General features: G+C 43.5%; 3 protein-coding genes across 5 annotated transcripts in view; all 3 read right to left on the reverse strand.

Moving 5' to 3' along the window:
* Window positions 1–243: 243 nt before the first annotated feature.
* Window positions 244–56,784, reverse strand: Fam189a2 (family with sequence similarity 189 member A2). The gene is made up of 11 exons (XM_048332835.1): window positions 56,201–56,784; window positions 42,191–42,247; window positions 25,364–25,474; window positions 18,290–18,418; window positions 16,021–16,128; window positions 15,770–15,903; window positions 9,203–9,332; window positions 8,536–8,614; window positions 6,611–6,772; window positions 3,551–3,843; window positions 244–1,113 (listed from the first exon to the last, which is right to left on the reverse strand). Exons 1-11 carry the CDS (start codon window positions 56,618–56,620, stop codon window positions 910–912), a joined length of 1,827 nt encoding a protein of 608 aa, XP_048188792.1. The 5' UTR covers window positions 56,621–56,784; the 3' UTR covers window positions 244–909.
* A 21,773-nt stretch (window positions 56,785–78,557) lies between these two features.
* Window positions 78,558–205,207, reverse strand: Tjp2 (tight junction protein 2). Of its 3 annotated transcripts, XM_048332863.1 has the most exons (24): window positions 205,028–205,207; window positions 169,407–169,527; window positions 118,949–119,002; window positions 117,629–117,753; window positions 115,579–115,681; window positions 113,432–114,032; window positions 109,900–110,003; window positions 108,977–109,130; window positions 105,473–105,581; window positions 105,238–105,371; window positions 103,668–103,734; window positions 102,698–102,848; window positions 100,243–100,351; window positions 98,757–98,967; window positions 97,231–97,418; window positions 95,507–95,602; window positions 94,483–94,562; window positions 93,351–93,561; window positions 87,686–87,786; window positions 86,313–86,525; window positions 85,094–85,204; window positions 83,811–84,140; window positions 81,635–81,720; window positions 78,558–79,604 (listed from the first exon to the last, which is right to left on the reverse strand). In XM_048332863.1, the coding sequence occupies exons 3-24, from the start codon at window positions 118,991–118,993 to the stop codon at window positions 79,439–79,441; spliced, it is 3,495 nt and encodes a 1,164-aa protein (XP_048188820.1). In that variant the 5' UTR covers window positions 118,994–119,002; window positions 169,407–169,527; window positions 205,028–205,207; the 3' UTR covers window positions 78,558–79,438. The 3 variants fall into 3 exon arrangements, with proteins under 3 accessions (XP_048188820.1, XP_048188804.1, XP_048188812.1); XM_048332847.1 differs by lacking the exons at window positions 169,407–169,527; window positions 205,028–205,207 and adding an exon at window positions 156,597–157,455; XM_048332855.1 differs by lacking the exons at window positions 85,094–85,204; window positions 169,407–169,527; window positions 205,028–205,207 and adding an exon at window positions 156,597–157,456.
* Window positions 205,208–233,019: 27,812 nt separating this feature from the next.
* The window catches only part of Fxn (frataxin), an 11,651-nt gene continuing 1,342 nt past the window's right edge, over window positions 233,020–243,328 (reverse strand). The window contains exons 2-5 of the mRNA XM_048332878.1: window positions 240,296–240,393; window positions 237,715–237,835; window positions 234,779–234,876; window positions 233,020–233,214 (exon numbers count right to left, since the gene is read on the reverse strand). Of these exons, the coding sequence (XP_048188835.1) occupies window positions 233,064–233,214; window positions 234,779–234,876; window positions 237,715–237,835; window positions 240,296–240,393 (468 nt within the window). The 3' untranslated portion in view covers window positions 233,020–233,063. The remainder of the gene's footprint in view (window positions 233,215–234,778; window positions 234,877–237,714; window positions 237,836–240,295; window positions 240,394–243,328) is intronic.

Here is a 243,328-nt window from a genome sequence, read left to right on the forward strand (position 1 = left end):
CACCACCCCCTTCCTTCTTGGCACGAATCCCAAGACTATAATTGCTCTGTTGATCCATGCATGGCGCATGGCCCTCTTAGAATGCAGGTCCACGGAGCCTCTGAGCCCAGAGCTGGTTGCATGCAGGAAGTGGCTTTGGTGATGAACTGGTTTGGCCACTTGTCCCGAAAACCAGACCACAACCTTTATTAAACTCCAAACTCTCCCGGTAAGGTTCATTTGGCCATGGGAGCCCACGTACAAATACTGCACGCCTAGCCCAGAGGTCCAAAATAAACATTTTATTCTCCCTGCTCCACCTTATAGAGTGTTCTAGGTTGCAAGCACAAATAAATGCAATCAACAAGACTTCTCTCCATAAATATCTTTCATTACAAGTTGCCATCTGCCTGGTCTTATTTTCCTAAAGACAGTGGATTGGAGGGGAACCTGAGCGAAGGTCTGGGGTCTGCACAGTCGCATGACAGGTAATCGGCCTCTGTCTCCTGCCAGTTCCTCTCTGCACAAAGGCAGCAAGCAGCTATAAATAGCAGCCAGCAGTTCTGCCCGTCCAGTGAGGGAAAGAACTTGGCCACGTGGAGATCCACGAGGGGTGCGGCAGGCAGAGTATCATCAGCCTTATTACTGCGCACCCCAGGGCAAGTGCCTCTCAGGAAGGTTCCACGACCCAGCAAAGCAAGGGGAACCGCTGCCTTCACCACCAACTCGGTGTACCCCAAACCCAAAGGGGCCTGAAGAACCAGTCCTTCACCCTTGAGTGAGGGAGTCCAAGAGTAGGAATGGCTGCTTTCCTGCGGTGTCCCCTTTCTTGAGGCATTCCCACAGGGGGCCCCCAACTCCCAGCCAATACACAGCAGGAGGAGGAAGAGGATTCCTCAATTTGAACTGGCCTTGCATCTCTCCCTTGGATCACAGCACAGTCTCTCTGATGACACCGATGAGGCTGTGCGGCCTCTCAGCCTCCGCTCGCCGGGGCCTCCTTTCGGCCCTCGGCCTCCCCAGTGGGGCAAAGGTACTCAGGTCCCCACAGCTCTGCAGGTGCAGCAGGCCGGGCTGTCTCTGCAGAGGCAGCGCTTGGGCCCAGGACACGCTGGGCCGCGAAGGAGCCATTATCTATGAGAGAACAAGGAGAGAAGAGGTTAGGCTATTCCAGATGTGACCTTTGACCTTTTCCCTGTATCCATCCATGTATTTAAATGTTTCAGAAAAAAGAAAAGGATGTTTGCCCAATGGAAAACTTACTTGGATTGTGTAGATTTTATTTCGTTTAATTAAGCATACTGCCTCTTCTAAAAATCCCAATGAAAGACTCCAAATCTTTTATCACTTCAACTACAGACCTGCCGTACTAAATGGGTGAAGTGCAATTTCTTATTTATATTTAATATTGTTCTTACAGGATTTATCCAATGTCTCTGTCTTCTCACTAAGCCTGGGGTTTCCATTACTGGACAAGATGGAGGCAGAAATTGTCAGAAGAATGAATTCACACCCACCACCAATTCTGACAGTCTGGAAGGAAGCTTGAATATCCTCAGTAGTGTGTGTGTGTGTGTGTGTGTGTGTGTGTGTGCACATGTGTGCGCCTGCCCATCCAGGGGCTTGAACTCAGGGCCTGGGCACTGTTCCCGAGCTTCTTTTGCTCAAGGCTAGTACTCTACCATGTAAGCCACAGATCCCTTTCAGCTTCTGTGGTTCATTAGAGATAAGAGGCTTAAGAACTTTTCTGCCCAGGCTAGCTTTGAACTGTGATCCTCAGATCTCAGCCTCCTGAAGAGCTAGTATGAGCCACCAGCACCCAGCTCATTTGTATTTAGAGAAAGAGAGAGAACCCAAGTGGTATATATGCACTTGAGAATTTGAGAACCATTAGTCTGACCAGGCAGTGAGTTTATAAAATGTCAACAAGGATCATTGGTACTCCCAATGGATTGAATAACCTTTCGATAAACAACATATAAAGTAGGGCAATCTCTTTGTGAAAACTTTTTTTTGTTCGAAACTGGGATTCAAATTCTGTACCTGAAGTATTTGCTCATTAGCTGGTTTTTTACCTACTGAACTATACCTCCAACCCCCATTTGTAAAAACTTTTTAGAATGGCTCTACTGTTTGGCAGGGCCTGGTGACTCATGCCTATAATTACAGTTATTTAGGAGGTTGATATCAAGAGCATCACAATTCAAGGCCAGCCTAGGCAAAAAGTTCACAAGATCCCATTTCATAAAAAAAAAGAAAAAGAAAAAGAAAAAACAGACAAGGTGGCACAGACTTGCCATCTCAGCTATGCCAGAAGCATAAATAGGAGAATCATAGACCAGCCCAATCCATGCAAAAAAAAAAAAAAAAAAGTGAGACCCTACTTAGAAATCAACAACAGCAAAAGGCTGGGAGCATGACTCACGTAGAGTGACTGCCTAGCAAGCATGAGACCCAGAATCCACACTCCAGTACCACGACCACGAAGACAAATAAACAGCTGAGTGCCAGTGGCTCACACCTATAATCCTAGCTACTCAGGAGGCTAAGATCTGAGGATCATGGTTCAAAGCCAGCAGGGGCAGAAAAGTCCCCGGGAGATTTTTATCTCCAAATAACCATTCATAAACCAGAAATGGTGCTGTGGCTGAAGTGGTAGAGCACTACCCTTGAGGAAAAGAAGCTCAGAACAGCACCTAGGCCCTAAGTTCAAGCCCCACAACAGACAATAAAATAAAATAGTAAATAGAAAATATTTCTGCTGCTCGATCTGTTTTGAAACATGTCATAAATTATAAAAGGACATAGATAATATCATCATTTATTCTGTAAAACTGGTAAAAGTATGGGAAATCCCTCCTCCACGGGGAATGATGGGAAGTCTGTCTAATCAACATAAGGTTAGATAATGTCACAGTTATGTCTCTCTAACTTGTATTGGAGTCTTATTGCTACCAAGCCTCATAGAATATTATTCTGATGACTTTAACATGTTTCATTTGTACCTTCTGAGCTTATAAAGTCAGGAAGAGTTTAATCTCCCTAAAAGATGGCATATCAAATTTTACTAACATTCTGATAATTATATTTGTCTTTAGGGCATGACCTTGTCTCCTGATGAAGAAATTTTCAATACTAAGTGTGTTGCAAGGTAAGCTGGCACAAGTGGGGTTATTTGCTGTCAGGAGAAAATTTAAATGGCTATAAAACCTCATTCTGGTTATACTAAAGAAAGTAAAAGCATGCAAAAGGTGGCTGGAGTCAGAAATAAAAGGTCCTTTTCCATTGTCTTTGTTTCCTTTTGTCTGGGGAGAGGTATGCCATTATGACAACCCATGTGTGACTTAGTACTGGAAGGCCCAGCACATCACTGCCTGTCACAACCATCTGGGCAATTAACTTTTAACCTGAGACAGAGGAGGGGGGAGGAGTTGTGAGGATCTAGCAAATACTGATAATGTTAACACTAGGTACCTATAACCATGAACTTGGGACAGGAAGTGGGAGAAGCCATTGAAGCTGGGATGGAAACACATGTCAGAGTCAGGCCAGATAGCAATAACACAATTACCTGTTCCAGAAAACTGGCACTTGTGATGGCTTCCTCCATGTGCTCCTCATCGGATTTCAACACAGATTTAATATTTTCTACAAGTTCATGGATGTCTGGGGTCATGCTGCAAGAAGACTGCTCCAGGAACCTGGCCACCAGCAGCTTGGTGTCTATGTAAGACCTATAATCTATTAAAGAACGGGGCCTGCATCTCGACGCTCTTGTTCTGGTGCTTGTCCTTAGCGTCACCATGGCCAGATCCAATCTCCTTTCAGTCTGGGTGGCAGCTTCACAGCTGAGCACGGGGGTGGCTGTGGACAGAGACATATAACATAACCCATTGGCCGAGCCCTTCTGGACAGAGGTCACAAACTGGGTGAAAAATGACCATGGGCACACATGCTTTCCATCTTGCAGAATGAAAAGGAAAAAAAAAATCTCAACTATAGCACAAGCCTACTTCTTGCAGTACATTGCCCATAGATGACATCCTAGACATTAAATTACATTGCACAAAGCGCAGCCCCCAGAGTGCAGACAGATGGTGAAGAACAGAACTCAGAATGCAAAGCCTGGTGGAACATGTTTCGTGGAGTATGGCAGATAGATGGGAATGGATGGGCCAAACAAGGAAAAAGAAAAACATGGCCAACAAATGAAAAATTGTTTCAATGGAAAACAACGGAGGGTCCACTGAAAGAGAGGAAGGACTGTAGAGACACATGATTTGGGGATGAATATATTGCTGTACCTTTGTCCTAAACATCCTCAAGGACATTGTACTGACTTCTATTAACGATGCTCACATCGTGGCCATGAGGTAGGGCTATGGCTGACTATTACAAAAAAAAAAAAAGATGCAAAACAAAAATCACATCATTCCAGGAGGCAACAGAGGGCCTGGGAAATCCATGGCAGGCTCTGGTTTCCATAGTGACCTCCAGCAGCAAAGCCCAGCTGGCTGCCATTGCCCCATGAAGCAGTATGGTTTCCGTGTGTCCATCCCCAGCAGCATGCTTCGATGTATGAATGCTGGGGGCTTTGGTCTGTGAAGGTCTGATAAGTGGGCATTGAGGAAGACAGGAAGCAGAGGGTGGTGGCCCGTAAAGGAAAGGGGGTTCATTTTCTATTGGCGAAAGATAGGCATGAGGAACTCTAAGCCAAAGTTAAGAGCTTGTCCCAGGCTGCCACATGAATGTTACAGACAGCTAAAGTCTTCCAGAAACTTGTGCCAAACAACACTCCATGAGTAAGGGTAGAATGGGGGATTAGGGTTAGGGTTCACTGCCGGCAACTTGTGCCTTCCACCCTGAAGCCATTCAGTGGGTAAATGTTCTTGCCCCTGTGGGGCTGCAGAAGGAACGGGGTTTCTAGAAATATCTCCTTCAGCTGTGCAAAAAGCTAAGTTCTCTTCAGAGGTAGCAGGTGGCCCCCTCTAGTCCTTGGCTGGTACAGGAGACGCACAGTGGAGGTGGAGGCCGGGGGCCCAGCCTGCGGAGGTGCAGCAGTGCAAGGCTCAGTCCCAGGCCGGGGACTTGCTCAGCACTCAGAGGCCACTGCAGAGACCAGAGGAGCGTTCTCTGTGGCTCCCACGTGGTTATGCTGGCGGATACCACACACCATCGGAGGGGCAGAACAGGGTGGAAGGGCTCACACAGGACTTGAGAGAGGCCAGGGTATCCCAAAGTTTAATTTGCCCACAAGTCCAGAAGAGTAGAAGCCACAACTGCTAGATTAGGTCCCAGAGAAGGCCCAGTTGCCAGCATTAAGGGAACTTTTAACTTTGCTTCCTTTATTTTTCACAGTGTTCTATAATGAAGAGATATGGGGAGATATTCAGGTACTCATATACTCAGAGGGGAAAACAAAAGACTCCGGGTTATTAAAAAAAATGTTAACTGATTCAAAAAACATGTTTGGGCAAAACCTAGACAAAATGAAGAGGAAAGGAGAGAAAGCGTGTATGTGTGTGTGTGTGAATGTTTATGAATGCTTTGTTGTGAGTATGCGTGAAAGAACATGCATACATGTGGGTGTAAGTGGGTTTGTGCAAGGGTGTGAGTGTGCACATGAGTGTGTATGTGCATGAGTGCAAGACTGAGTATGCCTGCATTACCTTGTGTAAGTGTGTATGTGTGTGAGCATGAATGTATATGGCGTGTATTTGAGGGGTGGGTGTGCACGTGTGTATGTATATGAATGTTCATGTAGGTGTGTGTGCGTGTGTGTGTGTGCTTGATACTACATATTCTTCTTAAAACCAGAGCAGATTTTTCAATAATTCCATCTATTTACACACAGTGAAAGGAATGATAACAAGTAGTAAGTTAGAAATCCAGCTGTCACAAACACATCCCTTTTGCCTCTCCCCACAGGCTGCAAGCAACCAGAAATCACATGTAGGGTCTGTTCACTTCCTTCCTGCAGTACCTCACACACTATCATGTGCATGCAACCAAATACTCTTGATGGCAGTAAGGTAAAAAGAAGAAAAACAACCTGCCAGACATGATGGATCAAGCTTATAATCCTTGCTAACTGTTAGGCAAAGATTAGGAGCTCGTGGATCAAGGCCAGCGCAGGCATAAAAGTCCAAGAGACATCATCTTATCCAATGACTGAGCAGGGCGGAACATACCTATTATTCCAGCTACTGGGAAGCACAATGCTAGGCACCATGGAACATGCTTGTTATCCCTAGCTAGACAAGAAGACACAAGTAGAAGGATCACAGCCTGGGCTGTCTGAGGCAGAAAGCAAGACTGTCTGAAAAATAACCATGAAAGCCTGGTGCTTGGGGCTCACACCTGTAATCCCAGCTACTAAGAAAGCTGAACTATAAGAATTGAGGTTCAAAGCCAGCCTGGGCAGGAACATGAGACTCTTACCTCCAATTAATCAACATAAAGTTGAAGTGGAGCCATGGATCAAGTGATAGAGCGCCAGCCTTGAGTAAAACAAAGCTAAAAGGCAGAACCTAGGCCCTGAGTTTAAGCTCCAGTACTGGCACACACCTGCTTTCCCCGTTAGACAAACAAGCAGAGTGGTCTGCAGAGAGTGGGGGAAGGGCATCATCACCTCTCTCCTCAGAGTGGTGGAGCAGGGGGTCACTCTTTGATCTTGTCCTGAGAGGCAGGAGGGCTCTGCAGCTCCTCGTGGGATGATGCTGATGCGCCAAGCTTGAAGTAGGACTCGATACAGATGTGCTTTCTTCACCGGCTGTTGGAGGAACAGCCACACCTGATTTTTTTAAACAGGAGAAAGTTTTTTTAACCCGCTGCAACCTTCCAAAGGTGGGGCAGGAAACATCTGTATGTGCAAAGCTGCCTAGGCAAAAGTAATCCAGTTAATACCATTTATTTAGGCTGCTGGCCCAGAGAATTTTTATTTCCCAGCACTGTGGGAAAACAGGCCTCTTCAAACTACCCCCACTTCACCTAAAACAAAACCAACAAAACTCACAAAACCCCAAAGCCCCAAGGGCATAATAAAACGGCTGTGCCAGAACATCAGGTTTTTCCTGAAGGTGCTTAGAATCTGCTCAGAAGCATCCTGAGACAGCACTGGGAAGGCCCCAGGCATTTCAGGATTTCTGAGTCTTTCTTCAGGGGGCGCTCTATGAGCCGAGGGGCCACACCTGCCAAACCAAGAGTGTGCATGCAGGCTGGGAAAGTCCCAGGTGGTCCCATTAAAGAGCCAGAGGCCACTAAATGAATCATCTCAACCAAGGTGGAAACAGATTTCCAGCTGTTCCCAGTTCAAGAAAGTAAAACCCACCAGGCACAGGTGGCTCACGCCTGTAATCCTAACAACTCAGGAGGCTGAGATCCGAGGATTATGGTTCTAAACCAGCCTGGGCTAGAAAATCCATGAGACTTATCTCCCATTAGCCAGCAAAAAGCAAAATTGTGACTTAAGTGGTAGAGCACTAGCCTTGAGGACAAAAGCTCAGGGACAGCACCCAGGCCCTAAGTTCAAGCCCCAGGACTAGTACAAGAAAAGGGAAGAAAAAAATAGAAAGAATAGAAAGGAAAAGACAAGAAAGAAAGAAAGAAAGAAAGAAAGAAAGAAAGAAAGAAAGAGAGAGAGAGAGAGAGAGAAAGAAAGAAAGAAAGAAAGAAAGAAAGACCAAAAGAAAGAAAGACCAAAAGAAAGAAAGACCAAAAGAAAGGAAAGAGAAAGAAAGATCCATCACTTGGGAGCCTGAACTATGGCTTAGAAAACTCTTCGTTAAAACAGAAGAATTACAAACATAGTGAGGATAATTAAATATAGCTTCTGAATTCTACTTAAAGATATGTGATGGGGCTGCAAGTATAGCTCAGTGGTATGCAAAAAAAAGTTTTTAAAGATGGATGGTGAGCAGAAACCATTCTAAATGATACTGCTGAAAAATTACCTCCATCGAAAATAGCTAAAAGTTGATCCATTATTTATTACCATTAGCAATTGTGTCCCAGTGCACAATCCTTTGGGCCATTTAAAATGTTCCCAAAGAGAGAAAGCTGTAACAATGATATCCTTAAATTATAAGGATAAACGTAAATCGACTCTAGTATTTACCATAGCACTGAAAAGTGAGAATTCCCTGGACATTCAGGCAACAAGACTGGAGCCCTAGGTTATAAATGACAGCATGATCCCACAGCAAACTACCCTTTATTAAATGAAAACCAACTCTCCTTCAAAGGACCCCAGTTTCTTTTGATCAGACAGAGAAAAATTATAGATTGGAAAACACCAGAATGACAAATGAAGACTTCATTTCACAGGGTCCTGAAAATAGTCTTGATTATTCACAGAAGATTCTACTTCCTGTTACTGACATCGTAATACCTCTCACTTTTCAGTGCTAGTAATATTTTTGCACCTGGCAAGAAGGATATAGTTGAATTATTTGCTCCAAGAACATCTGACTTCCAACAGAACACCAGATGGGCCATTAGTTCTGCCATGTTTCCCTATTGAGTCATGGCTTTGACCAATGGAAACACTTTCATTACCTTGAGTCAATTGTGTGCCAGCTGGTTCCAGTGGACATGCAGCAGCTTCTGCTCCTTCTGTAATCTGGAATGAAGCCCCCTGCATCACAGGGGATGGGGATAAAGAGGGCTGTTTTGTGATGTTCCACTCACTGCTCTTGGGACCCCAGTGAACTTGAAATGATGTATGAAGCACAACCTCCCTGCTGGTCTCGGAGACAAACCATAGTTCCTGCCTGTGGTCAATGTATTAAAAGAGAGGCTTTGGGGCCGGTGCTTATGGCTCACACACCTATAACCTAGCTACTTAGGAGTTTGAGATCTCTGGAAGTGGCGCTGTGGCTAAAGTGGTAGAGTACTAGCCTTGAGCTGAAGAGCTCAGGGACAGCACCCAGGCCCAGAGTTCAAGCCCCATAACCAACCAAAACAAACAAAAAATAAAAAGAGAGGAGTTTGAGATCTCAAAGTAGCCTGGGCAGGAAAATTGATGAGACTCTAATCTCCGAGTTACCACCAGAAAACTGGAAGTGGAGGTGTGGCTCAAAATGGTAGAGTGCTAACCTTAGGCAAAAAAAAGCTCAGGGACAGTATCCAGGCTCTGGATTCAAGCCCCATGACCAATAGAGTAAAAGAGAGAGAGAGAGAGAGAGAGAGAGAGAGAGAGAGAGAGAGAGAATCTTGGACATACCTGTTCCTGGTCCATCTGGCTCACCACCGCTTCATAGGGAGGTGGGGGGTCCAGGGGGCAGAACACTTCCACACCTTTGATTCTAGCTCCATAGATGTGTGGCAGTGGAATGACATCAGGACCAGCCATCCTGGATAGAGCATCCTGGCATGAGGAAGCATGTCTACTGGCCCTCAGCCTACCCTGGACACATTAGCCTTTGCTTCCCAGCCCCTTTCCCCCCCTCCACACACACAGTGGCTCAGTCCAGGAGAGAGAGAATATCAGCTGCCCTCTGCCTCCTTAAGCAAGTGACAATGTATAAAATACAATGCCAGAATTTTATTTTATTTTCATTATAGTGGTACCAGGTTGAATCCAAGACTTCAAACTTGCTGGGAAGAGCTCTATTATTTGAGTCACATTGATAGCTCTTTTTTTCTCTAGTTATTTTTGAAATAGGATCTCCCTTTTTACCCAGGTCTAGACCCTGATCTTTCTATTAATGTTTTCCGCTGTAGCTGGAATGACAGGTATAAGCTACCACACTCAGCTTTTGAAATGCTTCTTGCAAACTGGTTTTATTTCTTGTTTTTGCCAGAGCTGTCCTAGAACCACAGTCCTCCTGATCACAGCCTCTCATATAGTTGGGGTGACAAGTATATATCACCACACTCAGATATTGATTGCAATGGGGTCTTAAGAACATTTTGCCTGGCTGGCCTCCAATTAAAATTCTTCAAATCCTTGCCTTACTAGGTACAAGGATTATATATATGAACCACAAATGCCTGGCTGTCATCAATAATAATAGTAGTAGTAATAGTAATAATAATAGCATGGTGCCAGTGGCTCAGGCCTATAATCCTAGCTACTTAGAAGGCTGAGATCTGAGGACTACGGTTGAAACCATGAGACTCTTATCTCCAATAAAAATCACAAAAGCCAGGAATGGAGCTGTAGTTCAAGTAGTAGAGTGCCAGACTTAAGTGGAAAAGCTAAGGCATAGAATTCAAGGCCCTGTACTGGCACACATGCGCACACACGCATGCACGCACGCACACACACACACACACACACTAGAGGAAACAATAATCCATAGGGAGAGAAAACAGGTGAATGGTGGCTGGAAGCTGGAGAAAGGGAAACATTTCTAAGGCATTTCCTCAGAAGTGACAAAAATGGAACTAGATGGAAGTAGAGCCCCACAGTACTGTGACTGTCCTTTGCCATGAACTATATGCTGCAATTCCAAACACTAATAAAAATAACTAAGGACTCCGGGAAACTCGATCACCTATTAACTTTAGCAGGGCAAAGAGGAGGCCCAGGAAGGGAGGGAGGAAGGGTGAGCAAACATAGTCATCATATTCAATGTATACTATGTAAAAAAAAAAAAAAAAGATGCACTATGAAAAATGTGGGTAGGGATGGGAGGGGGAAGCAGGGGACAGCAAAGGAAGGGGAGACATTGTCAAGAAGATTGTGTTCATAACCTGACTTACAAAATTGTAACCCCTTTATACAATTACTTAAGAATAACAATTTTTTAATGAGTGATTTTAGAAAAACCACTGCTTGAGAAAATTAAGAAGTCAGTGTTTCTTCAAGAGTAAAACATAGGCCAAGAATACTTTCAAAGAACAGCTAAAAATGGTAGAGCATGACCATTATCGTGGGAAAGTGTCTCCAAACTCAAGTGTTAGGAACTTAATCAGTGGTACAACACAGCCGGGGTGGAGCCTCAGGCAGAACCTTCACAAATGCAGGAGTGCTGCCACAGGAAGGGCTGTAAGTAGGTTCTTTCTCTTCCATTCTTCTGCCGCCTAGGGGGACAACTTGCCTCTTCTTGCTGTGGCTCAAGTGGCAGAGTGCTAGCCTTGAGCAAAAAGAACAGGGACAGTGCTCAGGCCCTGAGACCAAGGCCCAGGACTGGCAAAAAAAAAACAAAAAAAAAAAAACTTGCTTCTTCTCCAGAGAACAAACAAGTTGTCATCTTGGAGCCAGAGAATGAGACCAAACCTAGCAGTGTCTCTAGCCAGTAGCCGTCCTAGCCTCTGGAACTCTGGGAAGTAAATATCCATTCCTTATAAGCAACTCAGTCTAAAGTACTCTATTACAGCATCATTAAGTAACTAAAACAATAGTCTAAGCATATCTATCTATCTATACACTCACATACATATATACATGTATGTGAATACATATACACATGTGCACATATTTATGTACATGTTGTGCATGTGTACATATACTTATGTGTATATGTGTAGTTCATACATATTTGAGTATATATATACACACATACTTATGTATGTATCTATAAGTGTGTATATATGTAATTACATGTGTATATCTATATATGCATTATATATATAAATAATAGAGATCAAGCCCCATGACAGACAAAAAAGAGATTATTAAATAAATAAATGTATATATGTTTGTGCACATACACACACACACACACACACACACACACACACACATATTCCAATACTGAGATCTGAACTCTATTAGCTTTTTTCTTTTTTCTTTTTTTGGGGGAGAGGTTAATCATAGGGCTTGAACTCAGGGCCTAGGTGCTATCCCTGAGCTCTTTTGCTCAAGACTAGTGCTCTATCACTTTGAGTCACCATGTCACTTCTGGCTTTTGAGTGTTTAGTTGGAGAAAAGAGTCTCACAGGGACTTTCCTGTCCAGACTGTCTCTGAACTATGATCCTCAGATCTCAACCTCCTAAGTAGCCAGGATTGCAGGTGTGAGCTACCTGCACCCAGCTATGTTAATTTTTTTTTGCCCAATGCTAAGGCCACTTGAGCCAGAGCTCTATTTCTGGCTTTTTGGTAGTTAGTAAAGATAAGAGTCTTGCAGACTTCCTGCCCAAACTGGCTGGGAACCGTGATCCCCTGATCTCAACCTTCCAAGTAGCTAGGATTATAGGCATGAACTAGTGGCACCTGGAGATTTTAGAAGTACTTTTCTGTTGCTGTAGCTTATCTCATAACAGTTGTCCCAGGGGCCATGTGACAACACAGCTGGAGGAGGAAATGGAAGTCTCAGATATGATAAGAAATCAATCCAAGGAGCCTTGAAGAGACTCCAGAACCTGGGTTCTTTCAAGTTCATCACAAAGTCTCCAGCAAACTTGGTTCATATTTATGAGCTGAAAGATGAAGTGGAAACACAAACAGAAATGCAAAATGTGTTCTGCTTTAACGCTATAAATAGGCTTTGAAAACTCATCTGAGGGTCATGCTACAACTAATGTGCCTTTGACCAAAGAATGACCTTCCGCTGTCCACAGGAAAGCTGTTCCCTATCACTAGGCACATGGCGGCAGAATTGCTGCCTTTTTGATTCCTGGCTTGGGCCAATATATGTGAATGAGGAACAGCCTGGGGTTGGGGCGTGCCCCTCCCCCTGTACTTACAAATCAGTTCACAAAGTAGATAACCCATCTTTGGACAGAAGCCCCGACTGCAATCAAACTTCTATTTGTGACAGTAACTTGAGAATGCCTTTCTCAAAAAGCTATGGGAGCACAAAGTGGTTATATTTATAGAAGTTAAATAAACAGACCTCTTTTGAGAGGGTGCAATACCTTACAGGAAACAGTCAATGTCTACAGTGTGAAAACTCCTGTACAAAAATATTCAGGCATATTCTTGCCTGTCAGCTAACAGAAAGAGAATTCCCAAGGAGGACTAAACAGTCAGGTCCATTAAGTTGATTGATTCATGACTTCAGCAAATGCAATCAAGTTCAAAAATATCATGAACAGATTATGAATCTAAACATGAAGAAATTCAGCCACTTTAAAGTGAAAAAATGGACTGGACTCAGAGACTAGTAGAACTGCAGGGTGGAGGTATTTGCCCATTAGTGATTTAACCTAAAATTTGGGCACATATAAATTTTAGAATGGACAATGTCTTTTCAAAATCTTTTACCTGGGCACCCTGGCTCATGCCTATAATGCTAGCTACTCAGGAGGCTGAGGTCTGAAGATCACAGTTCAAAACCAGCCTGGGTAGAAAAGTCCCCAAGAGAGTCTTATCTCCAATAAACTACTCAAAAAATCCAGAAGTGGCACTGTGGCTCAAGTGGTAGAGTTCTATCCTTGAGCATAGAGAAGCTCAGAGACAGCACCCAGGCCCTGAGTTCAAGCCCCAGGCCTGGCAAACACACACAAAAACACAACAAACTTCTTTGTTTAATAAAATAAAAATACTCTTTCAAAAGGGTATTCTGCTTCAGCTTCCTCTTCCCATCTCCTCTGGAATATTCAGAATGGCAAAGCCATTGGAAAGCTTGTTGACCTTCTCACAACCCAGTTTTGATGAGCAACTACCTCAGGACTCAAAGGGACACATCTGAAGATGTACACAGGTCCTCAAAGGGTAGAAATCCCCACACTGACAGTCTATGTCCTTCTGGAGCAGAGAAGGAAGCAGAGAATACAGCACGCCTGGCTGGACAGCAGACTCCTACATCCACATGAGTCACTCTCCTTAATTTATGCCCCTGCAGGAAATTGAATCTGTCTGCTGCTGCCTCTCAGTTCAACCCAGGGCTCACCCACAACCTTGGAGAGTCAGAATTCTTAGTGAAGAGGGCAACTCTCTTCCAGCCATGAAATAAAGTCATTTTAATGTTCTCCAATGTACCCTCCACAGTCAATGGAAAGATGGCATTTCAGCTTTAGGGCATGTGCACCAGGGTACACAAAGAATATGTATCTTGTTGCACTAACTCCTTAGCATCTGTAATTCTTGGCTCATTTCCCAACAGGCTAGGGAATCATTCTAGCCTCTAATGTTTGCAATGTCAGTAGGCTGTGCCTGACCAAAGAGGGGCTGATCTGTCCTAAAGCCTGCCTGGGATGCCCCACTCGGCCTTTGTGATCCCATCTGCCTCTGCCTGAGCAGGCTGCGAGGGCAGGGCAGGGCAGGGAGAGGGTCCAGTTACAAACTCAAAGCACATTCACAGTACCTGGGATTGACCTCATTCAGTCACACACAGCTGAACATTAGAACATATTTTCCCACAACCCCACACCTGGCACCGAATTTGTTTGATAACGCCACACATACTAGAGCTATTCCAAAATACAAATGCCTGGCCTCAGAATGTCAAGCTAAAGCCTCTCATTTTTTATGGAATCATAGATATGGGGAAGGAGAGGGTGTTTAAATACACGCTTGTTTATCTTTTGCCTTTGAAAAAAATCTTTTTTCTGATCTTTCAGTTTGTCTTTTTTTCTTTTTCTTTTCTTTTTTTTTCAGAGCTAAGGATTAAATTCAGGGTCTTGCCTCAACCGATTATCTTTTTTAATTTTTTTTAAAATTGTTATTATATAAGTGATGTACAGAAAGGTTACTGTCTCATTAAATCAAGCAATGAGTACATTTCTTTTTGGACAATGTCACCCCTTCCTTTGTTCTCTCCTGGATTTTCTCTCTTGTCCCCACTCATAAGTTGTACAATTCATTTTCAACATAGTTTCTACTGAGTACCATTGCTGCATCCATCTTATGTCCCTCCATTTTTGTGCCCCTTCTTAGTCCCACCTCCAAGACGGAAAAATGAGCAAAGACAAAGAAGAAAAGAAAAAGAAAACAAAAGCCCTCTTGTTTCCATTTCCTTCACTTCAATAAATATTATTTTACATGATCAGCGATACAAAGGCATTGTGCCTCTGTGCTCCTCTCTTAAGAGTATCCTCCTTTGGGCTCACTGTGTATGAATATGTATCTTCTAATGTCAGCTTCAGACTACTTTTCCAGGGAGCCATCCTGACTGTTCTGCCTTAGGTTCGGTGGACCTCTAATTCCTCTTTAGAGATCTATTATATCCGCCTCACACTCATTTTTAATAACCTCTACTGAGTCCCTCAGTTGGAGAGGAGAAAGTATTTCCACTTTGTTTTGAATTTCAGTAACCCAGCAGCAGAGAACAAGCAGCCTAGGAGAGATCCTGTGTTAAATTAGTCAAGCCATTCTGAAAGAGACTCAATTCTAGAAGTCACTAACAAAGAGACGAAGCATGTGGCCTTTCCTTCTACAAAGAATAATGCCTAAGATTTGAGAAACAGTCTCATTTTGAGGAAGAATTTGAAAAATCAATGTGGTGACTAGTTCTTCTAAACCAGGGAGCTGTAATTAATAATTAATATTTCTTAATGGCTGGAAGAACTTCATGATGGCTGGAACCTGCTGGTGGTGTTAGAATGAAACATCAATTTGACCTAAACGGGACTGTTTCCAAGGCAACGACAACTCTCAATCATGTCAAATTACAGCCAGCCCTTATCTCCCTGGGTGTCTGCTTTCCCGGCAAGAGCTAATTGAAATTGAAAAGGAATATCTTTAGGTCAGGATTTGACTCCTTTTAGGATTCCTCTGGCTTATCAGACAAGAAAGAGAGAAACTGAGACTGAGAAACAAGGAGATAAAGAAATAGAGCAAATTGAAAGCCCTAAGCCAGGTTGGAGATGAGGGGATCCAATCTGTTTATATTCCAAAGACAAGTGAAAACTCAGGCTGTGAAGACCCAACCAAATTCAGTGTCTGAGATGGAAAGCTACCTGCGGTTCATCCGGGGCGTACAGGAGTAAAATGTAGCAAAGTAAGAAGGGGGAGGGACAGGCGGTATGAAGTCATCAGGGTCAGGGATCCGGCCATGATCTTCCACTTCTTCTGCAGAAATCTGGGATTCATCCTGCTTAGACATCACTGCAAGTTAGTCAATGGCCTTCTCCACAAAGCGTGGAGACAAAGGCAATGGATGACCCACCAGAGCCAAGACAGCACAGGCCACCACCTCCCGCAGACTTACGATGCAGGATCTCCTGGTGGCAAATATCTGGAGATAGCGAAGGGCTGCAGCCACCAGGCACACAGTGGTCGTGAGTGCATTCAAGGCACACAGGGCAAAGAGGACTTTCTGAAACACACAAGCCGCCATGACGGATGCTGATGATTACTTTCATGCAATATTAAATGGGTTTGAAATCATGACAACACTCTTTCAACGAGATGAGCCTTGCAAGAAGACCATGCAAGCGGATCTAGATTGCGTTTGGTGTATGGAAATCACTGGAATCCACATGGGCTGTTATGCCCTTTGTGCAGCAACATGAATTTCCTGATTTTAAAAAAAACATTTTTTAATTACCTTTAAGTAGTTGTACAAAGGAGGTGCCATTGAACAAAGTAGTCTATGAATACAATCCATCTTGGTCAGTGTCACCCCCTTCAACATTCTCAATTCTGGGCCATTTTTTAATAAGGGACTTGGGCATGACAGGTTTGGGGTATCCTTAAGCTAATTCCCCAGGGAAAATGAGAGAAATTATGGCATTTCACACACACACACACACACACACACACACACACACACACACACACACCACCCCATCAGACTACTATCTCCAAATATTCTTTGCAGGAGAACAGGGACAGTCTCCTCTGAAGTTTGGATCCCTAGGGGCAAGAGTTCCCAGCCTCCAGGCAGCCTAATTTATGATTCTATTTCTGGAGCAACTGTCCGCGTCTCCCCAGGGACAAGGAGGACGCAGCAGGGGACCAGAGCAGCTGGATATAAACAGGACATCTCTCCTCAAACACAAATCTCAAAATAGCAGCCAAGGCAATCCCAAAAGCTGCCATAGTTCCAATGCAAGCTCCTTAGCAGGGTTTTCCCCAAACTACATCCTGGCCCAGCAAGTTTGCAGAAGCCAAAGAAAGCAGGCCATTTCTATGCAGGACCTCACTCAGAGCTGGCAGATTTCAACAGTTCTGTCTCTTTGGATTCCTCCTCCCCCACAGTAAATAAATAAACCCCAAAACCAAGATCTAAAGAAAGCTACTAAATACAGGGCCTAAGGGCATGGCTCAAGTGATAAATGCCTAGCAAAGCGCCAGGTCCTGAGTTCAAATATCCGCTATCACCAAAAATTAAAAAAGAAAACCGTTAGCAGTGTACTATACAAAAGCTACTATGTCACAGTCTGCTAACAGATTTAAAGGGACTTAATGTCCCTTTCATCCAGATACAATTGTTATCTAATTTCCAAATAAATAGGGCTCATGTTTGCATTTCCCTTCAACTGAAATCATTGTTTGTCATTTTGTCTCATTTATTATACTTGTTGTCTATTAAACAAAACACAAAATGCTGGAACTACTTCTGTATTTTCTGCCCCCTCTCTCTCATTAGTCTGAGTGTCACAGAACTGCAGCATTCAACACAGCCATACATACGACTGGCTCACACTACAAATGATCATCAGAACAATGGCAAGTGAGCATGCCTTTGAAAGGCTTTGTCAAAAGCCATAGCAAGCCAGCCAGTGTCTCATGCCAGTAACTGTAGCTACTCAGGAAGCTGAGAGCTGCGGATCACGGTTCAAAGTCAGCCCAGGCAGGAAAGTCTATGAGACTCTTTTTTTTTTTTTTTCTTTCCAGTCCTGGGCCTTGGACTCGGGGCCTGAGCACTGTCCCTGGCTTCTTTTTGCTCAAGGCTAGCACTCTGCCACTTGAGCCACAGGGCCACTTCTGGCCATTTTCTGTATAGGTGGTGCTGGGGAATCGAACCCAGGGCTTCATGTATACGAGGCAAGCACTCTTGCCACTAGGCCATATTCCCAGCTCTATGAGACTCTTGTTTCCAATAAACTATGAAAAAGCTGGAAGTGAAGCTGTGGCTTAAGTGGTAGAGTGCTAGTGAGCAAAAAAGCTTAGGGACAGTACCCAGGTCCTAAGTTCAAGCCCCAGGATTGGTACACACACACACAAAAGCTATAAGAAGTATGTGTGCGCGCTCATATATATATACACACATGTATGTGTATATATTTAGACTTCTTTCCATTTTTTACTAGCTTATAATACTTGAACACAAAGGACATAATTTAAAATACACCCAATAATATGTGGTTCTTTCTCATTCTGTCTCTGGGTCACTAATGAGGAATCATTCACATCTACTTTCAGAAGCTTAATTATTCAAATGCAGTAACAGACTAGGAATATTTCCAATAGCTGCCTTTTTGGGGAGGTCATTGGTGTACTTCCTGCTAAGAGTTGGAAGCCATTTGACATACCTTAAGTAGAAGGTGAACAGCACTACAAGGTTGAACGGGAAAGAGTTTCAAGGAGTTTTCTTTATCTGTGCATTTGGCTGGTTGAAATTCTTCACAACAGAAGCAAATCTTGCCTTCACCTAAGTCCACCTTAAGAGGAAAGAAGCAGAGAGATGATTTATTTTTGTTTTGTTCTTGTTGTTGTTGTTGTTTTTTCCAGTCCTGGGGCTTGAACTCAGGGCCTGAGCACTGTCCCTGGCTTCTTTTTGCTCAAGGCTAGCATTCTGCCACTTGAGCCACAGCACCACTTCCAGCTTTTTCTATATATGTGGTGCTGAGGAATCGAACCCAGGGCTTCATGTGTATGAGGCAAGCACTCTACCACTAGGCCATATTCCCAGCCCGGATGATTTAATGTTTAAGGAGAAAAAAAAAACAGTCCTTGAGGCATCACACAGCCACAATCCTACAGAATAAGATACAGCAAGGTTCCACATCATGCGATGCCTATATCAGGCAGGACTGGTTAAGGTCATCAGAGAGCATTGCTTGCCATATGCCCTTGGAACCCAGATTTAGGGAACATTCACTATTGAAACAGCATGTCATGATCACATGCCAGAGAGATGGACAGCATGTGATAAGGGGCAAGCTGGCACTTATAGTAGATAAAACAGACCATGTCTATGAGGCAAGCACTCTATACCACTAGGCCATATTCCCAGCTGCCGCCGCTGCCTCCTCATCCTCCTCATCCTCCTCCTCCTCGTTGTCATCATCGTCCTCCTCCTCTTCTTTTTTTGCCAGATTAGACTCAGTGCCTGAGCACTGTCCCTGGATCAAGGCTAGCACTCTACCACTTGAACCACTGCACCACTTATGGCTCTTTCTGTATGGCCAATGAGTTTGGCCTAGTGGTAGAGTGCTTGCCTCATGTACATGGTCTGTTTTATGTACTTTAAAGTGCCAGCCTGCACGAAGCCCTGGATTCAATTCCTCAGTACCATATACACAGAAAAAGCTGGAAGTGGCGCTGTGGCTCAAGTGGCAGAGTGTTAGCCTTGAGCAAAAACAAGCTCAGGGACAGTGCCCAGACCCTGAGTTCAAGCCCCAGGACTGGCAAAAAAAAAAACAAACAAAAATAACAAAACAGACCATGTCTAATTAAATTTGAATTCGGATAAACAATAGAAAACTGTTACAGACACATTAGCCCCAAACATTGCATAAGACATGTTTATAGTAAAAGATAAATAAGTCATTAGAAGTTTATATGAAATTCACATTTAATTGGATATCTTATCATTTTACTTGTTAAACTCGGCATCCTTAGCCTAAATTTTCCTCTTGCAAATGACATTCATCACTTTAGCTCATGAATTTTTTTTTTTTTTTGGTCAGCTGTGGGGCTTGAATTTGGTCAGCTGTGGGTGCTACTTCATGACTTCAATGCCAAAGAAAATCACATGGCTCCAGCATCTGGGACATTACCATCTCAAGAGAAAACTATGCCTAATGCCCCTTCTCCATCCATCTTGCCTCTAGCAACTCCCTCTCAGGAGCAACCTCTACTCTCACCTTTGCCCGCTTAGATTAGTTTTGCCTCTTCTAGAGCTCTATAGCTTTCTTCATCTTGAAGTCACATCAAAAGGGCTACACATATAAATCCAGCCTCTGGTACAACAAATGACAACTGGAGTTGCCTTGATGGGCTCCTTAATCTTTATCAGTTCACCCCCACATTTCTTGATCCTGGTTTGTCCCACACATTAGATCCACAACCCTACAATAAGGCTGTGTGTAACAGAATCTTTCCACCATGGTCTCATGCTGTTAATCTTGACACCAGCCTATCCTGGGACTATTCCAATAGGCTCTATCTAGGCAGATCTAGGCAGAGCGCACCCTTCCCTGGGCTCAGCATCACTGGCTGCTCTTTGGTCCTCTTCCACAGTCCAAATATAACAACAGTGCTTACATTGGGCTGAATTCAGCAGGACCCTAAGAAAGCCTTCCTGCTTCTCTGTGTTGCTTCTAACAACACTATCTGACAAGGAGGAGACCCCTGACATACCAGTTGCTGCCTCCCCATGCAGGGAGGGAGGGCTGTTCCTGAGGCTTGAACTCAAGACCTGGGCACTCTCCCTGAGCTCTTTTTTGCTCAAGGCTAGCACTCTACCACTTTGAGCCACTGTTCCACTTCTGGTTTTCTGCTAGTTAATTGAAGATTCTCACAGATTGTCTTGCTTTGGCTGGCTTTGAACCACAGTCCTCAGATCTCAGCCTCCTGAGTAGCTAGGATTACAAGCATGAGCTACTAGCACTGGACTAAGCTCACTTTTTAACAAGGCCCCACAATGTTTGTTTTTGTGGTCCTTGGGGTACACCTCTAGACTTCACCTGAGGCCTCTACTTCCCTCAGGTAATAGTAGATTTCATCTTCCCACACAAGCCTATTTTTGCTGCCAGGTGCTTAGTGAAAAGAGGTCACCAGCCCAGCACCAAACATTCAAGAACCCAGAAGCTCCTGCTGTTTGGAATCTTTTGGGTGAGCCAGTAACGAAGGCAAAATGGCAAAATGTCCCAGGTGAGTGAATGCTAATCCCTTTAGACAAGATTATTTGACAGTTTAATCATTATACAAATGATCTGGAATGCCAAGTACTGTGTCCACTTAATACAAGGAAGCCCTGAGGCTCTTTGCAGAAGGACTATAGGCTGTGTTTGTGTTCCTGTTCCTCCTGCTCCTGCTCAAAACTCCTTCACCTCCACTTGTAATCCCCTCTCCGCCCAACATTCCCAAGCGGTAGTATCTTGCTGTTCTTTAGTTTCTTTAATCGATTCTGAACTCCAATCCCAAATGATAACCCTCCACCTCTCCATGTCCATGCTGTCATCTGATGCTCACACATCCTCATCTTCCTCCCACCATCCCCCACCACTGTGGGTTTCAATCCCAGCTGCACTTTAGAATTTTCCAGAGAGCTTTGGAAAAACACACTAAAGTTGCTGAAGTAGAGTGGGGGTTCGCTACAATGAAACAGGGTTCCCCCCAAGGGAAGGGATTCCTGGTTCCCCCAAGAGTCCACCACACAGTCTCCAGCTACAAGGTGACAAAAAGACAGTTTTATTGGGGAAGTAAAAAGTGAACAAAAAGTGAACCGACCGGCCTTGGTCGCAGCCCGGACTCGGGAGCCGAAACTGCCAACCACGTGTGGAGCCCAGACTCGGGAGCTGGGCTTGTACACACCTGGGCGGCCCAGACTCGGGAGCTGGGACCGCCCCCGTGTGGCCTTCCAGCCTGGTTATAAGGCAAACATCACAGACAAACTTGTCACACGCAAGTGACCAATGAAGATACAACACTTACAGAGCATGCTAGGCCGCACGCAGGTGGCCAATAGAGTTACAGTCTGTCTCATAATATTCATTTGAACTAACCTATCATTCTAGTTAGAATTGACGCATGGATTTGGCGGGGCTCACATGATGCAGGCGGATATGCCTATTCATAGCTGGTTTCCTTGAAGCTCCCAAGCCTCAGGTGGTTAATCTACATAACTTATCATAATAAAGAGGAGGACACTGGTTCCCTTGAAGCTCCCAGGCCTCAGGTAGTCAATCTACATAGTAAAGGGAGCTTCCCTGAATAGGGTGGGGGAGGGCTTAGTGGAGATGGAGTTGGCTTCTGCTCTAATCTGAGCTGGAGTCAACCTGAAGTCCCTCCACAGCTATTGATGGCACTGGGCAGATCTGGCCTCCCCACTACATTGCCAGTGCCATCTTTAGCAATCAGGGGAACTTCAAGCTAAACATAGTGACTATGAGCTGTCACTCTAGCTCATGAGACTGACAAAAATATATATAGAGAGAGAAACTCCTGCTGGTAAAGGTAGCTGGTGGAAATATGAGCTGAAACCCTTTAATAAAGGAACTAACACTAGCTATTTTAAATGGCAGGGAGTATAAGCTGCTGCAGGGCAAAGGCAGAATGGGAGTGATCACACAGCCCTGAAAAGCCACCCAGCTGGTAGCTCACACCTGTAATCCTAGCTACTCAGGGGAATGAGACCTGAGGACTGTAGTTTGAAGGAAATTCCAGGAGACTCTTTTTTTTTTTTTTTTTTTTTTTTTTTTTTTTGCCAGTCCTGGGCCTCGGACTCAGGGCCTGAGCACTGTCCCTGGCTTCTTTTTGCTCAAGGCTAGCACTCTGCCACTTGAGCCACGGCGCTACCTCTGGCCGTTTTCTGTATATGTGGTGCTGGGGAATCGAATCCAGGGCTTCACGTATATGACCAAGCACTCTTGCCACTAGGCCATATTCCCAGCCCTCCATGAGACTCTTATCTCCAATAAATAACTAAAAATGCCAGGAGTGGACCTGTGGCTCAAGTGGTAAAGCTCTAGCCTTGAGCAAAAGAAGCTCAGGGACAACACTTGGGCCCTGAGTTCAAGCCCCAATACAGAAAGAGAAAAACAAAATCAAAAAAATCACTATGTGATTTCACATTCTTTTTCAATGTGAAGAATTGCAAGAAAGAATAAAAGGTTATAGTGACTCCCTAGCGTTTTTCTGCTTGGAAAGATCATGGGTAGTTTTGCAAGGGCTTGACCACATCTTTGCTAGAAAACAAGACAGTCTTGTTGGGGCTCTTTCTGCTGGTTTCTATGCAGTGAGATTACCATGGAACTAAGTTCCAAATAGATGAGAATTAAAACAACTTCTGGACCCATTCCTTTTGCTTTGTAGTAAGGGGTAATATTTGTTACTGAGAAGTTCTTTTGAAAAAGTTCAGCTCTGACTAATGATTCCACTTCTGGGTATTAGAACCCAAAGAACTGACAGCAGGAGCTAGAAGAGACATTTGTCCACTCTGCTTGAAGCAGCTCTGTACACAATAGACAGAAGGTGGGAACAGCCCCAAGGCACATCCTCAGACAAATGGATAAACAAAATGTGTCATACTGACATACAATGGAGTATATTCAGCTTTTTAAAAGGAGATTTTGACAGGTCAACACCATGCACACACCTGGAGGACATTCTACTGAAGTGAAGTAAGTCATTCATAGAAGGTTAACACTGTCTGATTCCACTAATGGAGGGACATAAAAGTATTTGAATGCCTATCAGTGGAAAGTGGAACGGTAGTTACAGGCGCCTGTGGGGCACAGGGAGATAAGGAACTGTTGCTAACTGTTGCTCCTGTTTTGTGAGATCAAGGGTTTTAAAGACTGCTTTCACAGCCATCTGAATGAACCTAACTGTACTGAACTGAACACATAAAAGGGCCAGGATGGTCAATTTATGTTTACAACAATTTAATTCTGGTTTTGATGGTACTAGGCTTCTTTTTTTTCCTTCTTTTTTTTTTTTTTTTGGCCAGTCCTGGGCCTTGGACTCAGGGCCTGAGCACTGTCCCTGGCTTCTTCCCGCTCAAGGCTAGCACTCCGCCACCTGAGCCACAGCGCCGCTTCTGGCCGTTTTCTGTATATGTGGTGCTGGGGAATTGAACCCAGGGCTTCATGTATACGAGGTAAGCATTCTTTGCCACTAGGCCAGATCCCCAGCCCCTTTTTTCTTCTTCTTAATTTCAGAGAAGTTACAGGTCTACAGCATTATATACACAATTCTAACAACCAAAAGTCTTGATTACAGTGTTGTGTCCCAGACTCCAACAGCATGCTACAAAATCCAGACGCTGACACACAACTGGCTTCCTTTGGCTTATTTATTTGTTTATTTACTTATTTATTTGCCAGTCCTGGGGCTTGAACTCAGGTCCTGGGTGCTGTCTCTGAGTTCTTTCACTCAAGGCTAGGGCTCTACCACTTTGATCCATGGCTCCACTTCCAGATTTCTGGTGGTTAATTGAAGATAAGAATCTCATAGACTTTTCCTGTCTGGGCTGGCTTTGAACCACAATCCTCAGATCTTAGCCTCTTGAGTGTAGTGGGGAGGCCAGATCTGCCCAGTGCCATCAATAGCTGTGGAGGGACTTCAGGTTGACTCCAGCTCAGATTAGAGCAGAAGCCAACTCCATCTCCACTAAGCCCTCCCCCACCCTATTCAGGGAAGCTCCCCTTTACTATGTAGATTGACTACCTGAGGCCTGGGAGCTTCAAGGGAACCTGTGTCCTCCTCTTTATTATGATAAGTTATGTAGATTAACCACCTGAGGCTTGGGAGCTTCAAGGAAACCAGCTATGAATAGGCATATCCGCCTGCATCATGTGTGCCCCGCCAAATCCATGCGTCAATTCTAACTAGAATGATAGGTTAGTTCAAATGAATATTATGAGACAGACTGTAACTCTATTGGCCACCTGCGTGCGGCCTAGCATGCTCTGTAAGTGTTGTATCTTCATTGGTCACTTGCGTGTGACAAGTTTGTCTGTGATGTTTGCCTTATAACCAGGCTGGAAGGCCACACGGGGGCGGTCCCAGCTCCCGAGTCTGGGCCGCCCAGGTGTGTACAAGCCCAGCTCCCGAGTCTGGGCTCCACACGTGGTTGGCAGTTTCGGCTCCCGAGTCCGGGCTGCGACCAAGGCCTGTCGGTTCACTTTTTGTTCACTTTTTACTTCCCCAATAAAACTGTCTTTTTGTCACCTTGTGGCTGGAGACTGTGTGGTGGACTCTTGGGAGAACCAGGAATCCCCTCCCTTGGGGGGAACCCTGTTTCATTGTAGCGAACCCCCACTCTACTTCATTGAGTATCAAGGATTATAGGCATGAACCTCCAGTGTCTGGCTTTTCCTTAGAAAAAAGAGATTGGCCTGAATTCTGCTAACATCCTTTTTTTTTGGGGGGGGGAGGGGGTCTTCAGGTAGACAGACTGGCCATGGACACGTGACCCATCTACTCATTCAGTAACTGGCCAACTGACCCCTGTGGCTCTGGGTTCTGTTTGTGCCACAATACCCGACAATCAAGTGAAAGCCTCAGAAAGCAGCTCTCAGCTTTGCTTTTCTACTTCCTTTTAACCCAGTTCTAGACACTGCAGCACAGCTGAGGGTGCCACAAGCTGCATGTCAGGAGTAAGGCAGCCAAGCCAGGCTCTAACCCCAGGCTTAGTGATGTTTAGAGCTGCTTACCAGATCACATCTGGGCACGCTGGATACAAACTGCGCCCCTTGACATCCCAGGATGAATCCCGCAAGATTTAGCAGGACACAGACCACAGACAGCAGCACAAAGAGGTTTACCTGAAACAGCAAGAGGAAGGGCAGTTAGAAAAGGCAACACAAGTGGCCCCAGGAGAACAGCCTTGAACTATGGAGATTTCCTTTTAATACAACAAAATGCCTTGAAAAAAAGAAATGTTGTGATGGTCCTTTGTACCTACCAATACAACACTTAGTCTAAAACTTTTGAAGTTTTAGAATAACTAAAAATTAACACCATTCCATATAACACATATCTATTCTCTCCTACCATTGGACCCCTGAATCTTTTTACTAAAATCTTAAATCAGCTTATCCAAAGACATGATTCATAACATCAGTTGGCTTGCCACAGATTAGGAGAAAATATTTTCATGCATATATGGAACCAAGAAACTATATTCAAAATATACAAATAATTCCTCACCTCGACAATAATATTAGTAATCAACTAAAGACACACCCAATAACCACATGAAACACTATTCATCATCAGGAATACAAAATAAAGCCATCATAAACTATTCTTTCAAATCAACTAGAATGGTTAAAATTTAAAAGCTGACAGTACCAAATGTTGATGAGAATGAAGTATACTTAGAGTATTAGACATTTTCATGTGGGTAGAAAATGGTATCATTGACCCTGGTGTGCTGGTGGCTCATGCCTGTAATCCTTAATACTCAGGAGGCTGAGATCAGAAGATCACAGTTCAGCCAGCTAAGGCAGGAAGCTTCGTGAAACTCTAAATCTCCAATTAACTACCAGAAAACTGAAAGTGGCACAGTAGCTCAAAGTGGTAGAGCACTAGCCCTGAGCAAAAAAACTCAGGCACAGTGCCCAGGCCCTGAGTTCAAGCCCCACAACTGACAAAAAAGAAAATGGTACAATCAATTTTAAGAAACTGTTGGTTTCTTAAAGACTAAATATAAACCTATCTACAGGAATATTCCAGGTGCTTTATGGAGCTACTTAACCCTCAGTTCCCTACTCCTTCAATGTGAGCTACCCACAGTGACTTCCTTCCAAAAGACCACACAGAAGGGACAAAGTAGCTTTCCAGGGGAGAATCCTGACAAACACTCCATCAACCAGATGACAGAGGTCAACATGAGCACTCAGTCATGTCAATGGCACGTGCCTGTGCTAACATGGCATAGGAATTGCACTTTACCTCTGTGGTCTCCCTCCCCAGAACCCACAATAACAGTCTAATGTTCTATGGGGAAAGTATGATGCAATGCCTGGTGCAATGCATCATCCCAAATACCCAATGAACACTCCTCAAGTCTGTTAAGTCATCAAAAAAAAGAAGAATAAAAAAAAAAAAAAAAAAAAAGAAGAATGAGAAACCACCACCACAGTGAAGAGAAGCATAAGCAGACATGTCAGCTCAATGTAATGTGGCATCCTGGATGGATCCATGGGCAGAAAAGAGACAGGTAAGACGTAGGCAAATGTGAAGCATGTGGTCTTTAGCTAACAATAAGGTGTCAAGACTGGCTCCTGAATTGTGATGCACTACCATACAATTGTCAGATCTGAATGACACAAGAAACTCAGAGTAGATGAAGCACATGGGATTTCTATGTTGTAGTTTTACCATTCTGGTAAATAAATATATACATATATATTTACATGCTATTCTAAAATGAAAACATGTACCTTTTTAAATGGAATAAAGTGACTGGATAATGTAGTATATTTAAACAATGAATTATGTCTGGCAATAAAAAGAGCAAACTACGAATGCAAAATAACAGTACAAAATTCAAAAACAAAAACTGAGCAAAATAAGGCAGACGCTGTGTACTTTCCCTTACCTCAAGTTCATGAATAGACATGATCATCTACAGAGACAGAAATCAAAATAGTGATTGCTTGTTTGGGGATGTGGAGGGAGGATGTGGACTCAGAAGAGAAAGCAGGGAATTTTCAAACGTGATAAAATATTCTACATCCTGTCTTGCATGGTGGTTCCATGGGTGATTCCTGTTTTCAAAACTGTGCTAACAGAAAGCTAGGTATGATGCAGCACCCCTGGAGCCCCAGCATTCAGAAGGCTGAGGCAGGAAGATCACAAGTTGGAGGCCTACCTGGGCTATAAAGAGAGACAAAAATCTCAACCACAATCTGGGACTTCTCTAAATTCTAATCCTACTTACTGGCCATAATTTTCACAAAAAGAGAAAAGGAACCTTGAGTCTAACTGCCAAAGCAGGAATAGAAGATCAAACAGAAAATGGAGGCTAATTCTAAAATGCCCTGAGCAACTAACAAAATGAAAGAGGAACCAGTCAAATCACTAGATCTGTGCAAACCTCACAGGTGATGTGGGCCAGGACACACAGACTTCAAAATTACCAGCATTTTCCCTCAGAATATACTTGCGTGTGACCTTATGGCTATTGTTAAAACTCTGGCCAAATTTCCAGGTAAACATATGACCTTATGGTTATTATTAAAACGCTGAGAAGGGTGGAAAAATGAGCGGGGGAATGAGTAGAATGTAGGCAAGAATGTGTTGTCTATGCCACAGAACTGAGAAAAACAAGGAAAGGGGTAGGTGGAAAGGGGGTGAAGATGTTGAAGGGATGACACAGATCAAGACATGTTGTATACATAAATTGCTTTGTTAAATGGCAAAAAAAATCCATACATAACCTAAAAACTAAGAAAAATGAGGGAAGGAATAGGATGGGAGCGTGAATGAGAATATTAAAAGGGGTGACATTGATCAAGAGGCACTGTACTAAGAAATTGCTTTGTTGAATGGCAACTACTTTGTACAACTACCTAAAGAAAATTAAAATATATTTTTAAAATAGAAAATAAAACTCTGGTCAAACCTCAGTCAAATTGAGGGATCTATCAAGCACACAGCCTCTGTAATCACCCAGTTCAGAGCCTGGATTGAGCCCCTGTATAGCAAGTATTGGAGTTGCAAGAGGCATACATAGGATTGTAGGACTTGTTTTACCCATATGTCAAATGGGTCTATTTTTCTAACATATCTCAAAAGATTACTGTGATAATACCATGCCATATTCTCAACTTCAAAGGTCTACACATACACATTTTATTATTAAGAATAACAGGCATTTCTATTTATGGTATGAAGCTTGTTATTGTTACAAAAGGTGTTTCACAAAATGAAATTTCAGTAAGTCTGATACCCGTATTTCAGTCTTTTGCTTATGATACACTTGAATTTAAGTCATCTGGAAAGGACAATCAAATCCTAAGAATAATTGATTGTAAGACTTCCTCAAAGACATTATGTCATTGGTCTCCTTCTGCCAAATGAAAGAAGCCAGTCACAAAGAATCACCTTTATTTGAATGACCAGAATAGGTAAGTCTAGAACTAAGGTTATTGCAGGAAGATGGAGAGTGACAAAGATACCTTTTGGGGGGAGGGGTGATCTACAATTGATGCTAGTGGCATTTGAATACATCTATGAATTCACTCATACTCTCTGAACTGTACACAAGTGCATAAATTTTATGTTATTCCAATTACATTGCTGGGTGCATGTAGCTCACACCCATAATTCTAGCTACTCAGGAGGCTGAGATTTGAGGATTACAGTTCAAAGCCATCCCGAGCAGGAAAGTCTGTGAGACTCTGATCTCTAATAAAATATTCAGAAATAGCCAAACTGGTGCTGTGGCTCATGTGGTAGAGTGTTAGCCTTGAGCACAAAGAGGCTCAGGGACAGCATCCAGGCCCTGAGTTCAAGCCCCAGGACTGGCAAAAAAAAAAACACAAAAATCTCATAGCAAAGCTGTATTTAAAAAACAGTACGAATAAGAAGCAGCCATTAAATGTTTTCTCTTGTCCACAAAGAAAGAAAAGGATCATTCAGAATCCATAGGAAAGCCCTAATATATTGTAAACACTAAAGGACAAGAATGCACTTGACTTGCTGATTAACACAGTCCTCCTTTGAGTGACCTGAGATTCCTTCTCATACTCATTCTTGCTGCCTGGTGTCCCAGCAAATAGTTGAGGCTCCACCCTGAACAAGAGGAGCTCATGTTCTTTTGTTCTTTGTTCTTCTCCCTACTGTTTTGTTCAAGGCTGCTTTGTAGGCTCAGATGTTTCTGCTCTTGACATTAATGTTCATTTTAAGCTATAGAATAGGACAACTCCAATCATAATTAAAAGTCAGTAATGAAAATGTCCAGATCTGCATCTTTGTGAAAACTTGGAACTTAATTGAATTTCAGCTTCCCTCCCTACCATCAGCATCTTACAGTGGGAAGAGCGAAGTAGCAGCTGCAATCTTCTACATCCCTTGGTTTGCTGTCTACTTCTCCTGCAGATCAACATCTGGGTGAGAAAGAGTAAGGGGAAGACTGGGCTGTGGCTGTTAATGTTGATCATGGCAAGTGTGTACAAGGGACTCTCTCCTAATGGGAAGAAGCTCCTCTGAGACACCTCCTGTTGAAGTGGCAGCTTCCTGATTGGTCATCCAGCAGTGGAGATCACCAACCAGTTCCCTGATTGGTCATCTAGCCTCCTGCTGCTATGGATTCCCCACTTACTCCCATGCCAGCTCTCTCATGTGGGGCCCATCTGGTCAGCTAGAAGTGTGCATCTAGGATTTGTTCTGTCACTGTAGTTTCCAACTGAGGCCACAGGATGCTCCAACTACCACCTTCATTCCCCAGGCCTGGGTCTCACACCAGCACAGCCAATACTAAGGAGCCCATACCAGTGCTTAACGTTAAGCCCTGAACTCAGATGCCACAGCAATCTAGAACTTTCTACAAACATTTGTCTCTTTAATCAGTTAAGGGTTGCAAAACAGGTTCCACCAAGCAGCCTTGCAAGCCCTGCTTAGATAGCATGTGTACACACACACACACACACACACACACACACACACTGGAATGTGGGAGCAATGGGCCTCTCTTATACAGAAATCCCTCACATGAGTGTGCAATAAAGAACACAATTCTAACATCAAGATACAGTAGCTCTCACATTGCAATCGCGCATATTGCAACTGCCTCTGCTGGTTTTTATTATTCCAGAAAGAATTTCTAGACATAATATAGAGAGCATAATACAGAGAGCAGTAATATAGAGAGCAAAATACAAACTTTAAAACTGTGATGTCAAGATGCTAGCAAAACTTGGAAGGTGGAAGGAAGAAGGAGAATAAAAGGATAAATGTCTTCATCTTACGAAACAGTCAAGGAGCACTATCTCACATCGAGGAACTAAGAAATGGAAACTTGTAATATTATTTAAAATCACCAAGTGATCGGTAGGAGAAATAAAAATGTTTTTTTTTTTAGAAAATGAGAGAGGAAGGTAGAATAGCAGAAGGGTGACAAGTCTCCCACTTGCAGCAAATACAAGAATATTAAAACCAGCAAGAGTTGAAATGGTGAACTCTGGCAGTTAAATCAAATTGGAGTAGTGAAAGAAAGGCACAGAAGCCTAATTGTTTTATTTTTCTTTAGTAAGATGCCTAATAAGCTCCTCCTTTGTCAAATTTTTAAAAATTCCCCATTTAAAGGTACTGTATTTCATAAATTATAAAATGTCACAGCAGTTTGATTAAAATATAGCTTGACAAAGGAACTGTAGTACATGAGCAGGAACACAGATTGAAAGATAGATAGATAGATAGATAGATAGATAGATAGATAGATAGATAGATAGGGAAGGAAGGCAGCAAGCAGGGAGGGAGGGAGGGAGTAATCGTGGGACACAGGCTCAGTGTACCCCAGATCACATAATCAGTTAGGGTATCTAGTACAGACCAGGTCTAAGCTAGATTTCCAAACCCCTACTTTTTCCCTTCCTTTGGTGAGCAGAATATCTGCTAATACAGTCCACTAAGAAATCATCTTTTCCTGCCAAGTGCTGGTAGCTCACATCTATAATCCTAACTACTCAGGAGACTGAAATCTGAGGATCACAGTTCAAAGCCATCCCAGGCAGGGAAGTCTGTGAGCCTCTTATCTCCAATGAACCACCAGAAAACTAGAAGTGGTGCTATGGTTCAAAGTGGTAGAGCACACTACCCATGAGCAAAAGAGCTTAATGTCAGTGCCTGGGCCCTGAGTTCAAGCCAAATGATCAACGACAGCAAAAAAGAAATCATCCTTTTCTCTTCACTAAAGGCTCTCCTCTGTGGCATGCTCATTGCCATGTTAAGCTAGTAAGAAAGATCTCAGTCCACCATCCTCCAGGCTCTAATGCCTGACTCCCAACCTTTCCACCCGACGCTTCCACCCATGCCAGGCCCTGACTACCTATCTATCCAGGTTAAGCACTTGCTGAGATTCTTGTCCTTCCACTGAGTTGTCATAAACATCCATACATTTAAAAATGAAGCTCATTTTGAATCTTAAAAGTTACCCTAAGAAATTCTTTAGTTCTTGAGGGGGTGAGAAGGGAGAAGGGGAACATAGCCCTACTATAGTCTGGTCACAGTTATGGTTGGAACAAGAGAAAGCAGCTCAGCTACTTAAGCAGAAAAGGAATTTCTTGCCAGGCTATCAGGTGGCTCACAGAATCCACAAGACCCAGGCTCAGGGAGGTGCAAGGGGAGCCAAGAAAGCTGAGTGCTGGAATCTCTCCCAAGGTCACAGGAAGACCAGGTCCCTGGTCACCAGCCCCAGCACCTGAGTCTCCTTACCTAATGAATTCTAAGCAGCCCCAGGCGACTCTGCATGGCCAGCCAACCTACAGAAACCCCGGCAGAGGGTAGAGGTCATGGGTTCAACCCTATGGCTGGACTCAGTAGTGTATAATCGAGGCAAGGCCCTGCCTCACACAGGACTCACACAAACACAGTTAGACCCCAAAATGAGTACCGACACTGTAGATGCTGAGGAATCCCACACTGTAGATGCTGAGGAATCCCAAATCAAAGCACGCAGAGCTGAAGGTTCCTTCAATCAGCACTTCATCCTCCCTAAACAAATCAGCAAGTCTCCCTCCTTCCCATACACTCAACAGAGTAGCTCCCTACAATTTCTTGACTGACCTTCCAGAGATTTCCATGTAACTGCAAACCCAAGCTGACTCCCAAAGGTCTGGTTTTTAGGAGAGCTTGTGTGTGTGTGCTGTGTGTATGCAGATGACTATTTGGTAACTTTTCACAGGTCAATGCATTTATTTCCAGATAGTTTCCTTTTTCATCCTCCAGTCATTTAGCTGTTCAGTTTTATCTCCATAGTCCATGGGCCTGAAATCCTGGAAAAGGGACAAGGCCAAGGACTTGTTTTAGTACCACCTATCACTGGAAATGCAGGCCAATGTTCTTCAGCACTAACAGTATGATCTGAGTACAGCCTGGCTGGTCCAAGCTACACTGGGGTACAGTCAGGAATATACATCTCACCACGGCCAGCTAGCATTTAGGAAAGAGGCCAAATGGGAGGCCTGCTTCCTTTCTCCTTATACCCAAGGCATTTTGCTCTGTTAGCATCGCACATATGAACATATTACAACATACTATTCGCTTCTTTAACATCAAAGATGAAAAAACCAGGCAGTACTAGGGATCGAAACCAGAGACCCACATCTTTGGCAGACACTCTATTACTGTGCGTATATCCCTAAATTAATCAATTCTGGAATAAAACATACTTTCCTGGTATCGTTTTAAACAATACTAACAACAAGTAAAAATAACTTAGCTGCAAATATGGGCTTCTCAAAAATAAGGCTATGACCAGGCTCTAGTGGCTCAAGCCTATAGTCCTAGCTACTCAGGAGATTGAGACCTGAGGGTTGAGGTTTGAAGGCAGCGCAGGCAGGAAAGCCCATGAGACTCTTATCTCCAATAAATTACCAAAAATGCCTGAAATGGAGCTGTGGCTCAAGTCGAAAAGGACTAGCCTTGAACTTAGAGCAGTGTCCAAGCCCAGAGTTCAAGCCTCAGAGAGGCAAAAAAAAAAAAAAAAAAAAAAAGCAAGACTACAAACCAACTAAATATCAGTACTAACTACTCTTATATTAAACCCCTTGCTCCAGATCCTTCTCTTCCTGAGCTCTCAGTCCAAAGCTATTCTGGCATACTTGGGTTCTGTTCAATCCCAACCATTTCACTACCTTGGAAGACAGACCTTCCAGGCATTCAGCCAAGAGCCCTAAAGCCCTACAAATATCCTCAGTTTGCCCTTTCTATAAACCTCTGGCAAAACATTCTTTCTTACTGACGCAGGGGTACAAAAGTTAGCTATGCTTGATCAACAGATTATCAACCACGATATTCCAGGCTAGTGGGTGTGAACCCATTGTTCATAAAACTCTATTCTATATGCCTGATACAAATCTCTGCTCTCTGTCCTTTCATAGCTCCAGAATGGAGATAATGAAAAAATTGGGGGTGGGGATAGGGCCTAGTGGCTAACATACAGCAGAAATTGATCTGGGATTCATTTTTATTCTACCAATTAACTTAACTAAAAGATTACTTAAAAATTTAGGCAGGGCTGGGAATATGGTCTAGTGGCAAGAGTGCTTGCCTCCCATACATGAAGCCCTAGGTTCGATTCCTCAGCACCACATATATAGAAAAAGCCGGAAGTGGTGCTGTGGCTCAAGTGGCAGAGTGCTAGCCTTGAGCAAAAGAAGCCAGGGACAGTGCTCAGGCTCTGAGTCCAAGCCCCAGGACTGGCAAAAAAAAAAAAAAAAGGCTTAGGCAAGGGCCTACTGGTAGAGAGTGCTTGACTCGTATATATGAAGCCCTGGGTTCAATTCCCCAGCACCACATATATAGAAAAAGCCAGAAATAGAGCTGTGGTTCAAGTGGCAGAGTGCTAGCCTTGAGTAAAAAGAAGCCAGGGACAGTGCTCAGGCCCTGAGTCCAAGCCCCAGGACAGACAAAAAAAAAAGGCAGTACAGACAGACAAATCCATAAGCCCCTTATCTCCAATTAACCAGCAAAAAGCAAGAGGTAAGGAGATGTGGCTCAAGTAGTAGAGTACCAACCGTGAACAGAAAAGGCCAAAGAAACCACACACACACACACACACACACACACAAAAAAAAAAAAAAAAAAGCTTGGCTTGGTTAATTTCTTCCAAGCTCTCTGGAGAAAAGGATAAAACTACCAAAACATACTATGCTAGTGAAGGAGGGCCATGCAGAAGTGCTCATAGGAAAAGAATTGCAGTGGAACCAAACCCCATATTCTAATAGTCGTTCATCTGGTAGAGGAGTGGACAAGCCAATTCATTCCTGAGCTAACTAATATTCCCTTAAAAACAGGCATGTTGAAGAACTTGGGGAATTCTTAAGCATTACAGATATATAAAAATATACTATAACAATCCCAAAGGGAACAGCCATCCTTTTCCTCCCTCTCTCATTTACTCACTGCCTTCCTTGCTTCTTCCCTCCATTCCTCCCTTCCTTCTTTTCTTTCTTTACTCCCAAGCATTAGGAACTTAATCCAGGATCATCTAGACAACAGCACTACCACTGAGTTACATCTGCAGCCTTTTAAAACTTATTTAGAGACAAAGTCTTGCTAAGTAATCGAGTTTGCCCTCCAATTTGAAAACTTTCTATCTCAGCCTCCTGAGTAGCTGGGATTACAGTGTATATCACCATGCCCGGTCAGCCAACTATTTTTATGCCTTCAACAATAGTGAGTCAGAGGCATTGGCTCATGTCTATAATCCCAGCTCCTCAGGAGGCAGGTGTGAGAGGATTTCAGTTTAGGGCCAGCCCAAGCAAAAAGCTAGTGAGATTTGTATCTCCACCACTAAGCCAGGTGTGGTAGCATGCACCTGAGAAGCATAGATGTGAAGATTACAGTCCAAGGCCAACCTAGGAAAGCCACAAGACCCCATCTGAAAAAAAAAAAAAAAAAAACTAGAGCAAAATAAGATGACAGGAGTGGCTCAAGTGACAGAGTACCTGCCTCAAAAGCCCAAGGTCCTGAGTTCAATCCCAATACCCCCAAGGGGAAAACATCACCACAAACAGTGAAATAGTCATAGTATTCAAGTTTATTCAACAGGAATGCCCATCTGAAAGTAAAATAACATCAAGGGTTCTAGAAAGGTTCTGGAAATCTATAGAATATGTGAGCTAGAAAGACTCTTAAAAATTATTCTGATCTAAGCCAGTCATTGGGGAATCCAGAGATTTCCCCCCAATGGTATTATGTTAGCATTAATATACAGGTTTCAGCATCTATGAAATCAGGCTCATTCCAAATCACTGGTGGCCATAAGACAAACTTGACAGAACAGTACTGCACAAGGCCAAAGAGTCTCAGAGCTCATCCTGGAAACACACCACCAATTCCTCAAGTGACTTGTCCCATTCTTCCTGCCACAGAGAAAGCAAGTACTGCCATCTATCTTGCAGCATAACTGACCTATCTGTCAGTGTTCCTCTGGTAGGGCGAAGTCTCCAACTTTTTGTTTGTTTGTTTTCGTTGCCAGTCCTGGGGTGTGGACTTGGCCTGAGCACTGTCCTTGGCTTCTTTTTTTTTTTTTTTTTTGCCAGTCCTGGGCCTTGGACTCAGGGCCTGAGCACTGTCCCTGGCTTCTTCCCGCTCAAGGCTAGCACTCTGCCACTTGAGCCACAGCGCCGCTTCTGGCCGTTTTCTGTATATGTGGTGCTGGGGAATCGAACCTAGGGCCTTGTGTATCCGAGGCAGGCACTCTTGCCACTAGGCTATATCCCCAGCCCCCCTTGGCTTCTTTTTGCTCAAGGCTAGCACTCTACCTCTTGAGCCACAGCGCCACTTCCGGCTTTTTTCTATATATGTGGTGCTGAGGAATCGAACCCAGGGCTTCATATATACAAGGCGAGCACATTACCACTAGGCCATATTCGCAGCCCAAATCTCCAACTTTTTTAGACAAATGTCAGCATGTTTCATGACTCTTCTTCTAAGACACAGTAAGCTATAACAAGAACAACAAAACCACCAAGCACCAGTAGCTCATGCCTGTAATTTTAGGCTGAGATCTGGATCGGGTTCAAAACCAGTCCAGGTAGGAAAGTTCACAAGACCCTTATCTCCAATATACTACCAAAAGTAAACAAACAACAACAACAAAAGGCTAGAAGTGAAGCTGCGGCTCAAGTAAGTGATAGCATGCTAGCTTTCAGCAAAAGAAGCTCAGGGACAGTGCCCAGGTCCTGAGTCCAAACTCCAGGACTGGCATAAAAAAAAACAAAAACCAAACATTGTTGTAATCCTAGCTACTTAAGAAGCTGATATTGGAGGATTGTGGTTCAAAGTCATCCCTGGAAGGAAAGTCCAGGAGACTCTTATCTCCAATTAATAACCATCCAAAAGCTGGAAGTGGCACCATGGCTCCAAGTGGTAGAGCCAACAGTGCCCAGGCCCTGAGATCAAGCCTCATGACTACCACCATCAACAACAAAAACTTTACTTGGACTCCATGATAGGGCAAAAATATTTACCTTAAATCATTTTCAAGTCTTTGTGGGTACTGAAGTTTTATCCTAAATATTATAATCTTATAGTTAGATTAAACTGAAGGGTGATTTTTAAAGCAGCCAGCACATCTGTGCTCTTCCATCCTCAGTCTGGGTGCAAAGCAAAGGGGCCCACAGGTGAGAACAAACCACATAAGACACAAAGCTCCACCAGAGGAGCCTCTGGTCTTCATGCAAAGGAACACAGCTGTCCTCCTTTCAGTCTGAAGGTTCATTTTCATCCTATCTGTTCCAAACTAACAAGAAAAAAAAAACTTGAAGTACCACAATATAAGCAAGCAAAGAAAACCATCTTCCCATCTATCAGTGTCTCAGGAGACTGTGATTTGAGACTCACAGTTCCAAGCCAGCTTGGGCAGGAAAGTCTGTGAGATTTTTATCTACAATTAACCAGGAAAAAGCCAGAATCTGAGCCATGGCTCAAATGGCAGAGCAGCCTTGAACAAAAAAGCTAAGTGACAGAACTCAGCACCCTCAAGTTCAAGCCCCAGTACCAAGGTACACACACACATACACACACAAGAAAATCATTTTATTGAGACCAGTGGGGGCGGGGGGGATGTGGCTTAGTGATAGAGTGCTTACCTGCATACGCAAAGTCCTGGATTCGATTCCTCAGCACCACATAAACAGAAAAAGCCAGAAGTGGTGATGTGGCTCAAGGGGTAGAGTGCTAGCCATGAACAAAAGGAGCTCAGGGACAGTGCTCAGGCCAAGCCCCAGGACTGGCGACCATTACATTTTTCAACTAAGTCACCAGGGCAAGACAATATTTGGGGGCCATTTCTAGCACTGAGTTTGTGATTTCTGAACACTCACAAAACCCTTTATTAGAAGAACAAAGTAATGATATCTAGAAAAAAATCAGAACTTGATTTTTCAAAACAGAAATGTTAGCTCTTTACGGAAAAGATAAGATCTGGAATCCCACACACAGGAATAAACTCTGTGAACGGAGCTTCCCACTCTGAATTTCCATGAAGACTTGAAGCCAAAGGAACTAGGTCAGCCTGACGTTCCTTTGTTCAAACCAGTACACAGTCCTGATTAGTCCTACAGCGAGGCTCGAGGCTCACAAGAGAGGGGCCAGAGAGACAGGTTCTCACAGGGACGACTCATGTGTTCTAGAAGATTCACATCCAGCAACACAGGCCAGAACAGCAGGGCCTCTCAAAAGCCAGACATGCCCTAGCATTTACACACAGGGAGACCAAAGAGGGACAGTCTTCAGAGAGGAACACAAAGGCACAATGCCTATGTGTCTCTGATTATATACAAAATAATATTTATAGAAATGAACTCCAGGAAATGGAAATGAGGATTTTTATTTGTTGCTGTCTTCATATCCTTTTCTTTTTGTCTTGTTTATTCATTTATCTGTCTTGGGGAGTAGAACGGGGACACAGAAATGGAGGGACCAATGAAGCAATGGTATTCACTAGACACTATGTTGAAATTGAACTATACAGCTTGCGGCTACAGATGAGAGGGAAAAACTGTGAGAGAATGAAGGAAGGTGTGCCATTGTCCAAAAAGAAATGTACTTATTACCTGACTTATGTAACTGTAACTCCTCTGTACATCACCGATATAATAACATTTTCTTAAGCCAGACACAGTCCAGTCCTGTCCCCTCCTCCACACCACCAAAATCTTCCCTGAAGAGGTTACAAACAAGAGGCTAAGAACAAATGCAAAGATTTGGAGAGAAACTCCCTAAGCCTAATTTTCTGCTGCCCAATAAGCCCCAAGTGTACAGCAAATGTGTGCTGAGCATAGGGGACCCCAGAGCTACAGGGTGGGAAGACAGAGCCCCTCCCTGTCCTGCACTGACCAGCACCTCAGGGACACACAGAGCAAAGGAAGAGAACACAGGCTCATCAGAGGCTGTGAAGCCAAGAGATTTGGAGCTGAAATAATGGAATAATGAGCTCATTGGTTCCTGGGACCAGAAACCTCCATCATTAGGATAATTGGTGAAGGTCTTCGTTGGGAAGTGAAGGGTGAAGAAGAGCCAGAACGAACCAGCAGGCAATCAGCTAGTGACAGAATGTCCCTAGACCTACAGCACAATGAGGGAGGGAAAGGAGAGAGAGGGGCAGAACGCTTACCTGGCAAGCCCAGGTCCGCAAAACATAGATCCAACCCACAGAGCCCTGCTGGCTTCTCCATGCCAGGGGCCTCCTCACACATAGGTGACTGACACGCTTTCCAAACTCAGGGTAGCTGAGAGAAAAGTGGACAGGGGATGGGACGGAGAGGGGACGGAGGGAGGGAGGGAGGAGGGAGGGAGGGAGGGAGGGAGAGGGAGGGAGGGAGGGAGGGGAGGGAGGGAGAGGGGGTGGAGGAGGAAGAGGAGAAGGAGGAGGAGGAGGAGGAGAGGAGGAGGAGGAGGAGGAGGAGGGGAGGAGGAGGAGGAGGAGGAGGAGGAGGAGGAGGAAGAGGAAGAGGAGGAGAAAGAGTTGTCTTGGCTATGCATCAGTGGCTCACTCAGAAAGCTGAGATCTGGTTCAAAACCAGCCCTGGCCAAAAAAGTTTGAGAACTTTCAATTATACAACAAAATCAGATTAAAGAAATGGCTCAAGTGATCAATTAAGTAGAAGCTTAGCAAGCCTGAGGACCAGAGTTCAAACTGTGATACAGGAGAGAGACACAGAGAGAAACTAGACTTTCTTGAAATCTATCTGGAACACATGCTTATGTTATCTTCATCATTTGGAATTGTCAGAGTACAAATATCATTGGGGCTGGGGATATAGCCTAGTGGCAAGAGTGCCTGCCTCGGATACACGAGGCCCTAGGTTCGATTCCCCAGCACCACATATACAGAAAACAGCCAGAAGCGGCGCTGTGGCTCAAGTGGCAGAGTGCTAGCCTTGAGCGGGAAGAAGCCAGGGACAGTGCTCAGGCCCTGAGTTCAAGGCCCAGGACTGGCCAAAAAATATATATATATATCATGACAGATTTTATTTTCACTTAATTTAAACATATGCATTTTAATGTTGACCAAACAGAAAAAGATACTGTAAAGGTGATTCCAGTATCTAGATTGCTTAATCTTTGAATGCCATCTAAACTTTGTCTGCAGTCTCATTCTAAATAGTTGGAGTTAGAGGGCTTAAGCCCAGGCAGTGAATGAATACATTAAATACTGAGTTTGAGGCCTGGTCTCAGACAAGAAAAGAAAGGGGAGGGGAGGAGAGGAGAGGAGAGGAAGGCAAGGGGGAGAGGGGTTGCTGGGAATGTGACTTAGTGATAGAGTGCTTGCCTAGCATGCATGAAGCCCTGGATTCCATTCCTCGGCACCACATAAACAGAAAAGCCGGTAGTGGCACTGTGGCTCAAGTAGTAGAGTGGCTAGCCTTGAGCAAAAGAAGCTCAGAGACAATGCCCAGGCCCTGGGTATGAGAGAAAGAGAGAGAAATGAAAGAGAGAAAGGGAAAGAAAAGAGAAAGAGAGACAGAGAGAGAGAAAGAAAGACAGAGAGGAGAGTGGGGAACTGGTGGCTCACACCTATAATCTTAGAGACTCAGGAGGATGAGATCTGAGAATTACAGCTCAAAGCCAGCCCATGCAGGAAAGTCAGTGATATTCTTATCTCCAGTTACCCATCAGAAAACAAAAGAGTGGAGGCATACACACCTCAGCCATTACAACACAGGCCATAAAGCCCACCTACAACAAAGGACACAAGGCCCATCCACAGCATAGGCCCAAAGCCTACGCACACGAACAGCCTACAAAACCCACTGACAGTCTTATTTTCTTTAACCTGCTGCATAATATAGTAGAATGTTACACTGATTACTTATATCTTCCAAATATATTCAGAAAGCTTCACTAGATTCAATAAATGATAGAGTTGTAAACTGCTACCCACATCGCCTTGCATATATGAAAAAATGCTAGGGTTTGAGGAGGACTATCAAGGCAATTCCTTGATTCAAACCTCCAAAAACTGTCCAAGGTTCTGCTTCTCCGGGAACCTAAGAATTTAAGAGATTTTGTATTCATTACCACTGTCTAGTGAACTGTGGTCTGTTTGAAGTGAACTATAATATATATACATATATATACACACACATACATATGAATAGATATGAATATGTGTGTATATTTAATATATAAATGATATTATTTATAGTATATACATGTGAATTATAATTTAATTCCACCTCCAGGCAGATGAGAAAAAAATAAGAGGCATTATATAGAGACAAAAACTGTAAGTAAGCTAGACACCAGTGGCTCACACCTGGAATCCTAGCTATTCAAGAGACTGAGATCTGGGGAGTGAGGTTCAAAGCCAGCCTAGGCAGACAAACCAAGAGGGTCTTATTGCCAATTAACCAGCAAAAAGCTAGAAGTGGAGGTGGTAGCTCAAGTGGTAAAGCACCAGCCTGAGCCAAATAGCCAAGCAAGAACAGGAGACCCTGAGGTTTGAGGCCCAGTACCAGCACATAAAAGAAAAAACAAAACTGTACATAGCTTTCAACTCAAATAGAATTTCCAAGACCCTGTTTTATCTTAAAACTTGGGTAGATTCTACTATTTATTACAGTCTGTTTATTACAGTAAACTCTGAATCAAACCCACAAATAATAACAAAGCATAAATATTAGGAATGTTCTACATGTTATTGAATTATACACTTAGAAGTGATCCCTTCTGTAATATGACTTTTACCCCAATAAGAATAAAAGAAGGGAGCTGGGAATGTGGCTTAGTGGTAAGAGTGCTTGCCTAGCATGCATAAAGCCCTGGGTTCGATTCCTCAGCACCACATAAACAGAAAAAGCTCGAAGTGACACTATGGCCCATGTGGTAAGTGCTAGCCTTGAGTAAAAATGAAGCCAGGGACAGTGCTCAAGCCCTGAGTACAAGCCCCAGGACTGGCCAAAAAAAAAGAATAAAAGGAGGAGAAAGTAATAAGTAAATGTCTATACTGCTGGTAGGTGCTAAAGAAGAAATCATTGGTTGCTAAGTAACAAAATTCTGAGATTATCTAACCAAAATATAGTATATTTGAGATTAATATATAGGATTTGCTCAAAAGAGTAAAGGAGCCAGGCACTGTGCGGTGGCTTGCGTATGTAATCCTAGCTACTCAGGAGGATGAGATCTGAGGATCGCAGTTCAAAGCCTGCTCTGTACTGGGTCCAGAGTTCATGGCATTGTTCTTTTCATTTTGGTGCCTTTTAAAATTGTTCATGGTGACAAGATATGCAATGTCTGATTTCAACAGACTTCCTCCATGACACATTCTATAGAGCATAAGTTCTAAAATGGGTACATACCAGAAGAATCATGGGTCTTTTCCAAGTGGTTAACCCGATGATCCCAGACAGAATTACCTGTAAGAGAAAAGAAGAATATTATCCAGGTGCCAGTGGCTCACAAGTATAACCTAGCTACTCAGGAGGCTGAGGATCACCATTCAAAGCCAGCCTGGGCAGCAAAGTCCCTGTAAAACTCTTATCTCCAATTAACCACTCAAAAGCCGGAAGTGGTGCTGTGGTTCAAAGTGGTAGAGTGCTAGCCTTGAGCACAAAGAGACTCTGAGACAGTGTCTAGGCCCTGAGTTGAAGTCCCATAACCGACAAAAAAAAAAATAATAAAGAAAAGAAAAGAAAAGGAAGAATCATTTATCTGTCGTTGGGGGACAAAAAGGGGTTCAGAAACAGAGGGACAGAGAGTGAACAAAGGGCCACAGTGGTATTTACTGGACACTACGTTGAAAATGAATTGTACAACTTGTGGTTGGGATGAAGAGAAAAACTGAGAGAGAGGAAAAGAAGGAGTGACACTGTCCAAAAGGAAATGTCCTCATTCCAAGTGCTGGGTGGCTCATGCCTGTAATCCTAGCTACTCAGGAGGCTGAGATCTGAGGATCATGGTTCAAAGGAAGCCCTCATAGGAAAGTTCATGAGAGTCTTAGCTCCAAATAACCGCCAGAAAACCGGAAGGGGCACTGTGGTTCAAAGTGGTGGTGTAATAGCCTTGAACGAAAGAATTCAGGGACAACACCCAGGCCCTGAGTTCAAGCCCCACAACTGACAAAATTTAAAAAAGGTATTCATCACCTGATTTATGAAATGGTAACCCCTCTGTACATAACCTTTATCATTTAAAAAGAAAGAAAAGAAGGAAGGAAAGGAGAAAGAGAGAGAAAAATTAAAGGAATTCCTCAGGCCCAAGCACATCCATCCAACATGTGGGGCACATGTGGAGTATATCCAACATGTACGTTGGTGCACTAAAGAGTGTCTGCTGAGTGCAGGTGGGCTAGGGTCTCTTTGATGGTACTTTTCTTACCAAGATCCTTCCCACGTGCCAGCTCACCATCTCTGCTTAACTACAAACCACATAGGCCCACGCCCACAAACCCAGGGCTCATCATTTCACAGCACCACATCAGTGAGGGCACAGGTCTGCCTTTCAGTAGCAAAGACTAAAAACACATGTGGACAGACAGGCAGGTGACTTCTCATTCTTTCTTTCTTTCTTTTTTTTTTTTTTTTTTTTTTTTTTGCCAGTCCTGGGGCTTAAACTCAGGGCCTGAGCACTGTCCCTGGCTTCTTTTTGCTCAAGGCTAGCACTCCACCACTTGAGCCACAGCGCCACTTCTGGCTATTTCTATATATGTGGTGCTGAGGAATCGAACCCAGGACTTCATGTATACAAGGCAAGCACTCTACCACTAGGCCATATTCCCAACACTAGGTGACTTCTCTCTATGGATCTGGGCCTAATTGTCTTATCTGTCCCTCAGGCACTGTACCACTGCAGTCCCTCTACCTCTAACAGGATGCGGCCTCAACACTCAGAGCCGATGTGTCCCACTCCATGTATGGGGGCCATGTCTACTTTTCATGCAGAGCTGGGATCCCTGATCCCAGGGCTTGACCCTCCTTCATTCCAAAAGTTAGTGCTCTGAACTTGGCCCATCATTCCCCATCTTGGCCCTCACTTTGGGAAATGTGTAAGTGAAGGAAACCCTCTCTGAGGTCTCTTTGAGTGCAAACATTGACCTCATTGTGTGGAGAGATTGCTCAGAATGCTAAGATCCAGCATGTAGGTAGACATACAGTATGAGGCATGTGTATGTGTGTGTGTGTGTGTGTGCACATGGGTGCATGAGTATGTGTGCATGTATATACATACATGCATATCCTTCCACATGTACAGTGCTACTCACCCATCCACCCACCCTGTTGCCCACTGGACTTGGCTGACGAAATGTACGTGGCTTTTGTGAGCACAGAGCTGGAAATGTCACTGCTCTTGAGGGAAACACAAACTGCCTGCGATAACTGTGATTTGAATAATTCATTGGTGTTTGTTACCAGCCTCTCTGAATATAGACCCCTGAGGTTCAGCTTTATGGAGCACTACTTTGGCCATTCAAACAATATTGTTGCCACGAAGTGTCCAGCTCCAAACAGAAAATACCATAAAATAAATACTCTAAGCTGTACTTCACACATCCTCCCCCACGGCTTCCCACCTTTTCCAGGTTCACAGTTTCATACATCTGCACATTCTACTTATGTATGTATTTGCTGTGTAAACCCGTGTGCATGTGTATACTAGAGTTTGAACTCAGGACTGCATGCTCTTGTCTGGCTTTTTTACTCAAGGTTGACACTCTACCACTTGAGCCACACTGCCACCTCTAGCTTTTTGCTGGTTAACTGGAAATAAGAATTCCTCAGACTTTCCTGTCCAGGCTGGCTTCGAACCTCAATCCTCAGATCTCAGTCTCTTGAGTAGCTAGGATTATAGGTGTGTTTCACCAGCACCCAGCATTTGCTCTTTAAATTCTCATCCTCAAATACTCCCACTGGGATGTGTATGTACTCCTATGCACAGGAATGTGATTTCTACAAAAGAAAAAAAAATAGATCATAAAATATATACTGTTCCTGCCTCCTCTTTGGGGGGGGGGGGGAGGGCAAAAAAATACTTCAGGAAAATCTCTGAGTCCCTGGGTTAGCTGTGATTCATTTCAGCTAAATGGTGGCAGAACACCCCATTGTGTGGCTCTCCACAATGCATTCAGCCATTTCCATATTCATGAAACTTACTCATTTCTAGTTTTCCCTTCACAACAATAATGTGTAAATGTCTAGGGACAGTTATCTTTCAAAACAAGTGCTTTGGGCTGGGGACATGGCTTAACATGGTAGAGCACCTCCCTAACATACACAAGGCCCTGAACGCAAACCCAGTACCACACGCACACACACACACACACACACACACACACACACACACACACAAAGAGCTTTCATTTCTACTGGACAGGTGGATAAAGTATCAAGAATGGAGTTAAGGTAAAAGGTGCTTATATTTTCATTCTAATAGATTATGACAGGTATTAGTGTTATTTCAAACAAAGGGCCTTTGAGACAAACAAAAAACTATACTCTTTGTTTCTTCCTTGAGAAATGACATTTTGTCTACATATACTAACAACAAACCCCAGAAAATGTGTTTTTTTTAGTATGTATAAAATAAGGAATAGAGGTGTAGCTCACCGGTAGTTCACATCTGTAATCTAGCTACTCAGGAGGCTGAGATCTAAGGATGGAGGTTTGTAGTAAGCCCAGGCTGGAAAGACTCTTATCTCCAGTAAACTCAGAAAAGGCCGGAAGTGGCTTAAGTAGTAGAGCAGTAGCGTAGAGCACAAAGAGGCTCAAGGACAGCACCTAGACCCTAAGTTCAAGCCCCAGCAAAGAAAAAGAAAAAGCAGGGCTGGGGATATGGCCTAGTGGCAAGAGTGCCTGCCTCATATACATGAGGCCCTGGGTTTGATTCCCCAGCACCACATATACAGAAAATGGCCAGAAGGGGCGCTGTGGTTCAAGTGGCAGAGTGCTAGCCTTGAGCAAAAAAAAGCCAGGGACAGTGCTCAGGCCCTGAGTCCAAGCCCCAGGACTGGCAAAAAAAAAAAAAGAAAAAGAAAAAGCCAAGCAAGAGCAGGAGGCCCAAAGTTCAAGTCCCAGTACCAGCACAAATTTATATCTATATTTTATATAGAAACATTATGTTAAGTATAATATTTATATCATATTATGCATTATATATGTTGTATAATATATAACATAATTATATTATGCCTAAAATGCATATCGCAGGTAAAAATGTTAATAACCTCAAAATGTTGTAACAATGATGCTTGTGATGTTGGTGGAAAGAAATATAAAGTGCACAGAGCACTATTAAATGAGAAAGTCAAGACATATGCCAAATTCAGGGACTGGATGACAAATTCCATCATCACTGTAAGAATCGCCTGTTCCCTCCCTGTAGGAAACTGGGAGTGAGGAGGCAGTAGAAAATTGCATCCCAGTACCACATGGGAACTGCAGCTGCCCACTGCCGTTCACCCCATTCCACCTTTTCCCAAGCCCCATCCACCAGGGACTACAACCATGCATTCCCTGAGTTCCATTAGGATATTGCTCCCTGACCCATGACACATGTGGGCTGTGCCTATATTACACATGTGCTCACTTGCCTTCCCCTCGTGCAGGGCAGTTGCTCTTTCCCTATTCCAATAATTCCCTGTGCCTGGGGAGGAGAAAAGCATAAACACAGGCAGGAGCGATGGAGTCTCTGCAATGAAAGCAATATCAGAAGTGATACACCGGAGGTAAGTAGTCTCTTTTCTTAATAAAAGCATACTTAAGGTTTATACGCTGGGCATTCTACCACTTGAACTATCTACCTTCAGCCATGCTTTTAGCTGGTTATTTTAGGGATGGAGGCTTGAGGACTTCTCTGCCTTGGCTGGCCTAGAATCATTATCCTCCTGATCTCTCAGCCTGTGAAGCTAGGATCACAGTCAGAGCCACTAGTACTCAGCTGAGATGAGATTTTAAAGAATTCAAGACCTAGGGAATGGATGCCCCGGCTGGTCTCAAACAGGAATGGAACTCATGAATTCATTCCGTCACAAATTCGAGGAAAGAAAGAAAGGGGCAGAGTATCCTGTGAGGGCTGGAGCTTTATCAGAAAGGAGTCAAGATGAGCCCTCAGCCAGGGCCTGCCCTGGTTCCCTTTACACCATCTGACTAGATGTGCAACTGTCTCTCTCCAGAGTGTTTGGGCAAGTACATCTTGCTCGAGACACTCAAGTCAAGGAAGGAAAGGAGGGAGGGAGGGAGGGAGGGAGGGAGGGAGGGAGGGAGGGAGGGTGGGAGGGAGGGAGGAATAGGAGATTGAGGTGATTGTGGAACCCTGGACATGCTTCTCTCCCCCCCCCCCCCCCCCCCCATACATCAGCAATCCTCTTTCAGCCCCAGGCACAGCCTGCCTGGAATGGATGGGCAAGAACGGGTGTTCCAGATTCTAACTTCCTTTACATGATTATCATGTGATTGCATGCAAATTTTCTTTCACTCACTCAAAACCCATTCCTTGCAGATTGCAGTAAAGCAGAGACTTTTCTTTTTTCTGATAATGCAAAGAGGCCTCTGAGCTACTCCACCCTCACCACTGAATATTGTTCATGGTGCCTTCATTTGCCAGCTTAAAAGCCAAATCATTAAGATCAAAAGCTTATAAATCCACTGCCCTATTTTCCTGGCTAATCCGCTAACATGCCTTCAGGCAAAAATGTTCTGGATCCTTTGTCAAAAGCTGCAATATCTAAACAGAGAGATTCCCACCCCCCACCCAGACTTGCTGTTAATATCTCATGTTTACCCTGTAAATAAGCACACAAACACACACATACCTTCAACAATCTATCTTGCCCTATTGTTTTTAGAGGCAAGTGAAAAATTTGAGGGGGAGAGGAGGAAGAGAGAAGAGAGGAAGAGGGGTAGAAGAGGGGGGAGGAAGAGGGGAAGGGGAAGAGGAAAGAGGAGGGGAAGGATAAGGAGGGAAGAGAAATTCTTCCCTTCCTAGCACAAGTCATTTAAAAAACTGAAAGAGCAGGCAACTGGCTATTTCTAATATATACAGGATAGTTTGGGCTGTTTTGTTGTTTTTTTAACATGCCCTGCAAAAATACAAAACATCCTATTGGCTTTACTTTGAAAATTGCCTTGGTGTTTAAAAACATGGCGGGTTCTCCATGTGTCTAGCCTGGTGTTACAGCTAGCTTTAGGCACTTTCTTATACATTTTCTGTTTATGTTGTAGAGCTGACTTCATCTTGACTAGGGAAACATGGTAGGAAATGTTGGAGGGAATAAAGCTGACTCCATCTTGATTATTAGGGCAACCTGACCCCAAAATTCTGCTTCTGTAAATGGCTTGCTTAACTTGTTGCTTGCTCTACCCCCTGCATCAACCTCCTACATCTGTGCTACACTTTTACCTTTATAAACCTAGTTTGAGGACTGTTCGGGTCATGGTGGCAGCTCCCAAGTCTGTACTGTGTCCCTGGCCATCAGCCCACTTTTCGCTAGCGTGGTTTCAGCTCCGGAGTCTGTGCTGTGTCCTTGGCCGGTCAGTTCGCTTTATGCTTCTCCAATAAATTCATCTTTTTGCTTGAGACTGTCTCTGAATGGTGGACTCTTGGAGGGATAGGGAATCCCCTCCCTCTAACCCCCATAACATTTACACTTTCCAAAACCAATTCTGAGGCAGGAACCATCCCACGCATTTTACAGATGAGCAACTTAGGCTGGGGTTCAAACACTTAAGCAAGGTGCAGAACTGATAAACATGATCCTGCTGTCAAGTAAAATAAAGGAGTGAAGAAAATGTTCTCTAAAACCTATATTTAAGGGGGCTGGGAATGTGGGTTAGTAGTAGAGTGCTTGCCTAGCATGCAGGAAGCCAGGGATTCGATTCCTTAGTACCACATAAACAGAAAAGGCCAGAAGTGGTACTGTGGCTTAAGTGATAAAGCGCTAACCTTGAGCAAAAGAAGCTCAGAGACAGTGCCCAGGCCCTTACCTTAGTTCAAGCCCCGGGACTGGCAAAAAAAAAAAAAAAAAAAAAAAAAAAAAAAGCTGTATTTAAAATTTGCCTTAAATTAGGATAAGCAAAAAGAACTCCAAGAGAAGGACACAGGAGGATTCTATTGTTGTTGTTACATTTAATGCTGTAGGTGGATTTCCTTTGGCTTACCCGATGTAGTTAATGTATATGATTTAGGAAGGCAAAGAAAAATGAGGGAGGGTGCAACAAATATGACAAGAAGTGTACTCACTACCTTATTGTGTAACTGTACCCCCTCTGCACATCACCTTGTCAATAAAATTTAATAAAAAAATAAAATATGCCTTAAATCCTAAAGTAGCATTTGATGTGTATATATTTATATTTACTATTATTTAATTCTTAGGGAGTTCACAGTGTTTATGTTAGCTTTTCCTTGGACTGTTCATTTGTTCTTTATGTTTCATTATCACAATCTTTATTAAAAGACTGATTTTAAAGTTCACCAAGGTCAAGTTTTCTTTTAAGAAAGCGGAATTTTGCCCCCAAATCATGAACTCAAGAAAGAGATTCATCATAATTTAGATCATTGCCTTAAAGCAGAGGGAAATAAATGTGTGTGGTGATAAAGGCTATTCCAGTTCTCTGAGAAGAACAAAATCCAATAACCACCTTTCTGTCACTTGCCTGAAGTAGCTGCAAGGGATTATGGGTGTCATCACAGTCATTAAACAAACCAGTGTTCTCTCTAGTCTTTAATTAAGTCTAGCCCAGTGTGGTAGGCTGGGCCTCCCACAATCCCAGTGGGATCTAATTAATATTCATTAAACACAATCCCCATCTGAGAACCAGGACAAGGCTTGGTCATGGACACTGAGATCCTCCCTCAACTCCCTACTGCAGGTTGTTTTGTAATTGCCATTGTTGCAGGCTTTGTTTGCTTTTAAGTTTGGGTCCTAACTGTGTGCCTCAGACTAGTCTGGAACTCTCAGTCCTCTGGTCTCATCTGGGATTATAAGTATATGCCACCACACCCAGTTTACAGATTGTTTTAAAGATAGCTCATCTCTTAGTATCCTGAACTTTGGGAATTATTATATTCTGAGTCATTTACCAAAGGTAATGGGAAAAAAATGATAGAGTACTCAAATACTCCCTTCAAGCTGTTGAATATATGGGAGAAGATTCTTTATAGGAGTTAATTCTTAAATGTATTTTTTAACAGATAAAATATCTCTTTGATATTCAGGAAAATGGAGGCAGCCTCAAAAACTGCAGGCTTCCAGAGTGAAAAACCTTATAAGCGCACTTAAGGAGAAATATCCTTTAATTATGTTGGTTAACAAAATAGCATCTTCAAATGAATATTTGTCCCTGCAACCTAATTACATATCAAATAAATAACCAATTTTTTTCAAAAGCCAAGATTTGTCAGTTTACTACCACAGAGTACCCAATAGTCATCAGAAGTTTGAAATATGAGGAATGCAATAGTCCATACATAGTCTTGAGTACATTAGATTGAATTGACACTTCGACTCAAGTGCCCGTAATAGAGATTCTAAGTGGGGCTGGAGGAGCAGCTCAGTGGTAGAGCAGGCACACAACCCTGAATTCAAGCCCCACTGCTGAGAAAGGGAGGGAAGAAGGGAGGGGAGACAGGAGGGAAAAGATAAATGAAGACAAAAGGGGAGGGAGAAAAGGAAGTGGTAGAAGGGAGGGAGAAGAAAGAACAAAGAAATTTTGAGGGTCCTATAAACATGGTATGCCCATACAATGGAATATCACTCCACAATTGATAGGAATAAACTATTGATGAATGGCACAAAACTAGGTGAACCTGGACAATATAGGAAGTAAAAGAGAGTGAGTCACGGAAGATTCCGTATTATGTGATCTCATTTATATGAACCCTGCAGAACAGACAAGTCCATAGAAAAAGCACAGGGGTCAATTAGGGAGGGCCTGGATAGTCAGTGGGGCAAAGGGAAGAAAAGAGAAAAGGGAGGAACTGCTGATAACTTTTGTAGGTGATGAAAAGTTTCCAACCAAAAAAGAAAAAAGAGAACGTTTTCTGAAAGTGAGAGTGATGATGACTGCATGACTGAATTTACTGAATATCTATGGAATGGTACTCAGATAACTTCCATGACATGTAAGTCTAAATGAAAAATATTAGCAATACTGATCTTTATTATTATTATTATTTCTGCAGTCCTCAGCTATAATTTTGAGCTCTTTTTCTAAAACTTAAAAAGAAAAAACCCCACTTAATTTAAGGACCTGAATTACTTGAAGTATACCATATTTCTTTTTAGAAATATATTCTTGAGAGATTTGCTTTGTTTCATTCCAGTGCTGGGCTTGAACTCAGCCTCAAACTCTCATTTGGCTTTTTCTGCTCAAGTCTGGCCCTCTACCACTTGAGCTATACCTCACTTCCGGCTTTGGGCTGGAGATACAAGAGTCTCACAGATTTGTCAGGGCTGGCTTCAAACTGCAATTCTCAGATCTCAGCCTTCTGAACAGCTAGTATTACAGGCATGTGCCATCAGTGCCTGGCTCTGCGCTGAAATAGTTAATGCCTAATGTTATATCCAGTGTCTGCCATGAAGTATGGCAGGAGCCACGGTGGCTGGCCCTGGATTCATGGACACATTTGTTGAGATATCAGTGTTTTTCAGAATGAAGTACAGGGCTGGAAATAAGGCCTAGTAGCAAGACTGCTTGCCTCGTATACATGAAGCCCTGGACTGGATTCCACAGCACCACATATATAGAAAACGGCCAGAAGTGGTGCTGTGGCTCAAGTGGCAGAGTGCTAGCCTTGAGCAAAAAGAAGCCAGGGATAGTACTCAGGCCCTGGGACCAAGCCTTGGGACTGGCAAAAAAACAAAACCCAAAACAGAATGAAGTACAAAATACCAGGGGCATTTAAGACTTCTTGCTCACTTCTCAGAATCTCACAATGCTGTCTACATGATCTTCTTTCTTATTTATTTATTTATTTATTTAGTCATGAGGTTTGAACTCAGGGCCTAGGCACTGTCCCTGAGCTCTTTTGCTCAAGGCTAGCAGACTCTATCACTTTAAGCAACAGCTCCACTTCTGGGTTTTGAGTAGTAAATTGGAGATTAGTTTCACAGGGACTTTTCTTCCTGGAGTTGACTTCAAACCCACAATCCTCCTATCTCAGCCTCCTGAGTAGTTAGAACTACAGGGGTGAGCAACCAGTACCCGGTTTACATGATCTTTTTAAAAATATACATTGAAACTTAAAGGCCTAACTCCTCTAAACATTTAAAATATTATTTATCAAAGTTAATTCTTGGAAAGGGAACATGGAGGAAGAGGGGTGCAGAAATGAAGGAAGAAAGGATAAACCGAAGTAGTCGTCATAGTATACAGTATGTGGAAAATAAACTACATAACTTGTGAGCAGGGATGGGAGGGGGAAAACTGGGAAATACTGCCTACAAAGAATTGTACTTATGATCTGACTTATGATATAGTGATGTCTCTGCACAGCACCTTAATAATAGCAGTAAAGTTATATATTTTTAAAAGCTCAAAATTATAATTGCATACAAAATGCCTAAGATAAACGCCTCCTCTTAATCATTTAAATCTCTTTAAAATGTATACACACACACACACACACACACACACACACACACTGAAATATTTATACATGGAATGATGAGATGCCTGAGCTTTGATTCAAAACAAAATGGGGGAGGGGGCTGGGGATATAGCCTAGTGGCAAGAGTGCTTGTCTCGTATACATGAAGCCCTGGGTTTGACTCCCCAGCACCACATATACCAAAAACAGCCAGAAGTGGCACTGTGGCTCAAGTGGTAGAGTGCTAGCCTTGAGCAAAAAGAAGCCAGGGACAGTGCTCAGGCCCTGAGTCCAAGGCCCAGGACTGGCAAAAAAAAAAAGGGAACTTCATCTGACAAATGGACTGGACCTAATTCCCACCCATGCTTCTGGAATGTACCAGAACACTCAGGGGTGAAAGCAGAAGAGCCCAGGATGGAGTACAGAACAGGTGAAACTCCTGTTGAAACAAAGTGAGGACTGTCTATGAGTTTGTTGTAGTGTTTGTATAAGTCTAGAACTCCTATAATACAGGGATTAAAAAATAAACTTCTCTCATCTGCATAAATTCAAAATTCAAAACATGACATACTTTTTTATCCGAAGATATCAAGAAAATCATAGTATTCGGATAGTACCTTCTTTAAATCTCATTTTGTTGTTCTGTAATTACATCCATTGGTCCTGTTGTAATTTTGCAAACTCTGAGATTGATGTCAGGAATGTGTCACAAAACAAAGGAAAAGACATTATAGGGTTTCTTCCTGACCCTGGCATCAGAGACAATCCAGAGGCCAGAAGCTGGTGGCTCAGGCCTGTAATCTTAGCTACTCACCAGGGTGAGATCTGAGGATTGCAGTTCGAAGCCAGCCCAGGCAGGAAAGTCTGTATGTCTTATCTCCAATTAGCCACCAGAAAACTGGAAGTGGCACTATGGCTCAAAGTGGTAGAGCACTAGCCATGAGTGAAAGAGCCTGATCAGGGCCAATGCCCAGGCCTTGAGTTCCAGCCCTATGACAGACAGGAGAGAGAGGGAGAGAGAAAGAGAGAGAGAGAGAGAGAGAGAGAGAGAGAGAGAGAGAGAGAGAGAGAGAGAGAGAGAGAGGCCCCAATCCAATCCTAAACCCCTGCTTCCTTCTCTGTGCCTCCCTTCTCTGTTTGGTCCAATCCAAGGATAAGGACATGTCCATAGACAAGCCCAGAGAACTGGCCTTCATCTCCTTCTGATAACCTGTTTTATACTTCATCAAATCCAACTGCAGCTCAGCTGGCATCTAAGAGCATTTATTTACCTCTGAAATAATTCTCAAAAAGAAACTTTCAGATTTGAAAATTATATGAGAAAAAGAAAATCAGCCGAGTAGTAACAGCTCATGCCTATTATCCTAGCTACTCAGGAAGCTGAGCTATGAAGACAGGTTCAAAGCCAGCCCAGGCAGAATAGTCTGTGAGACTCTTATCTCCAATTAAACACCAAAAATCCAGAAGTGTACCTGTGTCTCAAGTGATGGAGTGCCAGCCTGGAACAAAAGAAAAGCTAAGGGGCAGTGCCCAGGCAGGCATTGAGTTCAAGCCCTCATACTGACGTGCATGCACCCATGTGCACGCACACATGTACACACACACACACACACACACGAGAGAATAATTTTTAATATCCCTAAACTAGCTATCTTTGAGAACACATAGATTGTGATTTTACAAAGAGTATTACTAATAAATAATAATAATTTAAAAATTACATTTGAATTTTAAAATTACATAAGAAATTTAAAATTTACATAAGGCCCATGGTATGTCAAGGAACAAAACACAGCTAACCATTTGGCTGAATGTCATCAGGCAAGTGGTGCAGAGAGACAAAGGGATATAATTCCTACCCTGCTTGGAATACCTAGCCTTTGGCAGTTTCCAGAAAACAATGGCAGGGTCCTGGGGCAGGGCCATAGACATGGGATTTTTGTCCCAATGATGCACAAATTGTGAGTTTCACTCCCCATACATAACACCGGACAGATAGCTATTAATATGATCATCCAACCTCAGAGTATTTCAAAAGAAGAGTAGATTAGCACCAGAGGAAGTACAAAAATTTCAGGTCAGACTCAAGGAACCTGCTGTTCTTAAGGTTTTCTTTTCTTTTTTTTTTTTGCCAGTCCTAGGGCTTGGACTCAGGGCCTGAGTACTCTGCCTGGCTTCTTTTTGCTCAAGGCTAGCACTCTACCACTTGAGCCACAGCGCCACTTCTGGCTTTGTCTTTGTATGTGGTGCTAAGGAATAGAAACCAGGGCTTCATGCATACTAGGCAAGCACTCTACCACTAAGCCGCATTCCCAGCCCCAAAACAAATTTTCTACCTTTTCTTTTTTTGCCAGTCCTGGGGCTTGGGACTGAGGGCCTGAGCACTGTCCCTAGCTGCTGCTGCTGCTGCTGCTGCTGCTGCTTCTTCTTCTTTTTTTTTTTTTCTGGCTTTTTCTATTTATGTGATGCTGAGGAATGGAACCCAGGGCTTCATGTATGTGAGGCAAGCACTTTACCACTAGGCCATATTCCCAGCCTGTTCTTAAGGTTTTCATTGAAGCAATTACTCTAGGTTTAACGAGTGTTCCCTACACTCTTAAATATTGGTCTTGAAGTTGAGCATGTGTGAACCTTTAAGGGCAGTTTCTACAGGTACAGATGTTTCCTCACTGCAGATAGTTGTAAAAACTATAGAAATTGCCATACTATCAGGTTGCATTAGTTCACAGATCTATCATTTACTTTACTGATCCTCTACAAGCATTCCAAAGACCTGTGAACACATTTTCTCAGTGCCTGCAAACCCTCCCGAAACTGAATGTGTCTTGCAACTGGTAAAAGTCTCAGGAAGGAGGCAGGGGTGAGAAGCCCACATTCAGTGGAGACAAACACTTGCTGGCTGGCAGGCTTTGCTGGCTGGCTGGTGGCTAGGCTTCTCTGGGGATCAATATTCCTCACTAGACAAGCTCAGAACTGGGTCCTGAACAGGGCAGACTTCTCCAGCCATCTGCCCCACATTCCTGGTGCTCATCCATAATGACAGGTTCTATTTCTTGAGAATCAGATTGTGCAGAGCAGCCTGCAAGTGCACCGTGGCCTCCCCTCCCGACTGAGGCCTTTACTAAATGACCAGGTACAAGCAGGCAGTGAGTTACATGCACCCTCTCATTACCACTTTCTCAAATAAGAGTGGAGCCATCCAACACCAGGCACTTTCCACAATTCTGGGTTTCTTAACAAGGAATAAAACCAAGTGATGTGCCCCTGTCCGTCACTTGTCACTCTGTCCATCCCACAAATCCAGCCATCATATTCGAGGATACATTAGTGAACAAAAGATTTAAAAAAAAAAACAAAAAACACTCTGCCCGTCGCAGCTGACTGTCCATGCGGTAAATACACGGGAGTCAAAAAAAAAAAAGTTTTTAATCATTGTCCTCTTGCTTTCATGCCATCCTGCCTCTTCCTTCCAGTCTCTCAGAGAGTTGGATCTCTTTGTTTTATGCTAATAACATGACGCGGACAATACAATCCTTTAGCTTGAGAAGAATGGGCCGTGCCCAGGTGCCCGCCCCCATGCACCCTTGAATTTGACTATCTCTACCCCACACTGAATATCCCCCCATCTTCAAATGGTGTGCGAGTCTGCGCTCCCCTGAATGTAGCCCAGGGATACGGGGGGAGAGGTGGCAATCGAAGGACAGCGGAGGGGACTGACCTGAGCCCCTTGATTGCCGGAGCGGACCTAACCAAGGCCAGCGGGGTCCCGCGCACGCGGTACTCACCGAAGAGCCAGCCCAGAACGGGCACGAGTTCTTCACCTGCGGGGAGCTGCTCAGAGACAGCGCCCCGAAGCTGAGCGCCACCATGCAGCAGCCCAGGATCAGCTGCAGCAGCCCGAGCGACAGCAGCGGGCGGGCGGGCAGCAGCGCGGAGCCGGGGCCGGCGACGGCGGCGGCGGAGGCGGCGGCCCGGCGGGAGGACAGCGCGGGCGGCGCGGCCAGAACCCCGGCGGTGACCGCGGTGGCGGCGCAGCGAGGCCGCGCCGGGGGCTGCAGCGCGCTCCGGGACCAGCGCGGCCGCAACGGGGGCAGCGGCGGCTCCTGGGCGGTGGCGGCCGCTGTGCCTGGGCCCCCGGACTGAGGACCCCCCGAAAGCCCCGCGACCGGGCAGCAAGAGCCCGGGAGCACCACGGGCAGAGACATGGACGGGCGGGGACCGGAGCGACCGGCGATGGCGGGGAGGAGACCGGGAGCCGGGCGGATCCGAGGGCGCCGCGCACTGGGCACCGCGGGCGGGATCCGCGCCCAGGGGGGAGGGAAGGAAATGCGCACGGCCCAACCACCACTCGCGGTCGCCACCGCCGCGGCTCCCGCCGGCCGCACCCACCTGCCGTCCCCGGGTCCGCCTCCACCCCACCCGGCCCGAGCCCACCCTCGCCCTCACCCCCGCGCGCCCCACAAGTGCGCCACGACCTCCCCTCGGGGTCCCCGCCCAGCCCGGGACGGGTCCCTAGAGCCCCCAGGAGCTGGCCAAAGACTGGTCCCCACCCGCCCAGATGTGACCAAAAGCGTCCAGCCAAGGGAAGGACCCGGGCCACCTTTAAATGCTCCCCACCCCACCCCACCATACGAACGGAGCGGGGCTGCGGGGCGACCCGAGGCAGAGAAGTTTTAAACCAAGGACTCAGGGAAGGATGAGGCCGATCTTCACCTAGCTGTCTGGAGTGGGGTGGGGGGTGCTTTTCTGGAAGCCAACTAGGGGCCCAGGGGGGCTGTGGAGAGTGACTTTATTTCCCCAAAGGAAGAACTTGGGCCGCCCAGCCCCACGTGGCCTGGGTTACACTGCCCTGGCTAGGACTCCAGGAGCTAATTAGCATCACCAGATGGAACAATGGAACAATAGACAACCAAACTTCCCAGAAAAGTAGCCTAATAATAAAATCGGAATCTGCTTTGGTAATTTGTGAAACAACATGAGAGCTTTTTCAAAGAAATGATCCACCTTTGCAAAATGATCCTACCCCCACCCCCCCAGTAATAACCTTGCCCCTAACATATCCGAAGTGGCATACATAAAATGATTGTGAGGGATTTTTTCCCCTGATAGAACCAGATTAAAATGGATTTCCTCCCCCGCCCCCAGATAAGAACGTATCAGTTTGCATCCCGTCTCAATATCACAACAAAGCTTCTTTTTATTGGCAAGACCTTCCTGAGGGTCTGGGAAGATAATTTCCCCAAGAGAAATGCTTACCATTTTTCCTGCTCTGCTTGTGAAGGTTGTATTTATTTTTGGTCATTACTTACTTCAAGCCACAATGTGATCCTCTGCTAATGTGTTTGTGTTTACATACACACTTTTTAAATTATTAAAGTGCTCATGATTAATGGTCCATGGGACTTCCTATCAGCCTACTCTTGGGAATAAACTGAGCCTACTGGGAAATGGAGAGGTCTTTGTCAATTAATGTTTAAAGTCTGTTGTTTTCACACAGTTAATGGGAGGAAGGAAGGAAGGAAGGAAGGAAGGAAGGAAGGAAGGAAGGAAGGAAGGAAGGAAGGAAGGAAGGAAGGAAGGAAGGAAGGAGAGAGAAAGGAAAGAAAGGAGGGAGGATGGGAGGGAGGGAGGAGGAGAGGGAGGGAGGAAAGAAAGAAAAAAGAAGGAAGAAAGAGCGAGCACCTGTCGTGTATGCACTTAAATTTCAGGTAATGACAAAATAAAAGTTTCTTTGTGCTAAGGTTATATCTCTTATTGTATAGACAGGCTTTAAAGTATTTAAAGAATGTATTATTACACCATGCAATAGAGTCAAGTCAGCCAGAGTCTTAAGACATTCTCCCAGCTAAGCAAATCTATCCTATTGGCCTGTCCTTGACACCTGAAACTGGCCATTAAAAATACATTCCTGTGTCTAAGAATGTTGGTGTTAGAAGTCAGGATATCCTCCTTCTCTTGCAGATAGTTACACTGGAAAGCAGGGGGGGCGGGGTGAGGCAAGAGTGCTGGTGACAATCCATTTCTTAATGTGTGTGTGCTACTTAGAGAGCTAAGAGTCATTCGGAAAAGTTGGAGTTCACTTAATATTTGTGTGTTTCTTCACACATATTTTGTACTTAATACAATGCTGAAATATTTCTAAATGCTCAAAATTTTTGTCTTTTCTCTGCAGAGAAGATGCAGGGTGGTTTTTACCTAGTAGCTTTATTCATTTCATAAGGCCACTGAAAGAACTTTCTCTAAAGCTACTACTAACTAAGCGTTATTGTACTATCATTTCTTCCCATTCCACCTTTTCTTTTCCCTCCCTTTTTGCTATTGGCTACATTCATAGCTGTTTGGTGGGTTTTTTTTTTCTGTTATCATGAACATAAATATAGCCCTCAAGGGTATGCCATTAACACCCTGGTAACTGGAGCTTGGCCTCTGCACCCCCAAACACTTGCTTACAGTAAATCTTTAGTCCATATTTGAACAAGCTGCATGTAACCAAACTCTGACAGGGTTCTTTGCAGCCACTGAACTCAGGTTGGCTTAAAAACAAAAAAATGTGAAAGTCAGCCCAGGTACCCATAGTTCAGGCCTGCAACCCTAGCTACTCGGGAAGCTGAGATCTGGAGGATTGTGGTTTGAAGCCAGCACGGGAAGAAAAGACCTTGAGACTCCATCTCCAAAATAACCAGTAGAAAGTAGGACTGGAGGCATGGCACAAGTGGTAGAGTTCCTGCCATGAGCAAGCAAACTGATCAAGCAAGAGGCCATGATCAAGCAGGAGGCATGGAACCAGCAGAAACATAATTAAAGTCTATGGATTAATCACAACGAAATCCCTTGTACTGTTAGTGGATGTTAATAAAAATTGTAACAATAAAAGATGAGGGGTTTAGAAAACAGTCTGGCAGTTCCTTAAAAAGTTAAAATTATCTGTGGACCTAGTAATTCTACCTTTAGAAATGAAAATACATATCCACACAAACATTCTACACACATAGTGGTTTCACCTATGATCGCTAAAAGATGGAAGAAACTCAGGAGTCAAATGAATGAATGAATGAATAGAAAAATATGGCATGTTCACCCAATGGAATATTTTCTTCAGTAATAAAGACATGAAGTATTTATTTTTGTTGTTGTTGTTGGGTTGTTTTTTTTTGTTGTTTTTTGTTTTTTTTTGCCAGTCCTGGGCCTTGGCCTCAGGGCCTGAGCACTGTCCCTGGCTTCTTTTTGCCCAAGGCTAGCACCCTGCCACTTGAGTCACAGCGCCACTTCTGGCCATTTTCTGTATACGTGGTGCTGGGGAATTGAACCCAGGGCTTCAAGTATAGGAGGCAAGCGCTCTTGCCACTAGGCCATATCCCCAGCCCACATGAAGTATTTATACATGCCACAACGTGTGAACCTTGAAAATGTGCTAAGTGAAAGAAGCCGGGCATGGACGATCACATCTTATATAAGATCAGTTATATGAACTATCTAAACAAATCCATAGAGATAGAAAGTAGCTTAATGGCTAGTGAGTATGGGAAGGAAATGGGAGATTGTAGACAGAGGTAAGAGCTAAAAAAGTGTGTGTGTGTGTGTGTGTGTGTGTGTGTGTGTTGTGTTGGTACTGTGGCTTGACCTCAGGGCCTAGGCACTGTCATTTAGCCTTTCTCCCTCAAAGTTAGTGCTCTACTGCTCAAAGCACAGCCCCACTTCCAGTTTCTTGGTGGTTAATTGGAGATGAGTCATGGATTTTCTGCCTGGGCTGGCTTTGAACCTCCATCCTCAGATCTCAGCTTTTTGAGTAGCTAGGATTATAAGCTTGAGCCACTGGCACCAAACTAGGTTTGCTTTTTAAGGAGATAAAAATGTTCTACAACTGATTGTGGTAACTCTTCTACAATTCTGTGAATACACAAAAAACAAAAACCTCAATATGGAAACTATGTCCTAATAAAGCTGTAGACAAATTTAAAAAAAATCAAAATAAGGAAGAACCTGTGGAAAACAGATCCAGATGCTTTGTTAATTATTGGCCAAAGTCCAAGTTTATAATAGTGGTATTGTATTGTTTGGTGAGCACAGCTGCCAGATCTCCTCAAGATCAAAGTTAAATTCCAAGAAGGTTGTGTCCCTCCCACCCACTCCTCCCAGCCTGCCCTCCACATTCCACTCCCCACACTCAACACTCCCCACCCGGAAGGCTTGTTCTAGACATTTACACTCCTGCTCATTCTCCACTCCTCCCTGGACCCACCTTGCCAACTAATTAAGGAGGTTATTCCTGTCCTGTGAGGAGATGCTGAAGAAACCCCTCAAAACATGTTTTCTGGCTGCCTCCAGCTCTTCCATGGCCAAAAATCAGTAAATAAAAAGTGGGTGGGGGAGGAGTCTCGAAGTCTCCATCTCAAACTAAGCTCTGCAGACCACAGGGAGACACTGGAGTAGGCATGGAAAAGCCAGGCGCCCAAGCCACCCCACACCTATGCAATTATTAGCCACTCGGACCGCAGGGCTAACAAACCTACATTTCAGCAACATGAGAGAAATGGTAGGTAATGTTTCAAGGATTTGATTCAGCTATTTTTACGAGGGGGCTAGATCCATAGTTTTGTTGGTAAGTGAAGGTGAAGAATTTGTTGGTTGAAAAGCAAACTTATTGGCCAAGCACGATGGCACAAGCTTGTAATCTCAACTACTTTATATAGGGAGATAGAGTTTGGAAAAATCATGGTCCAAAGATGGCCAGGACAAAAGGAAGAGATCCTGTCTAAATCAAACGAAAGCAAAAAAGCCTGAGGGCATGGCTCAAATGGTAGAGTGCTTGCTTAGCAAGTACAAGGCCCTAAATTCAAACCCCAACACCACACACACACACACACACACACATGCACACACATATACAAATATGTTGGTTGCAAAAGTGTTGGTCCCTTGTCAAACACTGCCAGTTATTTGAGACAGGTAACTTAGAGATCCACTGGATAACAGTGGCTAGGGTGCTCCTCCCTCAATCTGTGACCTCCAGCCAGTCTGGAGCTTCTCTGGTCTTGAAGACCTTATATGTAGAATGCAGGTAAGTCAGGCCTCACCTATTCCTATCATTTGAGTCCCCTACAGGCTGTGAGTTTCAAGTTCAATCATTCTCACTGTGGTCACTGAACAAGGACTATGTAAGTAAATGCCCTTACGTATGCAACAGTTATTTGTACAGGCCAAATCCCAGTCTCGCTTTTCTAAGCATCTTCAAGGCATAGGTTCCACAGGCTCAGGTTTTTCCTGGGCTTTGTGATGTGTGAGGTGGGGTGGGCAGATGGGGAAGGCTGCCAGGAGAACATCCCACAGGTCAGAGAAAGGGCTCTGTAACCTTTCTTTGTTAGGGAGTGAGAAAGAGAAAAAATGAATTGAGCAAAAGCTAAGAAATTCCGAGCATAGCTTGGCCCATAAGACAGTTTTTCTAAAATAATAGGGCAGCCTCATTGTTAAGAATTCTTTAGGCTGGGCTGGGGATATGGCCTAGTGGCGAGAGAGCTTGCCTCATATACATGAGGCCCTGGGTTCGATTCCCCAGCACCACATATACAGAAAATGGCCAAAAGTGGCGCTGTGGCTCAAGTGGCAGAGTGCTAGCCTTGAGCAAAAAGAAGCCAGGGACAGTGCTCAGGCCCTGAGTCCAAGGCCCAGGACTGGCCAAAAAAAAAAAAAAAAAAAAAAAAAGAATTCTTCAGGCTTCCAAGACAGACTTAATTTGTTACAAAGAAAAGCTGCAGCCATACCTTGCCCACTGCTGAAGTGTAATGCTGAGAATGTTTTTCAATGTAAGTCTCACATGAAACAATTTAAGCAAACTGTTCTGAAATTATTTATGGCTCATAAATTTCTAAGGGAGGCAAATTATACCTATATAATATAATAAAGTCTATACTAAAAATATGAGTGTGAGAATATGTGTGTGTGTGTGTATGAGACAGAGGGGGGAGAGATAGGAGAGATGAAAGAGAAGAGAGAGAGAGAGAGAGAGAGAGAGAGAGAGAGATCCTTCTCTCCAGCAATTCTTCCAGTGTTAGATTCTGTGAAGGTAGGATACTCTACCAATCAGGCTGGAGGAGAGACCACAGGAACTTGAACTGGGCCTGGCACAGCCCTGTGGACTGAGTTCTAGGTGGCCTGATAGGATGGTTTTGTTTTGTTTTTCAAGACCGACCATACCTAGGTGATGTTTCTGCTGTATACACATGCATACTTCACCATGCTATGCACTTAAGGTTTGTGTGCATCTCTGCATGCAAATCCTAACAACTGCCAGGTGCCTGTGGCTCACACTTGTAATTTTAGCTACTTACGAGGCTAAGATCTGAGAATCACAGTTTGAAACTAGAGCCCAAGCAGGAGAGTCCATGAAACTCTTATCTCCAATTAATCACCAAAAAGCTGGAAGCAGTGCTGTGACTCAAGTGGTTAGAGAACTAGCTTTGAGAAAAAAAAAATGCTCAAGGATGGTGCCAAGACCCTGAGATCAAACCCCAGGACAACAGACAGACAGGCAGACAGACCAACAACAAGAAAAGGAAGAAGGGAGGGAGGGAAGGAGGAAAGGAAGAAGGAAGGAAAGAAGGAAGAAGGTGGTATGGTTTGATGAAAGAGCTCTACATGACAAATCTAGACATCTTGCTCAAATGGCCTTCATGAAATGCTCTTCTTCTAAGTGTGTCTGCTGACTTCACAGGCAAACCTTTCCTGATGCCCTCATCTGATAGGATATGCCCCTTCCTTCACTCTCAACCTCATGTCCTAGATTTGTTTCTAGTGCTTACCATATGACATTATATTGTTTGCAATATGTCAAATAGAAGCTCCCTGAAGGCAGGGGTTTTGTGTTACATTATTCTATAACATCATCTCTTGGAACTAGCATCTGGGAAATGGCAATTAATAAACTTTCACTGTAAATAAATGAACAAATGAGTAGATGGGTGGCCATTGCTTTTTCCCTTATTTAGAGATCTTCGACAACTCATAGATCTCTGGAGTTCAGCCTTTCTCTTCATGATCACAGAAGGGGGAGAAGGGTTTAGGCTTCAGGTCTTCCCTGCCCCTCTTTGCTTGCTTCACCGCCCAACACCCTCCCCCTTCCCCTACTCCCCGCCCCCCCCCCCCCCCCCCCCCGTCAGTTATGGGGCTTAAATTCAGGGCCTGGACACTGTCTTTGAGTCTCTTTGTGCTCAAGGCTAGCACTCTGCCACTTGAGCCACAGCACCACTTCCAGTTTTCTTGTGGCTAATTGGAGATAAGAGTCTCATGGACTTTCCTGGCTAAGCTGGCTTTGAACCGCGATCCTCAGATCTCAGCCTCCTGAGTAGCTAGAATTACAGGTGTCAGCCACCAGTCCCCATCTTGCCCTCTCTTCTTGTCTAAAACAGTTCTTTGGTCTCCTTTGACTAGCAACACCCTAATTATTAATCATTCCAATGAAAAAGTACAAAATGTGTGTGCATGTACACATGCATATGCACATGTATACTTGTGCACGCACATGTGTGTTAAATGAAGCTGAAACAGAATCCAGAATCTGAGGCCCTGGTGTCAGGCTCCCTGTGGCTAGCATATCAGGTGTCCCATTCACAGAGGCTGCTTAATTGTCATTGATGGTGTTGTCCTCTTTGTTTAGGCCACCAGGAAGCTCCAAGTCAGCCCAAGTTGCAGTACCAGCAAAAGTGCTATGGCGTGTGTTGTGTTGACTCAAGACCTCCCTAGTCACATTTAATTTCCTGTTCTTTCTTCCCTCTAATGACTTAGTCTTTTTCTGAATCCTATTGAACTCATTCATCCTTGTCACTTTGAATATTCTTTTGAGGGGGGTAAGGGATACAGTATAAACAAACTGAATAAACAAATCAGATGGCTAATTGCAGAAACAGCTTGCTTTGAAATCCTTTTACTCCAAACTTCAAAAAAAAAAAAAAAAGTGTAATCTTGCCCTGCCAGTCTTTCAGTGGCCGTGTTTACAAACTCACATCTGCTATGCTGAGTGAAGAATGTGTTCTTAAATGAGCAGTGATATTTTTAACTTCTGATGGATTTACTCCTGCCCGAGGATTTCTTCCAAATGGTGTGTCATAAAAGGACTTCTCCTGAGTCCAGTAAGACTCAAGACAAGAGCCCTGTGGGAGAATACTCAAGACAGAAGAGCCTTCCAGGGTGGTCCTGGGAAACACCAATCCCTGGGTCACAGGGAGAAGGCCAAGGTTTGAATGTGTATGCAAGGCTCCCAGGGACTTCCCCCTTGGAGGCTGGTTTCCAATGAAAGAAAGGACAGCGGGAAGGAGAAGAAAGCCAGAAGAACTTTGGAGGAGAAGGTGGGGAAAGGCTCTTTCTTTCTTTCTTTTTGTTGATCATGGGGCTTGAACTCAGGGCCTTGGTGCTATATCCCTGAGCGCTTTCGCTCAAGTCTAGCACTTTACCATGTTGACCCACATAACCACTTCCAGTTTTCTGGTGGTTAACTGAAGAGTCTCACGGACTTTCCTGCCCGGGCCAGCTTTGAACTGTGATCCTCAGATCTCAGCTTCCTGAGTAGATAGGATTACAGGTATAAGCCACCAGTGCCTGGCTAGAAAAGGCATTCTTGTCTTCTCCTGGCTTCTCCAGCCTATGACCAGCTCTGCAGCCTCCATTCTGCCTCAGAAGCCCGTGGGGCCTGGGGGAAGATGGGGAATGACCAAGGGACGGCGTTAACAGAAATATTGAACACCTGTGAGGAGATTTATGCTCATTTCCATACTTACTGGAGGCCAAGCCATTCTGTCCCTTTAATATACGCATCCAAGGTTTTTCCTTCCCTTATTTTCCTGTTTAACAACTAGATATATCTTCATTTTTCTAAATTGTGATAAAAACATATAACATAAGTAAGCATATTTAACCATTTCCCAGCTATTTTGGCAAGTGATTTTTACCACTTGGCTCTGTTTACAAGACAAATCACCCAGTGCCTAAAGAGATAGGTAGAAGAGGAGGCATGCTTCAACCAGTAGAACACCTGTGTGAGATCCTGAATTCAATCCCCAGTACTGCAACAAACAAACAGCCAGGGGAGACTGTGTTCACTTCTAAGAGTATACAAATTTCTTCTAAATGAAACCTATGCACAAGTTCAGTTCATGACTATACATTTTCCGTGCTTTAGATAAGGAGAAATAGTGGATAAACCGCAAGCTTTATTTTATACTTTAACATCAGATTGCTCTTTCTGTAAATAACTGACAAAGCTGGGAAGTTGAAAGTCACCAAGGATTGGGCCAGACAGGAAAAACGAGGATCTCAGATAAACCACAAACCGCATTTGTGCCTGAAAATTCAGACCGGTCATTCTGAGCATTTATAGCAAGGATTCAGTCATACAGATACTTTTAGTGATGACCACAAGACCTTTCCAGAATGGAGCAAGCACCTTCTCCTCTCCCCAGCTCCTCCTTGCCTGTCTACAGGATGGAGAGTTGGACCTCCACTTTGCTCCCTCTACGGAGTGCAGCTGAGTGAAGGCACAGGAAGGTTCCTTGGGAAGTTTGGGTTTTTTGTTGTTTTTTTTTCAGTTTCTACATGTTCAGAAATTTCTAGAATGAAGTGTTTCTCTTTTCTTTTGTGGTACTAGAATTTTCACTTGGGACCTCATGCTGGCTAGCTAAGCACTTTACCCCTTGAGCCATGCTCTCAGCCCTTTTGACTCATTTTTCATATAGGATATTATAGCACTTTCTAAAATTTAGAACTATAATCTTCCTACCTATGCCTTTTGTATAGCTGAGGTTACAAAGCAGGAACCATCATGCTTGAGTTTTTCTTGGATAGTCTCAGTAACTTTTCTGTAAGAGGCCTGAGGTGGCTTCCAACTACAATCTTCCTATGTCGGCCTCCCAAGTTGCATTTCTCTGAGAAGTTTCCTCTTTAAAGTTCCCACTATCAGTGTCTAGTTTTATTCCATGATCATTTTTGAAAGTAGAATTTTGCCATTCGCCAGTGGCTCGCACCTGTAATCCTAGCTGCTCAAGAGGCTGAGATCTGAGGATCGAGGTAAAGCCAGCCCGGGCAAGAAACTCCATGAGACTCTTATCTCCAATTAACCACCAGAAAACCGTGAGTGGCACCATGGCTCAAAGTGGTTAGAACACTAGCCTTGAGTTGAAGAGTTCAGGGACAGCACCCAAGCCCAGAGTTCAAGCCCCACATTGACAAAAAAAGAAAGTAGAATTTTGAAATTGTTGGCATTTCAGCAATTTTACTCTACTTTGATTCTGTTATTGAGGCATTATAAACTTTTAGAGGAGGCATACTGCCTTGCGTTTCATATTTCTTGTGTTTCTAGATTGTGATTTGGTTATCTATTAGGATGGATGTCTCTTCTAATTTTATTCAGTTGAGTCCTTGGTGAGCAGACTTAAACACTCAGTCTCCAGTACCATTCTCAGAGAGAAAAACACATGATCATAACAGCATCATCCATGTCAGGCTGGTACTATAGGTGGCCTGTGGGCCAGGCCACTCAAGATTCAGATGAACCCAACCAAAGCCCAACCAGAAAGACTGTATAGTATTCAATGGTATCTATGACACTTTTGGAAAAATCCAAATTATAGAAGAAACCTGAGCAGACTCATTCATGGCTCAGAAAGAGAACAGGGATGATTGCAGACAGCCATGAATGGCATTGGCATAAGACAGAGGAGCGCTACCATGAGACTGTGGGAAAATTGCTTCGCTGTGTAGATTTACTAGAATTTATTGAGCAGTGGTATGGAAATTATACCCCCAGAAGGCTGTTTTTTGTTTTGTTTTTTGCCAGTCCTGGGGCTTGAACTCGGGGCCTGAGCACTGTCCCTGGCTTCTTTTTGCCAAAGGTTCACACTCTACCACTTGAGCCATAGCGCCACTTCTGGCTTTTTCTATATATGTGGTGCTGAGGAATCAAGCCCAGGGCTTCATGTATACGAGGCAAGCACTATACCACCAGGTCATATTCCCAGTCCTCAGAAAGCTGTTTTAAAGAAAAAATAACACTGGGGGAAGGGACAAGGTAACAAACAGTACAAGAAATGTATCCAATGCCTAACGTATGAAACTGTAACCTCTCTGTACATCAGTTTGATAATAAAAATTTGAAAAAAAGAAAAAGAAAAAATAACACATTTTCCAATCTCTAGAGGTCACAATATTGTATTTTGCTGGCATTGTCTCCATATCTGTGCTTATCATTTTGCCACATTTTCTATTCTTATAGTAACTTTACTTTCAGCTAGACATAGCTTCTCATTATTCCTTCAGTAAAAATTTGGAATGTTAGACTTAGGTTTTTTTATGCCTAAATAACCTAATAACTTATGTATTGTTCCCCTGCCTTTTTTTTCCATATCAGGGCTTAGTGCTCTTGAATGGCTTTCTGCTCATAACTGGTACTATAATGCTTCAGCCATGCTTCTAGCCCAGCTTTTTGCTGGTTAATTGGTGATAGAGTGTCGTGGACTTTTTGGCTTGGCTGACTTTGAACCATAATCCTTTATGTCTCAGTCCCCTAAGATTATAGGCATGAGCCACCACCACCCCAGTTTCTCTTTTTGATTAGAGGTGAATATAAAGCTATAAAACTAAAGCTACTTCACTGAGGTTGGGCTTGTGTCTGACTACCTACTCCCAGAACAAAGTCCAGCAGCCCTGTGATGTCAGTCCCTCTATCCCTGTGCATTTCTGTCCCAACTTGTTGCCCTCAGCTTTTCATTTCTCTTAGATATGGTTTCCATGCTCTCCTTTCTTGGGACTTTCCAGTTTAAATATAAATGGGCTGCCACAAACCACCAGACATTTGAGGAGTGCATCTAACAAGCAAGGCAGAGATTATGGAAACAAGAAAGTCAAAGGAAACAGAGATGATAACGGAATGAGAAAAAGATGGAAATCAAACCATATTCTTGGTATTGTCTATGAGATGACAGATGACAGTACATCCTTTACTCTTGATAAGATTCTTAACAGGAATAGAGACAAAGAACAAGAATAAGATGTTGGAAACTACAAATGTCATAGCAATAGTAAAGATTTAACAGGAAACTTAGAAGATATAATTCAAAAATCACAAAAAAACCCTACAAGACAAAACAGATAGTTCATAACAACTATGAGAAAAACCAGAAAAGAAAGGAGACACAGTCCCTTAGAAATAGAATTTATAAGAGGAAACACTTGAGAAAACAGAAGGAAGGAATTTAGTGAATAAAAAAAGTTCAAATCTTAGAACAAAGAGAAACAAATCTTCAGATTGAATGACCCAGGGCAGCACAAGTACAATGGATGAAAAAAATCATCACTATCACATATCTTTAGACACTATTAAACATCAGGAATACAGAAAGTGTCTAAAAGCATCTCAAAATCCCAAGTAACTAAAACATTCTCACACATAGAAAGTCAGGAATCAGAATAGCATAGATCTTCTAGCATCCTGTATCTTCAGCTTTAATTCTATATTCAGCCACAGTAAAAATAAAATGTAAAGACAGAGCAAAATTATTTTGAGAAATGTAACCCATTCTTTTCTCAGGAAGCTTCTGGAAGATGATATTCTCATATCAAAAATGAGGGCTGGGAATATGGCCTAGTGACAAGAGTGCTTGCCTCATATACATGAAGCCCTGGGTTTGATTCCTCAGCACCACATATACAGAAAAGGTTAGAAGTGGTGCTGTTGCTCAAGAGGTAGAGTGCTAGCCTTGAGCAAAAAGAAGCCAGGGACAGTGCTTGGGCCCTGAGTTCAAGCCCCAGGACTGCAAAACAAACAAACAAACAATAACAACAACAAATGAGCAAGTAGGGTACCAATGGTTCATGCCTGTAATCCTAGCTACTCTGAGGTTCGCAGGTTGAAGCCAGACCAGGCAGGAAGTCTGTGAGAATCTTATCTCCAATTGACCACCAGAAAACCAGAAGTAGCTCTGTGGCTCAAAGTGGTAGAGCACTAGCCTTTAGGGAGAAGGAAGGAAGAGAGGGAGGGAGGGAAGGAGGGAATGAGAGAGGAAAGGAGGGAGGGAGGAGGGAGGAAGGGAGGAAAGAAAGAAAGGAAGGAAGGAAGGAAGGAAGGAAGGAAGGAAGGAAGGAAGGAAGGAAGGAAGGACCGACCAGTATATTGAGAATGAATGAGAATGAATGACATGAGAGAATTAACATGACAGAGTAGGAAATAAAAAGATAATCTAGGTGAGGACAATTGTATAGCAGGTCTAGAGAGTAACTGGTCCAGATGCAGCAAAGGACTATGGGAGTAAGGTCTCTAGAGGGGAGGTGGAGATTTATAGTAATTATTATCTAAAAACAACAAGCCACTTTAATCATTAAGTGTAAAAGACAGCAAATATGAATATTATTTGAGTCAACAATAAGAGCATCGTAAAGGCAGATTTAACTCAAAATCACAATAAAGTTTTGGCAGAGATCATTAGTTGCCTTCCTGATACATATTCTCCCCATCTTTTGCAGTATTCTAGCCCCAATTTTATTTATATTGAATATTCCGAGTTAAAAATACCACACGAAACAGCCTCCCTGGAATCCAGCTGACCAAGTTCTGCCAAGGGAGATAAGCGGGGATATCGTGTAGAACTTTGAAGGATGTTGTGCATACAGGCTGTTTGGTTGAGAAATGAGCTGTGTCACTCATACCTTCTGTTCCAGATGGTATATATGTTCACAAATAACCACTGGCTCTCCCCAGAGAAAAATTATCATTCCTTATCCTATCCATGCCGACTTGCCCATATGACTCAGTGGGTATAATAAAATATAGGACTAGAAATGACACAGGTCACCACCAAGATCTGTCAAAGGCTAGCCATGTGGTTCTTTTGCTTGCTTTGTTTATCAGACATGACAGTGTCCAAGAGAGAAACCACTCTGCTGTGTTGGGTAACAGAAGGAAGGGCAGAGAAGCAGAGAAGCTGAAGAGAAGGGTGTGTCCTGCCAGGGAGAAATCACACCTGATATCACCCACAGGTGTATGGGCTGTTCATCACCGCTGCACAACTTAATATGTCCTAGCTAATTTAGTTCCTTTCTCTACCTCAAAGAAATGGAGCTAGGAAAGGCAAAGAAAGCTTATTCCAGAAATGCCTTGAGGTCTCACCATTCCCGCCTAGCTCAACTTCTTCATGCCAGAGAGAAGAAAATCTATTTTATTCCTGTTATTTTGAGTCTGAGGTTTGCTTTGGAGTCATGCCTTCACTGACTGCTGAGAAGACAGTAAGTGTGAGTACATACAGGCATGAGATTTTAAAAGGCAGGTCCTCCATAATGTTAAGTCACCAGTCCATGTCCAAGAATAAGTATACTATGGATATACTATTTAGAAATGGATGGCTGGTATAAAATTCAGAAGAAGAAGAAAAAAAGGGCACTGGTGACTCACACTTGTAATCCTAGCTATTCAAGAGGCTGAGATCTGAGGATGGCGGTTCAAAGCCAGCCCAGGCAATAAAATCTGTGAAACTCTAAGATAATAGTCTGAACCACCAGAAAAACAGAAGTAGAGCTGTGGTTCAAAGTGGTAGAGTGCTAGCTTTGAGCAGAAGAGCTCAAGGACAGTGAGTGCACGGGCCCCAAGTTCAAGCCCCATAACAACCACCACAAAACCCCCCACAAAAGCCAACAACAGATAAGTGAATTTGAAAGAGTTTGGCTTAGAGAATGGAGACAGGTAGAGCAGGGACTGTTTCATTTTGTTAGTTTTTTTTTGTTGTTGTTGTTGTTTTTTTGGCCAGTCCTGGGCCTTGGACTCAGGGCCTGAGCACTGTCCCTGGCTTCATTTTGCTCAAGGCTAGCACTCTGCCACTTGAGCCACAGTGCCACTTCTGGCCATTTTCTATATATGTGGTGCTGGGGAACGAACCTAGGGCTTCATGTATATGAGGCAAGCACTCTTGCCACTAGGCCATATGCCCAGTCCCTCATTTTGTTAGTTTTAATGAAACATTTGGTTTCTTAAATATAGGTATGGATTCCTTTGATAATAAAGTTCTTACAAGGAAAGGCAAACCAACCACAAAGCATTTATGTTAGGGGTACACATGTAAGAACCTCAACTTCAATATATAGGTGAGAAAACCTGAGCCCCACAGTGGATTCAGGGCCAGCTTCTTTGTCTCCATGGTGTGCATATGACTATTTCATGACCTGAGGACAGATGGAACGGCTCTTTTCCATTCAAGAGACTCACTTCCTATTCTCAGAACCTCGATGTTGCCAGGTGCTAGTGGTCTGTAATCTGAGCTACTCGAGAGGCTGAGATCTTAGGACTGAAGTTTGAGCTAGCCATTGACGAAAAGTCTGTGAAATTCTATCTCCAATTAACCACCCAAAAAGCTGGAAGTAGAGGTATGGCTCAAGTGATAGAATGCCAAACTTTGGCCAAAAAAAAAAAAAAAAGCCAAATGAGAGCATGAGACCCAGAGTTCAAGCTCCAGGACCACACACACAAAAGAAGAACTTTGATGTCTCAAGGCTAGAAAACTGACTCCGTTTGACCACATTTCTCTGTAGCATGCTACACACTGCAGTGTAATATTCCCAGCACTGGTACAAATGTGGAAATAAAATATCTTGGACAGAGGATATTCTTCACTTGCAGAAGTTCATCTTTTCTCCTCATTCTCTTGTGCTCCAGACACTCAAAAAGGAAACCAACTACTTATATGCTGTTATGAATATAATACTCACTTACTCAACACCTGCCATATGCCCCACAGTAAGGTTTAAAGTGAAGGAAAAGGAGCAATTTCTTTTGTCACAGAGGTTGGAATGTAGAGGAAGAAAAGGCAAGGAAGGGAGCAGTAAACAGCATTTTATTGTGTGCTGGTACTGAGACACAAACAAGGGGCCTGGGTGCTGTCCCTTAACCTTTTCACTCAAAGCTGGTGAACTACCATTTGAGCCACAGCTCCATTTCCTGATTTTGGGTGGCTAATTGGAGTCTCACAAACGTTCCTGCTTGGGCTTGCTTTGAAATGGGATCCTCAAATCTCAGCCTCCTGAGTAGCTAGGCCTGAACCTAGCCTGTCAGTAAGCAGTATTTTTTTTTTTTTTTGTCAGTCATGGGGCTTGAACTCAGGGCCAGTGCACTGTCCCTGACATTTTTGTTCTAGGCTAGCTCTCTACTGTTTTGAGCCACAGCTCTACTTCCGGTTTTCTGGTGGTTAACTGAAGATGAGTCTCATGGATTTTCTTGCCTGGGTTGGCTTCCAACTGTGATTCTCAGATCTCAGCCTCTTGAGTTAGCTAGGTTACAGGTGGTATGAGCCACCAGCACCCAGCTAGTAAGCAGCCTTTTTTTTTTTTCTTTTTTGCCAGTCCTGGAGCCTGAACTCAGGGCCTGAGCACTGTCCCTTTTTTCTCAAGGCAGCACTCTACCATTTGAGCCACAGCGCCACTTCTGGCTTTTTCGATTTGTGTGGTGCTGAGTAATCAAACCCAGGACTTCAAACATGCTAGGCAAGCACTCCACGGCTAAGCCACATTCCCAGCCCAGTAAGCAGCCTTTCTGACAACATAAATCATTACCACTTAGGGAACAGCATAAGCTACTATGCATTCTTAGAAGGCTTCCTAGAATAGGTGACTGTTATGGATTGAAGATGAACTATTTCCCACAGACTTATATGTGCTCCTGATGGTGGTACTATTTGGGGAGGTGGTAGAAACCTTAGGAGGTGGGCTTAGCTGGAGAGAAGTCACTGAGGGTGTGGCATTGAAGGTTATATATACCTGGTCCCCCATTCTCTTCTTCTTGTGTCTCTACTTCCTAGCTGACCTGAGGTGACTAGCTCAGCTCCACCACATCTTCCCCACCACAATGCTCTGCCTCATGGCAGATCTAGAAACAGAGACATTTAGCTCAAGTAAATCCTCCTCCTATTTAGTTGCTTCCCTCAGATCTCTGTCACAGCAAGGAAAAGCTAACAAACACCACTGGCATTAAAGGGAATACTTAAGTAAGAGAGACCAGCATTCCAGAACTAGTTGAACTCTTGAATAAAACTATCTTAAAAGAGGGAGTGGGTGTCCATGAGCTTCTGTGAGTCCCTTTAGGTGGAGAAATAGGAGCTGAGAAGAAACAGAGAGATGTCTAGGACAGTGAACAAGGCGCTCACTACTGGCTAAAGAGCATACAGCTTGAACTCTGGCTCTGGGTGCTGTCCCTGAGCTTTTATGTTCCACTTGAGCCATAGCCCCACTTCAAGCTTGTTTTAATAGTTTAGTGAAGATAAGAATCTTAGGGAGGGGCTGGGGATATGGCCTAGTGGCAAGAGTGCTTGCCTGGTATACATGAAGCCCTGGGTTCGATTCCCCAGCACCACATATACAGGAAGTGGCGCTGTGGCTCAAGTGGCAGAGTGCTAGCCTTGATCAAAAAGAAGCCAGGGACAGTGCTCAGACCCTGAGTCCAAGCCCCAGGACTGGCCCCCAAAAAAAGAATCTTAGGGATTTTCCTGCCCAGGGTGGCTTCAAACCAGGATCCTCAGATCTCAGCCTCCTGAGTAGCTAGGATTACAGATGTGAGCCAATGGCTACTGGCTTAAAAAAAAAAGTACCAGGGGACTGAGCTCCACTCCATGGAAAACTCAAGCCTGAAGCTTCCCATCCTTTTTCCTGTTCCCCTTCCAGCCTCAGATCTCTGCTCCTATTCAGGGTTTATGCAAGAAGCAGGGAGGTGTTTGCTCCAAGGACTGAGGCAAGAGGCCTGCCCAGCGCAATACCTGGAAGAAGCTGGAGGAACTTTCCATACTATGTCAAGAACCCTGTCTTCCTCATCTGTGCAACTCTGTACCTCCAATCCTCCCTCAACCCTAGAAGCAATGGAAAGGAGGATTATTTGTGGGAGGAACAGAGGAAAACATCTAGAAAGCCTGGGTTTGAGAGGAGAAGCAGCCTCTGGCTTCCCTCATTACTCTGGTCTGGTCTGCTTTTTAGCTTCCATCTGAACTTTTTTGTTGTTGTTGATCATGGGACTTGAACTCAGGGCCTGGGCACTGTCCCTCAGCTTTTCTGATCAAGGCTAGTGCTCTACCACCTTGAGCCACAGCTCAAGAAAACTTCCGGTTTTCTGCTGGTTAATTGAAGATAAGAGTCTCACAGATTTTCATGCCTGGGCTGGTTTTGAACCTCAGTCCTCAGATCTCAGCCTCCTGAGTAGCTACAATTACAGGTGTGAGCCACCAGTGCCTGGCTATCTGAACTTTTGGTTAAGAGGAATTTCAGAAGTTGCAGGACAGGAAGGAAATCCAAGTTTAAGGCACTACTATTCAGCCTTCTCATTAGGTCTAGTCTCCACTGTCCTGGTTGATTCTGGCTCTTTCTTCCTGTTCTTAGCATTTCTCCATCAGACTGCTGGATTTTCAGAGAGTAAGACCCAATCTTATTTCGGTTCAGCATCTTCTGCCCTAGCACCCTCATTTGAGGTCTGGAAATCCACACAGCAACCTTCAGGCTTGACCTGAGGAAAATAGTACACACACACACACACACACACACACACACACATCCTCAAGGGCCCTCTTCACAGAGTACCTCAGAACGTAGTCATTCTTTGTGCTACCTCTGGAATGTCAATATGTTGACAGCCCAAGCCCTCACTGGGGACATTTGGAATGTGACCCTACAAGTCAAGCAAGGGACAAAGATCTTCAGTCTCTGATCTTTGCCAACCCCCAGCCCTGTCTGTGATCCCCTTGTCTGTCCCCACACATTGCTGGAGCTGGAGCTGCCAATGTGCTTTGTAAGGCAGTTTTCAGCCTTCTCAGAGTTTGGTTTTTCATATGTCAAAAGATTGCCATGATTAACTTCGGGACTCTGAAGTGGGTATGGTGGCTTTTGCCTGTAGTCCCAACTACAGGAAAGACTAAGTAAGACAGGAGGGTTGCTTGAGGTCAACCCAAGCAACATAGTGAGACCTCATCTCAAAAAATAAGACCAATACTATGGAATGGTAACTCCTTTGTACATTACCCCTATAATAACAACAACAAAAAAGACAAACTTAAGGATTCTGTCATGGAGCAGGGTATTTCAATGCTACTGGGTGTTTTGTTGTTGCTTAGCCTTGTAAGCTTTTTTTTTCTTTTGAGAATGGCATTGTGGAGACCCACTTCTTATACATCTATTTAATCATGTGAGCCCCCAAAAGTTTATTCGTTCCTGTCTCTCCCTTTTGCCAGGATAATTCTTGAATGACAGTCCTATCTATGTCTTCTTCCCCAATAGCTGGGAATACAGGCATGCACCATCATGACTAGTTAAAAGGGCTACTTAAAATGAAAGGACTAAGCTGAGTGCTTGTGGCTTAAGCCTGCAATCATAGCTACTCAGGAGGCTGAGATCTGAGATTTAAAGGCATACCATGCAGACAGATCTCAGAAACTCTAAAACTAGTGAAAAGCCAGAAGTATAGGTATGACCCATGTGGTAGAGCCCTATCCTTGAGTGAAAGGCCAAGCACTGAGGCCAAACCTCGGTATGAGCATAAATAAATAGGATAAAAAGAATTAAATGCCCAATCTGGACTTGAGTGTAAAATCTACTGATTTTTAAGTTAACTTCTTTTTTTGTTCTGTTTTAGGGCTTGACCTTGGGGCCTGGGTACTGTCCCTGGGCTTTTGTGCACTTGAGCCACAGCTCTATTTCTGGCATCCTAGTGGTCACCTGGAGATTAAGAGTCTCATGGAGGGGTTGGGAATGTGGTTTAGCAGTACAGTGCTTGCCTAGCATGCATGAAGCCCTGGGTTTGATTCCTCAGCACCACACACACACACACACACACACACACACACACACACACACACACACACACAGAGAAAAAGCCAGAAGTGGCACTGTGGCTCAAGTGGGAGAGTGCTAGCCCTGAGCAAAAGGAAGCCAGGGACAGTGTTCAGACCCTGAGTTTAATCCTCAGAACTGGCAAAAAAAAAAGTCTCATGGACTTTCCTGCTTGGGCTAGCTTTGAACTGTTTGTGATCCTCAAATTTGAGCCTCCTGAGTAGCTAGGGTTATAGGTGTCAGCCACCAGAACCTGGCTTAAATTACAGTTTTATTAGCCCATATAGGCCACAAAGATACATGCTCATGACTAGATGAAATTCCATGGCTTTAAAAAACTAGTTTTATTGATTTGTAAACTCAGCCCTTAAAAGCAATTTAGTGCTTTCATTGTGTGTGTGTGTGCGCACGTGTGTGTATGTGTGCTCTTGTGCATGTGTGTGTGTATTGGTTGTGAAGTTTAAACCCAGAACCTGGCTCTGTCCTTGAGCTCTTTTGCTCAAGGCTAGTGTTCTATCGCTTTGAGCCACAGCTCCATTTCCAGTTTTCTGGTGGTTAACTGGAGACAAGAATCTCACAGACTTCCTGTCTGGGCTGGCTTTGAACTGCAATTCTCAGATATCAGCCTCCTGAGTAGCTAGGATTACGGGTGTGAGCTACCTGCACTGGCTCCTTTTTTTAAAAAGGAGAAACCCATACAAAATGATCAACAAATTATTTGATGAAATTCTCTCTATATAAAGGAAGATCGCTGGATTCGGAAGCAGGAAATTACATCCAAATCATCCATGTGATTTCTCAGCAGCCAGCCTCTGATGTGGGTGCTGAGCTAAGCTATGTGTGGCTTATAAAATGAACATAATCTCACCTGCTATTTTCACTGTGCACAGTTGTTGATAAAACAAATCTAAACTATTTAATTGAGGAAATCTCTTTGTAAATTCTGAATAATCATGCAAGTAAGGGAACTTACATTGTAAATTTTTTTGGTGTGTGTGTCTAAATCATGGTCATTCCATGGTGCTTTTATTTGCACACAGACATTCAATTCCTTTTAAATAATTTAACATGCCTTCCTACTAGAGCCCAATTTTAAAGAATTAATCTTTTAATGATCTACAAAATAGTGGATTAAACATAGTAACTCTGCTAATGACTGTTTAGTGGAAACACAACTGATCAAAGCTCCTAGAGTAAATTAAACATGTTAATCTGTTAAATGTGTAGATTTTAGTCTGATAGAGATTGTAAATTACTTCTATTCTGGTGAGAAAGGTAGCTAACAATAAGGTTCTCTTTGCTCTTCTGTATAACATTAACTACATTTTTTTTGCGTGTATATTAATGCTAGGGCTTGAATTCAATGTCTCATGCACATGCTTGGCTTTTTCATTTAAGTCTCATGAACTTTCCTGCCCAGGGCTAGTTTGAACTGTGAGCCTCCTGAGTAACTAGGATTATATGCATGAGCAACCAACCCCTAAGAAAGGAACATTATTAATAGAGCATTACACAGGAAAAAAAAAATACAGTACTGCAAATACAGTACACCCTCAAGTATCACCCACAGATAGCCATGAGTATTTAATGGGGGGCCCGGAAGGTTATTGAAATGATAAGGGATGTGGTTATATGGTTATGAGTAATGAGGATTTTCTTCTTCTTTTTCCTCCCTGCTGGTACTGGGGCTTGAACTCTGGGCTGGGGTACCTTCCTTGAGCTTTTTGTGCTCAAGGCTCGTACTGTACCACTTAAGCCATATGCCACTTCTGGATTTTTTTTTTTTTTTGGCCAGTCCTAGGTCGTGAACTCAGGGCCTGAGCACTGTCCCTGGCTTTCTTTCTTTCTTTCTTTTTTGCTCAAGGCTAGCACTCTGCCACTTGAGCCACAGCGCCACTTCTGGCCATTTTCTGTATATGTGGTGCTGAGGAATCGAACCCAGGGCCTCACGTATACAGGCAAGCACTCTTGCCACTAGGCCATATTCCCAGCCCACTTCTGGATTTCTGTGGTTAATTGGAGATAAAGAATCTCATGGACTTTTCTTCCCAGGCTGGCTTCAAACTTCAGTCTCCAGACTTGAGCCTCCTGAGTTGCTAGTATTATAGGCATGAGCCTCCAGTACCAGCTGAGCATTTTCTTTTTAATATAGGCCTCCATTCCCAGTACACACACACACACACACACACACACACACACACACACACACACACGGAAGTTGGAGGTGTAGCTCAGTTGTAGAGCCTATGATTAGCAAGCTCAAGCCCTTGGTTCTTGCCCCCAGCTCCCCAAAATGAAAGAAGTATAGAAATTCACCACAAAGCAAATTTATTTAATGCAATGTACTCCTTTTATTAAATTATAAAACTGCTGTCGATACATACACTTGTGGAAATAAAATACATTTTTCTCAAGTATCTGCTTTTGGATAGCACATGGTTTTAAACAAACAACAACAAAAAGCTCCCTATCTTCTGGGTCTGCTAGTGGTCTGCTTTTTATTAGCACTTGCAGCCAGACTTACCAAGTATAACTCTTCTAGGTACAATCAAAATTTACGGAAAATATTACAAAGACAAATGCCTTGAAAAGAGGATGCAGTGCAGGAGGGAAAACGCAGCTATCAAAACTGGTATCAAAATTTAGTCAAAATAAAGTTTTAGTACACTATGGCTTTGCATAAAGCTTCAAAGGAAGAGAATTTAAAGACACTTCTCATCAAAGGCACTTAGGAGAGATTTTGTAAAATACTTCTTTAAATTTAATTTGACTCCAACAGGTTTTTTTTAATTCCTTTTTTCACATCTGCCTCACAGTGAAACAGTCCTAGAAGGCAGCCATGAATGAGGAAGAAGTTATTGCTCCTTAATATACATATTTCAAAATGCACAAAGAGGATTAATACAGATTTTGGTCCACAGAAACAAATGACAGTATCAGACTGTGGTGGTGTTCTTCATTCTGAGCTTCCTTCCCCCCCCCACCCCCTGCCCAAAAAAAAAAAAAGCCATGGTCATAAACTGCTCCATCCCAGTATCATCAACAGAACCTGCAGTGTGTTCTGTCTGCACTGACTGTAATCTGGTCCCCGTCACGTCTCCACAGTGCCCTTGAACTGGAGAAGTCCCCCCCCAGGAGGCCTCACAGAGTGTCCATCAGATGCCACAGGTGTGCTCAGAACGTCCATGCTACCCCATCTACAGTTCGGTGTCTCGGTACCTGGAGGGCGAGTTGTAGTAACCCCGTTTTGTTTGCTCGGCGAGCTGCTGGCGGTACTGCTCCTCCTCTGGATCACTGCCGAAACTTCCCCTGGTGTCATGGTAAAGCCTGGAGGGCCCTTTCTGTGGCTCGGGGGGTCTGGAACTAGCAAGGTGAGAGTGTTACACAAGTCCCAGGGCACAGTCAGTCCTCCAGCATCCCCGTGGAGAGGCTGGAAGAACAGTAGGTAATCACCTAAGAAGGGTCATGTTCTTTCTGTTCTTTTTTTATTTTATTTTATTTATTTATTTTGTGCTGGTCCTGGGGCTTGAACTCAGGGCCTCAGCATTACTCCCTATCTTTATTAGCTCAAGGTTAGCGTTCTAACATTGTAGCCACAGCTCTCTACTCCTGGCTTTCTATTTTCTTGGCCAGGCTAGCTTAGAACCATAATCCTTAGATCTCAGCTGTGGAGTAGCATAATCCTTGGATCTCAGCTGCGGAGTAGCTAGGATTTCAGGTTTGAGCCACTGATGGCCAGCTTTAAGAGAACATCTTCTTTTTTTATATTTATTTATTTATTTATTTTGCCAGTTCTGGGCCTTGGACTCAGGGCCTGAGCACTGTCCCTGGCTTCTTTTTTGCTCAAGGCTAGCACTCTGCCACTTGAGCCACAGCGCCACTTCTGGCTGTTTTCTGTACATGTGGTGCTGAGGAATTGAACCCAGGGCTTCATGTATAGGAGGTAAGCACTCTTGCCACGAGGCCATATTCCTAGCCCTAAGAGAACACTTTCTGATGCCTAAGCATACTGTGCCATCAACCAGGTTTATGTGGTGGTGGGGATGGGAGGGCAAATAGGCCAAGGACAAAGTCCTTCACTTGGAAAGTGGGTAAGGAAGTAAGTCACATGCTCCCTGACCTAGGAGTTCCCTATTGGCTAGAGAGGGCCACAATTTTCTGCTACCCTCACCCACTGGGGCTCTCTTCCAGTTTTGGTGAAGATGCAAAGTTCCCTTTGTTGCCATGTCAACCTGGTCAATGGCTGTCATTCCCTTGGTAAGAAATATGCCTCTAGTTTTCTTGTTTTTGCCTTTTCTTTTTTGGTACTGGGGACTGGGCCCAGGACGTTGCACTTGCTAGGCAAGTGCTTTGCCATTGAACTGCATACCAGCCCATGCCTCTAGTTTTCTACTGAAAAACTAGTTGTGGTCAGAATGGCTTCAAGAATATGTGATTTAAAAGCTAGGTACTGGGCTGGGAATGTGGCTTAGTGGTAAAGTGCTTGCCTAGCATGCATAAAGTCCTGGGTTCAAGTCCTCAGCACCACATAAACAGAAAAGGCCAGAAGGGGCTCTGTAGCTCAAGAGGTAGAGTGCTAGCCTTGAGCAAAAAGAAGCCAGGGACAATGCTCAGGTCCTGAGATCCAAGCCCCAGCACTGGCAAAAAAAAAAAAAAAAAAAAAAAAAGAAAGAAAGAAAGAAAAGAAAAGAAAAAAGAAAGAAAAAGCTAGGTGCCGGTGTACATTTGCAACCCTAGCTACTCAGGAGGCCGCGATCTGATGATGGGGGTTTGAAGCCAGTCTGGGTATAGTCCAACTATTATCTCCAAGAAGCTTGAAGTGGAGCTGTGGTTCAAGTGGTAGAGTGCTAGCCTTAAGAAAAATTGCTCAAGGACAATGTAGGCCCTGAGTTCAAGCCCTAGGGCCAATACACACACACACACACACACACACACACACACACACACACACACACACACACACTATGTGTGATTTATTTCTTTCCTATTCCCAGAGGCAGGAAACCTCCCAACTTAAGTGCTGATCAGTTGCTGCTAACAGTGCCTTCGAACCCAGCTCAGCACAGTGGCCTGACTTTACTGGGTGATTTAAAAAAAAAAGAGGATCTTGGCTGAGAGCCAGAAATCAGTGAGAGAAACAGGCCTAAGTTCTAGGACTTCTGCTCCTCTGCTGTCCTAACACAACCTAATGCAATTGACCTTCAACAGCTGCAGGGCACCCAGCACAAGGGAAGTTATCCTGGATTTTTGATTTGACTATCTGTACAATGAAATGTGATGGAATGGGTAAAGAGAGCAGCACCTGTCACTCTGAAACGTGAGAACAGAAGATTCTTTCTTGCAGTCCAAATGGCAGAAAAGGTCCTTCAGGGACTTTCCTTGAACACCCTTACCTCACGTAGTGGGGCAGGCCGGCTTCTGGCTTGGGCCCTTTGATTGGAACCGCATAGATATCCGGATGCTTCTGAGCAATTTCCAGCTGTGGTAATTAAGAAGAGAGAATGAGGCACTGCCTGGTTCCTCTCATCGTCCCCAGCCACCCTGCTTCTCTCCCCTACTTCATCTTGATAAGACGAAAAGACAAAACAAAACAAACAGATGCAGCTCTAATTTCCTAGGAGTAGCTATGAAATAGAGATAATGTTTAAAATCCTATAATGTTCTATTCATGCATGAACTGTGAAGACACCCCGCTAAGGGACAAATCACTTATAGAAGGTTCCAAAATCAGCAAATTCAGATGCACACACAAAATGGGCAGGAGGAGAACATGAGGATACTATCTATTAGGTGCAAACTTCTCTTAGGAAGGATGAAAGAAGTTTCTGGCAATGGATAGTGATGGCGGTAACATGACAGTGGGAAGGTACTCGATGCCACCAAGGTGTGTATTTAAAGGTGGCTGAAGTAGAATAGTTTATGTTGTGGATATTTTATCACAAATGAGAAAAAACAAAGAAGTGGAAATGTAGTTCAAGTGGTAGAGCTCCAGCCTTGAGTGAAAAAGTCAAGAGAGAGACAGGCGTCAGTAGCTCTTGCCTATAATCCTAAGAAGCTGAGATCTGAGGAATGTGGTTCAAAGTCAATCTGGGCAGGAAAGTCTGTGAGACTCTTATCTACAATTAATCACCAAAAAGCCCAAAGTGGAGCTGTGGCTCAAGTGGTAGAGCACTAGCCTTGAGCACAAAAGCTCAGGGAATAGTACTTAGGCCCAGAGTTCAAGCCCCAGTCCAGCACCTGCCCCAACTCTCCCCAAAAAAAGCCAAGAAAGAAGCCTAAGCCCTTTTTGAGACAAAAACAAATAGTAATAAATACTTGTAGAGGGGAGGGGAGGAAAGGGAGGGGAGAATAAGGGAATGGGGAAGGGAGGGGAAGGGAGAGGAGGGGAGAGGAGAGGAGAATATGTTCAAACACTGTTGTAACAAAACAAATTGAATAAAACTCTCCTATCCACTGGGACAGAATATACTACACAGACCTAACCTAAATTTACTTAAATAATTATTCTTTCCCAAGTCCCCATCCACCATCCACAGATGAGATCTCCTGATGCTGCCCAGTCTAGTCTTGAACTACTTGGCTTAAGTGATCCTCTTGCCTCAGCCTCTCAAATAGTTGGAATTACAGAGGTAAGTCACCATTGTTTAAATTCTTCTCTGACATTGAGAGGTTACATGTACACACAGGACAAAAACTGAAACAGTTCTAACAGTATAGTCAATGGGCCTTTCCATTTTAGCACCCAAAGTCAGCTAGGAATGGACAAATGCTCCATTACCAACTAAGTACCAGCAGCATTCTAACACTGCTTTGGAGAGGCACTGATTCTTGTCCCATCTGCCCAATCCAGAACTAGATATAATGATCTCAAGTATAGGGAGGGTCCGCAAGGATGACTGGGTGGGTGGTATATAGCACAGTGATAGAGCCTCACCATGCACACTCCAGATCCTGGATTAATGCCCCAGGACTGTACATAAAGTATGGGGAGGCAGACTCTTATTCATCTTGTCAGCTAGGACTTGTTGAGTGGAAGGAAAATGGATGATTTTCCATCAGCTGGCAATTTGAAATTGGCACACACACCACTGTGTACCTGACTATTTCTGTCACATCTGTAGCAGTGTAAGAGGACTGCATACTACTGCACTGAAATCAATAAAATTACCTTTTTTTTTTTTCTTTTCCAGTCCTGGGGCTTGAACTCAGGGCCAGAGCACTGTCCCTGGCTTCTTTTTGCTCAAGACTAGTACTCTAGCACTTGAGCCACAGCGCCACTTCTGGCTTTTTCTGTTTATGTGGTGCTGAGGAATCGAACCTAGGGCTTCATGCATGAGAGGCAAGCACTCTACCACTAAGCCATATCCGCAGCCCCTCAAATTACCTTTTTTTTTTTTTTTTTGGTCTTTTTTTTTTCTTTTTCTTATGGATACTGGGGATTGAACCCAGAATGTTGCACTTACCAGGCAAGTGCTTTGCTGCCACTGAGCTACATCCCAGGCCAAAGAAACTATATCAATCTTTTCCTGTGGACAAGCTGTGACTGTGTAGTATTTTATAAACAATTACCCTTGCATTCTGGGCTTCCTGGAGCTCCTGCATTCTCTGCAATCTGGCCTTGTGATCCATCTTCTCAAATATTTTGACTTTTCCCAGAACTGATTTGGGAGTGTTTTCTTGTTCGTCGTTACTCTCCTCCACCTCCTCACCCTCAGGGGGAGGGACAGGAGTGGAGGGCTTCAAGATAGGTCGACCAAAGGCAGGTTTTGCTGCAACTGGGGGAGGACAACTTTTGGTAGATGTGGTGAGAATTTCATTCCCGGCCATGGCTGCAAAGTTTGGCTTGTATTCCTGGGATCTGGATAAGTCATAAGATTCTTCTCTGTTATGACTTTTAGCCTGCAAAGAACAATGGCACATTTTTCCTTTGGGTTTTGAGTCTTAGAAAAAAAAATCTACATTAGTGATTTAACACACTCCATTTCCTGATCAGTTTCCAAAGATGGTCAACAAATACCATTCTGGCAAGGAATCAAATATGGGCAGGGCAAATGGCCCTATAGCTGGGCATCCTGAGCCCTACCTTAAGGTGTTGGGAAGTATTTGAATGGGGACTGGGTGGTAGCTATTGCTAGAGGTAGAAAAGACTTTGAATAATTTTGTATTGGAGCAGATTTCAAGCCCTGCTTCTAAGTTTTTCCCCGATACATAGCACAGCTCATTAATTACTCCTGACAGCTTATACAACTGGCTGCTTTTCTTCTCTCTAAATATATGCATCCCCCTGTGTCTTCACTTTGATTCGACTCTGAATAACCATTTATTAATTCAATAAATGAAGCTGTCCTCAAACAGAGAAGCATTCTCTGTAGTGATTGTTTTGCTGATGCATCTGAATTAGATTGTGGGCAGAAAACTTTCATTCGACAGGAAAAGAGAAACTGATTCTGAGAAGGGTGATTCTAGCATGCATCATTTGTCAATTTTTTCTCTTTCTAAAATAAATAAACAAATGAACCTTCCTCTCTCTATCTCTTTCACTAGTCTTCTACCATTTGAGCCACAGCTCCACTTCGATGAGAGTCTAATGGACTTTTCTGTCTCAGCCTCCTCAGTAGCTGGGATTACAGGCGTGAGCCACTGGCACCTGCTTGTATGCTCTCTTCATATTGTCTTTCCTTCCTAACTTTTCTCTTCCTCATTCAAGAACCTATCCATCAGCCCCAACGGATAGATAGGCTCTAATATAGGACACAGGGAGTCAAACCATTACCAACACCATTTCGTTTGCATGCTTCCTCCTGGCTACCCATGGGGCCTCTGGAGCTTCCTTTTCCTTCCCAGCCACGTACCTTGGGCGGCTCTGGCTTGAATGCCGGAGGTGGGCTATTGTCCCTAAGTTGATCTCTGCTAGCAGCCCTCCACATCTGAGCTCGTGGCTCTGGGCTGGGTTTCCTTATGCTCTACAAAACATAAAGATTCATTCACAACAAGAACATCCAGGCAGAGAAGTCCACTCCCGGCTTTGCTGGAGTTCTGCGAACTTGGAAGAAGTTCTGACATTGACCTGCTGAGTACCAGCTGACCTTTAACTAGCAAATGCTCAAGATGTGCTTTATACAACTGGCTGCATCCAAGGCAGAGGGCTCTACCTTTAAAGTATACACACACAAAAAAAATCCTGCTGTAATAACCATTGCTATTTCTAAGCAATAGTTCATCTATGTCTATAGAGATTCACAAGTAAATGTACTCTTCATAACTTGTCTAATATATGCTAATGTTGTATTGTTGGGGTGATGGGTTCCCTCCTTCAACTTATGTTTTGGGGCATTCGTTTGTACTTCATAGCAAAAAATATTCCTCACTGGAGTGAGTAATAATATCAACAATTACTTAAACGTGTTTGGATCACTGATTGTACAAAGATCATACACCAATGTTTGCTGAGGTACAATAAACTGTTCTGCTCCTAAATTAATGCCTATTGATGCAATTTCTAGGATGTGTAAGCTGTCGATCACTGGCTGGTGGATGCATAGTACAGGTGATCAGAGGTATCATCAATCATAAAGTCAATTTGAAAAATTGAAATACAAGAGAGAAGGAAACTGATGGGGAAACACTCAGGAGCCATGGCAAGATTAGAAGGTTAAAGACAGATGGAGAAGAAAGGCAAGGGCTCCTAAGAGTACAGATAGAGAGGCCTAATCAAAGGTTACAAGCAAATATAGCAACATCATATTTAAAAGGAACATTCTGCTGGTGATTTGCACAGCTGGCCAGTAAAGCCATTTCTGTTATCTGTTACACCTGAGGGCAGGGGCTCGCTGACTGCTGACCACTCCGCCTCTTCCAGTGTCACCTGCTGGTCCTCTGTTCCATGAACCAAGTATCTACAACCTTGCAGGCACTGACTTAGAGTGAGACACTCCCTAACAGCCACCTGCTCCAACTTGTGTGTCCCTTCCACAGCACCCTGAGTTAGCAGTGGCGCAGAGGAAGGAAGCGATACACTAATCTCCTTTTCTTGCCTCTGGCTTTGCAGCCCGTGGGCATGCCTTGCCTCACCTCCTCATGCTGCACCGGCTCAGAGGAACGGGTGATGGAAGACACCAGCGGCTCCTCGGCCGGCTCGTCCAGCTCATTGTCAGTGTAGGCGCCTCCCTCGCCGTCGGTGTCTTCAAAGTCACTGATGAGGCGGCTGTCGCAACTCAGATAGTCCGCGCCCATGGCGGTTAAGTAGGACATGCGATCTTCAGGATCATCATCCATCCCTTCCATCTAGAGGAATTTGTTTTGGAGGGTCAGTGGGGCCTGACAGAGCTCTTGGGAGTCGGGGGAGGAAGCTCAAGAAAACTCCCCACGGACACAGCCAAGTTGTCTAAAACCTTGACATGTGCTACAAAGTGAAGGCACCTTTATTTTTCTGCTGATGTGGTGACTATGTTCACTTTAATGCAGGGAGTCAAATCAGGGAACTTGCCAGCCTATCCTGTGACCATCCACCCCTGAGTCAGGCTTCCTCTGATCATTGAGCTTGTCCTCCACTAGCTGGCTCTTCTTTAGCCTTTTCTCTTGGTACCTGTCTTCCTGTTAATAAATGCCGCATTATGCTACATACATCTCTACTTCTCCTTAAGCCTCTCTGTGGGCAGAGGTTATATCCTCAAACTTGAGCCTCTGGAGACAGGATAGCCTCAAACCTTGCAGGCTCCAAGCACCTGGTAGATGCTAGATGCCCTCATCAAACATCCAGTGTCCAAAAGAGCTAGAAGCAAGTCACGTTGGTGACAAAGCTGTCACTCTGGAGACCCACACACGACCTCAATTCAGCTCATGTATGCAATACTAGTACTGAAGGCTCCTGGAATAAAGAGAGCTACAGGTTGTATAACTCTTCCTTCCTTCCTTCCTCTCTCTCTTTTCATATTCCATGAGATGAGATGTTGGTCATGCAAACTTGTAGAACTACGCAGTATTCTCTGCCAACCTTAGTCATTCTAAACAAAATAATCCCAAATCTAGTAACTTTGGTCTTTGTATTGATTTTTTAACGTGTTTTTTTTTCCCCCACGATCCTCCTCCTTGCCTCTCATCTCCACTCTAAGTCTCCCATGGTCTTAGTAAGCTGTGGCACACAGCATGAGATCTTGTAAGCTCTGATTAGTGTACTTGGAATACAGTAACTAGCTACTACATTAAAAGTAAAAGGGAAGTGAATGTAGGATTGCATTCATCACATTCTGCTTTTCTTTTATAAAGTCCCCTTCATTAAAAAAAACACAAAAACTTGGTTGTAGAATTTACAACATTTCAGATCTGATAAACACACATGCTGGCATCACTTCCAGTGAACATGGTGTTACTACATTCACTGCCCTCTTGAGGAAAGATTCAGGACACAAACGCTCACCTCACAGCAGCGAATCTAGGCCACATACCTTTCCTTCAGAGACCCAAACTGCTTCTCCCTGCTGATGCTCAATGGTGTCCTTCAAGCTGCCAAACCAGCTGTCATTGGCTGAATTTAAGTTGATGGTGGCTATAGAAATGTCAACAAGGCTTGCATTAGAGGATAGGTATACAATGGCAGAGCATTTGAGTGCAAAAAGGCCTGCACTGATTCTCAGAGCAATGTTTATTCAGGAAGCTACGGACATAAAACTCACTCTTTTTTCTATCACATCTGAATTCAAACTGGAAATGCAAGAAATCTGAACATACATGAATACTGAATTCTTCTAAATGAAGGTAAGTAAAATTATTAACCATCTAGCTAGTTTATGTAGTTTATGTTACAGAAAATGTTGTATGGTTTGTATATTGAATTTATTTTCAGAACATCTGTTTTCAAAATTTTTGCGGTGCTAGGGATTGAACTCAGAGCCTCGCAAGTGCTAGCCAAGAACTCTACCACTAGGCCATAACACACACACACACACACACACACACACACACACACACACACACACACACAGATAGTGGAGCAAAAACAAAAAGATAATATTTTAAAGACCATTACGTAGATATGTATACATTTAAAAAATAATGTATTATTGTCTACATCTAATAAAATACTAAAAAGAACACTTTAGTGTGATTATTTTTTACAGCCTTAAGCACTTTGGAATATGCAAGCCAATTAACCAAATTCAACCAAGGAAATGTGTCTCTTCCTATTCAGACCAAAATATATCTTATATGCTAATGGTTACGATGGGTTAACCAGGTACTGTTGCAAGTATGTTACAGGATTAGCTCATCCCAAGGCCTCACACTAAGTAAAGGAGCTGAATATCAAATCAGAAATTTGTCTTCTGAGCCTGTGGCCTTGGCTACTCTAATATTCCATTCATCTAGAAACACAAATTTAGAGCCTAGATATAAAAATACTAACAGGTACACCACCTTAAAAAGTATCTTTTTCATTGTTGTTGCTAGTGGTCAAGGGAGCTCAAACTTGGGGCCTAGGCACTGTCCCTGAGGTCTTTTTGCTCAAGGCTAGCACTCTACTAATTGAGCTACCACTTCTGATTTTCTCATGGTTAAGTGGAAATAAGAGTCTCTTGGGCTTTTTGCCCCAACTGGCTTTGAACTGTGATCCTCAGATCTCAGCCTCTTGAGTAGCTAGGATCACAGACATAAGCCACCAATGACAGGCTCAATATATCTTTATGAACCTAATAAAGATAAACCAGGTAAGCAAATGTATCAAAAACTAATAAATTAAATTGGGCCTAAAGGTATCAGATTGGAGATAAATTAGGATTGGAAGGGGTGGTTACTGGAAACCGGCTGAGCCATGCTCCCACTATTGATTCAGTGTTGTTGTTGTTGTTTTCTTTAAGTTACAGTCATGCTTTTAGAGGGCAGAGGCAGTAACACTTCTAAAATAACTGTTAAGCAACCTTTGTGAACAACTGTGCTTTCAGTTTTCCTTGAATTGACATTCAACTTTCCTTCATTTGAGAAGTTCTAACACTGACCTTGGAGATTCCTGAAGGAGTTTGTAATTCCCTTGCTCACTAATTATTTACAGCATAAGAATAAACTGGTACACTACACAACCCAAGGAAAATTAAACTTGATAGCATAGATTTTTGGTGTCTTTACCCTGGTACTTCACAAGGATTATTGTCTCATGGCTAAAATATGATGCTGTGAACTTAAATATAGAAGTGAGATTAAGCACTCCAGAGGAAAGATAAATAAATGACCTGCACTGGATGTAGAAAGAATGTGAAGCAGCCTTCTAAAGCTTTCTGTTGGGAGCCGTCTAGTATGGTCTGTATTTATCATAAAGAAAATCTAACGTTAAAAGGGTCCACTTCAGAAATACAGAAGCCAGGTACCAGTGGCTCACACCTGTAGCTACTCAGAAGGTTGAGATCTGAGGGTCACGGTTCAAAGCCAGCCTGGGCAGGAAAGTCCCTGAAACTCTTATCTCCAATTAACCACCATAAAACTGGAAGTGGTGCTTTGGCTTAAGGTGGTAGAGCGCTAGCCTTGAGCAAAAGAGCTCATGGATAGTGCCCAGAACAAGTTCAAGACCCACAACTGGCAAAAAAAAAAAAAAAAAAAAAAAAAAGGAAAGGAAAGAAAAGGAAAAAGGAGAAAGAAAGAAAAAGAAAAAAGAGAAATAGAAAACTGCTAGGTGCCAGTGGTTTGCCCATTACAGGTATGAACTGCTGGTGCCCAGCTAAGAAGTATGTAATTTAAAGGGATAAATTGTGTGCTAGGGTAAAGTGCATCTCAATAAAGCTAACATCTGTATAGTTCTCTCAACACCCAGACCTTGGCTAAATAGAGAAGCAGCAGCAGTAGCAAGAGGTCCTGCCAGGAACCCTGCGTTTTCCCACTGATTCCAAGACTCAGCACGTGTGGAAAACCAAGGATTACCTACTGCAATTTGGATCTTTCTCAGTAGTAACAGGGTACACTAGTTGCCAGAGGCCAGTGACTCACACCTGTAATCCTAGCTATTCAAGAGGCTGAGATTTGGAGGGTTACAGTTTGAAGCCAGCTGGGCAGAAAAGTCCATTAGACTCCACCTCTAATAAACCAGAAAATAGTGTGGCTGCCGGCATAGCTCATTAGCCTAGCAAATGTAAGGCCTTGGGTTCAAACCTGGGTATCAGATTTAAATATATTTATTTATTTATATCACTTGTTCCTCTGAGCTTTTTCAAACACTAAACAATGACAAAGTGTTTTTGTGGGTTTTTTTTTTTGTTGTTGTTGTTTTTCTTAGGTGCTAGTGAAAGATACTATAGAGTAATGGTCACTAATAGTATTCACTCAGGTACCAATTTCACTTTAATGATGCCTAGCAAGAAGATGAAAACAGGTTAATTCTCTCATGATACTTTCCAATGCCACAATTTAACATGAAGGATGGCCTCACTGTTGTGGTCTCCAAACTAGGAGCTACCCATTCGACGTTCCTAAGAACACAGGCAATTCAAACATTGCTTTTTTAAAAACAGTAATTTCTGTGGCATGTTCATGTAAGCCTATTGTATAGCAAAAAAAAACAAAACACCTTTTTTTTTTTTTAACTTGGAAAGGGTTGGAGGCAAGCTTAGCATGTTGGCTCATGTTGACCAGTTAACTTGTATTAGGCGATTCTCAAAATAAAGTATCTCTTGTTCAATCAAGATCATAAGGGGAGATATTTTAACAGTGTCATAATTAGAATTTCATCTGTAGGGAACAGATGATTATTATTATGCAAAAAAGGAAAAACAGGATTTTGAGCCTAATGATACTGCATGCAACATTAACTTGACTTCAAATTATGTGCTCATCAAAGCAAATCTAGTAGTCTCGCTAAAGAATAAGAATGTTGTAAATATAAAGTCATGAAAAATAAAGTATTGGGGCTGGGAATATGGCCTCGTGGCAAGAGTGCTTGCCTCGTATATGTGAAGCCCTGGGTTCGATTCCCAAGCACCACATATATAGAAAACGGCCAGAAGTGGCACTGTGGCTCAAGTGGCAGAGTGCTAGCCTGGAGCAAAAAGAAGCCAGGGACAGTGCTCAGGCCCTGAGTCCAAGGCCTGGGACTGGCCAAAAAAAAAAAAAAAAAAAAAAAGAAAGAAAGAAAAATAAAGTATTAATGCTGTCAAAAGTTTCTCATGCTCAAGTTTGAAAAGCAGGGTTTCTGTCAGGCACAGACTACCAATCTTACTGGGGGCAGCTGGATTGTTTAGTATGAATTACAGGGCGTGGGGAGGTCATCTGGATCTTTGCCAAGTTATACACCTATAATCCTAGCTACCCAGGAGGCTGAGATCTGAGGATTGCAATTTAAAGCCAGCCCAGGCAGGCAAGTTTATGAGACTCTTGTGCACAATTGACTAGCAAAAAGAAGTTGAAAGTGGAGTTGTGGCTCAGGTGGTAGAGCTCTAACCTTGAGCAAAAAAGCTAAGGGAAAGTACTCAGGCCCTGAGTTCAAGCCCCAATATGTATGTGCACATACATATGCATATGTATGTGCATGTACGCGTGTACACACACACACACACACACAGAGAACACATTATAAAAGGCTATTTATTGGGTAGCAAACTTGAAGCTCTTAGATTTGTCATCCAGCACCCTGAAGATATACTAAATAAAATGAAGTGTTCACAGTGCATATCCATCCCAAACTCTGGCTTTATTTTTTCTTCAACTTTTCAACCTCCTTATGGGTGCAAAAACAAAAATAGCTCCTGATGGACCTGTGTGCTATTTGCATTATTACTTAGTTACAAGATGTTGCCATTGTCTAAGTTGTGGATACTGCCCATCTGCTCCCTATCTCATCTCCCAATGTCCACAATATGCCCCAAATAACAAAGGTTGATGACCAACACTAAACTCAAGAGCTGCCATTACCCTAAGGATATTTATTATATCCATACTCTATCCTCATGTTGCCCCTCAAAACAAAGCACTGATTCTCTGCCTCCAATTTGTGTAACCCTTTTCAAGTCTCAATTGTACAATATTCACAGCAATGGTCATTTATTTATACAGATAGTACATATACTTAATTACTGAGATAGGTCATATTTTATACTACTTTACAACTATAGGCAATGTATATGATGAGTATTTATCTTGGGGACTTTAATATAATATCCTTCCTATTGTGGAAGAAATTTTAAGTACACATAAGAGTAGAGGACAGTCTTATGAATTCTCATGTGTGCAACAACCACTGCCAACAACTATTCCTGGCCAGTTTTATCTATACTCCATCTTCTGCCCTCACTGACAATTACTTCAGCAAATTCTAAACATTTCATTAAGGGACCCATAAATATTTAGTATGTATCTTGAAAAGGGATTCTTTCTTTCTTTTATTTGGATGCTGGTACCAATGCTTGAACTCAGGGCTCCAGGCTTGCTCAGCTTGTTTGTTCATAGCTTAGGGGTTCTCTACCACTGATCTATGCTGGATACAGAGTCACCACTGGTGAACTGGATACAGAGTCTCATGGACTGTGATCCTCCAGGTCTCAGCCTCCTGAATAGCAAGGATTATAGGCATGAGCCTCCAGTGCCAGGCAAAGGATTTGTTTTTTAAAACACAATCACGATGTTCTCATCAGAATAAAATATAGAATAAAACCTTGAGTCATTAATATCCAGAGTGCTGAAGTTTCTACTGGGGAGAGGGAGGACATTTTTAAATAAGTGAAGAAAAGTCAAAGAATAAGAAAATTAATTCAAATGTAGAATGTGAAATATTGCTATGACTCCTCCAAAAATAGTCCTGTAAACCAGGCATTTGCACTTTGAATGTTGTCATTTTGACTGTGTGCAGGTGATGATAAAAAAAAAAAAAAGAGCCATTGTGTGGTGATAGTTGACCATTCTGCGGAGGTTAAATTTCTGTGGACTGAAAGGCTAGAGATTGAACTTAGCTCATCAGCCCACCCCACCTCTCCCTACATTGGATTGTTCTTTCTCGTTCTCTTTCTTACCACCATTGCATGCATTAACTTAAAAAAATGATAGGAATTTGTTATCATTATTGTTAAAACATCCCCTAAATAGAAACTTGAATACTCTGCATATTGGATGATTCACGGATTTATTTTCAATTTCACTGACCTGTAAAAAGATGTGCACAAGTTTTTTTGAGTTTGTTGGCCTGATCAAATAACTTCCGGGAACTTTTGTTGGATGTTGGATTCAACCTCTGTCTCATGGCCTTGACACCATGTCTGGAATCTGGGTTGAAAAAAATCACAATTGGGAACCACTGGGTGTAATTCAGCAGGTCCACAGCTTTGGGAGTCACGTCCAGGAGTGCGTGCTTGTCCTGTTAGGGATGGGTGAAGTACCACAATATCAGTTTGCTTCCCTAGGTAAAGGCTGTACCACATAAAACATGTGAACTTAAACCAGAAAATATTCTCTTCCATATTGCACTTACTTTGATATTATCAGTCAAAAGAACCCTAAGGAAAGGAAATGCAATATCTCCTATGCATACCTATGGCTTTATCCTCCAGTTTCCCTCATTCAAAGCTAACAGCAAGTAAAAGAAAAAGGGTGAGTGAAGTGCTGTATGTGTGTGAGAGAGAGAGAGAAAGAGAAAGAATTCAGAGCCTTGCGTTCTCACTTGGCTTTTTCAAAGCTCAAGGCCAGTGCTCAACCACTCGAGCTACAACTCCACTTCTGGCTTTCTGCTGGTTGACTGGAAATAAGTGTTTCACTGACTTTTCTGCCTGGGCTGGCTTTGAACCATAATTCTTAGATTTCATCATGTAACATGTCACATGTAGCATATTTTTATAACTGTTCAATTTTGTTAACAGTTACTGCTGCTTATCTCTGGCTATTCCTATTATCTTATATGCATGTGTATATATACACATATATGGTAAAGTTTAATTTATAAATATACAAATGTATATATACATATACATAAATATATTTAGGGTTTGGTACTATCCATGTTGCTCTGGTCATCCATCAAAGGTGCTAGAATATGCCCCACCCCAGAGGAGGGACAACTTCAATTAATAGGTTATTTGGTACAACGTTGAGAATTCTGGAAAAAAAAAAACCAACTGTATTGACACTAGACAGTCACTGATATAGATACAGTGAGGTAGCTCACATTTACATAAACTATTAACATTTATGATTATCAGAATTCCTATTCTACTCTAAAAGAGAGTAGCAAAGCCTGATCCCTTTCATTCAAACAACATAAATTTTGGATGAATTTCCTCACCTGCTCAATAATTTGCCTCACAGTATTTAATCGAACAACTCCATTAGGTTTCTCAGATCCTGCATCTTTCGGTTCCGTCTCTGCAAAAGCAAAAATATAGCTAAATAATGGGGGGTGGGGAGTGTTGAAAATCAGTGACAACCAAAGGTTCTACCTTAACATCAATATCAGTATAATAATAGGACATCTGGGATTAGGGGACTTTTTAATGGGAGGCAGTGGGAAGGATCCACAGCACTTGTTTTATGTATAAAACCCAGGGTCTTGTGCATGCTAGGCAAGAGCTTTCTATCATGGAGCTACACCCCAGGCCTGTTTACCTAAATTCTAACTATGAAGAAATGGTTAGGCCAGGCCGACAGGGGAGACTCTATGAGCCAATTGGTTTGTCGTCTATAAAATATCACTGTCCCAAGTTATTTAGAAAAAAATGGACTAGGACTACATAACAAAAAACATTTAAAAAAACAACTAAATACCAAATGTACTCAAAATTTAAAATAAAAGAGTTAAAGAGGACATAATTGGGGCAATTGAAAAAAAACTGAAAAATTTCATATAAAATACTAACCACATTAAATACTAACTTATTTAGTATTTATTTATAATTATATTTATACTGAATATGAATTTATATTACATACAGGTTGAATTTCCTTGATCAGAAATGCTTGAATAGTATGTGTAGCAGTACATGCCTGTCATCTCAGCATTACTCTTTCAATGTTTCTAGGTATTAGTTTTTCTTTCTTTTTTTTTTTTTTTTTTTTTTTTTGCCAGCCCTGGGGCTTGGACTCAGGGCCTGAGCACTGTCCCTGGCTTCTTTTTGCTCAAGGCTAGCACTCTGCCACTTGAGCCACAGCGCCACTTCTGGCCATTTTCTGTATATGTGGTGCTGAGGAATTGAACCCAGGGCCTCATGTATACGAAGCAAGCACTCTTGCCACTAGGCCATATCCCCAGCCTAGGTATTAGTTTTTCAAAGCTAACACCTTCAGAGAATACATCACTGGCAGACACTCACTAGCAGTTTGAAAGAAGTCTGGTAATTCATTTGCCAACTTCTCCATGGCTATATCAGCAATGGGGCCAAAAAGTACCACCGGTCTCTTGAAACCAGCTGCAATGAGAAAGAAAACAAAGGTCATTAAAAGACACATGCTAGTTTTACTTCTTCTTTCCCTATTTGGATCCCCTTTATGTTTTCCCCTTGCCTTGTTGTTCTTGCTAGGAATTCCAATACTATGTTAACAGGAGTAGAGAGTAGGCATCATTGTCTCATTCCTGACTTTAGGGGAAATGGCTTTGTTTTTCACCATCAATTATAAAATGCTGGCTGTAGGTTTGTCATATACAGCCTTTATTATACTGAGGAATATTCCATATATTCCTAGCTTCCTCATAAAGGCGTGTTGGATCTTATCTACATCTATTGAGATGATCATGTGGTTCTTGTCCTTGCTTCTGTTGATGGAGAGCTCAAATAGTATAATTTTTTTTAAAGACTAAGTCGAAGCCCAACAAAATCAAAACCAGGATGGCAGTGGTTCAGGCCTGTAATCCTAGCTACTCAGGAGGCTGAGATCTGAGCAACAAGCCGGGGCAGGAAAGTCCATGAGATTCTTATCTTGAATTAACCACCAGGTAACCAGAAGTGGCTCTATGACTCAAAGTGGTAGAGTACTACTAGCCTTGAGCTGAAGAGCTCAGGGACAGTGCCCAGGCCCAGAGTTAAGCAACACCAGGAAATGGGTACATCCAAGGGGTCAAGAGGAGAAGGATAAAAGAATAAAGGGGCTAAGGAAGGGAGAATGTAGTCAAGAATGGATTGTATATACCACCGAACTAAGAAAAGTAGGGAGGAGGGTAGGTCAAAGAAGGGCGAGAATGTTGAAGTGATGACACTGATCAAGATGCATTGTATTCACAAACTGCTTTGTTGTATGGCACCTCCTATGTACAACTACTTAAAAGATAATTTTTAAAACAAATTTTAAAAAAGACATGGGGCTGGAATATGGCCTAGTGGTACAGTGCTTGCCTGGTATACATGAAGCCCTGGGTTCGATTCCTCAGCACCACATATATAGAAAAGGCAGAAGGGGCGCTGTGGTTCAAGTGATAGAGTGCTAGCCTTGAGCAAAAAGAAGCCAGGGACAGTGCTCAGGCCCTGAGTTCAAGCCCTAGGACTGGCAAAAGAAAAAAAATAGAGACATATGCTAGCCTAAGTATTCAGAAAGAAAGCATAAATATTACGTAGGCTTTTGAAAATCACCCAAATAAATAAATGATTAAAGTCTCATTTTTTTTTCCATCCTACTTCTTTTCTGAGAAATATGCTTTCAATACCCAGCTAGGCACTGGTGACCGCTTGAAATTCTAGCTTTCAGGAGATTGAGATCTGAGGGTCATGGTTCAAATTCAGCCTCGGCAAACAAATGTAAGAGACTCTTATCTCCAATTTACCAGCAAAAAGCCAAAAGTAGAGGTATGGTTCAAGTGGCAGAATGCCAGCCTTGAGCAGAAAAGCCGAGAGAGCTTGAGGCCATGGGTTCAAGCCCAAGAATTGGCATGTATAAACAAATAAAAAGTAAGTGACATATCCTCACCATTTGTAAAAGGTACACTTTGCTGTGGGTAACCTACAAAAACTTTGGAATGTGCTATTAAACCAAATTTTTTAGGTTGCAGAAATGTGTTTCCACTGAAGAAGGGGGACCTTTGCCTTGCCCCACATGGCTTCCTCACCTTCTCTCAGCAACACCCTCTCATAGGCTGGGAATTTGGTGCTCAAAGACACAATAGCGGTTAAGTCTTCCCGACTCTTCCTCAGGTTCTTCTTCACCCCAGATCTCTGGCCACGCATTCTCCAGAAGTCTGCCCTGTCCCCAGCATTGTCTCTCTGAGCATTCTGGACACTTGCCATTTGTTCGGCTCTGAGAAGAAAGACACCATGGGAAATGAGTTCCAAAGCCTGGAAATGCAGCACATCTGCATGACAGTAGCCAGAGCTGGCCAGTTTTACTTAAGAATTTGGATTAGGGAAGATGGAGCTACAAAATCAATCTGTGTCAGAGGGGGAAAATTGGGATCTTCCTGTTCTCAATCTTTATTACAGAAGGATGGGGCCTTTATGAAATGGACCAGAAATGGTTCAGCACTTAACACACTACATTTGGCTCATCTGATACATAGTGTGAGAAAAGCTGTCTTTTCCAGCCACGTCATCAGCTTAAAAGTTCTTGCCTAGTGGCTAGGCTCTTGTTGACTTTTCTAAGACAATATCAGCAAAGTAAAGAAAGGAAGCCAGGCACAATTAGCTCACACCAGTAATCCTTAGTACGCAGGAGACTGCGATCTGAGAATGTGCCTCAAAGCCAGGCCAAGCAGGTAAGTCCCAGAGCCTTTATCTCCAATTAAACCACCAGAAAACAGGAAGTGGTGCTAAGTGGCTCCAAGTAGAGCTCTAACCTGGAGCAAAAGAGCCAGGCCCTGAGTTCAAGCCCCACAACCAACAAAAATTTTTTTTAAAAAAAGGAAAAGAGAAACTGGTTTAGGATAAAGGAAGGGTTTGGGGAATATAAGGTTTTGTCTTAACAGGTGGTTCCAAGATGGAATTAAGACACACCTCAGAAGACGCATATCAGGTTGTTCAAGAAATAGCAGAGGGGCTGGGGATATAGCCTAGTGGCAAGAGTGCTTGACTCATATACATGAAGCCCTGAGTTCGATTCCCCAGCACCACATATATAGAAAATGGCCAGAAGTGGCAATGTGGCTCAAGTGGCAGAGTGCTAGCCTTGAGCAAAGTGAAGCCAGGGACAGTGCTCAGGCCCTGAGTCCAAGGCCCAGGACTGGCAAAAAAAAAAAGAAATAGCAGAGGGTGTTGGTATGTTTTGAGATTGTTTGTGTACTGTTAACAATAGATATGTAATAAACACACCAGGACTCCTACTAAAATATAGGTAATATTTCCTAGCTTCTAGGTAGCCACCAGCCAGCAAGCATTCCCTAGAGGGCATAAGTGTCTATGCAGAATGAGGACTAAAAGAATGCTTGTGTGCATTGCCCATGCTGGCAGCAAATTGTGACACATACAGCCCAGTGCAACCACCTCTCTGGGATGCTAAATACAACAAACCAGCTGTAGCTATTCAGTTCCAGGTCCACTCCATAGAAGAGAAATGTTTATGAAGTCACGTGTGATTTCCTTTGGGTCATTCTGTTGCTTTTTGTTGGGAGATGAGTTTTAGGGTGTATGGAAATGTGCATACCTGCTTTTGTTGGGGATTAAGCCTTTCTCCAATTCATTTCCGATCCTCACGGCCAGCCAGTGGCCCAGCTTGCCATCATACAGGGTGTCCACCACACGGAAGATCTCCCCTCGAGTGAAGGCCAAGCTCTGAGGACCCTCCTTCTCACACTCAAAGTGGCTTCTTATAAAAAACGAGTCCCCTCTGCCACAAGCCAGGATGTCTCTATACACTGAAAGACAAAAGCACGGTCTGCTGCATTTGGCTGAGCTGAAGATCTTTGCCAGGTTGCTGGCTTCTCCCATCTTGGATCACCCCTCCTGCCTCTCTCCATGTAGCGATCTCAGTGCAGAGCTTTCATGGGAATCGTGACTCCAACAGAAAGAAGGTCCAGAACTAACTTCATGAGACGCTGTGAGTTAATTTTATGGGTTAACTTGACTGGGTCCAACTATCTGGTGAAACATTATTCTAGGTGTTTCAGGGAGAGTGTTTTTTGGATGAGATTAATATCAAATGGATACAGTAAGTAACAGACTGTCCTCTCTAACAAGGGTGGGCCTCATCCAAGCAACTATAGGCCTGAATAGAACAAAAGCCTGGCTATAAATGAGTCCTTGGTGTCTCACTTGAGCTACTCTCGAGTGTATAGCTACATTGCTATAGGACTGGGCTGCTGTGGATCACTCTCAGGCCAGAGACAACAACCCTTCCCACTTGGCAGCCTTTTAAGTGGGATGTCGACTTTCTTTTTTCCTGCCTTTGTACTACACTCAGCTCTCCTAGCTCTCAGGCTTTCAGATTCTCCAAGAACTAAACATTAGCTCTGCTAAGCCTTCATCCTGAGAACTTACCCTTGGGATTTGCCAACTTCCATAATCATACCAGTCAATTCTTTATAAGTGTATGTCTCCTATTGGTTCCCTAGCTCTCATTGGCTCTGCTTCTGTACAGAACTCTAACAGAGTTGCCAATTAACCCTCTGAGAGAACAGGAAATATACTTTCAACCCCACTTCCCAGATAGAACAAGGCCAGGACAGATGGCCTGTCAGACTGGTAAAGTTTACAGTTAGAGCCATCAGCTACCATGGGCTCTGAACACTTGTCACATGAAAACTTAATAAAAATGTCAGGCAGAACTTGAAGACTTTAGAAAAGCAGTTGTGTTCCAAATTCATAAAGTGAATTCATGTAATTACTTCAATAAATAAACATTTTTATACTACATTTAAGGCATCTAAATTTTCTCCATCCATATGGAGAATAAAAAACATAGAACATACTATATATAACAATTATGTAGTGTATTAAATATAATAATTATATAATCATATATTATGTATAAAATCATATAATGTATTATATATACTTATTATTATCATTCATAATAATTTTACACAAACACACACATACTTTGACCTGAATTTGCCTGTTCTCTAAGTTCAAGAAATCTCTTTTATTCCTTCTACTTCCCCCAAGGAAACTAAATAACCAAACTTGCTTACCATCAGCCCGGCTCTGAGCCAGGATGGTCACCATTTCACCTTTGGGGATTTCTAACAGGTAGAGAACAGCATCCTCCCGAACCAGCCCTCTGAAGTCCTGTGTGTTTACCTGAAAGGAAGGGAAAACAGGGAATGAAGAGAGAGAGAGAGAGAAGATAGTATGGTAAAGTGCTATCTGAGTTTTTTGGTTTTTTGCCAGTCCTGGGGCACTGTCCCTGGCTTCTTTTTGCTCAAGGCTAGTATTCTATCTCTTGAGCCACAGCACCACTTCCAGCTTTTTCTGTTTATGTGGTACTGGAATCGAACCCAGGGCTTTGTGCATGCTAGGCAAGAACTCTACCACAAAGCCACATTCCCAGCTCCTGCTATCTGAGTTTTTGTTTTGTTTTGTTTTCACCAGGGCCTTTCCTAGAGAAAAAACAGGATGTAGCCAAAGCCTAGCACCTCTACTGAAACCCTTTCCAGCACCTGCTAAAGACCTGGGCTATGTATCTGACCACCACTCCACCTTCCTGCCTCCCGGCTCTGACAATCACCCCATAGGGATAAACCTTTGAACCAAGGTTTTGTGACTGGATCACATAAGAATTCTGGTCTGTGTTTGTCTCCCTCTCATTGAATCCCCCATAGAGATGGTCAAGGAGGTAATATGCGAGTGTGAAACCAATGATGGTAACACAGTAAAGGTGGTGGAGCTCATGGTAAACAGACCTAGCACTATACTTTTGTAAATTGATTCAATAAAATCTGCAAATAGATTCTGAATAATTTTACTATTCTCCTATAAGCCAAACAAGGGTGTTTAATGTTAAGTATGAACATATACACCTGTAATTCAGGAGGCTGAAGCTGGAGGACTAAGAGTTTGAGACCAGATAAAACCTTGTCTTGGGGCTGGGAATATGGCCTAGTGGCAAGAGTGCTTGCCTTGTATACATGAAGCCCTGGGTTCAATTCCTCAGCACCACATATATAGAAAAGACCAGAAGTGGCGCTGTGGCTCAAGTGGCAGAGTGCTAGCCTTGAGCAAAAAGAAGCCAGGGACAGTGCTCAGGCCCTGAGTCTAAGGCCCAGGACTGGCAAAAAAAAAAAAAAAAACACAAAACAAAACAAGACAAAAAAACCTTGTCTTACAGCCGGGCACTGGCAGCTCATGCCTGTGATTCTACCTACTCAGGAGGCTGAGATCTGAGGATTGCGGTTCAAAGCTAGCCCAGGTAGGAAAGTCCATGAGATTCTTATCTCCAATTAGCCACTAGAAAACTGGAAGTGGTGCTATAGCTCAAAGTGGTCGAGCACTAGCCTTGAGCAAAAAGAGCTCAGGGACAGCATCCAGGACACAAGTTCAAGCTCTATGATCATCAAAAAACAAAAAAACTTGACACACACACACACACACACACACACACACACACATAAATACTCCAAAGAATTTGTAACAAGTGCTTGTGAAGTTGAAGGCATTAGTCTTACATGCATGGCTGATACACGCAGGCTTATATATAACCAGCTCCTGACCCCATCCTTGCTTTTTGCCCCCATATTTAGTCCACAAGGATTAAATATTAAGAATGGCATCAGGAAGATGAATGTCAGAGCCAGCAAGACCAGGTGTTACAAAGAAAAAAAAAGACACTTGAAAAATTCTAATTCTGTACCTATCTCAAAACCAGGCACTCCTGGCTTTTTCTTGTAATCCTAGCTATATCAGGAGGTGGAGACTGAGTGCACCATGATTCCAGGCCAGTCTGGACAAAAAGTTCAGGAGACTCTATCTGAAACTACCTCATATGGGTAAGCTTTTAAATCAAAGATCTGCCACTGGATCACAGGATCTGAGCAGAAACATTCCCCCGTGCTCAGTTTCAGCCTACTGCCTTATGCATTAGCGCTCCAGAGAGCAACACAGGTACATAAATAAGATCGACACTGGGCATTGGTGGCTAACGCCTGTAATCCTAGCTACTCAGGAGGCTGAGTCTGAAGCCATTCTGGGCAGGAAAGTCCATGAGACTTTTATTTCTAATTAACTACCAGAAAACCAGAAGTTGAACAGTGGCTCGAAGTGGTAGAGCACTAGCCTTGAGTGAAAAGCTCAGGGACAGTGCCCAGGCCCTGAGTTCAGGCCCCATAACTGACAAAAATTTTTTACAAGATCTTTTGAAATTTCATTCTTAGCGGTTCTTAACACCATTGTGTGTGTGTGTGTGTGTGTGTGTGTGTGTGTGTGTGTGTGTGTGTGTATTGCCAAGAGTTTTAAACTCTGTAAGTTCCTACAGACATAGGAATGAGTTTGGGTAACATTGACAAAGGCAGACCCATCTGAGGAACATGGAGCCCTTAAATTGGACATCCACCAATTCGCAGTCAGTCTCCTTACAAAAGCTAGACCACCTTCACATTTTTTATGCAAAAATACCCACACAGTTCCAGAAAGGGGCCACACTTCCCTTACCTTCAGAATCTGGTCCCCTTCTTGAAGGCCTTCCTGTTCTGCTGAGGTACCCTCCTGAATGCCAGCCACAAATATCCCCACGTCATTGCCACCAGCCAGCCGCAGGCCCACGCTTTCTCCCTTCTTGAACCTCACCATCTTCGTGTTAGGGCTATGGTGCATTAGGTTTCGGGAAGGAAAGGTGAATGAGGCATTTATAAAATGGAGAATGCATATGCATAGATGAAAGATCTGACTCCTTCTATCCCTAGATTGATTTATAGTTTAGCAAGCACTCTTGTTTTTCTCATCCATTCTTTACCCTTATCTTCCTGGGGACAGAAAGATGGATGTCAGCAGTCTTGTATTACTGGTAAAGAAGGAGAAATAGATAACAACTCATGTCAGCTCATTTAGGATGAGAGAGCAAATTAAGGGTGAGTTTTGGGGGCTAACAGCTAGCTGTCAGCTAGATATCTAGACTCTCAGCTTTTGATTCTTCCAAGGCCATTGTCAAATAAAGACACAGCTCAGATTCATGGAAGGTGGCCCTAAGCCACCTGCTGTCATGACACAGTGACCAAGGACTCACTGACAAGTGCAGAGCTCTGTGGCCACTCCCCTCTCTCCCCACCACACTAGCATCCTCTTGTCTCTGTGGCCACAACAGAGACACTGTAAGCAAGAACACTTGACCAATAAGGACAGTTGCATATCTGGCCAATGCAAATATTCAGAGAACATTCACAAGTAGTTAGGCAGAGATGCACAGAAAACATTAATGCCACACAGTTCATGCACTTCCACATTTTGCTTTTCTTTCCAAATGATTTATTTCACATGAACAGTAGTTTAGGTAATGATGGTTAATTATGGGGAAAATCACCATCTGTGAGCATAAAAAAAAGTATCATTCTTTGGGATTTCAGTTATGGAGATAGGCTGACACGAAGCGGGGGCGGGGGGGGGAGGAAAAGATCAAAGTACCTACCCATATATTGCTTCATCTTCAGGACTAGGACGAAGGAAAGTTCTTGGGGCTGCTCTGGGTTGAGGAACTGCGGATTTTAAAACCATTTAATGTGAATGAAGGTGTCCCTCAGAGTGTGGCTTGCCCTAGGCTCAATCCCTAGCACTGCCAAGCAAAGGAAAAACAAGATCAAACTGCCTATCCTACCAACATGGACTAGTAGAAGCCTCTTTGTAAACAGTAAAATTGAGCCAGGAGCTGTGGCTTATACCTGTAATCCTAGCTAGTTGGGAGGCAGAGATTGGAGCATAGTGATTCAAGGCTAGCATGGGCATAAAAAGCATGTGAGACTATCTCAATCCATGGCAGAACACAGTGGCACCTATCTTCCATCCCAGGAACAAAGTAAAACACATCTAAGAGAATGGGCCAGCTGAGAGATTGAAAAAAGGAACTATCCTGATAATAACCAGTGCAGAAAGGTATTGGCTAGGATGTCTCAAGTGAAGTACCAGGCTCTGAGTTCAGATTCCAGTACCACCAAAAACCAGAAAACAAAAAGGCAGGTAAAAGCCACAAAAATTATGCATCTTATTCTACATACATGTTAATGTACCAAACAAAAAGAAATCCTCCAAAATACAAAGTACACAAGTACAAAAGGATAGTATTTTATATAATTAGAAAATGCTATTCTGCTCATGTGTAAATATTTGTTCAAAACCACAATGACAACTTCAGAGTGATGGGAGCAGAGTTATGATAGGGTAGGGAATCATTAATGGAGGACAAAAGAACTAACTCACAGCTGGGTGAAGGTGGCTCATGTCTGTAATCATAGCTACTCAGGAGGCTGAGATCTGGGAATCATGCATCCAAGAAAGCCTGGGCAGGAAAGTCTACGAGAGTCTTATCTCCAATTAACCACTAGAAAACCAGAAGTGGAACTGTGGCTCAAAGTGGTAGAGCTCTAGCCTTGAACAAAAAAAGTTCAGGGAGGGGCTGGGAATATGGTCTGGTGGTATAGTGCTTGCCTTGTATACATGAAGCCCTGGGTTTGATTCCTCAGCACCACATTTATAGAAAAAGCCAGAAGTGGCGCTATGGCACAAGTGGTAGAGTGCTAGCCTTAAGCAAAAAGAAGCCAGGGACAGTGCTCAGGCCCTGAGTTCAAGCACCAAGAGTGGCAAAAAAAAAAAAAAAAAAGGTCAGGGAAAGTGCATAGGCACTGAATTCAAGCTCTACAACTAACACCTCTTTAAAAGAAAATCCTCAGCAAATATATCAAATTGTGACCAATTCTAATGGCATGTAGAACTGCATTTCTATTTTTTCAATAGTGAAAGAAAAAAGGAGGCCATGTTCCATTTAAGAATTATATCTACTATCTATTAGTTTATACATATATACATACATTTAAAAAATTATCTCTCTCCTTCCAACCATCCTACATAAGTATCCAACATATATTATTTCTAAACTCTCTTTGCAAATGAGTGTCCAGGGTGGTTTTGTATTTAATGTGCACAAGGCCTCAGGTTCAACCCCTAATACTCCAGGCCCCCCAAATGAATGGTCTTAGAAGTCTCACTTGGGGGCTCCTCTTGGTATCGGGGTTCCTTGTTATTCTCTGCAACAACGGCAGCTGTGATATCCCCTGTAGACTTGAATGGGGTTGGGGTGGCACCCATCTTGGACAATCTGCTTGGTGTATCCTCCCTTGAACTGAAGCACAGGCATGTCAATGTCTCAGGCATTACACTTACAAGTATGTAAACGTTTGCATTCACAGCAACATGTGTACAAGAAAACTCGTATCATCTCACCTCGGCTTTTCCTTCAGCTTCTCACTGGAAGAATGATAATCATAATCGGAATACTGCTGGCGTTTTTCCTCTGGAGAAAAGGACCGGTTTGACTCTATCTCTGAGATATCTAGTTTCAAAAATAAAGACGTTTTTTAGTACAATCCTCAAGACATTACTAAGTAGTATGCTAATCTCTGGATAGGAAACATAGGAAATGAAGATTAAACAGGCAAAATGTGCTGTTAGTCTAAGAATCTTTACTTCCCCTTGAGTAAGAAAAAAATGAATGATAACTTTAAGAAAAAGACATTAATAGAGAAGGCAAATTTAGAATTCTATGTTTCTCTTTTCTTTTGGATGGTACTAGGGTTTAGACTCAGGGCCTCACCTTGCTACCATAGACCTCTAGATCCTTTTGTGTGTGTGTGCTGATCACTGCAGCCCATGCATTGGGCCACAATCTGCTGATTTCAGGCAGTCCATCATAGCTAGGATGACAGGCTTGTGCAACTACTTCCAGCTATGAGTCAAGAAGGGGGGTGGGTGGGGGGTTTTCTCACAAATTGTTCTTGCCTGTCCTGGCCTTGAACCGTGATCTTCTCCATCTAAGCTACCCAAGTAACTAGGATGACAGGTATGAGCCACAGGTGCTTAGCTGTAGTGTCTCTTTTACCTCTACTTCCTTTCCTTCGAAGCTGGTACTGAAAGGTAACAGTTATCCCTTAGTTTCTGCAAGAGATGGTTCTAAAGACTATATTCCCTGGTGAAATATTGTTATTCGCAGGGAAATGGTCAGAACTCAAACAAATAATGTTGAGTGAGACAAGCCTAGAACACAGAAAACAAAGGGGCATGATCTCCCTGATATATGACTGTTAACAAAGGGAGACGAGAGACAGTAGAGACCAAGTCTGTAAACACTGTATATGTGCTTGATACATTGTATATTGCATATGTGTCTACCTGACCTAGACAAGGGATGGAAAAACAGGTTGTAAGATATCACAAGAAATGTACACACTGCCCTACTATGTAACTGCACCCTCTTTGCACAACACCTTGTAAAAACTTATGTTCAATTAATAAAAAAAAAAAAATTGAAAAAAAAAGACTATATTCCCCAACCCCAACTCAAAGATGTTTAAGTTCTTTCTATAAAATGGCATCATAATTTGTCTATCCTCTTCCACAGGTTCTCCTGCATACTTGGAGAATCATTTCTTTTCTTTTCTTTTTTTTTTTTTTTTTGGCCAGTCCTGGGGCTTGGACTCAGGGCCTGAGCACTGTCCCTGGCTTCTTTTTTGCTCAAGGCTAGCAATCTGCCACTTGAGCCACAGCGCCACTTCTGGCATTTTCTGTATATGTGGTGCTGGGGAATTGAACCCAGGGCCTCATGTACACGAGGCAAGCACTCTTGCCACTAGGCCATATCCCCAGCCCCTTGGAGAATCATTTCTGCATCACTTATAATACATAATAAAATGCAACTGTTATAGAGGTAGTTATGCTATATTATTTGGAAACAATGACAAGAAGTCTTAAACAATAAGCATTAATTGGAAAGACTGACCACCTGTGAACTGGCAGGAAGCTACAGCAAGGGCGCGCATATACACCACTTCATTCATGTAAATGCAGCACAGGGCTTAGCATCTGACACATTCAAGTTTTATTCTTTGGAACTTTTGGATATTCTCCCTTCCCCCCAAATATTTTTCAACTGTGGTTGGCTGAATCCTCCAGGGGTGCAGAACTCAAAAGCTGTGGATTTCAACTATACTGGTCATATGTGGATTCACTCATTCTTACAGATCACATTAGTGCTTCTCAAATTTCAATGTGTGTTCATCTAGGGATCTACTTAAAACATAGCTGTTCTGGAGCAGGGCATGAGATTCTACAATTCTAATAAAACCTCAGAGAAGACAGAGGCCTGAAGGGGACATACTGAGTAATAAGTAATGAAGTGTACACTCCTCGCAAACAGGAACTGACTTTGTGTTTCTCAACTACATACATTCAGGACCCACTGACCAAATTAACTTTCAAGATTGTGTAAATTCTTTTAAAAAGTCAACAATAATTAGGTACTAGTGGGTCATAGCTATAATCCTAGCTACTCAGGAGGCTAAGATCTGTGGATACCAGTTTGAAGCTATTCCAGCAGACAAATCCAAAGGACTCTTGTCCAATTAACCAGCAAAACATCAGAAGTAAAGGTATGGCATGAGTAGGTGAGTACCAGCCTTGAGCTGAGAAAGCTAAGGGAGGGTGCTAGGCACTGACTTCCTCAGCACACACACAAACATCAACAAAAACCTGTTTGAAAGCTTAAGAGCGGCCTGGCACTTGGTGGCTCAGATCATGGTTCAAAGCCAGCCCAGACAAGAAAGTCCATGAGACTCTTATCTCCAATAAATTACCAAAAAAGCCAGAAGTGAAGCTGTGGCTCAAGTGGTAGAATGATAGTCTTGAGCAAAAGAAGCACAGGGACAGAGCCCAGGCTCTGAGTTCAATCCACAGGACTGGCAAGAAAAAAAAAAAGATTAAGAGCTTAATATTTTCTTAACTTTCCTGCACAAAAGCAAGTGTAGACGGTTACAAAGGATATGGGAGTACTTGTTATTAGCAACTTTGAATATAACAATTTTTAGTCATTTCAAATGATTTTTGCTATCTCTGACATTGCCTTCTTTTTATTTATTTATTTATTTATTAAATTTTGTTGACAAGGTGTTGTGTTACATAATAGGGCAGTGAGTACATTTCTTGTGATATCTCACACCCTTGTTTTTCTTACCCTTCCCTAGATCAGGTAGGCATATATACAATACCCAGTGTACTAAAAACATATACAGTAGTCACATCATTGCCTTCTTTTTGCTGAAAATATTGACACCCAGTTTTTAAAAGACTTATATAAATTTATTCAAGAACAAGCAATTAGGAAATGTGAAAACAGCATAGTTAAGTTTGTAAAATGGCTCATGCACATATTATTTACTAACAAGTTTTGCTTTCAGTGACCTAATTAAGGTAAGTCCTTTGGGAGTTCCCAAGTGCTTTGAGAATTTCATACTGAAAACCTAATTTCAATAGACACTTTAATAAGCAAATAACCACACCACTTCTCTTCTGGAATTAAAGTTTAAAAGGGGGCTGGGGATATAGCCTAGTGGCAAGAGTGCCTGCCTCGGATACACGAGGCCCTAGGTTCGATTCCCCAGCACCACATATACAGAAAACGGCCAGAAGCGGCGCTGTGGCTCAAGTGGCAGAGTGCTATCCTTGAGCGGGAAGAAGCCAGGGACAGTGCTCAGGCCCTGAGTCCAAGGCCCAGGACTGGCCAAAAAAAAAAAGTTTAAAAGGAAGGAAGGGTTCCACAGAAAACTTAATCAGCAACTGAGTCTGAGTGGCTTACTTAAGAGAGCCAAGATGGAAAGAGGGCCAATCTCCTGACTTCTAGCTAATCATCCAGCCTCCTCCCCTCCCCCTTCCCCCTCTCCCCTCACACCTCCTCACCTTCTATTTCAGAGTCACTGTCATTTAGTGAGGGAATGTTGATGAGGGTCTGCTTGCTGTCTCTCAACACCACCAACTGAAGTTTCCCTCTGGATTTTTCTATCAGTTTCCGAGCATCCGTTAAAGATATGTTCTCAGTAACAGTTCCATTGATCTGTATTTATGAACAACCATAACATTCCATGTGGTACAACCATTCACAGCTCAGTAGAAAATGCCTATTTCCCCTATGTAAAGCTTCGAAGACTCTGCTTAGATACTCTTAACATGAACTTCAGGGTCACTGATTGAATACAAATAAATTACCCTTTAAATTAAATCTCATCCCATATGTCTGGATCTCAAACACAGGTGAGAAAGAGTGGCAATATACTTAAGTTACTCTGCTAATTTATTTAACTTCCAAGCTCAAGCTTGGTTTACTACTGGAACATGTTTTCTGACCAGAGAGGTTTACAGAAGCCATTAAATATTCACCATTCATATTCTAACAGCTGTCTCATCTTTCTTTAGCTTAGGAAATAGAAGCCTAAACTTTAAATAAACAATGAAGACAAAAGTATTCCTTAAGAGTTATTGGTTGTTGGGTGTTTGTGTGTGTGTTTGTGTTTTATTAAATTAGTAGGATGTCTAGGTCTGGTTTCATCTTCTTAGTTTTTCTTTTGGGGGTTCTGGGGACTAGCCAGTGCCTCATACATACTAGGCATACACACTGTATATGAGGATGAACATCATTAACCACAAGCCTAGCCTTTCTGATTAAAAAAAAAAAAAGACAAAACAAAACCTCATCAAGCTGCTCTTCTTGGCCTTTGCCTTGCTGCTGAGCTACTGCAGCTACATTTTCCTATAAAGGCTCTTGAATGTGGAAACGCATGTGGCGCACATGCAGGCACACACTTGCTCTGTCCTCATCTGCTCACCTTGAGTATAATGTCTCCTTCATGAAGGTTGCCATCTTTGGTTGCCAGACCCGTTCTGGTCATTTCCTTGATGAAGATCTGACTCCCCAGGCGGAGGCCATACTCTAAGAGACATAAAATACACATGCATGGCATCAACTTGTTCAGAAAACTTAGTCTGGCTTTTCAGACTAAAACCTGATCTGCAAATTTAATTTTGCATATGGGACATTCTGTAAACCACTGGCCTAGATGCTTTAAAACTGTCAACATCATAAAAAAATAAAATAAAAGAGGGAGACACAGGATTAAAATAGGCATTAAAACAAAGAAGTAATGCAGGTAGGCACCAGTGGCTCACACCTGTAATCCTAGCTACTCAGAAGGCAAAAATCTGAGATCGGAAGATCATGGTTTAAAGACAGCCCAGGCAGGAAAGTCCACAAAATTCTTATCTCCAATAAATTACTCAAATAAGCCAGAAGTAGTGCTGTGGCCCAAGTGCTAGAGCTCTCGCTTTAAGCATAAGAATCTCATGGACAGTGCTCAGGCTCAGCATTCAAGCACCAGGACCGGCACATGCGTGTGCATGCACACACACACAATGCACAAACCATTATCAGATGAACATGAGAGATGAGTTCCATTATTTTAAAGCAATTGCAAGTTGAACCATGCTCTATTAAAAGGCGATTCGTATTTATCTCTTTAATTGTGATTATAATAGTGATGGAGAGTGGTATTCTTGTCCCTGAGATTTTATTCCTGGTAAGGGGTAACAGTGCCTGCAACTCACTTTCAAGAGCTCTAAAAAGCACCATTGTGTGAGAAAATACAAAGAGTGGCGGTAGACAGATAAGAAAACCTGAGAAGGAGGAGGAGAAACAAAAGCAAATGCAGCAAATTGTTTCCAACAGATAAGACGCCGTCTAAAGGCTACATGGGTGTGCTGTAAGATTAACATTTTTCAAATAAAATGTTGGAGGAGCAGATGGAGTCAACTCATCACATCCTAAAAGTCTCTGCTGAGAAGGAGGCTGCCCTCAGGAAGGCCTGCTTACAGTGGACCCTCACCTGTAATGACTTATACCATGGATCAGGCCCCAAAAGCCATTGTAAGTCAGGTAAAGCAATCAGTGAAGCACTGAACAAAAACCCTGGCAGTGGGTGGTGGTTTATGCACTTTGTTCTCACAAAAGAATACTGAATTTACTGGGGAATATGTGTTTTCCAATATCTTCAGTGCTCTTCAGACTATTCTCATCTTGCTTACTAAACCTATGAAAATACATTTTAGGCATAAGTGATGGTGACTTTAGGAAGGCCATACTAGCAGGTTTGAAAACAAGCACACGCAAAGGGTGAAAAAGTGCAGCAGTGGAACGCATTGGACACTGATAGAAGTGAAATATACAACTCATGGGTACAGATGGGAGGGAGGGACTGGGAAAGAATGAGGGAACAGAGACACTGTACAAAAGGAAATGTACTCATTACCTGACTCATGTAATTGTAATCCCCTATATAACACCTCTATATGAACAACAAAGTAAATTAGTAATAACAATAATAAAGAGAATCTTGTAATTTTCTAGGTGCCAGTGGCTCAAACCTGTAATCCTAGCCACTCAAGAAGCTCAGATCTGAGAGTCATAGTTTGAAGCCAATCAGGGCAGAAAAGTCCATGAGACTCTATCTCTAAGTAATCAGCAAAAGCCAGAAGTGAAGATGTGGCTCAAAAGGTAGAGCTCCAGCCTTGAGCAGAAAAAGCTAAGAAAGCATACCTGAAACTGTGTTCAAGTTCTAGAACCAGTACATACAAGCAAGGAAGGAAGGAAGGAAGGAAGGAAGGAAGGGAGGAAGGAAGGAAGGAAGGAAGGAAGGAAGGAAGGAAGGAAGGAAGGAAGGAAGGAAGGGAGGAAGGAAGGAAGGAAGGAAGGGAGGAAGGAAGGAAGGAAGGAGAAAGAAAAAGAGAAGGGAAGAAGGAAGAAAGGGGGAGGGAGGGAGGGAAGGTATTGTAAACGAGGTAACTTAGGAAAGTTATGGAGTCAATTTAATGACTTGGAATAGACTTGTTAGACGTCATCTTACTCTACTGACAAAAATTATGTATGCACATACCCCTCCTCTATATACACACATCTTGGGAAGCAGAAAATTTTTTAAAAATTGAAGAGGATAGGGAATTCTCCTTCCATGAATGCTGATGCCCTTCTGCCAGGCAGGCTCATGCCTGGGACAGTGGGCTGGAACAAATCTAACTAACCTATATGGCTATATGGCTTTTTTTCCTCTTACAAACTGCATTCGTGGGATAGAGCAAGTGAGACTGAATGGAATACAGTTGTAAACATGTAGAAATGTAACAATGAAATGCTCCTTGTATAACTGATATAAGCTTATTTAAAAAGTAAACTCTCGGGCTGGGGATATAGCCTAGTGGCAAGAGTGCCTGCCTCGGATACACGAGGCCCTAGGTTCGATTCCCCAGCACCACATATACAGAAAACGGCCAGAAGCGGCGCTGTGGCTCAAGTGGCAGAGTGCTAGCCTTGAGCGGGAAGAAGCCAGGGACAGTGCTCAGGCCCTGAGTCCAAGGCCCAGGACTGGCCAAAAAAAAAAAAAAGTAAACTCTCGGGGCTGGGAATATGGCCTAGTGGCAAGAGTGCTTGCCTCATATACATGAAGCCCTGGGTTCGATTCCTCAGCACCACATACATAAAAAATGGCCAGAAGTGGCGCTTGTGGCTCAAGTGGTCGAGTGACAGCCTTGAGCAAAAAGAAGCCAGGGACAGTTGTGCTCAGGCCCTGAGTGCAGTCCCCAGGACTGGCAAAAAAAAAAAAGTAAACTCTCACTATAATGTTTGCAAATAGACTTACTAGTACTTATGTGTGTATCTCTTAAAGGAAAAAAGTATCCAGGTGCGCTGGAGGCTTCTAACTATAATCCTAGCTACCCAGGAGGCTGAGGTCTAAGTATTATGGTTTGAAGCAAGCTTCTCCAATTTAAGAGGCATCAAGCTCACAGAGAGGGCATGTTATTTAACACGCGCACATTCTAGGGACCCACCCAGTGTGGTCTGATTCAGTGGGGGAGAGGCTGGGGCCTGAGGTCTGTGTTCTGATTCGATGGGGGTGGGGGCAGCCTGAGAATGTACACTTCTCAAGTGTCCAATTAATAAACTACTTTGAGAACCCCTCACCTAGAGACACAACTTTTGCACACCTTCTTCGCTTCACTCTCATAGAATAAAGATGCAGGAGACTACAAGAGCTCCCTTTTAATGTAGCTATGGGGATCAAAACACCAGGGGTTCCAGTCAATGCCCCATGCATCTTAAGATGCCAGGTCAGAGCTAGCCCAGCATATCTTAGAAGCTAGGTCAGAGTACAACTTCTGTGCCTCAGTCTCATAGAATTAAAAAAAAAAAAAGCAGTCTCTCCTGATGTGACTGTGAGGCCAATAGGAGCCAGGTGTTCAGGTTAGATGCCAGGTCAGAGCTAGCTGTTACAGTTGGAGTGATGCTCATTTGCCTGCATCATGCATGCCTACCTTCATTTGCTTTGCTTTTGGTCAGAAGGACCCCGATGGGCTTGTCGGGGTCCAGGCGGCCCCTGGGCTCGGGGCTGGGGCTGCGTGAGCGCAGGTGCTCGCGGCTGCGGCTGCGGGCGCGGTCGTAGCGTGCCTCAGGCTGGGCCCGGCGGCGATCGCCAGCAACTGGGCTGTAGGAGGGCTCGAAGTCCGGATCGTAGGCCCGGTGGTAGGTGTGCTCGTAGTCCCGGTCAATGCTCCGGCCGCGGCTGGGGTCCCGCTTCCGGGATGACCCAAAGTCTTCATCCAGGCCGCGCTCCAGGCTGCGGCCCCTGCTGCGCCCATAGTCATCCAGGCCTCGCTCCAGGCTGCGGCCCCGGCTGCGCTCCGGGCTACGGTCCTGGCCCCGGCTCCGGCTCCGCGTGCGGTGCTGGGCACGACCCCGGTCGGGGCCGTCCTCCCAGCTGCGGCTGAGCCCCTCATGGCTGCTGTGGTGGCTCCTCTCACTGTACCCACTGCGGAAACTTCGGCCATCAAATTCATCCATGACTTCAAAAGCCCGGTCATCATGACTGAGGGGTGGGCTGCCATGCAGTGGGGCCTTCCGGGGTCGCTTGACCACCTGTGAGCCACACAAACACAATGCAGACTCTGGATAATCGCAAACATTGAAAGGATGACCAAAGGTCCTAGCTATAGTTTCAATAAAGCTATGCCACTAGCTAAGTGTGTTGGCACACACTTGTCATCTGAACACTCTCAGAGGCAGAAGCAGGAAGATACATAGTTCAGGCCTACCTAAACTTCAGAGTAAAACCTGATCTCAAAAATATCCACAAGCTGACCATGTACCATGCCTGCCTTGCTGGGCAGGCTTTGTAAAATCAGAAGAGGAAAAAGAACAAAGTAGGATGGGCTCTTGTAATCTGAGGATCGCAGTTCAAAGACGGCTGGGGCAAAAAAGTCTATGAGATTCTTAAGTTCAATTAACCACCAAAGAAAGCTGAGGTGGCAGCAGTCCCTCAAGTGGTAGAGCACCAGCACTGGGTGAAAAGGCCAAGAAAGACCTCAAGACCTGGAATTCAAGTTCCAGTACTGGCCAAACAAACAAACAAAAAAATCCCACCCCTCTTAAACCACTGTGTTCTTCTCAACTCACCAAGCCTGGGGCTACTTCTTCAGAACTAGGGGCAATAAAAACCTCACAGGGTTAGAATCACTTAAGACTGTGCCAGGAACTAAGCATAAAAAACCTGCTTCTGTCCAACTGTAAAAATCAGAGGTCTCAACACACCTACTTATAAAATCAAAGGAAAACCCACAAAGCGAGATACTGTGTAAACAACTTCCTAGAATCTTCTAAAATTAATGCATTTGGGAGGTGGAAGCAGAGTGGAGAGGTACCTTTCTAGATTAAGAAGATCTAAAGAGGTAATCAAACCCAATGAATGAACTTTGATCCTGGTAGCAGAAGGTAAAAAAGGCCTATCATAGCATCTTGAGCTGAGTGCCAGTGACTCACTCCTGTAATCCTAGCTACTCAGGAGGCTGAGATCTGAGGATTGTGGTTCAAAGTCAACTGGGCAAGAAAGTCTGTGAGACTCTTATCACCAATTAACCACTTAAAAACCAAAAGTGGAGCTGTGGCTCTAAGTGGTAGAGCACAAAAGCTAACAGACAGTGCCCTGAGTCTAAGCTCCACAACTGACAAAAAAATCTTGAAATATGAGACTGGGTTTTAGATAATGTAATTATCAGGTATGATCACAGCATTAGAGTATGTAAAGACTGTCCTTATTCTTTCTTAGCACATGAACACTGCAGCCAATGAGACTGAATTGTCTTGTTCCTCGGGTAAGAAAATCACTGTGGACTAGAAGGTATGGTTCAAGAGATTGAACATTTTCCTAGTGTGCCCAAGGAGTCCTGGGTTCAATCCTCAGCACCACGAAGAAAACAAAAAACAAAACCCAGGACCACTGGACCTGGACCCAGGACAAGGAAAAGACTGTAGGATAATTTACACACATCTTCACACCATCCATAACTAGGGATTCAAGATGTTAGCAGGCCCTAGATTACGTAATTCTTCAGAAGCAACTAGTCATTTTCTACTGGGCATAAAAACAAAATGTTCAAAGTAAGCCAAAAGCAACCCCAGGACTTACAATGGCAGCGATCTTCCCGCTTTTCCTCAGCTGCTGAACTGCAAACGAATGGGGTACATCCTCCATGGGGGTGCCATTAACCATGACTACCCTATCATTTTCTCTGAAATAAGAAATAAAAATGGGTTGTGGAAAACTCCCAACCTATTGATCATGAGGTTTTGATAGACTAGAGGCTGAAAATGGAAATTTGCCTAAATCACTCATGAAAGACCCAGTGTCTGATGGATCTCAAGGCTTGTTAGCTCTCCCAAGGAGAGAAAGTGAAAGGCACAAGCTCACTTTTTAGTGTTTACTGGGAGCCCCCGGGGGGGGGAGGGGAAGAGGCTGCCCTCCCCAGACCTCAGGGTCATCCCAGGAGACCTCCATAACTGTGAGGTCTAGATGCCAAAAGAAATTTCTCTATCAGTCCTGTTGGCCAAGGTGCATGATAGGTGCATGAGTGTTTCCAATCCTTATTCTCCTAAAACACATGCTTCTCTATTTGTGCTTTATGTGAAGGCAAGGTCAAGAGCTTTCCTCAGATTATGAAGTTTAGTTGCTGCTGTTGTTGTTTAGGGTTTAAATCCAGGGCTTTTTCACTTGCTCTACTCCTTGAGCCACACCTCCATTCTTTGTTTCTCAGATTCCCAAAGAAATTTTAAGACCTTAGAATTCTATTGCTTCAGCTCATCCCCCAAATGATCCAAGCTTTATATGGCTCCATGTAAAAGACTGCTGTTTTTGATAGAGTCAGAGAGGCTTGAAATATTAAAAGAACCTCAACATTTCAGCTATCCAGTCAATGCAGCTAAGCGGTTAACTTTAGATCTTTTCCCAGGAAGTTATGCTGAAAACTAACTGGGAAAAGTTGGTTTCCTGTAGCAAATTTTCCTACTACTTACATCCTGCTTACAAACAGGATAACTAAGCAAGTCTCCTCATTAAATTCTTATGTCTGTGGCAGTGTGTGTGTGCTGGGGTTCAGACTCAGGGCCTCATACATGCTAAGGACAAGCTTTACTACTCAGCTATATCCCTTGACATTTTTCATTAAATTCGTCAAAAATATAAATTGAAACAAGATGAATGTCTGGTAGAAATGAGGAGAGTATGTTAAATTTAGTGATGGTTAAATGTTTTAATAATTTCTTTTATTATTAAGTAATTGTAAAAAGAGATTGCAATTCCATAAGTCAGGTTATGAGTACAGTATTTCTTGACCAATGTCATCCCTTCCATTTGTTCTCCCCCATTTTATTCCTTCCCATCTCTTTTCTCAAGTTACCTAGTTCAACTTTTACACAACATACACTGAATATAATGACTGCATTTGCTCACCCTTCCCTCCTCCTTTCACTACTCTTCCTCAATGCCCAACCCCCAACCTGTTTCTACTTCCTGGCATTTATTATGTTAAACAATTCATGAATTGTTCAGGAGTTACACCATTGAACTCCCTCTCCCCAGGTATACCATCCCTTAGACAGCATATATATGTATGTATATATATACATATATATGCATAAACCCTATATATGTTAAGTGATGGTTAATTTTAATTGGACTGAGAAACAGATTAGTAAAGCACACTCCTGTATATGACTGAGGATTTTCTAGAGACAATTAACTAAGTGGAAAAGACTTTCCTGAATGTGGGTGGCACATTCCCATAAGCTGAGGGCCCTGACTGAATGGAATATGGACTAAAAGGAGGGAAAGACAAAGGCTTAGAGCACAAGCTGTGATGTGAGCTACTGTGCTTACCACTCCCTCCCCACCATGAAGGACTGGCACCATGAGCCAAAATAAGTTAGTTCCTCTTCTTAAACTATTTTCTCAGGTATTTTGTCATAGTGATAGAAAGTCTAATACAAACTCCACAGTTTAAGGGACTGATAACGTGTTAGTTGTGGCTTCACACCCCACGTGAAACTTTTCCAATGTTATAGAGAAAGGGATTTGAGGTGAGTGTTTTGTAGTGGATTTTTTTCTTCTTTCAAGTGTACACAACCAGAGCCCGTGGCTAATGTCAATGGTCCCAGCAGTGCCGGGGGGAGCAACAACTCACTGAAGCAAGCCATCGGCAGGTCCCCCAGGGAGCACATCAGAAATGACGATGGATGTTTCTCCATTCTCAAAGTGGGGGTTGTCTCTGCCTCCAGACACAGCAATTCCAAATCCTCTTTTGGAATCCTGTTGGTGGGGGAGAAGTAGGAGAAAATGGAAAATCCTTCTGTAAGTGGCTTTCAGGACTTATTACAAGCACTGAAAGATAAAGGTCAAATCAATAACCAGAGACAGCGCAGGAGCAGATGGGGCATACAGAAACAAATGAAAACCAGATAAAGCATCATTGTGGTCAGCTGACGGGTTTGTAATGGGGGAAAAAAAACAACACCTTATCTAAAAGAAACAGCCTTGCAAAGCTGAAGAACATTGATGGGTGGACTGGAGCTGTGAGAAACTGGCAGAGAAGGAACAAGGTCTTCTGTCTAAATAGGGGCGTGTTGGTAGAAAGGAACTGTACCTGTTTGTGTCATGCTGTCCTGAGCTGGAACAACTTCAATTAAGATGGAATCTGGGCTAAAACTGTATTTTTAAAGTACATCTTGAACTTAGATGAGCTAGCAATTTCATTTGAATTTGGGATGAAGAGAAAAGTCTATGGGCTTTAAAGATAATCTGTCTCCTGTACTAGGGAGGCAGAGGAGGGAGGACAGTGAGTTCCAGGCCAGCCAGGAACAAAAAGAATTAAGCCAAACAAACAAACAAGACAAAAATCTGAGCATAAAACTAAGTGTTGAGTTCTCACAAGAAAGCAAAGCATCAAACCAGTCCACTAATGGTAATGTATACCAATGAGCCTAGATAATATATAATCTTCACTTATTTCAGGGTTTATAAAACTAAGCCCAGTTTCATCCAGACATGGATAGATGTAGACTCTTTATCTTAAATCAGGTTGGTGATGTCAAAACTTAGAGAAGAAAAAAAATTTTTTTTTTTTGGCTAGTCCTGGGCCTTGGACTCAGGGCCTGAGCACTGTCCCTGGCTTCTTCCTGCTCAAGGCTAGCACTCCGCCACTTGAGCCACAGTGCCGCTTCTGGCTGTTTTCTGTATATGTGGTGCTGGGGAATCGAACCTAGGGCCTCGTGTATCCGAGGCAGGCACTCTTGCCACTAGGCTATATCCCCAGCCCCATGAGAAGAAAATTTTTAACCTACCACCAAGGAAAAGCCAACCCACGCTGCCAACTGATTACAAACAACTGCACACTTAAACCAACCTGAGTCACTGTCTATGAATCATCCAGACAACAATGGATCTGGAAGCAGCAGCATCAAGCACCTGACTTCAGACACTGCTACAGGAAATGTGCACAACTCACCTTTTGCAGGGTCACAGTATGCTGCTCCCATATCAGCTCTTCCATGCCTGGGGCCTGATCAAAAAGAAACAAAAATAGGGGGGAAAATGAGGGAGGAGGTAACCAGTTGGATAAGAAATGAACGCAATGCCTTATGTATGAAACTGTAACCCCTCACTTTGACAATAAAGAAATGAAAAAAAAATAGCTCAATCAAAATCACATATACTTTCGGGCTACAAATAAAACTGTCATTCAAAAATGGTTCAATATGCAGTCCAGCTCATATTTCCTATATACCAAAAACAGGATAATTATTCATAATGTAATATCTATTTTCATGCAAATCTCCTTCCAGGAAATAGTGATCTTAATACTAGAAGTTGGTGAAAAAGAGAGAGAGGTATCCTTAAAGTGAATGAGATGCTGAGGCCTTTTATTATCTCTAATAAAACACTGTCATCATAACTGCTTTAAAAACATGTAGTTTCAACTAAGTACTGGTGGCTCATACATATAATCTCAGCTACTCAGTAGACTGAGATCTGAGGATCCAGATTAGCCTACCCAGGGAGACAAATCTGAGAGACTCTTAGCTCCAATTAACCAACAGAAATCTGGAGCCAGAGGCATGACTCAAATGGGAGACTTCCAGCCAGGCAAGAGCAAGAGGTCCTGAGTTCAAGCTCCAAATGAACCAAACACCTAGGTAGAGCAGGTTTATTTTTTACATTTTAAAGGCTCTTCCACCTCCCCTTCTCCTGTCAAAAGTGATTTCCTGACAAATGTACTCTATATTTAAACACTACAGCTATCTTTGCCCTAGTAAGAGGCGGGACATACCCACTGGGGTGATTTTTTTTCTGGCTTTTCCTCTACCAGCAACAGTAGCCAAAGAAAGCATTGCACAGATGACCAAGCCTTTTTTCTGACCGATATTCTAAAATAAATGCCCAGTAAAGCACCTTACAAAACAGAATACAAATTTGAAAAAACAAAAAATAAAATAAAATGCCTAGTAAAAAGCAGTAGTGCCATTTAAAGAACAATATTCTGTTAAGTGTAGGCTGCCTTTAAAATGCTAGACATGTCAGGAAAGCTGAAAGCCACGGATAAAGCTAGCATGGAACAGGCACTCCACCAGGAGGCTAGGAGGACACAAAGGAAGTTAAGGCAGTACCAGGGCAGGAGATGAGAGCCAGACACATGAGAAACCTCACTTCCGTGTACTCAGAGAACAGGCATGCTAGCCTGCCTGCCCCGGACTACTGTGGAAATACCTAAAAATATCTCCCGGGAAACTTCTTATCAATAGAGTTGGGTGCAGATCTGGAAGTGAAATCACTATGGATGGGGCCACACACCTTCCCCCCAAATCTGCCCAAGTGGTTTTGCCTTAAGCGTATCACTGAATGCAGACACCCTCTGCAAGAACAGAGAACCCCCCCCCCCCCCCGTCCCCGCCAGATATGTATCTGAGGAATATGAGCTCACAATCAGAATGGGAACACAATGCAAGTCACCTTTAGTGAGTTACAGGAAACATAAAGGACAATTTGGCAATGCCAAATCACAGACCACAAAACAAAAGGATATATAGGGTGTGTCTTCTGTTTTACACACGAAGACAGCAGTGAGGGGAGAGTGGAAGTGTAATAGGTGGAAAAGAAGCTGAAATTAGGCAACATGAGATTAAACCTATACATAAAAGACAATTAATGAGTTCAACGATTGATAAGAAAAAATGACCCAGAATTCAAGGGTAGGATGTATGTCAAGAGGCTACAAGCAGAGGTTCCGGGTATTGTACGGTAAGGAGTGAAAGATGCTAGGACATTCTTGTAAGGACAAACCTAATGTCCGAGGTAATGATGGACTTTCCAGAGCTGAAGGTTTCTATGAGCCAAGAAATCCAAAACAGCCAAATGCTGGTGACACATGCCTGTAATCCTAGCTACTAAGGAGGCTGAGAGCTGAAGATTGCGGTTCAAAGCCAGCTTAGACAGGAAAGTCTGTGATATTCTTATCTCCAATTAACCACCAAAAAGTCAGAAGTGAAGCTGTTGCTCAAGTGGTAGAGTGTTAGTCTTGGCGGCAAAAAAAGATCCAGGTTAGAGCCAAGATAACACCTAGTTCCTGCGTTCAAGCTCTAGGACTGGCGCAAAAAAAGAAAGATAAGATAAAAAGAGAAACCCAGGGACTGGGAATATGGCCTAGTAGTAGAGTGCTTGCCTCGTATACGTGAAGCCCTAGGTTCAATTCCTCAGCACCACATATGTATAGAAAAAGCCAGAAGTGGCGCTGTGGCTCAAGTGGTAGAGTGCTAGCCTTGAGCAAAAAGAAGCCAGGGACAGTGCTCAGGCCCTGAGTCCAAGGCCCAGGATTGGCAAAAATAAATAAATAAGTAAAAAATATGGTTGTAGAAAACAAAGAATATAAGTAACCATAATAAATCTATACCAACACAGGTTGTGTGGTTGAATAAACAAAAAAGCAAGGTTACACAGCTACATATAGTTTAATAAAGAATAAAACAGAATGACACAGTAATTGAATTATATAAATAAAAGGCACTGGTAGGTAGCATACAACTTAAAATAATTTCAAAAACACCCTCAAGCTCTACATTTAGAAGATACTTTCTTAATCCAACTGGCCAATCCTGCACTGATAGAGGAGAAGTGTACAAAATGTGAAAAACAGCCAGATAATATGGTCCTTTTCTTCTTATTGAATAAACGCTCTGGCTGGGGGTGCAGAGGAGAACACAGTACAAAGGCAATTATATCCACTGATGTATGTGGTAGCAGAAGATTAGCAAAGGCAATTTTGTTTGCCCAGAAGATGGGCAACTGTAACTGATGAATCATTTTGAGAGGAATTTATGATCATTAATTTCCTTCCCTCTCACCTCTGGGACATTCCCTTAGCTAAAACAATCTGGCTCCAAAAGATCAGAAATCCCAAGGAGTTGAAAAACAAAAGGCAATTAAAACATATCACCTATAGGGTTAAAAAGACAACAAACAGGCCAACCACTGTTGAGTCACCTCTATAATCCTAGCTACTCAAGAGGCTGAGATCTGAGGACATTGAATTTGAAGCCAGCCCAGGCAGTGAAACTCTTATTTCCAATTAACCACCAGAAGTGGAGCTGTGGCTCAAGTGGTGGAGTGCTAGCCTCAATCAAAAGAAGCTCAGGGACAGGGCCCAGGCTCTGAGTTCAAGCCCTAGGACCAGCACAAAAAAAGAATCAGAAAGAAAGAGAGCGAGCGAGGGGGAGGTAGGGAAAGGGAAACATAACAAACAAAAGTGAAGAAGGGCAAACAAGCAAGTTGCTCTCAGTGTGCCTGAGATGGAGTCTTAGGACTGAGGCGCATGTTGAAAGGTGTACCAGCTACAGTGCAATATATAAACATTCCGAAAGACTGTTATCTAAATTGTGCAAATCTGGTGTCAGTTATCTTTGAGCACTTTCGATTTTCTTTTTCCTTTTGGTGGTATTGGGGTTTGAACTTGGGACTTGGAATTTGCTAGGCCAGTACTCTTGTACTTGAGCCATGGCCCATAGTCATTTTAACATTACTTCTCAGATAGGGTCTCAAGTTTTTCTTTCTCAAGCTAATTGAGATGAGGGAGTCTCTCTAACTTTTTTGCCTGAGTTAGTCTCAAAGTCCAATCGTCCCAATCTCTGTTTCCATAGCTGGGATTACAGGTGTGAACCACGAAGTTCATTCTGTTTGCTTTTGGTATTTTGATGCCAGGGCCTTGCACGTCGTTGGTAAATGCTCTACTACTAAGCTACACCCCAATCCTGTTTTACAACTTAAAAAAAAAAATAATGCTTCCATAGTATATACTATACATAGTTGATGTTGTTTGGCAGTATTGGGGATTGAACTCAAGGCCTTGGGTTTTTTACTAGGCAGACTACCATTTGAGCCAAACCCCTACCAGCTCAAATATATATGTAATATATGTAATTTTAAAATAATTTTTAATGATAGTGAATTTTCAGATAGGACTCTCATATCTCATTGCTTTTGTCCTCTTCTCTTCTAGAACACAGTGTCTGGCATAGAGGAGCATTCAAAGTTTTTCTCCTCAATAAACCAGGACATAGACACATATCTGTAATCCTAGCTACTCAAGAGGCTGAGGTATGCATAGTTCAAAGCCAGCCCAGGCAGAAAAAGTCCATGAGATTCTTGTCTCCAATTAATCAGCAAAAAGTCAGAAGTATAGCTGTGGTTCAAGTGACAGAGCCCAAGCCTTGAGTGAAAAAGCCAAGCCAGATAGTAAGGCTCTGAGTTCAAGTCCCAGTACTGGCATTAAATGAATAAAGAAAGAAAGAAAGAAAGAAAGAAAGAAAGAAAGAAAGAAAGAAAGAAAGAAATTCAGAACACAGACATTCTACTCATCATCCAATGAAAATGGATGAGGCATTGGTTTCTACTACTTTTAAGTTTTGTGAAAGGAAATCTCTGATAAATTCAGCTACACTCTGGTGTGTTTTGGTGTGTGCTGGAGATCAGGCAAGGCCAGAGCTTTATCAAACCCACAGCCTCACTTTCATGAGCACACGTGGTCAGGCTGCAAACTCGTGTAATCTAACTGTGTTTATGGCCATTGCTCTGGACCTTTACTATGCCCAAAACAGCATTGTCTAACATGTGCGGTATGACACTCAGGCTCCCAGATTTGAATCCTTTTGAATATCAGAATTTTCTTAAAGGGAAACTGCAAGCAGAAACCCAACTGAAGTCTTCAAGCATGCAGGAGGAATTGGCTTGACCCTTCCAGAGAGCACATCCTATGTATGTCCTTGCCACCTCGGGTTTTACACACAGCCTTGGTAAACTACTCCATTTCCCACCGGGACGTGATCCAATGGGCTTTGCCAGGCCTACCTCCTCAACACCTTCCTGTATCTTAAGGTTGGGCAAATTTCAACAAAGAAAATCAATCTAGAAGTTGTTGTTTACATCAACACACACAGATACAAATCCTTCTTGAAATAGTTAGATCTCCTCACATTAAGAAAATTCATTGCACAGCACGGTCCCTTTAAAATGAATTTTAAAACCATCAGGAAAACTCTAATCAATAGCATGACACTCACCCCTTGGCTGGAGCCAAGTATCCAAAACCTGAGTGAGATTTGGGTTCAATGAAGGCCACATGGGCATTAAAATAATTATTAACTCTCACTAATCCTTATTAAGACTTTATTAGAATGACTATATTTTCAATTAAAGAGAGATAGACTGTAGGAAGAAGACTGGAAAAGAGATGCCAAAATAATTATTAGATTCACGAAGGAGCAAAACAGATTTTTTTTTTTTTTTTTTTTTTTTGCCAGTCCTAGGGACTGCACTCAGGGCCTGAGCACTGTCCCTAGCTTCTTTTTGCTCAAGGCTAGCACTCTTGAGCCACAGCGCCACTTCTGGCTTTTTCTGTATAGGTGGTGCTAAGGAATTGAATCCAGGGCTTTGTGCATGGTTGGCAAGCACTCTACCACTAAGCCACATTCCCAGCCCCCAACACAGATATTTTTACATTCTCTTTTTAAAATTCTGGACTGAAATTTTATCATTTAATCAAATAAGTGAGAGGCTGCCTACAAATTTTTATTTTCAAAACACTGCTCAAAGTAGAATGAACCTGGCTTCTTAAATTCATGGCCCTTCCATAATGAGATGATAGGCTTTTAAGAATTCCTATGTTACCTGCAAGAATCCTTTAGATTAAATTTGTCAATGAGAGGACCTGTCACCTACCACCACTACCACCATCACCACCATTGCTGACAAGGCTCAGTTCAACTGTCAATCAATTTGACATTTCTACTAAGTTGCCCGGTGCCTAAAGTCTTCATAATTTGGTATGCAACTGAGCTGACTCTAAGAGGCTGTGTCTTATAAGTCTTGCTTAATAAGTTGAGACATTAACTACTAAAATGTAATACTGAAAGAATTTATGTCCTGCCACACACTATGTGACTAAATACAAAATCTTAAATTTTAAGAAATGTGGGGGACTAGGAATGTGGCTCAGTAGTAGATTGCTGGCCTAGCATGCATAAAGCCCTGGGTTAGATTCCTCAGTGCCACAAAACAGAAAAAGCCAGAAGTGGTCCTGTGGCTCAAGTGGTAGAGTGCTAGCCTTGAGCAAAAACAAGCTCAGGGATAGTGCACAGGCCCTGAGTTCAAGCCCCAGGACTGGCAAACAACAACAACAACAACAAATATGGAGAAATTGAAGTAAAAATAAATTTCTATGGCACTGGAGGTGCAGCTCAGTGGTAAAACACATGCTTTGGGCTGGGAATGTAGCTTAGTGGTAAGAGTGCTTGTCTAGCATGCATGAAGCACTGGGTTCAATTCCTCAGTACCACATAAACAGAAAAATCCAGAAGTGGCACTGTGGCCCAAGTGGTAGAGTGCTAGCCTCGAGCAAAAAGAAGATCAGGGACAGTGCCCAGGCCCTGAGTTCAAGCCCCAGGACTGGCAACAAACAAACAAAATCCACATGCGTTGTGTACACAAGCCCCAAGTTTGACCCCACCACCAAAAGTAAGTAAATAAATTGGAAAAAATTGTTCCCTTAAACATTAAAAATATACAACTATGTACATTTAATCCACAGAGGTTTAGCTTTTTGCAATCTCCCAGAAAACTTGGCAGTTGTTCACTCATTCATCCGTTTGTTCACTCAAGAATATTTATTGAGCTGGGTGCTGATGGCTCACACCTGTAATCTTGGTTACTCAGGAGGCTGAGATCTGAGGATCCCAGTTCAAAGCCAGCCGGAGCTGGGTGCCAGCAGTGACTCATACCTGTAATCCTAGCTACTCAGGAGGTGGGGATTTGAAGATCCAGGTTCAAAGTCAGCCTGGACAGAAAATCTGTAAGGCTCTTATTGCCAATTAACCACCCAAAAGACAGAAGTGGGGCTGTGGCTCAAGTGGTAGAGTATTATCCTTGAGCAAGAAAGCTCAGGGACAGTGTGCAGGTCTGAGTTCAAGCCTCAGGTCTGGTGTACACACACACACACACACACACACACACACACACACACACACACACACAAAGTCAAGTCCTTGTGGAATGTACTGGTTCCCATGGGTGTATTCAGAAAGCAATCCTCTGTCTTCCCTACCTCATTTATCTACTATCTCTTCAGAAACACACAACACCCTGCTAATCACACTTGTTCCTCTGAATATCAGTGCTGGGCACATCCCAGGGGACAGGCTGCCAGCAGGAGCAGCAGCTTAGCTGGGAGCTGAGCTCATCCTGTTCAAACTGGGCCATGGTGCTCTGGCCCCACCTCCCATCTCTGATTCAGAGTCAATAGGGGGTCTTCTCAGTACAGCAGGAATAACAGCAGGTGGCTGCTTGTGAAATAGGAGGGCCAGGTGCCCATGTTCCACAACAGTGACTCTCCTGGGCAGACACCTAGGCCACGAGGGTATCTGAGCAATAGCATCCTGAACACAACACCTATAAACAACCTGGGAATCTCTCAAGAACACAATGGATATGCATATACAATAGATTATGATAACACATTGCACTGCAAGGAAAACAAGACACACACGCGCGCGCGCACACACACACACCCTCAAACAGAATGCTGAGTGAAAGGCATTCCAGAAGGATCTGTACAATGTGGCATCATTTTCACATAGTTCAAAAGCAACTGACCATTGTCCAAAAGAGAAATATATACACATTACTTGGATTGTGAAATGGTAACCTCTGTACCATACCTTAATAATAACAGTAAAATTATACATATATTTTAAAAGGCAATTGATGTTTCATGAGAATATGAGCACTTAACACTACTAAACTTAAAAGTGGTTATTAAAAAGATAAAGTTTGCTATTCATGCTATGCATCTTTGGTTTACAGCTATGTGTGCACACAAGAGTATGTTACATATATGACAAAACCCCTAAAGAAAAAGCCATGGAATGAGATAGGCAAATTCTGGAAGAAGTGGTCTGGGGTGGGGAGGGACACAAAGGACTGTGTATGACACTCTTGTGAAGGTCTATGGGTATCAATGATAGAGCCGGCTTATGTGTTATGTTCTGGATAGCTCATTCTTTTGTGGATATCCAATCCTTTCCTAAGTTAAGGAGAAAAAAATGGAGGCAAGTGAGTGGCCATGAAGAGATACTTGGTTCCTGGCCAAGATGCAACACCAAATGGTACACCTAATTCCACCAACCCTGCAGAGGGAAAGTGTGGCCCTTTCCATGCGGGCAGAGGGTAGGATTGGTACCAGGTACCTGAGAGACACAGGAGAGGCCAAGAAGGCAGGAGGGAGAAGGGCAATGGAGATGGGGAGGGGCTGGTGGACCTATGGGACCCAGAAGAACCCAAGGCACCCTGAATTTTCACCCTCAAGGTCAAGATTCTATACCCCATGAGGACCTGGAACGTGCTTCCAGTTTTTTGTTTTGTTATTTGGTTTGTCATGGGGCTTGCACTCAGGGTGTAGGCATTGGCCTGAACAATTTTTGCTCAAGGATGACACTCTACCTCTTTGAGCTGCAGCACCACTTTTGGTTTTCTCGTGGCTTATTGGAGAGAAGAGTCTCAGGGATTTTCCTGCCTGGGTTGGCTTTGAACCTTAATCCCCAGATCTCAGCCTCTGGAGCAGCTAGGATTATAGGTGTGAGCAGCCATTGCCTAACACTTCCATCACTTTTTTTGGATCACTTTTATTTTCTGTGTGAGTAGCATGAACAACTTCGTCTATTATAACAAGTGTTTCCAGGATGCATGGGATATTAGAAGGGGGCTAAAGAGTCACCCAGAAATAAAAAAAGCTTTGTGATAACAGTGAGGTGTTTTCACAAAGAAGAAAGAGAAAAGGACCATGTGGAAAAATGTTATTTTACCTTCTGTACTTTTTTTTAATCCTACACTTTTTATAAAGCTGGTGTCCTTTGAAAAACTTTGGCCAAATAAGATTTTTTTTAAACCCTGTATATAGTACCTAAAGAAAAAAGGGACATTTAAAAAAATAACCACATAACTAGGCTCAAGAGAGACAAATGGCACATGCTTTCTCTAACATATAAAAATTAGATCCAAATTATAAACATACATGAAAATAAATAATTATATGCATATATACACAATTATCCAAGGATGTTATACTCAGAGAAGGATTCCAATGGCATAATTCCTTGAACAAATAATGAATATTTAACAAATGAATACCAAGACATTAAAACTTTTTCTTTTTGGGAGGCAAAGAGGAGCAAAGGGCTGGTGGGGGACAGGCAAACGATGAGAAGAGAGGTGAGCAAATACAGTCATTATATTTTATGAAAATGGAACCACATAACATGAGGGTAGGGAAGGAAGTAGGAAAAATGGAGAAGAATAGAAGGGGTGACATTGATCAAGATGCGCTGTACTCATAAACTTGTTGAATGGAAACCCATTCATACAACTACTTAAATTTTTTTTTAAAAAAGGAACCCCAAACAAATAGCAAAGTCTTGCTTGTACAACTTTTAGGTTCTATGCCTACAAAGTGCCGCTTCTTAGTGATGGGAGTTGCAGCTTAAAACAAAGACTACCAAAGCTGTCTATCAGGGACAAGCAGAACGAAAGCCCCCAGTCATGTAAGTAAATAAAGTTACATGTTACGCTACTACACATGTTCAAACTATGGAGAAAGGAAAAAAAAGGCAAAAGTATTTCTCCGACAGTTTCTAAGTCTAGACATAAGAAGACGAATATAGATTTCTGTGGCATAAGAAAGCAAAACATTTTAGCCCCAAACAAGAAATCCTCAAACACAAACAAACACACAGAACACTTTGATCTCTACCCAGGGAGCCAAACAGGGCAAGCTATCCCCAATCCCCAACCCCTTTGAGTGACAAATGCAGTCATAGGCTACCAATTCCCCTAAGATTTGCTAGCGATGGGTCCAGGAGAGAAAAAACTAGAAGAAAACGAGGGAGGAGGTGACACTGTTCAAAAAGAAATGTACTCATTGCCTGACAATGTAACTGTAACCCCTCTGTACATCACCTTTACGATTAAAAAAAATTAATACAAAATAAATAATATATTTTTTAAAAAGACAAGGATTCCAAAGCCCACCTTGGAGGGCAATGCTACCTGCAACCTCACCATTCTCTTTACTCAAACCAGAACTCAAACCCAGGATAAAAAAGTGACCGTGAGAAGTGGGGCTTTGCTCCCCACTCTTCCTGCAAAGCAAGGATGGCAAAGAGAAGGGGGAAAGCTCATGGAGGGACTCACATGGCCTTTCAATCTCCCAAACTTTTTCACAGCCTGAATCCACATCCTCTGGAGGACCTGAGCAGTCTTCATGCCGCTGCAGCAAGGGGCTGAGCACTGCCTACCTCCCTGCTACTCCCCCATTCTCCTCACTCCACGTGGTTACGTAAGATGGATACAATAGTGGCCCACATTCCCTCCCAGCAAATCCTGTTGTCATCTTGCACAGTGACACATCCATGGGGGGGGGGGGGGGAGGGATACTGCTTGCTGTGAGAAGCACTTGGAAGCCAAAAAAAGAAAGAGTCGTTTGGAGGTGCAGCACCTTAACAGCTTTCTTACCCTCCCTCTCCCACCCGGGATCAGAGCAGATATTCCCTCTAAGCATAGAAGATGATCGGGGATATTTCAGCAGGATTGATTATGAACATTTGGCCCTTCCAATCCACAGGTCCTCTTCACATTCAACTCTGTAAATCATAAGTATTTTTTAAAGGAAAGAAAAGGATAAAAATGAGCCAGCACTCAAAGACTAGGACTGGGCAGTGGGTGTGGGGGGAGGGCGGAATCTCAAGTTCCAAGACCAAGCTGGACTACACAGTCAGACTATTTCAAAAATGCAAACAATAGGGCTGGGGATATAGCCTAGTGGCAAGAGCGCCTGCCTCGGATACACGAGGCCCTAGGTTCGATTCCCCAGCACCACATATACAGAAAACGGCCAGAAGCGGCGCTGTGGCTCAAGTGGCGGAGTGCTAGCCTTGAGCGGGAAGAAGCCAGGGACAGTGCTCAGGCCCTGAGTCCAAGGCCCAGGAATAGCCAAAAAAAAAAAAAAATGCAAACAATATCTGACTTATGTAACTCTAACCCTTCTGCATATCACCTTTATAAGAACAATTTTTTTAATGAAAAAGAGCAAATAAGTCTGCACTAAATGATGGACAGACTCTTTCTATCATTATGACAACCTTACCTAGCGTTGACATTATATGAGCAGAATAAATAATCTAAATGCTTTGGGCGTGTGGGTTACATGTAGACACCAACGCACTTTAATGCAAAGGATCTCAGCTCTGCACATTCTAGGTGCCCATAGAAGCCTTGGAGTCAGTGCTTCCAAGAGAAGAGAGATGACTGTCTATGGAACATTCTAGAGGGACCATCTAGACCCTTTCCAAACAACACATACATACACCAAAACCAGCCAGCTAGAAACAAACTAGTAGTGTTTCAGATAAACTGAACTGCTGATGGTTACATAGAAATTTAAAGTTAAAATGTTCCACATTCTTGAAGATAAGCTGGGGAAGATAAGACCTGGGCAGCTGGTACAGCGAGGACCTGACTCAAGGACAGAGCCCTGGCTCAGCAAAGTTCACTCCTCTTCTAAACTTGGCATAAAGTTAGCAGATAAAAGAACAAAAGGCCCAGCCATCCATTTCTCTGTCCATGCCATAGGGGGGAGAGAGTACTTGGGAGAGTGGGGAGGGATAAGAGTTTAGGATTCTTTTTTTTTTTTTTTTAAGGATTCTAAACACTAGAAGAGATTTATGGGATACCTGGTACTTTCCAGCTAAGTGTATGATTTTGGGGTCTGTGAGATAGATTAGAAGGCACTGGGGCAGGAGTTAAACAGGTGAACCACTATTAAATCCTGTGTAGACACTATTAAAGTTAATCAGAAGTATTCCTTTTCATGTTGATTTTCTTTTCCCCTTTTATGGGGTACTAGTGTTTTGAACTCAGGACCTCAACTTGGTAGTAGTCAGGTGCTTTACTACCTGAACCACATCCCACAGCCCTTTTGTTTTAGATAGGATTCCCACCGCGCCCCCTCCCCCCCGCTTTTTTTTTTGCCCAGAGGCCTAGCTACAGACTGAGCTGAGTCACCAAGCCCAGCTTAGTGGTTGAGGGGGACCGTTACCTTGTCACATTTTTTGGTCTAGGCTGATATATGAACCATGATTTCTCTATCTCTACTTCCTGTGTAGCTAGGACTATAGGTGTGCACCACCATGACTGGCCTCTTTTCCTATTCTTTCACAGTATCTGGTTCATTTAAGTAGGCAGGCAAGAGACATCTTCCTGTGCTGGCCCTGGGTTTTGAAAATATTAGGCTTCTCCAAAGTGGGCTTTTCTTGCCTACTCTTGAATCACTAGCAGACAGGCAGAGCTGGAAACATGAAGGGAAGATGACAGAAGCAGCAACAGCAATAATGGTGGTAAAATGGCAGAGGTGACAGCAGCCACAGTCCCAGGGGGTAGCAACAGCAAAAGGTGAGAGCAACAAGAACACAACTGGAGCAGGAATAGTAGGAAGCTGAAGTCAAGGGGATAATGAATGGCTGCGAAGAGCTAAAGAGGAAAGATGGTGGGTTCTGGTCAGTAAAGGGTTCCAGAGAGCTGCCAGGCCTGAAGGGCCCAGGCTCTCAGACACCCAAGACCTGCGAGGATTCGGACATACTGTCACTGTACAGCAGAGAGTTCCAGTATCCAAGGCCTAGCCAGAAGTTCAAACACTGACAGGCATTGCCTGCTGCTGCTGCCTGCTACTGGAAGCTGCTGCACAATGACTGCCGCTATTGAACCACCAGTTTGTGGGTTAACTCCAGATCAATTAGCCTCAGACCGAGTGCCTAGAACCAGAAGTCTCTGGCTTTGAAAGCCTGGAATCATAGGCCCCTAGCTCTCAGGGCTTGGGACTCTATGAGCCTGGGTCAGATAGTCCAGTCCTTGGGCCTTGGGTGCTCGTAGGCTGGGGTCTGCCAACATGGGAGTTTTCCCTCATCTACCCAAGATTTCTCTCTGGGTAGAACAAACAGCCAGATCCCAGCAGCTAGCAGGGAGTCCCAGGGCACCCTGGCAGTCATGCTGTGTGTTATATACCAAGGAAATGGGCTAAGAATTTTGTAGATGAACAGTAGGTCATGTGATAATTTGAGATTGAATTGACCATCAATTTGGACTGTGCATCACATTTTAATTAGACCTCTCTCTGTGTGTATGTCTCTCTCTCTCTCCTCTCTCTCTCTCATATACACACACACCAGTAAATAATTACATTGAAGACCTCTACACATACGGTGCTGGCACACTATGCCATAAAGTATAATTTAAACAGACCATTATTATTTGTAATTACAAAGAAGCCATTAATAAGCCAAAAAGGAAGCTACTAATTTGTCAACAAAGACACATCCTGTGATTCTTCCAGTCTGACTCAGCCCATTTAACATTTAAAAACAGCTTCACTTTAAGAAAAATACAAACACATGTACAAACCACCACCCCATAATAGATACCAAGATAAAGAAAATTAGACACTGCTTTGTGAAAAGGCAGGTTAGAAAGCCTGCCTATTAGAGCTGCTCGGCCACATGCTGCCAGAGAGGGTTGGTCCCAGCTGACACACAAGGTAAACTGTCCCTCCCAGGCCTGTGGCACCCACAAAGGACAGCTCACCCTGATAAGAGAGAGAGACAGAGGTCCTGCTGTGGATCAACGAGGCTGGGTAGGCCCACAAAGCCACTGAACATGCAGAGGCCCGAGTTTCAAAGACAACCTCTCCTACCAGAGTCAATGCAGAAGTGTAAAGACCCTCACCTTTCTGGATAGCATCACCCAAGAGCTTGGATGAAATGCAGACTGTTGGGCCCTATGTAGGATTCTGTCTGTAAGACTAAGCATTTCAGGCCAGGCATGGTGGCACATGCCTGTAATCCCAACTATTCCTGAGGCAAAAGTCTGAGGGAGGTCTAGGCAAAAGCATGAGACCCTATCTGAAATAAGTAAAGCAAAAAGAACTGGAGCTGGGAATGTAGCTTAGTGGTAGAGTGCTTGCCTAGCATGCACAAAGCCCTGGGTTTGATTCCTCAACACCACATAAACAGAACAGGCCAGAAGTGGTGCTGTGTCTCAAGTGGTAGAGTGCTAGCCTAGTGCAAAAAGAAGCCAGAGACAGTGCTCAGGCCCAGAGTTCAAGCCCCATGACTGGCCAAAAAAACAAAGAACTGAAGAAGGTATGGCTCAAGTTGTAGATAACTTGTCCAAGTATAAGGCTCTCAGTTCAAACACTAGTACTGACCTCCCACCTACCCCACCCCCTAAGAAAAGCATTTTCAGTAGAGAATGTATGCATTCAAGTTTGAGAAGTACTTACATATGGTGACCCTCCCTCAGCTCTGCCACGACAATACAGGAAGGCTTTGCTGTCCAGCATGAAAACACTAATCACACATGGAGACTGCGCACAGGGCCATGCAGGCAGTATGACTGTTGAGGTTTGTTTAACTTTAATTCATTAAAATTTGTAAATAGTCATACTATTTCACACAAACAGTTCTAAACCACCTTTAAAAGATGTCCTTCCTTCTTTTTTTTTCTTCCATGGGACTGGGATTGAACTTGGGACCTCCAGCTTACCACTTGAGTCAGGCCCCCAGTCCTTTTGTTTGGTTGCAACCAAGTCTTGCTGACTTTGCCAAGGCTGGTCTCCTGCTTCCACTTCCCAAGTAACTTGGATTACAGGTATTTACCATGCCTGGATAATGACATCTTCTGTTTTATTTGTGGTACCAGGATTTGAACTCAAGGCTCTGAGCTTGCTAGGTAAGAGCTCTACCACTTAATCCTAGCCTGAGATACCCTACTTCTAAGAAGGTTTTAGAAATGTATAATGAGGCAGACATGATCCAAATGCTATTTTCAGTCCTCCTTGAAGAGGAAAAAGACCATTAATTTTTTTCAACAAAACTTGCTTTTACACTTTAAGAATCCTTAGAGTAATGATAACATTTGTCTTGCAAGGGAAAAAAATAACCCATTGTGAACTTGTCCTGTAAATACAGATAGGTAGATAGATAGATAAATAAAATTTAGCAAATGATGCTCTGAAAATAAAAATTGAATCAGCAACTATCTCTCAGTAAAAGACAAATTAATTTTATTTTGGACCACTCACTTATGATAAGACTGTTTCAGGCTTCTGGTTTTAACTGTACAGGTATTTGCTATATGTGGGTATGTATGTAAAATGCAATAAGTTGGTGAGTCAATGTGTTCTTGCATGGTACACAGCCCAAGGGTGAGTGATCATTGCAACTATTAAGAAATAAAGGGACAAAGAACTGCCAGCCTTTCTCCCATAAAGGAGGGGGCAGCGAAGACCAGAGCCAGTCAGGGGAAAGGTGAGGTTTCATTTCTCATGACACAGAGAAATGCAAGTTCAGACTTCTGAAACAGCCATGTGTCCAGGCTTAAACAAAGTTATCACTCATGAGTTTCCTATGTGAGATAATTCACGAGACAGCACAATCCTCCCGAATTTTCCTTTATGGCTAACACTGGAAATTCCAACCAAAGGAGACATTTGCTTAAAATTTTGAGCTATATATTGCTGATGTCCTCTCAAAACCTACACACTTGCCTCATAACTCAAATCACAGTCAAAAAGACTATGATCAATTAAAGTGTAAAAGGGCATCTAATTTTTCTTTTTAGCGGAATCAGTGGGTTTCAGGCAATCAGCAAAGATCAGTGCTTCTATGTGTAATCAACATGGACAGTCCACTAGGTGGCGCAATAGTGCAGAAATTAACAGGAAAATTCGCTTTCAAACATAAAATTTCAAAAGGTAATTTAGAGGAAATTAGAAACTGACTTGGATAATTACTTTAAGGAAGTGGAGATGTGGCTCACCAGCTCTGAGCAAAAAAAGCCAAGAGCTCAAGGCTCTGAGTCAAAGTCCCAGTACAAGCACAAAAATTAAAACTTCTGCTTTTACAAAACTGAAGGCAAAATTGCAAATAGGAAGAAAAAGTTAAAGACTGAAAGCTACACTTTTTGTCCATTAACAGAAAGACAAAGAATTTTGTGAAAAAAAAATGTTTTGCTAGGTATATTGGCATACATCTTTAAGCCTAGCTATTCAGGAGGCTGAGGCAGGGGGAATGGAAAGTTTGAGTAACCTGGGCAACTCAGTGAGGCATTATCTCAAAATAACAACAACAACTTGATTGAAGAAGAAGAAGAAGAAGAAGAAGAAGAAGAAGAAGAAGAAGAAGAAGAAGAAGAAGAAGAAGAAGAAGAAGAAGAAGAAGAAAGAAAGAAAGAAAGAAAGAAAGAAAGAAAGAAAGAAAGAAAGAAAGAAAGAAAGAAAGAAAGAAAGAAAGAAAGAAAGGACCTGGGAGCTAGTACCTCACACCTGTAGTTCTAGCTACTCAGAAGGCTAAGATCTGGGGATCCCAGAACCAAGCCAGTCCAGGCAGGAAAGTTTGTGAGACTCCTATCTCCAATTGACCATCAAAAAGCCACAAGTAGAGCTGTGGCTCCAGTGGTAGAGCACTAGCCTTGAGCAAAAAAGCTCAGGGATGGGGCCCAGACCCTGAGTTCAAGCCCCAGACCAGCACCAAAAAAGGAAGGAAGGAGGGAAGTTGGGGGTAGAGCTAGGATGTTTTAGGCCATGGGTTCCATTCCAGAACCAGATAGATGCTCAGTAACAATGCAATAGCATGTTATAGCCAATGGATGCCTTCTGAACACTGCATGAACACAGAAAGGGACAAGAGCCCAGGGGACAAAGCACATTCTCAGGAGCTACTCATTAGAAGGAGAGGGCCACCACTGCCTGTCCACTGGAACTGTATTCACCAAGGCAGTGGGCTTTTGCTTCCCCTGGGGCTGGGGGCCCAGGAATCCACAGCACAGCAGTAAGCTTTCTCTAGTTGGAGGTTTAAGCCCTGGGATTGTCATTAAGTAGTTGTCTAACTAGGAAGTTGTCTGAGCATCCAGGAGATAATATATATCACACACGATTCCTACCAATCAGGTTACAATTTTATGTTTAGAACCACACAAAAGAGTGTTTCCGTAGTTGTGATAAGCACCTTTCTCTAAAAAAGCTCAGGGCCTGGGTACTGTCCCTGAGCTTCTTTGGCTCAAGGCTGGTATTCTACCACTAGAGCCACAGCTTCACTTTTGGCTTTTTTTTGGGGGGGGGGTTAGTTTCCTGGAGATAAGAGTCTCATGGACTTTGCTGCCCAAGCTTGGCTTTGAACCTAGATCCTCAGATCTCAGCCTTTTGAGTAGCTAGGATTACAGTCTGAGCCACCAGCAACAGGAAGTAGCACAATTTATTTAAGAAGGGGATACACCCAATGCTTTATTGTTCATCTGAAGTTTCCTCAGGCAGGAAATAGGAATAGTTAGGAAATGAAAAGGCCAACAACCTAGCAGCATAACCAATGAGCTGGACCAGAGAGAGGAAAGAACTTCTGAAATGTAGAAATGTTTGACGGCAGAGGACATTTCATGTGATGATGGTTTTCTCCATCCCCAAAGCACAAACAACACGTACTTGCAAGTTTCCATTCTGCACGTCCTCTAGGATTACATCACTGCTTCAGCCAGAGGAAATCTACCCTCAGAACCTCTCAAGGCTCAGTGCCAGGTGACCTTCCTAGCCTTAGGCCAGAAGAAACCAGTCCTGCAGACCAGCACTGTCCCTCTCCTTTCTTGCTCCCAGAGCCATGAGAAGTGCGGACAAGGTGTCCATCCAACAGCCAAGAGGGATGTGGATAGGATGCCCTGGGTCCACATCCTCCTGACCTACTATTCTCAGATGGCAAAACAACCTGCAGAAGAACCAAGCAGCTAGAGGGAGGTAAACATATTCTTAAAGGGCCAGCCATATGTAAAATCAAGGATACAGGGTTCCATCTTAGTCTATGGTGGATGCCTGACTCCCCTAGACAGTAAAATACTTTGTATGCACTATTTTTCCCCAGATATATGTACTTTGGTAAAGTTTACTTTATAAACTGGGTACAGAGAGAGTTAAACAACATTAAAATAGGAAAATATTAGTTAGGCGCCAGTGGCTCATGCCTGTAACTCATGCCTAGCTGCTTAGGAGGCTGATATCTGAGGATCATGGTTCAAAGCCAGCCCAGGCAGGAAAGTCTGTGAGACTCTTATCTAATAAACTACTCAGAAAAAGCTGAAGTGGTGCTGGGACTCAAGCACTAGCCTTGAGCAAAAGAGGCTTAGGAACAGCCCCAGGCTCTGAGTTTTAGCCCCAGGACTGACAAAAAGAAAAAGAAAAACCAACAGAACAATTTTAAAATCAAATTCAATATTAAATTTTAATAGAGTTCAGGAACAATAATAACAGAATATTGTAATATTGTTTTAGAATTTTCCAATTCAGTATGTTCAGACCACAGCAGAGTATAGGTCTCTGAAGTAATCATTTAGAATGTAACCATGTTAAAATATAAGAATGAGCCAGGTGCTGGTGGCCTGTAATCCTAACTACTTAGGAGGCTGAAATCTGAGAAATCACAGTTCGAAGCCAGCCCAGGCAGCAAAGTCCACAAGACTCTTATCTCCAATAAACTATGAAAAATAGCCAGAAGTGAGGCTGGGACTCAAGTGGTAGAGAGCTAGGCTTGAGCAAACAAGCTCAGGGACAGCATCTAAGCCCCAAGTTCAAAGCCCCCAGAAGGAGATAATTAACTCCTTTCTCTCTAAGCAGTAGCCAGGGCACTGTGTACTACAAATGGGTTGGACAGGGCTGAGAATATGGCCTAGTGGTAAAGTGCTTGCCTCCTATACATGAAGCCCTAGGTTCGACTCCTCAGCACCACATCTATATAAAAAAAAAAAAGCCAGAAGTGGCACTGTACCTCAAGTGTTAGAGTGGTAGCCTTGAACAAAAAGAAGCCAGGGACAGTGCTCAAGCCCTGAGTTCAAGCCCTAGGACTGGCAAAAAACAAAACAAAATAAAAAAAGAAGTGGGTTGGCCACACAGAAGGAAAATCTTTGATTTATTTTGTTTTTTCCTGGTGGTACTGGGGTTTGAACTCAGGGCCTGTGGTTGCTAGGAGGCCGCTCTAGAATTGAGCCACATCCCCAATGCAAAACTTTTGATTCTTGATGCCATGTCAGGATGAAGAAAATGACACTAAAGGAAAGAGGTGCTGCCCAGAACCCAGGGCAAACTGCCTTAGAGGAGGCATTTAGAGGGAATGGAAACCATTCCTCACCACACAGGTCAACTTAAGAGGTAGATCGCCATTCTACACCACCATCACACAAGGCTAAGCTGGGAACCAAGAACGGACACTCTACGTACAAACTCAACCAGCCCATCAGTTCTGGGTCCTGCCTGAGGCAGCCACAGAGGAAAAACATACCCTGGGCTGGGGAAAGGTAGTTTCGGAAAGAAAGGCTGTATTTAGAAACATTCTAGCTCTTTCCACCCCCTTGAACTAGTTGGTCTGGTTTTCAGTATCTTCCTCTCCATACCCACTCCCAAAGCCAACAACTAACCACAACTCCCTATCTGCCCCATACCCAAAATATCCTGCTTCAAAAAAATTCCCTATCTTTATTCTCAATCGCAACTCTTACAGGGCTGAGTGTGGTGGTGTACATTTGTAATCCCAGTACTCAGGAGGCAGAGGCAGGAAGATCTCAAAGTTCTAGGCCAGCTAGAACAAAAACAAAACTCACTGTATTAACCCATAGCATCTCCACTAGATATCAGAAGAAAATGATTGTTTTAACTCCAGCCCAAGTCTGCTGGGGGCACTCATTATTTTAAGAGATCTGCTGTAGTGGAATCCCAACTCCTCCACAGGCGAGTTTCCAAAAGTCATTTAAACTTTCTATTTCTCCAACTCACCAAATTTGAAGACACGAGTTTTCTTGAAATTAACCACAGTTGGGGGTGGACAGGTTGAGGGCGAATAGTCATTTCTAACCAAAGGCTATGCAGACTTAAAGTATAACTCAGCCTGGTGTTGGTGGCTCACACCTGTAAACCTGCTATTCAAAAGGCTGAGTTCTGAGGATCAGGGTTCGAAGTCAGCCTGGGAAGGATGTCAATGAGATTGTTAGTTCTGATTAATCACCAAAAAGCATTAAGTGGAGCTATGGTTCAAGTGGTAGAGCATTAGCCTTGAGCAAAAACTCCAGGGACAATGCCTACGTCCTAAGTTCAAACCTTTAGAGTAGCATTGGATATCTAATCTATTTCTCCATAAAGATGTATCCTAGGATCTCTGGGGCGTTAGACAACAATGCACAAGTTAGCTGATGAGGACTTAAGTCCTGTCTTAGCAGTTGCCTGCTAATATTTCTACCACATTCAGTGATGATCTTAAACTCCTAGAAATCAACAGGGAGCTTTCTCTTATGTTTGCCAGTGTGGTTCCGAGAAATAGAAGCTGCTCAGAAACTGGGAGCACTTGGTGGTTTCAAATTAGTCACATGGACCAGGGATCAAATTCCTTCCCTGTCACTCAGGTTATGTGTCCCTGGGCAAGTTTCCTCAGCTGTAAAAATCAGGTTAACACTGCCTCTCAGCTGTCTAGGAGAGGTCAGGGAGAGCCACACCAAGGGCCTGCATTACCTGTTCCCGCCTGTGCCCTCCTACTTCCCAGACTCACTAGCAAAAGTCAGGAGGGACAGCAAAAAGGACTGTACTTTCTTCTGTCCTGGGACAATACATGCACTGTCTGTCCCCACCAGGATTTGTGAAAATTAGGGACACAGGCTGTTCTAGAAGCTCCAGGCTCCATTCATATGTGTTGAGTGGGGTTTTGGCTTTTTAGTTGGTTGAGTTTTGTTAGTACTGGGTTTAAACTCAGGGTCTTACACTTGCAAGACAGGTGCTCTTTTCACTTCAACCATTCCCCCCAGCCTTTTCTGGTGGTTATGTTGATAAAGCATTGTCTTAGGGTTTTTCGCCCCCCTCTAATCACTATCCTTTTACCTAGTTCTTCCTGGATTAAGGCCAGTGCTAACATGCCCAGCCCCAAATAGTATTATCAACAGGTCAAAGGTAAGTCTTGTTTAATGAAATGGAGTCTCACTAAACTTTTGGGCTGAAGCTGGCCTCAAACTTGGAGCTTTCCTTTTAGAATTCTGAGTCCTAGGTAGCTGGGATTATAGGAGGGAGCCATCTGTGTTTTAAATTTGTGATCCAGTAACAGAGCTCCAGACTCAAAAGGGATCCAAGCTTTCTTCAAAGTACTTCTTAGAGGGGAGGAATTTAGTGAGAAGGGGACAGGCAGACAGACAGATACACACACACACACACACACACACACACACACCCCTAGACACTACATAGCACCCCAATTTTTAGTGTCAATTCAAAAGAAACAAAGGGCCAGGCACCAGTGACTCATGCCTGTAATCCTAGCTACTCAGGAGGCTGAGGTCTGAGGATCACAGTTCAAAACCAGCTTGGGCAGAAGTAAATTCATGAGATTCTTATCTCCAGTTAACCACAAAAAGTCAGAAGTGGAGCTGTGGCCCAATTGGTAGAGCTCTAGCCCTGAGTAAAAGTGGTCAGGGACAGCACCAAGACCCTGAGTTCAAGCCCCAGTACTGGAAAAGAAAAGAAAGAGAGAAAGAAAGGAAGAAAAAAATGAGGAAAGAGGGAAGGAGGGAAGGAAGGAAGGAAAGGAGAGAGGGAGGGATTCTTCTTACTCCATCTTCTGGGGTCTACCTCCTCGCTCTCTACTTTTCATCTCCCTTCATTTATCCAGTGACTCTTTTATGCTGGGCCTAGGAAAACAGAGCAAGCTGCCCTGGACTTTTCCCTAGCCAGTGTTGGAACCAGGAAAATTCGGGGAGGGGGGAGGGGGTTCAGATGCTCAATGAGAGTACTCTGCCTTTCTGATATTTAAATTCAAGCACTAAGAGCTGGACCTGAGTACTCTCTGCTCTTGTTTATATTGTTGAAACACTATGTAGCCAAGGCCACTAACACATCAGAATTGGAATGGACCAGGCAGCTCATGTTCTGTGACATTTGCCTGTATAAATCATGAGCCTAGGTAGAAGGCCAAAAGAGGGAGACTGAGAACTGCCTGAGGATCCGGTACTGCTGCTTTTCTCAGACACTTCATAGCTGGGATAGAACCCAATCAGTCCAGCATTCCCATTTCATCATGCATCAGAGGCAGGGACAATTGAGAACACTGGTGTTCATGCTTGAAGCCTCCTACTAAGCAAGGCTGGATGTTCCCCACCAACCTGCCCAACCTATTAAAAGATTCTATGAGATGCTACACATGGACCACAAATATGCTCTAGAAATCTGGCAATGTTGAGTCTGGGAATGTGGCTTAGTGATAGAGTGCTTACCTAGCATGCATGAAGCCCTGGGCTCAATTCCTTAGTAGTATCACATAAACAGAAAAGGCTGGAAGAGTGGCATTGTGGCTCAAGTAGTAGAGCTCTAGTCTTGAGCACAGAGAGGCTCAGGGACAGAGCCCAGGCCCTGAGTTCAAGCCCCAGAACCGGCAAAAAATTAAAAAACAAAACAAAAAAAGAAATCTGGCAATGCCTGGAATCATTTTATTTTTAGTCCAGTGTGATTTCCCACATTTTTCAGCAGAAAAGCCTCCAGAGAAATTTATCTTTAAAAAGTAGGCAATGAACCAATTCTTCGTAGACACAGTAAGCAGGAAGAAAAAGTGACTGACTGCAGATGTGTTTTGTCTTTGGGGTTTTGTTGTTGTGTTTTGGGTTTTTTTTGTTTGTTTGTTTTTAGCAAGATGTCATTGCTGGGGTTTGAAATCAGGACTTTGGTTTACATTTGTTAGGTAGGCACGCTATCACTTGAGCCATACCTCCAGCCCTCCTTTTGCTGACTGATTTGAAGATAAAGTCTCACTTTTTGCCCAGACTTGCCTGGAATGAGATCCTCTGATTTACGTTCCCCATGTAGCTAGAATAATAGGCAAATGCTGGGGCTGGGAATAAGGCCTAGTGGTAAAGTGCTTGCCTCGCATGTATACATACAGCCCTGGGCTCGATTCTTCAGCATCACATACACAGAAAAAACTAGAAGTGGCACTGTGACTCAAGTGGCAGAGTACTAGTCTTGAGCAAAAAGAAGCCAGAGACAGTGCTCAAGCCCTGAGTTCAAGCCCCAGGACTAGCCAAAAAATAAAAAAAATAAAAAAATAATAATAATGGGAAAATGCTATAGAGCCCAGATTTTCAAAGCAACATGGGAGTCTCATGAACTTTTGTCCAGGCCGGCCCTCATCTTCCGCCTCTCGAGTAGCTTGGACTTCAGGTGTGAGCCACCACACTGGCTTCTGAATTTTTTTTTAAATCCCTGTTATGGAGTATCGGTCCATATCAGAACCTACCTTGGTTTGTGGTAGTGTTTGTTTTCAAGCTTCAAAGAATACAAACAAATAAATATAAATCCTTTTCTATACAAAGCAACACCACAGGTTCCTTCCTCAAACACTACTATCTGAAATATTTATAAATATCTGAATCAGGAAGATAAATACATGTCTGGCAGGGTGTCTCAGTGGGACAGCCCTCACTTAGTATGTATACATGAGATACTGGCTTCAGTCCCCAGTGCAGCAACAAAATAAAAGAAATCCAGGTTTACAACCCAGCTTTGCTGTCGAAGGAGTGAGTTAGTGAATTAGGTCACTGCCCAGGAGCAGCTAGCTCCGTTTTCTACCCTGCAAACACTGAAAGTCTTTGTTCATTGTGTGGCCTCCACCATGTGGATGGCTCCCGCCTCCATTGTGAGTCTGGCGGACTAAAAGTCTGGAGAAAACAAGAAATAAAGTGGGATTCTGTCAATATATTTCTAGTACATTCAAATCTATGTGGGGGCTTGGGCTCACTGTTCATCCAGAGGCTGAAATGAAGTGACTGAGCTTGTACTACAGTTGCCTCAAGAGTTAATCAGAGGAGGCTGGGAATGTGGCTTAGTGGTAGAGTGCTTGCCTAGCATGCAATGAAGCCCTGGGTTTGATTCCTCAGTACCACAAACAAAGAAAAAGCCAGAAATGGTGCTGTGTCTCAAGTGGTAGAGTGCTAGCCTTGAGCAAAAAGAAGCTCAGGGACAGTGCCCAGGCCCTAAGTCCAAATCCCATGACTGGCAAACAAACCAACCAACAAACAAACAAGATAGTTAATCAGTGGATTCTGGAACCACTGTCTCTGACTAATGCAAAAAGGTGTCAGTGACATAATGGAAAGTCTTTTGATGAGAAAGATCCACCAAAGTCCTAATTTAAGAAAAACACAATTCTCCCCACATGTGCCAGAGCAGACATCACCAAAATAGATTACAGAACTTTTACCTAATCAACACACACGACAGTTCGTATGTCATGAAAATGAGATGGAAATAATTAGGACAAGACACTGGCTGCCCAATGTGGGGGTTCACTGGAGAGACCTGTCAGCCTGAGATTTGAGACACAGGCAAGTATAAAAATCAAATCTCTGTCCAATCCATTTGACAAAAGACAAAAGAAACTAGAGGCAGGGGGAGGGGGAGGAGACCATTATAAACCAGATTTGACTCTATAAAAATTACTAATCAGGATGGCTCCAAAAAGAAAGCAGTCATTAGGTCTCATAAAGCCACACATCAAAACTGCACTTCTTAGAATGAAGTCACGTTTCATTTCTACATTTACTTGAAAACTGTGAGGTCTTTTTCTTTTCTTCTTTTGACTATTGTAAAGATAGAAGTCAGGGCCTGGCACGTGCTAGGCAAGTACTCTATCACTGAGCGATGCCCTCAAGCTCCCCTCCTCCATTAAAACGTCTCAAACTTATTCCTATATAGAAGTACCTAGAGATTTGGGAAGGGGTGAAATTGTCTAAAAAGAAATGTACCCATTACCTGACTTGTATAACTGTAACCCCTCTGTACAACAATAATAACAATTAAAAAAATTTTAAGTACCTAGAGATGGGCACCTATAGTGTACACCTATAGTCTCAGCTACTCAGAAGACTAAGATCACTTGGGCCCATGAATTTGAGACAAGAGAAGGCAAGGGAAGAGGAAGCAGGGGAAGGGATGGAGGGAGGGAAAGGGAGAAGAGGGAGGAGAAAGGGAAAGGGAGGGCCTAAAATCACAGTGCAGCCCCCTGCAAAGGAACCACACTATGGAGCAAGTAGCTCTTACTTTGTCACTGCAACAGGTGACAACAAAGTCAAAGCAAGGATTAAAAGCAGGAGTTACAGAGTTCAATCTAGTGACAGCTACTAGAACTTCAGCTCCTCAAAGCTCCCCCCAGGAGGTGTTCAGGCCACTTTCTGGCTTGCTGGCGCTTGGCTTCTGTTTCCACATCAGCCCGGAAGCCCCCAATTCCCTTGCAGGAAAATTCTGGCAGTGAAGCACACATGTTTAAGATCTGGAAGGATGAAGGAAAACAGAGCCCTTTGTTTTTCCTTTTCCTGTAGCCAGGGCGGAGGCAGCAGCATTAGCAGCTGGCTGCACCTCACCCCCGTTGGGAATGCAGAAGTAGAGAAGGCTGAAGGAGGAGTTGGCTAGGGGTGGCACAAGCTCCTGGATTTTCTGAAAGTGGGCAAGGTCTCCAGTCCAATAGCTTTTTTGCTCTAGGAGGACCTAAGGCACTGGACTAAGTCCCTTCTTCTAGGGATTGTGAGAGTAACATGTGTTTACATGTGTTTATCTGAAGAAACCCTGAGTCACAGGTTCATAATGACTTTTTGCCATTGCCTAGAATCCTAGCTTCTCAGGTGGCCAAGATCTGAGGATCACAGTTCAAAGCCAGCACAGGGGCTGGGGATATAGCCTAGTGGCAAGAGTGCCTGCCTCGGATACACGAGGCCCTAGGTTCGATTCCCCAGCACCACATATACAGAAAAAACGGCCAGAAGCGGCGCTGTGGCTCATGTGGCAGAGTGCTAGCCTTGAGCGGGAAGAAGCCAGGGACAGTGCTCAGGCCCTGAGTCCAAGGCCCAGGACTGGCCAAAAAAAAAAAAAAAAAGCCAGCACAGGCAAGAAAGCCCATGAAATTCTCATCTCCAGTTAATCACCAGAAAACCAGAAGTGGAGCTATAGTTCAAAATGGTAGAGCTGGCTAACCTTGAACAAAGGCGCTCAGGGAGAGCACCCAGGCCCTGAGTTCAAGCCCCATGACTGACAAAACAAAAACCTGAGATAAAGCAAAGTGCTCATGTTCAAAAAAGCAAAAAGGCAAGACAAAAGAATTCATCCTCAGGTGTGTCTGACCTTAGGGTTGGTTACAGAACCAGATTTAAACATATGCCTAACCAGTAGCCAAAGAATTCTCCTTGGGACTTACACAAGAAAGATATGCATATGTTCACAAAACCATGTAGGCAATTTTCACAGCTTTATTTGTAATGAGAAAAACTTTCTATGAAATTGGTAACCCTTCTGTACATCACCTTTATAGTAACTTTTTTTTGGGGGGGGGCTATTCTTGGGGCTGGGCACTGTCCCTCACCTTCTTTTGCTCAAGGCTAGCATTCTACCACTTGAGGCACAGCGCCACCCCTGGATTTTTCTGTTGATGTGGTACTGAGGAAATCAAACCCAGGGCTTCATGCATGGTAGGCAAGCATTCTACCGCTAAGCCACATTCCCAACCCAGTAACTTCATTTTTTTAAAAATAAAGTTTTCATTCTAAAGATGAAAAACAATAATAGTAAAAAAAACCTAAAAGCAACCCAATTATCTATCAAGGAAATACATAAACTGTGGTAATGCATATAAAAAAGGAATATTATTGACTCTGTAATAAAACAGGAAAATCCTATGATACGATGGATGATTTTCACAGAGGTTGGGATGATGAGACAAACATAAATTGCTGATTTGGATTATATTAGTCCTCTCAAGGTCAAGCAAAACTATGCCATAGACAAAAGGTTCCCTTCTGGTTAAAGGTGGTCAGAGAAGTGGCAAGACAGAACCTTCTAGAAGGATGAAAGTTTCCTTTATGACCTGAGTGGTAATGCACAGGAGAAAACATCTATCACATGCCACTGAATTGTACCCTTTATAAGTGTTCAAAATGGTACTGATGGTTCATGTCTGTAATCTTAGCTACTCAGGAGACTGAGATCTGAGAATCGTGGTAATAAGTCAGCCTGGGCAGGAAAGCCTGTGAGACTCTTATATCCAATTAAACATCAAAAAAGCCAGAAATAGAATTGTGACTCCACTGGTATGGTTCTAGCCTTGAGCATACAAACTCAAGTTCAAGCCTCGGGATCTGTACAAAAAAAAAAAAAAGAAATGTTAAAATGGCAGATTTAAGGGGCTGGGAATGTGGCTTAGTGGTAAAGTGCTTGCCTAGCATGCATAAAGCCCTGGGTTTGATTCTTCAGCACCACATAAACAGAAAAGGTCAGAAGTAGCACTGTGGCTTAAGAGGTACAGTGCTAGCCTAAAAGCCAGGGAGATTGCTCAGTCCCTGAGTCCCAAGCCCCAAGACTGGCAAAAAACAAAATGGTAGATTTAATATTATGTGTATTTTTACCACAATTAAAAATATTCTCAGGTGTTGGGCACCAGAAAAACAAAACATCAAACTCAAAATGATCACCCAACTCTTCACTTGAAACGTAAACAAAACTTAAACATAACAACATAGCAAAGGTTCCATCATGAGTAAGCAGGCTCTAGATTCCACTGTTTCTCTGGAAAATTTTTCCTTCTAGAAATATTTCAGGCAAACATTTTAGATAGGGAGGGGAAAAGGGAAAGGAGAGGGAGGGAAGCAGGCAGAGAGAGAGAAAGGAAGGGAAGAAAGAAGGGAGGGAGGAAAAAAGAGGGAGGGAGGGAAGGAGGGAGGGAGGGAGGGAGGGAAGGAGGGAGGGAGGGAGGGAAGGAAATGTCCTGCCCAGGTGTATGTGTATTTGGGCTCTGCCAGGAAGGTGGTCACCAAAAAGTTCAAAAGGAACTTGGAAAGGCCTCATCTCACTGGGCGCTACTTGCCTGTCTTTAGCCTTAACAATAACAGCAGAAGGAAAAGCATCAGACTTTCCAGTTGCATCCCTGGGAAATTTCAACACATGTCTCACATGCCACAGATCTCTTTCCCCTCTTAAAACTCACCCAGACACTAACCAGACCCCACCAGAGAAGGCCAGGTCATAGCCTGATGGTCAGTGACAGTCCTCATTGAGCAAAGGACCTTTGCAGATGGGAAGCAGGAGGTGGCCTTCCCCTCATTTGTGAAGAACAAACTAGACAGGGCTCCCACCTGTAGGCCTGCCTCCTCTTCCAGGCCCATGCCACCTCAAATGTCTCCTTGGGCAAAGGAGGGACCAGAGAAGCTCCCTGCATGCAGCTTTCACTGGGAAGGGCAGAGAGGAAGAACATGAGGAAGGATTTGCTAGACAGCCTGCAAGATGGCTGCAATCCTGGCTTGGGCTGCAGAGGAGGGAAGAGAACCTAGTGTGCTGGGCTTGTGCATTATTCAAGCTGCCACTGAATAATGGATCTTTCTAGCACTTTGCTAGCTAAACTGCTACCAGCCACTCTGGGATTCCAAGTCTGCTTTAACTTAAAAAAAAAAAAAAGTATCTCAGAAAGAATCTACTAGTAGATCTCTTCTGAAAAGAAAAAATTAAATATCCCTAAACACACAGAATCATATTGTGTGTGAGTGTGAGTGTGTGTGTGTGTGTGTATGTGTGGTATAAGTAACTATAAGGCTATTTGGAGGAGTTAGTGGGAGCAGGGAAGGCAAAGATACCATTAGAGGTGAACAATACTGAAAGTTCTTGTATCTATCAATGAAGATGGCAAAATAAAATTCAACTGGAAGCTGTTGAATAGAATAGTGGGGATGGGGATGGGAAGAGTAAGGGCAAGGAATTTAATCTGATTAAAGTACTGTGAAATACCACTAGGAAAGCCCTTTGAACAATTAGTATACAATTAGTGATAAAGGGGTCCTGTCCTGGGGTGGGGGGTACTAGTAGGATAGGGCAGGGCTAGCAGACAGGAAGGAAGAGGGTGAATGTGGTCCATGAAATGCCAGACTTTGAAGTCAGACCCCACTTTACCACACGAACCCCACTTTACCCCGTAAACCTGAGATAAGCAGGCCCTGTGAGCAAACCCAGGACAAGCTTATTAGGGCCCAGCCGGTCTAGAACTCTAACCGCTGGGAATGTTTAACTCTGACTGCCCCCAGAATGCCTCGAGCCCTGAGCCCATCAGATTTGTACCTGTGTCCTAATCTTGCTTGCTTGAACACCTGATTGTTGTAACTTTGTTTTTTGCCTTTATAAGCCCTGTGTATTCGCAGCTCGGGGCTCCCTCCTAACCTCCGCTGTGTCGGTGGGTAGGACGAGGCCCGAGTTGCAGCTCGCTTGAATAAAGCCTTGCCTTGCTTTTGCATTTCGGAAGTCTGAGTCTCGATGGCCTTCTTGGTGGTTGTCTCGCGACTTGGCACAACAGTCAAGATATTTTATGTATATGTATGAATATGGATCAATGAATGCTGAGATTGTTTTGGGGAGAGAGGAGTAGAGAGAAAGAGTCTGATCAAGATACACTGCGTATATGAACATATCAAAATGGAACTAATTGATGATAATAAAATGTGGAAAAGGAAAACATAAAGGAAACAAACAATAATTGAAGGAACAAGGATACACTCTAACACTGAAATTATTTAGAATGGTCTCTAGTCTTTACATTCAAGCACTTATAGTACCCACTCTCTGTTAGAGTATGCCCCTTCCTTTCCTTTCCTACTGTCTCTGTCTGTCTCTCTGTCTCTCTCTCTTCTCTACTCTTTGCACACCTCCATCTGGTGAGACCCCTCCACATCTCCATTTTGAGCTGGGCAGGCAGTTCAGTTCTGCTAATAAACCCTCCTCAGCCTGAACAACCATATTAAGATCTCCTTTATCCAAACCTTACACTTACAACTCTCAGTATCTTAAGTACCACAGAAGTCTTTAGGGGGTCATCAAATAAAACTAAGCAAATGACAATTAAGGTTTAAGATTTTGAATAGTTGAAGTCACCCATGAAACTAGAGATAAACAGTAAATTGTTTCTACTCCAAAGCAAAGATCTAGATCCTGGTATGGTGGTGAATGTCTACAATCCCAGTACTCAGGCTGGGACAAAGGAAGGTGAGTTTGAGACAAGCCTGGGCTATATAGAGGGAGCCTGTCTCAAGGCCGGGCATGGAGAAAGTCTGTAATTGTAGTGTGTGTGTGTGTGTGTGTGTGTGTGTGTGTGTGTGTGTGTGTGTGTGTGTGTGTTTGTGTGTGTAGCTTGAATTTAGGGCCCACATACTGATTTTTAGCTTTTTCCCTCATGGCTGGTACTCTACCATTTGAGCCATAGCTCCACTTCTAGCTTTGTTTTAGTGCTTTAATGGAGTCTCATTTTCTCATTTCTCATTTTAATGGAGTACTTTTCTGCCCAGGTTGGTTTTGAACTGAATCTTCAGGTTTCAGCCTCCTGAGTAGCTAAGATTACAGGTGTGAACTACCAGCGCCTGGCTGATTCTACAATTTCTTGTAGGATTCTTGCTCTTCAACTACATGAATGTAAGGAATTCACTCTTCCAAATTCACAGCTAGTCTTCGGTTATTAGCCAGCTTCTGACCACAGCCTTCCCACAAGAGTCTGCCCATAGTAGGTGTGGCTGGTGCTGAGAGGCTGCCATTGTGACTCAGATGTGGGAGGGGCTCCCAGCTGTTGGGAAGTGACTTGTGCCAGCCTGCAGCAGAAGTGATAAGGGCAGAAATAAACAGGGGCAGGTGCCCAGTGACCAATCCTACCTAGGCCAGACCACAGAGGACTCAAGAGGACTGAAGGAGGGGAAGGGCTGAAGGAGGCTGAGTTTAGCAGGAAGTTCCTTGGACATGATTCATCCCTTTCAAATCCAGAAATGTTTATAGTTTTGCTAATTAACTCCCACAGGTAATTTCATTCTGCCTGGATGAGTATATTTAGGAACAGTCACTGAAAGATTTGTGGGCAGGTGGGAGGCCTCCTCCAAGCTTAGTGTACATTTCTGACTCCTCCTTTCCCCAGGGTGAAACTCCACCCGCCCAGGTTTTCCCGTGCTCAGGTGTGGCTGTCCTTGTAAGGTAAAAAGAAGAAACCAATCACTTCCTTCCAAGCTCTCATCAAGAAGAGCTCTCAACACTTATGAACCACAGAACAGTACTGTGGATGGATTTCAAGCCTTATTGAATAAAGCCTCTTGCTGCGGATCTGGGGGTTCCTGCCTGTAATCCTAGCTACTGCAAGGGCTGAGAGATGAGGATCCTGGTCTGGTACTAGCCAGCCCAGGCACAATAAGTCCACAAGTCTGAAACTCTTTTCAAATAGCCACCAACAAAAAGCCAGAAGTGGTGCTGTGGCTCAAGTGGCAGAGCACTAACCTTGAAGGAAAAAAAAAAGCTCAGAGACAGAGTCCTGGCCCTGAGATCAAGCCCAAGGCCAGGCAAAACAACACAAACAAAATATAACAACAAAAAGAATTAAATTAAGGTCCTATCAACTCCATATGCTGGGAAGAGATCGCAGATTCCCACAGGTACTAGGGAGCATTGCTTCCCAGCTCATCTTCAACTCCAGGGGCCAAATCTTTAATCTGCAACATTCTCACACCTCTATCAGAGTTTTCCTTCACTACAAAGGCAGAAAGATAACTGGACTTTAACCATTATCTACCAGGATGGTCTAGTAACTTTACCTCCCAGCCAGAACAACTTACTCAATCGTTACTTTCCCATAATGCATTGCATAAAGCTCCCTCCAAACAACTCTGACTTATATACTAACTTATTCAGCACCAAAATTACACAGGGTGTCTACAGACTGAGGCATACTATTATTAAAGTTTCCACACAGGATGCGAGTTTCCCTGGGCACATAATGCATACATTTTATATGGCTGATTAAAGTGTACAATGGAAGTAGTAATAACTACACTGATTGACTGTAAAGTTTGCATTCACATACACACAGGTAAAATCAGTAAATGTTTATGCTTAAGACATGGTACCAGGCCTTTGCCATGATCATGGCAAAGAAACTCCAAATCAGTTCCTCAAATGGGCACACTTCTGAAAGACATAAGTTGAATTTCTGTCTGAGGCTGTTTGGTGACTGCATTTCTCAACCAAGGTGTGATTTTAACCAAGGATAGTGGTTCAAAGCCAGTCTGAGCAGGAAAGTCTGTGAGATTCTTATCTCCACTAAACTACCAAAAATAAATAAATAAATAAAAAGCTGGAAGTGGTGCTATAGCTCAAGTGGTAGAGTGCTAGCTTTGAGTAAAAACGAATCTCAGGTACAGTGCCCAGGATCAGCACCAAAATTAAATTAACTAACTAAAAGAAAGACAAGTAAAAGAGGACAAAATTTACTCATGGAGAATCTACCAAGACTTATGTTTTCAAATGATGATCACTTGCAATCCCAGCTCTTGGGAGGTTGAGGCAGGAGGATCACAAGTTTGAGGGCAGCCTGTGCTAGGTGAAACCTTGTCTCAAAAACTCAAAAATCAAACAACAAAAAAGCTCACGAGTGCCTTTTTTTCACCAGTGACACCCCCTACAGCACACAGGAAGAAGAGAAACGTAAGTACAATGTATGTCCGAGAGACATTCCTTATTACAAAATATATCCAAATGGCACGGTATGCAAGATTGAAGACCTCATTTAACCCTATCTGTCAGGTGCACTGCCTGGACTGATTTAAATTGACTATAAACTTATTGAAGGCTCCAGGACCTCCAACAAATAACTTACATATGCAGCCATGAGAGAGGTAAAGTGATGTCTTGTTCATTCGCTCACCTACCATCCAGGTACATCTCAATTGCTCATCCTTTTAGATCAAAGCAGGGTAGGATTTTACCAAAATTTCCAGCTTCCACATCCATGTTACAAGCCTTTTCTACAGATCAACGTATGCTCCATCAAAAAATAAAAATAGGCTGGCTGGGGGTGGGCAGGCAGGTGGCTCAATGGTAGAGAACACTTGTGGGGCATGTGTGGAGCCCTGGGTTCTCTCTGCAGCACGATAATGAATAAACATACTTATTAAAACCATAAATTAATTCCTCAAATGGGCACCTAAAAGCTGAATGCTTTTCTGTCTGAGGCTGTGTGGTGATTATATTCTCAACCAAGAATCACGTGTGAGATTCACTGGAAAGTCAAGAAATGTACCTCACAATGCCCCAGTATGCTTCCTCCCTGTCCTTCCCCTCCCACCAACAAAAAAAATGTCACAAGAAGCTGGACCCTCGTGGCTCACAGGCATAATCCTAGCAACTCAAGAGGCCGAGCTCTGTGGATCATGGCTAAAAGCTAGCCCAGGCAGGAAAGTCCATGAGACTCTTGTCTCCAATAAACTACCAAAAAAGCAGGATGTGGAACTATGGCTCAAGAGGTAGATAGCTGCCCTTGAGCAAAAATGCTTCAGTGGCAGCACCCAGTCCTTGAATTCATGCCCCAGGACCAGTACCAAAAAAAAAAAAAAGAAAGTCACAGGAAAATGACAGGTGGCGATCTGACCTGGATTGGATTGGAGAAAATAGAGAAAGAAATGAAAACTGGGCCAGGCACTAAAAGGGCTTCATGAACACAGGTCTGCAAAAAAACAGGTAAAAGAGCTGGGTGGGAAAGGGAAGACCCACTTTCCTTAGACAAAATTTGTGATGAACAACTTTCCTAATCACAATCCCTGCCTAGGGCTGGGAATATGGCCTAGTGGTAAAGTGCTTGTCTCATATACATGAAGCCCTGCGTTCAATTCCTCAGCACCACATATATAGAAAGAGCTGGAAGTAATGCTGTGGCTCAAGTGGCAGAGTGCCAGCCTAGCCTTGAGCAAAAAGAAGCTCAGGCACTGAGTTCAAACCCCAGGACTGGCAAAAAACAAAACAATTCCTACCTCATCCTACCATTTATCTCCCCTGATTACAATTTTCCTAAAAACAGCTTCACTGCTTTTCTTAACACTTATGTAAGTTATGATATAACATTTCTTATATATAAGATTATAATTAATGTTATATTAAGTCATCTAACTGGAGATCAAACCCAGGACCAAGGCACTGAGCTACACCCCAGCCCACCCAGAGAAAACTTTTGCAATTCAAAGTAAGCATCATTAGCTCTTAACTAATTGAAAAAGTAAATAACAGGTGCCCAAGGCTCATGCCTGTAAGCCTAGCTATTCAGGAGGCTGAGATCTGAAGATTGCTGTTCAAAGCCAGCCCAGAGGGGAAAATGTCTGTGAGAGTCTTATCTCGAATTAACCACCAAAGAGCTGGAAGTAGAGCTGTGGCTCACGTGGTAGGCTGATAGCCTTGAACAAAAATACTCAGGGACAGTGTTCAGGACCTGAACTAACGCCCTAAGACTGGCACAAAAAGAAAAAAAATGCCAAAATTACTCACGGGAGTGAAATGGACTCTGGTTTTGAGGATGTTTGTTGGTGGTGGTTTTTTTTATCCTTAACAAAATTCACATAAACACTGGCGTTTTACGCACCAGCCTAGTGTTAAGCTGGAACTGAGAAGCTGTCTTTCTGCCTCTGACCCTTGGACTTAGGATGGAGAAACAGACTCAGCAGAGCACCTCATCTGATGACTGAGCTCCCTCAACCCACGTGTGGGGCACATCAAGAATGCCTTCAGTCATTGCCATACCTACCTCACCTTTCCTCTCAACACCAAAGCTGAATGGGCTCAGGCCATCCTGGACAGCAGTTTGGATCCCTAATTATTGTCTAGAGTCTGATCAACAATGCCTCTTCTTGAGAGTCAGCTCTTAAACTAGGTGAATTTTTCATCTGTAGCCATTAACTCATGAATGGGATTTGTTGTAGGGATTAAGCAAGGCATTCCCCACTGGCTCACATTGTTGGTGGAAGAATGTTGAAAGTTTGGTGACTAACCCTTCCTAATTCTTAGCTCCACCCTCTACCCTACCCACACCTCAAGCTACACCCCTGACACATCTCTGACTTTTTAAACAACTGAACTACATACCATTACACAAAGTGACCTAAAGTAGCTCCACCTAATTTCAAGAGCTTCAAGTCTCCTTAAAAAAAAAAAAAAAAAGACAACCCTCTAAGAGGGAAAAAGAAAAAGGAAACAAACAAACAAACCCTGGCTAAACCCTAAGTAAATGGTGGGGATTTTATGGTCTCTGTCCACATGGGGTGAATTCAAAAAGTTCTCACCCTCACCCTGAAGATAAATGGTTGGCTGTAACCTTCTGTCTGATGTGCAAAGAACTAGATCAAAAGTTAAGTACATTTAGGCATAAGTCCTTGCAAAAGAAATTCCCCAAGGGATGATATAAAATTTTATTTGGTCTTAAGCCTATGCCTGCCTCAAAAATAGTAACATTTACTGTGTAGGACTAAAGTGGAATTCGTACTGGAGAAATGTATTTACTAGTTCACTGGAAACGTCAAAGTTTCTGTGATTATTCCTTCCCTCCCCAAATTCTGCAACTGGATTCAAGGCCTGGACAACCCCCTTCTCAATTTTTTCTTTCTTTTCCAAGTACTTTGCATCTGTTACCTTTACTGTTAGAACTCATCATCACCACCACCACGCCACCACTACTCCTCCCCTCCCCCAACTTCAAACCCCACATTCAAGATGCATTTACTGGCTTCTTCAGTGTTTGGGGGTTCTAAGACTAGCTACCATTCACTAGTCACCCACTCTAGCCGTAGGATGCTCCTTACTTTGGGAGGTATCAACTGGCGCCCCACCCTTATAGCAGAGTGTGCATCTGAATTAAACACTCTCACCTAAGCCCCAAGAATCCCAAAGAAGATCAGAGTTGAAAACAGTGGAAAAGCCTCAGGTCATGCAGACTCTCTAAGGCAGAAATTGAGACTCACTCTATTTTGTGTACAATGCAGCATACAAAGTAACCAGCAGTTGAGATGAACTGTTCATTTATTAAGTATTTGCTCAGTGGTACTGAGATGGTTACTGTCTAGAGCTGGCCATAAAGCTCAAAAGCATGTGCGAAGCACTGGGTACATGTACACACACACACACACACACAAACACATACACACACACACACACACAGAGTTACAGCTACACTTCAGGAGAAAAAAAACATCCCCCTTCATCACTCTTTGGCTGTGGATCTGAACAAAACTCAAAAAGCATCTCAAAAGCCATTGTTGCCTTGGTAACAACGTCCCTCCTCTCCCCCCCCCCCCAAGCAGGGAAGCTCCAGCAGCACCCTGTTTTGTACTTCTAAAGAGTACTCATTGGTCTCTTAATTGCTTGCTTGCTTTCCCAACAAGACTGTAGTCTAGGCTTTTTATCCTTCTATGTATTCCTCACACTGTGGTGCAGAGGTCCAAACAAATGAGCTGAATAAACGAATGCCATTTCTCCTAGGCAAGATATTAAGACACTTGGCCACAAATGTGATTGCTACTAGTTCCTCAGTATAAACCATCCAGGTATGCTCAGGGAAGGGATGTTACCTAAGGATTCAGGCAGCGCAAAAAACACCAGACAAAGGTAAACCTGTTTTCCCAAAGGGATTATCAGCACAGACCACCCACAGAGCTGAAGCAAAGGGCCTCTTCTCTCCCTGCTGGGCTCCCCTGCTGAGGGATGGGCCGTGGGACAGAGTGTGCAGGGCAGGCCGGTATCTGTGAGCTGAGGAACCTCTCTGGGAACTTCAGGAAAACCACAGTCCTTATTACTCTGGCCAGACAGCTGCCTCCACGGGGGAAGCGGCGCTTCCTGAGAACTGAGTCGAAAATAAGAGGTGGGAGGCTTCCATTACTCAGACCTGGGAGAGTCATTCCCAAATTCTTCCACATTTCAAGAATGTCCAAACCCTGCCATTGAAATCCTTGATTATTTATAACTGGAAAGAAACGACTGTGTAAAAGTGGAAACTTGACAAGTGAAGACATTAAAAAAATAAATAAATAAAAGGAACTGATGACAGGTAAGTTAATAGCGCAGTACAAAGTATTCATCTACTCTGGCTGGGGCTGCTTCCAGACGCATAACTCCAATCCCTACTGAGAAATAGCTTGACTTACACTGCAGAGGCAGAGGCAGAAAGGAGGAGGAGAAGGAAGAAGAAGGACGAGGAAAGAAAAAAGACGACGACCCTCAACCTGCTGTCGGTTTCTCTCCTTCACACATGCTTGTAACTTTGTGTTCTGCAACTGTGTGGTTTGAAACACCTGAAAGAAACACTCTTGCCGAGCAGACGACAAACCCCTGGATCCTCCAGGTAGCAAGACATCCAGGGCATTGCGTTAGACACAGACCCACCACACACACACACACACACACACACACACACACACACACACACACACACGAATTATCTCAACCCTAAGTGACGGGAAGACACAGGCAGGGAGGGAGAGGGAGAAAGAGGACCCAGAAGCCATCACTGCCGTCCGGTAAAATCTACTCTGCACCCAGAGGGACACTCGCAGCTTTCTCCAGTGCCACCGAAACCCACTTCGGAGAAGCCTCACGCGGAGCCCACCGCACGGCTCCTGCCGCGGGGACACCAGGGGACACTTACGCGGAGCCATCCTGACAGTTCCCTCCGGGGTCCGAACCCGCGGTCTCCCCGCACTGGCATCTCGGACGCGGGTGCAGCTCCTCCCGCTCCTCTTCCTCCGCCACCACCTCCTCCTCCGGGCTGCTGGTCACCCTCCTGACCATCAGCCGCCACCAGCACCTCCGTGGAGGGCGGGGCCACATCTACCCTTTGTCCCTCCTCCCGCGGCGCCCCGCCCCCCTGCGCCCGGCCCGCCGCTGGCCCGGGAAACTCTCAAATGGGGCAATACCATTGTCACTGGAGGGGGGGGTAGGTCTTGCTGTCACCGTGCCCCCGAAGTCCCCATGAGGGTCGGCTTCGTGCATGAATCCAAACTGGGAGTAGAAGTGGCTGGAGGTATCATGGATCCCGCTCCCAGGCCTGAGTGTTCCGCCATACCCCCACCTTCACCCCCCCCCCAGGGCTGGCATGATGGTTCACTCCACGGCGGGCACGGGAGACAGCTGGTACGGCTGCTGAGAACGCGCCCGGGAACGCGCGGAAACGCGCCTGTGCTCAGCGCTGCAAATTGGAGCGCTCGCTGCGAACCCGAGGGCACCGGCTCTGTCCCCGGAGTGTTCTCCCCCAGTGGCTTTGTGGGCACCCCGGGGAACGCATTTTGGAGAGATTTGGGTTTCACACAGGAAGCGCCTCCAATGAGAAAAACTGGGGGAAACCCTCGTTTTTCCATTCCTGCCCAAAGCCATCCATGGCACTGTACCCCCAAATTCTCAGCGCCACAGTTGCCTAGAACTCTGAGAAGTATAAAATACCCAGATTAAATATTAATGCAGGACATTTCAGGTCAGTGTATGCCGGGTTACCTCTTTGGCACGTTGCCAGCAACTGCAATAACAGATTAAATAAAAAGCCCCCCCAGTGGGCCAACATGGCTTTTCCAACAGGATTCACCTCATTCAATCGGGCCTATTTCTTCGTTTCAGAATCACCTAGATGTTAATCATTTTCTAGTTTAAACTTTGGAGAATCAAACTAGGTACACTGGTTCAAAATGCAACTTGCAATCTGAAGAAACGCGTTAGGGAAGCTTTGCCGGGCATTCCTTCTCCCCTTACTTCATAAAAAGCAAACTTCGGCCACCTTTCAGAAGCAGAAGGTAAAAAGGTCTGGGTAACCACCACCCCTGGGCCCGATGAGATTCAGATGCTTGGCTGACTCCCGAAAAGTTGCTTCACTTCCTGCCTAATCAGAACAAGCTTGGCAGTTTCTGTGGAAAAACAAGTCCCTCGGATGGATGCCTTTCTGGATGTCTCCCTGCTGGTTCCTTTGGGGGAGCTAACTCTGCCCTCAACCTCAAGACCACACCAAGGACAACCTGCCAGGGATGTTACTCTCCTGATCTAAACACCTGGTTTTTGGGGTGTTTTTTTTTTAATGCTTCCCGAAATGAGGTGGTGCTGACAATATAATGATAGCACTTGTGAGTTGGTCACACCTAAGTGACGCGAGTTTACACCACTAGCATTTAAAGAGGAAGAAAAGATCCAGAATGTAGCAATTACATCTGCTGAATGAGGACCTTTTTCTCTCTAGAGTTGGGCTATCAAAGGTGATAGCCATTTGCCACCTGCAGGGGAGGAAAAGAGGGAAACTCAGCTGCTCAGTCATGGTAGCTATAGTTTTCAGTAGTCACAAGGGGCTAAAGGCTACTAGGCTAGACAGTGCGACTACTCTCCTCATTATTGATGGCCACAGGTGACCATATCTATACACCATTTTCTGGCCTGATACCTGACAGTAAGCATTCAATAATGACTTGTTAGAAAACTTGATTTAATTGATACACTGGCTTGGCTGATAGTTTTTTTCTTTCTTTATTTTTTGGCTGGTCCCAGGCTCAAACTCTGGACCTGGGGACTGTCCTTGAGCTCCTTTTTGCTTAAGGCTAGTGCTCTACCACTTGCGGTTTTTTCTGTGATCAATTAGAAGTAAAGAATCTTAGGGACTTTCCTGCCCTGGCTGGCTTCGAACTGTGATCCTCATATTTCAGCCTAATAAGTAGCTAGGATTCGTTTTTTTGTTTTCTTTTATTATTTTTTTTCTTTTGCCAGGCCTGGGGCTTGAACTCAGAGCCTGAGTGCTGTCCCTGAGCCTTTCTGTGCTCAAGGCTAGCACTCTACCAGTTGAGCCACAGCACCATTGCCAGCTTTTTCTATGTATATGGTGCTAAGGAATTGAACCCAAGGCTTCACACATGCTAGGCAAGCACTCTACCACTAAGCCACATTCCCAGCCCCTTGTGTTGTTTTTAAATTTCGTTTTCTTCCAAAAAGAAAAGAATGGGGAAACCCCAAATTTCCCAGTCAGTATAGAGGTTTGCCAAGCCAACCAACAGATACTTGGAATATGTTGAAATGTAAATGTTAATGCCATCTTGCTATGTGGCTCCAGCTGGCATGGGAACTTGCAAAGCTGCTGCCTGGTTCTAAATCAGTACAACTCTGGAGAAGCAATTGTTTAGTCTATAGTAATTCAACATAGAGTTGTACATTTCAAACCTACTTCCTTTTTTTTCCCTGGGCCTGAGTCTTCTTCAGTTCAATGCTAGTGCTGTACCACTTGAGCGACAGCACCACTGCCGATTTTCTGGTGGTTAACTAGAGATAAGAGTCTCATGGACTTTCCTGCCTGGGCTAGCTTTGATCCTCATATCTCAGCCCCCTGAGTAGCTAAGATTACAGGCCTGAGCCATCAGTGCCCAGCTCTTCAAATTTACTTCTTTTTTTTTTTGGCCAGTCCTGGGCCTTGGACTCAGGGCCTGAGCACTGTCCCTGGCTTCTTCCCGCTCAAGGCTAGCACTCTGCCACTTGAGCCACAGCGCCACTTCTGGCCGTTTTCTGTATATGTGGTGCTGGGGAATCGAACCTAGGGCCTCGTGTATCCGAGGCAGGCACTCTTGCCACTAGGCTATATCCCCAGCCCTCAAATTTACTTCTTAAGCCAGGTGTGGATGGCTTGTGCTTCTAATACTAGCTATTCAGGAAGTTCAGATCTGAGGATCCCTGATTTGAGGTTAACCCCAGGAGAAAAGTCCTTAAGACTCTTATCTCCAATTAACTAGCAAAAATCAGGATTGGAGGCATGGCTCAAGTGGTAGAGCTCCAGACTTGAGCAAAAAAGCCAAAAGCTTGAAGCCTTGTGTTCAAGCCCCAGTACTAGTACCACAATAAAAAAAATTTTTTTCTAAGAAATACTTCCAGGGGCTGGGAATATGGCCTAGTGGTAAAATGCTCACTTCATATACATGAAGCACTGGGTTCAATTCCTCAGCACCACATATATAGAAAAAGCCAGAAATGGCTCTGTGGCTCAAGTGGTAGAGTGCTAGCCTTGAGCAAAAAGAAGCCAGGGACAGTGCTCAGGCCCTGAGTTCAAGCCCCAAGACTGGCAAAAAACAAAACAAAGGAAATACTTCCATACTCTTAGAATTTATCCAGAGAACTTCAATCCCACAAATACTAGTAGTATTAATCACCTGGGCCAATTACCTCCTGCTAAAATACACAAGCTAAGCAGTAGATGATCAGCAAGTAAGAAAACTAAGTGCTGAGATGCCCAGTAAACAGGATAATCTGGGAGTTCTCAGGACTACTGGGCCCAGAGAAACCTCCCAAGATATAGTACAGCTTGTATGTTTGAAAAGACAAGTAGGCGTGTGTTTGTGAGTTAGAAATAAGGGAGAAAGCCTTCCAGGTAAAGGGAAGAGCACGTAGAAAAACAAAGAATGAAGTCATGGCCAGAGGTGCGCTTGCCCAAGCAAGCAGGGGTTGTGTTCCCACAGAAGTGAGATTAGATGGGCATTTTCTACAGATCTCTGGTCAGCTTTTTTTGCAAGATAGATTTAGCAGTTGGTTGGGGGGAGGTGTTTCAGTAATAATTTATTTTGCAAAAGCTGCATCTTTTTTTTTGTGGGGATACAGGTAAGAGAGGATTGTAAGCAGCTTTAGACAAGAGGGGACCAGATTGAAGAGAAACTATAAAGGAAATGGATCAGCAGGCTGATGACTGACTGATTAGGTAAAGGGAGCCACAAGGGAAGTGAGCCCAGAGCGACTCTCAGGTTCCTGAAAATAGATGACACTGCCTTTAACCAAAATAGAGAACATGGGGGTGGGAGCAGAATCGTGACTAACCAGGGACAGCTGTCCCAGAACTATGTGTCATCCAGGTGGAGGTGTGTAATAACTTAACAAATCTTCATCAACCAGCTATGTGAGACATGAGTGGTAGTGGGATTTGGGATCATAAATCTATCACGAGAGTCTGAGAGAGGAATGAGGCAATTCAGAGACCACATGTAGCTTGAGGGAAGAGAGGACCAAAGACAGGACTCATCTAGAAAGCCAATACTATTTTTTTTTTAGGTCCAAGATTAGAATTTGAACTCTACACCTGGCGCTTTCGCTCACTCGCTAGTGCTCTACCAACTGAGCCACGTCTCCAACCCCTAGAGTGCCAATACTGAGAGTTAATAATGGATATCCAGAACACAGCCCAGTGAAGCAATGCCATGAAGGAAAAGAGGGGAAAAAATTCTGGAGAAATGTGGGCCAAGAGCCATAGGGATAAGATTCAAGAAGAACGTGAACTTTGAGTAGCTAAGAATATGAAGCTTGGGGACTGGGAATATGGCCTAGTGGTAAAGTGCTTGCCTCATATACATGAAGTTCTGGGTTCGATTCCTCAGCACCACATATATAGAAAAAGCCGGAAGTGGCACTGTGGCTCAAGTGGTAGAGTATGGTAGCCTTGAGCAAAAAGAAGCCAGGAATATGCTCAGGCCCTGAATTCAAGCCCCAGGACTGGCAAAAAACAAAACAAAACAAGAATGTGAAGCTTGGAGTAGGTTAATTAAGAACAGAATATATGTCTAATTGCTCAAACAAGATCCCTGCTTCTCTTGGACAGAACTGCTCTAAAGGAAAGAAGGGCCTAGAGGTTCAATTACAGGAGATAACTGTCAGGCAGCAATTCATTGGATACTTCTTCCAAATCATGAAAGATGGAAGCCATTGATGTCCAGTGATGGAGGGCTAGTTAAGCAACTTAACTTAAACATATGTGCATTTATATAAATTTGTGTGTGCATGTCTGCAACATAGCTATGCAGTACCAATGGGGAGCAATGGGAATGAGCATTGGAAAGTTGTCAGTATAGCACACAACAGACTGGAATCAATCTTGAACAAACATATATTAAACTCCTAAGCTGGGCGCTGGTGGTGCACACCTGTAATCCTAGCTATTCAGGAGGCTGAGATCTGAGGACTGTGGTTTGAAGCCAACTGGAGCAGAAAAGTCCATGGGACTCTTACTTCCAATAAACTACTAAAAAAGGCCAGAAGTGGGGCTGTGGCTCAAGTAGTAGAGTGCTAGCTAACCTTGAGCAAAAGAAGCTCAAGTACAGTGACACAGATGGATGATAACCAGTGCAAGGATTCACTGGGGACCAGGGGCCTCCCAGCTGCTAAACCTGACCCATTCCAGCAGCCACCCACCTTTCTTGCAGTCTGGTGTCCACCTCACAATGCTGGAATTATAGACATGCATGACTACACCCAGCTTCCTGCTTGGATTTCTCTTTCTGTCTAAAATAGAAATCAACCCTGTGAGTGGCTATCAGGAAGTGGTGCCCTTGGGAGACAGCAAGGGGATGGTGTCCAGTTCATTGTTGCCTTCACCTAGAGACAAAGCCTTCTGGAGAATACCCTGCAGGGCTCTGACAGGTGAAGGGCAGTAGCACTCTAGTTAGGAAGCGGTCTAGTTAGGAGATGGGCATCTAGAGGGGTCATTAGAGCAGGAAGGCAGTGGCCAAAGAAAGCAAAGGAGTCTATTATCCTGTTCCTCTTTTGCACTTGATTACTATTATCTTTAGCAATACATTGTGGAGGATGGGTGATTGTTAGCACAAGTTTTCAGACTCCACCCATACTAACTGTGGACCACCCAAGTCCCCCCCCCCCCCACCACCACTCTCCACCTAGGTATTTAGGAACTCATCCTGCCCCCAACACACTGTGTTTCTAGGCTTGGTTGGCCTCAGTGGTGGCAAAGAATTAGCTGTACAGGGGCAGGAGGCTGAGGAGGCCCTAGACTGGTGTTGGGGAGAGCACTGGGTTGGGAGGATGTGTCTGTAATCTAAAGTGACCCTAGCTAGCAGGGCACTGGTGGCTCACACCTGTAATCCTAACCACTCAGGAGGCTGAGATCTAAGGATTGTGGTTTGAAGCTAGCAGGGGCAGGAAAGTCCATGAGACTCTTATCTCCAACTAACTAGTAAGAAAAGGCCAGAAAGTGGCACTGTGGCTCAAAGTGGTAGAGCATTAGCCTTGAGCACAAAGAGCTCAGGGTCAGTGCCCAAGGCCCTGAGTTCAAGCCCCAGGAATAACATAAAAAATAACTAAAGCAATCCATGCTGGCTTTTAGGAGATTTCCAGGGCTGGTACACCCAGGCCAGCTGGTGGAGGCCAAAATGGTATTCTGCCTGAACCACAAGGGCCTGAGCCAGAGCAGAGTCCAACACTAATCAGAAGATGCCAATAAGCAAATGTTTTTCTCTTTGGTGGTACTAGGGTTTGAATTCAGGGTCTCACACCTCCTACATAGGCACTCTTAACACTTTTTCTATGCCCCCACTTTGTTTGTTTTAGCTGTTTTGTGAATAAGGTTCTCATGTTTTTTGTTTTGTTTTGTTTTGTTTTGTCAGTCCTAGGCCTTAAACTCAGGGTCTGAGCACTGTCCCTGGGCTTCTTTTTTGCTCAAGGCTAGTACTCTGCCACTTAAGCCACAGTGCCACTTCTGGCCATTTTGTATATATGTGGTGCTGAGGAACCGAACCCAGGGCTTCATGTATAGGAGGCAAACACTCTTGCCACTAGGCCATATTCCCAGCCCAGGATCTCATGGTTTTTGCTAAGGTCTGGTCTAGGACTATGATCTCCTTACATATACCTCCCACATATCTGGGACTACAGATGTATCTGACCATGTTCAGCTTATTGGTTGAGGTGGGGAAGGATTTGTTAACTTTTTGCTCCATGTAGCCTCACATTATGATCCTCCTGATCTCTGTCTCCCAAGCACTTGTAATTAGAGATATGGGGGAGTGCTGTGGGCATGTGTGAGTGTGTGTTGTTCAAAATTTTTGACAGAGTTTGGGTATGTAGCACAGGCTGGCCTTGACTCTGTGATCTTCCTGCCTCTGCTTCCTGAATGCTGGGATTACAGGCGTTTGCAGCCACACTTTGTCAAGAAAGCGTCTTTTTAGAGTCTGATCTAGAGGAGAAAAGCTCTCCTGTAAGTGCCTTCATCAGCCTTGAGGAATTATTCTCTGACAGGAAGGATATCCTGGGTCCTCAGAGGGGCTGTGTTGGCTTTACTGTGGCTTTTATTAGCTCACTGCTGTTTAGACTGTACAGATGAAAGCCATGAGCTCCCCAGGAACAGATATTGCCCTAATAACCTCTACTCAGAAAACACCAGCAACAACAATCCAAGAACACGGATCAGCACTGCAGATGGGATGAACGTGCCAGATCCGGTGCATGCATTCGCTCAAGTGCACTCTCCCAGCGACCTGGGTGCTGGGAGCTTTGCCTCCACTCTAGGTAAAGTAGCCGCTAGAGGTGGAGGCCCCTGGACGGGGAGGCTGCTTGCCTGAGGTCTGCCTCAGGTACAGTGAGGGTACAGACAGAATGGAAACTCAGCTCTTCAAGACTCAAATCCCACCCTCAGCCGGGTGTTGGTGGCTCATGCCTGTAATCCTAGTTATTCAGGAGGCTGAAATTTGAGGATTGTGGTTCAAAGCCAGCCCAGGTAGGAAAAGTCTGTGAGACTCTTATCTCCAATGAACCACCAGAAAACCAGAAGTGGCACTGTGCCTCAAAGTAGTAGAGCACTAGCCTTGAGTGAAAAAGCTCAGGGACAGTACCCAGGCCTTGAGTTCAAGCCCCACAACCAACCAAAAATGAGTGGAAGAACCTGAGGTCAAGACCTACTACTAGCACAAAAAAAGAAAGAAAAAGCCCATTCTCTCCCTGACAGAGGACCCTGCAGCCATGGCACTGGTGTCTCTGCTACCCAAAAAAGCCTAGAGAGCAGGTAGAGGGATGATTTGTGTCCACATCATGTTTTGCTGGTCCTGGGGCCTGAACTCAGTGCCCAGGTGCTGTCCCTGAGCTTTTGTGCTCAAGGCTAGTGCTCCACCACTTAAGTTCCAGGTCCACTTCCAGCTTTTTTGGTGCTTAATTGGAGATAAAGTCTCACAGCCTGGCTGGCTTTGAAGTATGATCCTCCGATCTCAGCCTCTTAAGTAGCAGAATTACAGGCATGAGCCATAGGCAACTAGCTGTGGCTGCTTCTCCATTCCTTCCTTCCTCTCTTTCTTTCTTTCTCTCTCTCTTTCTTTCTTTCTTCCCCTCCCTCCCTCCCTCTCTCCCTCCCTCCCTCCCTCCCTCCCTCCCTCCCTCCCTCCCTCCCTCCCTCCTTTTCTGCCACTCCTGGGGCTTGGACTCAGGGCCTGAGCACTGTCCCTGGCTTCTCTTGGTTCAAGGCTAGCACTCTGCCACTTGAGCCACAGTGCCCACTTCCAGCTTTTTCTGTGTATGTGGTGCTACAGAATCAAACCCAGGGCTTCATGCACCCTAGGCGAGCACTCTACCACTAAGCCACATTCCCAGTCCCTTCTTTCTTCTTCTTTTTCTTTTTCTTTTTTTGAATAAAATATGACTTCAGATGAAGTCTGAGGTGAAGACTTGAGATGAAATCTCTTGTGTTTAATCCTCCTATCTGGGGTTAGAGGATTGTACTATCACCTCCCATTTGGGGAGAAACTATTAGAAGATTAGAAAAAAAATTATCTGCACAATGTTGTGTTGGGTTTACAAAAGAAACAGTTTGGTCTTCCAGTCCTTCCCCTTACATTCAGATGCTTGTACATGTGTACAAGCATCTTGTATGTACTTGTACTTGTATGTACTTGTACATACATGTAGATATCAGCCTTTATGTACATGGTAATTATTGATTTACTCAAACCATAAAATAGATCAGCGTAGAATGCAGCCAGGTGTGGTGGTGTACACCCGCAACCCCAGCATTGAGGAGGTGGAGGCAGGAGGCCCAAGAGCTGGAGGCCAGCATGGGCTACATAATGAGACACTACATTAAAAAGTAAGAGTAGAGCTGGGCACTGATGGCTCAAGGCTGTAATCCCAACTACTCAAGAGGCTGAGATCTGAGAATCGTGGTTCAAATCCAGCCAGGCCAGGAAATTCTGTGAGACTCTTAGCACCAATTAACCACTAAAAAAGCCACAAATGGAACTGTGGCTCAAGTGGTAGAGTGCTAGCCTTGAGCAAAAGAAGCTCAGGGACAGTGCACCCAGGTCGTGAGTTCAAACCCTAGGACTGACACCAAAAGCAAACAAACAAAACTAACCCTGAGAGGGTTTCTTGTTCGTTTCTGATTTTCCCAGTAGAGATGGAACCTAGAACCTTGCCTGTGCCAGGCAAGCACGCTACCACTGAGCTACATCTCCAAATCCAAATGTCACATTTTCTGAAAAAAGCAATTAAAAAGTTAAATAGAAGAAAAGAGACGCATCTGGCTTAAGAAGTAGCCACGTGTGTGTGAGGATTTGTATGTGATCTCTAGAACAGCAAAAAGAAAAGTAAAATGCAGCTGGGTACCAGTGGTTCACATCTATAATCCTAGCTACTCAGGAAGATGAGATCTGAGGATTGTGGTTCACAGGCAACCTGGACAGGAAAGGCCCCACAGCCACAGCACTGCGGAGAAGGGCAACAGCCCACAGCACTGTGGCTGCCAGGACTGTTTTCCTACCCTATCCACTTCAACTCCTCAGGCAGTGCTGCACCCTGTCCTCAAGGGACTGCATGCCAGCCACAGGAGCGCTAAATGAATGAGAAGGACACAAGCCATTTTCCAGACACTTGGTTGTAAACGGCGAGGGGAGGCTAGAGGTCTGGGTCATCTTCTCTTGGAGATATTAAATTCATATTTCAGGACCTAGCTTGAGTGTCATCTGTGCCTTACACTTAATATATCTAAACCAGGTATGGTGGTGCACAATGATAATCCCAGCACTCAGGGAGGCTGAAACTTGAAGAGCTCAAGTGTGAGGCCAAACTGAGCTACATATACAGTGAGTTCCAGGACAGCCTGATCTACATAGCAAGACTGTCTTAAAAAAAAAAAAGAAAAAGAAAAAGAAACAAATCAAAAAAGTCCATACATGGAAGATTGCCAGGGAAAGTCTAGAAGGACAACAGTCTTGTTGATTTCACAAGAGCATGCACTCTCATTTTTTTTGTTTGGAAAACATACTCAACTCGAACAAATATATTATAAAGTTAAGAATAAAGCCCTCTTATAGGCCAGGCCAGGTGACACACATATAATCCCAGTTACAAAGGCAGTGATCGAGGTCAGCCTGGCAAAACGTTGGCAAAACCTCCATCTCAACAAAATGAGGCTGGTATAGTGATGCCTGTGTGTAATCCCAGCTAGACAAGAAGAGTAAGTAGGAGGATATCAGCCCAACACTGGCACTGGGCAACAACACAAGTCTCTATCTGAAAAACAAAACAAAAAGCCTATAGCAAAAAGGGATGGGGATGTGCCTCAAATATCAGAAAGCCTACCTAACAAACACAAGGCACTGAGTTCAAACCCCGGCACTGTCAAAAGAGAAAATGAAAGGCCTTCTTATTTATACTTTTCTGCCACTTGCATGGCATACCAATTATTCCTGATGTCTGAACTGCTAAAACAAAGGACTCTTTGTAGATTCGTATCCAGAACATCTCTCTCACTTTCAACACTCAGAGAAGAAACTAGAAAATTATCCTGTGGGCATTAGAAAAGCTATGTGATCCAAATCCCCATGACAGGACAACTGCTTATGTTGCCTGAACCCCGGATGCTGAAACATTCCCAAGTAACTGTACAAGTAAATGCAGGTAAGTACAAATTTCAGAGCTAACAACACATTGTTAGACTATTTGCACTTACTAACCGGCCCTTTTGAGAAGGCAATTAAAGACCACAACTGCCAGGCTTGTGTAACAAGCTGGGCACCAGTCGCTTATGCCTATAATCCTAGCTACTCAAGAGGCTGAGATCTGAGGTTTGAAGCCAGCCCAGGCAAGAAAGTCTAGGAGACTCGTATCTCCAATTAATCACCAGAAAACTCGAAGTGGCACTGTGGCTCAAAGTGGTAGAGAGCTAGCCTTGAGCCAAAAGAGCTGACAGACAGTACCCAGGCCCTGAGTTCAAGCCCCATGACCAAACAAACAAGTAAATAAATAAAATTTAAGCATGTGCAGTAGAAATTACATCTAAAAAGCACTAGGATATGACAAAATACACAAAATTCTAGATATCCATATATAGTGGAACCAAAAGAGAATTGTTTTAGGATTGGATTATAAAGGTGCAATTCCCAAGCGCCTCCTCATATATATATAATATTATACATACTGAAATGAGCTCCAAAGATATGGAAACAAAGGACAATTTTTTTTCTGAAATTCTGTATTCTCCAACTTAAATACAGTGTATCTACCTCCACATCTAAGGGAGGGTGAGGGGAAGGCACAGAATCCAAGGAAAAAGGGTGAAAAACTATGCCGAAGTAGAGCACACTGTCTGCACCAGACATGGATGAAAGTGAACAATGCAAGTCATGGGAGGAGATGGAGAGAAGGAATTAAGGAGACTGAGGGAGCATATGACACTATGCAAAAGGAAATGTACTTATTACCTGACGTATGTAAAGATAACCTTGTTGTATGTTACCTCTAAAACAACAACAAATTGGGGGAGGTGGAAAGTATATGCAGAGCATATACAAGATTCCCAGCACCACAAAATGCACAAATTGGCTAATTAATTAATGGGAGTATTTTACCTAGAAACCCAAGAATCCAACACTACCAGACTAGCATCTTGGAACTCTGATTTCTACAACATAGACCCAAAAGGACCAAAAGGAAATGTGTCAAAGAAAATGTTAGAAGCCAGCGAGGACCTAGATAATGGGACACAACAGTGAATGGATTTCAACCAGCCTTATTTCTGCCATCACTTAGGTTGAACCTTACAATACTGCCACACTCAAGCTGGTTTTTCATTTGTTTGTTTGTTTGGTTTTGTTCCAGTCCTGGGGCTTGAACTCTGGGCCTGGGTGCTGTCCCTGAGCTCTTCAACTCAAGACTGGTGATCTACCACTTGAGCTACAATACCACTTCTGGTTTTCTGGTGGTTAAAGATAAGAGTCTCATGGACTTTCTAGCCCAGGAAGGCTTTAAACAGCAATCCTCAGATCTCAGCCTCCTGAGTAGCTATGATTACAGGCGTGAGCCACTGGTGCCCAGCTTGTTACACAATCTTACTACCTCCTTCACCATGAACTAACATGACCTACCAAAAAATGACCTCCAACCCCAGATACTGGGAGCACCAAATGACAATCCCACCAGCCAAGCACTGACTGGAAGTCACAGGGTTATACTTCATGTGCTTGTGCTCTCAGCCTTGGCAGTGCCAAGCTAGACCTATCAATCCAGACACGAATGCAGGGATGATGTTTCTGTTCTTAGGTAAATAGGATATTGCCATCAGATTTTCCTCAAAAATGTATGGATCAACAACATTAGACATTGTGATTTTGATTACATCTATGATGTGAAAAAAATAGGCATCCATAGCTTATATCATTAACTAAGCTGATAAGAGACAAGCACATACCTGGGAAGGCAGGGCGTGCAAAGGCCCAGGTCTCTGCTTTCGGGTGTACTTCTGCCTCGATCTGTAGCTAGGGTGCCAGTCCCACTCACAGGGAGAAGATAATAAAGTGGTATTCCGTACCCTGGAAAAGACAGCATGGTTAAAAGTCCAACCTAGAACTGTGCATCAGTAAATTACCCCTGTAATTCTAGCTACTCAAGAGGTTGAGATCTGAGAATCACGGTTCAAAGCTAGCCTGGGCAGGAAAGTCCATGAGACTCTCAACCCAAATAATCACCAAAAGGCTGAAAGTGGAGCTGTGGCGTAACTAGTAGAGCTCAAGCCTTGAATGAAGAAGCACAGGGACAGAGTTCAAGCCCAAGACTGACACACACTCACACACACACACACACACACACAAGCCTTCTACGTGAGAAAATACATATGCATAACAGGTGAGAAAACAGCTAGGAAATTCTTTTTATTTTTTTTAAAGACTGAATCTCCCTATGTAGGCTAGGCTACTCTCCAACTTTTGGTCTTTTTGCCTGGGCCTCCAGAGACCAGGGACTCCAGGCAAGAACTACTACGTTTGTTGAGAATGAGAAACACCTCTTCTCCTCCCTGCTTCAACAGTTCCCAGGTTTGTTTGTTCCAATTTGTTTGGCTTGCTTGCTTTGGCTCTGTGTTTGACCTCCTGAGTCATACCTCCAACCAAAAAAAAACTTTCCTTTTTTACATGTGTTTCAATTTTCAAGTATATTTTAGAGAAACCAATGTAAACTTGAAAGGGTATCTGTGTTTTAGTTTGTCTTAACACTGGCTTATCTTGATAATTATGGGTTGCCGCCATCAAAGAATGAAAGCAAGGAGCTCTGTTTTCACCCTCAGTGCAAAGAAATGCAAGACAAAGTCCTGCTGCACTCTCTTCTGACCCCTGCCAGGGCCTTCTTAACATCACACGGAGACCTGCTCATCTGGCTAGGCCAGGGTCATTCATGCCAGTTCTCCATGAAGGGGAAGAATGAAGGGGAAGAATGTGGCTTCTCTTGTCCTTCTCAGGCATCTCTGCAGAACACCCTAACTTCTTACATGAGGAAACACATGAGGAAAGTGGATTTTATTTGAACAGGCAGGAGGCCACTTCCTTTTCTATGGATCAGCAGGAAATGTAGGCAGAGGCTAAACCTTGGCCATCTGGACGTCCTACAAAGCAAGAGGCGGATTAGAGCCAAGCCGACACGGTTTCTATTATTACTTGCAAAGATAAATAAATGACTAGCAAATCAAGATGGGCTTATTACGCTTTTGACCTGAATATGGAATTTTTTTCTACAGGAATCAGCTCCAGAGAATTTGTTTCTTTTGTGAAAATGGTTTGTTTTTAAATTCAATCAGTTTTGCAGTTTTTTTGTTTGTTTGCTTGTTCGCATTTCTAAGATATCCTGGCTTTAATCTTCCTTTTTGTAATATTCTAGGGGTTTTTGACATTTGTAAGACCTACCAATAATGGTCAGTTGTGTCTAAAACCCACATCTATTAACTGAATAGTCTCTTAATTATAAAAAATAATAATGGAAGAAAAAAGCTTGCTAGAAACAAGTAAATGTATTTTAGAGTATCATTAGTTTTTTTCTTTTTTTGCCAGTACTGGGGCTTGAACTCAGGGCCTGAGTACTGACCCTGGCTTCTCTTTGCTCAAAGCTAGCACTCTACCACTTGAGCCACAGTGCCATTTCTGGGCTTTTCTATAAATGTGGTGCTGAGGAATCAAACCCAGAGCTTCATGTATGCAAGGCAAGCACTAGGCCATATTCCCAGCCCCAGTATCAATAGTTTTGATGAATATGTCGAGTTCTTGCCAGGTAACATGTTAGAATTGGAATGTGAAAGGGATAAAAACCAAGCTAGGGCTGTGGATTGGTGGTAGAGCTCTTTCTTAGACATTATGAAGCCATGTTCAAATACATGTTCAAGTACAAAGAAAGAAAAGGGGAGGAAGGAAGAAAGGAAAGAAGGAAGAAGGAAGGAAGGAAGGAAGGAAGGAAGGAAGGAAGGAAGGAAGGAAGGAAGGAAGGAAGGAAGGGCAGGGAGGAAGGGAGGGCAGGGAGGGAGGGAGGGAAGGAAAATCAACAGATGCTCAGGGCTTCTGTGTTGTAATGTACTTCTTCTTTGGCTTTCTTCATTTAAGGGCTATACTGAAACTGAATGGGCACTGGGAGGGATTTGCTGAGTAGAGACCCTGTGCTGAACAGTTTCTTTTTTTGTTTTGTTTTTGGCCAGCCCTGAGGGCTTGGAACTCAGGGCCTGAGCACTGTCCCTAGCTTCATTTTTGCTCAAGGCTAGCACTCTACCACTTGAGCCACAACACCACTTCTGGCTTTTTCTGTTTATGTGATGCTGAGGAATCGAACCCAGGCCTTCATGCATGCTAGGCAAGCACTTTTCTGCTCAGCCACATTCCCAGCCAGAGCAATGAGTTTAATAGGCATGCATCTGGGTCTCATGACCTCTGTAGCAGTGAACTTGGGACGTGGAGCCCATTGTTGCTTGGAAGATGTTTGGGCAAATGAAGTGACTGCAGCTTGCAAAACAAGCCCCCTCACAACTCTCCTTCCAGACAACAAGAAAACAGACTAAAGGAAGCTAGGAAGCTAGGGAGAAGGGAATGAATTCCTTGAAGTTTTAAATACCAGATTATGCCTGACTCCCAATTATATCTGATAACACAAAAGATCAGCTCCTGAAAAAACAAACAAAAACCATACAGAACTGCATGTATGTTATAGCTGTCAGACAACTTCTCAGAAGTTGGGGATGAAAGGGATGGAATGCATGGAAGAAAAATTGGCCTCACCATTTAATTAACCATCCCAACAGAAATATCTGATCTTTGCATGAATGTTGATGCAAAGATATGTTTCCACACAACAACCTACCTTCCTCCCACTGAGACCTTTAACACAATCAAGATCACAGAGACAGTAAGTAGGCTATAATGGAGCAAGCATATATCTCTGGATGCCTGCTTCTTCCTGTTCATAGACTGAGCCACTAACCTCACCCAGGAAGACACAGTATTGGGAAGCTTGTTAGATACACAGACCTTCAAGTCCCACCAAAATCCTCAGAATCAGAACCTGCTTTTTTGTTTTGTTTTGATTTTGGTCTGTCATGAGGCTTGATCTCAGGGCCTGGGCACTGTCCCTAAGCTCTTCAGCTCAGCACTATCGCTTTGAGCCACAGCTCCACTTGTGGTTTTCTGGTGGTTAATTAGTGAGAAGAGTCTCACCACCTTTCCCACCCAGGCTGGTTTTGAACCCAGTTTCTCAGATCTCAGCCTCCTGAGTAGCTAGGATTACAGGCATAAGCCACTAGCACCCGGCCAGAACCTGCATTTTAACAGTGATTTAATAATGCCGGGTGATGTTGAAAGATGTAAAACTGATGAATGAAATGAACAGTTCTGCAGGAAGCCTTCCTAGCATACCTAGAAAGAAGAGTTTACTAGAAGCATATTATTGAAGGATAAAGTATGTCTGTCTCAAGGCCAGGGACTGGTGGCTCATGCCTATAATACTAGCTACTCTGGAGGCTGAGACCTGATGATCAAGTTCAAAGGCAGCCCAGGCAGGAAAGTCCCTGAGACTCATATCTCCAATTAAATATGAAAAAGCTGGAAGTGGAATTGTGGTTCAAGTGGTAGAATGCCAGTCTTGAACACAAAAGCTCAGGGGCAATGCCCAAGCCCTAAGTTCAAGCCCTAGGACAGACAGACAGACACAGACACACACAGACACAGACACACACACACAAATAATAATCCCGTAATAATAATACCTCAGAATCCCATTATATCCCCAGAATCTACTGAAGAAATAAATGTTAATTTCTAATAAAAAGTACCTCTTGACAGCTAGAGAAAAACATATCTAATCTAATGTCTCCCCTTCAGTACTGCTGATACATTTTTGGCTAGATAATTCTGTTGCCAGAGATTATCTTGTACATGGCAGGACATTGTGCAGGTTTCTTGGCTTCCACCTACTTGATGCTAGGAGCAGCCTTGAGTCCTAACCACCAAAAATGACCCCAAGATATTGCCACATGTCCTCAGGGGTGAAGAACTTCCCATGTACACTTCCATTGAGAACCACTGACTTCAGTAACTGTGATAATTCTCATAGGAAGGTGAAACTCTGAGTGATTTAACTTTTATTTTTCTGATTTTTTGAATCTTCTTTCATGAATCAATGCCATTTATTTGATACAAACAAGCTAGTAATGGTCTCACTATAAAAAATAAAAATATAAGAAATACTGCCAGGCACTGGTGGCTCATGCTTGTAATCCTAGCTACTCAGGATGCTGAGATTCTGAAGATTGGGGTTCAAAACCAACCCAGACAGGAAAGTCTATGAGACTCTTATCTCCAATTAACCATTAAAAAGCTATAAGTGCAAAATATTGCAAAAGCTAAACAACTAAAAAAGGATTGAAGGAATGAACGAGTTCTGCAACTAGAGAATCATTTGGAAAACTATGAAGCTTTGGACTCATTAAGTGTTTGGATTTCATCCTAGGATTATTTAGTAAATTAAATCTCATTGTATAGAAGAATCATGTTCTGGCCTCAATATTATAGTAACTTTTAATTGTGTGTGAAAGTTTGTTGCTATCTATTGACATTATAAGTGCATTGTATTAATCTTGGAAATCCCAAATCGTAACTGTTCCAATATCTGAAATTTTTTGTGTGCAGACATGCTTCACAAGTGAAAATTCCACACCTGACCTTGTATTGGGTTGTATTCAAAACAGACACACTAAAAATACTGCATGTAATTAGCTTCAGCCTATATGAAAGGGAAATGAATTTGATGTTGAACTAAAACACTTCTGGTCCCAAGCATTTCAGAAAAGGAAGACACAACTGGCAGTACAGCTTCTTTATCACCGATGCAGTGATTTGCCATTCTGTAGGTGGTCTACTGAGGTGGAACATCCTGTGGCAGCTAATGACTTCACACATGTACTCCAGTGAATAGTGATTTAAAATTGGTCCTTGTTCTGGACCAAGGACACTAGGAATATACAAGTCAGGATTGCTCTGTTTGAGGTAGAAAGTTTGTTTTGGCTTCAAGACACAGTGTATTTATTAATTATAATTTGACCATTATTGTTAATTGGAATGGAGTCATTTCTGGCTTTTTCAGAGCAAAATATTAATGAGAACATCTATTTTTCTGCATTTTTCTGATGTTAGTCTTTGAGACAACTGGTAATGATGAGGACATTATGCATTTTTCAACCTAATTTTATAAAGATTTATTATCTTAACTGCAAAATACCTGCTGGATGTAACAAATTTTGTATTTTTGAACACTGCCCTTTTCTTAGATGAGTAGTTGAGAAACACTGTCTTAAAGCTTGTACTGAAAATACCAAATGCTATAACCTTAGAATCAGCTTTTGGTTTTATATTAACTAGAGCTGTGGAAAAGTTAAAATGTCATCAGATAATCTGCCAGTTTATGTATGGCACTCTTGGTTTTATCTAACACTGTTTTGGACTTAAACTGATGTCACAAGTTTCAATGCTTATGATCAACAAGTTTGTGGAAATTAAAAGTTTCAATTGAAGAGTTCCCAAGGAGTTAAGTCATACTTCCTAAGTGGTTTAGAAAGGCTTAAAATTGCGAAAAATTTTGACGGACACAGTAATGATTATATGAACTAGATAAATGAGAACGTGTTATAATTAGAATACAGAGCTAAAAGGTCTTTCAGTTAAGCAGTAATATACTAGAACTTTTGTCTATTAAACATGGCTTTTCTAGATGCATGCTCCAGTAATTTTACTCATGGCAGTATTTAATAGCTTATATTGTTTTCTGCACCTCTCATGAAGACTATAATTGTCCAAAGCTTTTACTTAAAAATGAAACTCGTTATTGAAATAAAATGTGATGTTTTATAAAAAAAAAAAAAAGCTACAAGTGGAGTTGTGGTTCAAGTGGAAGAGCTCCAGTCTTGAGCAGAAAAACTAAGGGACCCGCACTCAAGCTCTAAGTTCAAGTCCCAGTACTGGCACTCAGACTCCTGAGTATCTAAGATTACAGGCATGAGTCATTGGCACCCAGCTCAGTGTAACTTAAAAAAAATAGCGACAGAAAACTACTGTTTCAAGGAAAGTATTGCTTTGAAATACTTTTGAAATATAGCTTACCACACACTTTTTCCACTACTTGTGGTGTGGGAGAAAGGGGGCTAGAAATAGAACCTGGGAACTGGTATATCTGTTAGGCAAGCTCTCCAGCATTGAGTCCCATCCCAGCCAGACCTCTACCCACACATACACTGCAGTCAGAAAAACATTAGCATTGCTGAAGTAAATAGTTGCAAAATACATGCTTCATCTGTAAGCATTGCTACATGAATTCATTTTCAGAGTTAGAAGATTAAACACCTAAGTTGCAAAGATGGGCTTTTAACACATCTGTTTATCTTCTTTAGTGTTGACAATGTCACCCAAGAAAATCATGATTATTTTTTAACCAATTGGGAAGCACTGTACTCACCAAGGAGAAATAAGTTCTCACTGAAGAACTCAGTATGTGTTATGCCCACATGAGAAACGGCACTTTTGTTCTCACTGGGCCCCCAAACAGCCAAAAAGTGTGTATATACATGTGCGTGTATATACATACATACATATAGGTATACATGTATGTATGTATGTATATATGCCATTTCTTTTATATATATCAAAGTAATATATCATTATATATTTTAATATATCAATATACATAATTATACATTATATATTATGTCAATATCTAGCATTATATACTTCAATATATAAATATCTATTGTTTCTATGATATATCTATGCATCAGATATCCACATATATACACACATGTATGTACGTACACGTCTAGCTGCCTCTGCTTACCCAGGGTGCTGCCAAAGGTTCACGTGTCTTCTGCTCTCTGGTAGCAGTTCCCTTTTGTTAAGTGGGGTGATCCCCACTGCTGCTTCCAGAATTGATATGTATTTCTTGTACCTCATCCTGCCTCTCAGGACAAATTCTTGTCAATTTCAGTCCCTGCTCAGCCAGAAGCTGCTGTTCCTTTGGGTGCTCTGTGTATGCTAGACCTATCCAACACCTTCAGGAGGGCTGAGGTGGGAAGATGCCCAACCAGGAAGAATGTCATTATTCTGTGAGGCTACAGAACTCTGAATAAAGCACTAATGATCCGCAGATGATAGCAGATTTAAACACAGCTATCTAATGTACACTTCCCAATTAATCTGCCCATAAATCTTTGAGTCCGACTAATCCTTCATGTATTAATGGTGCACAGAGTGATTTATCTCAAGGCCTGATAATAATTGCTCAAAAAGCCTGCTTGCTTCTGGATGTACTAAAATCAGAAGCAGATTTGCTCTGAGATTTGCTCTTTCTGCAAATCTCTCTCTAAAAGGCTATGTGCCTTGACAAATAGGAATTTCATTATGATGATCATTTTTTTAAGTTTTTATTATCAAACTGATGTACAGAGAGGTTACAGTTTCATACATTAGGCATTGGATACATTTCTTGTACTGTTTGTTACCTTGTCCCTCATTCCCTCCTTTCCCTTTCCCCCCATGAGTTGTTCAGTTCATTTACACCAAACAGTTTTGCAAGAATTGCTTTAGTAGTTGTTTGTCTTTTTTTACCCTGTGTCTCTCGATTTTGGTATTCCCTTTCAATTTCCTAGTTCTAATACCAGTATACACGGTTTCCAATATACTCAGATAAGATAGAGGTAGTGTAGGTACAACCACAGGAAGGGGATACAAGAAGATATGATGATCATTTTATAACAGCATTTTGGACTGCTATAAACTTCTTTCTTGAGTCAATAGCAAAGAACATATTAAGTAGTTAAAAAATAATTCTGGGTTTTCTTATCTTTCTTTTTCTTTTTGGTGCTGGTTCTGGGGCTTGAAATCAGGGTCTGGGCCCTGTCCCTGAGCTTTTTTTGCTTAAGACTAGCACACTTGAGCCACAGCTCCACTTCCAACAATTATGGGTTTTAAAGTATACAACTGTCCTCACAGGAGACCCCAGCTGTGAAAGCTAGGAAACTGACTTCTCTGAAGTTTAACTTTACTTGTGCTCTATCCCTCTGAAAGAATGCTGACTTGTACCTCCTCCCTCACCAATTCCTTCAAGCCATTCTTTTTTTCCTGTTTGATAAACTATGGCAATACACAGGAATTATGATGCTCCTTGTCTGTACAATCTCATATATAAAAGGGAAGTAGCATAGAGATGGAGATGTCATATAGCAATTCTGATTAGCATAGTTATTCCAAACCAGTGGTCCAACATTCCTGATCACTCAAAAATACTGACTTCTACTTCTACAGATGGTCTTCCTTCAATAGCTTTCCTTCAACGTTGTCTCTCTCCAACTTCTCTGTCTCCAGCTTGAATGACCTACATCAGTTGTCTCCAAAATAGTTGAACATATCAATACTCTGGGATTCAGTAGGAAAACACTGAATATTTCAATTTTGTTTTTCTCAGTCCTTAAAAGGGTGTTTATGCTTTTATTTTGTGTTTGAGACACTATATATATATATACATATACCATTCACATATATATCACATATCACATTTACATGTGACTATATACATCACATATATATGATACACATACATATATACATATATACACCATTCACATATATATCACATATCACATTTACATGTGTGACTATATACATCGCATATATGATACATACATACATATATACATGTATACACACACAAATATATATATATATATATACATATATATATTCCACATTTCCTTAATCCACTTATCCATTGTAGGGCCGCTGGACTGTTTCTAGACTTAGCTACCAGGAATAGTGCCCCCATGAACCGTGCAAATATTCTTGTATTCTGACTTGTAGTCTTCTGGATAGATGTCCCAAGAGTGGTAATTGTTGGATCATAGGGGACTTCTAGTATTAGTTCTCTGAGGCTCTCCAACTGCCCTCCATAGTAGTTGCACTAGTTCATATTCCGACCAGCAGTGTAATAGGGGTTTCCATACCTTCCCCAGTCTTCTCCAACTTTTTTTTTTTTTTTTTTTTTTGCCAGTCCTGGGCTTGGAGTCAGGGCCCGAGCACTGTCCCTGGCCTCTTTTTGCTTAAGGCTAGCATTCTACCACTTGGGCAACAGTGTCACTTCTGGCTTTTTCTGTATAGGTAGTGCTGAGGAATCAAACCCAGGGCATCATGCATGCTAGGCAAGCACTCTACTACTAAGCCACATTCCCAACCCCATTTTTGTTTTGTTGTTTTTGTTCTTTGATGATGGTCATTCTAACAGATAAGATGGAATCTCAATGTGATTTTGATTTTTTTTTTTTTTTTTTTTTTTGCCAATCCTGGGTATTGAACTCAAGGCGCTATCCCTGAGCTTCTTTTGCTAAAGGTTAGTACTCTACCAGTTGAGCCGCAGCACCATTTCTGGCTTTTCTGTTTATGTGGTCCTGAGGAGTCGAACCCAGGGCTTCATGTATGCTAGGCAAGCACTCTACTGCTTAGCAACATTCCCAGCCCATTGACTTGTATTTCTTTTATAGCTAGAGATGTTGGGCATTTATTCATGTGTTTATTGGATTTTTTTCTTCTAAAAACAGTCAATTTAGCTTCTTTGTCCATTTATTAACTGAGTTATCAAATCATTTATTTATTTATTTATATTTTGTCGATCATAGAGGTTGAACTCATGGCGTCAGTGCTATCCCTGAACTATTTTGCTCAAGTCTAGGGCTCTACCACTTTGAACCACAGCTCCACTTCCAGTTCTTTAGTGCGTAATTGGAGATTAAAGTCTCACAGACTTTCTTACCCAGGTTTGGCTTTGAACTGTGATCCTTAGATCTCAGCCTCCTGAGTAGCTAGGATTACAGACATGAATCACCAGGGCCCAGCTCAAATTTCATTTTTTTAGCTCCTGCTGTATATTCTACTTGCTAGGTCCCTGTTGGATGTATTGTTGTCAGAGGTTCCATTTTGGAGGCTATCTTTTTACTTTTTTTTTGGCCAGTCCTGGGCCTTGGACTCAGGGCCTGAGCACTGTCCCTGGCTTCTTCCCGCTCAAGGCTAGCACTCTGCCACTTGAGCCACAGCGCAGCTTCTGGCCGTTTTCTGTATATGTGGTGCTGGGGAATCGAACCTAGGGCCTCGTGTATCCGAGGCAGGCACTCTTGCCACTAGGCTATATCCCCAGCCCCCTATCTTTTTACTTTTAAAATCTTTTTATTGCTGAGCAGTAAAGGCTCACACCTACAATCCTAGCTATGCAGGAGGCTGAGATCTGAGGATAGTGGTTCAAAACCACCCTGGACAGAAAAGTCCATGAGACTCTTATCTCCAATTAACCACCAGAAAACCAGAAGTGGTTCTGTGTCTCAAAGTAGTAGAGCGCTAGCTTTGAGCAAAAAAAAAGCTCAGGGTCAGTGCCCAGGCCCTGAGTTCAAGCTCCTTGACTGACAAAAATAAAATAAAATAAAATATTTTTATTGTTGTCTGAAAGTAGTTTTGTAAAGGGTTCAGTTCAACATGTTAGGGTGTCCTTTTAGCTTAGTACCTATGTCCTTCACTGTGCAGAAGCTTTTTAGCTCAATGAAATCCCATTTGTCTATTTGATTTGCTAAGCCCTTGGATTTCCACTCAGGATGTTCCTACCTATGCCAATAAATTCTAATGTTTCTCCTACTTCTTATAGTAGTTTTAAAAATTCAGGTCCTACACTGAGGTCTTTGATCTACTTTGAATTGATATTAGTACAATGACAGAGATCTAGTTTTAGTCTTCTGAATATGGTTATCTAATTTTCCAAAAAGCATTTGTTGAAGAGGCTGTTTTTTTTTCCAGGATGTTTTTTTTTTTTTCCTTTTTCTCTTTGGTTTCTTTCTCAAAACTCAGTGGCTGCATGTACATGGTTTCATTTCTGAGTCTTCTATTCTATTGCATTACTTTTCAGTGTGTGTGTGTGTGTGTGTGTGTGTGTGTGTGTGTGTGTGTGTGTGTGCGTGCACAGCGCGTGTGTGCCAGAACCAAGCTGTTCTGCTACTATGTCTCTATAATAAAGTTTAAAGCTTAGAGTTATAAAACTTCTAGTATTGATATTTTTTGCTTTCACTATTTGGGTTCCACGTGATTTTTTAAAATTGTTTTCTCTATCTCTTATAAATCCACTTTGACAGTATGAGTATATTCATGATAGTAATTCTGCAAAGACATGAGTTACTCCCAGTGTTTTCTTCAATTTCTTTTTAAAAAAAATGTTTGTGCCAGTCCTGGGGAGTGAACTCAGGGCCTGGGCTCTGCCAGCACTCTACTAGTTGAGCCACAGCTCCACTTATAGCTTTTTTGGTACTTTTAGTGGAGATAAGTGTTTCATAGAGTTTCCTGCCCAAGATGGTTTCAAACTGTGATTCTCAGACCTCAGCCTCCTGAGTAGCTAGGATTAGAAGTATGAGCCACCAGTGCCTGGTTTCTTCAATTTCTTTCTAGAAGTTTTATCATTTTCACTGTAGAAGTCCTTTGCCTCCTAGGCTAGATGTTTTCCTAGGAGTTTTAATATCCTTCTACTTTCTCTTACCATCTACTCATCATTGGTATACAAAAAGGCTATAGATTTTTGCATTTACTGGGGCATGAACTCAGGGCTCAAACTCAGAGCCTCATACTTACTTGCTTTGGACTCTACCACTTGATCCATGCCTCCAGTATAGCTTTTAGAGATGAGTCTTTCAGACTTTTCTTCCTAGGCTAGCTATGAACCAGGATTCTCTAGGTGTCAGCCTCCTAAGTAGCTAGAATTGCCTGGCTGAATAATTAAGTTTTCTAATACTACCAGAAGATTAAAAGCTGTCACTTCACTTTGCCCAATTATATAATTCATATAATCTGATCACAATAAAACGAAAAACAGGGCTGGGAATATGGCCTAGTGGTAAAGTGCTTGTCTCCTATACATGAAGCCCTGGGTTCGATTCCTCAGCACCACGTCTATAGAAAAAGCCAGAAGTGGCACTGTGGCTCAAGTTGCAGAGTGCTAGCCTTGAGCAAAAAGAAGCCAGGGACAGTGCTCAGGCCCTGAGTTCAAGCCCCAGGACTGGCAAAAAAACAAAAATAAACAAAAATAAAATGGAAAACAAGGCATAGAGCATTTCATCTCAGAATAGTTCATTTCCATAGTATGCATGAATATTACTCCCACTGGTTGTTGGACAAACAATTAGTACTAGTTAGTTACAAGAATTCTTTTATAGGCTGAATTTGAAGTTGGTTGGCTCCAGCTGCCACTCCTGAAAAATGCTCTAATACAGCCTTCATTTAATCATACAGGAAGATGTAATTATACTCACACAACAGTCTTTGTTCTACCAAACTGTGTTACTAATGACACATTATAAAAATTACTTTATAACTCTCTCAAATAAGAAATTAAGCCTGAGTAGGCACAAGAAAAATCCAGCTAAACTTGTTACCCGTAGGAAGCTGTTTTACTGCAATGAAAGCGACACAATACTCCATAAAGTAAGGCATATTTGACAGTTTCATTTGCTATTGGAATTTTTAGCCTTTTTTTTTTTTAGTGCTGAGATCTTGAGATAAATGTTCTTCCACTGAGCTAAGTCCTCAATCTCTCTATTTGAATTTTTCATTCTTACATTTAGCATACAGCTCTTTCCAAATGACGCTTGTCTATACTGATCTCATGTAACATTAAACTTGGGTCTTTTGTTAGGACAATAATTGTTGCTTCAGCAAATAGTATAAAGGATTTGTTTTTTGTTTGTTTTTTTCACCCATGAGAGTACTCCACTTTCTGATCTATTCATTTCTTAAATTGTCCTGTTTGTATGAATTCTTTTATAATTTACATAGAAAAAAAAATCTAGCCAAAAGCCAAACAAGAGTATAAAATCAAGATGCTCAAGTTCTCTTTCCAGAAGATCAAAATTGAACATAAAAAATACACATATCTTTTTGTGTGTGTGTGGGGGGTTGTTTGTTTTTCTTCTTTTGTTACTGTTTTTTATTTCTGTGCCTTTTGTCTGATTTGGGGAGGGGGAGGAAAAGCACTTACAGCCACAGCTCCACTTCCAGTTAATTGGAGATAAGAGTCTCACAGACTTTCCTGCCTGGGCTAGCTTCAAACCTCTGTCCTCAGATCTCAGCCTCCTGAGTAGCTAGGATTATAGGCATGTGCCACCAGAGCCTGGCTTACAGGTTTGTACCTTCCACCAATTCTCATACTAAGAATGTAAAGTCTACAACACCCAGAAGAAATTCCCCTGCTCTGCCATAGCCTGCCTACCAGACGCCCCAACCAATGTATGTGGTAAATGCATTAATCTAACTTTCTTTTGTTCTGTGACTATAAAAGTTCATGTGAAAGTGCTCAACATCACTGGCCATAAAAGAAATGCAAATAATCAAAACAACATTGAGATTCTACCTCACCCTAGTAAGAATGGCCATTATCAAGAAAACTAATAACAACAGATGCTGGTGGGGAATGTTGCCAAAGGGGAAGCCTACTACTACACTGTTGCTGAGACTGTAAACTATTTCAACCTCTCTGGAAAGCAGTGTGGAGGTTCCTCAAAAGGCTAAACATAGAGCTCCCCTACTACCCAGCAACCCCGCTTGTGGGCATTTACCCAAAGGATTACAAGCAAGACCACAGTACAGCCACCAGCACAACTATGTTCATCACAGCACAATTTACCATCGCTAAAATATAGAACCAACCCAGATGCCCCTCAGAATGGATCAAGAAAATGTGGTACATATACACAATGAAATTCTATGCTTTTATCAGAAAGAATGACATTGCCCCATTCGTAAAGAAATGGAAAGACTTGGGAAAAAACATACTAAGTGAAATGAGCCAGACCCAAAGAAACATAGACTCTATGGTTTCCCTCATTGGCAATAATTAGTACACGGCTAGGATAGTCTTAGTAGAAGATCACAATAGCTCAATAGCTAGTACATATGAATACATAAGATGGTGCTAAGCAAAATGAACTCCAAGCTATAGAAATAAGTAGTTTATCATTGTTGTTATTTTCAATGTACCATGTGAAATTATGCCTTTTTCTTTTGTCTTTCTTCCCCATGATTTTACCCCTGATGTTACTGTAACTGATTTTGGTACCCTAGGTATTGTATATTGTATCAGAACTAGGAAGGGAAGGGGAACATCAAAATGGAGAGACAAAGGGTAAAAGGTGAACCAATGCAACAGCAATACTTAGAAGACAATATGCTGTAAACCAACTGTACAACTCCGGGTGTGAGGCGGGGGGACTGGAGAAGGGGGAAGATGGGAAAAAAAACCAAATTGGATAAAAAATGTACTCATTGCCTTATGTATGAAACTGTAACTTCTCTGTATATCACAATAAATAAGTAAATAAATTATTTTTTTAAAAAACAGCCCAATAAAACAAAAGTTCATGTGTCTGCTTCCATGGGGGAGCTTCTTATTCAGGGTAACCTGAATCCATGCTCCAGGCTCTAATTCAAATTAGAATAAACTACCTCTGATTCCTAAGGCTCACAAAAGCTGTGTTTTGTATCTACAATAACCCAGCCAGACCGTTTTGTTGTCAACAACAACAAAAACACTTTTTTCTTATTATTTTAAACTTTGTTTTATTGTCAAAGTGTGGTACAGAGGGGTTACAGATTCATATGTAAGGCAGTGAGTACATTTCTTGTTCAACTTGTTACTTATCAGCCCTAATGAACTTCCAATTCTCTGCTATAGCTACTTCTTCCAACAAGTTAAAAACCCAGAAAAGCAAGCGAGTCTGGCAGCTCATACCTCACCGTAGCCACTCAGGAGGCTAAAATCTGAGAATTATGGTTCAAAGCCAGCCCAAGTAGAAAATTCAGTGAGACTCTTATCTCCTATTAACCACCAAAGAGCCAGAAGTGGAAGTATGGCTCAAGTGTAAAGTATCAGCCTTGAGGAAAAAAGCTAAAGGACAGTGTCCAGGCCCTAAGTTCAAGCTCTACTATGGATATGCACACAGGCATGCATGCACGTGCACACACACAGATATAATGGTTGATATAATGGTTAAGATCCTCTACTCTAAAACTAAAATAGCAGAGTTTGATTTCCAGCTTCACATGTAATCAGCTATGTGACCTTGGGCAACCGTTGAGCCTCTCCAGGGCCTGGGTTTCCCTAACTGTAAATGGGTTATCTCATAGGAAGATTAATTTAGTGAACATAAAGCAAAGGTCATAGGTCACCAAAGAGCTGTATCCAAATGCTAGCCACCATTATTTAATTATTGGCTTGGTTGTATAAGGACTAAATGTTTGTTGAATCTGTAACCTCAATGTGTGGTATTTTGAGACAGGACTCTGAAAGAGGTGCCATGCACCTGTGGCTTAGGCCTGTAATCCTAGCTACTCTGGAAGCTGAGATCTGAGAATAGTGGCTTGAAGCCAGCTCCGGCAGGAAAGACTGAGACTCATCTTCAATTAATCACCAGAAAACTAGAAGTGGCATTGTGGCTCCAAGTAGTACAATGCTGGCCTTGAACAGAAAAGCTCAGGGATAGCACCAGGCCCTGAGTTCAAGCCCTATGACTGGGGAAAAAAAAAAAAAAAAGAACTCTAAAGAGGTGATTAGGTTTAGATGAGTTTACAAAGGCAGGACCCTCATGCTATAATTAGTACCCTTTGGAGAAGAGAGAACCATGATCACACACCAGGAAAAGTCCATGCAGGGACATTAGCAGGAAGGCAAAGTGTCTGCAAAACCAAGAAGCGGGCCTTCACCAAGAAATCAATTGGTCTAGGCCATGAATTGGACTTCAAACCTCCAGAACTGTTAGAACTCTTGTTATTATTTAGCCCCCTAATGTGGGCCATTGTGTTATAGCACCTGGAGCTAACTAAGATACAGTTCTGGATCTAGCTCAAGCAGGTGTTCCACCAATCTGGCACTACTTGCTTTTCAGCCTTGGGTTCCTTGACACCATGTGCACTGCTCCCAGGAGGGCCATTTTGCCCATCAAAGTGTCCATCTAGATCTCCCCTCAGTCCTGCCCCTGGGGGAGACAGAGATGCAGGCAACCTTAGCCCCATATCCCCCTATCTGAGGACTCAAGGCTCTTCTGGCTTTCTTGTCACAGTGTCCTGCCCGACCAGTCTTTCCAGCCTCTACCACCACTACCCACAGTTCAGATAATTGCCCCACAATGCCTAGGAGTTACGTTGGAGCCTCCCCCTTTCCTCAGCTGGGATGCACTGTTTTCCTCTCATCTCCTCTATCTCTAGTCATGGGTATTTATTTGTCTATTACCTGTCTCCTCCTCTAGACTGAAGTGCCAGACTTTGAAGTCAGGCCCCATTTTACCACGTGAACCCCATTTTACCACACGAACCCCACTTTATCACACGAACCTGAGATAAGCAGGCCCTGTGAGCAGACCCAGGACAAGCCCATTAGGGCCCAGTCAGTCTAGAACTCTCTTAACCGCTGAGAATGCTTAACTCTGACCACCTCTAGAATGCCTCGAACCCTGAGCCAATCAGATTTGTACCTGTGTCCTAATCTTGCTTGCTTGGACACCTGATTGTTGTAACTTTGTTCTTTGCCTTTATAAGCCCTGTATAATCACAGCTTGGGGCTCCCTCCTAACCTCCGCTGTGTCGGTGGGTAGGACGAGGCCTGAGTTGCAGCTTGCTTGAATAAAGCCTTGCCTTGCTTTTGCATTTCGGAATGTCTGAGTTTTGGTGGTCTTCTTGGTGTTGGTCTCACGACTTGGCACAACATTTGGGGGCTCGTCCGGGATGGCCCCAGAGACCCCCAAGACCCCAGACTCCGAAGGTAAGAAAACAGCACTGTTCATTCTGTGTGTCTGTGTGATTTGTAGTTTTGTTTCTGTTTGGGCTGGCCGCCTGAATCTGAACCTGTAGCTAGTGAAGGACCAGCCGGAGTGGATGTGTTCGTATGGGCAGTTCCAGAGGACTTGGGGGTCACCTCAAGCCCTCCACAGGGGGCTCAGGCTTCCCACTACCACCCTGAACCTGAAGGACTGGACCGGGAGGCCCTTCTAACAGGTGCCCGTCCAGTCCACTCTATATTCGGGGTTGTCTGGTCCGCTCTTACACAGGAACGGGAGAGAGAGAGCCTCAAGACTGTGTGGTCTGCCCCCTCACAGGGGCAGGAGAGACACAGTGAGACTGTGTGGTCTGCCCCCTCACAGGGGCAGGAGAGACACAGTCGAACCTGTAAGCTGCGGCTCCCTAAGTCTGTAAGTGTTGTCTGGTCTTTGTGCCTGTGATTATTTTTGTGTGTTTCTTTCTTGTGCTGTGCCTGACTGACAAACAGATGATGGGGAACGTTCCTTCCACTCCCCTGGACTTGACTTTAGCTCACTGGAAAGATGTACAGGTGACAGGTCATAATCAGAGTGTGAGTGTCTGCAAGAAGAACTCTGGGGGACCCCCACCCAGCCTTCTTAAGCAGAAAATTATTTGGTGTGCTAAAATGTTTACTAAGACTATCAAGCCCTGGAAAATGAGGCTGGAGAATGCTAAAATCATTTGTTAAAGGTTTTGTCTTAAAATGTACGGCCGATGCTTATTCTGCGCGCTTTAAGATCTTTTGAAAATGTATGTGTGTGTGCATGTGTGTATGTGAACATGTTCAAGACTGCAGTATGATGCAAAACTAAGTTTAAGTTCAAATGGTCATCAAGTTTGGGCATTACCAAATGCTTTAAAGGATTAGTGCATTGTTTTAAAGAGGAATTGTAGTTAAAAAAATTGTTTAAAAAAATCAGAGCTAAGTGTCAGAAATTTGGATTTAAAAGGATATATATATATATAAAACTAATGAGGATAGACGTAAACTCTCATTAACTCTATGTATGTAGGAAGAAATGGCAAAATGGGCCAATGTTTCTCATTAATATATTGGAAAGCTGAATGGATAAGTATTTCTAATTGTAATTCTTGCATTAAGGAAAAATTCAAAGGTCTTCATGCCATGCAGTAACAGGGACTGAAGAAAAAAAAAGAGGCTCTTTTGAAACAAGCAGCCCGTAGGCAAAGGGTGGCACCTGGTTTCAGAATGCCTGTGAGCTTCAGTTTTTCCAATGCAGATAAAAGCTAAAGTGTTGTGTTAGTGTTAAAAAGGCTTTGGAAATCAAGAATACATTTCTAGATAAGAAATTTGGAAGTAAAATTGTCCTAAATGATTACTGCAAAGTGAGAAAAGGAGAATTATGGCTACCAAAATGTTTAATTGCCATTCCAGCTTCTTTGTAGGTTTTTTGTAACCGTTTCCAGCAGGCCCACAGAGAAGCACAGGTGATTCCTACAAGTTTGTCAAGATCTAATACTGGCCCTTAATAAGTTCCAGGTAAGAGAGCATGCTTAAAAACTACTTCTGTGTGGACCACCTTGTTGCTTCTAATTGGAGTAAAGTGGCTCCTTATAAGACTCACTGATCTGAATCTGCGGTTCGAAGCCAGCCCGGGCAAAGAAAGGTCCCTGTGAGAGACTTGTCTCTAATCAGCCAGCAGAGTGCTGGGAACGGAGTTGTGTGGAGCTCAAAGTTGTAGGGTGCTAGTCTTTAGCTGGAGAGCTGGAGGACAGTGCTCAGGCCCTGAGTCAAAGTCCAGTAGAAAGTCACTCCTCCTGGGACAAAAGTGATGGAGCATCCAGAGGCAGTAAGCCGCTGCTTGGATGGCAGAGATGGTGTCAGATCCTAGAGTCACTCCTGTTTGGCCTTTTCAAAAGTTAATCAAAGCCAGGAAGTCCTAGAAGAATAGTCCATAAGCATGCCTTTCCAATGCCCATGTCTGTCTACTGGGCAGGAACTTGCCAGTCATCTGTGATAGTGGTTAGTAAGGGTAAGTTTGTCAAATGAGAGGATAGATTAAAATCTCAACCCCCCCCCCCCCCCCCGCATTTACTCATGACTGGCAGTGAGAATTTTAAGCTGATACATCTGTTTAGGAAAGAAAGCTTGTAGACCTGAGATTGTGTCCTTATTGAGATGTGTTAAAGGCCTGCAAAGGTAATTTAGGTCATCAGAGATCAGTTCCCCAGCCAGTCAGGAAAAAAAGCTTTTACAAACTAGAATGTTAAAAGGCACAAATTTGTAAACCTGAAGTCACCCATCTGGGCTTCATATTAAGAGAGAGCAAGCGTTGGCTGTCAGATGCACATAGACTGTGCTGAAAATCCCTGTGCCTAAATCAGCCAGACAAGTCAGACTTCCTGGGAACAGACTTTAGTAGACCCAGGGCCACGAGCTTTGCCTCCTGTGCCCCAGTATTTCCAAGAAGGCTTGGAGTGGATAAAGAAAATTCCCATGGCCCACAAAACCCCTGGACAGAGAAGGAAACAATGACTGGTGGAAAACTTGTGAAGGGAAACTTATCCTGCCACAAAGGCTGGGTAAGGGGCTTAAGAGAATCCACTGAGCTTCTCACATGGGAACCCGAAAAATGCAGGACTTGCTCCGACACTCCAAAGTGAAAATTAGACAAGGAGATCAACTTATTGAAGATATTGTTAAAAATTGCAAGGCCTGTCAGCTTACCAATGCCCCCAATCAACAAATTACTAAAGGAGCTCGCCTCTGTGGGGATAGGCCAGGTGTGTATTGGGAAGTAGATTTAAACCTGGAAAATTTGGATACAAATATTTGCTAGTTTTTGTAGACACCTTTTCAGGATGGATTGAAGCCTATCCAACAAAGCATGAGACCACGAATGTAGTGGCTAAGAAGATCCTGGAAGAAATCCTACCCAGGTATGGCTTCCCATCCACCATTGGGTCGGACAACGGACTGGCCTTCGTCTCAAAAGTAAGTCAGGGAATAGCCGCTGCACTGGGGACCGATTGGAAATTGCATTGTGCTTATAGACCCCAGAGTTCAGGACAGGTAGAGAAAATGAATTGGACTCTAAAAGAAACCTTAACTAAACTGGCCTTAGAGACTGGCGCAGACTGGGTGTCACTCCTTCCTTTTGCTCTGCTTAGAGTAAGAAATTCTCCCTATCAGCTTGGCTTTACTCCTTTTGAAATAATGTACAGTTACCCCCCCGCCCCCCGCCCATTATCCCTAGCCTTCAGACTGAATTGCTTGCTGATTTGGATGATGCTGAATTTTTGTGTAAACTCGATTATTTGCAGCTCGTGCACAAGAATATGTGACCCCAACTTAAGGCATTATATGATTCTGCTTCTGTCACTACCTCCCATTTATTCAGACCAGGAGACTGAAATCCTTAGAACCACGGTGGAAGGAACCCTAGACGGCATCGCCACTTGGGTTCATTGCTTCCACGCCAGGCCAGCTGACCCCTTTGCCCTGGACGATGACTACCATGGTGGAACATGGGAGGTCTCCAAGCACCCGACTCAGCTGCTTCGCCTTCGCCTCAAGAAAAGAAAGTTAGACTGAATATTGTTATAATTTTCTTTTTGCCTCTTTCCCTGCTACCCAGGCTAATGTTGATGTTATTTTGGCAGCTCACTCCAAAGTGAGGTGACCCCCTTATTTTAGGTAGTTTTGGGCTTGCTCAGGAATACGGGTATAGCCACCCGACCCTTAGAGCACAGCTGAGAAGTTTATGTATTATTTCGTTGCTTACATTTGGATACTAAACACTATACAGCTAATGGTAAGTCTGTATAGCTGAAAGTTAATTTTCAGTTTGCAGTAATCCTGCAGTCCCTTGGTAAAGTAGACTAAGGTTATAGGTTCCTGGCTAGGTAAGGTCAATGCCCCTGAGTCAGCCTGAAGAAGTTACAGAAGATGGATGATCTTCACCCATCAGCCCCCCTTTAAAACTGAGGGACCAGAGTTGTTTTTGGGAAGATGAGGCAGGATAAACTAGAGGCATGCAAAACAGAGGTACAGAGACTGTACTTGTGAGAAATGGTGACAGGCCCTTTGGTTACTACTTTGGGCCCTATTGGCCCATGCCTTATCTCTATATCATCCCCTAGACATGCAAGCCATTGAAATGGACAGAATGGAGCCATGATTGGCTCCCAAGGTACCAAAAAGAAAAAGGGGGAAATGAAGTGCCAGACTTTGAAGTCAGGCCCCATTTTACCACGTGAACCCCATTTTACCACACGAACCCCACTTTACCACGCGAACCTGAGATAAGCAGGCCCTGTGAGCAGACCCAGGACAAGCCCATTATGGCCCAGTCGGTCTAGAACTCTCTTAACCGCTGAGAATGCTTAACTCTGACCACCCCTAGAATGCCTCGAACCCTGAGCCAATCAGATTTGTACCTGTGTCCTAATCTTGCTTGCTTGAACACCTGATTGTTGTAACTTTGTTCTTTGCCTTTATAAGCCCTGTGTAATCACAGCTTGGGGCTCCCTCCTAACCTCCGCTGTGTCGGTAGGACGAGGCCTGAGTTGCAGCTTGCTTGAATAAAGCCTTGCCTTGCTTTTGCATTTCGGAATGTCTGAGTCTCGGTGGTCTTCTTGGTGTTGGTCTCACAACTTGGCACAACAAGACCATACCCCAATCTGAAGGTACTGACATTGAATCCATTTTGGATTTCCTAGTCCAAGGTCATCCTCATTCATTCACCCCAACAACCACTGAGCTGCTGTGTCTCTGACATTGAACGTTCAAATATCCCCGCCTTCAAGAGTCCTTGGACAGCTGGACATTGGTGGATCATGCCTGTAATTCATTCTAGCTACTCAGGAGGCTGAGATCTAAGGATTGAGGTTTGAAAAGGACTCTCTGAGACTCTTATCTGCAATTAACCAGCAAAAAGTCAAAAGTAGAGACATGCATCAAGTGGTATAGCACCAGTCATGAGTGAAAAAGCTAAGGAACATAAGTATCTAGGCTCTGACTTCAAGCCCCAGTACCTACTAGAACCAAAAAAGTCACTGGGCATAATTCAGCATCTTGGAGCTACAATCCAGCATGCTGAAATACAAACATGGGTGATCAGGAAAAGGGGTGGAATGAAGGAAGGATGTAGCCTTCAGGGAGAAATTACCTGAGATTAGGCCTTTGGATTTTGTTTTTTAATGTGTGACTGGGTCTTACTATATACTCAGGCTGACTTCTAATTTCCAATCCTGCCCCAGCCTCCCCATAGCAGAGATTATAGGTATATACCACCATACCCTGCAGAGATGGGTCATAACTTTATACGAATGGGTATTCCTTAGATTGGAAAAAAAAAAATAAATCATAGGACATCCCAGGCAGAGAGAAAAGCACCTTCAAAAAACAGGAGAACAAGAGTTAGGCATGGTGGAACAGGCCTATAATGCCAGCCTTCTGGAGGCTGAGCAAAACTGAGCAAAGAGAAAAACTCTTTTCTATCAAATTGTGTTGCATAAAAGTCCTCACTTTGGCCAGGTGGCTAGGCTCTTGTTAAAGAAAAGAGGAACTACTTCGGGATAAGGGAAGATTTCTTAAATGAAAGGTTTTGTCTTAAATTGGTCTCTTTTCAGGATGGAATTAAGAGACACCTCAGATTATTCAAGACATAGCAGAGGGTTCTATATATTTTTAGATTACTTGTGTACTGTTAATCTTATTTCAAAGTCATCTTACTGGACTAGGAATATGGCTTAGCAGTAGAGTGCTTGCCTTGTATGCACGAAGCTCTGGGTTCAATTCCTCAGCACCACATAAACAGAAAAGGCCAGAAGTGGTGCTGTGGCTCAAGTCATAAAGTGTTAGCCTTGAGCAAAAAGAAGCCAGGGACAGTGCCCAGGCCCTGAGTCCAAGCCCCAGAACTGGCAAAAGGACAACAACAAAAAAACATTTTACCCTATCCAAACTAGCCAATCATGAGCAGATTGTGAACCTGAGTTCAACTAATCTGGGCAGAGGGGCAGAGCCTGCTGCATTAGGGATAAATAGAGATGCAGCCTGTTTGCGGAAGTAAATTTTGCCTTGCTGAGACAATTCTTTACTTTCACATCATTGTAAACTTCAATGGTTCTTGGAGAGCCTCTTTATAACATGAGTTGAAGGGCAGCCCTAGCTGCACAGGGAACCCCAAAAGAGGTAGAAAATAAAACAGTAAAGAGGTTCTATCTGGGCTTAATCAGAAGAAGGAAAGAGCTTAGGGTGCACTTGTGAACCACAGCTGGAGAAGGCAGATGTCTTCTGACTAGGCCACACAGTGTAGGGCATGGCAGAGGGCAGCCTCTTCCCCCTCCCACAGGCACAACCTTCCCCTTGGCTAGACATCACCAAACCATTAGTTAGTGGACATTTTCATAGCAGCCACTGAGACAAGACTCTATAAACATGGTTTCCTTCGGGCAACAGCATTCAGGGGTAGCTATGAATCATCTCTACTTTTAGATAAATTCAGACACTCACACAGATAACAACAGTGGAGTTGTGACCAGGTTGGTGTGAATGCCTTCTAACACCCACTAAGCCTTTGGGGTGCCCTGGGGTCCTTAGGATAGCCTTCTAATGAACTGTTAATGAATTATTTTGGTCTTATTCTTCTTGCTCTAGAACATGGGTCTCCCAAAGCCAGACTTTTCCTGCTCCTCTGGTCTCCTAGCACCTGGCACCATGCCTGAGAGTATATAATTGATAAGCACATGTTAAGGATGAATAAGCAGCCAAGTTCACATAATTGTAGCTACCCAGGAAGCTGAGATCTGAGAATTCTGATTTGAAGCCAGCCCTGGCAGGAAAGACCCTGAGACTCTTCTCTCCAATTAACCACTAAAAAAACTTGCAGTGGAGCTAGGGCTAGCCCTGAGCTCACGCCCTGAGACCAAGTGAATGAACAGAGGGCCTTGAGCACTTTCCTAATAGGTCCTAGTGCTCTTACCAATTAGGGTGTGTTTTGTTTTGTTTTGTTTGTGCCTGTTCTGGGACTTGAACTCAGAGCCTAGAGACTTGTCCCTAAGCTTTTTTTCCTCAAAGCTAGTGCTCTACCACTAGAGCCATAGCATCACTTCTGTCCTTCCTTCCTTCCTTCCTTCCTTCCTTCCTTCCTTCCTTCCTTCCTTCCTTCCTTCCTTTCTCTCTTCTCTCTCCTCCCTCCCTCCCTCCCTCCCTCCCTCTCTCTCTCTCTCTCTATCTCTCTCTCTCTTTCTTTCTTCTTCTTCTTTCTTTCTTTCTTTCTTTCTTTCTTTCTTTCTTTCTTTCTTTCTTTCTTTCTTTCTTTCTTTCTTTCTTTCTTTCTTTCTTTCCTTTGACAGTCCTGGGGACTGAACTCAGGGCCTGGGCACTGTCCTGGCTTCTTTTTGCTCAATAACACTTTATGACTTGAGCCACAGCACCACTTCTGGCCTTTTCTGTTTATGTGGTGCTGAGGAATCAAACCCAGGGCTTCATGCATGCTAGACAAGCACTCTACCACTAGGCCAAACTCCTGGCCCACTTCTGTTTTTTTTCTAAGTAGTTGGAGATAAAGAGTCTCATGGCCTTTCCTGCCTGGACTGGCTTTGAACTGGTATCCTCTGATCTCAGACACCTAAGTAGCTAGGATTACAGGTGTGAAGCACCAGTACCCAGCCCTTACCTGTCTCTGTAGTGAGAAATCTTGCTACCATACCAAAACCAAGGTCAAGGTACAAATCCCATCTGCAGCTCCAAATCCTGAGGCTGCACAGACAGATTCCTCTCCCCAAGTTCAGGGGTTCCTACTACCACCTCACCTCACATTCTCATTCCTACCTGTATACATACACACACACACACACACACACACACACACACACACACACACACACACACAAATGTAACATTATAGGCCTGGCTGCTGCTACCCTTTGAAAACATTCCTTATAAGGACAGTCCTTGAAAAACCAAGTGCAGTCACACATGCCTGTAATGCCAGCTACTCGGAGGCTGAGGCAAAGACAATTGGGAATTTGAGGCCAGCTGGAGCTACATAGTGAGACTGTTTCAATAAAGAAGTAAGAATTAGGATACCTGACAGCTCCTGAAAGGACGGAGGACTTGCATTGGGGGAGGGCCATCCAGTCCCAGGATTAATAAGAGTGACACACAGTCCCTAAACTGCTTGTATAAATAAAGTGATTTAGGCTGAGCACCTGCTTTCCTTCAGGAAGTCTGAAATTTGGAATTTGGTACTTGATAGACAGGGGATGGCAATGTCCTAATATCCCAATTTAATTTCAAAAACAAGAGAGAGAGCTCACATGCTGTGTGCCTAAGGGGCTCCCCATATGGCTCACGTGTAGTCTGGTTCTTTGTTGTTGTTGCCAGTCCTGGGGCTTGAATTCAGGGCCTGTGCACTGTTCCTGAGCTTCTTTTGCTCAAGGACAGCCCTCTAGCCCTTGAACCACAGCACCACCTCTGGATTTTCCTGTTTATGTGGTACTAAGGAATTGAACTCAAAGCTTCATGCATGCTAGACAAGTACTTTTCTGCTAAGCCACATTCCCAGACTGGTGACATGTTTCTAGAGGACTTAAGTGTGGCCTCAGTGGCTCCACTGGGGAAAGGAGGAGATCTGGAACTTGAGCCTCATTTCCCTGGACTTCGCCCTATACACATTTTCCATTTGAGGATTGTGCTGAGTCCTTGTTCCACAATAAATGAGTCCCCAGTACCACCATGTACTCCGTCCTGAGAGTCCTCCTGGCAAGTCAACAAACCTTAGCACATTGCAGGGGGCCTCCAAGATACTGCCTCTCCACAGAAGCAGTCCAGGCCTGTCCCTGAACCAGAGCCCACAGTGGATGGCAGAAACATTACTGTGTGCAAATGGCAGAATGGTATGGGAAGTGAACTGGAGGGCACCAAGTAGACAACTACTTAAATTACAGACACTTAAATTATCTTCCTGCTAACAACAGGCACCCAAATGGAGAGAGAATAGCTTGGGGATAAGGCTTGAGCATCGTTTTTCAAGCCCAAGAGAAGGCTACATCTTCAGAAGCAATGAGGTTTCCTTGGAAATGCAAGCTACAGAAGATGGGTTTCTGGACCATGAACCCCACAGGAGGGGGAAAAGGAGCTCACTTTCTGCAGCCCATTGCTACTTTTTTTTTCTTCTTGTCAGTAGTGGGGCTTGGACTCAGTGCCTGGGTGCTTTCCCTGAGCTCTTTTGCTCACGACTAATATTACCACATTGAGGCACAGCTTAGCTGCAGTTACTGGTGGTTTACTAGAGATAAGTCTCACAGACTTTCTGCCTGGACTGGCTTTGAACTGCAGTGTATAGCTAGGATTACAGATGTGAGCACCAGCGCCCAGATATCGCTGCCCTTTTGAATTCTTTTCTATATAGCAAACCTGACCTTCACCATGTAGATTGTCAAAAGCACTCCCAGATGTCAGCACCCACTCAAAATCAGCTTATAGCCAGTTATGCTAAGAAGACCGGGTGTCAGGTCACACACGTCTTTACAGGTATTAAGCTGAGCAGACAACTGCAGAAAGGAGGTCAGTTTCAGTGCTGAGAGTTGCCGTGTAGATAAAGGAGTATCTGCTTTGCAGAATTCACCTTGGTTCTGGGCTAGATCTGACAGGCAAGAAGATGAAGGAGTCAGTCATGAGCCCTGTGACTTACAGCCTGAGGGACTTAAAGGGACGCCCAGCTAATGAAGGACCATCTACACTTGACTTTGTGCTCCCTAAACCATTCAGCTGGCTACCCAGAAATGCTGTCTTCCAGGAGTGCTGGCAAGGTGAGGCCTGCACAGCCTCAACACCTGTCACCTGCTGGCAGATCTGTGCCCCCCACAACCAAGACTCCACAGGTCCTCACTCTCCTGAAGCTTTGTGTAGAAGCTGGTGGACCTTCCATGCTCTGGTCTCCTCCTCGTTGCCTTGCCCCTGCCCCTTGAATGGGTGCTCATGTCCTTCCTCCCTGCCACCCTCCTATGTGGACCTTAGCACCTGTCTGTCCCTCTCCATATGTGTGACTATGTGCATGCACACACAGAGAATGGTACCCTGGGCTGTACCAGGCACCTGTCTGTCAGGAGCCCAAGCCCCTCCCTTTATCTCCGCGCAACCTTTCCCATCCTGACAGGCTCCAGTGCTACTCACAAACACTTCCAAACCTTTGGTTGTCAATGTTAGGCTCTCACACCAGCAACCCCTCAGTGGGGATTTATTAGAGATGCAGATTCTCAGAACTACTGAATCAGGAACTCCAAGACTGGGGCCTGGTGGTCTGTGTTTTAACCAGCCCTTAGGTGACAGAGATGCATGCTAATATTTGACAACCACTTTTAAAGCCCACCACTGTCTCAAGCAATTCTCAAAAAGAGTCCCTGGGGCTGGGAATGTGGCCTAGTGGTAGAGTGCTCATCTCATATACATGAAGCCCTGGGTTCGATTCCTCAGTACCACATAAACAGAAAAGCCAGAACTGGTGTGTGGCTAAACTGATAGAATGTTAGCCTTGAGTAAAAGAAGCTCAGGGACAGTGCCCAGGCCCTAAGTTCAAGCCCCAGGACTAGTACAAAAATAAAAATTAAAATAAAGAAAAAAAATGACTAGACTTACATAACTGTAACTTCTCTGTACATCCTCTTTATAATAATAGTTAAACATTTTTTTAAAACCCAGTGCAGTCAAAACAAAACAGAGTACTCTACTAAAATACATATCACTGATATAATTTTATGGGATGCTACTGCTTACTTACTTAATTTTAATTTTGGTACTGGGAATTGAATCCACTTTCAGGGCCTGGGCACTATTCCTGGCTTCTTTTTGCTCAAGGCTAAGTAGAATTAATTAATAAGTAGAATTGATAGATGCTAATAAGTATTTTCATTAAAATGTTTTAAATGTCACCTTCTATAGCAACTCATTTTTATGTCATTAACATCTGAATGGTGAGTAATTTTTTTAATGGTCATTAAGTCATCAGATTGGTAGAATAAGCCCCACCTACCTGTTTCCCCCGACTGAGTAGCTAGGATTACAGACATGAGCCACTGGTGCCTGGCTGGTTTGGCTTTTTCGCTCAATGCTGTCACTCTATGGCTTGAGCCATACCTCCACTTCTGGCTTTTCATTGGTTAATGAAAGATACGTGTCTCACAGAGTTCTCTGACTGGGCTGACTACATATCTCAATCTTCAGATCTCAGTTGCCTGAGTAGCTAAATTTACAAGTGTGAGCTACCAGTGCCTGGCTTTTTTGTTTTTATTGTTTTATTTGGTTTAAAAGAGAATTACACTCAGTTATTCAAAAGTGTGAAGTAGGCTAAAATGTGGTTAAGTAAATGTGTGCTTTTCCTGTCTCCTTTGCATAATAAGTTCTTCCCAAATGGGGAAAGAGATGATAGCTTTTATTATCATGTTATAGTTTATGAGCACTTACAAATAAGGGCTTTTTGAATCCTCTCTATAATCATGGAAGGCAATAATTATTGCCCGAATTCTGCAATTATTCACAATTCAAACATACGACAGCTCTGAGTTTATGAAACAAATCTGCTTTATCCACTGGTGAAAGTAGAGACTAGCTTTGCCACCTAATCTTGTGCCCCTTCACCCTTTTTGAGGCAGGGTCTCACTAGTTAACCCAGGCTGATCTGGGACTTTCCATTATCCTATGTCCTAGGATTATAAGTGAGCATCACTTCCCAACCTCCTGAGTGTGTGCAACACTATGCTCAGCTATGTGTTCTCTTGTGTATAAGGGAGGGTACCTGCACTTGAACTTAGGACCTGGTGCTGTCCTTTAGCTTTTTGCTCAATTCTGGTACTCTATTGCTTGAGTAAGAGCTCTACTTCTTTTTTTTTTTTTTTTTTTTTTTTGGCCAGTCCTGGGCCTTGGACTCAGGGCCTGAGCACTGTCCCTGGCTTCTTCCCGCTCAAGGCTAGCACTCTGCCACTTGAGCCACAGCGCCGCTTCTGGCCGTTTTCTGTATATGTGGTGCTGGGGAATCGAACCTAGGGCCTAGTGTATCCGAGGCAGGCACTCTTGCCACTAGGCTATATCCCCAGCCCAAGAGCTCTACTTCTGATGGTTAATAGGAGATAAGAGTTTCCCCGACTTTCCTACCCAGGCTAGCTTTGAACTGCAATCTGTAGATCTCAGCCTCCTGAGTAGCTAGGATTACAGGCATGAGCCACCAGTGCTCATGCTCTTCCTTTCGTACTATGGGAACCAGGTACAGGGAACCAGGTAATACTGTCAGGTTAATTATACAGGGCTGACATTTCTGTTCCATCTCAGTAAGAAAAACATTCCAGACTTTTGCTATGAGCTGGGCTAGCTACACTATCACCACAGTCAAGTATAATCAAATTCATTTGAGATGTCAGGTGCCATGAAAGAACACTCTGATCTCAAGTCTCCACTCCTTTGGAATTTACTTCAGTTCTGGCTCATCAATTTATTTGCTTCAGGACCTACTATAGGACTTAATATTCAAAAAAGCTTTGAGTGAAGAGTTAATGAATTCACAGCTTCTTAGGGGTAAAGAGGAGTAAGTAGTCAGGGACTTATAATTTTACATGAAAGACCAAGGAAAGAACCATGGCTTCAAGTAAGAAGGCCTAGGAGGGCCTCAATTTTCTTTTCTATAAGGAGGACCAGGCACAGCAGTTCACTACCTGTAGTCCCATTACTTAGGGAGGCAGAGTTGGGAGGATTGCAGTTGGAGGTCAGCCAGGGCAAAGGGTTACCAAGATCCTCTCAGGGGGCTGGGGATAAGGCCTAGTGGCAAGAGTGCCTGCCTCATATACATGAGGCCCTGGGTTCGATTCCCCAGCACCACATATACAGAAAATGGCCAGAAGTGGCGCTGTGGCTCAAGTGGCAGAGTGCTAGCCTTGAGCAAAAAGAAGCCAGGGACAGTGCTCAGGCCCTGAGCCCAAGCCCCAGGACTGGCCAAAAAAAAAAAAAAAAAACAACAACACCAAGATCCTCTCAGCAAGATAGACATGGGGTAGTATGTACCTATAATCAGCTAAGTGGGAGGCCATATGTGAGAGGATCACAGTTTGAGGTCAGCCTTAGGATAAATTCAAGATCCCATCTTGAAAAACAAGAGCAGAGAATAAAATCCTGCCCAGGAAGCAAAAGGCCCTGAGCTCAAATCTCAGTACTACCAAAAAAAAAAAAAAGTTTTCTAAATTGTCTTCTCAAGATGGTTGCTGCATTTAATCACAATATTGCCTTTTTAAAAACCCACTTTACAATAGGCACAAAACAAATGTCCAATGACATTGAATCAAATAGTGAAGTACCATCAGGCATATGCCTGTAATCTTAGTTATTCAGGAGGCTAAGAACTGAGAATCACAGTTCAAAGCCAGCCTAGACAGGAAACTCTGAGATTTTTATCTATAACAAAGCACCAGAAAGCTGAAAGTAGAGCTGTGGCTCAAGTGGTAGAGTGCTAACATTGAGAAAAAAAATAAAACATCAGGGACAGCTCCCAGGTCTTGAGTCTAAACCTCATGGTGGACAAAAAGACAAGCAAACAAGCCAATAAACAAAACCAAATAGTCAAGTTCCTGTATCTCTCCTTATGAAGCCCAGTAGCTCTTCTGGACACAGGGACGCTAACCTTCAATAATCAACATTAAAGGTATTGTTGAGGAGAAAAAGAAAGGGGGGAAAGGTATTGATTAGAATTGTCAAAACCTAGACTACTTAAAGAATGAACCTGTGGTTAACTTTGTTTCATGTTAAATCTAAAAATTTGGTCTCTGTAACTACAGGTTAAGTTTTCAAAAATGATGTTCTGGGAGTGTTGCTTAGTGATAGAGTTCTTGCTTAGCATATGCAAGGGCCTGGGTCCAATCCAGAATAAAAATAAAATAATAGACTGAGAAGATGGCTTAGTGATAGAGTGCTTGCCTAGCATGCATGATGCCCTGGGTTCAATTCCTCAGTACCACCTAAACAGAAAAAGCCAGAAATGGTGCTGTGGCTCAAGTGGTAGAAAGTTAGCCTCGAGTAAAAGCTCAGGAATAGTGCCCAGGCCCTGAGTTCAAGCCCCAGGACTGGCAATAATAATAATACCTCAGTAAGTGTGATCCAGGTGACTCCCACATCAGAATCACCCAAGGTACTACTAAACCTACACATTCTAATGTAAAGACTCTGGTTCAATAGTTTTGGAACGGTGAGAAAGTCTCCATTTATATTAAGCTCTCAGGTGGTTTCCTACAAAGCACTTTTGGTACATTTCCTAAGGGATATTTTCTCACATGTGGACTTACAAAGTAGCATTTCTCTCCAGACCAAACACTAAACTATGTTATTTCAGAAGACACATAGAAAAGAAGGAGAAGCCTTTTCTCTTTTGCCTTAGGAAAATTAAAAGGAATTAACAGAGAAATTGTGGGAATGCACAAATCTTTTGAAGAAGGAGAATTTTATTAGAATCTTTCCCACTTCAAAGGCATTCTTTAACCAAAGGAAGCTGAAATTCCTACCCAGGTGAGAGATTAGTTCATTCTGAGCAAAGGGTTTTTTATATGCACGTACACAGATACTGGGGTTTGAACTCAGGGCCTAGACCCTCTGCCTGAGCTTTTTTGCCGGTGATCTACCACATGAGCCACAGCTCCACTTCTGCATACTTTCCTGCCTGGGCTGGCTTGAACTGAGATCCTCAGATCTCAGCTTCCTGAGTTGCTAGGATGACAAGTATGAACTATCAGGGCCAAGCACTATGAAAGTTTTAACACAACCAAAGCCAAGGGTCTTATGAAAGACAGATTCTACAAAATGTATGAAGATCTCTCATTTGTTAAGTCTTCTCCATATCCTTGACCACACACTTCCTCCATAACAACAAATGTCTTGATGGATGAATAAAACCTTTGATTAGCTCACTCATTCACATCTATACCACAAGCTGAACTGTTTTAGATAGATGCAAGCAGATAACTTTCATGACTGCAAGATTTTTCTAAGTTATACAAACATTTTTACAATTAAGAATAATGCCATTTGTAACAGCCACTAAGATTCTGCTTTTACTGAGAAGCTGACTCTTTTTTGCTTTTTCTTATTCAATCAACCAATCATTTCATCAGGCAGTATTCAAGTTTGAAGTCAGAGCTTTGCACTTGCTAAGCAGGAACTCACCACTAAACCAAACCTCTAGCCCTTTTGCTCTGGTTACTTCTGAAATAGGGTCTTGCTTTTTGGCCAGGCCAAGCTGGACCACAACCCTCCAATATAAACTTCCTGACACAGCTGGAATGACAGGTGTGTCACATGACACCCCTGAAAAAGTGACTCTTCATTTGGGCCCTAGAAATAATTTAAAAAGTGGAAGAAAAGCTTGATGTCCCTGTCTCCATTTTGTATGTGTCTCTTATAAGCCATTCTCTCAGTAGTCACTTTGTAATCACCTTAGAATTCAAAAAGGACAGGACTTCTTGGTAAGATTTTTTTTTTTTCCAGTTTTAAGACTTGAATTCAGGGCTTGGGCGCTGTCCCTGAGCTTTTGTGCTCAAGGCTAATAGTGCTCTACCACTTGGAGCCACAGCACCATATCTGGTTTGGGGGTAGTTAATTGGAGATAAGAGTCTCCAGAACTTTCCAGCCTGGACCTGATTATCAGATCTCAGCCTCCCGATTAGCTAGGATTATAGTTGTGAGCCTGACACCCCTCTTGATAAGATCTTTCCAAGGAGGGATTCAGGGAATTTCTGTCCAGAATAGAAATAGCAGAAGTCCTCCTCAAGGCAGACCACTGACCAGGCAAGAATGACTTGCTCATCCTGACCAAAAAATTGCTATGACAGATATAAAAACTCCTCTAGAACGCTCCATAATGATCAACCAGGCCATACTTTGGCCAGAACTATTTAATAATTATACATACCCCTCTCCCCAACCAGTTCTTGCCTATTTAAACCCAAGGTTCATGTCTATACTCCAAGATGGCTGAGGATGGGCTGAAGTGCTGTCCTCTCCAGTAAGCCCCAGGCTGAGTAATAAATCTCTCTTTTCTTTACAATTATCATCTCTTTATTTGGCTTATGGGACTAGTTGGAAGGGACCTGACAAATGGAACCCCAAGAACTGAGACCTAGGGTCTAGAACTCTGGTTTTAGCTGGAGCACAACCCTCAATTTTAACAAAAAGGCAGAAACAAAACATGATAAAATATTTTGGGAAATTGTTTCAAATCTTTTTTTCTAATATCTTATTCCTATCATAAATATATACATATATGTATATATGTACATATATGTGTGTATATATATATAGTATGTGTGTGTGTGTGTGTGTGTGTACACCTGCCAGCCAGGCCTGGGGCTTGAACTCAGTGGCTAGGTACTGTCCTTTTGCTTGAGTCACAACTCCACTTCTGGCTTTTGGGTGATTCATTGAAGATAAAGTCTCACAGACTTTCCTGCCTGGGCTGGCTTTACACCATGATCCTCAGATCTCAGCCTCTGAATATCTAGACATAAGCCACTGGCACCCAGCCAATATTTAACAAATACAAACAAGACACCTGCATAACTGTATTTAAAAGAAGTGCAGATCCAGTCTGTAGAACAGAAAGAGACAATGTGATTGGTCTGTCTGTATTAGGAGAAATCACACACTAAGAATCAGAGACTACAATGTCTGGTCCACTCAGGCATTCCCAAATGTTTACTTATATTCTGCCTGCCTGACTCTACTTTTTTTCTTCTTCTTTCTTGCCAGTCCTGGGCCTTTGAACTCGGGGCCCTGAGCACTGTCCCCAGCTTCCTTTTGCTCAAGGCTAGTACTCTACCACTTGAGCCACAGCACACTTCTGGCCTGTTCTGTTTATGTGATGCTGAGGAATCGAACCCAGGGCTTCATGCAAGCTAGGCAAGCACTCTGCCGCTAAGCTACATTCTCAGCCCATGACTCTACCTCTGATTTACATTTCTATCCAAACATTTTCAGTTGAGCTAATAGTTAACTGTATTTCTAAATCTGGAGAGGGGCAAAGGGCTGGGACACAGGTGACTTAAGTGTCAACCATTAAAATAAGATCCAAGCTGGCTCCTGGTGGATGGGCCTATAATCCTAGCTACTCCAGAGGCCAAAATCTGAGCATGGAGGTTCATAGCCAGCCAGGGCAAGACAGTCAGTGAGACCCTTATCTCCAACTAACTAGTCCCAAACTAGAAGTGGAGCTGTGGCTCAAGTGGCAAAATGCTAGCCTTGCGCAAATAAGCCCAGGGAAGGCGCCCAGGCCCACAGTTCAAGCCCCATTAACGGCAAACATTAACTAATCAATTAAAATAAAATCCAGATAAAAGCCAATAGAAATTGATGCAACTATCACTCCAACCCTTGGAGTAGGTCCTGAGATCTGGTCTTTTAAAAGGCCCCGGGCTCTTAGTGGTATAGTGCTCACCTCTTATACATGAAGCCCTGGATTCAATTCCTCAGCACCACATATATAGAAAAAGCTGGAAATGGAGCTGTGGCTCAAGTGGTAGAGTGCTAGCCTTGAGCAAAAAGAAGCCAGTGCTCAGGCCCTGAGTTCAAGCCCCAGGACTGACAAAACAAAACAAAACAAAAAGGCCCCAGGCAAAATTATGGAATGGAACTCTCTTCACTAGGAAATGCAGAGGAGAAACCTGGTCTTTCAAATGAATTGGTTAAGGGTTTCACTAATCTACCCCCCAAGTAGTAAACTCAGAGAAACGTTGGCTAGGCGGAGTCTCACCACAGTGCCCGCCCACCTGAGGGTGGAGGCAGGAGAGGGAAGGAACCGCATGGGCTTGCCAGGTTGGGAGTGGCACAGAACGTCCTGGTGCAAGCTTCCACAGTCTGGAAAATACCCTCCTCGGGCACGAAGAATGCCTGGCATTCAGTGGCCTTTTTCCAACATAAAGGTTTCCGACTTGGCTTTGACAGAGTTCTAGACACGAGAACTCGGTTGGTTCCGCAGCTCAGCAAGACTGGCAACACCCAGCTTGTGAACAATTCGGTCCATCCCTTGCTAATGGGTCAGAAAGTCCCAATAAACACATATACACATGTACTTCTTCCCTTTCCCTCAAGGCTCTGCTGGGCACCAGGCGCAGATCCAGACTCTGTGAGCATCTCCGAGGCTAGGGTAGCCCCAGTAGCCCCCACTTGCCTCCATCTAACCAGCACCTCCCAGCGCTCCCGTCCATCCACGGCACCGGTTCCAATCCCTAGGGAAACTTCAAGCCCCTAAGAATCTGGTAAATAAGTTCAGCACACAGAGAAGGTTCCCATCCCTTGGGAAAGAAGGTGCCTGGCACGTGTCGCTGACCCAGGAGTGAGGAGGACTCACCACGGAGGAGAAGTCCCCCAAAGACCCCCACCTCCACCCCGGGGAGGGCGAGGAGAAGAGGAGGCAAAAGCCAAAAGGGGGACCCACAAAGAAGAGAGAAATCTGAGGGACCACAACTCAAGTCGCAGTCATCCTTGCTGCCCCTCACCCCCACAGGCTTGGCAGATCAGAGCGACCAAAAGCAGTTTTACACGCTGCAAAGGTCCGGGACCGGAGAAGAACTATGGAGGCGACGCCCGAAGGCAGGTGGCTGCGCCTGGGGCGGCGGCCTCGCCAGCCAGATCCCCCTCGGGGAGGAGAAGGAGAAGGGTACTCGCCTGGAGAAGGGTGGTGGCAGTGGGGGCTGGCGGGGTCGGCGGGCGCTCGGGGACACGGCCCAGCGGCGGAGTGGGTGTCCCCCCTGCCCTGGCTTGGGGTGCGCACGTCGCTGGAGCGCAGAGGCTGCCCGGGAATGGGCGGGCGCCAGTGGCCAGGGCCGCCCCGCTCCGGTGTATTGTGACTCAAGCTATTTCCTGTTTGGAGGGTTAGGAGAAAGGAAAAAAAAAAAAATCGGCCTAGAGTGGGGGTTGGGGGGAGGTTGGGCGGAGATGAGGGCAGGGCTGTGGCCCCGAGGGGAGGGGTTGGGAAGGGCTGTCACCTGCTACTTTGAGATCCGGAGGGTGTCAAGAACTGGAGACCCAGAAAAAGAATACTTTTAAAAAGATCAGATTTTTCTTGAGCCACTTTGGGGGTGTCGGGAGACATTTCCCCCTCTCCCAGGGGTGGGTCAGTGGGGGGTGAGGACAGGGGTGACTGTCACTCGATCCGATCCGCCCTGGCATAAAGACCCCTGCAAGGATGACGTCCGAGGACCATTGTGGGTTCGTGGGGGTGGTTTAACTTTGCTTGGGGAAGAAGAAAGGGGTTCATGGTTTTGATGGGAAGCTAACTGGGATGACCAGCTTCCATTCCCCACCCCCACGGACCTTGTCCTCAGCCCGGATCACTGGGTCTGAGGCCTCGATCCGGAAATACCGGTTTCTCTCTTGGGATGTCAGGTGAGGGCGGAGCGCCAAGACCGGGCCAGTCACCTGCGCAGCGCCCCAGGAAGAATTCTCCCAGTGCCCCAGGCTGTGCCTGGCGCCACTGCATATGGTCTTGTGAAAAATCCTAGGGAGATAACGGGGAATTAGCTCCGATGGTTACCAAAGTTCCAATTTGGAATGGTTAAGAAATTCTTCAGATGCATAAGAGAATGAACTCACTTGTATCACAGCAGTACACTTAAGAATGGTGATAAGCAGAGTGAGGCAATGAGGGATACAGTGGGTAAGGGTGATGGGTGGGAATGTTGAAAGGGGGTACATTAAGATATATATAGTACTCCTAAATTGTTTTGTTACAAGGCAACTCCTTTGTACAACTAAAGGGAAGAAGAAGAAGAAGGAGAAGGAGAAGAAGAAGAAGAAGAAGAAGAAGAAGAAGAAGAAGAAGAAGAAGAAGAAGAAGAAGAAGAAGAAGAGAAAGAGGAAGAGGAAGAGGAAGAGGAAGAGGAAGAGGAAGAGGAAGAAGAAGAAGAAGAAGAAGAAGAAGAAGAAGAAGAAGAAGAAGAAGAAGAAGAAGAAGAAGAAGAAGAAGAGTTATGCCCTAATCCTAGCTACTCAAGAGGTTGAGATCTGAAGATCCTGGTTTGAAACCAGTCCAGGGAAGTAAAGTCCATGGGATTCTTACCTCCAATTAACCAGCAAAAAGCCAGAAGTGGAACTGTGGCTCAAGTGGAAGAATGCCAGCCTTGAGGGGAAAAAGCTCAGGGACAGCTCGCAGACACTAAGTTCAAGACACACACACACACACACACACACACACACACACACACACACACACCCCACAAATAGCATGGCAACATTTATACTGTATGTATTTTCCTATAATAAAAAGAAAATCCTGTGAAGATGCTATGGTTTGTTGCAAACAACTTGGCAACTGCCAAACTTGCAAGGGACTGGTGGCTCATGCTTGCAATTCTAGCTACTCAGGAGGCTGAGATGGGAGAATAGAAGTTCAAAGCCAGCCTGGGCAAAAAAGTCTGAGAGACTCTTATCTCCAATGAAGCACCCAAAAAGCTGGAAGTAGAGCTGTGGCTCAAATGGTAGAGAGCTAGCTTTGAGCAAAAGAAGCTCAGAGCCAGCCCAGGCAGGAAAGTCTGTGAGACTCTTATCTCCAATTAACCACCAGAAAACCAGAAGTGGAGCTGTGGCTCAAAGTGGTAGAGTACTAGCCTTGAGCTGAAGAGATCAGGGACAGTGCCCAGGCCTCGAGTACAGCCCCAGGACTGACAAAAAAATGTAAAGAAAGATAACTGCAGTGAATTGAGACATATCGAGTATATATATATTTTTTTCATTGACCATGTTATTTAAAAAAAAACACAAAACATTCTGGTCGGCCAGCTTTGGAAATATAATAGAACTGATCCAACATTTTGGGTTTTTTTTTTTTTTTTGGCCAGTCCTGGGGCTTGGACTCAGGGCCTGAGCACTGTTCCTGGCTTCTTTTTGCTCAAGGCTAGCACTCTGCCGCTTGAGCAACAGCGCCACTTCTGGCCATTTTCTGTATATGTGGTGCTGGGGAATCGAACCCAGGGCCTCATGTATATGAGGCAGGCACTCTTGCCACTAGGCCATATCCCCAGCCCCTGATCCAACATTTTGGAAGATGGTAAATAAAGGGGAAAAAAATGAAACATGCTCCTTTCTGGATTGGCACTAACATTTCCTGACTATTTTTTTGTGGGGAGTAAGAGCTTACTAAATCTTAGTAGATATCCTGGACTATCCTTGAATTAGAAAATCCTTCAGCCTCCACTTCCAGACTGCTGGGATTACAGACATATGCTACCAAGGCCAGCCTTGAGACTACAATTTAGGTAGGGAGTTAAGGACTTACTGAGTCTTACTATACAGCATAGGCTACCCTTGAACTGGAGAATCCTCCAGAATGCTGGGATTACTGATATCTGCTATCAGGGCCAGCTCTGCGACCATATTTTAGTACTTCTCAGCCTCACCTCAGTCACAGTAGAGGAACAAGTTATCTATAAGCTTTGGCCAGTTTGATACATCATCAAATTAAGAAACCCTTGCCTTTACCTCCTACCCTGGGTTCTCTCTTAATGATATTGTAAGGATCCAAGGAAACTACCTGTGTGCCTGTATACATACAACCTTGAGACACAGGAAGTTAATGTTTCCAGGTGTAACCTTTGACTGGGGGTAGGGAAGAGGTGTTAGATAAACATTCCTTCCATCACCCCAAGATGAACAATCCTGGCTCAGTTTGAAGGTGCTCATGCTGGGGAACCTGTTTGCTACAGCCTGTACCCTAGACTCCTTTGAGATGGCTCTCCTGTTTCTTCCACTCCTACATCTTTCCCCAGGATTATGAACCCCAGTAAAACCTTTGCCTGAGGCTCTGCTTCCTGGAAGACCCATGTAGTGTATATTCATAACCAGGTACCAGTAGCTCAGGAGGCTGAGATCTGAGGATCATGGGTCAAAGCCAGTCCAGACAGGAAAGTCCATGAGACTTCTATCCTCAATTAACCACCAAAAAGCCAGAAGTGGAGGTGTGGCTCAAGTGGTAGAGTGCTGGCCTTGAGCAAAAAAGAGCTCAAGGTCGGTGTGCAGGCATTGAGTTCAAGTCCCAGGAGTGGCACACACCCACAAAGACATGCCGAGTATATATCTCAGGGTGACTAAATATTTGACAGGGAAATTATTCCAGCCAATTAAGAAGAAATGACAAAATCTTATACCAGCATTCTGCAAAATAATGGATTGAGGTGATAATCATCAACTAGTGGCTACTAATATCACAGAAAAGGAGAATGCCAGGCATCATGTACCTTCTGCTGGAAATCCACAACCCCACAACTAGCACATTCTTGAGCTAAAGGAAAACCCAACTATGACTTTTCCAGTCTACAAGAAATCCTGGGATTGAAGAACATGGTTAATACCCCTACTCCAAGTACCATCAAAATCAACAAATAGCAAAGCTTTGGGCGGGGGGGGGGGGGGGGGAAGGGGGAACAGATAGAAAACATGTAGTGGCTTACACCTGTAATTTTAGCTACTTTGGGAGGCAAAGATAGGAGGATTTGGGCTGGGGATATGGCCTAGTGGCAAGAGTGCTTGCCTCGTATACATGAGACCCTGGGTTCAATTCCCCAGCACCACATATACAGAAAATGGCCAGAAGTGGCGTTGTGGCTCAAGTGGCAGAGTGCTAGCCTTGAGCAAAAAGAAGCCAGGGACAGTGCTCAGGCCCTGAGTCCAAGCCCCAGGACTGGCCAAAAAAAAAAAGATAGGAGGGCTTCAGTTCAATGCCAGCCAAAGGAGGGAAAAGAAAAGGAAAGGAAAGGAAAGAACGTCTATCTTAAAAAAAAAAAAAATCTGGGAATGGTGATACCTGCTATAATCCTAGCTATGGGAAGCCACAAGTAGGATCATAGCTGGCCAGAGTAAAAAGTGCGAGATCCTATCTGAGGAAAAAAAAAAAAAGCCAAGGCAAAAAAGGCTAGATGCACAGCTCAAGTATGCAGCACCTACTTAGCACACTTGGAGCCCTGAGTTCAAACTCTGGTACTACAAAAGAAAGAGAAAAGCCTATTGATTAAAAGGCTTAGCCAACCTCCATAAAATACAACATACAAATTTTATTTGCATCCTGGTTCCACTGTCAGTAGATAGAGGGTTTGTGTAGCTTGCAAAAGGCTCTCGGTTCTAATCTCCCCAATATAAATAAATACATAAGCATAGAAAAATAGCAGTAAAAAGTATTATGGGCTATTTAGGGAGATTTTATGTTCTCTGAGTCAATATTTAGGGGACAATGGCATTTTTTTTTAAATGCCACTGATTTAACACCATGCTACTGCGCGCGCGCGCACACACACATGCACACACCATGCTATCAGTCCTATTTATTGTCTTTTGTTAGGAGTGTGTGTGGTGAGGGGGAGGACTGGGGCAGACAGATGGGGTCACAGCCATGACCTTTACTTCCCCCCTTTTCCTCCTGCGTATATCCTTTCTCTGTGCTTTCCAGTCCTCAGCACAACACCATTTCCTAGCTAATAAACATTAATGTTCCCTCAAAGACGAACCATTTCAACATCTGCCCAGCCCAGTCAAAGCAGACACCTCTGGGGTCACAAGGACAGCAAGAACTCAAGGCTCAGCAGGGCTGCTGCCTGCCTAGCCACTGGCACCCAGACAGCTCCATGGGTACCAGTGTGCCCATCTGGGAGACAAAGCCCTATTCTGCTGCCTCTGTGACAGGGACTCTTGTGTTCTGTGTTCTGGGACTCTGAAATCAATATCCAGCTTCACCTGCAAGTAAAAAGAGTCAAATACCAGTGTGTTTTCCCTACTGGCAGTGGGGTACCCAAGAGCCAGAAAACTCTCTCTCTCTCTCTCTCTCTCTCTCTCTCTCTCTCTCTCTCTCTCTCTCTCTCTCTCTTTCTCTCTCTCTCTTTTTTGGTCAGTTGTGGGGCTTGTACTCGAAGCCTGGCACTGTCCCTGAGCTCTTCAGCTTAATTGAGCCACAGTGCCACTTCTGGTTTTCTGATGGTTAATTGGAGATAAGAGCCTCACAGATTTTCTTTCCCTATGCTGGCTTCCAACCTCTTATCCTCAGATCTCGGCCTCCTTAGTAGCTAAGATTACAGGTATTCAACACTGTGCTGGGCTCAGTTTCTTATTCATCCTTTTATTTAGTAGCTACGTCTCTTGGTATTTTGTTGTAATCTTTTCCTTTTTTTTTTTTTCCTTTCGGGCAGTAGTGGTTTTTAAACCCAGGAACTCTCTATCTCTTGACCCATGCCTTAGTCCTTTAGCATATATTATATGAGATAGCATTTTGCTAACTTTTCCTGGGCTGGCCTCAGTCCTTGAACTTGCAATTCTCCTTGCTGATGCATCTCAACTGGCTGGGTTTACAGACCTGTGTTCCTAGGCCTGGCCCCTTGATATCTAACTGAAAAGCAAAACAAAAATGTTTTCACTCATTCCTATGGAATCTAGACTTAAAAGATTATACATTTAGGAAGAGAACATGAACTCAACTGTGGAATTATTTGGGAAGATGATGGGAAGCAGTAAAGAGAATGGTAGAAAGTAACAATTGCAGTACATGGTATCTAATTATGAAGATAGCAAAAGGAAATGTATTGAAATCTACTGAACAATAGGGGGTGGGAGGGCAGGAAAGAGAGAGCAATAGATGAGGTTAATCTGACTACATTATAATATATGCACATGTGAATTACCATAGCAGGACCCCTATGCAATAGAGTCTAAGGGAAAAAAATTACAGTACCAGGCACTGATGGCTCACACCTGTAATCCTAACTACTCCAGAGGCTGAGATCTAAGGATCGAGATTCAAAGTCAGCCCAAAGAAGGAAAGTCCATGAAACTCATATCTTCAATAAACCACTAAAAAGCTCAACTGGTAGAGTGCTAGCCTTGGGCACAAAAGCTCAGGGACTATGCCCAGGCCCAGAGTTCAAATCCCAAAAATCCGCATTAAAAAATCAATCAATCACAGGAAAGTATAATAAGCTATGTTGGAAAACAGGCACCAGAGGGAGGAGGGAAGCCAACAGAGAGGGTGAAGAGAGTGAATATGCTTTAAATACTTTATAGCATGTATAAAAATAAGAACAATAAAACCTACTGAAATTGTTTGAAGGAGAGGGGAGGGATGAGGGAGAGTCATGGAAGGGGTGAGTTCATTTGTGGTACTTGGAATGTAAGGATGAAAATGTTACTATGAAACCCTTCTGGTATGTGGGGCACACCCGCCCCATGCCTTGCATCATTAAGAGGTGGTTCTAGCTGGCCCCGCCTCCCAGCCTTGGGACCACATGTAGCCAAGATGGCGCCTGGTGGTGAACCCGGAGGCAGTCCTGTGGGCCGTGATGTAGATGTAGGCTGCCCATTTGGGAGGTCCCTTGGAGATCCCCCCTGATGGACAGCTCAGGCATCAAATCCCAGCCCCTACGTAGGTGCACGTACCCCTCCCCTTCTGCCTCCCTCCGACCCCTTTAAAAGAACAGCTCATTGCCGCCATTAAACGAGTCTTAGCGCTGACTGGCTCCCAGACCGTCTGTGTGTCCTCCCTCGAGATGGGGGCTGGGTGGCAGTCTGTCAGCCCTCACATCCTCTTCCTGGACCCGCCTGCATGGGGCATGTTTTCCCATCTCTCCTGCAGGACAGGAGAGTGCGGGAGGCTAAAAACCCCAGCACTGGTATAGCTAGTAAAAAAGAAAGGAAAAGCAATGGTGATTCACACATTTATAATCTTAGCTACTCAGGAGGCTGAGATCTCAAAGACCACAGTTCAAAGCCAGCTCAGCAGAGAAGTTCACAGATTCCATCTCTACAATAACCAGCAAAAATGCTGAGCTGGAGGTATGGGTCAAGCAGTAGAGCACCAGCCTAGAAGGCCAAACATGTGAGAGGCCGAGTTCAAACCCTATTGCCCAAACAAACAAATAAACAAAAAATACTTCACAAAAGCATTTGAAAGAATACTTTTAAAAGGATGTTATTATTATTGTTATTATTATTATTATTATTTTGGCCAGTCCTGGGGCTTGAACTCAGCATCTGAGCACTGTCCCTGTCTTATTTTTGCTCAAGGTTAGCACTCTATCACTTGAGCTACAGCACCACTACTGGCTTTTTCTGTATATGTGGTGCTGAGGAATTGAACCCAGGGCTTCATGCATGCTAGGCAAGCACTCTACTACTAGGCCACATTCCCAGCCCCTTAAAAAGAATGTTATTTTAAGAATGCTTATTCCTGTGTGTCTGATATCATAAATAATTAAAATTAAACTGGGCACTAGTGGCTCACACCTGTAATCTTAGCTACTCAGGAAATTGAGATCTGAGAATCTCAGTTTGAGGCAATAAAGTCCATAAAACTCTTAACTCTAATTAACAACCAAATTACCCAAAAGTGGAGCTGTGGCTCAAATGCCACGTACCAGCCTTGAGTGAAAAAGTTAAGGACAGCCCCTGAGTTCAAGCCCCAGTACTGCCAAAGAAAAAAGAAAGAAAGAAAAAGAAAGAGAGAGAAAGAAAATAGAGAAAGAAAGGGAGGGAGGGGGGAGGGAGAGAGGAGGGAGGGAAGGAGGGAGGGAAAGAAAGAACTGAATTTCAGATGTTTTTCTTAACTTTGTTAGTGTATTCCAAGATGCAAAGTTCAACAAAAACACATGGTTAGAAAAAAAGGGTACATTTCAGAACAATACACAGAAATCATATACCAATGATCAAATTAATAGAGAAAGAGGTCACTGGAAAACTGAGTGTGGGAGGACTGGGTGAGGGGTAGGTAGGGCTGGGGTATGGCTCTGTGATAGAATGCTTGCCTAGCATATATGGAGGTCCTGGGTTCAATCCTCAGCCTGGCACACAGAGAGAGAGAGAGACAGAGAGAGAGAGAGAGAGAGTGTTTGTGTGTGTTCTGAGGATGGAACAGGGCCAGCTGCATTACAGAAATAGGCCAGCCAAGTGTGCGAGGGTCACATGACCTTCAGCTGGTGGCCTCAGCCACAGCTGCACCTGTGCGGCCTGAGGCAGGGCAGCGCTGGGCCTGGAGCATGCGCCTGTCTTTCTCCTCCTCTGTAATTGGTAAGCAAAGTCCCTTCCTTCTCTGAGTAGAGGTAAGTGGGGAAAGTTGGCACGAAACCTGTAGCTATCCATTGGTGTTAGGAGGAAAGGTAAGAGTGCAGCTCATGACAGCCCCTTCTGGATACTCAGAGTCTCTTAATTCAAGAGGACTTTGATTCCTTTTCATACAAATACAGTCTACTTGTACATCACTTTGTCAATAAAATTTAATAAAAATATAAAAAATGATGAACAAATCTCATAGCTCCTGAACTCCAAATTGTTTAGTATGTTGAAATTTCTTAAAATGAATAGGCTCCTATATGAATGGAATTTATTACTATATAATTTAATACCCTAGAATTTGGTGTAGCAATGGGCTGAACCTATAATGCATATTAAGAATTCATCAATTGGAAAATTTCTCAATCTTTCTGGATCTGAAGGTGTTAGTACCAGTAAAGAAAATGTGGAATGTTTCTTGATCAGAACATGACAGATAAGAGATTGTGCACAGGTGCCTTTTAAATGGAAATAAAAGATATGATCTTTAAAAAAACAAACTAAAACCAAATACGTTTCACTCTACTGTGTCATGGTGCCTTCTGTCATTCAATATATGAATGCATGTCTGTCTGTCTGTGCCTTGCTTTTGTTGCCCATGTTGGCCTTGAACTCTTTAGGGCTTAGGTACTGACCCTGAGCTCTTCACCCAAAGTTAGTGCTCTACCACTTTGAGCTACAGCTCCACTTCCATTATTCTGGTAGTTAATTAGCCATAAGAGTCTCTCGAACTTTCCTGCCTCGTCTGGTTTTGATGGCCTTGAACGCTTGATCCTCTGGCTTCAGCAAACTCTTCCCCCTCTCCTCCTCATTCTTCAGCTTTCCTTCCTTCCTTCTTTCCTTCTTTCCTCCATCCCTACCTCTCTCCCTTCCTTTCTCCCTTCCTTTCTTTCCTTCCTTTCTCCCTCCTTCTCTCCCTCCTTCCCTTCTTCTCTCTCTGCCGCCTTCTGTCTTCTTTCTTCCTTCTTCATGTTTCTCCTTTCTTTTTCTTCCCTCTTCCTCCTCCACTTCACCTTCCTCCTCCTCCTTCTGTATTGGGATTTTGAACTCTGAACCTTGTGTACTTGCTCCACTTGCTTGATCGCTCAGCTAGCCCTCTACCACCTAAACCATACCTCCAGCCCAGCTTTTCACCGGTTAATTAGAGCTGGAGTCTCTCTGACTTCCTTGTAGGCTACCTTGGAACTGCTATTCCCTAGATGCTAGCCTCCTTGAGTAGGTAGGTTTACAGACATTAACCCCCGTGCCCAACTTTAACAAACTCCTTATCCACCTGCCTCAATGTCCTGAGTGCTGAGATCACAGTGATGTACCACCATGCCCAGCAAATGCTTTCACTTAAACCCTCTATAAAGACTAGATTTACTTCTAAGTTCATTAGTGATTTGGTCAAATTGTTGACAAGCTTGTCTAAGAATCACTTCTAATCAGTGGGACCTGGCCTGCTTTTGTGGTATTCAATGGTGATGGTTATTTGGATTGTGGTAAGCAGCTCATAAAGAAATACTTTGGGCCAGATGCTGGTGGCTCATGCCTCTAATAATAGCTACTCAGTAGGCTGAAACCTGAGGATTGTGATTCAAAGCAGAGAAGTCTGTGAGATTATATCTAATAACCACCAGAAAAACCAGAAGTAGCTCTGTGGCTCAAAGAGCTAGAGTGCTAGCTTTCAGCAAAAAGAGATCAGAGACAGAGCCCAGGTCTAGAGTTCAAGCCTCATTACTGATGAAAAATAATTAACGACTTTGTATTGGGTACTTGTTAATAGTCCAAAGATCACAATAGTTTTCAATGAAGCCTCTTGTAGATCCTAATTTTCGTTACTTATTTATTTTTGTAGGGTCTTGGTGCTTGACCTGAGCTTTTGTGCTCAAGGCTAGTACTCTACCTCTTGAGCTATAGTCCTCTTTCCAGCTTTTTACTGCTTAATTGGCAATAAGAGCCTTTTGTACTTTCCTGCCCAGGGTGGCTTCAAACATCCATCTTCAGATCTCAGGCTCCTGAGTAGCTCAGATTACAGGTGTGAGCCATGGGTGCCTAGCTAGAATCCTAAGTTTAGGTTCAGATAGAAATCTACCATTTTCCTGAAGCTTGAGCAAATTTCTAGTAAGAAATATGGATATATAGACATAAATATGTAGATATAAACATTCGGCGGATGCCTTTGTAGAAAGTGAAGGTATTGTGATTGATTACATGTGCTATGCAAATCAGTTTATTTTGATGCTCAAAAAGTTACCACTATGATAACTTTGCAGTAAGTACAATAGGTATTTTCCTTCCTATGCCAATAATAAAAATGAAAGGCTGAAAGACAGAGTGGCCTTGTGCTTATTAGGCACTGGGTGACAGTGGAGCTATTAGGGATGCAGCCAAGATAATGACTACTACTTTGGCACAGAATGCTGGTGACATAAAACTGAGACTAAATGAGCATGCTGATGGCCTAGAGATTCTCCAGCTCAAATCAGTAACAAGCTGCAGAGTAGCACATACCTGTAAATCTCCATTAATTTAGGAGTCTGAGGTAGGAGTTAGTTAAGTTGACCTAAGAAGTAATTCAGAGAGACCTTAATTAACAAAACAAAAAAAAAAAAAAAAAAAAAAACAAAAACAGGAAAAGGAAAAGGAAAGAAAAAAAAGAAAAAAACAATGAAACTCAGGACAAATGAATGTCAAAAGCTGGTATATTTGCTGTTAGGTTTGTAAACTGCTCCAGCCATGTGAACAAAAAAAGCATTTTTGAGCTGTGGATGTAGCTCAATGGTAAGACACATGCTTGGCCTCCATGAAGCCCCAGGTTTGACCCGCAGGTACCATCCAACGGCACCACTATGCCCTAGGTGGCGGGAGGCAAAGTAAGCTAGTCTCAAAAAGCAGAAAGACTGACCCCAGACTCTAGCAGCTCATGCCTATAACCCTAGCTACTCTGAAGGCTGAGATCTGAGAATAGAGATTGGAAGTCAGCATGGAGAAGGAAAGTCCATGAGACTTTTATCACCAATTAATCACCAGAAATACAGAAGCAGCACTGTGGCTCAAAGTGGTAGAGTGCTAGCTTTGAGCAAAAGAGCTCAGAGAAAGCACCCAGGTCCTGAGTTCAAGCCCCACAATTGACAAAAAAAAAACAACAAAAAAACAAACAAGCAAAAGACTGCATGGTTTTAGACTCTAGACTTTGAAGACATACATACACATCATATGCTTGTGCATATACTTACATATACATACTTATATACCCACATATATCTAGAACTTGATTGTCAGTGAGGCAGGCAGATAGTACAGGATCCCTGGTTATTAGATCCACCCACTGATCCTGCCCCCAATCTAAGGAACACCCCAAGACTGCAAGAGGTCCTGATAAAATTCCTGTGGCCAGCCTAATGGATGCCACACCCACATAACCAGGATTTTTGTCCAGCAAAGTAGAGCCCTCACCCAGTGAACATGGGCAGGGCCAAGGTCAGTGTCCTTAGAACAACCATTCAGCACCACCATAACCAAGATCGCAGATGGACACTGCCCACTGACTATGAGGAGCATGCCCACATTCGTCCCAACATATCCCCACAAGTCTGGGCATGTGCCAACACCCATCCATTACCTGTCAGTCAACCTGTCTGCCAAAGTGCAGGCCAAAGGAAGGACAGGACCCCAGCTCCACCCAAAGACTTTCTCATTTTTTCTTCATCCCTGCTGATAAGGTGAAGACAATGTTGTAGCACTGGCTCAGCCTGCTTAGGCACTTTTAGAGGTGCATACTTTTGCTTCTAAGAAACTTAAGCTTCTCAACGAGGCACCTGATGCTCATGCCTGGAATCCTAGCTACACAAGAAACTGAGATCTGAGGATCACAGGTTGAAGCCAGTCCAGGAGGGAAGTCACTGAGATTCCTTCCCCGCCCCCCCCCCCCCCCCCGCCTTTGGTAGGTGGTGGGGCTTGAACTCAAAGCCTGGGTGCTATCCTTGAGCTTTTTCACTCAAGGCTGGCACTCTACCACTGCTTCTGGCTTTCTGGTGGTTGATTGGAGAAAAGAGTCTTAAGGACTTATCCTTCTTGGCTGGCTTCAAACCTTGATCCTCAAATCTCAGCCTCTTGAGTATCCAGGTTTACAAGGATAAGCCCCTGGCACTGGGCCCTGAGATTTGTATCTCCAGTTAGCCACACACACAAAAAGCCCAAAGTGGAGGCACAGTTCAAGTGGTAGAGAGCCAGCCTTGAGCACACAAATCTCTAGGGCAGCACCCAAGCCTCGGGTATAAGCCCTAGTACCGGCATAAAGAAAGGAGAGACAGAGAGAAAGAGGAAGAGAGAGATAAAGAAAAAGAGAAAGATAGACAAGAGAAGGAGAAAGAGAAAGAAAAGAGAGAGTCCGTGAAGAGCCAGCGGCTCATGCCTGTAATCCCAGCTACTCAGGAGGTTGAGATCTAAAGATTGCAATTCCAAGCCAGCCTGTGCAGAAAAGTACCCCTGGTGACACTTTATTCTCCAATTAACCACCCAAAAATTGAAAGTGGTGCTGTGGCTCAAAGTGTAGAGCCCTAGCCTTGAACACAGAAGCTCAGAAACAGTACCCAGGCTGAATTCAAGGACCCACACCAAATTAAAATTAAAAAAAGTATTACCTGTCTTATAGACTTTTAAGTGTTAGAGATTTTGTACATATATGCAGACCAGGTCCATGGGACTGCACCATGTACCCTTACTTAGAGGCTTTGATTGGCAGAAAAAGACCTTCCCCCCAAATACACACAGAACTGTGGTTGTAGTATAGTGGTAGAGCATTTGCTTAGCCTGTACTAGGCCCTGATAATTGGTTGCACGCTGTTTAATATCATTATTGACTTTGTTCAGGTTTGTTAAGCATTAACCCAAGTTTGCAGGCAAAGCAAAAGGCCTGGCTCTCTCTGTGGTGGATTTTGTTGTTGTTAGTGGTGGTCAGTCCTGGGGTTTGAACTCAGGGCCTGAGTGCTGTCCCTCAGCTCTTTTGCTCAAAGCTAGCATTCTATCCATTTTAGAGCCACAGTTCCATTTCCAGTTTTCTGGTGGTTAATTGAAGAGATAAGAGTTTCACAGGGACTTTTCTGCCTGAGCTGGCTTCGAACTGTGATCCTTAGATCTCAGCCTCCTGAGTAGCTAGGATTACAAGTGTGAGCCACCAGTGCTCAGCTCTATGATGGATCTTGTTGGTAGCCACCCTCCCTTCCTCCCCTCATTCTTCCTTTCCTCCCTCCCTTCCTTCTTCCCTTCCTTCCTTTTCTTCTAGCACAGCTCTGAGCTTTCTCATCATCCTCTGCAGCTCTGAGTCTGAGGGAACCATTGCAACGGCCAAGCACCAAGCACAGTGTTGAATGGTCACTCCCTGTAACTAGTAACTGTCTCTGTCACTCATTCTTTAGCCTGTAACCTTCTTCTGGTGGAACCTGGTACTGGCTGAGCTGGGGCAGTGATTCAAATGAATGAAATTCTAAAGGAAGAGCTGGGAATGTGGCTTGGTGGTAGAGTGCTTGCCTAGAATGCATGAATCCCTGGGTTTAATTGCTCAGCACCACATAAACAGAAAAAGGCAGAAGTGGTGCTATAACTCAAGTGGTAGAATACTAGCCTTGAGCACAGAGAGGCTCAGGGACAGTGCCCAGGCCCTGAGTTCAAACCCCAAGACCAGTGCAAAAAAAAATAAATTCTAGGGGTAAGTTTGCCTTGGACTTCTGCTTAGGGCCATTCTCCCCGCAGAGTCACATATACACAGGGAGCTGCTTAAGCGAGGGCATGCCCTAGCTGGCTTTGAACCATGAGTGTCTGATCTCAGCCTCCTGAGTAGCTAGGATTACAGGTGTGAGCCACCATCACCTGGACTACATTTCATAACTTTAAAAGTTTAAAACAACAAAGAAAGTCCAGGGCTGGGAATATGGCCTAGTGGTAAAAGTGCTCACCCCGTATACATGAAGCCCTGGGTTCGATTCCTCAGCACCACATATATAGGAAAAAGCTAGAAGTGGCACTGTGGCTCAAGAGGTAGAGTGCTAGCCTTGAACAAAAAGAAGCCAGGGACAGTGCTCAGGCCCTGAATTCAAGCCCCAGGACTGGCAACAAAAACAAAACAAAAAACAAAGAAAGTCCAGTGTGGTGGTGCATGTCTAAAATCCCAGCACTTGTCTAAAAACTGATTTTAAAAAACTATATATTAAAAAAAATAGAAATAGCCTCTAGGAAAGGCAGACTTTTTCCTGTCTGCATGCAAGTGAGAAGCCAGCAATACTATAGCCACTTGAACCACTTTGTTATCAGGAGGGAAGTGCAGGAAATCTAGCCAGAGCCCCAGTTTCGAGCTGGGGCTAAAGCCTACCTTCTTCCTGGACATGAATTTATTTCATGAGCCAGCAAATGCTCCTCATGTTCAAAGCAGTTTGAGATGGGCACAGACATCCCATCTGACCTTCAACTGACCCTTTCTCAGTTAGTGGCTGAGTATAAACTTCCAATGGAACCTTTGCCTCTGTGCCCTCCTCTTCTGTCTTGTCTAGCTGAAAGAGTTAGAATCTCTTCTTGTCAAAGTGATTGCTGGACCTAAATACCACCATTTAAAATGTAGCCACTGCCAGGTGTCAGTGGCTCACACCTGTAATCCTAGCTACTCAAGAGGCTAAGATCTGAGGATTGTGGTTCCAAGCCAGCCTGAGCAAGAAAGTCTGTACAACTCTTATCTCCACTAAACTACAACAACAAAAGAGTCAGAAGTGGAGCTGTGGCTCAAGTGGTAGAGCACTAGCCTTAAGCAAAAAGAAGCTCAGGGACAGTGCCCAGGCTTTAAATCCAAGCTCAATAACTGGCACAAAACAGAAAGAAAGAAAAAGAAAGTAGCTACCATCCTATAAGAAGCCACAAGAATTAGAATTTAGTTAAGCCACAAGAATTGTTTTTACAAGAATTGGTCTTGTAGGGGCTGGAGCTTCTTAGTCTCACATTGTCCACGCATGGCCCTATCAACCTGGCTGGGTCACTTCCCAACTTCAAATTCCTGTCCCAAATAAGTCAAAAGTAAACTGTTAATTTGTGTGTGTGTGTGTGTGTGTGTGTGTGTGTGTGTGTGTGTGTACGTACACTACTGGGACTTGAACTCAAGGCCTCATGCTCTCAATCAGCTTTTTTCTGCTCACTGCTAATACCCTACCACTTGAGCCACTCCTCCAATTCCTGCTTTTTGCCTGGAGAGAAGAAGAATCTCTCCAATTCGTCTTGCGCTGGCTGGTTCTGAACCTCAATTCTCAGAGCTCAGCTTCCTGAGTGGCTAGGATGGTAGACATGAGCCAGTAGCCCTTCTATTACTCATTTCTTGACTTGATATAATGCAATGCTCCTGTCACGAATGTTCTGTATGTTCCTTTGCTAGTAAAAACCACAGTGTGTGTGTGTGTGTGTGTGTGTGTGTGTGTGTGTGTGTGAACTGAATACCCAAATACTTCAAAAGTTACTCACCTGGCTCCCAAGCCATCCTCTGCATTTTGCCGTGCAGGTTTCTTTGCATCCACCTTGCTGACTCCAGTTCCAGGAGACAGAGACCACAGATCGTTTAGTGTCCAGTCAGTTTGGTCGGCATGGCCCTCACTCTTTTCTAGCTGGAACAGCCACAACTGCCCCTTGGCTCTTCTGGAAGAAGGAATGTGTCTCCTGGTGGATCTGGCAATTGCTACACTGCCATGTCTGTGAGAAGTTAGCTGGAACACTGGAGTTGCTAACATGAGGAGCTGAGCTAATTATCCTTACCTGTGGTTCCCAAGGCAACAGCCCCTGAGGATCCTGGGTAACAAGATCCTTACCCACTCACCTGGGAGATATCACTTGTCTCTTACTTAGAAATACCCAGCTGAATATGATTCATACAGGTTTCTGTCTTCTAATAAGCAACAGAAAAGCACCTAGCTAGGATTTATTTGTTCCTACTGTGTAGTTTCAGGTACACTGTGTAGCTTAAGTCCCTTCAGGTAAGGGCTGTGTGTGTGTGTGTGTGTGTGTGTGTGTGTGTGTGTGTGTGTGTGTGTGTGTTGGTACTGGAGCTTGAATTCAGTGCCTGGGCACTGTCCCTTAGCTTATTTTATTCTAGGGTAGCATTCTACCACAGCACTACAGCCCACTTCCAGCTTTTTTGTTGGTTAATTGGAAATAAGAGTCTCCTGGACTTTCTTGTCCAGGCTAGCTTTGAACTGTAGTCCTGAGATCTCAGCCTCTTGAGTAGCTAGGGTCACAGATGTGAGTCACTGGGGGCACATGCCTTTTACAGGTGCATTCACTATATGTGGAAAGATATGATGTTGAACTTCCATGCCAGAGAGGACTGGCCCGTGAGGACACAGGACAGCAAAGGTTAAGTGTCCCTTAGTTGAAATGCACGGGACCATAAATATCTGACATTTTTTAATTTTGGAATATTTGCACATACATCATGAGATATCTTGGGGATAAACCCATCAATAAATATGAAATATCTTTATATTTCATATACATCTTGTGCACATGATCTATAGGCAATTTTAACAGAATATTTGGTTCATATTTGCATTGTAACTATGACCCATCATGTGATGACACTTGTGCAATTTTCCATTTGTGGTTTTATGTCATTGCTCAAAAAATTTGGGGTTTTGGAACATTTTAGATTTTTGGTTTTCTAATTAGGGAGACTCAACCTGTGTTCTCTCTTCCCTGTGTTCACCTATGGGAGATCTTTTTCTTCACATAGCCAAGACCCAGAAGCAAAGAAGTCATAGAGCTAAAGGTGGATGTTAAAAACATGTTCATAGAGGGCTGGAGCCATAGCTCAGTGGCAGAGTGCTTGTCAAGAATGCATGAGAGGGCTGGGGATATGGCCTAGTGGCAAGAGAGCTTGCCTCATATACATGAGGCCCTGGGTTCAATTCCCCAGCACCACATATACAGAAAACGGCCAGAAGTGGCGCTGTGGCTCAAGTGGCAGAGTGCTAGCCTTGAGCAAAAGGAAGCCAGGGACAGTGCTCAGGCCCTGAGTTCAAGGCCCAGGACTGGCCAAGAAAAAACAAAACAAAACAAAACAAAACAAAAAAAAGAATGCATGAGACCCTAGGTTCAATTCTCAGCTCTACCAAAAGACAAAATTAAATAAACAAGTTGAGTCAGTTTTGACAGAATGAAAATTTATGAGATTCTTATCTCCAGTTAGCCAGCAAAATGTACTGTATTCATAATCCGCTTTGTTATATGACAAGTCCGTTGTACTACAACTAAAGATAATAAAAATATTCAAAAAGAAAAATTTGAAAGTGAAGCTGAGGCTCAAGTGGTAGAGCAATACTCTTGAGTCAAAGCTAAGGGACAGCACCCAGGCCTTGAGTTCAAGCCCCTTTATCAACACAATAAACAAAACTACCATCCATTCCTAATTTTCACTAGGCGACTATTATTCAGATGTACTTGAAAAGGTCATGCCAACAGGTTAGGCCTGTCCAGGTGCCAATTTCTGATGCATAAGAATCTTAGCTTAAGCTGGATGCTGGTGGCTCACACCTGTGATCCTAGCTACTCAGGAGGCTGAGATCTGAGGATTGAGATTCAAAGCCAGAAAAGTCCACTCTTGGAGAGACTCTTATCTCCAATTAGCCACTCAAAAACAGGAGGTGGAACTGTGGTTCAAAGTGGTAGAGTGCTAGCCTTGAGCAAAAGAGCTCAGGGACAGCACTCAGGCCAAACAAAAATATCTTAGCTTTTTATGAGACTGGCTCATAGAATTGCTTGCTCTTTGAGAAACACTTTTTGAGAAACACTCTTGGTGATTACCGAGAAAGGTATTTTAATTATTTATTTATTGCAGTGTAGGGAATTGAACCCAGGGCTTCATGCACACTAGCCATGCACTTTATTTTTATATAGATCCATAATCCCTTAGCTCCAATTCCAAAATTTTAGAGATTTATCTCTGAAATAAAAAGTCTGGTCTCTAATTTGGCAGCAAAATCTTCCCTAAGCTGATATAACACAACATATTTATTCTACTTGTATAAAAACTCTACATTTACAAACATGGGTTTGATTGTAGGATGTTGTTCATTATTTAACTTTTTCTAATCTTTAAGTAGTTGTACAAAGGAAGTGCTATTTAGTAAAGCAGTCTGTGAATAAAATACATCTTAATCAGTGTTACCACCTTCAACATTCTCACCTCCTTCAACCTTCTCCGTTCTCTTACTTTTCTTTCCCCTCCCTCTCTCCCTCCCTCCCTTTATTTCTTTTTCTTTTTCTTTTTCTTTCTTTCTTCTTTCTTGTTCTAGGACTCAAACTCTGGGCTTGTGCACTGACCCCGAGCCCCTTCAAGGCTAGCATGTTACTCCTTGAGCCACTGCACCATTTCCAGTCTTTTCTGTGTTTTATTGGAGATAAGAGTCTCATGGACTTTCCTGCCTGGGGCTGGGCTTTGAACCTCCATCCTCAGATCTCAGCCTCCTAGTAGCTAGAATTACAGGAGGGAGCCATCAGTGCTGGGCTTACCTGGATACTGTATTTTGAATGATTAATTTACAATGATGAGGTCATTCTTGAGTCACAAAATGAAACCTTATTCAACAGTCACCAAAAGGAAGTTAGGTGATACACAAAAGGAACACAATGTGTTGAACTGGTAGTCACTCTTAGTTTCACTAGAAACTAGCAGAGAAACTGGAGGGTGTTTGCCCTAGGTGGGTACTTTTCTTACTGATAGGAGAAGCAATAAAAGGAAATGGAGTTGATTTGTCTTTCAGAAGGGACAGCCCAGGTCATCAAAGGCAGACCACTGTAAACTCACAGTGTTAGAATTGTGAGATCTATAGGATGATTGTGATTTTTTTTTCTATAAGGCCATTAAAGGATGCCCTTAGGGTAAGCATTGGATATAACTTAATGTGTGTTTGGGAAGGGAAAATAGACTCTGTTTTTGTAACTGGGACATTTTGCCATTTGATATGTGAATAATACATTCAGGTTTAATTGTATGGGCCCACAGCCCTTTGTCTAAAACCTGTGAGTTATGAGAATTTAGAATGTTTCAGAAATATAGTGCTGTCTATTATTCTTCAAGAAATATTGGACATACAGTCAAGAATTCATTGTATGGGCCACAAAATTGAGAAAACTAAAGCTGGGTGCTGGTGGCTACGGCAGGAAAGGCAGTGAGACTCATCTCCAATTAACCACCAGAAAATTGGAAGTACAGCCATGACTCAAAGTGGTAGAGTGCTAGCCTTGAGTGAAGAAGCTCAGAGACAGCACCCAGGACCTAACTAAGTTCAAGCCCCGTGACCAACAAAAAAAGTCAGAAAGGAAACATAAACTTAAGTGATTTTCATTCACAACCGCCATGCACTCTTTTTTTTTTTTTTTGCCATTCCTGGGGCTTGGACTCGGGCCCTGAGCACTGTCCCTGGCTTCTTTTTGCTCAAGGCTAGCGCTCTGCCAACTTGAGCCACAGTGCCACTTTCTGGTCTTTTCTATATATGTGGTGCTGAGGAATCGAACCCAGGGCTTCATGTATACGAGGCAAGCACTCTTGCCACTAGGCCATATTCCTAGCCCCATCATGTACTCTTTGACATTTGGTCCTAGGACACGTAGTAAAGTTTACCCCTGGCTTAAGGCACAATTCCTGTAAGTTTTTTTTGTTTGTTTGTTTTTGTTGTTATTCTCATTGGTCATGGGGCTTGAATTTGGGACCTGGGTGTTGTACCTAAAATTTCCTGCTCAAGGCAAGCGCTCTACCACTTTGAGCCACAGTGCTGCTTCCAGTTTTCTGATGGTTAATTGAAGATAAGAGTCTGAAGGACTTTCTTGCCCAGGCTGGTTTGGAACAGTGACCCAGGTTTCCACCTCCTCAGTAGCTAGGATTAGAGGTGTGAGCCACCAGCCCCTGGCTATAATTCTTGTGTTTAGCACTGAATTAGTTGCCTGTCTTCCTGGATCAATCCTCCCTCCTTCCCCTGCCCTCACATCCTTCTTTAAGCTCCACCCTTCACCCAGGCTATAGCACTAGTCCCTAACTTCCTAACTGTTCTGGGGCTGCAAGATGCTTCCTTCCACTGTGCACAAAGCTTGCTCTCTTACTCTACCCTGTGCTTCCACTTCAATGTGTCATCGGGTCACACAGATCTCCGACTGCTCTACTTAAAAGACTCCATCCTAATCCTCGCTCCTTGGGAGGCAGAGATTGGGAGGTTTGTGGTTCATCACAAGCCTGGGCAAATGTTAGCAAGGTCCAGTCGCCATCAGTAAACTGGGCATGGTGGTTGGTATTTATCCATGATCCCAACGACATGAGAGGCCTGAGACAGTCTGAGGCTGGCCCCAGACAAAAAATGTGAGACTCTGCCTAGAAAATAATTCAAGCAAAAAGGGCTGGAAGTGTGGCTCAAGTGGTAGAGCAGTGCCTAGCCAGGCATGAAGGCCTGAGTCCAAACTCCAGTACTACAAAACAAAATAAAACAAACAAAAAAACTCCACTCTAAAAACATGTGGAGCTGGCTGGTGGTGATGACTGTACAAGAATGTGAGGGTGCTTAATGCTACTGAGCTGAACACTAAAAATGTTAAACTCTTACATTGTATAGAGCAGACAGGAAACCAGGGCACTTTATGCCCCTCTCTCACCTGCCTCAGTTTTCTACAGAGCACTTAACACCCAGTACTACACATGCCAAGTCTATTGCTATATCCACCCTGAGAGGGGCCTTATTTGTTGATTTGTTATCTTCTTTTTTGTGTGTGCCAGGACTGGGGCTTGAACTCAGGCCTTGGGAGTTGTCACTTAGCTTTCTGGAACTCTACCATTTGAACCACAGCTTTGGCCTTTTTGCTGGTTTAACTAGAGATAAGAGCCTTACAGACTTTTCCCACCCAAGCTGGCTTTGAATTACAATCCTGAGATCTCAGCTTCTTGAGTAGCTAGGTTACGGGCTTGTGCTACCAATGTCTGTTATTTTCCTCCTTCTCCTCTCCTCCTTCTTCTTGAGTATTTTAATTGTTTTGAAAGATTTTTTTATTAGTATATATTACAATGTGCATACAGTATATGTAAATTAAACTCAACTCCCGTGTGTGTGTGCGCGCATATAGGTACTAAGGCTTGAATTCAGGGACTTTTGCTCTTGCTTGACTTTTTCTACTTACAGCTGATAACTCTACCACTTGAGCTATGCCTCCACTTCCAGCTTTTTGCTGATTAATTGGAGATAAGAGTCTCTCAGCTTTGTTTGTCCAGAAATTTCTTTGAACCTTGATCCTCAGATCTCAGTCTCCTGAGTATTTTAGATGAGTTCTTAGGCACTTAGCCCCTCCCCTTTCTTAAAATAATTTCAACAAGTTGATTTTTTTTTCTGTTTTCATACATGCATATAAAGTACTTCAGCCATAGTCACCCTCCTTCACACTCCATTGGCCCTCCCCTCTCCTGCTGGTACCCCATTGCCAACAGACTAACTTCATCTATCGCCTTCTCCAGGCCCCATTCTTAATAGTGTTTAAGGGATTGCTTGCTTTTTGCTGTGTTATAGTCCCAGCATGGGCCTGAAACCTTGTGGATGCCCACAGAGATTTTCTAAATTCATGAACATGAGCAAGCAAGCTAGCAGTGACTCTGAAAGTAAACTTCCAGTCCTCCTTTTTCTCCCTCTTGGTGCAGCTCATTGTCAACACTGACCCCAGGGTTATCACAGTCATCTTTTGAAAACACACATCTGCTATTATTATTATTCATTCCCAGACCCCAAATTTTTCCATGCTTAGGGGAAAAAAAAAACACCTCTTTTTTTTTTTTTTAAGAGGAGAAAACAAAACCAAACCACAAATGCTGTGGGATGTGACAAGGGATCAATTCTCTCTGTCAAAGTCCCACCTAAGAATGAGTAAAGATACCGGGATAGAAGTAAACTAACTTTTCTGGGCGCTGTGTCTTACACCAGTAATCCAAGCTACTCAAGAGGCTGAGGATTTCGGTTCAATGCCAGCCTGGGCAGGAAAGTCCATGAGACTCTTATCTCCAATTAACCACCAGAAAACCAGAAGTGGTACTGTGGATCAAGTGCCAGAGTGCTGCTGGCCTTGAGCAAAAATGCTCAGGGACAGTGCCCAGACCCAGAGGTCAAGCCCTAGGACCAACGAAATAAATAAACACAAAAATACATACTTTAAAAATAAAGAAAGATGTAAATCAACTCAGTGACTAGTAAAAACCACAATGAAAAATTCCCTAAACTAGTGGTGGCCTTTCACGAACAACGCAAGACACTCACATTTAATAGATGACATCTTGTTTTTTTTTGAAGTTTTATTAAAAAAAAAAATCTAAAGCCACATCACTTACAAGTATTTCTCCCCTGCCCAGATCACAGCAGGAAAAATTGTACAAGAACAAATCCCAAGCCTTTCTCTCCAGATTTGTGGTCTCCATAACCCAGATGCTCCCCTTCTTTACTCTTTCTATTTATGAGATCAGGTCTTAGGGTGGGGAATGTGCTCAGTGGTAGAACATGTTAGAGGGCCTGAATTGGATCCTAGCACCAAAACCCCAAAAATGAGTGGGACAGGTCACACACTGTTGTCCAAGCTGGTCTCTACCCTTGAGCAATAGCCATGCTCCCTCCTTCATTTTTTTAATTTTTTATAATGTACTATGAGGTCTATTTTTATTTTTAACAAATTTGCTTGATTGTTATTATAGAAGAGATGTACAGGGCATTACAATGACCTGAGTCAGGTAATGAATACATTTCCTTTGGTCCAGTGTCTTCTGTTCCCTCATTCTCTCCCAGGCCCTCCCTCCTACCTCCACAGTTGGATAGTTCACTTCCATCTGTGTCCAGTGAACTCTACTACTACACTTTTCTCACCCTCCCAGGCTCTTTTGTAGCTGGGACTTATAGATGTGCGCTCCTGTTCCTCTTTCTTCCCTCTTCCAGTCTATCACCACTCTGTGGCCCTAGCACTCCAGCCACAGAGACCCTCCCACTCACTTCTCACAGGTGCACAGTACCAGGCCCCGCCCCTTACCTCTGTTCCAATCACTTCTGTATCTAGAGCACCTGCTCTCCCTGAGCCAACTGCCTGACCCGCTCCACCAGCCACTCTGTATTTGTCCTCCATGAAAGTTCCAAATTTTCTCTAGCAATCTTTCCCTAAATCAAAAGCAATCACTGATCTCCTTAAGATGCGTCCGTGTTTGACTCTGAGCCTCTTTGGCAGTACTATTTTGGGGTCTGTTATGGTTAGGACATGAAACATCCCCAAAAGCTCATGTGGTGAAGGGCTTGGTCCTCGGTTTCCCAGTATAGAAATGTCTAGAGATGGGGCCAGATTGGAGCAAAGAAGTTGCTTTCTAAAAGAAGTGGGGACTTGCTTTTGGAAACATATGTGTCCCATTTTATTTACTTTTCTCTCTTTCTTCCTTTCCCTTCCTTCCTTCCTTCCTTCCTTCCTTCCTTCCTTCCTTCCTTCCTTCCTTCCTTCCTTCCTTCCTTTCTTTCTTTCTTTCTTTCTTTCTTTCTTTCTTTCTTTCTTTCTTTCTTTCTTTCTTTCTTTCTTTCTTTCTTTCTTTCTCTTTCTTTCTTTCTTTCTTTCCTGTCCTGGGGCTTGGTCTCAGGGTCTGAGCACTGTCCCTGGCTTCTTTTTGCTCAAGGCTAGCATTCTGCCACTTGAGCCACAGCACCACTTCTGGCCATTTTCTGTATATGTGGTACTGAGGAATCGAACCCAGGGCTTCATGTATACGAGGTGAGCACTCTTGCTACTAGGCCATAGCCCCAGCCCTATTTAATTTTCTGATACTGAGTTGAACAAATTATTAAATAAAAACAACAACAAAAAAAAAACAAAAGAAGTGCTTAACAGATTCCTTGTCTTGATCAAATTTACCAAGTCAATTCATTATTACCAAGTCAATTCTTTAACATAAAACACAGTACTAATTAGAAAAATGTAATAATAAAGCAAAAATTAACACAAAGTAAAATCCTTTAAATATAGAAATGCTGAGTTAAGGTCACTGGTGGGCTCAAAAAGCAGTTTGGAGTGGGCACTGGTAGCTCATGTCTATACTCCTAGCTACTCAGGAAGCTGAGATCTGAGGATCAAGGTTTGAAGCCAGCCTGGGCAGAAAAGTCCATGAGACTCTTGTCTCTAACCAGCAAAAAGCACAAAGTGGAGCTGTGGTTCAAGTGGTAGAGTGCCAGGTGTGAGCATAAAGCTGAGATGGCTCGAAGGCCCTGTGTTCAATCCCCAGTATTGGAGCACACACACACACACAGAAATTTCATAACAATTCCATTGAACAACATTAATATAATTTGTGACACTTCCAGGGTCCCCAAATGAACAGCAGTTGGCCTGCACTGGTGCTTAGACTTGGGTGGGTGCCCAGGCCTGACTTTTCACAGTAGAAACTCTTGGAAGCCACTCCTTCTGCTAGGCATAAGTGTTTTCTTCAATAGTGTAAACATTACTCTTCAGCTACTAGATGGTGCAACAAATCAGTTCTGGTACATTTCATCACTCACAGTCAGGGGAAAAGAGAAATTGAAGCTTGAGTCGGGGCCTTGGAAAGAGATGTCAGGATTTTCTCTGACCAGGGCCGAGTGAGTCAGAGCAAGGACTCCCAGCATGTCTTCCTCTGGCTGTATGGTATACAGTCAGGAAGCACGGCAAACTCATATGATGTTTCACAGCCAGCTGTCCTTCCTTCCTTTCTTTTTTAGTGCCAATCCTGGGGCTTGAACTCGTAGGCTGGGCCCTGTCCCTGAGCTATTTGGCTTAAGGCTAGTGCTCTACCACCTGAGCCACAGCTTCACTTCTGGCCTTTTAGTGGGTAATTGGAGATGAGAGTCTTTAATTTCCTAGCTTCAGCTGACTTTGAACCCCTATCAGTCTCCTAAGTAGATAGGATTACAGGCATGAGCCACCACATGTGTAATTTTATTTACCGTCTTACAATTACATGCAAACATTTCCACTAGACTCAAAAAGTAATTTTGTGAAGACAGGAAGTATCTTCAGTATCCACATGGCATTTTTTTTTGCCAGTCTTGGGGCTTGAGACTCAGGGCCTGAGCACTGTCCTTGGTTTCTTTTTGCTCAAGGTTAGCACTCTACCACTTGAGCCACAGCACCACTTCTGGCTTTTTCTGCTTATGTGGTACTGAGGAAATCACACCCACGGTGTCATGCATGCTAGGCAAGCACTCTACCACTAAGCCACATTCCTAGCCCCCCACTTGGCATTTTTTTAAACAAAAGAATGTGTGTTTGGTTTGCCCAACTGCAAAAGTCTTTGCTACCCATTTGCATGTAATTGCCATTAATAAATCTTTTCCTATGGTGGTGCTGAGGATTGAAAACAGGGCCTAGCAGGTTAAGCTGTTATTCTACTACTTGAGCCACACTTCCAGCTTGGGTTCTTCCTGAATACTTTGGAGATGGAGTTTCACATACTTTCTTGCTTCAAATCTTGATCCTGCAGATTTCAGCTTCTTGAGAAGCTAGGATCACAGGCTAGCATACATTGTTTTTTCAGAACAAGAAAAAGCAAGCTGGGTGCTGGTGGTTTATGCTCATAATCAGAGGATCACAGGTTCAAAGCCAGCCTGGGCAGGAAAGTTAGTGAGACTGTTATCTTCAATTAACCACCAGAAAAGTGGAAGTGGTGCTGTGGCTCCAAGTGGCAGAGCGCTAGCCTTGAGCAGAAAAGTTTACGTACAACATGTGGGCCCCAAATTCAAGCCCAAGGACTGACCAAAAATAAGCAAACACAAGCATGAGTTCAGTGCAAATTTAATGTTCTAGTTCTGGAATCTAGCACCTTTTTGTTTCATGTGTAAATGAACACACGCTGTAATAGTCTTAGTGCAGGATGGATGTAATAAAGGATGGCTATTACTTTATCATGCAGTCAATTAAAATTCCAGTAGATAAATACTAATACCAATACATTCAACTTCTAGCTTAAAAAATTGTTCAATGTCACCCCATTCATTTACCTAGTAGGAGTCAAAGCTTGCCTGATGGCCACCACACAGGACAACTGACTGCTGGTAATCAAAAGCATTCTATCCTCTCACAAACAGACAGGAAAACAGGGCTTAGAATTTGTGAGTCATGTCCACAAACCTTGAAGCAAGTGTGGGACTAGGGCTCTTCCTGTGAATGTCTTTTTTTTTTTTTTTTTTTTTTGCCAGTCCTGGGCCTTGGACTCAGGGCCTGAGCACTGTCCCTGGCTTCTTCCTGCTCAAGGCTAGCACTCTGCCACTTGAGCCACAGCGCCACTTCTGGCCGTTTTCTGTATATGTGGTGCTGGGGAATCGAACCTAGGGCCTCGTGTATCCGAGGCAGGCACTCTTGCCACTAGGCTATATCCCCAGCCCGAATATGTCTTTTATGTTTGTATTTTCACTTTGTTTTTATTCAGTCATTGGGCTTGAACTCAGGGCCTGGGCATTGTCCCTGAGCTTTTTTGCTCAAGGCTAGTAGTACTCTACCACTTGGAGCCACAGCTCCACTACTGTTTTTTCTGGTGGTTTATTGGAGATAAAGAGTCGCACAGATTTTCCTTCCTGGACTAGCTTTAAACTTAGATTCCCAGATCTCCTGGCTAGCTAGGATTACAGGTGTGAGCCACTGGCCCTTGGCTGTCTCTTTACACTTAGAACCTTCTCAGCAACCAACGCTGTATATGTCTCAGGGCTTTTGTTTTCTATGGTGTGTTTTCAGATTTGTGTTGTAGCAGATACTAAAATGAGATTTAAGTTGTGTGCATATGTATGCGTATAAAACACACTCACATATACACACTCACAGCCACATACACACACTGACACACATATAGGAATATATGGAAGGAAGCATTAGCTCCTCACAACTAGGCCTCTTGGATAGCCCAGCACTGGCTGTTACACCCTACAGACACAAATGACATATGGTCTTTAGTTTCTTTCTAATATTTCAATGGGCAAAGCCTGGGGGACCTTGTATTCTTTAGCAAGCCTCATTTATACTGGCCAGCAGTAATTCCTACACATAGCTTTCCTGGTAAATCTTTCCAAGAAGGAAGAGTAAAATTTCTCTTCCTGGAAATGTTCTACCTTATCCTTGTTCTTGTTGAATTTGTATTATGACATTAAGGTGGCTCATGACTATAATCCTAGCTAAGCAAGAGGCTGGGATCGGAGGAGTATGGTTCAAAGCCAGCCTGGGCAGGAAAGTCCATGAGACTCATCTCAAATTAACCACCAGAAAACTGGAAGTGGAGCTGTGGCTCAAAGTGGTAGATTGCTAGCCTTGAACAAAAGAGCTCATGGACAGTGCCCAGGCCTGAGTTCAAGCTCCACAACCCTCAAAAAAAAAAACAACCCAAAACAAAAACAAAAACCTCTCCTGGGGGTGAGAGGAAGTGAGATAATCAAAGGAATGAACACTAGGATTCTGGGGCTCTGGGTGGGTGGTAACACATTCTTTTCACAGAGCTGGGGCACACAATGTGACTGTTATCAGCAAGGAATGGAAAAAACCCACTCAAGCTGCAGGGGAAAGCTGGATCTTGGCGTGACAGCTTTTAATGTCTTTAAGGATGGGCGGGCCATCAAGTGCCTTTTCCGGAATAGGCCAAGGAAGATAAGTCCAGCTTGGTTTTGAAGGCCTCCGTCAGCTCCTGGGCCAGCAGCTCGTGGAGGGACATTCCATCATGGGAATAGACCCAGTGTTTCCCAGTCCAGTCATAGCGCTTGGGTCCGCTGGAAGACAAGATGGATATGCAGTAAGTATTTCCCTGAGAGCCCTTGTGTGCTGATCAGGGCTGAGCAATGGCCTCCATGCGCTAAAGGCTTGGTCACCAGTCTGAGGCACTCGTTACTGGGAGAAGTGGGGCCTTTGGAAAGGGTGAGGTCCATGGAGGCGTGCCCTTCATGGGGGCACTGAGCCCCACCTACCTCTCTCTGTCTTGTCTTCCTAGCTCTTTTTTTTTGCTAGTCCTGGGGCTTGGACTCAGGCCCAGAGCACTGTCCCTGGCTTCTTTTTGCTCAAGGCTAGCACTCTACCACTTGAGCCACAGCACCACTTCTGGCTTTTTCTGTTTATGTGGTGCTGAGGAATCAAACCCAGGGCTTCATGCATGCTAGGCAAGCACTCTACTGCTAAGTCACATTTCAGCCCCTTCCTAGCTATTTTTTTTAAAAATTCATTTTATTTTATTTTTCTGTTTATGTGGTACTGAAGAATCGAACCCAGGGTTTCATGTATACTAGGCAAGCACTCTACTGCTAAGCCACCTTCCCAGCTGATTTCAAGCTCTTTTGAATGAGCCACATCTCTGCCACAACATCCTGCCTCGCCACAGATGGGACCCTCTGAAACAGTGAGCCAAAATTAACCTTTCTTCTTTTCACGTGGATTTTCTCAGGCATTTTACCATAGCCATGGAAAGCTAACATAAGCACACAAAGGCTGCCACCCAGACACTTATGGAGTGACATTTTACAGTTAGATAATGGGGCATATATTTGATTTCTTGACTTAAGTGTCTATTTAAGGAGGCAGGAGGGTTGTGAATTCAAGGCCAGGTGTAGGCAAATTAGTGAGACCTTTTTCTCAAGAATGATGTAAAAACAAAAGTGTTAGGGGCATAGCTCAAGTGGTAAAATGCTTGCCTCGCAAGTATGAGGTACGGAGTTCAACACCTTGAATGACAAACCAAAACTTAAACCCAAACCAAACAAACAAAAGGTAGTGACACAATCTCTCCTCTGGACACTTCCCAGAACATTCTGGAGATCTGAAGACCCTTATCTATGAGTTCCCATCTTAGAGCAGTGTTTGCAAAATCACAGCCCTTTATGTGCAACTGGTGTGATGGGGGTGCCTTACTCTATTAGTGAAGTGAGGTGAAATTTATGTAGCACCATTTTTTAATTTTTAAAAATTTATTATTATTATTCTTTTTAACTAGTCCTGGGGCTCAAACTCTGGGCTTGGGTGGTGTCCCTGAGCTCCTTTTTGCTCAAGACTCGCACTTTACCACTTGAGCCACAGCACCACTTCTGGCTTTTTCTGTTTCATTGGATAGGAGTCTTATGGACTTGTCTGCTTGGAACCACGATCCTTAGATCTCAGCCTCCTGAGTAACTAGGATTACAGGCGTGAGCCCCTGGCACCCAGCAACACCAACTTTCAAACTAACAATTTGGAGGCATTTAATACAGCAACAGTGTTGTGTAGTCCTCTATCTAGATCCAAATCATCTGCTTTACCCACCAAAGGAAACCCAGTTCACAACGGCAGATTTTTGACTTGTGATCAAACCTGGAGGGAGAAGATAGCCAGATCTGCTTGTTTGGGGTCTGCTTGTTGATCACGTAGGTTCCTAGAGCTCCGCCCAGCTTGACTGTTAGCACACCACTCTGGAAAAGGGGCAGACAAAAGAAATAAAGCCAGACCAAGTTAGCACTGGGCCATACTGCTTTGTATTTTGTTATATAGCAGCAGATTATGGCTTTACAAGGACCTGCTCCACACCATAAAGAAATGTCTTGCCAGGCACCAGTGGCTTATGTCTCCAATCCTAGCTACCAGGAAGCAAGAATTCACAAGAGAATTATGATTCAAAGCCAGTCCAGGCAGAGAAGTCGATGAAACTACATTCCCAGCAAAAAGCTGGGCTAGAGGTGAGGCCCAAGTGGTAGAGCAGCACCAGCTGTGAGCAAGAAAGCTAAGAGAGTGCCAAGGTCAGACTTTTCTACCCAGTTGGCTTTGAACTGTAATGCTCAGCTTTCAGCCTCCTGAGTAGCTAGGAATACAGGTATGGATCATCAGCACTGGGCAGAAGAATTGATTTATTTTTTTGTGCCAGCCCTGGGGCTTGAACTCAGGGCCTGGTACTGTCCCTGACCTTTTGTTCTCAAGGCTAGTGCTCTACCCCTTGAACTAAAGCTTCACTTCTGTTTTGTGTTTTTTTTTTTTTTTTTTTTTTTTTGGTGTTTAGTTGCAGGTAAGAGTATCATAGACTTTTCTGCCTGGGCTGACTTTGAACTGCTTTCCTCAGATCTCAGCCCCCTGAGTAGCTAGGATTACAGGTATGAGCCTCTGGTGCTTGGCTGAAGAAAAAAATTCAATTTATAAAATTTGAAATAGGATATTGTGTAGCGAGAACACTGCTCTCAGCATCAGGAGAGGCATCACAGCTATGATCCTCTCACAGTGCTGTTCCTCTTGCCTGCGAGGTGAGCGAGCTGAGTGGCCATGACTGTCTTAGCTCTTAGAGCTGGCAGAGGGTTGGGCATGCTGGTGTTGCTCTCCACCACCAACTAGGACATACCAGACAACCTTGCCAACTGCAGGTTCAGTCTCTACTGGTATACTCTGTCAGTCCAACAACAGACTGAACAAGCCATAATAAAAAGAAAAGAAGGAAGCCAGCAAGCCCATCTGACTCGTCAGTCAGAAGAACAATGGCTTAGCTAGGTGAGTACCAACGCCAGCCTGGGTTTGTTATTTCCACCCTTTCTGAGCATCTAACCAGGTCCAAAGTTCTACTGACCTTTATTGGCATGCTTCATACAGGTGGGTCCATCTTTCTTCAATAAACACACATTTAAATTTGAAAACATTCTTTCCACAAAAGAGCCCTTTGCTCCAAAGTCTTCAGTACCTTAGAATGGTCAGGAAAGCCAGGTGCCGGTGGCTCACACCTGTAATCCTAGCTACTGAGGAGGCTGAGATCTGAGGATGGGGTTCAAAACCAGCCCAGGCAGGAAAGACTCTTTCTTATTGCTAATGAACTACACAGGAAAAGCTGGACAGTGCTCAGACCCTGAGTTCAAGCCCCAGGACCAGCACGAGGGGGAAAACATGGGCAGGAGATGACAACAAGGTCTACCAGTTGGTTCCCTGTATTGTAACTACTTAGCAGGAGCGAGTCTCACACTAAGTTGTACTCTGGGGGTCTTGCCCATCAAAAACTGCAGTTACCATTGTCACTAGCTCATTTGTAGGAACAGATGAATATGGGCTGGGCATGGCTCATTGATAGAGCACTTGTCTAGCACATGCAAGATCCAGGGTTTGAATCCCAGCACAGCCAATAAGTAAACAAATAAATAAACACAGATGAATGGCAAGATGAGCTGGGGGAATTTCACACACATGTGACTTCTTAAGGAATAACAATGATGATGCTAACGCATTTTACCATTGTTCCCCTATCCCTTTAGTTGACAGCCGATTGTCCTACATAACCCAGTGATTTAAAGCAGAGCACACATCTTGACATTTCCTAGTATTAATTAATGGCTGTCAAGATTAACCTCTGTCCCTGGGGCGTGGCTTGGTTCTAAGGCCTCAGCAACTCTCCTAACGGCCAAAGGTGACCCTTGCTCACGTCTGCCACCTGGTGGCCTGTCAAATAAAGACCAGCACTTCCTTGTCTTCTGGAATCCCGGGCTAATTACCACATTCAACTCACAACTTCTCAGACCAACTCCACACTGCAATCAATTACCTGGAGCAGATGAACAAATCCCAGTTCCCAGTCCAGGGAATATTCTACAGCAATTAATTCGAACTCTCTAAGGGTTGGACCTAGAGACTCACATTAGTCCTGGGCGAGCTTTTCAAAAATGTGCTTCTTAGGAATGCAGCCTGATTTGCAGCTACATGAGACTGGAGCAGGATGGCAAGTCTTGGGAAATGTTCCCAACTTCAGACCAGCTATCTACGCTAGTTCATTTTTTCCTGGGGCCATTTGCTACACAGACACATGGCCAAGCCCTACCTAATTTACCTTTAGAAGTATCAGGAGAAGCTGGGAGTTTGCAGTTTAAATTTTTTTCTTTTGTTTTCAGTGCCAGGGATTGAACCCAGTATGTCAAACATTACACTAAGAGCTCTTCTTGGCCCTGACTACAGGAATCAGAACCTGCCCTTATTATTATTATTTATTTATTTATTTTTGGTGCTGGAACTAAGGGCTTGAACTCAGGACGTGGGTGCTATCCTTTAGCTTTTTTGCTTGTTGTTGTTTGTTCAAGGTTGGCCCTCTACCACTTGAGCCACAGCTCCACTTTTGGCTTTTTTGATGGTTAAGTGGAGATAAGTGTCTTCTGGACGTTTCTAGGCCTTTGAACTGTGAACCTCAGCTCCTGAGTAGCTAAGATTACAGATGTGAGCCTCTGGTGCCTGGTGTGCAACGAGCTATAATTCTTAGGGAGGAAATAAGAAAATGAAAATAAGCCAAGGGGTACCCCAAAGGAGACATCATAGTCCTTCGATGTGTAAGGCTTATCTGCAAGGTCCTCAAAAAATTCGGCCAAGGAGTCCAGCGTCTCCTCTGCTAGTCTTTCATAGGTGGTCTCGTCTAGTGAGCTGTGGGGCGGGGGGAGGGGAAGACAGACAAAACAACCCAAAACATGGTTACCAAACCACTCTGTATTACTAATATCAACTTCATGCATTTATTCATGTCATTAATTGTTTGCTGGTATTAGGATTTGAACTCAAGGCCTCATGTTAGCTTGGCTTGCTTGCTTGCTCAGCTGGCACTCTAGAACTGTTCAAGTGAAAGAGACAGGAAATAAGAGTTTTCCACAGAAAGAGGCACTCTGAACTTTGGACAGGGCTGCAGGCAAGTGAACTGGACAGTCACTTTGGTTTTGTCTTGTTTTTTTGGTCAGTCCTGGGGCTTGGACTCGGGGCCTGAGCACTGTCCCTGGCTTCTTTTTGCTCAAGGCTAGCACTCTACCACTTGAGCCACAGCGCCACTTCCTATATATATGGTGCTATATATGTGGTGCTGAGGAACTGAACCCAGAGCTTCTTGTATACGAGGCAAGCACTTTTACCACTAGGCCATATTCCCAGCCCTTGGACAGTCACTTTGGAAAACTGCTGGGCACCCTCTGCTAAAGTAATCACATTTGCAAGCTGTGGCCCATGGAATGCATGCAACAGAAATGCACACCAGGCCCACCAAAGACATGCACCAAGCTTGCATGTTCGGAGCAGAATTACTGTATAGTGCCAAGATGAAAACTGCCCAGTGCCCAGATCACACCATGGAAAATTATGGCTTATTCACAGCAGAATGCTGTGTGAATGCAAAATAGAATTGTCCTTAGCTATAAGAACAGCGTGGATGAATATGAGGAACATAACTGATAGAAAGAAGTTGCCCAGAAATGTATTTATACTTAGTGATACCCACAATGTCTAAAAGGAAAATCAGGGAAAACTAAACAGGTGCCAGTAGCTCATACCTGTAATTAGCTACTCAGGAGGCTGAGATCTGAGGATTGCAATTTGAAACCAGCCTGGTATATGAGATTAGTCTTTCCTGGTCTATGAGACCAGGAAAATCGATGAGACTCTTATTTCCAATTAACTAGCAAAAATCTGGAAGTAGAGCCAGCTTTGAGTTAAAAAAAAGCTAAGGAGAGGGGCTGGGAATATGGCCTAGTGGGTAGAGTGCTTGCCTTGTATACATGAAGCCCTGAGTTGGATTCCTCAGCACCACATAAACAGAAAAACCTGGAAGTGGCTCTGTGGCCCAAGAGGTAGAGTGCTAGTCTTGAGCAAAAAGAAGCCAGGGACAGTGCCCAGGCCTTGAGTTCAAACTCCAGGACTGGTTAAAAAAAAAAGTTGAGGGGAAGTGGCCCTTGTTCAAGATCCAGTGTTAGCACAAAAAGAAAACAAAACAAAAGTCAGGAAAATGAAGCAAGCTCGTAGGATTTCAGTTTTTTTCTTTCTCAGTTTAAAAATACTGCTATAATTGCCAGACCTCAGTGGCTCATCTATAATCCTAGCTGCTCAGGAGGCTGAGATCTGAGGATTGTGGTTTGAAGCCGGCCCAAGCAAGAAAGTCTGTGAGACTCTTATCTCCAATTAACTACCACCCCCCCCCCCATACACACCAAAAAAAAAGGCCAGAAGTGGACCTGTGCCTCAAGTGGTAAAGTGTTTACCTCAAGCACAAAAAGCTCAGGGACAGTGCCTAGGTCCAGAGTGCAAACTCCAAAACTGGCACACACACAAGAACTGCCATAACTGATCATGATGGTGGATGTCTATGTTTCCAGCACTGTGGGAGCTGAGGCAGGAGGATCTTAAGTTCAAGACAAGCCTGGAGCTGGGCAATGGTGGCTCATGTCTGTAATCTTAGCTACTCAGGAGGCTGAGATCTGAGGATGGTGGTTCAAAGACAGCTCAGGCAGGAAAGTCCCTGAGACTCTTATCTCCAATTAACTACCAGAAAACCAGAAGTGGTGCTGTAGCTCAAGTGGTAGAGCACTTGAGCTGAAGAGCTCGGGGACAGCACTCAGGCCCAGAATTCAAGCCTCATGAACGACAACATCAACAACAAAAAACCATATTGTTGTAAGTCCACACTGAAAGAAGCTGATCTGTGATTTTCTAGGGCAGGAGGAAGGGAGGGCGAGCACATAACTGCTAGGCCCGGTATAGGGTTTCTTTTTGGAGTACTGAAAATGAGAAATTCTGGAATTATGCAGTAGTGATGGCCATACAGCCCACAAAGATATAAAATGTTCTGAACTGTACCTTTAAGAATGGTGAATTTGATGAGCTCCAGGGTCTCTTTGTTACAGCATCCTGGCCTACTTTAACTAGAAGACTTAAGAAAATAATAAGAAAACACAGAAACAACCTTATGTCCAGTAGGGGGTGGCTTAAGTGGATGATAGAACACCCACAGAATGCTATGCTACTGAAGAAGTTAACTGGCTACTGCTTGCAGGAGGAGAGAGGCTCCACAAGGGAGAGAGGGGAAAGAGAAAAAGAGATCTCTCTAGTGGAAGCTATCAGTCTTACCTGGAGTTGCTCCAAGTTCCAGAGCTCCTCCAATGTATCCAGCAGACACTCTGCTTCTGGACATTCAGAATGTGGTTGGGGCAGTGGAGGTTCAAACCCTGTAGCATGGTTAAGAACACTGTATTACTATCCTCGGTCTCCAGTAACCCACTTCTACATGCGAGAAAAACCATAGTAAAATCACTATTTCATATATATGTACATGTATATGTATATACATATATGTATATATATATGTACTTTTTTTGGCTAGTCCTGGAGCTTGGACTCAGGGCCTGAGCACTGTCCCTGGCTTCTTTCTGCTTAAGGCTAGCACTCTGCCACTTGAGCCATAGTGCCACTTCTGGCCGTTTTCTGTATATGTGGTGCTGGGTAATCGAACCCAGGGCTTATGTATACAAGGCAAGCACTCTTGCCACTAGGCCATATTCCCAACCTTATTTCTTATATTTTTACAATCTATATTTCCTATAGATTGTTTCTTACCTTCCTATTGTGCATTACAATGGGTCCTGCCACTCTGTCTAATCTGTCCTATAAGGTAGCCACGAGCTAAATGTAGGGATGTAAATTTGAGGTAAATCAAGCAGAGTGGTTCATACCTATAATCCCAGCACTATGGAAAGCTGAAGTTAGGAGGATCATGGTTCAAAAAGTTTGCAAGACCCCATCTCAACCAGGATCTCAGTGTAGTGGTACCTACCTGCCATCTTAGCTACAGCAGGAAACATAAGATAGGAGAATAAAAGGAGACCCTGTATCAAAATAATCAGTGCCATAAAAGGGTCTGGAGACATGTCTCAGCAGCAGAGTACCTGCCTAGGAGCAAGAAGCCATGAGTTCAAATGTCAGTACTGCCAAAAAAGAAATTTATTGAAAATAAAGTTGGTTCTTCAGCTGTGTGAGACACAATTTGAGTCCTGTGGCTGTAAGTGGCCAGTGGCACACACAGAGAATGAGGGTGTGTGTGTGTGTGTGTGTGTGTGTGTGTGTGTGTGTGTGTGTGTGTGTGTACACGTGCACTAGTCCTGCAGCTTTAAGTCAGGAGACCTCAAATGCTCACCTGGCCTTTTCTGCTCCAGGCTGGCCCCGCTTGAACCACACCTCTGCTTCTGGCTTTTTACTGGCTATAAGAAGTTAAGAATCTTGGAGATTTTTCTGTCTAGGCTGGCTTTGAACTATGATCTTCATATCTCAGCCTCCTGAGTAGCTTGGATTACAGGTATGAGACACTAGCATCCAGCTAGGCTTATTAAAATCAAACAAATTAAAATAAGAATAATATTATTTAAAAACTTTTAAGTAAGTTGAGAGTAATTTGGCTATGGGAATCTTCATTTTCTTTTTTTTCCTTTTTTGCCAGTCCCGGGGCTTGAACTCAAGGCCTGAGCATTGTCCCTGACTTCTTTTTGCTCAAGGTTAGCACTCTGCCAACTTGAGCCACAGCGCCCCTTCTGGCCTTTTCTATATATGTGGTGCTGAGGATTCAAACCCAGGGCTTCATGCATGCTAGGCAATCACTCTACCACTAAGCCATATTCCTAGCCCTGAACCTTTTGTTTCAACTGTGTTTATGTATGTTTGTGTGTGTGTGTGTGTGTGTGCGTGTGTGTGTGTGTGTGCTGGTCCTTGGCCTGGGTGTTGTCCCTGAGCTTTTGCTCAAGGCTGGCACTCTATCACTTGAGCTATAACTTTACTTCTGCCTTTTTTAGGAGGTTACTGGAGATAAGTCTCATGGACTTTCCTGCCCATGCTGGCTTTGAACTGTGATCCTCAGATCTTAGTGTCTTGAGAACTAGGACTACAGGTGTGAGCCACCAGTGCCTGGCTGGACTTTATCTATTTATGTATTTTTTTAGTGCTGGGGATTGGACCTGGTTGCACACTATATGAATTCTGTACCACTGAGCTCCAGCTCCAGCTTCCAATTGTGAATTTGACAAAGTCCAGATACAGTTCAGACAGTTGCAGAGAAACCAAATGTCTGAATGGAAATGTGCTAGATAGAAGTGCATAAATAAGGGGAGAACAAAAAAGTAAGATCTGACATTACTGATTACATGATGAAATGGTATTTTGTATCTACTAGGTTAAATTTATTGGGGAAATTAATCTCACATGGTTCTTTTTACTTCTTCAGCATAGCTACTAGAGGGTTTGGAACAATGCATTCCACGCTATTTCTGCTTTAGACATCCAAGGAGGGGACAGAGAAGGCTGGGCAGGAGGCTGCAGCCAACTCAGGTCCTGATGAATCCCAGACCTTCAGCACCAGCCTGAGGATGCTTGGGCCTTAAAAGAATTACAAGGGGAGAGGTCCAGTTGTCTCAGCCATTCACCCAAACCGCAAAAATCCCCAAGCTGTGCAAGCCAACCGTGGAGTGGGCAGGATAGCCAATGATTAATTTAGACTGGAAAAAAGAGGCCCAAATGGGTGAACAATGCTGCCAATCACTTAGAAAGCCCCTCGCGACTGCTAACCTGTGCAGACCTTCGGGGGACCAGCACCAGGCACCACTTCTTGTCACTTTGCTAAGTTAAAATGTAGGTAGGGAGGAAGCTCAAATGTAGCAGCTCCAGGTAAAGACAGCACAGGAGTGAGCAATGAAGGTCTACTTTAGGAAGAGATTCCACACCTGCTTGTTATTCTAGAAAAGCAGGGATACCCTTTTTGTATGTCCAAACATTTGGGTGAATACTTGGCATCTGCAGGCTGTTTAAGCTTACATGGTGCTCTACCAATAAAGTACAACCCTGGGCCTACATCCAAACTCTGAGCTCCATATATGGTTGGGCTGGACCTCACCTAGCTCCTTCATCTCCACCACTTGTAGAAATGTAGGAATGTTCCCTCCACCACTCTGTTGGCACTTTTTTTTTTTTTTTGTGGGTAGTGAGGCTTCAACTCTGGGCCTGGGACCTGTCCCCGAGCTCTTCAGCTCACAGTGCCACTTAAGGTTTTCTGGTGGTTCATTGGAGGTAAGAGTCTCCTGGACATTCCTGCCTGGGATGACTTTGAACTGTGATCCTCAG

This window comes from Perognathus longimembris, chromosome 1, assembly GCF_023159225.1.
Source record: "Perognathus longimembris pacificus isolate PPM17 chromosome 1, ASM2315922v1, whole genome shotgun sequence".
Lineage (NCBI taxonomy): Eukaryota > Metazoa > Chordata > Mammalia > Rodentia > Heteromyidae > Perognathus > Perognathus longimembris.

What these genes read in the sequence shown, in the direction of transcription:
- Fam189a2 (XM_048332835.1), bottom strand. Translation starts at nt 56,620, where the DNA reads ATGTCTCTGCCCGTGGTGCTCCCGGGCTCTTGCTGCCCGGTCGCGGGG. An exon ending in GCGTGCCCAGATGTGATCTG is followed by an intron (nt 18,419 to 25,363) that starts GTAAGCAGCTCT and finishes TTTCCTCTTAAG; the next exon opens with GTGGACTTAGGTGAAGGCAA. An exon ending in GTGCCAGTTTTCTGGAACAG is followed by an intron (nt 1,114 to 3,550) that starts GTAATTGTGTTA and finishes GTTCTCTCATAG; the next exon opens with ATAATGGCTCCTTCGCGGCC.
- Tjp2 (XM_048332847.1), bottom strand. Translation starts at nt 156,656, where the DNA reads ATGCCAGTGCGGGGAGACCGCGGGTTCGGACCCCGGAGGGAACTGTCA. An exon ending in GCGGGAAGATCGCTGCCATT is followed by an intron (nt 114,033 to 115,578) that starts GTAAGTCCTGGG and finishes TGTGGCTCACAG; the next exon opens with GTGGTCAAGCGACCCCGGAA. An exon ending in AAGGGGACCAGATTCTGAAG is followed by an intron (nt 100,352 to 102,697) that starts GTAAGGGAAGTG and finishes CCTTCCTTTCAG; the next exon opens with GTAAACACACAGGACTTCAG.